Raw genomic sequence first — 242139 nt, forward strand, 5'->3', positions numbered from 1 at the left:
GAGTGACTTGTTTTTTAGTTCTGCATTTGTTGTCGTGACATTGCGGCTTGGGGGAAGTATCCAGGCAACAAGCCAGTCTTCATGATTAGCAGTATAATACCTCGCTAAACAACTATTTCGCACACACAGATCTAATGAGGCTGGTGCTAAGGAAAATGAGCATTAAAAAGTTAATTAGGATATGCTTTTTGAAAAGCATTATTCCTTATTGCTGCTGGTGTATCACCTGCAATGCCCAGCATGGTTCAGGGAAGGCTGTAGCCAGATATAGTTACAGAACATCTGCTGAAGAACAAAGTGTGAGTGTCCTCCACAGAACAGTCGCACCACGCTGAAGGGAGCTTTGATGCAATAGCAATAGCCCTGGCTATATCATCACATGCAGCGCATCTTGCATAAGAGTGTGGAGGTCAGTGCAGTCTATCACAGGAGCCCAGGGCAGCTCTGATCATCCACACTTCTCCAGGTCAAATAAATTTAGTTGTGGGTAGCCCTATTTTAACCCTTCCTCCGAAAGGCACGTGGAGCAGCACAGTTTGTCTCCCAGCGCACAGTTTTTGTGCTGGCACACCTCCAACCATGCCACCTACACCCACATGTGAGCCAGGAGGCACAAGTGTTCCCAGGCACTGCCTTGTTCAAAACATCAGCAGACCTTCCTCTTTGCTCACTTGTCATCTGGGAAGGAGACTCACAGCAATACACTGCAAAACCGCTGTTGTAATAGGCTTTGGTTGTGGTGGAGAATGTTTGGTCAGACATGGGCTGGGATAAGTGTGTCAAACTGGTTACTCACCAAGGCGATTTTTGCCCTAGTTTTTCAAAATCATTTTGTGTGTTTGTTTGACCATAAGTGTACAGTAACTATTGAATTTGAAAGGCTTGTTGGGCAAACAAGCCCTGATAGAGTCTGTACAGACTGCAAAAGGTGGATTAAATCAAGTCACCTTGCTTTTGAAAACCAATAAAGTTCCTATGTATTCTTCGCACTCCCCCAATTAATTTCACACTCATAAAGCAAAAGATTTAATTAGATGGTGCTTTTTGTTAGTTGATATTTACTGTATATGCAATGAAAAAATAATGAAAGTGGATGTATACTGAAAAGACCTTGCTCCAAGTATCTTGTTAGAAACAAAACAAAAGCAAAGCTACTAGGCTGAATTTATTACTGGTGTAGTTGTATTTAATTCCATGCAGTTATAACAACTCTGCACCTGAGCCATGGTGCCTCAAAGCTCTTAATACTTAAACTTTGCAGCAAAGGGACTGATTGGGATGCAAGTTTCAGAAGCTGTTTCTATGGTTTTGTGTGAACAAAGGCTTTTGGTATGGTTTTTGCTTCAGAATGTATTGCTTCAGAAAGGTTGTTAACACGCCTGCCCAGCTCTCTGCTTTCCCCCCAGGAGGTTCATCCAGCTTTGTGATCAGAGATGCTGGGTCTGGATAAAAGAGACCGTCTTGCAATAAACACTCTATGCAGGTTTCCTAATGAGGAGCATTGTTAGTTTTAGCTGGAGTGTTTTAAACCAGGGAGACTTTTCTCAGATCTTTAGCTATGAATGATAAGGAGGGTTAGAAACCCCAGTCGGATCTGAATTTTGTGACTCTCTACCAAATGGCTTCAAAATCCTCGTGTGAAGCTTGGAGACAGAGTGTGCTCAGGGCTGAGATGTGGTGTGTCTCGGCCCAGAAACCACAGCAGCTTTCACAGGGACCCTCGTGACATGGATGTGCTCGGGAGCCAGGCTGTGGGTCCTGGGGGACAGCAGGTTTGTTGTACTCACCTGCTTAAATTGGTCTTCTTACCTCCAGAGAAGTAACGTGCCTCCTTGCTTTCACAGTCAGCAAGCTGAAAAGTAAAGAAGTATTAGAAGCCATATCGGAAGGCGAGAGAGCCTCTACCACGATCAGAAACAAGGTTACCAGAAGGTGGTGTGAACCAGCAGACTGCAGCACCAGATTGGACTCAAGTCTTGGGTTCGTGGTAATATGATCAGACATAAAATGAAGTTTCATTTTTGCCTGTCACCCAGTGACCTTGAAGCATCTCAGCTGTAGGACCTGGAGGAATGACTCACCTAATCAGTACTTTGTCCTACAGTGATCTTCCCTGAACATCTGTGCACCTATACTCGTATCTGCCACAGCGTGGTAAAGAGCAGCAAACCCCTCTATCTCCTCTTCTTGTTCTTAAATCCAACTCCTACAGCCTTCCCAATACAGATGTCATACATGGAGTCTTTCTCCCTCTGCAGGAGTTTCTCTGAATTTATATACCCACCCCATTCTTCCATGAACAAATTCCTTCAAACTCACATGACCTGCCTGCTAAACCCAACATTTTCATAACTGGCAATGTTTTCTACATTCTAAGACTTATACATTGTACTTATATCCACTCTACCTCCCAGTTTCTAGGTTGCTGTCGATGCTCTAGAGGGTCCATACATGACAAACCAGTACCATAGATGGCACACTTGGCATGAAGGCAGCTCAAGCCACCTCTTCTTGTCTCCTTCCCCTCCACCCTGCACACATACTTGCACATCATCAGTTCTCAGGGTTCCTCAAGTCACTTTTAGACCCAAATTGTCTCATAGTTTTGATCTTCCACAATTCCCCCATATAGACACATTTCATATATTTGCTTTTATCCCCCTTTAATTTTACGATACAGTGCAATAAAACAAACAAAAGTGCAAAATCAACCTCCCTGTGCTAAATAACCTTTACGGTGGTATTTCTGCAAAGAAATGTAACCATAGTCAAGCCATCTGGTGTCATACCATGTATGGTGGACAGCTTATTTTTAGGCATTAGACCTGAGTGAGGCTTGGAGGTGGCTTCTGTTTGACTCTAAAGTGCTTGAGGAGCTCCTGCTCCTGATTTAGGCCACTGAGACTGGCGCCTTTCTCTGAAGTGGCAAAATTTGAAACCAGCACTCTCAGAAGCCTGGTTCAGAAGATCGTGCCCATCCTCGTCGTAGCTTGAAGCAGCCACAGTCATGTTCACAAGATGAGGAGGGTCAAGCTCATTTCTCCCATCCAAGTACCCTGAAGAGCAGACTGAGTACATTCTTCCTTGCACTCATTCACTCAGGCTCCAGTTGCATCAGTGACTGCTCAGGGAAAGATGAGGCTGCAGTATCCCTGGCCTCCTGTAGCCAGGAGACTCTCAAGGAGGTGGGAGTCATGGCTTTGAAGTCTATCAAACTAGGAGAAGCATTAAAACACTGCTTTCCTTTTTGGTTTTTTTTTTGGAGAGGGAAGTGCTCTAAATACTGTCCTAGTAGGAAAGATGCACTGCACTACATCTACCTTGCTGGTTCCTGTTTTTAACATGAAATTGTGATTCTTGCTCAGTGCTTTCCACAAGTAGGTACCTTCCTTGAGGAGGTGATGCAGGGTCTGAGGCTCAGGCAGGTGGAGGGTCCTCCTTGTCCTAAGTCAGGTACCCAAGCTGACTCAGGGATGAGTCTCTCAACAAAGCTTCACATTTCCCTCTTAGACACCTAACCCCCAGCCCATAGGTGACATCAGGAGCCTGCCTTTATCTTCTAGGTTTTGTTCTGGGGCCAGTGTATAAAACAAAACACCAAGCTATGATGTACCTTGCCTTAATCATGTTTACATATAGCTCTGAGCCTACAGACAGGGAGATGAGGTACATTAGCAGGGGTAGACAGTCAGACTGTTTTGCCTTCTCTTGAATAATTTGCGTTACTGAAATAATGGGATTTCTATCGCACGGCATTAACATCATACCTTTCTTAAGTCCTGAGAGGACATCTGAAGAAGTCATAGGGAAAGTGTTAATGGCACCACACTCTACAAAGAGAAATAAGAAGAAAGTTGTGTTCTGGAGAGGTAATGATCCAGCAGAGGCTGAAACATCCACTGTTATTTTCTGCTTCAAACTTCCTAGAAAGGTTGATTATAACCAGATGTTGAACACGATTGAAACATAAAACAAGAGGATTAGAGTCACGGAGCGGAATAAGGAAAGAAGAGCTTAAAGAATATTTAGATTAGTGAGATGTGTTCCAGCTTGCAGAACCAGACAAAATTCATCTGCAAGGGCTTAAGGACCCATCCAAATCCATTTCTGAGCTATTAGCAATTGCTTTTGAGTAGCTGGGGAATAAGAGAGGAATAACAGGGGAACACAGTGCCTGCCTTGCAGGGAAAGCCAAGGAATTTAAATCAATCTGCCTAACTTTAATTCTTGGAAAAATTGCTGTAACCAGTTATGAAACCTTCAATTTATAATCAGCCACAGGTTAGTCAGCTGATAAGAAACATACTGCAGGGATTTTTCAAGAGTAAACTGTGTCAATTAATTTCATTTTTTTCCTCTTTGGTCTAGTGGTTGAAGGAAAAACACTTAATTCTAGGAGAAGTTTGGACACCTTCCTACAGAACATGCTCAGGTGTGCCCCAGGGTAACATAGTCTAGACTTCACTGTGAGAACTGAGTCCAGCTGGAAGAGTAAAAGGTGGGCCAAAGAACTGCAAGACCCATGTGTGCTCAGCCCACGTCTGACCAGTGTGTGAAAGAATGGATGATGGGGAAGGGACAGCGCTTACAAGATGTCTGAATAAAGCCAAACTGTTAGAGCTTGCAAGACATTTGGAAGGGAGGCTCATAATTCAAAATGATCTTGATGACTAAGAAAAGTGCTCTGAAATCCTCAAGACAAAATTGAGCAAGAAGAAAGTACTGCAAGCAGAAAAGGGAAATCAATGCACAACTGCATAGACATCCACAAAGAAGGTTCCAGGGAAATCGTAGCAACAGAGTAGTTATGAAGAGATATTGTGCAGCTATTGAAAAAAAAAAAAAAAAAAAAAGAAATTAGTTTAAACTACCTATGAAAACACTTGAGCTGGAAATTAGAAGAATATCTGTATCAGAGGATGAAATTCTGAAACAGCTTTCTAATAGATGTGAAGAGATCAGGAAATCTTTACTGGGTTTAAGATGGAAATGAGCAATTTCTGGCAGAGACTTTTTAGAGGTGGTTGCAGGAGCACAGGCCAATGCTGGGTGACCCAGGAGCTTCCTTGCTAATGTCTTTCATTTGCTTCTCTGCAAGACATAGTGGGCTTACGCTGCTCTTGTAAAGCTTTGGCTGGAGCTGCTGTTTCCAGCCTTCGGAACACCACTTTGTGGAAGACAGAGGAGATAGATAGGAAAGACCCAGGACACAGCAACTCAAATGAGAAGAAGTTTGGAAAATACATGCGTTTGAGGAGATGCTTGGTTAATTTGCAATGGAAACAGCTCGGGAGCAGGCTGGGGAAATGGGATAGCAATCTTACAGCTGCACAGGATAGCCACAGAGCAGGCAGTAGTCAGCAGTTCTCCATATCCCCCACTGGACAACCTCATCTGGAGCAAACAAGATAGAAATCAGGAGAAGATTGTAGAATTCAGCTTTCAAAGTACAAGAATAGCTAAACATTCAGATGAGCTCCTTTGAGTGGAAGGTCCCACTGAGTGGGAGACTTCATGTGTGCATTAGCCACATGACTGTCAAGGGTGGCTGGGGTACCTCCTCTGGCAGGAGGGTCCTGCAGTACATAATCCACCCTGAAATCACGGACAGGTTCAATGGCCTTTGAGATCCCTTCAGCCTGATGCTTCTGCAAGTCAGTCTCATTAAAATCAGGGTGAAGTCGTGAGATATGTACCTGAAACCATGACTGTGCCGTAAGAGAGATCTCAGTGAACTTGGATTGAATCTTTCATCTTCTTCTAATCCCCACAGCTGCATTGGGTGGTATTTTCTCAAAATTTGCTCACACGTCAGAGGTGCACGAGCAGTAAATCCAATACACTCTCAGTCCTTGGTTGCAGTAACATGGTACTTCTTTCACGATCTTCTTTCAGACACAGTTTGAAGAATTATTGTATTAGAAATCATTTTCAGAGCCACGTCAACCTTAGTTCTGCCCAGTACCCCAGGGTGTCTTTTTAGTTTGCAGTCCTGAAACAAATTCTTCTGGAAGGGTAATAATTGGCACTGAAATAAGAGGGAAAAGGTGATGGGCGCAAGGAAGAGGGCACAGCAGGCATGACCGTGGTCAGAGCGCTCTGCCACTGCCCCCGATAAATTCCCACACAGGGGCTAAAGCTTGGGGGGAGGACAAGGTACCCAGGATTTAACAGTAAATGACTGTCAAGGGAAAACAATTGTTTTTCTGTTTGCAAGACTGAAACCACAGTGAGTGTTAACACTAGACTTCAGAGTTTTCTCTTCACTCTCCTAATAAATAATTTTCTTCAATTAGCCTGCCCTGTGAAATGGCTCTGACTTGTTGCATCCTTTGAATGGGCTGACGAATGTTCTCCCAGCTTAATGACTGCCCGTAACCTTGCTGCTCCCTCAACCCGTTGTTCATCACTGCCAGCTTTTCCCCCTCCAGGAGGTTGTTTATCTGACAATCAGGGGCACTGCTACTGGAGAATTTCTAAAAAGATTATTCTGCTAATTATTCAGAGGTCATTAATTGGAAGGTGAAGCAAGCCCCAGCTCTCTGCTTTGAGCTCCCCGATACTACAAGAATGTTCCTGTTACACAAAAAGCGTGGGTTTTTTTCTTCTGCAGCACTTAATCTCTTTGCAGCCTTTGAAGGAAGGTTTCGGCTCCAGCAGATGTGCTTTGTTTGTAAGAAATGGAAGTTTTCTCCCTTTTAGTCAAGGGTATGTTCAATAACCACAGCACGCTGAAGACAATTCTCCTGCCTTTTCCCATGACAGGCTGTGTCATGAGGGGAAAAAAGCAAAAGCAGCTGCCCAGCAGCTGCCCAGGTGATCCCAAATGGGCATCAGCAGCATCCACCGGCAAACACTACGACTACCCACTCAAATACAGGCAGGTTTTGCCTGCAAAACTTGGAATTTTCTTCTTCCCTAATTACCTCTGTAGTAACAGAGACAGATTAGAAGTCACCTGTTTGTCGGGTAGAGTGTTTTAAAAGGGAACATGGACTCTGAATGTGCCCCTCTGCTTGTGCTCTCACTCAGAGCTCACCACTTCATGGAAAATGGGGCAAACTCCCTGCAGTGCAGGGCTCTTCTGGAGCCGCTCTGCTTCCCTCACTGGTTTTGTTTTGCCCAGATGTACAGAGCTTCATTGCAAGCAGCTGCAAAAATATTGTTAAAGACTTGATGAGGAGTGGCTGAAACCAGGCCCCAAAGGAAGTTCACACTGATATGACAGAAGGTGAAACAGCCAGGTTTGCAGGTGATAACTTAGCTGCTTTGGGTAGTCAAATGTCATGTCAATGGCAGGGCACTTCAGAGGGACCTCACAGAGCTGGTGAATGGACAAGAAGGTGGCAGTTGAGCTTCAGTGGAGATAAAGGAGGTAATGCAGCTAGGGGAAAAATAACCTAAACCATGACAAGCACCTGAAATGATCTGTGGGATGGAGCATCTGAGCGAGGCAGGAGGAGAAACACAAAGGTTGGGACACTTCAGAGAAAAGGCGGCTACGGGAGGGTATGAGTGGAATTCAAAAAAACATGAAGGTGGAGGATAGGGTGAATGCAGAGCTGATATTCCCCAAATCCTGTAGCAGTAGGAGTCAAGGATCTCTAGATAACCAGCGGGAGACTGCATTAAAGCCAGTAAGGTTGTTCTCTGCACAGCAGGCTGTGAACTCTTGAGCTTGCTGCCATGGGAGCTGGCATAGGCAGACAGGACCAGCAGGGTCAAAAAGGGACCAGGTAAATCCAGGGACAGCAGGATACAGCTATTGAAATGGCAAAAAGAGAAGGTAACGTTAGGGATGTGCCACCTGCCACCCCTAATCCATCAGTTGAAGGCAGATGCTGGGAGAGCATAAAGGGACTGCAGAGGGCAGCTGCTTTTCCTGAATAACATCTAGTGCCACTGTGGTTTTGGGGTTGCTTTTAAATTACTAGAAGAGCGTGACCTTAGCCTCCCTCTGTCATGAACTCTGCAGTCAAGACTCCTGCAGTCGCAGTTGGGTCAGCACAACCTGCATGTCAGGGCTGAGCTCCACGAGTGGAAAATCGTGTCCTTCGTGACTGACCCTGCCAGGCAGGATGGAGGCAGGAGGCTTGTCCCCAGGAGCCTTTTGCTCAAGTGGTAGGACATTTCTTAGGGACTTCTGTTCTTATGATAAAACTCCCTCCTTCTAGGGAACTGTAAAATTTTTGGTCTCTAGGCACAGCAGCCTGGAGAAAGTCCAGCTGAGCAGCTGCCACAGTCTTAGGTGAGTGCCTCCTTCAGCACACACAGGTCTTCTGCTTATCATGATGGGCATCAACAAGTGGAGAGTCCTCAGGAAGAGATCTTCAGAGAGACAGGAAGATCCAGACATCTGGTCAGAGGGAGTAAAGTCTCCAAACAAGGGATTTAGCCCTGCAGTGCATTTGCTTAGTACAGCTATTGGCTAATTTTATCCTTGCTGAATTTACAAAGAAACTCAGAAGCTAAATCCCTTTGGTTAAAAAGCAATCCATCCTTTCCTCCTTATTTTGAAACATAAATGACTTCAAATATATATTGCTGGATAAACTCAAATACATAATGCTGACTAAAGGAAACCTATGTTTATTTAATAAGGGAAGAAGTAGTTGGCTACCAGAAATTAATTACGGAAGAGACAAGGACTCTTGGTAATAAATGCAAGACTGCAGCAGACACTGTGGGCTTCCTGATGCTCTGAGGTGTCTTACTAAGGAAATACCGGTTTAGACGTGCCAACAGGGGCTCCCTTGGAGTCTGGGGACTGTTCATCCCCAGACTGACTCTGGCAGCTCTGGTTGAAAGCACTGCCTAGAATTCAGTTTGCAGTGGGGTTATACTGAGAAAAGCTGCATGCCTAGCTTTACCTACTGGACAAGGCTCAGGTAAAAAACAGCAGGCTTTACTCCAGCAGAGGTTTCAGTTCAAGATTGAAAACACAGTTCCCACAAAAGACAATTTCAGAAAATTCATTTGGGAAGATCCCCAGCACCCATGCACATTTCTGAGCTTCCTTCAGCTGCAGGAGCCCAGGGGTAAGCCAGAGGTTGGTGCCCACGGAGGGCTGGGTCTCGCAGTGCACTGATGCTGCGTGGGCCCGTGGGGTGGCTGCTGCTGTAGAAGCATTGGACCTCTCACATTGACAGCGACAAAGACTCTGGAGTCAAGACCACGTGGCGGGGCTGTTAGAGAGGACTAGAAACCCCCAGGTTTTGTTAACTCCACTGCTCACAGAACAATTTGTTCACTCAAAATGTGCTGCAGGGAGCGAGTCCCTTCTGGAGAGGCACCAAGGAAGGTACATGACAGTTGTCCTTATCAGCACATCTCTTGCTGTCCGGTTTGAGCCTGACAAGACCCATTGCTCTTTAAATCACATTGTTTGTCACTAATTCCATTTCCAGCCCTGTAATTGCTAAATATCACTTCATGTACATATTTATTTGCTCCAGTTACTACCAGGCCAACAACCATTAGTTACCTAAATGTCATTTGCCCAGTCTCTGGACTGCAGCCTTGCAAATTCATCAACAATGTTTGCAATTAAAGAATGGAAGTTAAAAAATACTCAATCTCAATAATAGAAAGAAAAAAGGAAGCTTTTTATGACTCCCTGAGGGCTCGCAGTGTGCTCTGGCTTAGACAGCTGCAACTCCCTTGTTTGCTAATGGAAGGCAAGGGCCAGGATTGCAAACGTACTGTCTCTGACATGGGAGATGGGCTCCGCCGCGGGAGCAGGTGTTTTGTGGTGAAAGCCAGGCCTGCCAGAAGCCAAGCATTTGCAGAAGGGTACGGTCAACTACACTTTACATTTTCTAGATGCTTCAGCCAATGTTATTTTTTGTAACACTAAGAGAGGATTTGGAAAATAACTAGTTGTGTTTAAAAAAGGCCTGAAGAATATATCCAAAGTAAGATGACAAGAAGCAGCATGCCGAGGAGTAAAAGGTTTCTGTTTAATTTGTGTATCAGCTGTGTATTAACAATAGCCATGCAGAGCAACATGGCCGTAGATCCCCAAGCACACAGAAATCCGCTCTGCCCCTTATGTACCATGTAAGTGAGAGATGAGATTAAATCACGAGCACTAATTCACTCCCACAGCCCCAAGGACTGCTCTCCTCACCATCGAACGCTGCTGCTTTTTCAGTGCCTTCACTGCTGCCACTGACATTATTGATGTGTTTTGTAGGGCAGTGGGGAAGGTCGATCCCTTTGCACAGCAAAACCCCCTCACTCACTTGGAGGGCCTAGTTACAAAGGCATTATGGAGACTGGCTGCAGACAAATTCTTGGCACTGTGACTCACAGCCTGGAAAGAAAGATGCGATGGGGGAGCAGTTCTGGTTGGTCCCTCATACCACAGGCTGGAAGTTGGCCATGTCCCCCCAGATCATGGGAGGAGTGGGCTGGAGCTACTGGTGAGGTGCTGGGCACATGATGTCTTCACTAGAAAAAGCTGGAAGCTGCTTGAGGAACCCAAGAAAAGCACCAACTGGCCACCAGTGTCTCAGAGTTAATTTGGAAGAGCCTTTCCACCACCCCACAGGTGAGCCAGGCATGATCCCTGGGCACAAACTGGGACCTACAAGGGACTTTCTTCTTCCTGCTGTCTGGATGCTGACAGTCCCTGGAGAGCCACCAACCACCCTGATTTGGAGACTACTGTGGTCTTGTCTTGTGGCAGCCTCTGCCAACAGCTCCCTTTGCATTTTGTTTAGACACCTTTCCCCATACACAGGAGATGCCCCTCTGGACAGGAGGATGCTGAGACCCTGAGACTCCTAGGAGAGGATTTTGTACCAAGAGCTAAGAGTGATCTGCAACAGGGATTCCCACCCGTTGAGCAAATTGCACTGTGTCCTGGCCGATGGTACCCTAGGAGGCCCTGTCTGCTCACTGGGGAAACCCAGCGAGCTCACCGCATGCAGTGCTGTGCAAACGATACCACCGGTGCAGGCAGCAGCTCCAGCAGGGGTGGCCATCCCTGCCACTGGCACCCGATGCCAAGCAGAGATAAGAGAGAGACCAGCAGCCTTGGCACCACCTTTTTCCTCCCCACCCTTGAGAGAATCCAGCTGCGGGGAGACACATCTCCAGCTCTTCACTTCTTCAAAGCAGCCGCACTAACGTGAAGCAGCACTACCATGTCAGTAGAGCATCTTGTCACTTTCCCTCCAGCCAAACAGGATTTACACTTGCTCTGCCACATCTGCCTCCAAGCTCCCTGGGCCACTGCTCTGCTGGGGGGCACTTGGGCCCCTCAGCACCCTCCAGCCCTTGCAGATGGGCTCCCAAAGCACGTGTGCTTCAGTGCATCGCTTCAGGGTTCACTCTTGCCCAGAGCAGCTGATTAGCAACTCTGCAGCAGCAAAACTGCGCTGCCGCATAAGCCAGGTTTAGATGGTGATCCCTTTAAACAGGAATGATCTCTGTCAGAACAGCTCTCTTAAATCCTGAGATAGATGTTGCTACTTGCACTAAATTGTTTTTCTCTGTGTTAGCTATTTAATGGCATTAGCATAATATGCACTCCCATTTACAGGGGAAGTGTTTATCTATGTGGTTTCACCAAAAAGTGTGTTTGATTAATTAAAAAAGGAGGACGGATGGGATTGCTGTGAGGATTTGAATGTAAATGCACTAGCAGATGCTTCCTGATCCTCCCAGCAGAGTACATCACTTTTAATAAACTCAGAACAGATGGCTGACTGCGGTGTCAAAGATGATATGTATCAAAGTGCTCTGCACTCCCCTCCCAGCCAACTCTGTCCTCAAGCCTCAAAATCCAGCAGGGTGAATACTCACCTGCAGCCCTCCGGCAAAGCTCCCTCCACCTCAGGGGTGCTGTGCTTACTCATTGCAGCTGAGGAGCCCTCCCAGGGGTGTGCAGGGTTTCTGCTTCAAGAGTCCTGTGGAAATGTGATAGAGCCGCTTGCTGGAATGCAGAGCCTGTAGTTAGATTAATTAGGCTGCACAAGAAGCAGCAAGAGATGAAGTACAGCTAGTTAAAAGTTTAGGTGTTCCTCTTCTTTCTCCTCCATGGGAGCTGGGTCCTGCTGATTGCAAGCAGGAAAAGCCCCTCTTAGTTCAAAAAGGTGTTCGCTTGAGCCAAGCCTGCAGGACTGAAGTAACGTCTCCCTGAAACAACTGGTGTATCAAAATTGACACAAAAACTGTTTATGTGTTCACCTTATGTCCTGACCAAAAGACAGGATGAGGAATCCATTTAAAATAGGAAAATTATAGAAAATGAATAATCAATGCTTTCTTGGATTTTTCATTCCTAGGTCCCAGAGCCCTCTCCAAAGACAAGACATATCACTGGGATTTTGTCTAAGGAGTAAACTGAGGCACAGACCAGTTAAATGTGTCGCAGTGGTCATGTGGGAAGGAAATAGCAAAGCTGAGCATAGAAACCAGGTCCTCAAGCTTTTATCACAGGCCGAAATGCTTCCCCAATTTAAGCATGCCCATGACCCGACTCATTGCCAGCTTAGTTAGTGCAGGTTTGATCCAAACTATGCAACGAGGTGCCTGGCTCCTTCACACCTCTTTGCTGCCCGATGCTGCTGCCACCTAGTCTGGCCGCTGGCAGTAATTGTAGGAGCTGCTGACTGGCAGGTGAACAGCAGCAAAGTCTGTGTGACTACTGGAAAGGAAAAACGAGCTGTATGAGTCACTAGAAAATAGAAGGCAATTTTCTGACAGTGGGGAGATGAGTTAAGTAGGTCTTTCCCTGGACTATCCCTAGGAAGAGAGAATATTTGTCTTGAGGGACTGCGCAGCTCAGGTGTTGCTACCAGCTATTTCAAAGGTCATAGAGGGAATTAGGTTAACAGACTGACTTCTAGGTATCTTTACCATCTGCAGCTCAAGGAGTGTAACTAGAGGCAAATGCAGACCTAATTCCATAAAATGAGTTATGTCTCATGAACAGTGCTGGAGATGGGGAACGTCTAGGATCCAGTGAGCAAAATTTCCGGTGTGAAATCCTCATGAAGATAAGGGCTGGCACTAGGAAGCTGTGGCCTGCATTCATGGTAGGAAATCTGGCCTCGGTGTAGCCTAGCAGGAAGACACAAGGGGATGAAATACTAAACAAGAAACAAAGATCTGTGCTGAGATGGCTATTGAAACATCCCTTTTTAGCCAAAGCACAACAGAAAAGCATGTGGATATTCAGCAGAAGGGTTGGTAGACTGGCAGTGGAGTCCAGGGGAGACTCCTGGAGAGGGTGATAAATCTGGATCTCAAAAAATCCTGATCTGGGTCCCTGTTTACGCTGCGGACCTCCTAAAAAGGCTTGGATGAGCCATACCGGGTCTTTGCACCCATCCTTCTGTAGGTTGGAGAGGATACCTATAACAGGCAAGATTGTAAAGCCGACTATCCCAAGCTGCACATTAAAGCAGATGAAACTTGTATGGTGTTGGTGAGGATGGTGTGAGGACACAGTGTTCAGAGTAAGTTCAAGATGCAATTGAGAATTTCAGAATTAAAATCAAAGAACAGGGTCAGGGGTTTTAAAGAAAAGTGGATGGATAGTAGGGAGGAGGCAAATAAAATGTCAGGTAGGATATTCTGGAAAGGAGAAAAGAAAACATAGGTAATGGGCATTGCTGAAAGAAACAGGCAGGTTTGAATGGTCTTGCCCAGCACGTCAGCATGTGTGGATGACATGGTCCTTGGCCAGTATGAACCCTAGGTATCGCACAACCTCCCATAGCCCTGAGAATAACCATCAGCCAGTCTTCCTATTGCTGACTTCAATAGACAACTCCTATAAAACTCTGTGCCCTCTCATCTCTTGTTCAAAAGTAAAATATTATTGTATATTGGAGGTATGAAATTAAGATAACTGCAGTGTGATTGATACTGGGGGGCGGGAGTAAAAACACTTCATAAAACTTAGTCTCTGCCAGTAAAATGGAGGCTTTGCTGCTGGATGAATGCCTGTCTTAGGAAGTTCTTTATTTTGAGCATCCATTTATCACTGTAACAGGGACCATTGGCTGCAAGCATTCAGAGACTGCAAAATGAACTTTTCCATGAGTACATACTCATCATTCAACTCTAATGATCCAAAGAAAAGTTTCAAACTAATCCATACAAGAAAAATGGCAGTGTCATCCCAGGATGTTAAAAGGAATAGAAACACCGTGCAAGGTCACCCTGGTAATATGGAGGAGCCCTGTATTTTCTTGAAGTACCTAATATGTATCTAAGGGTTTTGAAGCAAAGCCCATTGCTCCTGCCAAAGCAAAGGGCCTGTTTCTGGGTCATTCCAAAGTCCATGTGAATCCTACTGAAATCAGGGGTGGATGTGAGGGTTATAGTCTAGCAAAAAAGGAGGTTAAATAGGACATCAAGCTTCTTGTTATTCAGCTGATGATCTTGTCAATACTAGTAATTATATTCCAAGGAAATTTCTGGTGGTAAGGGGATACTTCTAATATCGAAGATGAAAATGAAAAAATCAATATCCCTCAAAAATGGGGAAGCACCTTCTCTTGATGGGTGGAGCAAAGTGAGACACAGGGTGGGTGTCAGCTTCTGGGCTGGGTAAACAGAGCAGCTGGCATAGCTGAGCCAAGACTCCATCTCACTTCTACCGTTGCCTTGTTTTGTGGTGGTTTTATTTTACCCCTGAGGGTGTGACTTCTCTAATTACCTTTTTTTGTTACATGGAAGTGATACATAAAGATTTCCTCTTTTCATCTCTGGCTAAATAGAAGATAACAGCTTCATTAGACAATTAAGTCTTCTTCCAATCAAACAGCAATATGTTGTCCCTTGGGAGATTTCTTTAACCACAGAATAAAAGCAGCTGCTTGAATTGCACTGTGCTTGAGGGCCACTGTGAGGGCAACCAAGGCTGCCGCTTTTCTTGAGAGCATCTTTGGAGCAGAGCAGGAGGGAGTTCTGTGTTTGGTTTCCCTATTACAGTGTGGATGTCCAAAGGACCCCTCTGCTTACCTACCTCTTCCAATTAACAAAGCTGTTCTCAGAATACAAAAAATCCATTTCTTTGCTTAAGTCAAGGAGTAAACCTCAGAATGAGTTGAAGCACTCAGATGTAAAATTTTAAAATAAAATAAAACAAAATAAAATAAAATAAAATAGAACTGGTGTGCTTTTGATACCCAGGAGTCTGTGAGCAGAGGTGGGAAGGTCAGGACTGAACACCTGATTCCTCTTTGTGGCTATTGTACAGTGTGTACCTGTTGTTTATAAAGGGTTAACAAATCATCAGTAGATGCAATAAGCATGTTAAAAACATGAGTAGCCTGTGATCCAGATGGCTATAAACATACCATGGTGGTAGACATGGTCTTCAGCAGTTATAAATAGAGCTGATCAAAATATGGAAAAGTGTTTCTGCAAAATATTGCAATGAACCAAAGTTGTTTTCAGTTCAAAGGGTTTGAAATATGTGTTCTTATTTAGGGAAAAAAAAAAAATTTGTCAAAAAATCCCATTTCACTTCTGCTTTCATTTGTTAAAAATATAATCAAAATAGATATTGACAATTTGTATTGATCAAACCCCCTGTAAAATGGACTGCCAGTCAATGTTCAAGGAGGGAGCTGAGTTTCTCTCTGAGGCACTGATCCTGCAGAGAGTTTCTAGACAAATGATTTGGGGCTGCCTTATCATTGTTAGGCTTGCATCTCTTTCTCCATGTTTCATAAGAAATTCAAAGCAAGAGAGATCTGCATCTACATATATTGTTGTTCCCATTGGTCTGACTTCTAAAATATCAGTTTTAAGTCTGTAGCATCACCTGTTGGATATTTCCTAGCTTCAAAGCCAGAGAGGCATATGGTTTTTTCAAGCTGAATCTATTGAAATGAACAACGAGGACCATCCCCATGCCTGGTAGCAGAGGAAAGAGAAACTGACCAACATGTACATCAGCAGCGGTGTTAAGCCAAACTAAATCTCCGAAATCACGGAAGAGTTCCCAGACAGATGTGCTGATTTGTTATGGTTCCTTTCAAGGAGGAGGAGGTTCCTGTTAAGGTTTTGCAGGAGAACTTGAGCTGCAGCAGATGCCACTTGTGCATGGACCGGAGTGCAAGTGAGTAGTGGTATGTCTGCAACAGTGCTGGGACTGGGGAAGGACGCTCAGGTCCTTCACACAGGCTTCCTGCTTTCACAGTGGCAAGAGCTGGAGAAAGCTGTAGCTCTCATAAAAAGGTAGCTTAGGCTTATGTTATTGCAGCAGGACCCGTATCACACACAGAGTGGGAGGCAGGAAATATCCTTTCTCATGAAAACTCTGAGAGATTACACCCTTCCACACAAGGACAAAACTGGTGGCAGAAAGGTCCTACCTCAAAAGTAAAGTGAGACCTGGGAACAGCATGATCCTCCAGCTCCCAAGTGAACACAGTAGTGGCATTTGTCAGCAAGAACTCTTATTTGTTGACAACTGATACACACAATCCCTTGTGCAGATCCCACAGAGGCAGCTACGTGGAGACACGGCTCTCTGAAGCTCTGTTCCTCCAGAGGGTTTCTGCACAGGTGATCCTGAGCCCATGGACAACCTGGGAGTCACCCAGGCAAGCAACAAATGTCCTTCTCAGTGGCTGAGGAAGCAGTGGGGACCACCCCTCTAGCGGCACTTGCAACCAGCCTGAGGCAAAGGGCTTCTTTGACCAGAACTGTTTTACACACAGCAGTTCTGCAGGTCTTTGACTGACCTCTGCCATAGGTGAATCCTAGTCACATAGAAACCTGCTTCAAACCAGAAACAATTTAATTTCTTCATGAAATACCACTTTAGATGAGCTGTGTTGCTTAGCTGGCTGTTTTCCTTGTGTTACTGGACCTCTAAGACCACAGGCAACATCTGTATGATTTGGCACCAAGTAAAGCAAGTTGAAAAGGAGCAGGGGGGTCTTGAAAGCCAAGGAGCTCACACATCCTTGCAGAGAGGGCCAGAAGTACTTACCTCGAGAGGTCAGACCTTGCAGCAGCTGAGAAGAGAACCGATACATGGCTCTCCCTATCCTGGCACAAGGCAGAAGTTAAGGCTGCACTGAAGCTGTTAAGGACAGAGGTGATGCAAAGCTAGTATAGGCAACAGGAGCATCATTCCTGCACTTGGGTCACAACAAACCCATGCAATGATACAGGCTTGGGGAAGAGTGGCTGGAAAGCTGCCCAGCAGAGAAAGACCTGGGCATGTTGGTCGACAGCCAGCTGAATATGAGCCAGCAGTGTGCCCAGGTGGCCAAGAAGGCCAACAGCATCCTGGCCTGTATCAGAAATAGTGTGGCCAGCAGGAGCAGGGAGGTGATTGTCCCCCTGCACTCAGCACTGGTGAGGCCGCAGCTGGAGTCCTGTGTTCAGTTTTGGGCCCCTCACTGCAGGAAAGACACTGCGGTGCTGGAGCGTGTCCAGGGAAGGGCAACCAAGCTGGTGAGGGGCCTGGAGCACAAGTCTGATGAGGAGCGGCTGACTGAGCTGGGGCTGTTTTGTCTGGAGAAAAGGAGGCTGAGGGGAGACCTTATCGCTCTCTACAACTGCCTGAAAGGAGGTTGTAGTGAGGTGGGTGCTGGTCTCTTCTCCCAAGTAGCAAGTGATAGGATGAGAGGAAATGGCCTCAAGTTGTGGCAGGGGAGGTTTAGGTTGGATAATAAGAAAAATTTCTTTACTGAAAAGGTTTTCAAGCATTAGAACAGGCTGCCCAGGGAAGTGGTGGAGTCACCATCCCTGGAGGTATTTAAAAGACGTGTAGATGTGGCGCTTAGGGACATAGTTTAGTGGTGGACTTGGCAGTGTTAGGTTTATGGTTGGACTTGATGATCTTAAGGGTCTTTTCCAACCTAAATCATTCTATAATTCTATGATTCCTCATGCCTGACAATCCCTTTCAAAGCAGAAGTAGGTCTTCCACTTTGATCCACCTATGAAGTGTTGTTCTGGAGCTTTGGAAATGTTATAAATGATTCTGGCTTTCCAATATAAATAAGTGTGTTTCCAGTATCTATACCCACAAGGAGTTTTCTCCTGTACCACTCAAATTCAAACTCCCCTGAACATGACTGTATGAAGATCAAGTCCTGAAGCACCCTTCCCAAGAGCCTCCCAAAGGAAGAAGGGCCAGGCCATGCTCCCAAGACCCATAAGCAGGCTGTCTGGTGCTTGCATCCTTCCACAGTGGAGTACAGGAAACCTGGAGTAAGGATCTAACTAGATGTTTTGCAACCATTGCCAAGAGTTGGGTCAAGTAGTCTGCGCACAAATCAGGAATTATCAGGCTTCATAAACAGTGGCTGACATGGCCAGCACTTCCCCTCCAACCGACCCAGGAGAACTGACCTTCTCAGCTGCCATGAGATGCAGCTTCAGTAATTAGGAGCCTGTTTCTGCTCAGGATTTGTCTGGGCAATCAGGAGACTTTCTAGAGCATTTTGCTGTGAAATATCAGAGGTTTAGGTCTCTACAAAAATCTCCAACTGAGTGAAGCAAACCTGATCAGTCTCTGGTGGGTCTAAATTGGTATTCAGAGGGAATAAAGTGTCAAGTCTGCTGTTAGACATGCAGAATTCAAACTGATTTCCCATCTTTATTTTTGGTGATGAATAACATCGACTGATATGTCTTTTTTTTTTTTTTTTTTAAGACTTCTTCTGAACAGCAGTTATTCCTCCTTGTAGCTGATATCCTTACTATTACCTTTACTCCTTGCCTGAGTACATTTAAAGGATATCCTTGCCTCTGGGAAATGTGTCGCAAACTCAGGGAACGAAGCCATGACTAGGACTCAAACCAAAACTGACTGAAAAGGGTATTGACCTGGGTATGTTTGAGTTCAGGCTCCTAATGATCAATTTGTCTAGAAACGCAAGTAACAAATTAGCTCCTTACACTTCCAGTTTCTCACTATGTGAATCTATGTCAAGCAAAACAGCTGCAATGTTCCCCTCAGTCCAGAAAGTCACGTACTCACTGCAGCTTTAAATACAAAGTGAATGTAGTACCCATTTATCTTCTCTGCCCGGGGGAAACCCTTCCATTTCTGCTCCCCTGGGTTTACACATGACAGCAATTGCCTCTTACATAGCACGAAACGCATACAAGGATTTCACCATGGTTGTGGTTATCTAGCTGCCTCTATAAAACAAAAAGCTGTTGAGAGCCAGCAGACATTGTTTCAGTAAAAACCTAAAAAACAGAGAGACAAGCACAGTCAGGCTTTTCTTCCTTTTTTTTTTTTTAATCCCCAGCAAAGTAGAAAGCATGGTTTGTCCTGAAACATTTCCACAAGCAATGAGTAGCAGAAGCTGAGTCTGAACTCAGCTGTGAGTACAAACAGAGAGGAGATCTCTGCAAGGTCAGTGGTAGAAGCCCAAACCCTTTCCTCCACACAGAGCAAACTGGGGGGGGCAGAGAGCTTCCTTGGGATCCTAAAACTTTTCTTTGGGCTCATCCTGCAATGCAGAGGAACCTCTCTAGACCATTTTGTCTGCAGAGCATGTGGATGAGGTGGGGTCAGCAGAGGCTCTGCTGCATTTGAAGGTGCCTCATGCTGCTGTCCCCTGCTCTGCAGAAGGTAATTCCTGCTCCCCAAGGACAGGCACTGCAGCCCCTGCTCTCCTGGGAAGAAAAAACATTGGTCAGGAAAGAAACCTGAGCTCCTGCATGGTGAGGAAAAGCTCAGTAACAGTAATTTAAGATTCTCTGGCTGTTCCTCAAGCTGCTCTGTGCTGATGCTCTCAGGCAATTTAATACCTGAAAGGCTACTTCCTCCTATTCTCTGCTTAGTATAGAAGGAAAGGTTTGCTTTGCCTGTAAAGAGAACATTCATTAACCGGCATTAACGTGCAATTTGTTGTTCAAAAACTGCCTTATCAACAGAACATCTGAGGTAAGAGCCATCTGCACTGCAAAGGCTGCCTGCAGCTCTGCTCGGCCTGTGCAGAGAATAGCCTGACCCAAACCAGGATGAACGGATAGAGGGAAGGGACTAAGGTGCCAACTGAGACCAACAACGCCACAGTGGGAATCTTTTTCCTTGCCTCATCCAGGCTGAGTCAGATTGCCTAATACAGGCTGAGACCACTCTCTACTACTGACATACTGCTGGAGCATGTCTAAGACCTCCAGACATCCTCCCTATTCTCTCCATGATGTCTTTTATATGAGGGAATAAATAGCTCTTGGATACTGAGGCCTGAGACATCTGTGTATGGTTGTCCTGGTTTTGGCTGGGATAGAGTTAATTGTCTTCCTAGTAGCTGGTACAGTGTTATGTTTTGGATTTAGGATGAGAAGAATGTTGATAACACACTGATGTTTTCAGTTGTTGCTCAGTAGTGTTTATACTTAGTCAAGGCTTCTTCAGCTTCTGATGCCCAGCCAGCGAGAAGGCTGGAGGGGCACAAGAACTTGGGAGGGGACACAGCCAGGACAGCTGACCCAAAGTGGCCAAAGGGCTATTCCAAACCAATGGATGTCACAGCTAGTATATAAACTGGGGAGTGGGGGTGCGGGGGGATCACCGCTTGGGAACTAACTGGGTGTCGATCGGTGGGTGGTGAGCAATGGCATTGTGCATCACTTGCATATTCCAATCCTTTTATTATTACTATTTTCATTTTATTAGTGTTACTATTATCATTATTAGTTTCTTCTTTTCTGTTCTATTAAATTGTTCTTATCTCAACCCACAAGTTTTACTTTTTTTTTTTGACTCTGTCCCCATCCCACTTGGCGGGGGGGGCAGGGCAGAGCAATGAGTGAGCAGCTGTGTGGAGCTTAGTTGCTGGCTGGGGTTAAACCACAACAATGGTCATTGCTAAAATGAAAACCAGGTATTTCAGGTATCCCCAGAAAGTTTCTGGGACGCTAAATGAAGACTAAATAAGTCCTGGTGAGAGCAGGATACACCTGGATCTCTTTGCACTATGCTATAGGTAAGTAGGCTGTGGGACTCATGGGCCAGTAGCCAGGTTTAAAGGAGCCATGTGAGAACCAGAAGATTGGGATTGTTTCTCTTGGAAAGGAGATGAGTAAGGGAGAAATGTAAATATCCATGAAAACCTCACTGGACTAGGGAAGAGAGAAGAACTTTTGTTTTTTTCCCAGCTTTGAGCATCAGGATAAGAGGCAATTTAAAAACAACAGATGAAATATTTTTTTCACTGTTTAAGTGAGCTGTGGTACTTAATGCCATAAGAAGTCCTCAGGCTGAGAAGGCACCAAGTTTGAGGAGAGACTTTGTTCAGAGGGACAAGCAAACTAGCTACTTCTAATTAGCACTAACACATTGTGGAGCACTGTTAAACATCAGAGCTGATGCCCAGTTCTGAGGAGATTTGGAGGCTGGGATTCAGCCTGGCACAAGGGCAGGGAGAGGCCCTGTTCCCATGCCAGCCCCTGCCCCTGCCTCTTGGGGTGGACCCAGGGTTTCTGGCTGGACCCTGCCTCCCTGCTCCAACCCAGAATGGCAACTGCTGTGTCCTTATGCTCTGTATGTCTGGGTAAGTGGTTTGAGTGATATGTTATTGCCACTGTTTGGAGAAGAATATTCTTGGGGACAGCAATGCCCTGGAAGTCCTTAAGTTTGACTTTTGTGGCTGGCAATTTTGGGGACAGAAGGGTGTAGGGAGCAGATGCTCAGATCCTCACCCCTTCCCTCCATTCTTCTGCAACTGTGGCAGGAAAGCAGGCTGTGTTCAGTCGTCTTTTCATCTCTTCAAGTGCATTATTTCCAATATGAACCAAGGAGATCAAAGAAAGCATCTAGAATGGAAAGTGCTTATGTGTTTCACAATCCTAAACCCTGCCATTAGTAAAAATGTTCTTTTAATGTAATTATTTCTTAATTAGGGATTTTGTCATTTCATCTCCATGAACTGGGAAAGTTAGCACAAGTGCATCTAACTTAGATCTCAAAAAAGACCCTCACCCTGCTCACAGCATTTTATCAGTATACAAACTCTGGCCATATGGGCATCCCAGGAGACCCACGTACCCCTGTGCCTCACTTGGTGTTCACTGAGCAACTAGCTTGGAGTGGATGGACAGCTTGGGACACTTCAGAAATGAAGGAGCAGGTGTTTAAAGGCAGAAGATGAGGAAAAAGATTAATCTCTACAAAACATACCAGGCAGTCATTTAATGTACAGAATCTGGGATGATGCTGATGCTGACTGAGGGTCCATGTATTAGCTAAGAGCTGCTGGCAGTGTGGAGGTAGTCTGGTGAGCTTACGGACCCCCAGAAGACGAGCGCTGGTCCAAAGACCCGAGTGACTCTTGTCATTATTTTTTTTCTTAACTCTCATGAACCCTGTTAGTGCCTGCAGGGCAATAAACAGGACTATCTGTCTCTAACTTTGGACGTAAGTAACCAATATCAATTATGTTCTCATGAACTTGTTTTAGACCATTCTAGAACTTAGAAAATCGTTTTGTCTTACTAAATATGTACATTAGCATGACAAATACTTTGTTGTCACAAGTCAAATAAAACCATAGCCATGGGAATAATCAGTAATTTCCTGAGGAGGCTGTTTGAGATCACTCTGCCTGGGGAGAACCTCCACCTCTACATCTTTTCTTACTGATTTGGTGGGGCTCACAGGAATCAGCGAGGGTTTTCTGTAAGTGCTAGGTAAACCGAACAAGGCATTGGAGGGGTACAACATTTTCCATATTGGTGTTTGAATAACGTTTAGAAAAATTATATTGAGATCGAAGCTATTTGTAAGGGTGCCCAGATGGTATTCTGTGATCGCTACAGAGAAGGCTCTTCTCCCAACAGAGAACATACTCCATCTGCCCACTGAGAGCTGTGCATGCCAGGCAAGGATGAAGGTGGATAGGCAGAGCAGTAGCTACTGTCAGGATTGGGCACAATGTTGGGCGTGTAAGTAAACTTTTGAACAGGAAAATCAATTAATTTCAGGTTGGTGCAAGCACAGGCTAGACTAAGAAAATCAAAGCAAGTCAACACCATTTTGCCTCTGACCTGAAAAAGTAGAGAGAGGACTGCCTTTTAATAGTGTAGATGGATATTCAAAACAGCAATCTGAGCTTTGAAGCTCATTTCTTCTTACAGGGAGACAAGAAAGGCTTGTACGAAGGAACTGAGAGGCGAGTGTGATTGACTAATGTGGGAAAGAAGAAAAGGTGTGATGTGGGGGTTTTAATAGACTTTGCTACTAATTTTGCAGTGAGCTTACATTCAGGTTTTTCAGTCAAACTGTTATAAATTTATTTCATGTGCAAGAAGGTAATTGTTGCCTATTTTTAGCTTAGTGGTCTTTTTGGTTAGGGTGTGGGTAATAGCTGTGTCTTGGCTTCAAGCCTTTTTGATATCTTCATGAAAATTACACTTTTCCTATTTCTGTGCCTCAGTTCCCAGATCAGTAAAATCACAGCAGTCTGAAATGCAGTGTCAGTGTTTCCAAGAGCAGGAAGGGGTTGAATTCTTAACCCAGTTTCAGCCAAGAAATTAGAGAGCAAAGCTTTCAAAAGTAGCTTAGAGCCATACACCAGATTCTTTGGTTTTATTTCCTGAATTCTGAAATTTAAAAAAAAAATAAATAAATTACTCTTATGTGTTGATGGAGAAAAACACTTAAGCCAGATGATCTCTTGAGCAAATGACCTTATACATAGGAAGAAACTCATATAGCAATATGGCTTTCAGGCTGGCCCTCTTGTTCACTCAACTCAGAGCATGGGTAATGCAGCAGTGCTGGGTGTCTACTTACATACATCCAGACATTGACAACTTCTCAAATCACTTTTCAGGCTAGGAAGGCAAATATCCTTTTCCCATCACAATAACTTATCTCTTTGTCCATCTGCACATTATGTTAGTGACTGCAGGCAGGTAATGGTATATGGCTCTCCACATTCTCACCACATTTCATGCACTAGAAATTGGGCAGCTATAAGGAAAAATGGAATTGCTGTCTACAGACATAAATGGCTTTTTTATAAGACTGGAACTGGTCAGAAATGTCCATCTTCATCCTGTTGCCACCCACTAAAGATCTACTCCTGTTCTCCATATACTAAAACACAAACTACTTCAGAGATTCACAAAACTGCTCTTCCCTTGAAGTCTGCTTTTGGCATTGCCTTTCTTTGAGTGGCAGAATACCTGCCACTTTTTTATTTGATCACTTTTGCTTTTTGACATAAATCTTTCCCTAACATGCTTTACTTTGACAGTTCCTAATATAGCTGTGCCTAATGAGACAAATTTCAACAGCAGAAGTACTGATTGTTGGATTAACAGTTTCATATCCATTTTCCTGGAGCAAGAAATAGAAAAAAAATCATCATCCGCTACTACAGCAGGAGAATGCACGCCATACCTGAAAAACATTCAGTTTCTCCTTTGCAATGAACTTAATGGATGCAAGACCACAACTTGAGAAAGAGAGAAAAAAATATAGTCATGGACACTACACATCCTGTTATTTCTCAAAAAGAGGCCCCAGGGAAGAAAAGGGCTTCATGTAAGAAACTGGATTAGAAGTGAGATAATTTATTGCCCTAATAAGATCAACATTTATATGTAAGGATAAGTAAATATTGACTTGGTAAACATAGCCTGATAAGCAGATCAATCTGTTTATCTCTTAGGAATATATAGGAACTAACAAGCTTAATAATGTTCAGTATTTCAGACTCAGAGACTAAAATGCTCTGGTGTATCCTGAAGGAGTAAAAGGCCATTGTGTATGACCCCCTTCCCTCCTCCCCCAATAAATAATTCAACAACACATGCACACACACACACACAAAACCCCCAACCCAACAACTAAAAAGAAAAGCTATCTATTGTTCCTGGAGGATGCAGGTTCCCCATACAACAAGAACTGTCATGGGTGTTCATTTCATGATCTTATAAACATTTAACCATCAATCAATGTCATCCACAAAGCACTGTTCAGAGGATCAATTTATTTCCAGCTTCTCTCTGCTATTAAATAGAAAACAGACAAGGGGAGCTTTGATTTTGTATGAGTGGGATTTTACAATCCAAATGTGCCTTTTGAAGCATGCATTTAAATCAGATAGATATTGGAGGACATTTGGAAATACATTTAGGAGCACATTTCCATGTGCATATGGAAAGAGAAGGTGGAAACCTATAGTGCTGTCTGTACTCCCTAGTCTCATAGAAAAGTTCTCGTCATCTTAGAACATGTTCTCTCTAGCTCCTTGGGTGCAGACCTCCCCAGTGAGCAGAGTAAGGTAGGGTGGGAAAGAAGGACAGTGCATTTTTCTGAATATGATTTTCTAGTATAAGTCCCTGGCTTCTGTGACCTCTGAAATTGCTTGAGGGATCGTGCAGAATAGCAGAGGTGCTATTCCTAAAGAAGCGTTGTCCTAAAGAAGCATTGGAGAAGAGAATCCAGCTGGCTGACCTGACAGACACTCCATCCAAAGAACAGACAGCCGTTTTGTCAAGAGTGTGGAAATGCTTGTGACTAAGAGAATGGTACAATTTGTTACTTCCTCTCTCTCCCTTGTCAATGGACACTAGTGACCAAGTAATCTTGGTGACTTCAACTTTGGAGTGCTTAGCAGTGAGAGTGTAGGGTAATGTTACAGGTTGTTAGGCTTCACTGAACAAAGGATAGCAACCTATCAAAATTTGCTAGCAGGGTCACAATAGCTGAGCAACAGACCCGCCAGCCTTTGCTGTTTGCCCCAAATGATATCCTACTACTTAAAAATCTTTCATAAAATAGCTGGGACTTAGCATCTCCATTGGCAAACCCGTTTCATGGTGACCAGTTCCCTGGCTCTGGACCAGTCCTGCAGGCACTCCTATCCTCTGTGGAGGCGTTTAACAGGCATCTAAAAACTTCCAACATCTGTTCTAAACTTCTGCGCTAAACCGTGCTCAGTGGAAGACAAGGGCACCCCTAGAGGGCAGATCCATCTACAGGTGGACGTGCTGGCTGGGGCACCTGAGGTGACTCTCGCTGTTGACTGCTGGTACATACAGAGAGGGCACATACGCGGAGGCGCTCGTCGATTGCCAGTGTTGGGTGAGGCGCTGGAAAAGCGATGTCCTGGAAACGCATCTCACCGCCTTCCTGCACCTGCTGAGCGTGAGAAGATGGAGCAACTGGAGCCTGACACCTTGCTGCTGGAAACCTTTGCCCGGGCAGCGGGGGCGGAGGCGGGGGCGGGGGGGGGGATCCTGGCGTGTGGCCGCTCCTCCGGCACCCGGCGAGTGGGGGAGGCTGACGAGAAGGCTGTGTGCGAGGGGAGGGGGGAGAGAGGAGGAGGTGGCTTCCTCCTGACGCCATTTCCGAGGGGCCGAGATATATAAATGAGCCGGTTGCTGCAGTGCCCCGTCTGGGATCTTCAGCCAGGGCACTGGCGTAGACGCGCACGGTGCTGGTCTCCCCCCCGGCACCTCGCCCGGAGCCCCCACGCCAGGGACAGACTCACCCTCTGCCCCTTTCTCCCTCCCTCCACCCCGCCAGCACCATGAGCCGCCCGGCAGTGCTCGCCGTCCTGCTCCTGGCCGTGCCGGGTAAGTGGGGCCGGGCTGGGCGCCGTGTCCCCCCGGCTGCCGGGACCCTCAGCCCGGCGGACCGCGCCACCGCGCCCGGCTCCGCTCCCGCCGCGGCCCCTTCAGCACCGCGGACAGCGGCCGCCGCAAGGTCACTGGCGAGGGCCGCGCCGGGCCCTGCCTGCCCCGCGCCCCCGGGCCCCCGGGCACTGCCAGCCTGGGGACGGGACCTTCCCTTCCCTTCCCTTCCCTTCCCTTCCCTTCCCTTCCCTTCTCTTCCCTTCCCTTCCCTTCCCTTCCCTTCCCTTCCCTTCCCTTCCCTTCCCTTCCCTTCCCTTCCCTTCCCTTCCCTTCCCTTCCCTCTCCCGAGGGGGGGCACAATGCCCACATCCAGCTGCTGCACCGCCCAGGGACCACTTCTACCAGAGAGAGATGCCCCTCTTCTCCACTCCCATTTTTAGCAGGACAGGATTTCTCTGCTTGTCTCCTAGAGGAGGTGAATAACAAGCTCTCTTTTTTTTCCCCTCCCCTCACCTTACAGCCATCTCCCTTCCCGTGACAAACGACATGAATAAAGGTGACACTAAGGTAAGGATGGGCCTGTATTGGAAGGGGCAAGTGAAGATGAAGGATGTAATGTTTAACCTCCACACCTAGCTGTTTGGTTCTTGGCTGCTCCTGCTGAATTACCCTGTAGGAAGTGCCAGGGATTTGCATGAGATCCCTACAGCAGGATCCATCCCCACTCCCTTCCTACAAGGCTTTACTCTTTATGCATCCACTACTGGGCACCTGGGCAGGAGGGAAGTCCCTCAGGATGTACCAGAGGGAGCAAACAAGCTTGTCTGGACAATGGTGAGGCTGGGGATGGAGGTTGGGTATAACCCTCCCTAGTCCTCCTACTTTCACCTTTTCAAAGCTCCCAACAGGAGGTGACTCAGGGTAGAGTGGGGGGAGATGTGATTCAGGAACAGGCATTGCTGGAACTGTGTGTGTTTTGGGGGGTGTATACATCTGTGTTTGTATGTGTGTGGTGTGTTATTTAAACATGCATGTTCCTGAAAAATAGGCAACTGGCTACTCTCAGACTGCTAATCTGTCCCATCCTCAGCTACTGCTCAGCCTGTCTGGATGGCTACGAGCAGTGCGGGACTTGGCTGACCTCTCCAGCCTTATTCTGTGCATAGATCTGTGTCATACCTCTCTGACATTCATAGCTGCAATTTGCAAGTGTGTGCACTCCCAAAGAGCTTTTGGCACCTCAGTGCTTGGGTAGGTGTGTTTGCCTGTGTTGATTTGTGACAGAACCCCACCCTTCCTGATATTTATAACTCCTATAGTCTTTCAGGTGAGCAATCTCTGAGCTGCCCAGATTAAGACTTCTACAGAAATTAATGTCCAGAAAGGAAACTCCAGCCCTTTACCCTTTACATCTTGAACATCTTTCTTTGTTTCCTGAAATCTTCTAGCCACATAATGTTTTTTCCCCAGTCAGCAGTAGAGGAGGGCGCATTCACGTCAGTCTCAGCCACAGGCTCCATTGCACAGTGTCTCTGCTCATTACCTACATGGCAAGTGCCGTGAGAAACGCCTCCTCGTCTCCTGTCAGATGTGCCTGGGCCTGGAGAGCTGTTGCTTTGTTAAGACTTTTAGCCTGCTTAGCCCTTCCTGGGGCTGAGCCATGAGCTGTGAGCCGCTGGGAGCCTGCTTCAGGCCGTGTGCTGCTAACTGAGAAAGGGGACTCAGGGCAGGCACTTGCCCCTTCAACTGGCCATGCCAGAGTGGGGTGCTCATTGGGCATCTGGTGGGATGATCCATTAATTCCACAATTTTCCTTGTGTGATCTAGTCCCTGATATGTTCTATGTGTAAAACATTGCGCTTTGGTGGAAGTTGGTGCAACTCCATGGAGATGCCTCCACCAAGAAAGGTTTCTTTCCCAAGCCTGCCCTCTCCCTGGGTACTGACACAGGCTCTACCTGAGAGCAAGATCAGACCACACCTTTCTTTCGAATTCGCTGCAACTGAAAGGAGCCATTAGGGCTCTTCTGCCTTCACCATCCTCTGAGACACAGCATTTCAGTGAAGGAAGTCCTGGTCTCATTGGACAGATCAGGGCAGGGACATCATCACATGGGTACAGCAGTGAGCACTGCAGCCCTTCCTACACACCATGTTCTGTACCACCAGCATTTGTGGGTGACTCAGGGCTATGTAATGGGTACTCCGTACCTGCAGGCCTCTCCTGGGCAGCTCATCAGGCTTTCCTTACAGCAAGGGCTTTCCATGGGGAGCTGAACATGACCAAAGCATTTATAATATCTCTGGTGTTTGCCCACTCTTGTGCTCAAAGGACACTATTTCTCAACTAAAACCATACATTTCAGAAGGGCCTGAGCATAGCCAAGCTCAAACGTGGTGAAGTCTATCCTTGTAAAGACATGATCCTTTGGAGATTTCTGTGTAGGGACAGCATGAGCAGCTCTTAAGGATCTAGTGACATGTTCACAATTAGAGGCTAGCTATGGCAAAATTTCAGTCCGAGTTTCTGCACTGGATTAATTACATTCATTTGGAAAGAATCTCCTCCATTTCCTGATGCAGGCTGTTATTTCATGACCTTGTGAAACGTTACTCTGCAAGACTTGCTATTACAAAAAGTCAAGGAGACTGTTGTGGAATGACTGCACTCTTCATTTCATTATGTTACAAAGTTCCTCCATAGAGCTGGCCATATTTCTGTGGTGACTGATGTGTTTCTTTGTGTTCAGACAAAGACCTTAACTCAGCTTAGAAATCTTCAAAAAGTTTCTATAGAGTATCTCATTGGCCCAGATTCTTATTTCTCATGCTGAGAAAGTCGTTACTTCTGAAGCTTCTTCAAATACTGCTGCAATAAGTGGCTCCAGAGGTTGGGAAACACAGGAGGGAAGGATAAGAATCTGGGATGTGTTCTATTTAATGGTAGAGTGAAGTGACTGAAAGTCATCTAAAATCAATATTAATGGATTGCTTGTGGTATAGGAGAATGATACAAGGGAAATTTCCTCGCTTTCTTTTAATTTGATCTTTCCTGTAACTTCAAATACAGCAATCCCCTCAAAATGTGTAAGTAAGCGTTCAGCATTTTACGGCAGTGATCTGTAAAAGCAGAATTCTCTCCTTACACAGGGCAAAAATTTGCCCATTCCAGCTGGTCAATGAACATATCTGATTGCTTGAATGGGCAACATTGTAGATGACTGGGAGTTGCTGACTTGTGTTTAATTTCTACTGCAGCCACAGTGCCCTGCTCTCCTGAGAATGGCACCTTGTGAGGGAGGTCAGGGCTTTTAGGACTGCCAGCAGAAATCATCAGGAGAAAGAGGTTCAGTGTGTGAACTTTTTTGTCCTCAAGGCTTACTTGTATTCTTTTTTTTCAATTTAGCCTCTTTTTTTCCACAGGCACTTGTAAGCCCTGCATACTTTCTAGGCTGCTTTATAAATAATCATCCTTTTGAACTAAACAGCCTAATTCATGCACCACTAACCGGCACCAGACTGTAGTGAATGCTGTTTTCTCTCCTGTGTGACTGTTTGGGTCTACCATGACCACACAGCAGGGCTCCTGGTGGCCTGTCTCAGCGTGGCAAGGATGCCTTCACCCATGCCAGAGGTGCCACCTTGCCTTTGCGCCCGTGGCTTTCATTCTTCTATGACACATACAGCCCTGGGTGATCCCTGTGGGATCAGTGGTGCTGCTAAGAGCTAAGCCTGCAATCTCAGTACAGGGGACAAACTACATAAATAATGCTTCTCATTTTACACCAAAGAAAAGGGCTGCTGGAAAGGGCAGGCCCAGAGTTCATACTGTCTGGGAAGCTGCCTCAGGCAGTTGCAAATGCTTCCAAGGAATGTGTCAGAACTTCCTTGCTTTCAAATGACCTGCCTCCATGTACAGCGCTTCCAGTCTATAACAGATGGCTTGAACACTTAAGCACAAGGTCAAACACTTCTCCAGAGTGTCTTGGCCTTCTCTAGGGCTTGAGAGCAGTATTTGTCATCTGTGTTTGAAAGTACAATTTGCCTCACCTCGCCCTCCATGCCTGGCTGCAGCCTAACTGTTGCGGCCTTCTCAGGGCTCAAATAGCTTGCAAGATTTCAAGGTCACCTACTGAAGAGTTATGACCACTTGTTGCTTTCTACAGCCTTCCACTGAGCCCTTTTATGAGATACAGGTTGAGATGATTTTGAGCTTTCTATGTATATATCCAGATCCCCTTCAATCTCCTGACGTGCCCAGCCTCTGGGATGGGCTGGAGTCATGAGATCCTCAGCTGAAGTGTGTGTCATGTTGGAGAAGCTCTTTCCATTGCCATGTGTCATTTGCTCACTTCTCAGTTTCAGCAGGTACCTTCTGTTCCTGTGTTAGGTAAAACAGGAACTGAACATTCAGTTCTGGCTCGACCAGAAAAGCAAGAAGATCTGTGCCATCATCTGCTGCATTTTAGCCTTGGTAACAAATAGATTTAGGAGAAAAAGACAAAAAAGCAGTGTTTAATTTGTATTTTTGTCTCTTTCTAGGTGATGAAGTGCATTGTAGAGGTCATCTCTGACACTTTATCGAAGCCAAATCCCCTGCCGATCAGCGAGGAATGCCTAGAAACACTCAGAGGAGGTAGAGGCTCAGATTTAATGCTGGGTATCAGCAAGAGCAGATCTGGCAAGCAGGGGCTGCTGCTGCCCTGACACATACTCTAGCACCTGACAAGGGGTCCCTGACACACTCACCTTCCTCATGGTCACCCCACCGGGCTGCACGAGGCCCCAGAAGCAGGGACAGAGCTGCTGCTCAGCCCAGGCCATGCATCATGCTGGCACCGTGGCCAGGGGAGTGCTGGGTGACATGACGCTGCCTGGTTTTCATGGGACCTTCCTGTCATCTTAACCACACAGTTAAGACATGCCACAACAAATCAGGCCAAGGGAGAGAAAAGAGAAAACGAAGAGGGAGGTGGATTTGGAGTACTTTTTCACTTCCTGGGGGTGGGGGGGAGCTTGTCTTTGACCACCTTCTGTACCAAGTCTCCCCTATTGCAGATGAACGAATCATTTCTATCCTTCGCCACCAAAATTTATTGAAGGAACTTCAGGAAATTGCTGCTCAAGGTACAGTGTCACTATAGTTATTTGGAAGAGGGGTTTCATTTGTTGTAGCCCCTCACACAGTTTTGTTGTCTGGGTTTTTTTGTATTTTACATCAATTTGACATCATATAAATGTGCCCTGGGAAACACAGTTCCAGGACTTCCAGTAGATACTAGGTGAGTGAGGGCAGGAATTTTGCTATAATAATTCTGATATGCATCTGATGATTTAAATGACTGTCAACGTAGCTTGGTGGTGGTGCAGAGTGTAGGCATTTGGGGGCGGGAGAACCCTAAAAGGAAATGCTATAATTTAATTCAACAAATAACCACCAGCTCCCTCTTTGTGCAGCTGGAGTCTAGCAGTAAACCCAGGTGTGGCAGAAAGGAAGCCTGACTGAGCACTGAGTGGGACTTGCATCAAAAAGACCCCAGTGAAAATGTCCTTGAGCTAATGGGGATTTTCTGTTGGCTTTCTTAACTTCAGTGCAAGTTTCTCTGGTTTGGAGAGGTGCAGGCTGCTCACTGTGGGTCAATGTGGGAGCAGCAGCAGCACAGAGCTGTGCAAAGGGGTGTGCAAAGAGAAAAAGGTCTATTCTCAGGTGCCTAGGTCCCCAGGGCTGATGTGCAGGTCCCAGGCACAGGACTACTTCAAAGCCAGTGCAGGTCCCTCTGCCCAGGTGGTCTGGTTGAGGCTGCAACAGGGCTCTCCCCAGGCTGCAGGGAGAGAAGCTCCTGGCCTTCCCTCTTCCTTCTCCCTGGGGTAACCCAGATGGCAGCCCTCCCTCGCCAGGGCGTCCCTGTGCCCTGCTCCTGTGTGGCACAGCTGCCAGGGATGGCTGGAAGACAGTGCCACCAGACTGCTTCCAGAGCAGGGAAGCCACAGAGGCAACAGGGAGAAGGGAGAGGAAAAATTCAGGAAGTCAATATTGGGAGAGAGGCTCATGCAGCTCCCAAAGCCATAGTTTGGTCACTACCCATATGCCACTGGTGAAGGGGCCAGCGGGGCAGTGACCTCAGACAGGCTCCGTGGATGCTCTGGTGATCCAGAAGAAAGAAACCTGGGCCTCTTCAGTGCACTGGGATGATGCTGCCCAGGCACACCAGGGTTGTGAGGGGGAGTGCTCAGCTATCAGGCTGTGCCATACAGCATGGAGTCCACATGAAGGGACTTGTTTCACAGAACTGCATCTTGCTCCACTCTTTCCTTGGCTTGAGCCCATCACACCATTTTGTCCCGGGGCAACATGAACTCTAATCTACAGATCACAGTGACTGGGGGTGGGAGAGTCATGTAGGCCAAGGGAAAAGCGAAGATGTCTATCTTGGTCTCCTCTGTGCTGCTACAGCTGGTCCTGCTTAGGCTGGAGAGCTCACACCATCCAGCTCTGCCCAGTGTAGGGCTAGAGAGGACCGGGCTGGCAGTGTTGGCTCTTGCCTTTGCATTAAGTTATAGAAGCAGGGTGTGAGCTGGGTTAGACAGGGCTTGCTTGGCTTGCAGATCCCATTGGGATAGGGCTGCCTGGGGAGCACTGGTTGCCAGGACAGCTGCTCTCTGACCTCCAGCTCATTCTGCCTTCAGATACCTTTTCTGGGGTGTTGCTTTTGTCAAGCTGGCTCCATAATCCCAGAAGCTAAGGTGTGTGGCCTTGGAGCCCCAGACTCTCCCCAGAGCAGGAATGAATGCTGTTTCTTCCTCCCAGTGCCCTGGGGAGAGTGGCCCCCACAGCCAGGCTAGAGGGCAGAGGCTCTCAGTGCTCACCTCCACAGAGCTACGTGGGCAGCATCTGGCAGGAGGCGATTTTTATCCTTCAGTACTCCAATGCTTAAGTCTTTTGTTGGCCTCAGTGTGCTGCAGTTCAGCATCTCTTATTGCCTAGCTCACCATCAATATTAGTTTTCCTAGCAACCCTGCTTCTCTGTTTGTTTAGAGACCTTTTTCTTTCCTGCAGATGGTGATGTTTTTGATGGTGGCTTTGTTCCTGCACTTGATTCATCCTCCAGTCTCACTTCTTTTTGCAGCTCCCCTTTGGCAGATTGTAGAAAATATACATATAATTATAAAGGGCAGAGAACTATTATCCCACCTCTACTTTCTGAAACACAGGACAGGCTGTTGCCTTTCCCTACTTTTTGTTACTTGATGCAGGTGCCAATGAGCGAACTCAGCAGCAGAAGAAAAACAGTGGCTTTGAAGATGAACTTTCCGAAGTCCTTGAAAGTCAGAATGACAAGAACAAGCAGAGAGGTCAGTGTCAGCCTTCCCCCCCCAGGAAATCCAGGTCAGGCTGTAAACAAGGATGTTCTTTCTAACAACCTTGATACGTCCATCTGCTTCTCATTTAGGCATCTGCTTTGATGCTGCCGCTGACACACACAAGCAACCCAGTGTTTGCTTTGTTCTTTACCAGTTTAAACAACATGTAATTTCTGAGCTATAGTAACTGGTGATGGTCAAGTTGTTACCAAACTGATACTGATCTTTTCCACACTGCTGCCAACACTGTCACTCACTCTTCATGCTTCAAATGAGTCACAGCTAGGGAAATCCCATGCTGAAAGAATCAGTGACATAGGCAAGAGTGATTTGGGTCTGCTCCTGCTGCCCTTGTTTCCAGGCATCCAAGATAGTAGGTTATGGGTCTCTGAAGGGAAAATTGAACTTGGGATACACGTAGTACACACACTCACACAAAAGACCACATTCAGCTCGCATTTCCCCTTGTCGCTATATTTCCATGGCCTGGCTAGACAGGCAGTGTAGTGGAAAGGAGGGTTCAGCACCTTCCCTTTTCCACATCAGGAAGACACAATGCCAATGTGGGGTGATATGATTTCTTGTCCAGCCACAGCACCCCCCGCAGAGGGTCTCAAGCGGGATCTGGGGTGTGTGGCTGAGCCATGGTGGGACAGTGATACCACAATGTCAGCCCAAAGGTGCCCAAAGCGATGAGGAGCAATACCCCTGGGGGCTGCTGCTGCAGCCAGCACGGCCAAAAGCCAACGGAGAGGACGGGTGGCACTGGGTCTCCCTCCTGCCAGGGCAGACCTGAGCCTCGTGCTCCAGCAGTGTGGAGACTGCATGAGGATGAAGCGTAGCATGTTGGGCTGCCCAGGCCCGCAGGCAGCCCAGTGACACCAGTGCAGTGTGGTCACGAGCCCTGTGTGACTGGCTCTCTGCATGCCCTCACCTTAGCACTCTCCTCAGTCCTGCCTGGGGCTGCGCTTGCCTTTCCATACCCATCTGGCTTTTCCCACTGCTCTTTAGCCCCCCCACCTTTTCTTTTGCAAAGTGATTTCTATGGCTAAGTATGTTAAAAGAGGCCAGTCTCTGACATGAGCAAGAGCAAATACACAGCCCACATTAAGCTCCTGCTGAGTATCTGCTTTGCAGAAGCAGAGCTGGCCCTCGCTCCCTCTGGCTTGCCCGCAAACAGCGGTGGCTGCCTCTTCAGCCTGGTGGGAGAAACAAGGATGCAGTGTTAGCGCAGCACTTGGAGCAGGGAGAGCTGTACAAGTGCTGTATTACACTCCTAAAACATTTCATTTTACATGCGATCTGGTTTCATGGGGGCAAGTTTATTGCTGGCATCTCAAGAGGTGGTGATAAGGACCGTGCTGCAGCAAAGCACTTCGGCATATGTTTAATTTCAGCCTTGTGAGTCTCTCCAGGAGAGCAGGCACCACTGAGAGCATCGGCTTGCTTGAACGCAAGCATATGTTGAAGTGACTTGTGAAAGGTTCCATGGGCTGGTTAAGCAGATTGCTGAGCAGGGCTAAAGCTCCCTAAGAAATGCACGGGCTTCGCTGGTTGTGAAATGAGCTCTCAGGAGAGGTGTTGCTTCTTGCTCCTCCCTCTGCAGATGCAGCAGTGGAGCGCCCTGAAGAGGAGCAGCCCACAGGGTCCCTGGCTGAGCTGGCAGCACAGAAAACCCAGCAAAATGAAGATTCAAGAGAGGAAGGAAAAAACAGCCTGGAGGAGAGGGAGTCCAGGCCACGGGATGCTGACCCTGGCAAGAAGGAGGATCGAGAGGAAGCAGAGAGCAATGAGATTGGGGACATAGAGCATGCCCAGCGAGACGAAGCTTTGGACAACCGCATCAGCAAAGTCTTCAGCAAAGATGAGCAGCAGCAGCGAGGGGATGAAGAGGAGCAGCCCAGAGGCCCCAGGGACAGCCTGGAGCTCGAGGATGAGGGAGAGCAGCCGTCCAGGCAGGGCCAGGAGCAGAGCAAGCAGGTGGCAGGGGAGCGTGTGGAGCGGGAGGATGACGGAGGAGACGATGCTGCAGAGGAGGACCCTACCGAAGCAGAGAGGTCACTTGATCTGGCTGAGGAGGATGAGGAGGCCGAGGAGATGGAGGGAGACGGCAGTACGTATCTCAGACAACTGCACTGATACTTCCCCAGGGTGAGCTGAGAGCACTGAGACAGACGGATAAGAGGCTTTAAAGCCTAAAAGTTCAGGCAGGTGCTTACCGGGTTTACAGAAATACCCGCACAGACAGCCACCCAGACTGCCCCGCAAGCACCCAACCATGGGGGCCCACACACAGTGGGTAACAGGCCCGGCAGCTGCCTGCTGCTCAGTTTTCATAGCACCTGAGGACAACTAATTTCTTTTTCTTGAACTTCCTATGTGGTTTTTGACCGCTGCCTCCAAGCCCTGTTACTGACACAGTGATGTGAGAGTGGGTATTTCCAGAATCCTGGGAAAATGGGCCTAAGTCATGAAACCCACCTTGCATTGCCCCTGAAAGCTTGGTTCAAAGGTGGAGCGTAACTAGGTTAACACTTGTGCTCACTGTTGTGTTTAATGCTCTTTCAGATAATGACAATGCTCTGGGATTTGGCAAAGACGGGCGGAGCTCTGAGGAGGATGAGGAGGAAGAGCAGCCCCGGGCACTGAGAGGAGGAAGGCATCACCTGGAGGATGAGGGGATGCAGGAGGAGGAAGACACCTTCCAGCCCAGGGATGCCAAAAGCGAGGAGATGGAGGAGGAGTCCTCCAGAGAGTGGGAAGACTCCAAGAGGTGGAACAAAATGGATGAGCTGGCCAAGCAGCTGACATCAAAGAAGCGCATGGAGGAAAATGATAGTGGGGAAGACCCAGACAGGTCCATGAAAATGGCATTTAGGTCCCGCAAGTATGATTTCAGTAGTCCAGAGGAAGATGTGAGGAGGTCATGGAAGCATCACTCCAAGGAGGACAGCAGTGAAGGAGGCTTCCCGCTTGCTCCCATGCCTGAAGAAAAGAAGGATGAGGAAGGCAGTGCTAACAGGAGAACGGAGGTTGGTATACATAGGCTTAAGAATAAATCCCACCCTGTTATTACTTGGCAATCCAAACTATGCCTGGAGATGTGGATGGTACCTTGGCGTTACGCAGCCAGCATTAGTTCTCTGTGACGTTAAGGAGATGCTTGGTGACCTTTTAGTCATTCAGCCCTAGGATTATTGAGATTTGCACCTGGCTGTGCTTTTGGTTTTTATCCTTGTTTTAGTGACTAGTGCAAAAACATGCCCTGCCCCAGAGAGTCTTGAAAATGTGACAGGACTTTTGCACTGGCCTGTGCTGGACATGGCAACCAGAGCTGTATCTGGAGCCTGGGAGTGGGTCTTGTGTCCCAAAGCCCCTCCAAGTCAAAAGGAATGCTTTCCTTGGCTCAGGGAGAAGTCAGTATTGTCAGACCTCCTACAGAGGTAAACCAGAGGCACAGCCATGGTGAGATAGCTGGGTCATTGAAGTGGAAATGGTTGACAGCTATGGGAATACATCCAAGCCAGGCTTCCAAAGTCAGAGACATCCTTCCCTAGTACCTTGCATGATCATACAATCATAGAATCATTTGGGTTGGAAAAGACCTTCAAGATCATCAAGTCTAACCACCAACCATACCCACTAAACCATGTCCTGAAGTGCCCTGTCTACATGCTTTTTGAACACCTCCAGGGATAGTGACTCCACCACTTCCCTGGGCAGCCTGTTCCAATGTCTGACAACCCTTTCAGTAAAGAAATTTTTCCTAATATCCAACCTAAACCTCCCCTGCCACAACTTGAGGCCATTTCCTCATCCTATCACTAGTTACTTCATAGAAGAGACCAGCACTCACCTCGCTACAACCTCCTCTTGGGTAGTTGTAGAGAGTGATAAGGTCTCCCTTCAGCCTCCTTTTCTGCAGACTAAACAGCCCCAGCTCCCTCAGCTGCTCCTCATAAGACTTGTGCTCCAGGCCCCTCACCAGCTTGGTTGCCTTTCTCTGAACATGTTCCAGCACCGCAGTGTCTTTCCTGCAGTGAGGGGCCCAAAACTGAACACAGGACACCAGCTGCGGCCTCACCAGTGCCCAGTACAGGGGACGATCACCTCCCTGCTCCTGCTGGCCACACTATTTCTGATACAGGCCAGGATGCTGTTGGCCTTCTTGGCCACCTGGGCACACTGCTGGCTCACATTCAGCCGGCTGTCAACCAGCACCCCAGGTCTTTTTTCTGCTGGGCAGCTTTGTGTGTGGATGCTATGTGGCAGCTCAGCCCCTCCCTGGCAGCCAGGAGTCGTGGTTTCACCTTTGTGCTGAGGCCCAGCTGCAGACATGGATGTTTATTTGGGATAGTGCAGGGAGCTGGACAGTGGGGCTGGGCATGGGCTCTGCCAGTGTTTGCTCTGGGACAAGCCATGATCAGGTGCCTGGGAACAGACTGGGACAGCAGGTGAGTAAAGCCAGTTTGCTGCAGCTCTCTTGCCTCCAAAACAACCCTCGTGCCTTAGCTATGCACCAAAACATTGCCCAAAGGTTTCCTGTCAGCGTCCCCCACTGAGAGGGCATCCATCTCCAGTCGTGTTGGTTCAAAGCAAAGCCAAACATCTCCGCTCCAAGGAGGCATGCAGCAGGTGCCTGCCAAGGAGGTATGCACCTGCCCCATCCACCGCCTCACCTGCTTATGTCCCAGGTCTCTCCCCCAAGAAGGCTGCTCTGCACCCACCCCTGCCAGCAGCTCTGGGGTACACCTTGTCTGCAAAGTGGTCGGCTCAGCCTCCAAACACGGACTGGGAAGGAAGTTGTTGAGGCTGTAAAACTGCTATGTTTACAGTTGCAACAAGACTTTTGGGGTTTTTTTAAACTAGATCAGTGCCTCTGGGAGTCAGTGAGGAGCCGTCACACCAGGCACCCAGCAGTGAGGGAAAGAAAGGCACAGGCTCCAGCTCTGTCAGAGCAGCTGCCATCCTGCCCCCTCTCCTCACTTTCAGGCTGCGTGACTTGGCCAGTGCGGCACAGCCAGAGGCTGAGTGCTGTCCCCTGTGCTCACGGGGGCCAAGCCTACGGGGTCAGGCAGGAGCGAGCCAGGGCGCACGGGCACAGCACGAGGCAGTGGTTTGGGTCTGACCTCTCCTATCTTTGGATGCTGTGGAGGATCTCAGCACAGTGCTATTTTCTCACTTCTTGGGGGCTCCGGTTGCAGCCAAAGCTCTCCTCCAGCAAGGTGCACCTCAGCCGGCTGCTCCCTGACCCACTGCAAACAAAACATGCTGGAACAGCTGCTTGGGCTCAGTCTGGCTCCCCTGGCTGCTGGTGGGCACCCCGAGCTGCCAGCACACTGCTGTAGCTGGAGCCTTCCCAGAGGCTGAGCCAAGAGCCCTGCGGAGGGGCAGCATGAGTTTTTCCCTGTTCAGCAAAATAGCTCAGGGATGAGAAAAATGCCTTTTTTTTTACATACTTTCTTTTTTTCCCACTAACCACATACAGTGCACACCAGTGGCTCAGCATCTGCCCATGCTTGACAGCTGCTGCCGACAGTGGCAAGGCTTTGCTCTCTCCGCACAGGAGAGGGGCCATCACCTCAGCTCTGCCGACAGAAAAAGGCACTTTTAGCACAGTCCCAAGTTTGCTCCCTCAGAGTCTGCTGCTGCACTGGCGAGCGCGTGATCTGTGGTGAGCTGATGGCAGCCGTGAGGGACGGGCAGGGCTGGGGCTGAACAGCGAGACAGGGCCAGTTGCATATGACCAGAGTTCAGGCAAGGCCACGCAGTTACAAATTTGAGTACCTGTGCTAAATAAAATAGCTTCAGGTGACAGCATAGATATACAAGAGCCACTATAGAAAAGCGATGGGCAGTTTGAGCCTTTAAGTGACGGCTTCCTCAGTCACTATTTTCCCCAGCAGAAAAGCCTCTTCTGATACTGGAGGTACATGTGGACACCCAGCACAGCCTGGGGAGAGGGGACACTGCCGTCCCCTCCATGAACAGGGCGCATGCTGCACTTGCTGCAGATGGCAGGCACCTGTGCCTGTCCCGGTTTGACACCACTGCCTCAACGCAGGCGCCCAGTGCTGTTCAGCAGCTCCTGCCCCAGCCCCAGCTTGCCAGCCGCTATCTCTCTCCAGCCCCATGCTCTGGAGAGAAAGACCTGCTGGGGGCTGCCCTGCCGGGCAGCAGGGATAGTGGCTGCATGTCTTGTCCCCATCACCAGCTGCAGTGATTTAACATTAGGACAGGACTAATTAGTGTTGTGCACAGACATCTGTCCAGAGGGGCAAACGCAGGAGCGGGCTGAGGGGATGGGGCAAGAAACGGCTGTGCTCGTGCCACCACTGGCAGCTAGCCCCAGGCAAGGCTTTCCGTAGCTCTGGGGGGCGATGGCTGCCCGCCTGCAGCTGCTGACACATGCCCTGGGCTTTCGTTGCAGGACCAGGAGCTGGAGAGCCTGGCTGCCATCGAGGCGGAACTGGAGCGCGTCGCCCACAAGCTGCACGAGCTGAGGCGAGGCTGAGGGCCTGCGCAGGTGAAAGCCACGGCCGCCGCCCTCCTCTCCCCCCCGCCCCACGTTTTCATTTCCTGATTTAAAAGCAATTAAGCTGGAGCAGAAGCATCGTGCCTAGGAAACCCACCTTGCTAGCATCCAGGCCTGCCTGCCTCGCCATAGTGTTGTGCCCATCGCCGCTTCTTCACCTCACGCTCCCCTGTCCACACAGATGCCCACCCGCCCGGCTGGGTGCCTGTGGGTGCGAAGCGCAACCTACATGTGTATTTTCTGTCTGGGTGGGGGTTTTTTCCCTCTTTTTTTTAAAAGACAAGACAGCTTTCTAGAAAGTTCTCCTTCCACCGGTAGTTTCACTGGGTAAAAAACTGCAATAACTTGTTATCTTTTGATTAAAAGCTGAGAACTCTGACTGTAATATATTCTATATAAAAAATTTATCTAAGGAAAAATAAAACTGCAGTGGGTTGCTTCCTTTGTTTTGGTAGCTTCAGTCTTGGTTGTCAGCACGCTGCAGGGCTTGTTTGGTCCTGGCAGAGAGGAGGGGGAATGGAGGCCTCCCCTCACCACAGACACCTTGTGGTGGCATTTCCCTCCTCACCCAGGCTCCAGCGCTGCTGCCCGCCGAGGCCCAGCATCGAGGAGACCTCCCTGAGGCCCCAAGCGCCGCGGGGCTCTCTCCCTGCCCGCCTGGGGCCCGGCGGTGCCGTACAGCCCAGCCCCGATGCTGGGTGTCCTGCATGCTTCGGTGAGACGTGGGTCACATCCGTAGTTCATCGATGAACACAGGGTTGACCAGAGAGGAAACAGGTTAGAAGTTTAAACACTGGGGCAATACTTAACGAAGTCAAGCTTTTTGGACAACGCACAAGTGGGTTAAAAAAAAAAAAGTAACAAATAGGCTGGTCACGAGGAAAACTCCACTGGTCTGTGTTCCCCCAGAAGTGAAGGCTGGTCCTGAGGGGACGCCCCTCCTGCACGTTGGCTCACAGGAGCCGTGGTGGCCTGCTGGCACAGCACTAACGGGCAGAACCTTCCCCATCCTTTGGGCTTCAGGCCAATCTCCAGCTGGGGGACCAGGTGGTGTCCGGGCTCAGGAAGCTTGCCCCAAGTGTCTCTGAACACCGACCATAAGATTTTAGACTTTCTGTGTGTATCACCAGGAGAGGAAAAGAGCATCCCGCTGCCAGGGCTGTATCCCACCCCCCAGTGCGAAGCTCAGTTGTCTCCCATCACCTGCAGCCCACAGAACAGCCGAGATGCTCAGGGAATGGCTGTCAGGCTTTGAACTCAACATAGTCCTTTATTCTGCTAAAAAGATCAGTGCTGTTGGCCCGTAGAGTGAACCGCAGCGGAGGCGGGCGGGCGGGGTCCCCTCGGCACAGGAAGCCCTGAGTGTCCAGAGCCGTCCTCTGCCCACCAGGCGAGCTTCCCCAGGGAGGGCTGGAGGAGCTGCTGAGGGGGCAGTGCCCCTCGCCCCCAGCCCTGGGCGGCCACACAGCAGCAGGGGGAAGCAGCGAGGCTGAGGCACGGCCCGAAAGCTGCTCCGGCACAGGGCGCGAGCCGGGACAAGTCACAGGGTGAGAGCCTGGCTGGGGAAAGTGCACCGGAGTGAGGTGTGAGTCTCCCAACCCCACCCTGAGGGGGACGATCGCACGCTCATTGACCTCAGGGAAACGTGTGTTGGAACAGAAGTGAAACCAAAGCCGTTCCACAGAAACAGTACTAAAATGTCAGTTATCAGGGAGTTCATCCAGCTGTAAAAGTCACATTTTACATACTGATCTTAATTTCAATTTTAATTTGAATATTGTATTTAGTTTCTCCTTTTTTTTTTTTTTGGTGGCAGAGTCTCTGCCGGTAGCATTACCCATGCAACCCCTTGCAAACTCAGGTCTACGTGTCACAATAAATTCACAGAAACCCTCAGCCACCCACGCCCATCAAAACAAAAAAAAACCCCAAACCAAAAAAACAACCCCAAACCCAAGAAACCAAACAACCCACCATAGAAACGCAGCCACCTCCAAAGGAGTTAGACAAGTTTCTCCACAAAGGATGGTGGCAGCAGACAGAACTTTTCTATTGCTGTTGCAAAATCAACAAGAGGAAAAATAACATTACTTGATGAAGCTATTATAAATACTGTCTTAATTGAATATTCAAGTAATCACAAACATTTGGGACCCAAGGATTTGCTTCAAAGGGAAAGATGGAATTCAAGGCCTGAGCCCTGCATCTCGGAGGATGCCCCACCAGCTGGTAAATGCTGTCCCTCCGACTGGCTGTACCTCGCCTCTGCTCTACGGCATCTCTCAGCTCACAGCTGCAGGGCTTGGCCTTGGGGCTGACAGCAAGTGCTGATCCCCAGCCAGTGTTTACATGAGTGCCCTTGCTGAGAGTGCTTGTTGCTTAGCAAAATTTAATGCTGCTGGGTGAGATAGCTCTCCTTCCTGCACTAGCCAAAATAGTGGCCTGATTAAAAATCCTGCTAGGTTTTGAGAAATCAAGAATTCCCTATCCAAGATGATGAAGGAAGAATCAGCCCAGAAGCCTATGCTAGGAATAAATGTTTAAAGTACAGCAGTAGCCTAAATCCCAGTGATGTTTAGCCATGTTACATAGTAAGGTAAAAATAGCTGACTTCCCAGCAGTCTTAGAAGAGAAATCAAACCAAATCTTGCTGGTACAAGGAGGTCCAAAGTAACTGCTAACAACTGCACTGGGGAAGGATGTGAAAACCACATTCTCATGAAAAGGGGCTTCCCCCAATGAGCCGCTCACCTTGCTGCCCTATCTGCTCATAAAGAGAAAGCGAAGTAGAACTTGTTATAAGGCATTTATTTTTATTAGGTGTTGGAAAGGGACAATTCTGTCTTCAAAACAATTACAGAAAGAATGCCACAATACCTACTGCATATTGCTTTACTGCTGAAACCAAAACATTGTCCAAAATAGGTGCTTGGCAAATGAAAAGAAAATGAATATATTACCCTTGAAATCAATGCTGTTAAATGAAAGCACCATCTTCATTGTCAGATCTGATCAGTCATGCAATTGACGATGCCATATATCAAGTATTTTTGGTTTTTACAGTAAGCCATGGTCTTTTAAGGGTTTATGTAATTCTATATAAATTTAAGTACAAAATGGGAATTATGTTTCAGAAATAATAGTGAACCAGGCTGAAGCAAATCACAAGACACTTGTTAACACTGTACAGCTGAATTTGAACACAGATATCAATGAACTTGTAAAACCCAGCACACACATGAAATGGTCCCCCACATTCAGCCATGCTTAGGTAGGGAGCAATGCTGGAGAGTGAAGGAGAATATCCAACACTATTCACACCCAGAGGGACAGTTTTCTCAAAATCATTGGGATCCCAAGGAATTGTTGTTACTCCATTTTAAGAACAACTGCATTTTAGTATGTGATTCTCACAAGGGTATTCGCAAGCCTTATCAAATACTGAATCAGAAATAAATAATAAAAGATAAATCTAATACATCTTTTATTTTTAATAATTTTTTTTACAGCACTGACTTTACAAGAGGATAAACAACTCATTTTTAGGGGCTGAAACAAAGAAGTCACTATTTTATACTCAGCATATACTTAACCTTTTAATATCTTTATATATGTATATATGACTTTTCACACAAAAAATGTTAAAATAATTTATATCTAAAAAACTACTGTGTAAAGAACAAAGGAGGAAATAAAATGTGGGTTTCCTTAAAACTGATGGAAGAGGAAGACCTGATTTTCATGAACTCCATTCCCTGTTTCAGCCATTTCTGGAGTTTGAGAAGATTTCCAGGCCATCAACAAAAACTTCCCAACACATAGGGAGCCTTCTGCAAACTCATGGCATGGTGGGCAAAGGCACCTGCTAAGGAGCTCATGTGGCCCACAGGCATCTGCTAGCATCAGCCTCAGTGGATTCAGGGTAAGAAAGGTGGAGAGAAAGAAAACATCTCCCCAGATTGCTCTTAAAAATGCAGGAGTGAAATTCTGGACCACTGGTATCATGATGTCCACTGGCAAGGATTTTACTCCTAAGCCCTACCTCTCCTCGCCCTCCTTCTGCATCACAGATACAGGACATTTTCTTACAGTGGATTTTTTATTTCCACAGGAAAACTGCCCCAGCAGCAGGGGTGGACCAGACCCCAACACCCATCTGCATGCACACAGCAAGAACAATTCCCATTGCTTGCTACAGATGCGACCATGCTTGTGTTGCTGAGGAATCGCTCCAACATCTCCTTTCATACCTGGATCCTCTCAGACTTCAACCATCTTTAATTATTTTTGGGGCCATGTAACCATGACAGAACCCATGGAGGATCTAAACCCCATCCAGTCAAAAGCTCAAGTGTTGATGGCCTGGATCCACAGAGAGTGAACAGGGAAAGGAAAGGTAGTGAAGATGTGGAAAGTACTTTTCTGGAGGTTACATTCCTCTGAAATAGATATTAAAGCAATATTACAAATAAAATCAGCAATGTGATCTGCAACGGCGTGTCTGTTTATCTATGAAAGCAAGAGATTATATTAAAGGAAATATTTTAATCTACACAAAGCATTTTCACATACTCCTAATTACAAAACACACAGTTGCAACACCATAAAGTAATTGTATACTGAATACAGAAATCAATACATCTCTTACTGAAAAGGAGAGAGGAAAAGAAAATTAGCAGGGTAATGCAAGTGAACTCCTGCAAGTGTGCACATGGGGAGACTGCTACAAACTCAAAATAGACTCTATTCACTAAAAAAACCAAAATCCAAGATTTTCTGCACAGCTGTGGAAGGCAAGGCTGCAAGCTAGTGTGAAAAAGCCTGACTCGCTTGACACTGCTGCCACGCAAAGACTTTGGGAAAACAGTGTTAGTCTAAGAATTGATAAGCCTGGACTTTTTTTTATTGGATGGAAACAACAGAAGCATTTTTCCTTTGTTTCGCTCTTTTTTGCCAGCCAATTCAAACACCTCTGGCCCCATTTATTCTGTTGCCTTTGGACTGTATCCTGCCTGTTACATACCCACTACTCCACCTGGTTGTCCCCTGGCTGGATATGGCCCTCAGTTAATCTGGAGAACTTAAGGCTTTATCTTGAGCAATCCTCGTTACCTCGTGAAGCCTCAGGGTCGGGTTCTTAATTTGTACTCATCTATAACGAAAACATATTAAACTGGTAGTTTTCCATCTGAGCAACCTGCTGCAGACCTCCTCTGCACAAACATTCCCACATTGAGGATGGAGATCATTAAACAGCTTTATCATTCCAACAGTTGGAATAGTATTAATAAAAATAGTGCATCCTATCTACCGACCAGCCTGGTCAGTTGGCTCCTGCAGCACAAAGGTTGAATAGGCAGACATGTGGTTAACCAAAGGTAAAACAGCATCGGCCCAGTGGTAGTTCTGCGTTACACAAACCACAAGCGTCAGCATCAATGCTCCCAGTTAGGCTGCATTTCTGCAGTTGGTTTTCATGTAACGATGGGGATGTTCTGGTACAGTCATTACAAACCCAAGCATAACGTGGCAAAGTCAGCTAGTGGGGGAGGAGGATGGTGATGGCTTTACATCGTAGGCAGTAGTAATACCACCCAGGTTCTCTTCAACAGGGAAAAATCTTCACCTACTGACGCCAATTACATAATTACAGTGGAAACCAGAGTCCCATCTCCTCCATCACGCTGACACGAAACCTGGAGAAATTCCAGTAAGCTAATGGTGTTCTTGTGGAATTCTAACAGTGAAGCAGAACAGAAATAGATCCCTAAAAAGCTAACTGGTGACCACATAATTTTAATATAATTGCTCCCATCAACACAGCGATAATAGCTATGCCTCTGAAAACACAGCAGAACCTTTTCTAACCATAATAACAGAATTCAAACACACATTATGGAAAATCTCCCTCAGATTGTCTGCAACTTTAAGAGCAAGGGCATTGTGGTATGGTCCAATACTACTAGACTCCTCTACTTTTACCAAAAAAAGACAAGACTACAGAATATTAACTAACTTACTGTGAAGCTTATCTTAAATCAAAACTATCCTGAACTTATCAAACGAGGCAGCAATTCAGAAAAGCACTTTAGCACAGGCTTAATAACATACACATGCTCGAATGTTTTGCAATAATGTAATTGTATGTCTGGATACTTGGTAATTTACAGTTTTGGCTTTTAAAAGTTGGTCTCCCAATTTGCCCCTGTGATTTAGCAACATTCTAGTATAAGAGCCATAATAATAATTTCTGCAAGGAAATATAGTAGTACAGCAATTGCATGGTAATTTATGTGAAAACTCTATTGTAATGCCACATCACAACAGGTACCTACATATCTGCACCTGGTAAATTAAAGTGACACTGACACATTTGATAAATAAAAAATAAATTACAGACTATGGGAAAAATGTCACTGATCACACCAATGACCTAAACTTGTTTTCTAGTTACTGCCAAGGTCTGGAGTAATATTTAAATATAGTTTTTCTGCAAGCCTTCAGAGAATTACAAAATAAACTTCTAATAATCATTTGTAAACAAGTTTAAAATGCACAATATATTTCAGTAGTTTATTTTGGAGAAATAAAGCAGTGCAAAATAGGCCAACCAAAATTCAGAAGGCAGCCAGGAAAATAAAATTCTTATTTGATGTTCTAACTAGGAAACAGCATACAGACATTTCCATTGGATCCAACACTCAGATTCATGTAAACATACTTAGTTTGAAAGGTCTTGAGTTACTAACCCAGTTTTAACATCATTGCTTCTTACCCACCACCCAATAAAAAAAAAAAAACAAACCCAAAACCAAAAAAAACCCCAAGCCATTGTAATAAAGGGAGCAAAAGGCAAGTCTACAAACACTCCACCAGCTGGTTACAAGAAAGTACCATACAAAAATATGCACTGGCAAGTTCCTTCCTGAGGGTATCTTTTGTTACACATGTAACATAAAAACACTTTTTATTTTAAACAAACAAAAACAAACCTCAAACTGTAGATGCCACTTTTATTTTAGTCATGGCTTTACGAAAGGTTTGGTCTATCATTAATACTTTTATAAACCCTTACCTATGTACATCTGACTCACACCATGACCACCCGAGACGTGCGAGCTGCACACAATATGGGATCCAGCAGCCTCAAAGCATAGAAGGGTTGTGAAGCATGCCCCGCTCAGAACTGGCCTGCAATAGCCGAGGAAGCTGGCTGCGTTTATGTGCACCCTAGAATTTGACAGATACCACACTCGTAAGGTCCTTGCAGTCCCTACAGAAGTATCTTAAAACTAGTAACCCCTCTAGAGATGGAATAATCTTCTCTTCTTACATTATCCTCAAAAATCCAATCCTGGCTACAGGAAATTCCCAAGAATGGTATTTTGGGAACAACCCCAATCTCTCCTAAGTAAAAAACATTGTTTACACAAAAAATCTGCTACACAACACTCTTAAAAACTTCTTCCCCTCCAGGACTGGTACCATCAGGTAGGGTGGTGACATCTTTTATACAGTTTACTCCTCTCTCTATGGTCTACCTGGGCTTTAAGCTCTAGATCCTTTCCTTTTGAGTAGGTATTTAACACATGATACTAAATAAACTAGTATTAAATGCTGCAGTGATGGATGCTTTACAAATACCTGCTATAGAAAGACAGAAATTCCCATATCTGCAAGCTAGGAGCTTAACGAAGGAAATTTTCTTAACACCACCCCTCTTAAATGTATTTTAGGGCTTATATAGGGAAGGGAAGGCCACTCTGTCTACCAAAATAGTGTCTCTGTTCTCAGCACTGACAGACTTGGGTACTTCCAGTTTAGTGTTCAGAATTAGCAAAAGTTGCAGGAATTCTCAACAGCAAAAGATGCTGCCATGCTAGAAGATGCAATAGAGGGTGAATGCTGAAGGTTTACTGCGTATCTCAAGAGACACAATTTGGCTGTGCTACAGTTTACAGTTAGTATAAAGCACTATTGTAAATTACCACACAGCCTCACCTGGCAGCTTGCAACAAAATAATGTGGTCTCTAAGCTAGAGCTGTCATGTACTTCTACCTCATACAAAGGTACACAATTCTGCTTATATTTAATTTGCAAACGAAAAACAAAATGCACAGCAGCATGGATCTGTGGAAGGCAACAACTGTGTTACCCCTTAGGATCCGCAGATCAGGTGCACTACTCCAAGGAAAATGCACAGCTCTGATTGCCAGCCTTTTTGCAGAGCTGTCCCAGAGTCCTCACAAGTGCAATGGAGGAAGAATGAAATTCTCTGCTAAGAGATGAGCTGCTTCCATTAACTCTCCTAGGATTTCACCACCAGCAGATGATTGAAAGGATGATATTTAATCTACTACATCACTCAACCTAACTATTGGTACCCTGTCTGGATCAAACATGTTGCTGTTGCCGAGAGTGGTTAGAAGCTGTTTTTGCCTGAAGCAATGAGGCCTGGGGGAAGAACTGCAAAGCTGGAACTGGGGTGGTCACTTTGGTTCTGCACCCTGAACAACCAGTATGCTCTGTCCTACTCAAAGTGCCGCAGCTTCACAGCAAGCTACCTGTCAACATCTTGACTAGTCAATGTTTCAAGAGATTTGGTTTAGTGATACTGAAGTTGTCTTAGCTTTCTTTTGCAATGGCCTACTTGGAAAAAGGGAACAGGGAATATTTTAGGCAAAAATCTCTAGCACTGTTACATTCAGACACTGCATTTCAACATTATTATCTTCTTGATACCATGAGGTCCGATTTTAAAATGCTGGTCACCAGTGATTACAAAGAAAAATAGAAATAAAAGAGCAACCCTCCCACAATGAAAGGACTAGTGTTAAAACCCACGTGTGTGTAAACTCACTACAGATTTGCAACTGGAATCTGATGAAATGGGTCTGAATCACTTTCTCGCCCTCCCCCTTTCAGTCCATTTCATCAGCATATCAGGTTACATCAAATGGAAGGTTTTTTTATTTTGCTTTTTTGTGTTGTTTTTTTTTTTTTTTTCATTTTTCACAATTGTATTGTTACAGCCTGATCTGGTTCTGGGACCACAATTTGTATCCCTGTGGCTTTTTCTTAGTCCATGGCATTGGCAAGTTATTGAGAAGAAGCTTTTGTTGCCAATGTAGCAACACAGTGCTGCTGGAAGCTGGGGGACACTGCTGAGTTGCAGCCTAGTCTCTGATGTTGCAGTTTTACTGAGCTGTTGGTCTCACTTTCCACAATCCAGGAGGAGTCTTTTCCCATGACGCTGAGACACCCTGTGCTAGCGCAGCATATCCGCTCGTCCATGATCCCGCTGGTCTGCTCTGCCAGGAGCTTGCTGCGGTTTAGTTGGGTCACCTCAGGTGCCTGACCCTGCAGGACAGCAGCTATGTGGTTCAGGAGATCAGTGAAAAATTCAGAAACACCCTCGTAACCTGAAAAGAGGAAAAACAAAGGAGAGAACTAAGTCATTTTCATAAGTTCTTTGAAAGGCTTCTTCTACCAGTTTATTTCTTGGGCTGTCCTTGCACTTCCAGTGATAATAAAAAGGCTTCTTTTCCATGACATTATTCTGAGTGACTGCACAAACAGATTCACATAAAGAGGAACAGAGACCCTTGCTACAAAAATACTTTTGTTCAATGAGAAAAGCTGTCACCTTTCAGATTTTCTTTTTCCTCCCAAGTATATATGCATATACATAATTTTAGGTATATTCTATCATTTGTTGCCAAGTCCAGGTTTTTCTGTAAGTCACAAACTCTGCGGTATAATGTTGATCTTTTCCATGCTGTTTCCAGTTTTACTATCAGAAGTAGCTCTAATGCAGAGTTTCCTTGAGGCTCTGGACCCTCTCTAGTATTTGCCCAGCAATACCCTCAGTTAGGGAAACCTCAGAGGACAGTGGGGCTGGCTTTATACCCTGAAGAAAAGGCAGCTTCCCACTGTGTAAGAGTCAATGTGATGCTCATCTAATCTAACCTAACTTGGCACTTAAAACATGTTCCCTGCTATGAGCAATGTCTGAAAAAGCACTCGAGGGACAGTAAACATATATCAATGATAAAGTATTTGGTAGACACATCAATCTTTTATTTCAGTACTGAAACCAGCTTTCTGCATGTTCTGTTAAGCGATTCCAGACAATTTACAATGCAGAGTTTAACAAGTTTCCTGGTTAAAACAGTTGCTCAAATACCAGGAGACATGACATTTTTGGTGACACAAATGGTGCCAGTAGGCGTACAGAGCTTCTGGCTCTATTTTAAACACTCTGGTACAGGCACAGTTTTATCACTGAATTAATTTTAAAATTGAACCAGACATGCAACATATCAGTACAATGTCTTGAAATGGATCTTAACTGCTACTGCATTACCTAAAATTGTTATCAATTTGATTTAGTATTTAGAGGTGACATATGACACTCAGTGTATTTAATGGGATAGGCTGATTGTTTTAAAATGTCTGTGAAAGTATTCTGAAGGTGACCTGGTATTTATATAGGAGACTGAAGCAATAAATAACAGTTTAAAAGTCCCATGTGAATAGCACACATTCACACAGCAGCACATGAGCAGAACCCAGAGACCACAAAGTAAATGCACATTTTAAAACACTTTCAGTGATGTGATCACAGGGCAGAAGAGGCCCTCAGATCCATAAATAATTAAATTCTAATCTCCATTCTCCTGTAAGGACCAACTTTCTTAGGCAATAAAAGCCTAACTTCCTGAAAAACATAAGGTAAGAGCTGTCCTGGTTTCAGCTGGGATAGAGTTAATTGTCTTCCTAGTAGCTGGTATAGTGCTCTGTTTTGTGTTCAGTAGGAGAAGAATGTTGATAACACTGATGTTTTCAGTTGTTGCTAAGTAATGTTTAGTCTAAAGTCAAGGATTTTTCAGCTTCTCAAGCCCAGCCAGCAAAGCTGGAGGGGCACGAGAAGTTGGGAGGGGACACAGCCAGGACAGCTGACCCAAAGTGGCCAAGGGGGTATTCCATACCATGGGATGTCACATCTAGTATATAAACTGGGGGAAGTGGGGGGGGGATTGCTGCTTGGGGACTAACAGGGTGTCGGTTGACGGGTGATGAACAATTGCATTGTGCATGACTTGCATATTCCAATCCTTTTATTATTACTATTGTCATTTTATTAGTGTTACTATTATCATTATTAGTTTCTTTTTTTCTGTTCTATTAAATTGTTCTTATCTCAACCCATGAGTTTTACTCCCCCCCCCCCGACTCTGTCCCCCATCCCACTGCGGGGCGGGGGGGAGCGAGTGAGCGGCTGCATGATGCTTAGTTGCTGGCTGGGGTTAAACCACAATAGAGCATAATTTCACGTTAAGATAAATGTGGTGATTTTATGGTGTATTTATAACCCATATGTTAACCAATTAACTCTTATTTAGGCTGCTACATTGCTTTGGATTTTGTTGCACTTGGTCACAATTCTCCTAGGTACTTAACAGGACACACAAAACACCAGCAATGTGAGACAACAGCTCCCAGTTTTTCCTTTCTCAAAGGCCATTAAACAGATTCACCAAACAAATCGGCCATTTCAAAACATCAAGTTTTCCAGTGCCCCAACATGATAATCCATTGGTCGACAGGGGGCAACTAGGACCTTTACGGCCAGTCACGGGAGCCAGAACAAGATCTCCACCTCTTTGACAGAGGTGCTTGTTAGCTGTCTTGCTTATGTAAAAGCCCTGGGATTAGCCTTCAAATCCACTCAGAGTGCTTCAAACACACTGGGAATAAGCCATCTCCATAGTAACAGCTTTAATATTCACAGAGGAGATCCATAGTACCCTAGAGTGTTTCGTGTCTGCTCACTGAAAACAAACCAGCCTTGTTTGAGGGCACCTGGCAAACTCACAAAGAAGTTGCTTTAAATATTTAATGGGAATAAGATGGCCAGTTATTCAGTCCTGAAATCAGCAGATGTTATAGTGTAAGGAAGCTGTACGTATCCAGCAGGCTTTGACTGTGCAAGCCCTCTGCACACTGGATGGAAAGGCCCAAGTAATTCTGCCTTGTCACTCAGAAGAAACTTCACACACTTCTAAAAAAGAAATAAAAGGAATAGAGAAGAGAACCAGGGTCTCTCAACTCTGGTCCCCACAGGTAGCCTAGGGAAGGCTGCCAGCTCTGTGGATATTGCCTTGCTCTGTTCACTGGCTGCTGCTGCAGGCCTCTCAAAAAAGGCAATTGTGGGACATTATCATGCTGTGATGATATCAAAATCAAGAAGGGCAGAATAAATTACACCCTCAGAAACTACTGGCAGTGAATTTGGGGTTCCTGTCACACAAGGAATCAGTGGGAGGATATAAGTTTTACATGCCTCAAAGCACAAGTTGCATGAATCATGCTCCAGCAGGTACTATCCTAGCACTGCCCACTGAAACCATTTTGGAAATGCCTGTCTAGAAGAGGTCTGAATTTTGCTATATTGAAAACAGTCTCCAGAGTCCTCTGGCTGAGCAGGGATAGGAAGGGTGTCCACACAGCAAGGCATCTGAAAACAAGTACCTGCCTCCCTGAGCTTTGTGGAGTCAAAAAATGCCTACAAGCATTTTTAAGCTAGCATTAGAGATGCTACCCGCCTGATTTTTAGAAGACTCTCCCTGATCTGGCACACTCTTTGCTTTTCCACCTCTTTCCCTGGGCAGAAACGGACCTATGTCCTGCATTTGTGGCAGCATATTTACACATACAAAGTGCATGTTCAGATCTGATGCTTCCAGCTACCACATATATGCACACAGAACCAGCAGTTCACCTATACTGGTGACAGGCTGCAGAACAGGCGCACAAGCTGCTGCTCAGGCTGGGTGCACACAGCCAGGCTATGCTGAGCCTTTTCTCTCAATTACTTAATGTCAGACAAACATAAAAGCCACATGCTAGTGACTGTGCCTACCATTAAAGATCTCAGCTGGTAACCACTGCTAAATGTAGTCCTGGTGGCTTCCCACAGCACAGGAGACACAATAGGCCTTTCAGACATTTATCTTTAAAATCTTTTTAAAGAGTTGTTGGTGCTAATGGAGCAGATAACAGACAACATCCTCCTACAGGTACATCTGCTCTCAATTCTGACATTACACTAATTTCAAGATGACATGCATGGAGTGGCAGGTTCATATGAGCTTCACCCTCGTAAACAAAAAAGCACACAAGGAAGCCAAGCCTCTGGGCAGTTGGTCAGGCCTGGCCCTAGGCCGTAGGTTGAGCTCCATGAAAGTGGCTGTGAATGCTCCTTAAAGGGCACCTCTTCCCCTCCCTTCCCCAAAGCAGTGCTGCAGAGATAATGTAGCAGGTCCCTCAGGCGTCCAGCTTGGCTCCACTTTGGCTCTACTGTAACTCTTGCAGGATAGGATGACTTGAGGAAGAGGAGCCTCCTGGGACTGCACTGAGCCGGGAACAGTGAGATCCCACTGCTGATGCAGTCCATCAGTGACTTTTTCGAGCAGGGCTGAATTTGAACTTCTCATTAGCAAGGTACTGGCTCCATCAATGAAGCCAGCCCTTGAAGCTACTTGGCCTTTCATCATACTGGCCCTTGGAGGGAAATGCAGCTGCCTGAGCTGAACATGGTTTTGGGCAACAGAGTATTCTGTGTTGAAATGTAACTTTTCTTCTGTTGTATTTTACCCCATTGCTTCGTCTACGACCTCAGCAGCCCTTGAGAGCAGCTCATCTCTCTCAGTTCTGCTACCTTTTACAAATTTGAAGGTGGTTTTGTCTACCCCCAGCCTTCTCTCTTCTGTAAGTCTGGTCCCTGTTGCTATCCTCAAGACTTCTCCAACTGGTATTCAACCTATCCCATGGTGATAAAGCCAGTAGCCACCTTCACTACCCACATGTTTACCACCAAAAAAATCCTGTGTGAGACATGTGCATAAGAAACTTCCTGTGCCCTCAAGCCTCCTGCAAGGACTAAGCCACTCTATTAATTCAATGTCTCTTCAAAAACCAATTACTGTGCAACTGAAACACAGGACTTGGGCTGAATATCGAAAACTATTGCCTTAGGGTGGAAGTACAGCAGAGCACAAGGCTCAAGGCAGTTCTGGGAACTTCTGCCACAACAAGAAGACTTCTCTTTAAATAGTTAAGTTTGCCACTAGTTGTTCCCCAATCTGGACTTTTCAACATTTCAAGAAAAGGGGAACTTCAGTCTGCACAAAGTACCAAATCCAAAACAATACTTGAAAAAAACAAAAACCCCAAAATACCAAACCAAAATGCAGGAGGCAGGATTGCAAAAGAAAGTTTTGCATCACTGACTTCAAGACCCAGTGTCTGAAATATAATCTCATTCATAAAATGTATATGGTTCCATCTGACACCCAATTTAGGTTGTTTCACTGCTCTTGGCAGAAGACTGTTTTCATAGGTCTGCAGATTGCATCAACACCATATGGTAGAACCAAGCTCCAATGTGACCTGAGAATAGCAGGGCTGGAGTTTTAAAAGCCAGTCACTGTAGAGACAGACGGGCAAGGCACTCCAGGGCAGCAGTGGCACTGAGGACCTGAACTGAAAGATTATGAAGACTGGGGGCTCAGGGCAAGATCTCTAGATGTAAAGATATCGCAGCCATATTGAAAACTCAAAGTCTTCAATGACAGGTTAAACAAACTATGTAACAGCGTGTGTATGTCTCTGGAAACAAACATCACTATTCAGGTAGTAAGAGTTGATTCTCAAAGAGAAAAAGCCCATGCAAAACAGCATCAAATCAGATGATGTATTCTTTTCCTGTGTTAGGCTACTGAATTTAGCACAAATGACAGACCATTATTGCCTCCGCTTACTCCTTTTAACAATTCCAGTGGTCAAGGAGCTTGTTTAGTTGTTTCCAAGATATATGTTGCACTAAAAACAGTGGAGGACAAATTTACCTGTTTTCACATGCTCTATTCTATTGTTTTACTCCAGGATGCACTTATGAGAACCTGCAAGGATATTTAACTCTTTACAGAAACTTCTGTGCCCCTACAATTTTATCATCTTCAGATTCCTGGTGTTGTTGCTTTTGTGCACAAATGTCTGGGGAATCAATTTGCACAGGAAGAGATTTTCAAGGGAACAGTTTGCTGCTTCCACCCCCTCAACACTTTTAATGGCACAGAGTCTGGAAAAATAGAAAACTTAAAAGGCTCTCCTAAAATATAACTTATTATTATTATTTTCACCTTCAGAATGAAGGTCAGGCCTAGAAAGGCCAGGTCCCAGCACACCGTCCCACGCTTCATTTCCTGGGCATCCCTTTGCAGAGAAGGGCATGACAGCCATGTTACAGCTGGCCACTAAAATTTGACCATATCTCCTAAGAGCCAATATTTCAGTAGCACATTCCTTGTCTAGATTAGGGTTCTGCCCTTCCCAGATTGAACAGTGTCCAATCTCAGAACAATTTGGCTGCTGCTGTCCTGTCCCCGACCTGGGAAGCAATGATGTGAGACACCAGCAGTAGAACTTCACACTAAGCACGCACTGCACAGTTTCCACAAAGCATGAGTGGAAAGGCCTTTCTCACCTGGGAATGCATTTATATCAATGACCGCATGCTGCCCAGTCTGATTGTTAATGATGATATCAATTCCAAAGAGGGAAACTCCCAGAGCTTGTCGCAGAGCCTTAGAGATTTCCCGGATGACGTCGTCGTTTGGCCGCTCAAATACTCCTTCGATTTTATCCAGCTACAGTGGAAAAAGACACATTACTAAGGGACTCTGAAACAGTCTTTTTAGTGGAAAGATTGATTGATTTTTCAGAGGTTTCCAGGTGCATATCCACCAAATCTAATTGCAGAGAAACAGTGGCATGAAACAGAGAAAGACACCAAAGAGAAACTGCTTTCATAATTCAGAATCCTTCCTATATTGGAAGTTCACCTGCTCTAAAGCACCTAGTTCTTCCTCTTCATACTGGTGCAGCTCCTCAAGAGACAGAGCAGTGTAGGAATGAATGGAGAATCAGACTTAATAATTTAAGTACTAGATCTACACCTTAAAAAAACAAATACAGCTGCCACGTTTAACCCTGTGCTGCAAATATTCTGGATAACATTCTGTTTTTTCAATGTAGATTAAGGCCTATGCTAATGGGCTGATAAGACAGACTCCTGCTGTTAGTTTAATCTGAGCCATACAATACAACTCAGCTGATATCATCAGGGCAGACGCTAATTCAAAGGGGCTATCTTTTATGTGGGATTTCATGTATAAATTATTCTATGAACATTTATTACAATGAGCAACTCAGGTTACTTACGACTGGAAGATGTAATTTTCTTCACTTTTTAAACAACACGTTACAAAGCAGAAGTATGCTGTTATGCCTACAGAAGCGTGTACGGAATATGTATGTGTATGTGAGAGATGGCAGGTAAACCACAGAGGTATATACTCTAAGTTTCAAAGTAAATTTAGCCATAAAGGGATTTAGAAGTAGCACAATTACAGTTTTAATAGTTAGCATGCCTACCAGTGTTGCACACAACTTAAAATTTAATCATTGTCGACTATGAAACTACTCCCCAACAGAGCTTGTGAAACAGAAAAGAATCTGGAGACTCAGAGATTGAAAGGACCCAGTCCTGTAAAGTGACTTTCTCAGAAGTTGAGTGCCCAAGAACTTGTTAGGATTCATATGTGCAAAGCTTATTTAAAGGACTGGTAATGCAAGCATGAAACTGTGCAGTGTGCTGGCACTGCTGGACTTGGAAGACACCCAGAAATGGTCCCGTGGTCATAGCTCAGGCTTGCTCACAGCGCAGACAGCTACTGGCTCTCTGTGGCCCTACCCAACGCCATTTCTCTGCTTGAATTTTCACCATTTGTCTTTCCTCACAGAACTGAGTCCTAGAAAGATGATTTATGCTTATTAAGCTCTCTGGACAGGAAAAGGCCAGGTATTTGCATTCAGAATCTCCTTCTTCCCCCTTTGCCTAGATTAGCTCTGGGGAGTTTAGGCCTGGCAAGCAGCACAGCCCTGCTGCATCAGTGCTTCCTCACCAGAGCTCGGTAAGGAAAACCAGAGGGGGACACAGTCATGCTGGTTCCTTGTACCAAACAGACCTCAGCCTGCAACACAGAAGCAGACAACTCGTGAAGGAGAGTCACTAGCTGATGACACTTTGATAAGAAAGGACTAAACAGTTTTCCAGCCGCGCTAGAGGAAAAAAGACCGAGTGTACTTACTGCTGTTAAGACAGATGAGGATTCTGGTTTCGAAACATTGTGGCTGTTGAAAAATATTGATTCTCTGTCTGGAATTAAAAGCAGGTTGTAAATAACTTTGTAACAGATTTTAATTTCCAAAGGATTAGTGCGAGGAACAGCAGATGGCACTGCAGCCCCGGGAATGTAGCCTTGATCACGACCGGGCAGTCCCCGGCCACCCAGCCCACCCGCAGGGGAGCCGGGTCTGCGCAGGCAGGGACCCCACGGCCGGGTCACCCGCGGGTTTTGGACCTCGCACCACACAGGGATGGAACTGCACGGGGTGAACAGAAACTGGTTTCCTTTCCTTCACCAGAGCCAATTAACTAAGTTCAGTAAGGTAATGAAGTTAATTTCTACGAATTTGCTATACTCAAAGTGACGGTTCCAGTGGGAAGGGAGAAGCTGCATTCACTGCAGGCAGTCGATCGATAGCACCCAGGGTACACTGAGATCCCTGTGAACCTGGGCAGGGCACTGTCACCATGGAGGAAAGCAGTAAATTTCATGGTCAGGGCCTGACCTCCTTTTGGAGGCACCACAGGAATGCAGGAGACACCCTGAGGTGACAGAAGCCACTGAAGTACCACAGTGGAAACCACGGGGAGAACTGTACTGGCACCTCCCCTCCCGCTCTCTCTGTGCTGGAGGTTTTACTGGCAGGGAGAAATCCACCACAACTCTCCCCTTGGGACTCCCACCACAGCACAGTGATGGCATCACACAGACAATCCGCATGGGAACACCCAGACCGAAGTCTCAGCAGGCAGCTGGCACCAGCAACAGAGTATTTCTGCTGTGCTGGGCTCTCTAAGTGGACATTTAAGAGCAGGCACAGGGCCACATACAATAAAGTTGGGAGAGCTGTGAAGAGTAAACCCAAACCCACTCTGCAGTCTGACACCACCATACACTCTTCCTTCCTTTCCTCTCATTTAGAAAGGCCCTGCACTTTCAGACAGTCAGCTGCTAGATTGCCCCAGAGCCACCAGATCTGCTTAATCGTCAGATCTGCCTAGTCAGCTGCCGGTAGCATGGCCCCCTTAAATTCTCCTGATGAGGGTAAGAAAGCCAGACACTTAGCCTCATCTGCCCACGAAACTTATTTTTATGTGGGCTTTCAGACAACTTTCAAGTCTTACACTAACAGATGAGACATTAGCTAAGGCATTTTTAGAAAGATGCCTTAAAACGTTCCCTTCCAGCAGAAGTATAGACCAACTGTCCTAATGGTTTATATGAACACAGATTCTGGCCTACTTAATTTGATCAGGATCATAGAGCAGATCTAAATGTACATACAGGCATACATACCTACAGACAAGAACTTTTACCAGGATCCTACTATACATATACTAACAAAATACACATTTGTGTGCACAACGCAATGGTTAGCATACCCAGACATATTAAGATCAGCGGAAACTAAGAAAAGTGGCAAGAAACTGGTACTTTTTCATTCACCTCCTCTAGTTTGATACCTTCTCCCATCCCATCCCCACCGCCTGGATTGTTGCAGGCAGATCATGCTTCTATCCATGCCCTGCTAATTCCTTTTTGCTTCTGATGGATGACAGAATGCAGTTCTCTGGAAAGGAGCTTTTTTTCCATAAAGGAAATGTAAGTAACCTTTAATGAAAACTCTTCAAGTGCTACTTTCTAGTGACATATAGGAGGATCACTGCCGTCACTGACAAATCCATTCCTCCTTCCCCCCAACACAGCTGGTATCTACAAACCAAAGGACATTTCCCACCAAAGTTTACAACACTGGGCCTCACATGAACAGAGAGGTTCATTTAAGGGAGAGCACAAGAGATCTTTCATTTAAACACACATACATAACCGAGGTAAAAATAGGGAGAGGAAGTTCTGAAATGATGGAATCCAGGAAATTCTCTCCAAAGCACATTTATAAACAAACTCTGGAACAAATGACACATGAACTTGCTGTGAAATGAGAGAATTTCCCTCCTTTTCCCCCCTTCCACATGACATAAAACACTGTTTCTAACAGGTAAGACTCAGGTTACCATTGCATAAATATTTACTATACAAATGTCATTCCTATATATTCCAGAGCAGATGAGTTCTCTCCTTTCCTATTGAAATAATACAGAAGAGGAAACACAGTATGTAAGAAACAGCTGCCTTCACTTCAGCAGCCTTCTCAAAGATATTTTTCTTTTCAGCTGTTTGCTACCAAGGCTCCGAGAACTGACATTTCCTTTTAAATCGGCACAACGTACCTGAGATTCCTGCAGAGAAGTTCTTTAAAGATGGTCTTTTCACTACTGTATAGGATTCTCCGACCACGAAGACTTTATATAGCACGGCGTTGTGATTGATGAAGCTCTGAATGACACAAGGGGGGCGAACAGCTTTCAGGCCCTCCTGGTTGAAGATGATCGCCATCTGGAAACACGCACACACAGTTGTGCACGAGTCTTTCAATGATTTCATGCTTACCCATCACCTGACTAGCAGTGAGGGGGAACATCTACTGATGGATATATATTGACCACATGTGAATTCCTGCTCAGTAGCTAGTCCTATTTCATTACGTTTCATTTCACTGATGCAAAATTCTCCAAACACTACTGCCAGTGCAGCTTTCATTTTCAATCAACATTTTCTTCTCAGCTCTTTGCAATTTCATTTGCTGCTTTTAGTTGGGAAGCTACTGCAACTGCATGTACTACAAAAGGGTAGAACATTTGACCAACACAGGTGACAAAGTTTGTATTGAATACAAGCGTGTACCATGAGAACAACAGAAGGAATAGCTCTGTGTACTAACTATACGAGTTCTTCCCCACAGCTCTACTTCCCATGGTTTGGTTGAGTCCAGTCACAATGGACTAAGCACCAGGGTTTCACCCACATCATCAGAGACCTTTTTTCAGACTTTAGTAGTTCTTATTGCTAGCAAATGCCAGCATAATGATTTTCTTGGCTTGGTTTCACCCCATTACTCCAATTAGATAGCCCTCTTGAAGGGACTGGGACAAATATGCCAAGAAGAAAGGCATTTATAGGGCTTAGGTTTGATCTCCATCCTCAAAGCCCTGAAAAAGCTGTGCTCGTTATCTGAATACTGACCTCTCTTCATTACTCCAGTGATGCTAGGCCTTGTTATCCACAGTGGCAGTAGGGCATGTTAGCATTCAGGTGAATATGAGTAAGGACTGTTCAAGGCCAGAGAATCTGACATACATTTTATCTTCCTTTCCTGTGGGCAAAAATCCCTCCCACGGGTAGGGATGCATTGCTTAGAGCACCTTCCCCCTCTGAAGAACCTTGAAGGCAACAGCTAACCATAGCAACAGCCTGCTGCCTACCTCAGTCAGTGCAGGATGCACAACAGTTACCAGAAAAGTTCCTAAGCTCTGAAACACAAGTTTTTTCTTATGCCTGTTAATATTTTCTTACTGGCCTGCTTGGGCCCACTGTTTTACTCAGGATGCAAGACAGTTCAGAGAGGCTAAGAGAATTCCTCTGGGTCCCACAGTGACTCCACAGCTATATACAGAACAGAACTGGAGTTTCCTGCCTCAGCATGGTGCAGATGAGTTATACTGCTTGCTTGCTCTTTCCATATGCTTCCTGACAGTTTTCACACTTTCTGAGATTAGCCGTATCTTAGTGAAGTCAGGGTCACTGGAAGGATTTTATAAAGAAACTTTACCACTTTGTGCTCTTTCTCATGTATTATATGTGATCAGCTGCTCATCTGATGTACGCTGTACTTTCAGACTGAATTTTTGCTAACACCTTAGTTTGTTCCTGTAATAAAAATAGTAAATATAATAGGTTTTGTTGTTCAAAAACATAGCCATGGTAAATGATGTAGTGATGACATATTCATAGTTAAAATTCTGAGCACATTTTTGTCCTTATTCTTCCTTATCTGGTAGACCACATTAGATCACATAATTGTCTGCATGCATGCACAATGACTCAGTAGATTAACATTTTCTGAGTTCAAGTCAACGCATTCAATACCAACTTGCAGCTTATATTCTTACTCTGTTTCTATTATACCAGCTGCTATCTATCTGACAGCACAGAGTGGACTTGCGAGTCGTAACAACCTGTGCAAGAAACCTACTCTAACCAGCAGAATCATCTATCAAGATGATTCACAGCAACAACATCATACCTCATTTGTCTCTCACTGGTGGCGAAAAACACTGCTCTCTTCCTCCTCCTGCGTAGACTGCTGGCATTGTAGTATCTACATCATCATACTGGCAAGAACTGTGCCGTTTCTATAGTGTTCTCTTCAAATATTAGTTAATTAATCCCCACAAACAAACATAAGATAAGCAGGTACTTATCATCCGATTTAAGAAGTGTGGAAACCCAGAGAGTTTATCTTCTCAGCATAGAACTGATCTAGGCTACTGGAAACCACGTGAAACCTCTCTTCTGCAAAGCTTTGTGATGAGAGCCCCGTGGACTAGCACACAACCCATGTAACTCCCATGGTGTTGCATTATGCTGTTTCACTCAGATGTCTCATGGTTTTTAGCATGCATGAATACAGCTCCAAGAATTCACTTGCAGGGTGCACTTGCTCTTTGTCATCTAGCACAGACCTGCTGTGTCTGGCAGTAACATGGGAACAATACTTTATATCATAATTTCCAAATAGCATTCCTCATTATAAATGCAGAGCTCTTTTGAAGGCAAAACAAAACATTTGGCATGAAGAATTTTTACTGACAATGTCCTTAAGGAATTAAGTCTCAAAAATCACAGCAATTCTATGCCTTTTCATTCCTGTCTGCTCAACACTTAGAAAAAGTTATTCTGGGCACATTTCTTTAGGTTATGGGTCTCAGTGATGTCTCACTGCAGCTTTACCAAATGTCAGTTATGTTCTGACCTGCTGGCAGCTGGGAAGGACAACCTTCAGGTATTATCTCAGTTCAAGTCTAACAAACGGTCCTAGCAAAGTGAGCTTCAAGTGCTGAGCTGGCTGCTGCAACTTCTAGTGTAGAGGCCATGTAGAACTGTGGGACACCACAAGAAGACTAACAGCACCTTGGCTTGACTAGCTTGTGTTTTCACTGCAAAATGCAGTGTCTGCCAGCCTTGGTTGGCACCAAACCCAAACTCAAGCCTGCACCTTCACCTGTCCCTGTTAGCCAGTACTTGAACTTTCTGAATAGTCATCTTAGGAAGAAAAGCAGGCTTCTGGTCAGGCTGTGTTCTAGTTCCAGTGTCAGCTCTGCAGTGGCAATATCTCTACAGAAAATGGAGCGATTTAGCAAAAGCCAAAGGAGGAGTCATTAATAAAACAAGCAACAGTTTCTTGCTTCTAGACCTATGCTCCATCTTTTAAATGGACTGTACTGTAAGCAGAGTATTTATTCTATGCTTCCCTTGCCATTATTGACCACAAAATAGCAATTACAAGACAGTTTCTCTCTGATCATAAACACACTTTTGGATCACTCCTGAGAACTCGGCAATTCCAAAAGTGACTACTACTACTAACTATGTAAAGTACCACGCAAGACTTCAGGCTTTTTTCCAGAGGTCCTCCTAGGCTCTAGCCATAAGTTCCTGTGATAAAAGTGCAGTCTACAACTGTATTTTAGTCTAATTTTTGCTCAACAAATGGAATTCTGGCAGGAGGCTGAGGTATGTCTGCACTGTATGAAAGAAGAGCAAAGAAAGATTCACCAGGGAAACTAAGTCCAAGCCTGACTGGACAAGCACTGAAAGGTCAATGCATGTCAGGTTGCAGTTACAGAGGAACCCTTGACAAGAAAATCAGCAGTGAAGCTGCAGTCTTAAATTCATTAACAGTCCAGTCCCCAAGTGTTCTCAGAATGATAGCAAAAATTTATAGTGGCTGTTCTGGCAAACTAACAGGACTGTGTGTCGGCTTGTAAAATGATGCAGGCTAAGGCGTGCATGAAAAAATCTCACTGCATTTTTAAAAGGAAGTGCTGGTCACTCAAGGTTTCAGCCATAGTCATTCTGCTCGTCTAGATTTACGTTTTACTTCAGGGCCTTCAGCTTTCAGAGATGCTGCAGCAATGTACTGCATGTTTCAGGAGCAGCTGGGAAACCTGGACCGATGACCACATTGTTAACAGAGGAAGCCAGGCATGAGGAGAGCCAGCAGCGAGGGCTGGATTCTCAAAACTGAGCTGTGGTAAGCAGGAAGGCAGGAAGAACAAATGGAAAAGGATTAAAACAGGACTCAACTTGCCTAAATTTAGAGGAAGCTAGGCTCATAGGGAATGCACTCCTTCCAGGAATATACAATCAGCTTAACTGCAATTGCCTTACGGGAAGAAGGGAAGGCAGATAGTTCTACCAGTCCTGTTCCTACCCCAGCTCCAACCGTGTTATTACAACTGAACATGCCTGGAAACCGCCTCTATTTGCTATTCATTTCCCCTCAAGGAGAGGAACCAGCTGCTTCATCTGCAGCACAAAACCATTTCTCACCTGTACCACATACATGTTGGAAAAGAAACATGGTGGGGTGGAAACATCACTTAAGTGTGACCTCCCACCAAAGGAGAGGCTGAAGGAGATTCCTTGCAGGCAGAATTGACTGGAGACTACAAACTGCTAGAAGAAACTAGATGATAGGAGCTAGAAACTGCTAGAAAAACTTCCATGTCAAGAAGTTAAAGTCATATTTAACTTCATTTCAGATAAATCTGAAAAAATAATGGTGTAATTAAACATAAGGGAGATGCAGGGGAAGGGAAGTCATCTGGGCATAGTGCTCATTCTGGCTACTACAGGATTGGAAAGCACCAGCAAAACCACCATGGGGGGACTGGAAGCAGGGGGATAACACTGCAAAAGTTTAACTCACCTCATGAGAGTTGGTTCCATGGGCCACTCTGGTTTTACAAACTGGGTAAATAAAAAAGAAAAAACAATGCACCACTGAAACAGGACACACAAAACTCTTATAAATCCATTGCCGCCCGCATGTGCAAACCCTGGAGTTCACCAGATCAAGGCATTGACTGTACCAGATATCAGTGACAGTCTCTGCTTGAACAGTGTCCTCAATCACTGCAAAGCTTGGCTTGCTCCAAGCCCTACTCTCTCAACTCCTCCCTGCAACTAAGGTGCAAGCAGAAGTCATCATTACGACTGGACAGAGGTGCAATGTATCAGCTAAGAAGTTAGTACTAGTACTGGTATTGCCATCCTGCCTACTCAGAGGGCAATTTCACAAGTTTGTGATTTTGCCTGAGGCTGGAGCTTCTTCAAAGGTACCACAAAACACCACTGTCCTGAAAACAAGGGAACCGGGACACAGTGGAAACCAACTTCTTTTCCTACCTCCTTCCTGAATGGGCTGAACAGAACTAAGATACAGCATATTTTTCACAGGCAACCATAGAGGGGGACAAAAAAAGTAGAAAGAGCCCTGCAGTTCTTTCTCCTTCATATTCCTTATCTGCTCTGTATAGCCTGGTTCTCACCTCCATCCTAAAACTAGTAAGAGGAAAGAAACAACATGCTCCTGCTATATGATGACTAGAGCTGATATTATTTATGTGTTAAGCAGAGGAGATGAAAACTTGCAAGTAGTGAGGGGGTGGACAGGACAAGATTTCTTTGTGGTTGTTGGAAGAGTCAAATTGCCATGCAAAAGAACAGGGAGATATGAAGGGCAGATGATGTGCACTAGAGTCCAAAGTTGGTAACTTGAAATTTTGGAAAGTGGTACATGATGTCTTACAGACACATGCTCTGGAGAGCAGGAGCATTTTTAAGAAAGAAAAAAAAAGCAAAGGAGAGAGAGGAGGCAGAAAAAGCACTCCCACGGTACCACATTATATTAATTTTCAGTGTTATTTTTTTAATTTCATCATCATTTAGAGGGGTTGATTCAGGTCTTCTGAATATATGGCCTATGCTGCTGTCTACTGAGCACTAGCCAGCCTGTATTGAGAGGACAATGTGGGTGGGTGAGGAAGGGGGGTCAAAGCCATTCAGTGGGCTTTAAATTACTGCTTCACAATCTAGCTTCAGGATACCTGCCTCATACGGGAGAGCGATGGCAGGGAGGGAAAAACATGCTTTTTCTACACAACTTTACCTCTGAACCTTACAAATGAGGCAAGCACCATGCAAACAAACACCAACTAACTGATTCTGCTCACTTTATACTGCAAGGAATCAAATACAGGAACGAATTAAAGCACAAGCCCCACAATGAAATTTGCTACAAAGCACAAACAGTTCATAGCAGCTGTTTGAGGTTATGGGCCCTTGCAGCCTGCTATCTATGGTAAATCTTATACTCCTTCTTCTACCCTCTAAGATAGTATTTGTAGCCTGTACCAGGGAAAGGGAGGGGTGGGTAAAAAAAGGGGGCAGTCAGCAAGGCAGTGATTTTCTCAAGAAAAACAATGAACGCAGCTGGCAGGAGAAACTTCTTGCACAAGTTCAGGGCAAGAGGCTAACTTTGCTAGAAATATTAGCATTTCCCAGGAATGCATGTTTACTGTAGCGAGGTGTTTAAAGTAAGAAACCTCAATAAAAGGCAAAGTAAAAGCTGATAGGGAAGGGTTTCGTTCCACATTCCAAGTAGACTACTTCAGAGCATTTGTTTCAGGAAGGTTTTAACATCCCTGACACTTTGGCAATGAAACTTACACTCCCACAGTGTTGCCTACATATTGGGGGGTGCATGTGCAATATTCATAACCTACTAGAAGCACTAAGGAAAAGCCCATGTACATACTGAATGGGAATGCCAGTCCATTCTTCTCTATAAGCTGCAAGGTATCTTCTCCACAGGCACTTGTCAGCTCCATAAAGGGCGGGGAACAGATCCTCTCATCTGCAAGACAAAAAAAGAGACTCAAATGGAGATGAGGGGTTTAGCTTCTCAGCTGCATCATTACCAGCTCTCTCCATACTAACTGCTTCCTGATAGTCAGCTTTACTTTAACAGTTGATATTAAAGCACCGGAAAGATTATGAGCAAGGCCTGAATTTGGGTTTCTGGAAACATTTCAGAAGATGAAAGGCCCAATTTTCAGATATCTAAATGGAAATATAAATCCCATATTTTCACAGGCAGCAAAAATGATCACCTACTTAGGGATATGTAGCTGCACAAGGCTTAGCCAGTGAGGTGAAAAGCAATTGCGACCTTAGCTCTTAACATTATGCCTTCAAGCATCATTTTCTAAAGCATTTTACAAAAAACTGAACAGTTAGCAAGTATGGCCGGAGAAGGCAGTCTCACAAAGCCATCATTACTGTAGGGCCCCTCAGGTGGCAGGTTCCAGTGTGGATTTACTTCAGCCAGGGTACCAGCCATGTAACACATCACACTGTCTATTGTGACCTCTCTGCCATGAAAACAGTGCTCACTTGGTCTGGCAAAGCCAGTCAGAGCACTCCTGAGACACCTTGGCAAGACTGCTCAGTGGACTTTGGTGAAAGAGAAAAAACACGGGAACCAAGGTAAAATTTAACAGAGTAGGTCTGCTCCAGAGTGCTTGTGCTGACGTTGTGCTTGTTCACACCGGGTTGCGGGAAGGCTGGAGTCAAAACCGAGCCCTCTTAGTGACTCAGTGGGTTGAACTGCTCTAGGATTCACATTGTGTTCACTGTAGGAGAACTTTGATTCTCGTAGGAATACAGCAGGAAAGGGGGAAAGCACTGTAGGACTCGGAGTACTTGAGCATAAATCTCCACCGCTCAAGAAGGCTGGGTTGCAATTTCAAGTGCAAAGAGAACACTGGCTTCAGCCACGGCTCTGGGACAGGTCAGCAGGCCCAAACACTTTCAGACAAAAGCTGTGCGCACATTGAGAAAGTCAAGGCAAGAACATCACTCAGGTAAGAGCAACTATCCAACTTAACTCCTCAGTGAGCACAGCCTTAAAAGTACTGCCTCCATGGAGTTTTAGGTGTGGCCAGGTTAACTTTGGAGTCACAAATGAGTTATAACTCGAGTTAGCTGTGCAGTACTGAACTGCAATTCAGAACAGGTCTGCCTAAACTCAATTCTAAGAATTATTTCAAGAGAAACAGCATGACACCTTCCTCCAAGAAGCAACTGGAGACCACAAGTTGTGGGAGCAACTGTATCTGGCAAACTCAAGCCACAAGTTTCTATCAACCGGCAACTTGTCTTGAAAATAAGCAAAACGTGACTGTTATTACCATCCACATCTATCCCAGAGAGCACAGAGAATCCAAACAGGTGGAGGCTATGCTGCGCAGATGGGGCAGAAACTGAAAAGTACATGTAAACTAAAACCCTAGCAAAACTAACTATATACTACTATGAGAGTGCCATGCATCCTGAAACCACTTTATAAGCATTGTTTAGATTAATGCTTTTTACTTCATTATAAGTATATGTTTATGAATGTTCTCTCACACAGAAGAAAAAATTGAATTACTGAAAATAACAGACACACAAAACTCTATTTTGGTATATGTATCTCAATACATGCTTCAACGCTCCAAGAATATCTGAAAACTCTGGCCATTAGCAATACTGTTGCTACAAGAAGTTTTCTGTGAAAAGAAAAGACTATTTTCCTACATCCTAAAAGGAGCAGAAAGATTGATGCTTTGAGGTCAACCTCTACAAAGCTAAACAAAACATCCCAGACTTCAAAGCTTTCAGTTCACTGCTATGAAAACAGAAAGCAGCATCCAAAAGTGACAGGTACTGTAATATTTACAAGTCTTTGCCAGAGTGAAAAGTTCCTTAGTTGGATGAATTTAAGGAATCAGATTTGGTTTACAGATACTTGGGAACAACTTTGGCTTGGCAGCTCTCCCACCCATATGCTTAATGCTCACAAATAACTTTGTCTTCAGAGTGCAGATGCAGAGGGATGTATGGTTCCATCTCACTTCCCTCCATTTCTCTCCCATGCCAACAGAAATGGGACACAGGGAGGATTCAGCATTCCTGCCAATTACATGACACTTGCATGGGGAGATGAAGGAAGGGGCAAACAATAATTTCTTTGACTTTGTATTTAGGAAAGACCACCTGGATCAACAAAAAGTAGCAGAGAAGACTCTTAGCATCTCAAAGTACTCCTGCTGACTTTGCACGGCAGTGGCATTTTCTCCACGAAGAATGCAATTCTAGCCCATGGAAGCCCCTAAAACAGACCACTAATTCACAGCCTAACCTGAGGACAAACAAACCCTCACTCACCACAAGATTTCAGTATGGTCTACAGCTAGAAAGCTGCTGCTCTGAGTTTAATTGCACACACTGCGATTCTGAAGGTAGCTGTGGGTTTAAAAAAAAGTACTCCAGCTGCCAGCAATGATCCTCTCCTTCCCAGGGTGGCAAACACATGCTGAAGCTTTCTCTCATCACCAAGCTCCTGCTATCAGAGTGACGGCAGTCCTCTCTGCACTGAGGTCCAGGACAGACCTAATTCAATGATTGAGAGTCAATCTCAGTACTGTTTTACATCAGCATAGAACTACACCATACGATCTACAAAGTGCAGCAAACACCTAGCGGTACATTGAACCCTCTCCTCTCCTCCTGCTGAGGTAAGCTGCTTTAGCAGGTCTTACTGAGCTGTGGTCAGGCACCGGACCCTCGGCCACCATCACTGCTTCTTTGCAAACCAGTAGTGACCAATCACTGTGGGAAATCATTGCCGAAAAGGACAACAATAAATATACAAACAAATAAACATAACAGTCTAGAAGTGAGAACGGGTGACATGAGTCTGGCCCCACTGCTGACCCTTTGTATTGATACTACAGCCTAACCCTCCTGTCTAAAACCAAGCAATATTCTCATTTGCATCAGAGAGCTGTGGGTGAAGCACTTCTATAAAAGCAGTCTGAGAACTACTAAAGTATGAGGCCACAGCCATGGCGTGCCTCCTATGGAGCTGCATTAGCCATGCACCGCTAGCAGAAGTGATTCTGTATGTGTGTCAGGACATCAAGCTGATACAACCCAGAACCCATGCAAGAAGCCGATGCTGTTGCTCTTCTACCATCAGTATTCACTCTGAGTCGTGCGTTGGGGTACTGCTGACTGGAAGAGACTTCTTCTAAAACAGCAAGTTTGGAAAAGGCTCTGCCTCATCTTGCTACAAGTGCTCTTAGTTCCCAAGAGATTATTACAAATGCAATTTCTATGCTTTCCACTTTGGATCTGAAACTAAAACTCAGGCACTTCATCACTCCCTTTGGGGTACCTGCATTGAATCACATGATAAACAGATAACCATAATTATTAACTCTATCTTCATGCAGCCTTTACTGAACCAAAGATATCAGCAGGAAAAATCTCTCCATAAGTCAAAGGACTGCCGTGATATAAGAGGCTGTACATTTTTATAGGGCACACTTAGAAAAAGAAATACCACTCTCTAAGTGCCTAATAGTCTCTCAGAGACCTGCCTTTGAAATACAGCCAGGACTCCAGGTGGACCATGTCAGGTCCAGAACTGCCAGCTTAACAGCAATAAGGAAAGACTCTTCAGATCGGGAGAGGGTTCAGCTCTCACTTCAGACAAGTACCAAAAGTATCTGTAGCATTTTTGTTGTTAGAAACAACACATCATAATTAAATTTAAAAGTCGAAATGCTGTCACTGTGTTCCTCCCCCATCTTTGTCCTCATTTTTATTGTATGCCTTGGCACAAATTTTGTGGTGTCTGCTTTCTATATTTTCCTTAAATTATTCTCCCTTTTCTTCAGGATTATCTGATGTCATAGGGAGCTCCCTCTCTCCTCTTTTTTACTTTCTGCACTTTTTATCACCCCCATCCCCTTTTCTTCTCCTTGCCAGTCTTTTGGTTCAACTGTCATTTCTGTTCTTCCACTGCTACCTACAGTTTATCCCTCCATCACCTTTGACTGGAGATCACAGCTGGGATCACGTTCATTGCAAATGCAGGGGGAGCATTTGCAGTGGGACCTCTGAAGACATCAGGGAAGCTGCACTAACAGGTCACAGGGTGACAGGCAGTAATCACCTTCCTCCGCACAGCATTGGGGCAGTCAGCTCTGGTATGTCCATGTCCTGCTCTGGGGTGAGCTTTGTCACAGCATTACTCCATTCCCATGGAACAACAACATTCTTATGAAGGTAGAAAAAATGACTGATGAAGGCCAGTTTACAGGATGAGTAACACAGCTAACCAACAAGAGAGAGGTAAAAGAGTGCTCAAACCAGGGTGTTGGTGCCAAGGGAGGGATTATTCCGGATGAAGTTCAACAATAGTGACAGGACCAATGGGATGTGAAGATGGGGAAAATGCAGACTAAATACTGGCTGGGGGAAAAAAGTTTTCTGGTACAGAACTGGTGGAAATCTTTATGCTTGGGACTTGCTTCAGTAAGAGTTGTAGAGCAGTGCTCCTCTACCCAGGGCCTGTGCACCACTGGTGGCCTGCAGAGTGCCAGTTACAGGACACCCAAACCCCCGACAGGAAGAAGGCACAAGAAACTCAACACTGAACACGCACTCCCATTCAGCAGGCAGACAAAATAGATCGAGGAAAAATAAGACTAATACATAGCTGGTCCCAGTTGAAGCAAACCTTCCGTGATCGTAAATGCAAACCACTGTGACAGGGCTGTACAAGACAATCCCTGGATGGTTTTCAATGAAGGTAGATGGTCCTTGCACTATAAAAAGTTGAGAAGTACTGACACAAAGGACAGCTGTGGATCACTGTGGGGAAAAATTGAACTTAAGAACAGAAGAACCATAAAACACTTTGCTATTCAGGTTTCTTTGGTCCTTATGATTTTGGAGAGCTAAGACAAGAAATAACAAACTGCAGATCCAATGCTCTGCATTCATAGATCAACAAACTGCATTTCCTTGTCTTCAGAAAAGGAGTTTAAAAAGAGAGTTCATGGTTATCTGTGAGGATAGCTCAAAACCTGTGGCTTGAGCCAAAAATAAAAAGCTGCTTCTGAAAAGTGCTGGTCTCTGCTGTAAACACCCTTAAGATAAGGAGAAAAATATCCATGTCAAAATCAGGACTGGCTCAGGTCAGTCATCATCCAACACTCATGGAGCAAATGTTAAGCCTTAAGCTATCTGAAAGACTTACAGCAGACCATATCAAACTCTAAACTTCCTACTTTGTTGAGAAAAGCCACTCTCTAACAGAATAGTTGGCTCTGTGATTTGAAAATGCTTACATCTCTTTAAAAATAAATATATTTTCAGTAAACTGTGCTTCACTAACTTCCACCAGCTTGCATTGCTGCACTCTGCTCCTGGGGGGATAGAGAGGATGCAAAGCCAGGGCAACGTCTTTTTCTCCTAATACAATAAGCAGAGGAAATCTGAACTTCCAGCTCACCCCTGCCTCCTAAGTTCGTTTTCAACCAAAAAAAAATGACCAAGCACACAGAGAAGCTGGCAGGTTCTTTTTTTAGCATGCAGCTTAACCTGACCTTGAAGGTATCTTAATTTAAATCACTACATGACTAGAGTTTTTTGCCCTTCAGAATCTCTTTAATCACAGTAAACTTACCATAGCTTTGGACTGTCACTTCTGCTAAGGTCAAAAGTTGGTATGTCAAGGAGTCAGCCAAGCTAAGTCAACCTACAACTTCACAGCAGCCCAGCCTCTATAATCTGGAAGAACCCCTTCCTCACTTGTTCCTCTAGCAGATCTAGTAGATAGTATCTAGTAGATAATTTTTCAGTTGAAGCTTCATAAACCCCACAACTTTATTCATAAACCCCACAACTTTACAGAGTGTTCAGTCGTGTTTATTTTAGCACTTCTGAGCTGTATTAAAAATACTCTCAAGTTGTTTTGCCTTCCCCTCAGACATATGTGTGCATGAGGAATATTGGCAGAGCAGATTTTAGTTCAAACGTATGTCAATCTCTACTCATCACTGAAAAATCAACCCATATCTGAATACCCTTGTGTTTGCATCTTACTCAAGTCTGTGAGGGGAAAATTCCAGTTCTCATGATAAAGCAGCTGTATTTGGGGAACATTTGGCAGCATGTTCCAAAGACACAAGAGGGCAGAGCAGACTCAGCTTTGAGGGCACAATTTTAACCTTACCCTAGCTTGACATACAATGAATTGTGCACTGAATATCTATGTTAAATGGAACATCTGCAGGGCAGCAGCCTTAATTTCCAATAAAGTAGTGATTTTGAAGCATCTGGGCAGTGAGTGAGGAAATCTCACAACTGAATATAAATAAGAATCTATTCAAAAAATTCCTAATAACTTGCCATCTCCATGCAATTTAGGATTGCTAATTATGGTTTTTGAACATGATGAAATCAACTTAGGTTGAAGAGTAATGATAAAAGATAAAGAAGAAACAAAGGCAAAAGTCAAAGTAAAGCCAACCTGACGGGAGTTTTTTCTCCCAGCTGAACTCTTCTTCAGAGATATCCATTTCATAAAGCTATGGTCTGTACAGGATCCTCCCTTACCTTTTAGATCTAGACTTTCATCTTATGCCCAACTTCTGCAGTGAGCAGGATGCTCCTTTCTGATTCCCAAGAAAGGAATTCACCTCACCTCTTGGGTGCTCAGGCTGAAAGAGGCAGGTTTTGCAAACAAGCATTCAGCTTACTCATGGTGATGGAGCCTCATGGGTACCTGGCAGTAGAGGAATACAGCTACAGACATGCCTCCAGTTAAAACAGACCTGTGGTGAAACGCATTCATTGACACAACCTGATAAAGTGAGCTCATGGAAGTTAAAAGGTGAAAGATTATCTCATTCAGGAGACAGAGTAAAGGCTGGGAGATGTGTGTTCATCAACAAACAGCCTCATTTTTCAGTAGGTAGGAGCAGTTACCCACCACCTTACAAATGCAAAGGACAGGAAAGTGTGCAGTTGAATTTAAAAAAAACCCCAAGCACAACTCTTCCCCCGCCAATTATTAAAACACATGACTTCAGCAGTTTGAAAAATGCAGCATTTTGGCTATGTTTATACCCTTACTGTACACAAAAACTAAAGCCTATTTCCTGCAGTTCAACAGGATTACCCAAGAGACTGGTCTATCTACCAACTTCGATTCATCCTCCTCCACTGTCTTTCAGGTTTCCCAGTAGCATCACACGCAAAGGCTCTTAAGGAGGCACTCTGGCATGCCTGACCACAGAAAAAAGAGGCAAATGGACAAACTTTCCAGGAGAAGGAAATAAACCTTCGGGTGCTTCTTAGACTCTGTGTAAAGAAGAACGTTAGGCAAAACTCTCTGATAAGTAATGATGAAGGGTGGGGAAAACCTGCTAGAATGGTTTTTGTTGAAACAGTAACATTTATGTTCCTGAAACTGTACCAGAACTTGGGGAATCATTTTATAGGCTGGAGTGTTTCCAACATGACAGAAAGAAAGTAAGCAATTTTCCTCATCAAGGAAAAAAATGAAAGAGATTGTTTGGCAAGCTCAGAAAAGACTTTATCTGCATTTTTAACCCAATAATGTTCTACTCAGGACCCTGGCATTGAAAGTATTGATATCTCTGAAACCACAAAGGCATTTCCAGAAGAGAGACAATACAAAATCTGCTCTGTGTGTCTGCTCTATATTAAAATGCAAACATCAGGTTCAGCATGAATAACCAAATGCTGATTAAAGCCAACTCAACTGTCTCTAAACAGTAATTTGTTTCTGCTGTTTCCTATGCTTACCCATATATGTTGGATATAGGAATGATAGTCAGAATTGTCATTCTGAAGCAACATAAGTCTCTAATTTTAGTACTCTTACCAACATGGGCTATTCTAGTACACAGAATGATAAATGAGTCTCAGAACCAACAACCAGTTTCCAAATACGACTCCTTCCTCTGAAATACATCTAATGGTCCAAATGCAGCTTATTTCATGTTTCCTCTCTCAAATACCGAGCTAAGAAACTACTTAGACTAGTACAAAACAACTTCCAAACTAAATTCCCATCTGCAAACTACACACTTCCAGGACAGGAGCCAGTGGGATACTGGTTTGCATCTCCCTGGCCTGGATGGTGGGTGAAAGCAACAGCACTTCCCTGTATAAACACACACAGCTTGAATACGGCCAAGGAGCACCAGATTTGGTGCAATTATATTGTTATGCACTATGTGTTAGAGCTTGAAGGAAAGGTGTGAGCACCAGGGCCCTCATGTGCTTGAGCAGATAATGTAGCACCAAGGTTCCTCATAATCAACTGATGCATGTGAGACATTCACAGCAAAGCACCAGTTTGCTCCATGCACCGGGATGCCAATCATACCCAGGAATCCAAGGTGAGCCTTGAAGGCCCAATGCTGAACTCCTTACTGATTTTATATGCACGTAACTCTACTGACTTAAGTGAGTTACCTCCCCTCAGTTGAAGAATCAGTCTCTCTATGTCTTACACAGCATACATTGTCTAATAAAAAAGAAAAACACCAGTGAGTATATTTATAGCAGGGGGCATGATGACAGACATGACACAGGCAGCTTTTTCTTGTCCATGACAGAGTTCATTTGCAGACATTTGAGTACGCAGAAGAGTAGTCTACTGAAGCTCTTTATAGCTCTAATCTAAGAGGGTTGATGGCCCTTAACCAGATCAGTTTAATGAGCTTTCGGAAGCTAAATCCTGGGAGAGACTACACAAAACATGGCCTACGCTTTCAGTAAATACCACTTCCAATCTATACATGCTGGGTCCGAGGCAAAGCAGCAGCCCACAAGGAGAGCGAAATAGTGGCAAAACTCCCTCTGAGGTAGAGAGGCATTTCAGGGACATGCTGGAAGGGGCTCTGACAGTATCAGCCCATGCCCAGATAAAGCCTTCACAGTACAGCAAGACTCCTGCAGTAGCTGTGCCCCAGCTTGAGCCAGGGAGGAACAGGGCTTTAGGCTGCTGTTCAGACTGTGCCACCAATGACAGGGGAAATGTGAGTAACTACCTGCCTTTTATTACTTTACCAATCCACAGGTATGTGAACACAAAGTGAAGTGCAAGAGATTACAAGTAGATCTATAAAACAGAGAAAGATCGTGGGATAACACTGAATAAATAAACAGGAGAGGCATATCGCTGCCACTGCACTGCTGAGCAGGGCTGACAGCAAGCCTTGTGGCTGAGCATCTCTAGTCAGCTATGTTGTGGGTCCACCTCTGTGCTGTGAGGTCAAAAGGATTTTCCAGAGACTTGGTGACCATGCGTTTCATTATGTAAAGCAGCTTCCCAGGACACAATTATACAATAGCAATGCATTTCTTACTGCATCAGGGATGAAACATAAGAACATGGTATTCCAATAACAACAGTGGAACGAACTGTTTAGTCTGAAACAAATACATGTTTAAACAAGGACAGAGAAACCTAAGCAGAGACTTAAATAACTTAAATATGCAAATGATCATTGGTCCCAAGTTTGCATGTAACATGTGGGAAACAAGAAGGTAATGCCCTACTCTAATGCTGTCATTGCACAGGTTAGCAAACTTCTTTAACATACAGGGGACTTTTACCTTCTACACTGCTCATCGTTCAGAGCTCGCACTTTGTGGTGTGGAAGGAACAACACCAGATGAACAAGTTTTTTTATTAAGAAACATTTTGAATTTTCAGATGAAAAGCTTAAGGAAGACCTCTAGACAATCCTGAAACACTCAGGAAAAATGTAACTGTCAAACACTCGTTCTGGCTTTGAAGGATTCTGCTCTGCACTTCTTTGCGACAGCTTAACTGGAACACAGTGCACCAACCAAGGCTGTTCCCTACTACAGGGACTGGTGTGATTTGATGATTTTTCCGCAGTGGGGTTGATAGGGCCTACTCTGAAACCAATGAGAAGAAATAACTTCTGAGACAAACAAGCTGCGTGTATTTTTAACACCAGAAAGAAAAAAAGCAAAGACCCATCTACGTGGGAAGGCTTTGTTGGTGTATCTTTTTCTGTTATTTTAGTACAACTGCAGTAAAGGAATGCACACACACCACTTTGTTTACATTGGATTAGTTTCTTCCGTTAAAAAGTCTTCAGACAGCCCTGTACATTTTTTTTTCCTGAACAACACTCTGGGTAGATTTTGCAGGGAACAGCATTCCCACACTGCATCCCAGGAGATGAAAACACTGTGCAACACCTGTGAGAAGCTATTAGGAGGCAAGGAACAGCAGTCCTTACCTGCTACCCTGAAGCCGTGTTGTTTTAGGGAGCTGACACTACTTCTACACTGCTGACGTGCTGCAAGGAGGAAATTCTGCGCACCAGGATTCTGGCTGGCACCGTGATGAAAAGGCAGTGGCCACTGAATTGGAATGGGCGTATGTCCAAGCTTGCTTTTTCTGTGGATGTCATCTGCTAAGATGGCAACCCTCTTAGCAGCATCCAGAACAAAGTGGTTTCTACTTCTATCTTCTCTTGCACTGTGAGGCTGGGTCTTTGGCACCATCTTTGGTGCAATCGATGCTCGAGTCCCTGGTTTGATGCTGGGCATGTCAAGCAGCTACCAGCAGCCAAAAGCCTCTTATTCCTTGAAAACATCAATGCTTCAAAGCAGCAAGTCCAGCATCTGATCTCCTCCAATAACACTTGGGCAGGAGGGAGACAGCAGTAAAAAGGCACCAGTACGAAGGACAACTCCACCAGAGCAGAGTCCCTGACTGATGTGCCAGCACACATGGCAGCACCAGGAGCCAGGCGTCCCGTGACAGCAGCCTCCTGAGTGTGGCTGTAAGCTCCCAGAAGCCATGTGCCAATGGATAACCGTGACAGAAGGGGGAATTCATCTCACCTAACTCCAGCCAACTTGCCTATGCGAGCTGTCTGTGTAACAGCGTAGTCAGTGGAAAGAGGCACATTTGGATGGTGATTTACCTTATATATTCTATAGCTTAAGATTAACCACTTCCGGACATACCTAACTCCACCCACTGACTGCAGAGAAACGTAGGCTCCCAGTACTGAATACACATGCAACTTTTAGCTAGATAGTGTCAGATGCAATGAACTGCCCTTTGCTGCCAGACAGTTACCTTCACAAGAACTGTTGCTGCAAAGTAATCTTCCTGTTTTCCTGAAATGTGCATTCCCGTCTTGCAGGGAACAATGCTGACCTGTATAGTCTGAACACACAAAGAAATACATATAATTTCCTGGCTTCAGTTACTACACTGACTCCAAATACATAAACCTGCTACCACCTCCAGTCAAAGAAGCACGACAGCATGGGTGGAAAAGAGGTATACATGGAGAAGCTCCCTGAAGGAAAGCCCAGGACGGAAAGAGCTTGTGGCTGACTTCCTCAGTTTATATCTAGCAACACTGGCCAGGACAAATAGTCTTCTGAATCATATTCTCCACTTTGGCAACGATTAGCTCCCAAATAAACTTACTAGTATAATGTTATTTGTTTAAAAGGGAGTGCAAATATTACCCTGGTCCACCTGACTGTAGGTATGTCTCTGGTTTTGTCTTGGGCTCCTCAGCACAGACTTGCTGCTGCTTATTGAATCTTTGGCTTATAAAATCGTATTAGCTGTGGATTACACCTCCTGCTCTTGCCTAACTGATTGGTATGGACTCACGCAGTGAGGGCAATCTTTTCTCTGTGGATCTCTTTGTACTGCATTGGGCTGGAGGAGTTGTTCTGGCCTCTCCCAAGTAGTTCCCATCTGCTGACACAAGGAACAAAAGTATGGAGGTATACTTCTTTTCTTTTTTTCATTGGTTTATCCATTTAAGACTTGGTATAATGGCTGTCTCTGTGATGCCTAAAAACTGATTAGTCAGGATTTAAGGTGCATAAGAGGTGCTTTCCCTGAAAATTAAAACATTCTAAAAATTGCTATACTTCCTCCATACAATCACCATGTCTTTATTTATCTCTTCTTTATCCCCTCCCTTTTAGGAATGCAGCAAAACATTCACTGTCTAGGCCCCCTCATCCTGGGGGTCCTTTAGGTAAAGGACTGCCCCCGGGTCTTCTCACACATTGCTGGTTGCCCTTTTTGTCCACCCCAGAGTCCCACTACTCTTCTAACTGATGACTCAGCCCTGTCACCATCTCTGAGCTTCCCCTTCCCACCTACACTGCCATCTTGTCAAAAGCTTTCTCAAGGATAAACTCCTTCCATGACATTTCTAAAACCAGGTCCTTTCTCAAGCCCCCTTTGCCAAAACTCAAGCTTATACAATCACTTTTTTCCTTTCCCTGCGTGGCTGGATCCTTTTTACATCTCTCCTCGTTAATCCGTCTAACAAATTGAAAGTTGTAAATAAATGCCTTACATTTAATTGTCTTCTCAATTAAGTATATATGAAAAAGCCAAGTAATACCTCAAGAGGAAGAAGCCTCAAGTATCATGAAGGAATCGAAGAAAACTGAACTACAGCATAGCTGCAGACTGGATCATTAAGACAACAGGTGCTGAGTGGGTGCAGGGAGCTGCATAGAAAGCCCTTTGAACTCCTGGTCAACTGTCCACAATTCCCCAGACATACTGCACCTACGCCAAGAAATACAGAGAACGCAGACTCCTAGAAGGCCAGACTATATCATAACCTCCCCTTAGCTACTCGGCACAAAGCAGGCTGGGAGTCCTATGAGTTTGTAATGAAATAACAAAGGTTTCCCCTTTCACAACAGCCAGTGACAGGATGCATAACAGTAACTGAGAGATGGACCCTCTGGAAGATGCCTTGAGCTACACAGACACATCCATTTAGAAAACACCACCATTACTTTGCAGCTCAGAGCATCTGATCATTGAAGAGGAAAGTTTCCCTTCTGTTCAGTTTCAATTCCCAGTTTTCACCAGATTATTTCCCAAAGGAAAAGGAACATCCCATGTCTTCACTTTGAGAAGTAAATAGCTGCAAAGACTTAAGAATACTTCATTCGCACCTGCTGACTGTCTTCCAACCCACTTTTTGGTGGGTGAAAATGCTGCAAAGGTTGTGTTGAAATCCTATGCTCTACATATGATACGTCCCGCACAAAAGAATTTAGAAGTTACTAACAGGATAAGTAAAATCACAGACTAAACTCTATTCTTAATTATGTTGTAATCAAAGCACTAAAGACTACCCAGTCAGAAGAATGCTGGGTTCATACCATACCAGTTGTAGGATCTGAACTCTGCTGTGTAGGTGGATTACTAAGTTATGGAAAGAGCTAAATTCTTGGCTAATTTTCAAGGAGAGAAACATTGCTAAGCTCAACAAGCTAGACAGCTCTCAGCATGACCCATCATGGTTTGTATAAAACATCTTTGATTTAGTAGACATGCTATTTCCTTTTCGTCTGATCTATTTAATGACCTTTTTCCAGGCTTCAGGAATCTGGGTACTCATTTTCTTTTTGATAGGCTGAAAATGCTGTAACAAAGTCAGGGTGACAGAAGACATTCAGAGACATAGCATTTCCAAAATGAGGACCGTATCCGTAGGTCTGGGAAAGCTAAATACTTCAAGGGCACTTAGATTTCTGAGACATGTGGTCATGTCTTTCAGTCAAAACTTTACTAATCTACTTCCTAGCAGATGAAAAGAATTAGCTTTTATTTGCAACAATTAAAAAAAGCCCACAGAATAAATACTAAGATTAAACTTTTCAACTAGCTAAAGTGCAGATGAAAGAATGCTCATAGAAAATCCAGGCTTCTGTCACTGATGTACACTTCATTTATACGAACTTTTTCAAATACCCAGTTTCACATGCACCAAAGATTCTTCCAGCATCCCTGGTCTGTCCAATGGGGGTTTCATTTTACTGCCAGGGAAGCTGAAGCAGACCCTCAGTGAACTGACCAAAGCAATGATGGGTTTCAGCAGCAGGCTCCAGCTCAGGATGTACTGGCAATTCTCCTCTCATACAGCACTGCTCATTTGGAAATCTTTCCCTTTTTACAAAGGTAATGCTCATCACTACTCCATTTTACAGACAGTGAAAACAAGAGATAAAATCCTACAAGGACTTCCCAAGAGACAGCCTGTGGACAGGGGCGGAACACATCATCTTTTGTGCCTCACTCCACGTGAACCAAGAACTTACCAGTTCCTGGGTCTGTCCCAAGTCACTAGCTGCTCGCAATGCAACAGATGAATGATGTTTGTTGAGGCATTTAAATATGGAGAAAGGAAACAAATATTGAAGTAAAAAAGCACAGTGGAAAAGGTTATAAAACTATGACCAGCACATACAGTATGAGCACAGTATGAGTTTATTCCAAGAACGCAGAACACAATCTCAAATAATGTTAGGATTTGCAAAGATACATTACACAGACACGTAGCTCAAGCTTTACGTGAGATTTCCTCATGCGTCTGGAAGCTCAAATCCTTGTCCATTTGTTTGGTTTTAACTTTATATTCTTGTATTGCTGTGATTACTAGAGACTGCCTTTTTGGCCTTTGTACCCACGGATGATTTAATGTAATTGTAATTGTGCCACCAGCACTGCGTAGGTATCCAAACATGCTTAGTTCTGTAGAGCCTCTCAAACACAATGGTCTGCATGTCAGCACTCAAAGCACTTCAGAAACAAGCAGGACATGTGCTGTACAAACACATCGGTTTTCTAGGGTGGGAAAGCTGTTCTTCCTGACTTGAACTCATATTTGGAGAAGATGAGATTATACAAACACAGGACTTCTGAGACCATGGATTTGTCCTGACAAGAACATTTTAGCTTTCCATCCTCTTCCCTAAGGCCAGCACTGGCACCATTTGTTAGCAGAAACCTGAGAACCACGTGTTAAGCAGCAAAGCTGAGTACATACAGCTTTTATAGGCAATTTCTTCACGTCGCCACAGAAAAGAGCAACAGAAGACATTAGGCCACTGCAGACAGGGTGCTGTAAAATTCAGCCCTGTGCTAAAAAGCAGGAGTGATGTACCTTCTGTCTCATGGGGAACAGCCTTCAAAACCTGACCTCAACAGCTTCTGTCTGCGATACAACATGGAGGAGAACGCTACTGCTTCGCAATGCTGCTGAATTCAGATCAGAAAGACGGGGAAAGCACTTGGGAAGGAATGCTGTGTATGCCAAACAAGGATGTGCTAGCACCCTACCAGAACACCAACCCGGGCAGTACCAGCATTTATTTTGTTCCAGGAAGTCTAACTATTAGTCACATTTATGCACCAACTGCAGCAGCCAAATGCTGTCGTTCGACATACGAGACTCGTATAGGCAATTCTAGAAACTCATTCATCCCGTGCCAAAATACAATGCACTGCCAGCTAGAGGGGGGTTCTCACTCCAGGAGTAGGGGCGATATTTTATTTCAAAAAATGTACCAGGAGTCAGAGGCGACACAGGACCTGAAAACAGGCAGGAATGTACCATGGCTCAGTCTGACAATGCACTTGTCCTTGGGAAACCCTTAGTTTTAGGAGAACAAGAGGAGGAAATGCCCTGAGCACTCCTTGCGACGTCTCCACAGGAAGAGGAATTGATGGTACTGTTGAACTGAGAAAGGGGGTGGGGGGGGGGTGGGGGTGGAATCTCTGTTCAGAACTAAAGAATCACAGCAGGTGCCAGTATTTTCCAGTCTTCAGGCATGCAACATCAACATTTCAAGCTTCTCGTCAAGTGTTTAACAATAAGTCTCTTTAGGTTCCTTAGGAATTGTCTGCACAGCATATAGCAGAGTACAAAGGCAGGAAACCGTTGGGAGATTTGGTGCTTTACTAAAAGGGGAAGCAGAGAACATGCCAAGTTTCTTGTGAAAAGAAGATGATCGCACATTGGGTAATGCTGCAAAGGGTGGCTGCGACCCTGACGGTGGTTAGGCTATCACAGCTTTTGAAAGTGCCAGGGAGCCACAACCAAGACAACAGGGTACCAGCAACGAGCACATAGCAGTAAGCCTACCTTGCTCATGTAAAAACCTGTCACTACTGCTTTTGATTTCGAAGATCACTTTCATACCAATACACAGAGGAGGGAGGCATCCTGTGTGCTTTGTTCATCTGAGAGCAATAGTTCAGGCTTCCAAGTAGGAACAGGCAGTTGTGAACAGAGAGAAGACAAAAGTTTAACGGGACTCATACCCTGCTGCTCCTTCTAAATGAGAAACTGGGGATATGATCTTGGTTCAGAGCACTTAATACAGTCATTACTGGACTTCTGGAGCCACACCAACTAAATGCACCCTGTAGAACTAAACTCTTTTATTTTCTTCTGTTAGCCCTGTTTGGGGCACAAGGACAGAGACTTTACAGTACAGCAGACTCATGGAAGGTAAATATTAGCTCCAGGACTGACCGATGAGGAAACCACAAAACCAGAAAGGCCCCTTCCTTCCCAACAAGCCCTCATCGTTCACCTGCATTTTTCTGGTGTGAGGCTGGGGAAGAAGGCAAGCACCCACCCACAGTTCAGGAGAGGACAGGACACTTGTGATATTCACACTTAATTCAACCATAAGCTATCCATGACAGTACAGCAATTAGCATGTGGATCTGCCACTGGAGTAACCAGTAGGAAACCAATGCAACCACCTCACAGAGGAGCAGGGGGCTTGATCCTCCTGTAGTATCAGGACTGAATCCTACTGCAAAGGAAAGCAAAAGTAGGCTCCTTCCTAGATGGATGCAACCTCCTGGCCACAGAAAGTACACAAAGTGAGATCCTGAGAAGGATGGTACTGCCACGGCTTCTGCTGGTTAAAACAAAGATGACATGTCTAAGCCAGGGCACACAGATGGTATCTCAGCATCTTTTGAAACTAACTCTTCTACACTATGTGCTTTATTCAGTTGATATTCTTTGCCCATGAGGCTGAGCTAGATGCTTATTTGAATTTGTTTTTAAATCTGCAGGATGACCCCTGCTCTGTATACCATGAAACAGTAATTATATTCATTTTGGCAATGGTTATTGGTCTGTTATTGAAATGAATACTCTGTCCTCAATGCCCGTTTCTTAAGCCTGCCTGAGTAAGAGATATTCTATAAATATAGCCCTGTCAGCTAGCCAATACACTTATGTTATTTTTCCGTAATATTGGTGTACTTTTATAGCTCTTCCCCTATAAATACTTCTCAAGTCTATCTCAGACAAGAATAAATTCATTTTCTGTATGAAAAGCAAATAGTGGGATAGATGTTCATGTAGCACAGTCAAAAATGAAGCATTGCAAACACATCATTGCCAACTGGGCAGTTATCGTTTCTTCACTTGCAAGAGTTTGAGAGTTAGCTATGAATGAAGTTACAACCCTTTCCTCTCCCCTTTCTTTTTATCCTACTAGGCAGGAAATCCCAGAGAAGTCTCAGAGCCCATATTTAATAATGTATCTTTCTAAGAACCAACTTAAGATTTTTAAAGGATTTTCATTTGCATCCCATTTCAAAAGTGCTTATATTCTGCAGCATGAGGCTAGTCATTATATTCTGCCTAACATAAAGCTGCCAAAATCCAGGGTTAAACTGCATTCAGCCAAATTTCAGACTGCTTCTTCAGGAGAACACAGCCCAGGAGTGTTTCAAAAGCCACCCCTCAGCATAAGGTGGGGTCCTCACAGGCAGCATCCCACCTCAGCCAGCAGGTACAACCTGCAGGCACCAGCACCAACATCTTGAAAATAACTTCACATGCATTTCATTCCAAATACTCATCAGAGAGGACTAGAAAGATGTCAGCTGGCTTTTTATTTCAATACCCATCTGCCTACAGTATGACCAATAGGAGGAATGAGACGGGATGGGACTTAAACACACCATGTGAATGAGGTTATGGGTTTCTAGTTCTCCTTATGCCCTTAGGCTTATCCTACTTCACACAAGAAGAGCAGTCTCTCCAAGAAACCAAAAAGATTAATCTAAGTGGGACGAGGAAGGTGGTTTTGTCCCCCAGGATGAGACGTATCCTTTGCATTCCAGGTTTGCAGAGCCCTATGATGCTTTGAAAGGATAGAAACTCAAATGCATATTTGTAGTGATGGGATATGTGTTCACACACTCTCATGGAAAGTGTTCCTCAGTATTGACTTTATTTCTCTATAGTTTTTTTTCCCTTTAGATTTCCCACTTCCTTGTCTCCTTAGTCTTTGCTGGGGAAATCTTCAGCATCCCTTGCTCATTTGTTTTGCTTTTGGTTTTTTTTCCCAGCATCAGCACACTACCTGATCATAACAGGACAAATCAGGAGAGACAAAGGCTAGTGACAGATGTCTAGGGAAAAGTATAAAACCACAAAAACCTTACAAGGACGTCCATGTCATACCCCATTGCAGCAGCCATATAGGGACTTCTCCAGTAAAGGGTTTATCTGTTCTCAATAGGTTTTTTTCTGCCATCAATCTAATTGCTTTTTCAAACCCACACAAATTGGCATTCACAGCATCCTGCAGCACTGAGTTTCCTTGTTTAGCTAGGCGGTATAGGATAGTGAAAATGTTTGTGGCTTTTTTTTTGTTGGTTCTTTTTAAGCTTACCACCTACTACTTTTGTATTTACCAGAAGAAACAACACATTCCTGTTCCCATTCATCATCAGCATGCCGTTCCTGATTCACACATCCCTCCAGTGTGCTCCCCTCTCAGTTGCTTCAAGATGTTTTGCATTCTGCATTTCAGTTCGATCAAATCCTTTGCCAGTGAAGCTACTGTACTGGGGATTGAAAAGAAAGGATCTGGCCATTGTAGTGAAGCATTTCAGTAACACAGTACAAGTTTCTGTCACAAAATCTTTGATTTTGCCTGCAAAGACTTATGCCGAGTCTTCAGCAGAGACTCTTAACAGCACAGGCAACCAGATGATCCTGTATTTATTGCAAAAGACTTGGAGGGAAAAAAAGTATCACACTTCTTTGAGCTTGCTTTGGGACTTTGGTTGTGTTTCAATGTACCAGGTTATTATGTAGCCTGTGTAAGGCTAGAACAGCCACTTTCTGAAAGAAAATGAGATATTTGATTGGAAGAAACTGAGGAAATGCAAGAGAATACTATACTCGTAGATGCAGATCAGATCTTGAACACCATCTCCTACACAAAGTCCCTACATCTCATATTAAAGTGTACTAAACCAAGAAGCCCCGTTATTAAGAACTAGAAACTTCTCTAAAAAGATCATGAAATACTTAAAAGTTAGCTCTTTATTTAAATTTTCTTAATTCAGAAGGGAATGCATTTTAGCAAAGTTATAATGAAGATCAGAAGCTGCACTTCTGTGCAGTCACAGAGTATTAAACATACCACATTTCTTCTACGTGATTTAGAAAACTAATCAGGGGCCATCATCAAGGAGATTTTCTCCTATGTAATACCTATGCAGCTAACTCAGGTTGTAAATCCACCCACCCTTGTGTTCAGAAGGAGGAAGAAGATTCCTGCTCCAAAAAGCGCTGCAGGCCCAGCTCAGAATTTGGTAGTGCTGGTCAGACTCCGACTTTCATCCACAGTTGTGTTGATACAAGTTTTCAAAGACTAGTTTGCAGGCAGGCAGGGAACAATGCTCAAGTGTGATGCCTGCAGGGAATCAGTTTGCTTAACACCCTCCACTGCACAAATACACCCCATACATGTCCACGCCCCCAAAACCCCCACTTGCCTCATTTAAAATAAAAGCAGTCATACCATACATGTTCTGCTCATTAATTCCAATTAAGAACATAGGCAATAACATATAGCTGGAAATAAGCTTTAACTTTAGGTTAACTTTAAATCAAGAATCAGATTTTGCAGCTGGATTGTTTTGGGGTTTGTTTTTTTTTTTTATTTATTTACTTTGTAGCAGTATATGTGTCTGGTTTGGGGCTCAGCTTGAAGAGCTCAGAAAGATGCTCAGATGCTGGTTTTGAATCCTAGAGAAACTCCATACAACACTCACTCCCCCCTCTGAAAGGAGATGTGCTCAACTGATTACACAGGCATCTCTAGTCCACTGCAGTGTGAAAGGAACCAGATCTGTGTAACTCCCTTCCATAGCCCATCTTCTTCCTTTTACCTTGAAAAGGAGCTGTAAATTCAGACGGTGCTGTGATTCTGAGCTAACACATACCCAACAACAAGAGCTACCGGGAAAAAAGATGCAGCCTAGAAGAAAAGCATGTTTCTCCTGCATCATGCAATGCTCATGGCTAGATGCAACCATGACATATGAAATAATCTGCCCCTGCGACATGACACACAGCACGCTCTGCACAGCAAACACAGAAGACTAGTGCTGCTTTAGGCTTTGCCTGCTATATCCAAGCGTAGTATTTCAGGACATTGTAAGACTGAAAATCAAAGCAAACAGATGTCTTTGAATTCAGTAGTATCACTTGAATTAGTAATTACATCAGAAGTGTTGGTTCTCAGGAGAGTCATTTGCAGGATGACAATGACAATTTGGTCGATGGGCCTTCTCCCATTATGGAGAACCCTTCAGTAAGGGCACTGTCATTCTGTACCATAAAGGTCAGCACTAGCAAAAGACACTTCAGGAAACGTTGTGACAAATGGCAGAGCTGTTCCAATACTATCTTATCCAGCCATCAGCTAGAGATGTCTCAAATGGTGAATGCAATAGAAAAATAACAAAGAAATCCTATTTTAGGAACAGCAGTTCTCTGGTCAACTCAGTCTACCAACGTTTAGCTACAACTTTTCACAGACACATATATTAAGCTTAATTAAAAAACAAATACAGTCTGGTTTATTTGAACTACATCTGGTGACATATCACCAGCCCACGAACTTTTCCTCCCCTACATCAGACTCTGACTTCAGCATATGTAATACTTCATTTTGTGCAAACAAGTCTTCCTACAGGATAAGGATCATTACATTAAATTATCATTAATTTTAATTACCATGCTATCTCAACTCTGGATATGTTGCCCAGCCCTAAAGATATGTTTTGTTTCAGACTACAAAGCAATGTCTCTCTTCTGGACTGTTTTTAAAAGCCATGACGTTTATTTAACCCTAATGACAATCAGTATAAAGGAGAAAGCTAAATCACACCACTGAAATGGTAAACACCAAGTTCCCGGTGGTGTTAACCTTTCTCCGATCCCTTCTTCCAAGAGACTGCTCCTTGCAATCTGATCAAACTTGAAAGCCCACAAGCACTTTCAGAGATTAGCTGGTGAAGCAGAAAAGAGGAAAGTGAGTTAGGGTGGACAGTGAGCGTAAGAAAACGGTTTCATTGTGCACATTTCTTCATGCTTGATCCCCAGAGCTCTTTTTATTAAAGATGTTTTATATTGCTTGAATGACAATCTGTACTGAATTTCCATAACCCCTCTTCTGTAAACAGACAACCAAGCCCAGCACTGACACTGGCCTTCATTTAACACTAAGAAAGTAGAAGAAGATGGAGGAAGATGGGTAGCCAGGGGTCCCACCAGGTCTCTTGCACCCCTGAGGTCACATAAAACACTTGAGTTTTTTACTTGGCTTGAGACAAAGTGAATAGAGAAGGGCTCTGGAGACAAGAATGGGACACTACAATTTTGGAGATGTTGACAGATGAGGACAGGGGGAGGGGAAAAAAAAAAAAAAAAAAAATCACACTGCTTTAGGTTTTGGCTACCTTTGGGGACATTGGGATCTGAAGCCTAAGTAGTATCTCTTCTCATTCTTGCTTGCCAGAAGTATTCTGCAATGGTAAGACTAACATCACTGTCTGAATGACTAAAAATCAAAAGACTAGGCATTAGACCCTGTGCCTACTACAGCGCTATCAAGCAAGTACAGATCTACTGCTGGTATGGAAGGACACATGCATATTGCATAGTTAACTCAGATTATAGTCTTAAACCAGATGACCTGAACACAGAATCTGTGGCTAGGTTTGGAGGTACTTTAATTCAGGCATGGGTTAGATCTGGGAGCCTACTTTCACTCCAGCTACTTCGTAAACTTTCTGTTAAGATGCAAATTAAAACTAACCCTAAAATTTTATTAAACACTGTCAGTCCACTGGGGTTTGTGCTACAATCCTCCTGATCCTTCTGTAAACACATTTCCTCATTGACAAGAGTGACTGAAAAAGCTGAGCTGTATGGTGCCCTGGAACTGCACAGCCTTGGGCCACATCCCATGTAGACAGGTGACTGCAGCAATGGGCCACATTGGGATGGGGCACAAGGGATGTTTGGATGGAAGACCTCACGTGCGTTCAGCCATAGTGTATAGCATGGATGTTGCTCATGAGCCACTGTTCACAAGAGCCTAGAGAAGCAATCCTGCTGTCACCAGTATACCCGTCTTTATAGAGAGGGCTTTCATTCAGAGAACATAAACTGCACTTAACTTCTCCTTCCCCAGCTTGGTGGGAAAAGTGTGTATTGCCAGCAACTCATTGTGGAATGAGCTTGTAATTTTAAAGTGGCAAATCCTGAGCAGGTCAGAAATCCTCCCCAGTGGGGGCTCTGGCAAAACTAAGAGTTAATAAAATAGGAAGGGAGAAACATGCACACATTTCCAGACACTTAGAAGACAAACAGTGTCTGTCAAGCTCTGTGCCCAGATTTAGCATGTAGGTAAGGCATCTACATTCACACATTGGAACATTTTGTCTGTTTTTTTTTTCCTAAGAATAAGCACTCTCCAGTGGAATTCATGCTCTACTCTTGTACCTGTGTACAACCTAGAATTTTAGGTTCCTCAGGTTCTCTTACAAATAACCTTGTTCGATACTTGCATCTGTTAAACTAGAGCAGATGTTCTCTAATCATGTTTTTCTTCTCACGAGGGTGAGAAGAGAGCTGCAGTATGAGAAGAGCTGCTTGCAGCACTGGTTACACCTGGAACTGACGATAAAAAACCAAAACCTGCTTCATTTGTTCTTAGTATCCTCTTTTAGCATGTTATTTAATATGGACAGAGAAAACAGATGATTTTTGATTTTTATTTTTTTTTAAATCTTCTTCACTGTTTGTTCTCCTAAAAGACTAACTGCTACGGTCATGCCCTGACAGGAAAATTCTGATGTCTGAGTATCTGTTCTCTCACTACTTTGTAATAACTGGCATTAAGTTCTATCAAATAATTTGTTGAATAATTAGGTTTTAAATAGCATCACAAAAAAACCCCAACACCTGCTTAAATTTTAACTACTGACTTCTTTTGCAATATCCCTTTCAAAAACCAGTGCAAGGACTAGCAATTTATTCTCATGATTATTAATGCAACTCCATTACACAGCCTGAATTTCCTATTCCTCTGAACCTGTCTTCTCTCACTCGTGTTCCCTTGCCTCCTTTTTAAGGGAAATGGATGAGTATCCTCCTGGAAAGGATCCCTGCTCAATCTTACATTCATAGATCACGTAGAATCAGAATGAAAAAGGGAAGGCAGAGAAATGACAGAACAACAGCAAAAAGTCAGAAAACTGAATTTCTTCTGCAACATCATTCTAAATCAAAAGGCAGTGAACTCGCAGATCTGACCCACAAATGTTAGTTAGAATCAAATCAGCTGGATGAGAAGTGCTGGGGGCAAACCAGGATGCCCCGAGTAATTCCATTCATCTTCCATTTGCCTTCTGTAAAACAACAAACTACCCTTACTGCAGCTAGACCAGGGTTAACTCAAAGCAGAGCTACGCACAATTCTCACCTCACAGCACAGGAGTAAGATCTGGGACCCGCAGATAAAATGGCATACTTTTAAATTGAACACTGCAATCCTTCTGCTTCTTAAAATCAATACATGTTCCTTCTCACTCCAGTGCTCTACCATTATGACCCACAGGGGTCCCAAGAAGTGGGCAGGCTGGCCTTTCTGGGGACAGAAGGAGCTGGGCACCAAAAACCCCACCACCCTTCGTGGGAGACAGGTCTCACTCCTCCAGAGCTGTCTGAGCATTCCTGCCTTGCTGTTCTGTGCATTGTAGTTTTCTGCTCTAGAGGTTTATTTTAAGGTCTGAATTAGGTTCTATGGAGTTTGGCTGTTACTAATAGGTCTAACAAGCTGCAGTTTTGTTTCTTTGCAGAAAAAAAATTCACAGCAGTTCCCGGTACAATGATTTTACAATCTTATTTTTCAACTTGAAGAAGGGTGTGCAGGAATAAACTTAGAGACATGAAGGCAATCGATCGGGCTGAGGGACTGGGCACCAATGACATCCATCGCTTGAAGAACCTAAGGCAAAACTGGGACTCGTGCAGGTAGGGATTGCTCATTTCTGAGAATTAAGCCAAAACATTGGCTTCCTAATTAAATCAATCCTGAGATCCCGTAAGACCTTCTGGCATATGCTTGCTACTTATACTCTTTCAGAGCTCAGCTGTACCACTCACTCCCATCTCACTGACTTCACTTTGCTCAGTGCAAGCTTGGGCCTACACTAATCTTTGCGTCTGTGCTTTGCTATACTGATACCTGCAAGTTATATGTGATATCCTGGGAGTTATTGTTCATAACTGCCCACTGTCCAGACAACCTCCCCTCCGGCACCAATCTTTTTTTTTCTTCTCCCCCCCCACCAAAGCTTAAACGCACTGGGACTTTTCTGTGACCAGAATGTTTCATTCCAGAAAATGAACTGGGGGGGGTGGGGTTTGGCTTACTCAAGATAACTGGATTCAGGAGACTCACTACAGCACAGGTCTTGCCAGCCTGAAGAACTCTGCCCCACGTACCAACAGTTCATCTATGCTTTCTTCCCTCCCACTTATAAAATACACCTTTTCCCAATAACTACACAACAACCAGGACTTTCATACTACTCAGTATTTCAGTTTTAGTCTCACAACATTTCTACAACATGGCTGTGAAATCCAAACTGTGAAGGACTGAAGCATTCAACTCTATGCTTATGCTCATAGCACAATGATAGACTATTAAGATATTTAGCTTAAACCTTTTCAAGACATGCAGCTCGAAAGGTGCAGCACCAACCTTTCGCATTTCACAGCTGATTGAAGAATTAAGGAGGATTCTCCTTAGCCCTCTTCAGATTTGTCCAGATATTGGAGAAATTACAAACTAAGCCATGAAATGATTGAAATGATGCTATAAAAGCAGGATCTAAATAGGTCTAGGAACCCTCATTCTAATCTGTGTTTTTCTACTCAATTTTGGTTTGCTCTGAGCAAATCCCTTATGAACTGCATGATAAGACATTTCTATAATGATCAAGTGAACAAGTATTATTTATGGCAAGATTTATATAACTACCTACACGGGGGAGGCTCAGCACAGTGTATTTTTAGCATCAGATACTGCAGGCTTCAAAATAACGACAAAACCTGAATGTTTAAAGAAACCAGGTCATAGCTCAGAATTCAGCTTTCACTACATGCTGTTTCAAAGCATTTCCTCTGTATGCCATTACAATTAAAAGCTATGTGGACACCGTGGAAGCCTTACTATTGTCCCCTAGCATCGTAGGATCATTTGTATTACAGTGGCATTGGAAGGCAAATATTTTGAGCACTGTGCAAAACACATGATAAGAGGTAGTGTCTCCCTCGGAGAAGTTTCAAACCAAACAAATAGGACTAATGAAGGACAGAGGTATGAAATGAAGAAACAAGGGTGTGGAGAGATTAATACCCAGGCACCGTTGGAAAGGTTTGGAACAGGATCAAGCCTTTCAAGCCCTAACACAGTGGAGTTCTTCTACAGGTTTGTCTTTAACAACTTCAAATCTCTCTCCTTGCCTTCCTGGCTGACACAATACCCTTGCTCTAATTGAGATAATGATGGTGCAGTTCCTAGATTAATGCTATGTGCCCTACAGCCACTAAAATCATATATCAGCACCCTAGTCTTTATAAGTTGCAGCACATGATGTATACAGAGGGAAAAAAAATTACACGATCAGAGCACAAACCAGAAAATGTTTTGAAAAAATCAGTTATTTTTTTAAAGTCAAAAAAGGTAAGAGGAAGCCCACTTACATTTAGGTTTCAAATAAAACAAACTTCCCTATAAGCCTGAAAAAACATTCAGTGCATGTGGATCTACCTTTACAAAAGGAAAACCAAATTTTCCTATAAAGACTAACCAAGTATGGGAAGTTATTAAAAAAAAATTCTCTTGGACAAAATAATATGAAAAACAAAGACCGCATGAGAGTGCAGAAGGAAAATGGATCAAAACCAGCTGCATATGACGAGACACATTAAATTCAATATGAAATGCATTTGTTCTACTCTTCAGATCTAGGCAGGCTTTGACTTTCATTTCAACTAAATAAACACTAACGACCTGATGCAATTCACTGACTTATATAGTTAAAAATATACCTAAAATTCGGTATCTTTCTATTTAGGAGATATTTTGTTTAAGGATTCTTTCCTATTCCTAAAACAGAACGGGGGGAAAAAAGTGATTGTAGGATTAGATAGAGAACTATGACTGTGCTTTTTTTCCTAAAGATAAAATTCTTGTGGTAAATCAGAAGTGTAAATATGGAAGATAAGACAAGTACTGCCAGCTCCAGAGAAGTGTGTGCATGTCTAGAAGTGATTCTCACCCAGTAAACACCCATTATGCTTTGAATCCCAGCTCTGTCTCAATATGAGCTGGTTTTGTTTGTGCCAACATTCAGGCTCCAATAAAAGGTGAAACAGCCAATGTAGACAGAAATCTGTGTTGTTAAAAGAACATGGTACTTCTTTTTGTGGGTAAACCTGACTGTGAATCAATTTGGACTTAAAATTAGAAGGGATTCTGAACTGTTTAAGTAACCAGACTCTTGAGCCACCTGCCAGCTGGAAGACAGGGATGGGGAGCAGAATGAAGCCCCCATAATCCAAGGGGAAATGGTTAGTGACCTGCTACACCACTTAGACACACACAAGTCTATGGGGCTGGATGGGATCCAGCCAAGGGTACTGAGGCAGCTGGCCAAAGTGCTCACCAAGGCACTTTCCATCATTTACCAGCTAACTGGGGAGGTCCCAGTTGACTGGAGGTTAGCAAATGTGACGCCCATCTACAAGAAGGGCTGGAAGGAGGATCTGGGGAACTACAGGTCTGTCAGTCTGACCTCAGTGCCTGGGAAGGCTATGGAGCAGATCATCTTGAGTGCCATCACGTGGCACCTACAGGACAACCAGGTGATCAGGCCCAGTCTGCATGGGTTTATGAAAGGCAGGTCCTGCTTGACTAATCTGATCTCCTTCTATGACAAGGTGACCTGCTTAGTGGATGAGGCTGTGGATGTTGTCTGCCTGGACTTCAGTGAAGCCCTTGCCACCATTTTCCGCAGCATTCTCCTGGAGAAATTGGTTGCTTATGGCTTGGACAGGCGTACTCTGCTGGGTAAAACTCTGGCTGGATGGCTGGGCCCAAAGAGTGGTGGTGGAGTTAAATCCAGTTGGCAGACAGTCATGGGTGGTGTTCCCCAAGGCTCAGTGTTGGGGCCAGTTCTGTTTAATATCTTTATCAACGACCTGGACAAGGGGATCCAATGCACCCTCAGTAAGTTTGCAGAGGACACCAAGTCGGGTGGGAATCTTGATGTGCTTGAGGGTAGGAAGGCTCAACAGAGGAATCTGGACAGGCTGGATCAATGGGCTGAGGCCAATTGTATGAGGTTCAATAAGGCTTCAACAAGGCCAAGTGCCAGGTCCTGCACTTGGGTTACAACAACACCATGCAATGATACAGGCTTGGGGAAGGGTGGCTGGAAAGCTGCCCAGCAGAGAAAGACCTGGGCATGTTGGTCAACAGCCAGCTGAATATGAGCCAGCAGTGTGCCCAGGTGGCCAAGAAGGCCAATGGCATCCTGGCCTGTATCAGAAATAGTGTGGCCAGCAGGAGCAGGGAAGTGATCGTCCCCTGTACTGGGCACTGGTGAGGCCGCAGCTGGAGTCCTGTGTTCAGTTTTGGGCCCCTCACTACAGGAAAGACATGGAGGTGCTGGAGCGTGTCCAGAGAAGGGCAACCAAGTTGCTGAGGGGCCCGGAGCACAAGTCTTATGAGGAGCGGCTGACTGAGCTGGGGCTGTTTAGTCTGCAGAAAAGGAGGCTGAGGGGAGACCTTATCGCTCTCTACAACTGCCTGAAAGGAGGTTGAGAGGAAATGATGAACAGGATGAGAGGAAATGGCCTCAAGTTGCACAAGGGGAGGTTTAGGTTGGATATTAGGAAAAAGTTCTTCACCGAAAGGGTTGTCAAGCATTGGAACAGGCTGCTCAGGGAAGTGGCTGAGTCACCATCCCTGAAGGTATTTAAAAGACGTGTAGATGTGGTGCTTAGAGACACGGTTTAGTGGTGGACTTAGCAGTGTTAGGTTTATGGATGGACTTGATCTTAAGGGTCTTTTCCAACCTAAATTTTTCTAATAAGGTGAGGAGAAGCAGGAAAACTTGACTGCTCTTCCCACTGGATCACCCTGGGCTTCTGAAATGGGCTGGATGATAAAGTGCCTACAACAGGCGGGCCAGGACTCAATAAGCTTGGTTATGTTGTGTATGTTGATAAGCCGGGATACTGAACTAACACAGAAAGTCCAATTTCCTTCCAGGAAGAACAAAAAAAGGAGCGTTTGGTGTGCATAACCAGTCTGTCTGTCTTCCATGCTCTTTTTTGTGCTTTAGGGGAGCGAGGCAGCCTCACAGGTATATAGGTACCACTTGTTGAAGCTGTTTCAGCTACTCCCTATCTTTTCCCACAGCAATAGCTTAGGTGGCTGCTACTGCTGCATCTGGTGCATGAAGCCAGTCCCAGGCAGAAAAACATTCACAAACCAACCACGTAAAGTCCTCCACCCATACCTGCCTCCAGAGAGCCACATATGCCTGTGTGTTTGGTACAGGTACTGCTATTGTTTTAGCTACTTGGTTACATAAACGATTTTAAAAGCTTCTCTAACCACTTAAATGATGGTACTGGTTACACATCTTCAGCCTGTCTCACAAAGGATTTGTCCTAATTCACAACAGTATCTTTGAAAATAATCACTCTAAGGAGTAAGGGAAGAGGCAGAGTGTTGGATGATCTTGGCTCAAGGCAGGCATGCACTTGCAAAGAGCTGCATCCACAGAGCAATTCCTGCCAGAGGTGCAATTACCATCTGGAATGGTAACCCTGCCCCAACACCTGCACGGGTGTAGTTATACAGACTATAAAAGTGCTTCTTCTGGTACAGTTCATCCCTACTCCCACGCAGGAAGTTGTGTAAGAGCATCCACATTACAGCCATCATTCACTAGAAGGAATGAAAAGCAACACACCTTATGCAGACAAACCCTCAGACCCTCCTATATGGGACTCTCCTGCAACTCCAGCCCCCACCAGTGTGAACACAGTTCGTATTTTACTTCTGCATATAACTAGTTTACAGCTATAGTAAGTCCTTAATGTTATGGATAAGCTAAACTGCCTGCAACAGGGCTTACGCTTTCATCACAGTGTGAAACAAGCTTTATGCTTCACTGAAGAGCATCAAAGCTCCTTTACTCTCAACTCATATAGGTGTCCAGAAGAACAAGTTGCCTTTCTCCCAGGGACTCTTGAGAGCCAGCAAGCTATCGAGTAAGAGTGGGAGAGGAAGGGGAGGAAAAGGAGATATTTTCCTCTCTTTTCTTCTTCTCCAAATTCTGAAATCTCAAAAATGCTCTCTCCACCACCCATTTTAAGTTCATTATAAATGATCATTTCTTCAGTGAAAATAAAATGGGTGTTTTCTGATCTCTTCTAACATTATTTTCTTTCAAAATACCAAAACCCAAAAGCAATTACAATCAGCTCTAGTGTCTAGGACATTTACTTTCCCACAGCACAGGACCTTGAGAGGAAGCATCATGCTTACAGAATTGCCTGTATTTCATATACAGCTTATAAAATGGGAAGGCATACAAACATTGTGGGGCAGTGCTGGAAGACACAACACTCAGAATGACTACAAAACCTAGCAAATGTAGAGCTCGGCACTCCCCTAAGCACTTCTGCTATCTAGGTAAACACATTTCAAGATTTAGCAGTTTAACTAACTGGCAGCCTAACAACTGATTAGAAAACTCAGTGTCAAAATTCATGATAACTGCAATAAAATGTCAGTGTAGATTTCATTCCCAAAACTTACACCAGACTCCAGGTCGCAAAGACAGCAAAAATCAACCAAAACCAAACCCATTTGCAACCTGGCATACCTGCACAACAACCTAGAACAGATCCACGGAATGTCAAAGAATTTATGCTAGAATTCATTTCCCTGCAGCAAAAATACAAGGAAAGTGCATTTGAACTGGCTAGCTTTCTTGGTGGAAGCACCCCTCCTGAACTGCATCTGCCTTCCTGCCAAAACTAGCAGGTTTTTTTAAAATATTTTCCTAAACAGGAACTAAAAACCTGTCCCCAAGAGCAACAATAGCATCAACAAATTACACAGTACAAGAAATCAGTTGCTGTGATACACTTCTCTCCTTCTAGAAACCCAACACTAATTGCCCAATACTGAAGAAATGGCAGTTTATCTCCTAGCAAATGCTTGTGAGGATTCCCAAATCAGCAATTAGCATCTGTCCCATTGTGCTTCTCTGCCTAATATCTTACGCAAATTACACAATTTATAGCTTTAGATTTAATGTGCGGTTGCCTAACGCCGCAAGGCAAGAGGAGCCTGCTGATTCAGGAATGCATCGCTCAACTGCCTCACCCTTGTGAAGCAAGTGACAAACTCATTCCACAAATTTCTCCATGAGGGAAGAAATACTTGCTCCTGCTGTGCCATGTCCACATGAACAGGTGCAGCCAGACCACAACTCCTCTCTCTACATCCCAAAAAAAGCAGAATGAAGCCAGCTTCAGCCCAGAAGTCATATAGCTAAAGTAATGTGACTGTGTTCAGCTAAAACATGCTGCTTTTTGTAAGAGAGGACAGCCAAACATATCCAGGTCTAGCTGTACTGACCCACGGAGACTTTGCCCCAGTGGGAGCCCAAGACTACTCAGGCTGCTTAGCTCTTATGCCAGCACAGGTAAACATATATGCTACGGGTCTCCCTCTGTGCTGGCCCTGCACAGGACAGGTAGCTATTAACATTTCAGCATGACTTCCTTAAGCTCCCTGGCTCAAGCTGTCAGTAGCTGATGTTTTTTATTCTGAAGGACAATCAACATCAGAAAATACTGGTCTGGAAAGGTTACCAGGTTACCTACCGCAGTCCCATTGCATTCCAGCAAGATAAAATGCTCCTAACACCAACACTGGCAGATGTTTAACTATCTAACCTGTTCCTAAAACCTCCAGTACAAGAGGTTCATAACTACTCCATTAATTTGTCCCAGCACTACAGTAGCCTTGTGACCAAAAATCTTATCATACTTACCTTCCTCCCAGTGTTCAAACAGCTCACTCACAGGCTTCCCAAGTGCTGACTAACCCTCAAAAGGTTCCCCTGGTGAAGCAGGGAAGTTGGGCTGGCGTTTTAGAGATCAAGAGAGTAAGCAGGGCTGTCGTCAAGGCCCTGAATCTCAACAGCAGAGATAAAAAAAATGCCTGGTTCCTGGCCCTGATGCTCTATGCACTACATTTCTTCAGAAACATCAGGTAATACAAGTCAAACTAGCCTATTAGAGAAACGTAAGTATCCCTCCAAATTTGGCTGAAATGAAACTGCACTGGCATTACAGACCCTAAAGTCTCAGAGCCATATTAACCTATGCCTTGCCCACAATGCTGCATGTGGATTAGCTGTATTACATATGAACCAGGACCTGGCACAGGATGGGGCTCATAATCAGTGTCCCAACTACTTACCTCAGTGGGCCTCTTGTCAACACACCAGCAAGTAAGCTGGTATGATAGATTAAGCTCTGTTTTAAGTGAAGAAATTGCTTCAGTATAGTTGAACTTTCCCACATGACCAAGATCTTAATGGACCTTCAAACATTAATAAAATACAGATCAGAAAAGACAAAGCTCTTCCTGAATGTTAACATCTTGCATCACCTTCATAGTATGTTTAGTGTTTCTTGGTCAAAAGAGAGGCCTCATTCAGAATATTCATATACTCTTTGTCAGTAGATGCATGGTGGGTAGATGTCTGAAAGACTACCACTTTGGTCTCTGTAGGATAGATTTCACTGCTGGCTGCTCACTGGCACTCAGAGACAGAGGAAACACCCCCACAGTGTCCTCAAGCTGACTAAGAAGGACCTGGAATATTAACGCTCCACTCCTGTAGGAATCCCAATGCAGCGTCTAAAGTTAACATGCTCAGTAACAGCTGAATGCTCACTTCCCTCCTTGCCCAGCAGACACTAAAGAAGCTGGCAGCTGAGCTGCAGCAAGGGGGAAAAGCTGCAGCTATTCTGATCATGGAGCAAGCTTGTTAGGGTGGGTAGGAGGGTGAGACCTGTGAAACACTATCGGTTCAACCATTTTCATATTTACATGGGAGATAAATTTTGCAACTGGTCAGTCGTCCTCAGGATTTTGCCAGGCAGCAAGGGAGGAAATCAAACAAAAATTTGTAAAAGTTGAAAAGTCCCAGTGTGCTAAGTAATGCTCTGTCTCAGACAATGCACCAGCATGACCTGGAAGATGACTTCCTTGATCCTCTAGTAGAACAAAAGCTAACAGACAAACTTCAAGGGTGTTCAGTACCATTATGTCCTGCCATGTATTACAAGTGCCTGCCCTGCAGTGCCATGGTTCTGTCCCCTTGTGCACACCCCCTTGCCTTGCTCTGCAGGGTCTTGTATGGGCTTTAATACAGCAGAAGAGAAAGCTGTCAAAGAAAGAAAAAAACCAGTCATAATCACATCATCCAGCCATATTTCTGGAAGAATAACATCAGGCTTTATATGAAGTTCCCATTTAACATGCAGAGTCCTCATAATAATTAATATAAAATTCCAAGACTTTATTCACAAGACGGTAACAGTGCCAAAACATTACTACTCGTACCAGGTTTAAAAGTTATGTAGAACTAGAAAATGCTTTATATCATTACTGCAGTTTCAGCCATTCCTGCTTCCTGGGAGATGGGAAATGAACACAGAAATTATCAAACCAAATGAGACCACAGTTCAGCTGATACCATGTCATCTCCATTTCTGCTGCTTGACAGTGAATTTCAAATCAGAGGAAAGGGAATATATATTGTCCCCCAAAATATCCCAAGTTATGGAGTTCAGAGTTCATAAATGGAGTTTCTTTTTAACACCCACCAGTCAGTACCATATACCCCCAACCATGATGGTTTGTAAACCTTTTAAACCTAGCTGTGAATGTTTCCTACCCTTTTCAGTCCAGCTAAGATCTTAGTTGATGTTTTATAGCAACTGCACAGATCCTGAGTGGAACTGTACTCTGACATGGTTGGAAAGAGAAAAAGGGGAATGTTTCTCCATTTACTCATATTTTGTTTGCTTAGGTTTTGTTCCACCTCTGCTAGCCCCAAGTTGATCTCACTCACCCCTTGTGTGGCCACCTCTAGGCACTGACCATGCTCCTTTTCTCCAGGATTCCTTTCATTTCTAATGCATATTTTTAAATTCAGGAAAGCAGAACTGAAAACAGTCTTCAGGGGAAAGCAAGTGCTTTATTTCCATAATTGTATGCTCAGTATCTTCAATGCTATTTTTGGCCACCATAATCTTTTTGTTTGGTTCTGTTGGCATGTTCTCTTTTGACTACTGAGGCAGAGGGAGCAGAAGTTTCTGCAGAAAGAAGTTTCAGCAGAGCTACCCACTGTGACGCCAAGGTCCTTCCTGAGCAGTGAGTCAATGCAGAATTTAACAATGCATGAGCTGTCCATATTATTTCTTTATGGGCCCAAGAGACTGCAATAAACTGGATCTATCATCATGCTGACTCCTCACTGACTTTTGGTAGACCCATCTGATATTGCTGTCTCCCACTGCCTGGAAAAAAACTAAACAATTTGGACTTATCTGAAAAATTTGCCATCCTGTGTTCATCCACCCTTTCCAGAGTTATTAATAAAAGTCCTGGAACACCACTAGTATGGGATGCTTGACTTGCCACATTGAAAGCAGTTTATCTATCTCTGTGTCTTGGTCTCTGCCTCACACTTTCTGTTGCTTTGGTTTACTTGACATCTGCCCTCTGAGCAGCGATTTTTTATTTTTTTTAGAAGTTATTTCAATGTGCTGACTTGTGTTCAGTTATCCAATCTCTAGCTGACAGCTTCAAAGAACTCCAATAAGCCAGAAGGCCTGAAGGCAACCAGAGCAACATGGCTACACAGTGGCATTTGGGGGACACACAATTTCTACTAGTCAGACTATTTTAGCCCAATTTAATAAGCAGTGGTTCACTCTTGGTGTACAAAACTAAACAAGTTGCATATTTCCCTACAAATGCCACAAGTTCTGAAACATGCTCCACATATACCTTGCCCACCAAACAGGGTATGAAAGGATGCAACGTATACCTGTAACACTACCACTCTTTCTTCTCAGCATAGCATCCTTCCATTTTCATGGAGCAAAGCTGTGTCCTGCAGAATCAGTTTTGTTTGTTTTACACAAATGCAGTATAATGACCTGAACCATGATTACTAACACTCCAGAAGAGCTGACTGTCTCCATATAGACATACCAGCCCATGGATGCATTTGGATCTATTTCCACCCCATATACAGCGTTTACACATCAGAAAAACAAAAACCCAGCACTTTCCAATCTCTACTGTAAGAGAAGTACCCCAAACAGGAAGAAAAGCAAGATGTTAGTGGTGTAGTGTATCAAATGATGATGACAAATAAATGACCTTGTCCAGGAAGACTATCAAGCAACTAAACATAGAGGTTTGGTTCCACTCAGTCATAAACTATACAAGAAACTCAGATCATCTCAAGTCCTTCCCACCAACCTTTGCACTTGTAGCCTCTTCCACTCTGACTTCAGAAAGGCACTTGGAAAATTCATGAGAGCCAACTACTGACATCAAGGAACATAAAGTCACTCAAGCTTTCATGATTTCTTTGCTAATACACTCAGATGTTATAACAGTTGCACAAAGCCAGCAGATAAGCAGAAACAGAAGCCAACAGTGCTTTTAGATTGGGTGTTAGTGGCCCTGGTAAAGGAAAGCATCCTCTTCATGCATCTCTCGGGTACTGTTATCATCAGCTGACCCCATGCTACCCTGATAAAGCCTTAAGGTCCTGCTGGACTCTTCATGAGGAAAGATTAGAATCTAACCATGGGTCTCGCATGTTGGCTAGACCCTTGTCTAAGGACACGAGGGATGCTACTTTTCTTGTCCATGCTAGACTACTGTAACACATCTTAAAATAAACTGCTTCTTCAGCAGCAGCAGTGACATGAGCACATCACATCAGAACTGCAATAATGTTCTACTAGCTTAGTCCTGGTTTCCAATTCAGATGAAAGGTCCTATTTTTCAAGACTTATTTCTTGACCTCTGATCTTATGACAATGAGTAGAAACATCACAGAAAAAGCCACTTGCTGCAAAAAGTATTCCCAGCTAAGTTTTACATTGATATTGTGAGCAATTTATCTTTCATTGCCCCTTCCTTACTTTTTCTAGCACCCAGACAGTTGGGAAAAGTATATTCTCTTGTTGGATGCCAGCCAAGGAAATTTTTGCTCAAGAGGATCAGAATAACTTGAAACACAACCATGCTGGAATTTAAACCATCCAGTTTATTCAGTGAAGACTTCCTCCTGATGAGAAGAATCCCTGCTCCTCCTTTCCTAATTCTAGAGAGGCAGTAATCCTCAAGACTTAATCCGTGTTCTGTTCTTAAAACCCTAACTGGAGATGTCTTAGGAATCCCCCATGACAATGGAGTGCAGTCATGGCTTATATCTTTACCCCATAAAAGCAGATTTGGTCATTCTTCAGATCCACCCAAGCCCCAAACACAAGTTTCATAGAAGCTCTTGCTTAAATTACTATAAACTTCTCCATGTTTTCAGCTTTATCAAGTAAACAAATGCTTTGAAATGATGCATGTAGGTGTAAAACGAAAGTTACCAACTCTGGTATGCAATAAATCAATCAAAGGTCCAGCCTTGTTTCTTTTTAGATTCAGATAAGCAAAGGAGACTGAAAGTGGGATGCAGATTCCCCATATCTGGCCACAAAAGCACACAAGATTTAAAGATTAAACCTAAGTGCACCCAAAAGTAACACCTGAACTTTATATAGACAGCTTCTTTTGAAAGCTCAGTGACCATCAAGACTACTAGGATCAAAGATGAAGACTGTCTGTTGGTTCAAGGAATTCTGGCTGGCACACCAAGACAGAATGATAAAAGTATTTTCTATATTATTCTCTGGGCTTTGTGTCTATTGGACTCCAGAGTCAGCTTGAACAATACCAAGCTGATGTATCTTAGCAGGCCAGCAGACTGCCACTCCTGGCTGGGAACACAGGGACTGTGCCCATCATTTCCACAGGGATCCCCAGAAATCTGGTCCCTCCTACCTACGCTGGGACAGAGCTGACAGCTCAAAATAACGAAAACCTGGGAAGAGGGAGGAGAAGCAGAAAGGGAAAGGAGAGTCTGTTTGTATTTTCTGATTATGAAATGGCTAACTTTCAGCATTCTTACCTTAGAAAATCCTTTTGTAAACTACCTTAACAAGAGCAAGCAATGGTCCAAGAGAGGAGATTCCAGTTTCCCTTTGGGGCTTCCTGCTTTCTCTTCCTGCCACCTCTCTCAGAACAGGATTAGTCCTTTCGAAGCAGCTGTCTGCTCTAAATTTCAAAGCCAGGGCTTGTTTATCATAACATCAACATGTCCATGTCCCTTTGTCAACCCCCTCCTAGATGCATGAATGAGCTTTTATGAGAAAGATGTCAGGTGACACCTCCCTGGGTCAAAAGTCCCAGAGTCTTTCCAGTTTGACAGATCAGGGCTGAGACCTACCAAGTGCTGACAGCCGGGGTACAGAGAGCACTGCCACGTGCAACACTGCCTTGTGCTGATGCACTTTGGACAAAGTCCTTCCAGTCACAGAGAATATCAGTTCCATTCCAATTATTTCCCTCCACGCATGTACACTAGTTTTCAGACAGAAATTAAAATGCAGTGAGTGAACATGCACCACACTTGGAGCAAGGTAATGAGACATCTGTTTGCGTGCGTTCTTGGTGGAAAGAGAGCATACAATCAACAGGGGAGACTTTTGCATCCAAAAACAAGCACAGTTATTTGCAGTAGCTAACATCAGCCCTCTAACTTGGATGCTTTAACTGATACGTCCCTACATAAACAAGTATCATGTGCGTGATTTAGAACCTTTAAATTAAAACCAGATTTCATTTTAATAGGAGCTTCAAATACAGATAGAGGTGCCTGAAGTTGAAGAAGAATAGAATACTATTCTTCTCCCTCCCCTCTGACCAAAACCGCTATGAAAAGTATGCCACAGAGAGTAGAGGCCACAGTTTCAAAAGGTGAATGCCTAGAGCTATGTATATACAACTATTTTCAGGCACTTTTAACTGGGTGGCCTGATTTTGAGAAGTTCTGAGTATGCACCACTCCAACAACGTACGTGCTCCCTAACTTCCAAAAAAACAAAACCTCACTACCTACTTTGGCATTGAATTGTAAATACCCAGTTTTCTTCTCAACAACAGATGTACAATTTTTGTTAAAACAATACCTACACAGATTGCTTGGCATCAGAGACTCACTATATCAGAGTATGTGTATTCATATATGGAAAAGAGGTTACTGCCCAGAAACATATGACATCTAAAGGAAAGAGGCAGATGAGTGTCAAGAGAAGAAAGAGACACAGGGGTGACATGCTGTGCCCAATGTCACACAGCAAGTCAGAACCAGCACCAGGCAGAAAACCCTGAGCCCCAAATCAAGTGCCTTACCCATTACATCATGCTGAGCCTCTCTCCTAGTCACAAAAGATACATACAGCTGTTCAAGGAGTACTTCTAAAACAGATAATCTGATAAAAAGAAATCCAGGGAAAAGAGAAGGATGCCATGATCTGTTCTGTAATATCCCCCAAAATCAGAATGAAGAGCACACAGCAGCAACAGCATCTCATATAATAGTAAACAATCAAACATAAATAACTTTGATTACATGCTGGGATTAAAATATCACAGCTAAAGGTTTTTATACTGTTTAGAGTGTCCCGAGGGAATAGTTCCAGTACTTCAAAAAAGACTGTTAGGAGAGAGAGAGATTCAGGAGTTGCAGCTTGGCTCATACAGGAGTTCTCTCTTCTATGGGAACCCCTGAAGACTAGTTGCTGTAGAAATTTTAGATTTGGAGTTAAATTTAAGAAACTAAGAACAATACGATTTTAAAATCATGGAAAAAAAGCCACATGGAAGTGGTTAAAGAAATTAACTCCAGGGTCTGCAATATCTGAAGTTCAAGCACTATTGAGGAAACCTGTTAAGTTGCTGGAGACAGCAAAGGAAGACGAGTAGCTGATGGGAACACTAACTAGGTAGAAGACTGAGTGAGTAGCATGTTTATCTCAGTTTTGGTTTAATTCCTTCAGTTTAGATATTACTTGTAAGATAAATAAATAATTTTAAAAGCTTTTAATCTTAAAACTAGAAATGTAATGTAAAAAGGTTAGTTGGTGCCTAATCACAGTGATTATCCATTACCATCTTAAGCATAATTTAAAAAGTCAAGATCTTGAATTCGGAGTCTGTAGGATCACAGCTTTTCAACATGGCACCAGAGAATTTAGTTATTGTTCATGAGGTTAAGGCTTAAAAAAGGCTGACACAGCTCCAACCATACAATACCCTGCTAAAAATGAAATTTATGTTAAATAATGCTCCTAATTTTTCACCAAACATTACAGAAACTGATCTAGAGCACTTTTATATCAGAAGCAGTTCTTCACAGATAAGTAAACAAAGCAACACAGCTGCCGAGAAAACTCAACTGCTATCACAAAAAAAAACCAAAAAAACCCCAAAAAAACAAACCAAAACTATTTCAGTGATTTATTTCAAGATACACCTGCCAGCTACGTAGGACACAAGGTGGGAATGCAACCTTTAATCTTTTCAAATCTTTATAAAAAGACTCAGAAGTGAAGGTTTCAGAATTACTAGCCCTTTTAGAGCTTGCACTCAAAATAACAGAGAACAGGAAAAAGAAGAAGTCACAGCCCTGACCAGACTATTGCTTCCAAAAAAGAATCCATTAAAATCAATGCTAAAATATCTCTTAAAATTTTTTTTTTTCCCCCAGAAAACAGTCCCACTTGCTTCCAACGGAGGTAACACTACCTATACTGAAGAAAACAATCTCTGCAAGTCACCTCAGCAACTGCTAGCTGCATGCTTCAAGGTGAATCCTGGAGCAGGTTACCCAGAGAGGTCATGCAGTCTCCATCTGTGGAGATATACAAAACCCAACTGGACATGGACCTGGGGAACCTGCTCTAGATGATCCTGCTTTGAGCAGGGAGTTGGACTATATGATCTCAAGAGGTCTCTTCCAACCTCAATGAATCTGCAAATCTATGAACCTTGTGTTTCCACAAGGACTGAGTGGTTACAGCATCAGTCTAGGACATGGAAAGTCCAGGTTCAACCCTGTGCTTTCCCTCAGACTACACATATGACTCTTGCCCTAGTTACTAGTACTCCTCCACCTCAGTCCCTTTAGTGGCCACAGACTGGTAGCAGAGACAAGGAGTGTGCCACAAAGCATCTTTCCAATCCGTTCTCAGGAGGCTGGATCAAAGTACTCATCACTCAGACACGTGACTCAGAGCAAGCTACAGGACTTTCAGAAAGCCTAATGATGTCCAGATGCCCAGTTTTAGACACTTCAAATAGGGATTCCCTTTTTCAGGACGCATGGAGAATTCACTGTCAAAAGGACAGGCAAGGCATTAACTTGGATGTGTGAAAAATAATTACATTTAAAATCAAGCTGTTTGAAGAACATGAGGCCCTACTGCTGCAGAATGCAGTCACCTCAGCAACATCTGGCATTTTAAAAGGTGCAGGCAACACCCGAGGGAGGAGGATTCAGCACCGCACAAACTGGAGTCAGCAGAGCATGGATCATCCTCCCTTTAACCCAACTGCTGCAAATCTTCAGTTATGTAGTTCTGGTAAGGTCTAGAGGGTTGAAATTAAGTGTAAACTGAAGATCATAAATAAAGACTATACTTCGTTTATAGTTACTTTAAAACATAATTCAAAGAGAGGTAACAATCACCTGAATCCAAAACTAGTCTGTAAACAAACACTGAATTTTCTTTTGAAAGACTTTAAACAGCAGAAGATTTCTCCTTACACACATACTCAACCCTCCAGAGTTTATGGCATTCCCTTGGAAAAGATAATCCCTTGCACTGAACTTAGCCTATCACATCAATTTTGTATCCTGTGATAAACTGGGCTCTCTAGTTACAGCTAAAGACCAGGATATTATTTTCTTGGTAGTGACTTCCATTTTGAAATTCCAGGGGAGAAAAAAAAAAAAAAGAAAAAAAAAGATGTGGCTCCTAAGACCTCATGCCATTCACAGATGTATTACTTCTTGTTTGTGTTTTCTAAGTGCTCAAGGCCCTGGGGTGTGACATGACAGCTGCAAAGTAGAAAACAATTTAGCACATAAAAACAAGGAGGGGAAAAATACACATAACGCTGTCTAGAGAAGTGTAACTTTCTTCTCACTGCAGATCATTATGTGCAGGAATATAGAGGCTGATCTACTTGGGCCAGAACAAGAAGTTAGCCAATTACTCAGCTCTCCTGAGATCTCCCCCTGCTAAATACAAAGTTGGTTCAAGGTCTCTGTCACAGTATTTCTGATGATAAGACAGAAATAAGATGAGATGGGGTGGCAAAGGGGGACACACAGGGACAGGAGAACAGGTGAAGCTTTTCTTTACCTCATTCCTCAACTTTAATAACAGCTTCTCTTCAAAGTGTCAGTTTTAACTGAATACAAACATACTTTCTTCTTTTTCCTCCTTAAGCATTTATTCCTTTTTCTCATCAGTTTGACCAGAGGAGGCCAAAATACACGCAAGACAAACTACTTGCAAAAACTGGATGCTCTCCCAAACATATTGTTCTCATAGAGATAACAATAATAATACTGATGGCAATTTAAGAAAAAAACCAAAACTACTGAATCTCTCTGCTGCTAGAACAAAATCCCAACCACTACCTCAGAGCACAGGTTTCCCTCAGCACCTCTCCCACTCACAAACAGCAATAAACACCCCAAAACAAAATCCTTTTAAACTATTTGAGCATTTTCTCCTAAAGACATTGCAAAAGACAAGGGAGAATGCTGCAAATTATTAGTCTTATTTTTACATAAAGACACTGCCAATAGGGCTGGGCAGGTCAGATGCAAACAGTATGTCTATAAATCCACAACTATGAAAATACAAATTGATGAGCTGCTTATCTGCCCATCAAGATAGTGATAATGCAATCACAATGGTAATTGCAATAATGAACGTAGTTCAGCAACACAATTTCCTCCGAGTATAGTCATCTAACATATGAAACAGTTACTTCAAGAGCTACTCTAGATTTAAACTCAAAAGCTAATAAATGTTTCAAGAATATGACAGTAACAGAAGTAGAAAGGGAATAAAAGACTAATTTAACCCAACAGTTAACAATGGTTAAAACGATAAGATACCAGAATTATTCAGGTTGAAAAGGCATGACTTCTAAACATGGGAATATAACTCAAATGATGCCAATTAAAGGCAACAGCCTATGTCAGGTAACTAGCCAACACCAGAAGTGCATTTATGTTCCTCCTAGCAATTAACTTGTGCAACAGGCTTCCAGTGCTTCTCAAAGACCTCAGCTCTATTTACAATTTAATTTCTTTCAGTCCTTTCCAAAACTGATTTTTCTTCTTCCATAAATCTCCCCCAAATTCAGGCCTCAGGATTCTTATGACAAGCTGCTAAGTTTGTACAGTGATTTCAATTCACCAGCATGCACAAAAAGACAATATTTTCCAGAAGATTTCTGGGAGTGCTCACTGTAGTAAATATGCTCCCCATTAAATCCACATCGTATTTTTAACCAGATGCCGACCTCCTTTGTGTACATGGAAAAAGAAGAGCACGGGATTCCAGAGGGCAATCCTGTGACACAGGAATGCTTCAGTGTTTGCACTCCCATGGAGAGACAGAACGCAAAGGGCCCAAAACCACTACTTCGAACCTCACATCCAGCCTCTAGAAGCCAGCTGCTTCCTTCTCTAGTCACAATAAAAGCCTTCAGGGAGAGCAGGTATTGGCCTACCTTGCATGTATGCCTCTATTTGCCGAATTAGCTCATAAGACTTGGATCGGTCCAGAAGTGTACGAATAGCTGGAAGGGGGTCCAGGATAATGGTTTCTGGATGAGCATCAATATACTCCTGCAAAACAAACACATAGGAAAAAAAGAAAAAAAAAAGAAAAAAGGCATTAGATTGGCTGAAGAGTATGGAAAACTAATGAGAAGGGGAAGAGAATAGACAACGTTAAAAACCTCAATGTCCAGCTTCTCTTCAAGGGGAGGCAAATGCATAATGGCAATGCAGGAAGTCACCAGACAGTCTAGACACTGACATTTGGGAAAAAAAAACCAAACATGACAGCTAACTGGTTTAGGATGGCAAATTTCTTCTGTGGACTCACCATCAGCAGTAAAACCTGTGCTGCAACCACATCAACTCAGAAGGGAGCCACTGGCAAAATGCCACAGTAACAGCTGTCAGCAGGGCTGAGAAAAGCAATTAGGAGAAGAAAGATGACACACTGCTATCTTGGGGTCAGCCTTGCATTGAATCACTGCACATGAACATCACAACTGTCTGAACTAAGCTCAGAACTACATCTGGGTTCTTTAATGTTATTATTGCTGTCCTCTAGCTGGGCTGAAGACAGTATTAAGAGCTGGATGATAAGGGCTGGAATTTTTTTTGGCAGAGCTGAAGTGACTGCTGCTTCACTGTGTCTTCAGCGAGTTCTGAAAGCCCTATCTTGCTGCTTCTCTAAGTGCATACTCTCCTGACTACAGTAACAGAGCAAAGTTAATGCTCTCATGCATCTTCATCTTGGGAACTCAATTCTCCATTCCCTGAGGTCATCACTGCACTACTGCATCTTGGCCATGAACAGACTCAGCTGCCAGGTATTGCCCTCCCAAGCCCAACAAAACTTCCTTCTGTTTCTCAGAACAGAAGTGGTGTTCCTTTATCATTGCCCCAACCTGGCCCATAATCAGTGGGACAAACAAGCATCCATCTTACCCTATCCAAAATCAGACAAACATTTCCAAAGTTAGCATCTGCCTTTGTTTTACTCAAATTGCCAAAGCCACCTTTACATTTCCACTCATTTCTTTAAATCCATTCATGCAAATGCATGGTGAATGCTTCTACAAGTAATGGATTTCCATGAAGTCCTATTTCCCTTAAGTTGATTACTTTAGAGAACAAAACATACTCCAAAAGATATTTAGGAGCATGATGAGGTGGCCTCGGGAGATGCACTTTGCTAAATGAGCTGGAGAGAAAAGAATGGCATCATCTGTTTCCAGCAAGTGATTTTGCTCCAGATGCTGACTGGGGAAGCAGACTTCCTCCATTCAACTCCTCCTAGCACTGGCAAACTGTTGCTGTCTGCTGACTACATAGTCTGAGCTGATGGCTTGCTAAAAGGGGATTATTCTTCTGAGGCTAAGAGGATCCAACACTGGGGTTTAAAGAACCCCCTGCATCACCCACAGGACACAAGTAGCTTTCCTTCAGAGGGCATGAGGCACCCTTCAGGGGCAATAAGCATCTGACATTTAATAATCCCTGCAGAATATAAAGAGTGAATTCCCCAAAGATATGTTCAACCTTACTGCCACTTAGGAAAAATAAGGACAGAGTCTTTTGCACAGTCAGTCATCAAGACTGTCAGATCCAGCTGTTCTCTCACACTTGCAGTGTAGCCTAGATAAAAAGCCTCTTCAGCTCACTGGAGCAGAAGCTGGGTTCACTTCAAGTCATTAATACCCAGAACATACAGAGAACAGCTTTCATGAGCCTCCTGCCCCCAGTACTTCCAGAGTCTCAAGCAGAGCAGTCAGCTTTCAAATAAAAAAAATTTAAAAAATCTTTTCTCTAAGAGATAGAGTAACTTGTCACCTAATGTATTAAACACCCACATGTATCAATGCAGACGTACCCTTTCACGCAGCAGCTAAAAGACACCTTGTAGAGCTAGGATGATTGGGGCATTAGCTTAAACTTGCTGATCATGAAATTGTACTCTAGGATCTCAACATATCTAAAGCATAACAAGAAGCTCTTTTAGCCCCTCTATGCCTCAGCTTAAAAGATAGGGAGCTACCACAGCATGCATCTTCATGAGCACACCGAGAGGATGAGCACATTACAGACAGCCAATACCCTGGTGGGGCAGCGGGTGAGTACACTCGGTAACCAAACTGAACAAGACACAGCTCCAACACGTGACCTCAGCAGAGACGTGACAGTAAACATCCTGCGGTGTTTCTGATTCAAGAACTGGCTCTTCCTCTCACACTGTGGTGACCACCCCTCCACCTCAACCAGTCTCTGAATTCAAGCTCCCCATACTTCCACCCTGGCCTAGCCCCTACTCTTTATGTACTAATCCTTCCCCTCACACATACATTCATCCTGCCTGTGGCCTCCATCCCCTTCACTCCCCTCCAAGTGTGTTGCATTTGTTATTTTGGCTTATGTTACTCTAAGTATTTCCAGAGGGAGAATTGGTTTTTTATGCTTTCTGTAAGGAACTTCACAGTGCTTTATTTATAATTATAATGGATTAAAAGATCATCCAGGCAGTAAGTTTGACACAGCACAACGACATTTAACAAGAATGAAGGCATGATCCCAAGGTCATTCTACAGCAGGCAATGTGTCAACAGAAATGAGCATCTTAGCTAACTTTCCAGTGCCTTAAGGAGCCTCCAAAAAGCTCTGTAAGGCAAACATGAAATAACTGATGAAGATGCCGGAGGCCGGGACTATTTTCCAGAAGCCATTTAAAGTCTGGAGGACTTCAACTACTCATGTTGAGAACTGCACTCACTCACTCTCTCTCTCACACACACAAGCTTTTCTTATAAAACAAGGAGATTTCTCACCATCAAACTTATTTCAGGTACTATTCTCCAGCTCTTCTCCATTTACGGGCTTAGGTACTCAGACAGCCAAAAGGGCACAGGAATGGCAAAACTGAGAGACTATCAGCAGGGCAGTGAAGATCAGCATCATCTGAGTAAAGGAAAGGACTGGGACCTGAAGTGTCTCCTAGAGCTAACCTGGGGACAAGCTACAGATCTCTCATTTTAACTGAACCTGGAAACAGTCTCCCCTTTGATGCAAAGGAGTCTGTCAATGCAGAACAAAGTCAGTGTACTTGTATAGGGCATCTCTATTTGAACACAGGTAACAGTTAACTGCTGAAGCTTTTTAGGGGACAGAAGCATCGAAATGCACTTAAGTCCTTATAACTGTGCATCTCTTCTCATGGTATTGTGTGTTGCTTGGATTTCCATTGCAAAGCATTAACTATGCATTCAAAGACAGAATCATCAAGCTGCACCAGGATCCCCAAAGCAAATCATCCAGCCTCCCCTTGGGCACATACCCTACCAACACCTTGCCTGTCTCCCACCAGTATGTCACCAGCACATGCAAGAGAAAGAGTTCCAATACCTACGCACAGAAAACAACTTAAAATAAACAAATTTAAAAATCCAAACCTTAACACCAATTCCCCGCAACAGGAAATTACAATAAGAAAAATCAATTCTGTTAGCTTCACAGGAACAATTATGGCAGCCGATGTGAAACCTTTCATAGACTTTGATTCTTTACGAAGAACTGCTGCACACTCAGGCATCATGTTTTACTGAATATTTAACTGTGAAGATCACCTAACAGATTGAAAAACTCCTGATGTAGCCTAAGTAGCAGCACTCTTACCATGGCACAGAACGGCTCCACTACCAGAAATACAGATCTGGGTGAACATGAAGGTTTTGTGTCTAAGCATTTTGATAGCAGACGAGCTACTATAGATATGAACTTGAAAATGGAGCAGTTGCAGAAGGGAAACACTGAAGCCAAGAGATAGCTTTCAGTACAGCACAACCTCTCAACTTTGAATGTTCAAATCTCTGATCATTTCAACAAAACAACTCTGCACTCTCCTTTGGTGGATTTACCAAAGACTGGTATCCAACAGCAGACTCCAACAACCCAGGCAACAATCTAGAGGACATTTAGGCTTCCCAACAATATTTTGAAAGGGTTCAGTCCTTGGGCTGCAGTTCAGCTTGACCCAGACAACATCTACGTTTTCCTCTTTCTAATCTTTGTCATAATAAAAGCAAACAAGAAGAAACAAGGACTTTTAGCAGATCCTCCTTTGTTTGTATTCCAGGCTTGGCATTCAGTCGTGCTCTGTACACCAGCCCTGTTACTGGCAGAAGGCCAGCAATGAAACTTGAAATCAAAGAGAAAGCAAGTAGTTCATGTTCCCTATTAAATACCTCTGGATATAACCCAGAGATCTAAAAAACTCCCCCCAAAAACCAACCAACCAACCAAAAAAAAAAAACCAAAACCAACAAAACTTTTCTTGAGAAGCCTGTGCATAGATGAGCATAGAGTTGTTTGCCATTTTACCCAAAAAGGTAGCTAATGATTTTTATTTTTTATATTTTAACAGAAAGTTGATACCATATCTATTGCAAATATTAGGTCATTAGATGATAAAAGAGACTCACTGACTCATTTACTTGATTTTATTACTAAGTAATAAAACTTCTATAATCTTTTGTTTAATATTAAACAAAAGCTCCATATAAAAAAAAAAAAGTTAGCAAATGAAACAATACCAGTATTTGGGTTTGTGCTTTCCCACGTACAGAAACACGAAGTTGACCACTTATAAAAACAGACTGACATTTTCCATGGGAAAACAGATGTAAAGACAGACACAAGCTTGTCTAAAGAGTTTGCATCAGATTCAGACTTAAAAGTTCCTTTCTGTTGTCTTGGGCTGCAAAGGTCTCTTTTCACGGACACCTCCTTCCAAAAGGAAAGGTGTAGGCAAGTTGGATCTTGAACAAACACTCATCTCAGAATTGTTTGTCTCTAAATCTAAAAGAGATTCCTGCAGTGGTTGGGAGGGATGAGGCAGGCAGCAAGAGGAAATGGGGACAGATCTTCTCTGTTACATTTCTATTCACTGTACATCTCAAAGCAACGTTCCAAGTACTCAGCTTCCCTGTTTTGCCTTCAAAAGTCCACCACTGCTTCATCTTGCAAATGCCTACCCACAGAAAGTGATCCTACCAGTTAGCACTTGAATGACAAATTTTTAGTTAATTTTGCCTGCTTATGAGGCCCTTCTAAGACAGTTATTTTTCAAATGGGAAAAACCACAAGTATTGGCCTGTGAATCGAGGTACATAGACCATTTCAACTTGGTGTCTCACCCTATCTCCCCAATAAGAAAAAAATTACCAAGCTTTGATAGTTTCCTTGGATTTTTCACTTGCCTTTTCTCAGCAGAGCACATGAAAAGAAATTTGAAAGGTGTAACTATTTTCAGAGTACAAGGCTGAAACCCAGGGCTAGTATCTTAAAAAAAAAAAAAAGAAAAAAAAAGGCAGCATTAAAAATCCACTGGCATAATGTCCATGAGTACGTACTCAAATCACCTTCTTGCAGCTAAGACTTCTGAAGAAATCAATCAATGCAGCAAGAAAAAACACACTTCTCCCCTTCCAAGCAAGACTAATCCCCCAACTCCTTCCCTTCCAAAATATTGCCCTAATTTGCCTTCCTTCCAGTCCCAAACCCTTCTAAGGAAGCTTATGAATCAAGAATAGAGGAGCCCTTCCTGGACAACTTCAGAGACAGGCAACAGTTGGGGCGGGGGAGGAAACACTTTAAATTTTCATGAACCTGATAGCAGAAGCCTAGGCATAAAACCTGCTGCTTCTCTATCTTTTTAAGAAGGCTAATGCAAAGAGAACCTGTTCAGACAAAGCTCTGAAAGGCAAATTAATAACCCTATTGACTTTAAATCACTTGAGCCATCATTTTGAATGGAACAGATTAGTATGAAGCTGCAATGAATGAAGCTACTCAGGCCCTTTACAGCTATGACAGGCAGCTGCTCAGAGAGTATTTTGCTCTAATTAGAGCATAACAACGATTCCCCAATGTCTTACACAAGCCAAAACATACTCACTTTTCAAAGTCATAAACTTTGTCTAGAAGGCAGGAACCGGGGTAGTTTGGTTCTTTTTCTTACCAAGACAGGAACTGGAGCCCCAGCAAGTGAAAGGGACCCTTGGGGACTATGCCTCTTCCCACCTGACTTCTCTCCATGTTCCTCTAGTCAAGAAGGAACCACCAACGACTGTAACAATTTTTTACTAGGCAACAATAAACTATGTTCAATCAGTTCAGTCCAGTGTTACAGTGGGTAGGAAGAGACATTAATCATCATCTCTACAAAAAAATCATCATCCCCAAAATAAGGATCTAAGTGTCCTACGAAGCAAATTGAAAGATTTCTCTACTTTGCACTTCATGCACTACACTAGGTGCTGCAGGCAGCCTTCATTTCAGCTTTGGATGAGATCACTAGGCACTCATCACTGACCTTCAGTGTAGTGGAGAACAGTTTGCACCCACCAATACTCTCCTGAGAAACTACTGTCCAGACCACATCCAACTAGCATGAAGACCTCAGAAAGCTCAGCCCTAAAGGTCTTCTACAGCTAAAAAGCCCTCTGGCAAAAGGCAACTCCTCCTTGCCATTTTGATAGCCTCCTGTAACAATTATTTTTCACAAGGCAATTGAGAACAGTAATTAAACAGAAAGACCAAAAGGGCATGCCAAGAGGCTTCCTAGTCTATTAGCACTCTTCACCAGACCATGCAACAGTTCATCACAGACTCCAGAGGAGAGCAGGCACACAGACTCAAGTAAATGTGAAGCCAGTTTCCTTCTCAGCTCTTGCAGATGAGATGGTCAAGGCTTCTTTTTCTAGGGAATATACTTCATTTCTAATAGTTTTCAGTATCTTAAAAATAATACAGGACAGATGGAGACAGGCAGCAATTTCCTGCCAGCTTCTACCCTGTATACAAAATTAGATGAGAGTATACTCTTTAAACACACTCTGGCATGTAATTCAATGCTGATAGACCTCTCCTCTGCTCTGCTGGTTTCTGGGTACATGTTTTACTACAATGAAAGTTTCCTGCATGCCAGCGATGTGGCACAACTCAGTTGCATGTGCAGAATGAGAAGCCCAAGGCCTTGGTTTATTGGGGAGAGGATATCATTCAGAAGGTGCTCACAGGGCTCCCTGCCCTGTATCTCATTCACTAAAAAAAGATCCTCTCCCTGTTTGGAAGGCACCAGGAGATCTTTTTCCAATTAATAAGTTTTGAAGATACTGAAAGATTATAATTCCATACCCACAGTCAGAAGTATGTGTAGTCCTGTAACAGAAACCTACATTCTAGTTCCACAGCATGATTGTGGACAAGTCATTCACTGGGCTATGCTAAAGAACGCTCTATCTGTAAAGACAGATCATCAAGACATCAGTGTGACTATTGTAACATGGTCTGCAAATCAGATGTCATCATAGCTACTATAAATTCATACCAGAGCTCCAAACAGAAACAAACAAAACCTCAAGCCCTTGTGACAGCCATTATGGGTTGACCTAAAGGGCTTCTCATATTAATCTCAAAATTGAGTTAATACCATTTCCTTTAATTTACAGCTTGCAAAACAAAAACTTAGGTACACAAATGGGATGGTCTAGATCACATAATGAAACTGTGGAAAAGCATCTGTCTGAACCCACATTCCAGGATCCCCTTCTAATTCTTTCGGCATTACATTGCACTTCTTTGCAGGAAGATGGCATCCTCAGAAAGAACAGATATATTAGATAATACAGTGTTTACTGTACAACCAAGAACTAATGACACGGAGAGAAGAAAGAACATCGAGTTCTCCTCTAACATTCTTGGCTTTTTTGTTATTTTCATTTGCGGTTAAATTTAATATTCCTAAAAATGAAGGCCTTGAAGGCACCAGCCAGCTGGATGCAAGCATTTTGCAAGAAGAATTAAGCAAGTTTCTTAGCACAGTCCTGCAACAGCCTTTCTAGAGTATGCCTGGCTGAAGCTTGCCATTCTGAACGCAGCAATGCTATACTGGAACTAGGCAGAGCATTCAAAAAAGTCTAAAACCACCACCACCAGGGACGTGAAATGAAGATGAAAATGTAGGAGTCCTCAAAGCACGAGCAGAATTCACCACCATCCTCTGCAAAGATGACACTGGTATAAGACAACGCTCTGTATCCATAGGGTGCTTTTCACCCAATTTATTTCCTTCTTATACAGTTCACACTGAGTTGAATAAGTTCAATGGTATTTACCAAGCAAGTCAGGAGATAGGGAACTATTTCTTCTCCATCTAACTTGCTCAGAAACTTATCCTCGCCTCCATCTGTCTCTACTACTTGAACTCTGGAAAAATATATATGGAGCATGCATTACTGTAAAGAGAGGTTTTCTGTTGATACACTTGCTTACTGATTAACAGACCTACCGACAATTAAAGGGTGCTGAGTTACATGCAGCATATGCCCCATGTGTTTGAAAAATACCTTTGCTTTCTACAACACTTGACAAAAAATCCAAATTTCCAGTATTATCAAAATAAAAAAATGTTTAAACTTCCCATCAGCCTACTGCAAATTGGCTTCACAAAACCCACAGTATTATTTTTGCCTGAATACTGATATTTACAGGAAAATTATGAAGTCCATTATTAAGAAATAGAGACCAAGTTATGAAAGGGTGGTGGTAAGCTGAGGCACAAAAAGATGTACGTGTTCTACAGCAATAGCAGCAATGCTAACAGACAGAAGACTGAATTTCAACCCTATTATCTAATCTCTGGATTAGAGTTATTTCTATTTCACTCTACTGTAACCCAAACCTGTTCCAGCCCAACTTGTTTCCCCTTTTGTTCTCTGTTATTCTTAGAAGGCAGCAGACAGGTCTGCAAAAATATCTAATGTAACTGAATGATCTTGTGCTGTGCAGGTATTTAAATCAATTTATCGCTATGCAAATCCTACAGGAAGAACTTGACATGCTGTATCAAATACCTCTGTCAGTACTCTCCATGACTCCCTGGGATCAACGACTGTTCTCACCTATCCTCATTAGTTAGCATATCACAAGAAGCATATCCACAGTCCAAATCAATGACCCAACAGCTCAGCCATTACCGTACATGCTGTATGACATTAAGGCCACGCTGCCAACAAAAAACTCAGGCACAGGAGGCAGGGGAGGTGATGTTAACACAGATGGATTGGGCAGTATGGGAGAGAAGACCTGGGTCAGAAAACAGAGAGCAGTAAGATTTGTTTGCCCCAAATCTTAAGGGAAGGTTTCTTACTGGTTCCCTTCAGTGGCCACTAAAAAGAAAGCTCTGTGATTTCCAAGATTAACAAAGATAGCAAGAGCTATCAGCTGCAAGAGATAGCAGCACAGTCCTAAGAAACAACACAGCACAGGGATGCTATTACACAGCTTCCTTTGACAGTGGATCACCTTGAATATGGTGACATTCTTGATTTACTATTTCTAATGGGATGGAGAGGAGAGGCAAGGCTGAATTGTTGAACTTGCACACAAGGCTATACTCAGATAAAGTGGGATTTTTAGGGCAAAGTGAGTTTGGTTATTTAGCTTTTATTAAGGCTATGATTTAAAACTGTTTGCAACAAGTTGCTCCACAGTTTTAACACAGGGGGAGTTAACCAGCCTGTGAGACATGGGAATGTTTCAGTAAAGTCACTGTAGGACACTGACAATCACATTTTGGAAAACAGCAATTGCAGTGAAACCGGAGCATGTTGCACTGCCTCTAAACTTTCATCAGGAGCACAACCTGACAAGTCAGCCATACAGGAATGACAAGGAGACACATCCACTAATAGGTGGCACCTGCCAACAGGCATAGAACTGGAGGGGTCCCTGCACCACGTACCACGGTGCACAGGATTTGAATAAACTATTTCTCAGCTGCTCTGAGATGAGGCAGCTCAAGTGAGATTTGCCAGCGCTAGTGAAGTATTGTCCTAGTAAGAGTACCCCTGTACATCAGGGGTCTGCAGCCTTTTCTGATGTGTGTATGTCTAGAAACTTCCACCGGGAGCGCAGACTGCCATACAGAGGACATAAGCCTCCTGGGAGCATACCTGGTTTTGTCATTAGTTTGGCTGACGCCTTCACAACAGTCAACAGACTCCTTCCCACCTGCACAGCTCCCCCTGTATCTCAATCCCCTTATAGTTGAGGGCTCAAGAAGTTTGAGAACAAACAGCCATTGAAATTTACACTTAAGCCAAAGAGTCCTTCAGGTTCCACGCCAAATTCAGGCTTACAGCCTAACATGCTGCAGGAGAACACTCCTCTAACTGCAGTCAGCTCTTAAGGAGCGTGAAAACAGCCCTAAGCATGCAGCTTGGACTTACCCTGTAGGGTGAAAAAATAGCACCAGGTGAGAAACTGGTAGAACTGAAGTATTAGAGAAAGCATAAATAGCATTACCAAAAAGTCCAGGTGGTAGAATCAATGCCATTATGCAAGATTCAATAAGCCTGACAGAAATGTACAATTTCTTCAAATTTTGCAAAGCTTTTGCCTACAGTCTCCTGTTCCCACCCCTACCATCATGTACACTTTGAAAAAAATGTGGAAATTTGAGATCTCTGCAGTAGACAATACTATGCTGAAACTGAATTATATCTTAATTTCTGAAAAATATCCAAACTGTACTATATAATACACCTTCTTCCTGACAAAAAGCTTAGAAAATGGGAACAATATCCCCACATACAGTTCTTACTTTTATGCTGTATTAACTGTTATATGCAAACTAACTATATACCATTACTAAAAGTTTAAATCAGTAATTTCACTTCAGGTAGTCTGTGGTTAAAAAATATTGCTGTATTTGATATTATCATTTGAAAGAAAATAAATCTTGTAAGATCAGTGATACTTTTAACTCACATAGCTCTGTAGAATTTGAGAATTTTAGGAGAGACATTGGATGGAGGGAGTTGGATTTTTGGTTTGTAATTGCAGTTTTGATTGGGTTTTCTTTTTTTCATAAGGCGATGTTTCTGTTGTCGTTTTTAGGCCACTGCGTTTCTATTCAGGTGATATTATTATTTTCTAAGTGCTATCAAAAAAAGGTACAAAAAGCTAGACCCTCAACAAAAGAATAAATGGATATTTATCCATAATTATATATGGATCATATATCCATATATACTGCTGCTCTCTCACCACTTTCAGTATCTATCCCACAAACTCATTAGATAAAACCCATATTTTCAGAGATTTACTAATTTAAATAACTTTAAAAACAAAGTATCAATATTTAACCGGTACAAAAATAATGGATTAAGTTATTTAAATGGTAATAAAGTTACACAGAATAATGTCAAGTTATCATATTATAATTACTTTAAGGAGTCTATCAGGGTAAGGAATTTAGCTTTAGCAGGTCGTTTTACCTCTACAGCCTTCTCGCAGTGCAGCAGTGGTCAGACATGAGAACAGCCCACTAAGTCCTTCGCCAAAGCTAAGGCTCTAGCTGCAAAGTGCTCTACCCTGTTTCATACCAAACTTCACCTTGGTGGTTAAATGCAGCTTTAGGAAAATGCATCCTCCGTACCTACTACTGTTTTCTGCAGACCTCACTTCAGTACTTGAGAAAGTATGAGCTTGTGGCCTTAAGCTATTAAATACACTGAGTTGACAAGCTGGAGTTCTTATTAAAAATGTTACATATCCATTGAAGAGTTCTTGCTCAGGAATAAAAGAAAGGTGGTTTAGATATTAATTGTACTTACTGCTACACACCACCTGTTGTTCTACAACTGCTTACACAAGTTCCCTACCAGCACGCTCTCCAGGGGACAAGGGAGGTGCCGCAGTTATTACACAGAGCTGCTCTCTCTGTGCCTCAAAGCTTGGCCTTCAGGAATGCAGGCAACAACGTAAGAATTGGGACAGAGGAATCTCATGAGTCTTAATCAGCTGCAAGCAACTTAACACGTGCTCTTTTGCTTCTTTGGTCACCAGTTTTTCCCATCGATAAGATGGGTATATTGTGAAGGCAAACTAGTTAACATCTGAAACAGGGAAAGACTGCAAGCAGAAAGCCCCTGAAGTCCATCTCTCCATATGCTTTTCTTTGGACATTTACAAGTTTCCAGTGCTGTGGGAAGTGGATGCCTGCACTACGTAGTGATGAATAGTTATCTACTACTCGGAGAACTGGTGCCAGAGGGTCAGACCCACAAGTCAAACCTTTTCGTCTCCTGTGTGTGTTTTGAGTAATACACAGGTGGGAGGAGGCAGAAAAGCTTTGTAACTAGAGCAAAGAGAATATTGACTGCATTAAGTAAAATATTTTTTGCATTACTAGCTGTAGAACATCAAGCAGAACAAAGAGAACATCATTTCCCAAGAAAGCAAAGTTGTCAAGATTGCACAATTTGTCTGAGCCATTTTTCCACCTGACATAAGCATATTCCATAAAATTCTGAAAATATCTTTTTTAATTTTGCTTTTCTTTGAAAGAGAAGAATAGAATATACCTTTGATCAAAGATAGCCACCAGAAGCAACTCGTATTAAAATGACAGATGTGTTGATTTATCATTTTCATCAGCATTCAGACTACTGACAAGAATTCTTTGGGGAAACAGTTCTCTGTACCACTATGCCCTGTATATTTCTGACCTTCAATGTAAACTTGAGGAAGAAAAATTACTAGACCAGGATTCTCAGCACTAAAGGACAGAATTACTCACAGTAACCTTGATGTTACAGAAATTAGCATGCCAGGAACTGGGAAGACTAGACAGAACTGGGCCAAATTAATTTAGTGGCTTCTGTTGCAGAAAGATGCATGTAAAGGACTCTGCAAACACCTGTTCCTCGTTGTGAACAGCACTAATGCTCTTGGAATGACATCAGGACAACATTTGGTGGGAAACCAGTTCTTACTAACCTTACCAATACAACATAAAACCTACCCAATGGTGCAAGCCCATTTTAGACTAACACAACTATTTTTGCTGGGCTATCAGTAGCAGGGCAGCAGTGTGCCAGGGAGCTCTTTTCATCAAATCCTAACAACTTCACAGGAAACAGATTGAGTTTGCTGCACCAAGATCATCCTCTTGTTTGAAATGCAGAAGGACTGTGAAGGAACCACTTACCTGGAACCTGTGAACCAACTCCAGTGACTGGCTGTCATTCTGGTCTGCTTCAAGGATAACGTCTGTCAGTTTATGTATGATCACATCCAAAGGGCCCTGATCTTCAATGGGTTTGGTAAGGTCAAGCTGAAGAAACCAGAGAGAAACCTTTTATTAATATATGGAGGATCTGAGGTTCTTGTCCCTACCACCATCCAAGGTGCTGTTGCCCCACAGAAATAATTTACTTTACACACTGCCTGTATTTTGGTACATTGCCCAAATCCCTGAAAATTCACATTTCACTGAAAGTCAAAAAACTTTACTCAGACATTTATTTCTCAGCAATGTAGATCTAATTCCATGAAAAAGCAGTGAAGTCATTGGCAAGCACCTTTCATCCAAACACCTTCCTGTACGTCTCCACCCTCAGCTAACATTTCCCTCTTCAGCTCTCTTTCCTGGTACTTACACATACATGCGAAAGGAATGAGCCAACAAAGACTATCATCACTAATAAAAGGAATGCCTGCTGCACCCTTCACCCTTTGGAATTGCACAGAACAGCACTCAGGACAGTAACACAGGTAACAAAAGCAAGTGACTTAGGATCTTTGTAAATTCATCTGCTGCAGGGACAGCTATTTTAGCTGGTAAGGAGGTCCCAGAGCACTCCCACTAGTAGACTTCGGCAGTTAGCTAGATAGGGACAAAGATTTGGGGTGGGGTCTGCAGAAACTCTGCTCCAGACAGCATGGGAAGGCACAAAAGTGGTGGTGATGTGTCACAGGGCTTGGTCCCCAGTACCAAGGCAGGGTACAAGGAGCAGAGGAACCACCTGTACTGGAAAAGGATTGAGTTAGGGATCTCTTGAGGAAATCTTAATGCAAAGAAGGCTACAGGACCTGATGGGATGCATGCAAGAGTACTAAGAGAACTGGCCGGTGTCATTGTGAGGGTTTAGATTTATCAGGATGTAAATCAAAACTGTGGCGATTCCAACTAAATCAGGAAAGAAATTCCACCATGAGGACAGTCTGGTTGCACCACAGAGTCCCACAGAGGCTGCAGGATCTCCATCCTCCAAGGTTTGCAAGACCTGACTGGACAAAGCCCTAAGCAACTTGGCCTGAATTTAATGCTGAATCTGCTTTCAAGATGATGTATTATGGACCCCTAAGGTCCCTACCAAACTTAATGATCCCATGAAGCTACTTACCAGATTTCAACATTTGTACAGTGTGAGTACCAGAACTGGTTCATGTTCTAGGCAACACACTGAGCTGCCCACAGTACAAAAGCTGCCACTTTAACAAGCACTGCTCTTTAACCAATTGTGAGATCTACTGCATCAGTGATAACTTAACCTTGTAAACTTCAAACCGGGAACATCTTTGAAATGAAAGACAGATGTGTGCTTACTAAAGTTAGCATCTGATTTTACAGTTACATGCATGCTCCTTTCCATTGCTGCTATCCCTTTTATTCAGCTCTGGCAGAGAAGGGGGTGGGGGGCACAGGAGGGAAAGGAGGGCTGGGCAGAAAAGGCTGCTGATTTTCTGTTTCAACAGTAGCCTGGTCTTCACTGCCTCATTAGGTTGAGTTTTGTCCTAATAAAATTGCCCACCCTACAAAAATAGCCCTGCTTTGAATTAAGGAGTGCCTTAAGGAAGGTAACAATAAGACAGGATGGCTGGAGCTCAAGCACCAACAGAACTAAAACAGCAGAGATCTAGCAGCCTTATAATAATTTGCTAGTTGCTAGCTAATCTAAATGATCCATGCAGCCGAATTGCTTTTCTTTTGTAGGCACTCTTATTTGGGTCAGGCTTACTTGAGCAGAATAACTGAAATTACCTATGGCACAAAAGCAAACCTAAAGACACCAATTCTTCCCAACAGAGACCACCTTTACTTGCCCATTATTATATGCTCCTACTAAGAGTCACAGATGAAGGCTCTAGTACTACCTTTGAAGTAAGTATGTAGATTCTAACACAACTGGAAGACATATTGTGCATCTACCTTCTAGGAGACTAACAGAGTGGGCAGCAGACTCTCTACATTTGAAGATTACACAATGGTAAAGACAAACATGACAACTTGATGTGGATGCTCAGTGATCAGTAAGCTGTGGCTGGGTGAGGCAGTCCACAGAACGTCTGGCTGTCCTGGCACTTACATTTTTACCCCTATAAGTAATGCAGCATGAAGGCTAAGTGCAAGTGTCTGCAAAATTAAGGCAAAATGATGTGAACTGCAGCTTGGCTAAGGACACGCAAGGAGATAATCTACTTCTGCAACCAAGTTCCAGAAAAATCAGTTAATATCCTTAAAAGAAACCTCAGATGGCCACACTGCTTTTCCTGAGTTTTTTTCATCTGCCTATCACATCTGGAAGGAAACAGCAAAACAAAGGGTCCATTTAACTAGGTTAGAAAGTTCCCAGTTGCCAAGGTACAAAAATGCAAATTAATCCATTTTCAGGACTTCCAGTCTCAAAAAAAGTAGTGAGAGGCAAGTAAGTATTTGAGATTGGTTACCCCTCTACGTTCTTCCTGCACTTGCAGCTCAATCTGCACAGAAACATTCAGAAAACAAGAAAACAGTCCTCACTTTCAGCCTTGACCCAAGAATAGAAATAAGCCTTCAAGGCACATCCAGGCATTTTCAGCAGAGTGTTTTCCAGAAGCATAAGAGATCTGGGCAAGATAACTTCTTCACAACCATTGTGCCAGCTAAAAGTGACTGGCATATTTTGAGAATGAAACAAAATGCACCTACTTTGCACTTCGGAAAGTGTTAACAAGGGCCCCCTGTAACAGTGCTCTGCTTCCTCTTCACCAGGGAAGCGCTGCTAGAAATGACAGCATGCTAAGGCAGCTCCTCTGGTAGGAAGCTCAATGACCACTTCAATTGGTTTAACAAGGACAGCAGGTACATTTCAACCATACAAACCTTCAAAATTTGACCCAGTATTTTGTGGATTGGAGGATCAAACCATTTGCAAGAATAAGTTCTCTGTGTTCTGAGCCATGCTGCAGAAAGCAAATATTCCTGGGCTGTGCGGAATTTGGAAGAGATCCACCTTCCTTTTATATAGTAAGAAGAAAAAAAAAAAGTAAAAGTAGAAGAAAAAAGAAAAAAAAAAAGATTTGAGGCAGGGGAAAGAAGCCTTTTCAAGTAGAGTATCAGACCCCAAGCAGAAGTCAGTGAAAGTAGAGTGCAAAATTTCTGATGGTCCTCTGCTGAGACAAACACTGATTCATTGTCATCAGCTAGAATTTAAGCCCTCCTACTTCCCTTCTCTTTCAGCATCTCTCTCTCCAAATGATCTTTGCATTTGACATGATCACCCAAAGGTTTGTTTTTGCACAGAGCTAACACCATAGCAACAGAAGTAAGAGAAAAAAAATTATCAGACCCAGCTTGAAAAAAACAGAGAGATATGGCTATGATGCTTTTTATTCTGTGAAGTAGGCTATAGCCTACTCTGTTCGCCCTTTGTTATATTAAAAAAACCCAACCAACCAGGTATTGGTTTCATGGCACTGTCGCCACCAAAACCCAGCAAAACTGAGGTGAATGACATGGAAGACAGTGTCAAAGCTGTACACAGAAAATGCCAGATTCAAGGCATAGGCCTTTCCAGGTCTTCTTACAAATCCATATATGGAAGTAAAAAAAATGCTAGATAAATGCTCTTATCATAGCTGGCTGTGGCTAGTCTGCTCACCTTCTAACAGAAAGACTGGCTGGGATTTAAAAAAAAACACTTCAAGCTTAGAAACGTCATAGTCTGCCCCATAGCATCCACTAGAGAGCAAGTTACAGGCATACAGAGCTCCATCTCTGCCCTCCTCTCCCCTTTCCCTGTCCTCCAGAAACACACAGACAGTGCATTATCCAAATCATTACACAGGAAGGCAAAAAAAGTTTATTTCCATTAAGCACAATTTGTTTAAAGTTTTGGGGTTGTTTTTCTCCAGAACACTGGCAATCCATCTATATTGCAGGGACAGGGTGAGTGCCTGGCAGAGTGCCACGGCTCTCCATTTGTCCCAACTGCAATCCCACACGCATGCATTTCTGGAAGCTGTGTTTAAAAATAAAACTATGTCCAAGTGAAAAAAATCTGGATTCGTTCACTCAGAGGAAAAAAAAAACCAACACAAAAACAAACAACTGCAAATGTTGGATTTAGCAAAAAGAAATATCATTTATCTAAATGGTTAAAAATAGTTTTGTATTTTGTTTTATTCAGTGTTTCCAGTCCATGCTATCATCAATTGTGTTTCAGAATCTGGCTGAACTGGATTTGTGGTTTTTTTAAAAGCTCTTCTTCAGAAATAGTTTTTGGATTATCATTCACTTGAAATGAATTCTTAATACCAACCTGTTCTGTTTTCCAAACTGAAGGCAGATCTGTCCACTGCTATATCCCTGAGGAATTTACAACACATCTCTTCATTTCTATTTATCATCACTTTTCTTTTAAAATATTTTCATTTAAAAAAAAAATTAAAAAAGGGACTCAAATCTATTGTTTAAGCATTTGGCTCCCACTCTCCAATTGCCTAACAAACTCCACTCACCAGGATGCTGCACTAAGCTCTTGCTATGTTTCAGTTTATTTGATGCGCTGCTTAGAAGCAACAGGAGCGCATGTACCTCCACAGCAGCCTGTCTTGCTGCAGGAGGAAGAAGCTCATGAAACTTTCACCCAAAGGAGGTGAATGAAGATAAGAAGAAAATCATCAGAGATGACAGGTTTGTTCTGAGCCTTCTCACAAAGCAGATACCACCAAACCGTCAGATGTTATCTCAAGTGCTAGAAAGCTTAATAAAATGCCACAAAGGGAAAGAATGCAACCAATTTTCCAGTAGGGACCTGTCAATGCTCTGCTACACATTTCACAAATCATAGTCCAAAAGTCCCTTTGTGATAATTTAACCACTTTCCTCCCTGTGAACTAGACATCCAGCACCCACCTGACCTGATCTCTCTGTTCCCTGACTCCTGAGGCTGTATATGGAATTTTCTACCCAAATCTATTGCATCCTGTTATTCAGATACTCAGTTAAGGCTGCACTGAGCCCAAAACATGTGGGGTTTATTTCAGTTTCTTAAACTCCACTGCACATAGACCTTCAGGTTTTTAGTCATCATCTCTCTCTCCTGGGGCTATTTTCTACCCTGTATCTTCACCACATACATTTATATCAAAAGGCTTCTAAAGCAAAGCTTTTTAAATTCTAACCTTCTTCCCCCAACCCCAGTGTTTACCTTTGCTGTGCATCAATGCTGAGCCAGTCATAATGAAAAAAAGTCACGAGCTCTGGGTTGGAAAGCCAAGTCTTCAAGAAGCTGAAACCTGACAGCTGTTGTATCAGTGGATGCTGTTCTCTCCCCAAAAAGCTCAGAGATTAAAGCCCCTCAAAATATCTTAAGTGCTCCGGAGAGGTAAGGGAAGCAACAAAAATCAACATTGCCAAGTTCAATGTTTCACCTTGCTGTAAAAAGTAAACAAATATACACAGGATAGTCTAATTACAGGAGAGAAGGCGCTTGTATTTGAAAGGAAATGTGGAAATTTCCTGAAAGAAATCAGGAAAATGGTTGCACATGACCTACTTGTGGGGAGCAACAGCAACAGAACAGAATGGCGCAGAAGCCTGCCTGCTCTTTTGACAAACCAAGGTGAATCCACAGGACCAAACAAGACCAGCACATCCTGCTTTCCCAAATTAAATCCTGCAGGAGCAGTCCAGTCCTGTTCCTCTACCAGGACTACACTCCCACAAACCCTGCTGTCAGGTCTACACAAGCACAAAACTGAGACAAATGACTCCCTCCCAAAGCCGGTGGAAGGTGACAAAGTATATACAGGTATACATTTCCTCATGAGGAAAGACATTATGTCACCTGCTGCCTGGTATTTTTACTGATATACAGGCTCTCCAGAGCCCCTAAAATATTCACATAATCAAACGAAATAAACATTTACATATTTAAGAGAGTTCCTCCTCATGTCTCTGGCCAGGGAAGAAAGTGATCTGGGCTGTCATCAGGCACAGCTAGAGTAAGTATTCAGCACTCGCTGCTGCTGCTAACGGGGCCAAAGGATACTGAGAGAAAACATAAACCCCTCTAGGCGACAGAAACACCTGCTCTATCCCACTGCAAAGGGCAAACATGGACCCAACCATCAAAGGCTGTAAAGAAAGAGCAAGAAGTTCATGAAGAGGCCCTATTTTCTCTCTCCACGCCCCCCTCCCCCAGCGATCCTTCCCCAGTGCAGAATTAACTTGCATGTCCTGTTGCAGCAGCGATGGCAATCTGAGAAAGGAAATCCGCTGCGGTGAGGAGGCTCCCCCCCTCCTTGGCTCTCCTGCTCTCCCCTCACACTGGCAAGAGGAGAGGGCATCACAGCATCGGTAACAGCCATCACGTCAGAGGGGAACTCTTTCCCAAGCAGGAAGGAAATGTAGCTTGAGAATACCCTACCTTTTTGCTAGTCTTCTCAGAATTGAGGAAATTGAAGACTGACTAAAGAGCTTACCTTTCTACCACTGCTGGAGGCTAACTCTACGGGTTATCTTTTGCTGCTCTGCCCAGCTTAGTTTAAGAGAACCACCAAAGGAGAAGAAAAGCAAGTCCCACACCGGGACATGTTGTTCAGAATCTCAGGTGCCAACGACATCCGAAGCAGCAAGACATGCCTAAAGGTGAGGAGCAGCACAACATAAGCTAGGAAGTCCTGCTGGGTTCCTATTTTATCAGACACCAAAACTTTAACACCAGAGTAGAAGATTCTGGGTTTAACAGACGGTTTCTTTGCGTTTTCTTGCACTGGTGCCAGAGTGGATTACTTTGCATTCTGCTTGGCAAAGGTTGCCAGAAAGCGTGAGCACTTGCGCATTTTCAGGAGTCACATGCTGCCACTCCTCTGGAAGCTAGGTATGATCTCTGAAATGTCTGGCAAGTTCTCACTTCTGGCTGTGTTCTAGATAAAATGAAGTGAAAGGAATCTCATAGCTTTTTTTTTACACTACATGTACTAACATACACGGACACATTCAAAGCTTGTCCTGCAGTCACGCAATCCCCTAGGACCTCGGCGACCATCGCCTCCCCACAGCCTCCTCTGCACCCTCCCACAGAAGCAGAGAGCCAGCATTGCTGTCGCCTCTGCAGTAACAGTGACAGACAGTGAATCGTGACTCCTACTCAGTGTGCAGAATAACACTGGGATAAGTTACTGCATCTCAGTTACTCAAACCTCTCCCACTGCCCCTGGTACATAAACCTCCAACTGAGCATCACGCTACTGTAGGCACCAAGTTTTGCCCCTTCACTTCTTTAAAAGCAAAACAAGAAAACCCATCTTTGGGCTATGGCTAAAGCTTTTCACAGAAATTCTCTTCAGTAAATATTTTTTAACCCAAGACTAGAACTTCTACTATATAATTTTTGACTTGGAGCCCAATGCACAAAAAACATTTCTAGACATTAAACCGTAACTCAGCTTGCCTTATCTACTTATCTCCTGTACAATAATTTGGCAGTTGCAGAAAGTTCTTTACAGAACTTGGAAAAATGTGGGAACGGCTGTTTCTGAGCACGATATTAAACTGAGAGGTCATGTCCCATTCAGGCTGGACTGCAGTGAGCATGTTTTGGTAGACAAGTGGTTAAGCAGTTCAGTCTTGTTCAGGAATGGTCTGAAAGGCAATTGCTGATGTTCAGCACTGCAGGAGCAATAATCAATATTATTCAAATCCAAAAAAGCCTCTTGCCAAGGGTGTCTCCTGAGGTCACCAAGGCTCCTGGTGATTAGGAAGGGCAGAGAACAAATCCAGAAATTAGCAGAGGAGAAAAGTTGAAAAGAAAATGTGTGACGTGGGAGGATTAGTGCTCCAAAGAAGAAAAGCAAGTCATAGAAAAGCAAGAACCCAGGAGAATGAGCAGTCGGCATAACCTGCTGCTAAGACTGCCTTTTGCTTTACTTTCTGTAACCATCAAAAAGATAGTGTTCACATATACCAGATTAAAAGGCTACATAGGTAATCCCAGCAGTAGTAGGTTATAGGAAAACCACTAAGTGGTTCACAAAACTTCTTGCTCACTTCTTGAACTTAAAGCTTTGGAATTGGCCAATCAGATCCAGAAAGCCTAAAAAGACTTTACAAGGAAGATTTTCAATGTTTCTTTGAGCAAACTGGGTCAGCTCTAGCCCAGTTATTGAACTGACAGCTCAATCAATCCTGTAGGAGAGCAGACATTAGAGGAGTGGAATGGAGAAGCCATCCATGGAGAACACTCCAACTAACCCAGAATACAGAAATACTGCAGCACTACAGCCAGCACAGCCTGGGTAAGCAAAGGAAGGAGGGTGAGAGGGGTGCACTTCTCGGAAGCTTTCAGTGCTTAACTGTAACAGCATATAAACATTCAAAATATCAAGATCTGACAGTACTACACATACTTTTTTTTTCCTTGATAACTACCGAATACAGAGAAAGTTAAATGAAGGAAACATATTCTTCTGAAAGTTTCTCTTGGAGCCATGTAAACGTGTACTGCATAACCTCTCTCCTTTCGGCCATGGGATTAGATAAGTAGAAAAGCTGATATATAAGAAACATCCCCCAGAAAGCCTAGCTACCACCCTTTATCTTAAGGGATGAGGAAGCTCAGCTCTGGACTTGCACCACAGGGCTCAGCTTAAGGATAATTCTTCAGCAGCACTTGTCAAATGTCAAGAGCAGTCAGGTGCTCCTGTATGCGTGGCTGCACTTCCCAAGAGATTGTCAATGTCTCTGCTGTAATCGTCCCTTTAACAAAGCTTCCAGCTGGTGAGCAGAGAGGCACAGCCAGTCTGCCAGCACCCTCTTCACGTTTGTTACCTACTAGCCCCAGGAGAGCTGAATTTCTAAGGTGCATTGCGCTTTCTCAAGAGACTCTGGATGATGGGGAGTTGTAAGCAAATACAGGTAGCTCCCAAAGTACACTTAATCCAGTCTGCTCATCACTTTGCTTCATTTGCATGGTCTTTATTGTGTATTAGGAAGTTTAAATACATGTGGAGAGAGCAATAGCTGTCAGGGTAGAAAGTTTTTATGCTCTTTATTCACCCCCTGCCTAAACTAACTAGGAACCTTTCTGAAAAACAAAACAAAATTGAAGCATATTTCTCTTAACAAAAGATACTCCTTCATCTAAACATATTCTTACCCACCAACACTGGGCAGCTAGTAATGTTTGTGCGACTGTGAAGGATAGAGGAGGAGGAGGAGAGGGAGAAGTACACTGGAATACAACAGGGAAGAAACACAGAAGCTTTAGAAGGCTTAGTCAGTCTAAGGGGGAAATGAAAATGAGTAAGGCTGCTTTTTAACAAGGAAAAGGCCATGCTTAGGCTGATCTGTATCATACCCCTATGCTGCATGAGCAGAAATCAGAAGAGGCACCATGAAGAGATAGAAGAGATTGTGGCATTCCCTTCCATCCTGTTCCAGCAAGTATTATTTATGGGAGAATGAAGTTGCCTTTCAATTACAAAGAATTACTTCAGCTTGAAACCACTGCTCTCAGTGAGACAAAATGATGAAACTGTTCCTTCCAAGGACGAATCTAAAGGCATTTGAAATGGTCTGAAATGAACATGTCTGCAAAGATAAAACAGTTAGCCCATGATTTCTCAAACTGAGGAAGAAGGGCATGGGTGGAGATCACAACCATCATGGCCCACCCTCTCAGGTGCTGCACTGCTAGAAGGTATTGGAGAAGGGAGCAGAAAGTGAAGCCAGGAGAAGATGGCTGAGACACAGGCAAGGCTCTAACATGAGGAAGAGGAGTGCAGCACGTCTGACTTATTCCTTCAGCAAACACCCTGGCATAGAGAAGGTGAGCACAATAGTTAATGGCCAACAGTTTGTTTCTCAGCAACTGCAGGTATCTTTGCTTTTTACTTTCTACCATGTCTGACAAAGTCCTCCATGGCTCAACCATGCATCATATATCTTTTCCCACCCAGGTGAACTGTCTTCCAACACAGCACCTGCCTAACAGATACAAAGAACAACTGGCACGGGCAGAACATTTTAGGTAAAATACCCTTTAAATGACTGGTAAAAAGTCTTTCTTTTGCTGTGCTGAGGAGGTCTGACAATCCCACTGTATTATTTGGACATAGTCAGATATTAATGAGAATGAAAACAAGAGGAACTTTATCATTAGGGGAAATTAGCTGCTTAAACTCAGGAGAAAAAACACTATGACTGAGGTTATGGCCCAGCTATTCCAAAGCAGGAAAACTAACATAAAATTTAGTAATACAAAGAATAATACATCAAGCTGAGTTAGTTTAAATTACAGGATAAAATGATGTACAGCTCAAGCATTTTTTTTGCATGATCTCAGGATGACAAATTGATAAATTAAAGAAAGTAATTAGTAAAGACTGCTGAGCTGTGAAAAGCTCAAAGATTTGATCATAAAGGATGCTTGGCATTTCTTACAGGCATGCCAAAGAAATGTATTTCAGGAATACATAAAAAACAAGTAAAATTTGGATCTCTGTGCATCAAGTGGAAGTTTAATATTAAAGATAATATAGGAATGGCCCCAAACTTTACACAGGTATTTGGCCTCAGTTTCCAGCAAGAATAAAAATGCTGACCATGGGAGCAAGGCAAGTTGGTAAACAAAGATGGGTACATATATATCAACAGGTACAAGCAGTCAAAGCCAGAACTCATTGGAGTGAGATTCACTTCCATCTCATTTTAAGGAGTTGATAACTACACTGTAATTTCAGGCTTCTCCTTGCAGTCAGAGAGAAATGAATAAATACCTTGATGTTTTAAATTCAGGTAGCCTGCTTTACATTCATATACTAGGATATGAGGAATTGCACCTGAAATATGCCTGATCAGAGGGAGCCTTGTGGAGTGGCACAGATGTCAGATGACTCTGAAGAGTTTAATGTGCTAAGGTGAGGGGAAGATGCTTCTCTCCCATAATTGGATACTTAAAAAAAAACAAACAAAAAACCCCAATAAACAAACAAACCAGCCTCTAGAAAACAAAATCCAATTAACCAAAACATGGCATAGGAAATCACAGGATGGTGATACAAGGGTTCTGAGTATCTATATCCATTATGGAGTACTTCCCAAGGATCAAAAAAGCACAACTATATTAGGCAAAGAGTAGGAGGGGGAAAATGACAGCTACTGGCTGTTCACCTGACCTAGTAACTATGCGCATTTCAACACATTTTAAGATATTGAAAAATAATCAGATCTCCAGAGGTAAATAAAAAAAAAAAAGCAGTAAGACATGACATGAATCTACAAAAGATGGATCAAACCCATCTAACTGGCTGTATGATCACTGATGTGTGAGACAGAAAATGCAGCAAAGCTTTTTCTCAGACTTCAGTAAAGCACGCAGTCAGCTAAAGCAGAGAAATACAAGGGCCAGTAGAAGAACAGGAAGGTGAATGAAGAGCTAAATGAAGGAGAAGTTGGCAATGGCGTGCATGCTGAAAGCACCAGTGGCAAACCAGAGAGGGTCTGCTAGTGGCATTCCTCAGGCACTAGTCTTGCAACCATTTTATTTAATATCTTCCTTAGTGGTCTTAGCACAGTAAGCAGATTACTGATAGACCTTAATAATACACAGAATTGTAACTGACATCGCCACTCAAACAGAAGTATCATGCAGAAGGGAGAATCAGAAACAGGACAACATGACTAAATACAAAACTAAAGGCTACATGTAGCTGGACTCAAAATGCAAAAAAAAAAAAATAATCTGCCCTATGCTTAGAGAAGGATGCTAGTATGGGAGCTGAAGTACGACTGTGACAATGATAAACTCAGTTTCACCAGGATCAGGGTATTCTGGGTGAGGTTTGCTAGAGCCAAGGTAGTATAGAAGGCACTACTGAGACCTCCCCATGGAACAGCTGCACCCAGTTTAGGGCATCTGTATCTACAAATATAAACTCAAAATGAAAATAAATGCTTAAGAATTCAAGCAAACTTCATAAGTCAGGCTCAAGAGCCTATAAAATCCCTTCTACACTTACATCCCATGGTCATGGGTCCTTAAAAACTATGAATAGGAGCACTTGGACTAATGCAGATTCTTAAGAGTGTTAACCACTTTCTGGCAAGAAAAAGCTTACCATAATGATAGATACTGCTGCTGCACTTGAGTACTGCTTTACTTTATGCTATAAATGGGCATTCTGGGGCATGTAATATGAAGAGAAATCTGCTACCCAGGAACACGTATTGTCCAGAAGTTCCCTAAATATTCTTTTAGGAACAAAAGAACTAGGAGGTGCAACAATGGAGATCAAATAGAAAAATCTCTGGTTTCAAATTATTCAAACTCACATTTCACTTCCATCATAAACAGAGCATGAAGTGAGCAGCACACAGGCAAGATTAAAAAAAGACCATCAGAAACATCACTCAGGAAGAAGCAGGCAAAGAAGCACTTTGTCATCAAGCTGTAAATCAAGTCTGGCACACTCCCTAATTCTGGGCTCTCTCCTCAACCACCTTGACTGACAAGCCTTCCTCACCAGATGGAGAAGGAAGCTGTAGCTCCTTCCTTGGCAAGGCATGCAGGCCTTGATGGACTTCTGCAAGGATTCTGCAGATACCTTGTCCCAGTAAGATGGCTGTGCTGACTTAAAGGAGTATCAGCAACAGGAAATTAGGTTAGTACTTCATTTTAGTTGGTTAATAACAGCTTCAGGTGGTATCTCCCAAGCCTACTATCTGACTGTTGGGGCTTTAAAAATTACATTACCTGCCCCTCACTATTCATTTTCTTTTCTCTTTCACTGTTTGAAAGACTCAAACAGGAAAATTACTTCCTATTCAGGCAAGATGGTGAATGCAACAGTGATTAAATGAGCTAGAAAAAGAACAGCTAAAATTGTAGTTCTGATTCCTCACTCAACTCTGTTTACAGGAATCTCAAGCGTTCCTGTCACAGCAACAGGTAAAACATCCTCAGAAAATGGAGTCTATAAATTGCTGGTATGCCTTCCACAGACACCAAATCCCATCCGCAGTATTCATACTAATTTTAACAGGCAAAGATGGGAAGAGGAGAAAACAGTTAAAATAGAAGAACACAGCTAGAGTGTGAAAAGCCTGTCTGTGTAGCTTATAACCTCATGACAGAAAACCAGATAAACTCCGAGAAGGTCTCATGTGATAACCTAGTTTTCAAAGCATGTTTGCATGCACTCTCTCCCTGAGCTCTGATATCACGGCACTTGTCTTGACTGTCATTCAGCTGTCTGTCAAGACACCCTAACAAATTGCTGCCTCCCTCCACTGCTTCTCATCTATCAGCACAGATAGATTAATTTGCTCTCTCTTTCCTTCTCCACTGTTTTGCACAGGGGTAGCTCCAAACTCCTTCCCAATTTCTCCTTGGTATCTTTCTTTAATGCTTTCACCCAGGCAAAACTGTCAACTGACAGAGAGGGCTAAGCCCGGCTCCTGCCTCCCCCCAGATCCCTGCTCTACCAGACATCCCCAAGAAGCCTCTCTTTCGGCACTTCGCTCTTTCTCCCCTCAGTTCCGCTTTTCACTGTAATTGAACCTCAAGATCATAATCCTAGTTTCTGCTTTTCTACCTCTGGCTCTTACCTCAACCTCTGCTTTTGCTCCTGTCCCAGTTAGCCCTCCAAGCTTCCCCCCCTTCATCAGTCTCTGTGAACTCTATCATCATCGAGCTGCCAGGCCTGCTATTTAGAAGACGTCACCAGTTCTCTCAAGCTCTCCCTCTCTTGCAAGCCAGACCTTCCAGATTCCTTGTATCCCTCACCACATCACCCTCCTTTTGGATCAGAGGAAAGCCCTCCCCTGTTCGCCTTCAAAATTCTTGAGCTTATTCCCTCCTACCTCCCATCTACCCACAAAGCCAACTTCCACTGCCCACTTCAAAAATCCAACCAGTGCCTTTGCATTTTCTTCCATTCTGCTGCTTCCACTTCAGAGAATCTTGCCATAAATATTTACAAAGCTTTGTCACTGCTAGACTTCACATCCCTATTTCCCATTGCTGCTTTGCTGGAGGGACATAAAGTCACTTCTAAACCAGCCAACCCCCCCCAGATTCTCCTGCCTTTTCTCCAAAGAGCTACCTGACTCCATCTATCAGCTTGGCCACACACAGATACAAAGAAACAGGAGTATTGGTGTGACACTGCACCTAAATTAACATGGCTACACAGCTTCCAGATGGTCAGCGAGGACACAATAAACTAGTTACGGGCAGAATAACATTTACAGGGAGCAGCTGAGCAGAGAGGCATCTCAGCTGAAGTTGAAGCCTTGGCCAGTAAGAAAGTTGTTCATAAAAAAAGTATAACATACACAAACACATCATATGGGGTTTTTTTGGTGAGTTTTTTTTACATAAATATTCCTACCTCTCCAACAGCCTTTGTCAGAGAGGATATACAAACATGTTTTCTTCTTCTCCTTCCTTTCTGAATTACTTTACTGTCACTTAGAATATGGTGCAGAAGAAACCACTACATTGCCACTCTAAGCCACCTTCTGAAACTGAGAACTTATGTTGAGTTTCTGTGCATTTCCCCATAGTCAATTTTCACCACTGTAGTATTTAAATGCCTACATTTTGGGGAGGAAAGAGGGCTGGAAACCATTATAATGCAGTTAACTGACATCACTTCATAATTAGACGTCCTCTCTGACACTAACCCTTTGAGCTATGACATGAAAACTAACTCTTGCCCTTGCCTGTCCCACACTCAGGAGCCAAGCACCTCACTGTAAGCAGTCACCTCTGAGCTGTCTGAGCAGGAAACACTCAAACCACGTATCATTGCTGGCACACCTTTTACAGCCAGACGTTTTCACATACAATTGAAGAAAAAGGGCCTGTTTGACAACAAAACCCCTTCCACATGCTTCCTGACTGACTGTTTGGTCTTCACTGTTAAAACCTTTTGGGCACACACCTGAAACTTCCAGGACAAATCTCAATTTCCAAATGAAAAATTCTTTCCTTATTGCAAGCAAAAGATGCAAAGAAACTTCTTGTTTTAACTTATGGCAACAGCCACATAAGAATTGGCTTCATAAAACTTCACGGAAAACTTATTTAATGAGGATTTTAATGGACCATGCTGAAAAAAAGGAAAGAAGAATTTGCCCCCTTTGAATCCCCTGACTTACTGTACCTGCTCAATCCACTAGGGCAGAAAAGCTGACTTAAAAACCTCAGACAACTAGCAAAAAGAGTTCCTGCAGATGAAGTTTACCCTGCGCATTGCAGTAGTGTAAAAAAGCTAACTTCTTCACAGCAGGGGGTGGTAAGGCAATTTCCAAAGGCTGCTTCCTCTAAGATGTGTTGCAATGTGAGCAGAGCTGTGCTCGGCCAGGGACTCCCACCAGAAGGCAGTCAATCCAGAGCTGTCCAATTCCTGATTCTCACCTTACCAGAGAGATTAAAAAGAGCATTTCAAGTTTTCTGACCATGACTTCCCTCTCCACTGCTTTGCATCTCTCTGCAAGCCCCCTTTATTTCCCTCCATCCCACCTTGGCAGCTGAGGATTACTGCCGAACTGCCATCTCCCTCCTCTTCAGCCAGTTTGCGTGGCCATGACTCCCCACGGGCAGCCCGCAGGGCCATCCCTTGCTGCTATTTACAGACAGGAAAGACCGAGGTGTGTGACCCAGCTGGCCCCTATTAAAGATAATGTTATCACAGCTCCAATTGTTCCTGTCTACATCTGCTGGTGGGAGGAAATAATCAACTTGTCTGAGCTGGAACAGGGGATGTTGGAGAACTATGAATCAGAAAGCTGCTGGTGTCAGGAAACCTTGGCCATGTGTTGCATTAATAAAGGATTTTTTTTCCATAGCTGTGCTAATAAAGGGTAACTTACCATTATTTCTTCCTATTTGCATGGAAGCAAGAGGTAGGTTATGGGGGAGATGGTGTGGGGAAAGGCACAGACCTACATGCAAAACCAGAGGCAAACCCTCCCAGTGCCTTGTATGCAATGGCAGCCATATGCAGTGCCTAACACATACAAGACCTACACCACAGTGAAAATGTAACTGCTAGCAAACACGAAGCACTGCAGGATCTACATGCATGTCCTGAAGTGCTGAACTCTAAGCCAAGTCCTCAGAAAAACACACAGACTGAAAAACAGGGGAGGCGTCCTCCATACCCGCTTCCTACTGATGTACATCAGGACCTGCTGTAGGGCCAGTTTGGCCCTGTTTGTGGGTTCTGGGAGTGCCCTTTGGTGCCAACTTTCAACAATTTTTATTCCACACAGCAGCCTTTCAGAGGAAAAATACTAGCATTATAACTGGTCAAGTTGCAGTGTTTTAACTAAAACACAATAAACTATGCTCCAAGGCATCATACACACCTTGAGAAGGCTTGTTTTCTGTCCCATACTACCAGCGTTACCTTAATTAGTTTTAGCAAGCTGGCTTCCTTTAAGCTGCAGTGCCTGCTGTGCTCTCACATCTGGAAGTTCACCATCCACAAGGTCTTTTAAGCCCTTCCAAGTTATTTCCTCCACCATACGTTTTGATCATTAGCCCACTTTACTTGGTGTTTGAATACTGTCTCAGGCCATCAGAGAGGTGCTGCTCATGAAGCTACAGCATCTGCAAGCCTTACAAGAACAGAGGTGATACCCAGGCTCTTTTATTATGTCTCAACCCTTTGAGATTTTCAGGTCTCTGGACCATCAGGCAAACTTAAGGATCCTGTAGGTTGTTACAGTAGTGTGTTTAGCACTCCGCTTTTGCAACTAGCCAAAAGCAGAGTCTGTTACTAATTCCCAACTGCATGGCAATAGCACGAGCTAACTCACCCTCCTGTGGTTGACTGGAAGTGCAAAAACATCTCTCAACACTGGTTATTTACTAACTGTAATACCCAAGTGGTCTACTCAATATCCTGTTTCACTTACTGACAACTTTATTGTTTTCTCTGATGAGAAACAAGCCATGGCACCAGGCAACTCTGAAGTGCAGCTTGCCTGTATGGCACTGTGTTTTAGACTGGTGACAAAACCAGTGTTGGTAAGACACCCACGTTATAGTTATTGCTGAACAGTGCTTGCACAGTGCCTAGGCCTTCTCTGCCTCTGAGGCTGCCCCTGCAGCTGGTGGCTGTGGGTGGGCGAGAGGCTGGGAGGGGACTTGGCTGGGACAGCTGAGCCCACCCGAGCGAGTGACTGGCTGGCATCTTAGCTGCCGGCTGGGGCCAACCTAGCACAAGGGTCGGTCTGCAGAGTATCTTCCAAGTTTGAGCTCAAGCTGCTGCTAAACACAGATTTAATCACAGGGTTAAAATTAGAAGTGAAAAATATGTTTTAAAACATCTGGCTGGCATAGGCCAGGTATTTCTGTCATTCAGGTAAACGTTAAAGCTCTTTTTGAAAGTCCCCTTCCCATCTCTACATACCCAAAACCAGACATCCTTCTAAGATGGGAAGACACGGAGACAGAAGACTTGTAACTGCATTCAGCATATTTATGGCAATGTGACATTTTCACTTGTGCAATTTAAAAGAAGGAAAGTCATTTCACTATTGATGGATCTTGAGTTCTGACATTCCTTTTTTTTTTTCCCTATTCCATTTTTTTTCCTTCAGTTATTTCAGCTGTTCAAAGCTTTTCACATCCTTCAAGAAATATTTAAAATATGCTGACTGAGTATGCCCTTTTCAACACTGGCACAGAAACAATTTCCCTAATTTATGGCTAAGAATATGGCCAAGAGACATTCCCAATTTCTTAAGAAAATTAGTGAAATACCTGCTAATCACACCCTTAGCTAGGCCACATCATTATGGATGGCTATGACTAGTAAATGAGGCCTGGCTAAAGAGAAGATAGGAGCACACCTACCTTAAGTGAGCGCCACGTGTACAAACCCTTTGCCCATATGGTTTGTGTCACTACTCTGGTAGCACAGGTTCTTCAAGGAAGGGGGTTACACAAGCATGCGTGTGGGATAACCAACCTTCAGCAGCGAGGGGAACAGTCCTGTAAAGTCAGCTGCTATTCAGAGCAGTAACAGGGGGCCCACGACTGAAGCCTTGTTTGCATCGTCAAAGGAAGTGAGCGTGGCGGACATGGGTTAAGAGTGGACAGAAAAACCAGAGAAGTCATTTGATTTTGATGAGGGTGTGTTTGCTCTGAAACAAATATTGAAAGGCGAATATAAAAGTCTGGCTGAGCTGCTTATTCACATTCTCTTAAGTGAAATTCGAGTGCAACAATTTACTCAATCAGTAAAATTTCTCTTCTGAACCAGTTTAACTAAAGACAAAAATATAATCTCACAAATTTCCATGAAAGACTAGACATTCTCCTCAGTTATTATAAAATCTCAAACATAAAGGAAGGAAAAATAGCCCAAAGCAGCTTAGTCTCAGGTTACTGAAGAGCTCATCGGGCTGGGCTGCCTCTCTTTAGTTAAGTCCAGGTCTCTAAACAAAAATAATCAACAGGCCGGAGGGGGGAGATGGAGAGGAAAAGCTGAAAATAAACCAGTGTTATTCAAACACTGCTAGATCCTAAATAAAACACAACAATACTGACCAAGCGGAGACAGAGAAGACTTGGCATGGCTCCAGAACACAATAACCATTTGTCTTCTTTGCCAGAGGCAAGCAGCAGCTGGGGATACCACTTGGGGGGATAAAATAGCACCACACTACAGCTGGAGGATTACTCCCAGGAGCAGTGCAATACATAAGAATAAAAGATGACAAGTTAGATGAATGCCCTTTGAGAACCTTTTCAAAAAGGACTAAGTGTTCTTTAGGAGAAGCAGAAAAATTAAGGATGCAAAAACCTGCCAACATAGTTTTGCCAAATTCACTTGAGAGTGAAAATGAATCGACATCCAAAAGGCTTCATCTGAATCGGCCTGAAATCCTGTGAGGAAACCCTGGCGGGCAGATCCCAAAACAAGGGAGATGCCCAAATGGTATTTTGTGAAAACAGAGTATTTTCCTACGAGCGAATGGGAACCCTTTGAAACACTCCCCAGAGTCTGCAGGATGATTATTCATGCTGCAATGGGAACTTCTGAGTGGCAGAAAACATCTTGAGCATTTCATGACATAACAGGGGAAAGAAGCGGAAAGCCAGCAAGTGGCTGGTATTTATTTATTAATACCTGTTTTAAAATTAATGTTGTAATTCTACTTGTAAACCTGCTGCACAGCAAAGTCAACCTTGTGGGGAAAGGTGTAAGACTGGAATCAAAATATAAAATCCTTCACAATGCTATGTGCTCTGTAACGTAACAAACGTTGTTGCATTTCCTACTCCAGTTCCCTCCCCACATGGCTGCTTCAATAGGAACATACTAAGTGAAAGCAGAAGCGTGGGTGTCTCAGAAACATACCCTGGTGGCAATATAATCAAACATGCAAAAAAGGACCAGTCCAGCAATACAGGAAGCTTTTCTGCTTCAGGGTGTGGGAGCCAGACTGGGACAGTCTTCTCAAGTGCAAACAGGAGGGAAGGGAGAAAAAGGAGAACAAACTTCTTTTGTATGACATCAAGCTTTATGTAAAGTAAATTATAGCCCTTTCTAAAACACCATTAAGTCAATATGCTATATCCTTGCTAATGACATGGAATGGAAACAATCTCTTTTCTGCACCTTTCAAGGCTGCCAGGAAAAAGAGCACTAGAATGCTGGAAGGAACATGGTGACCAGCAACAAAAAACAGGCAAAAGGGCTCAATTTCCACCAAGAAAGCTAAACATAGTTAAGATATCCAAGGCAACATAAGGATTCAGGTTCCCAGTTTACAGCTAAATTTATTTAGGTACCTAAATTTCCTAGGCAGTTAGCTTTAAAATCTTAGGTTACAACCAAGCAAACAAGTTACCTAAGATAAAGTCTGTGGATTTACAGCTCATCAACAATGCTGAAGCCAGGTAGTTGTGGAACAACCCTACTTTCAGCCAAGGTGAACAGGTGGTATGGTAAAAAGAGTATCAGCATCTGAAAGGTGCTTTTCCCTAAAAGAGAGATTAAGATGAGCAGCATACAAAACAGCTTAACTAGGCCTGCTGGGACGAAAAGAAGGAAATGTTTGGACTGATCAGTAGAAAGACTTCCTGACAGACAAACCTGTTAGACCATGGAGCAATCTCCCACGGGAACTGGTGAAAGCCCAGTTGGTTGAAGCTTTTTGAAAAAATTTACACCAAACAATAGACAAAACATAGAAAAGACTCCGGCACTTCAGGGAAACAAAGCATAGGTATTTCCGCACCTACAGAGCCCCCCTCTCCAATTCAAACAGAAAAGCTTTACGCAGGTCGCTTTATAATGGAACCTTTCTTTGCCGCAGCAGCTTTGCTCCCAGCAAAGTAGGACACCAGCCACCACGTGGGGGAATCAGGCCTGTCCCTTTCCATAAGGCAGCACCAGTTCTGTGACCACAGGCTGCCTAGCTTCAATCTCTGGACTGCCTGCTGTCAGCTCTGGACCATGCCAGCCTGCAAGACGTGAAACTAAGACCAAGAAAAATTACCTCCTGCATTTGAAAATTGACTTAATCCACTCTGTAGACTGCAGACATTTGCCACATCCTTCACCAAGGCAGGCTTGCAGGGTTAGTGTTCTGGGATATTAATATATTGCTTGCTACAGACATGTGTCATTCAATCTTTAACTAGAGCTTTCCAAATAAATCTGCTCTGAGGTTTAACAAGCCCTTACACAGCTCAGCTCTGTAGCATTCACAATGCAGTAAACAGCAGTACATCCGAATACACTAATAACACAAGAAGACCTATCGTAGTTAAGAGTTCAGCCCATTAACTATTCTGTACCAATACAGGGCTGAGTAACCGCTGGTTTATTAGCTGTGACCTATAGCTATTTACAAAGAGACATAACAATGTAAGTGTATTTTGGTAAGTGCGATGTGCTGTAAGGTGCTCTGTGGTTCCAGGCATTTCCTTGTATCAGCTACCAACAATGAGGATTTTTAAAAGTCCAATTCATTTCATGAAAGGACAAAAGCCTCTGCCTTCACACAGAAACTTGAAGAAGTGACTGGTTTTAATATTTGGCAAGTTCATAGTCTCTACAGCATGTGCACTTTGACACCAAACAGGCTACCAGTGCAGTTAGGAAACGCCCTATGCAACGTAACTGATTTTATTTACTGTCTGATAAGAGCTTTCAGAGGCAGCCTTGGCTCAGCAGTAGCTAGGCAGCAAAGATTACAGAACACGTGCTTCCACAGCACATCCTGAGTCAGGTGTTTCAATACTGTGGGTATCTACATCTGATAAAGATGCTCTAAGAGATGAAGGTAGGTCATGAAAAGGATGCCCCATCATATTTATTACCATAATGAGTAACTGACAAGAAGACTTCAAGGCTCATCATCTTTTCTTACTGAAATCTGTCATCTTTCTTCCCCTTCCTCCCTTTGTGCACCCTACAACCCAGGATGACCCCAGAAAGTGCAAGCACTAGACAAATTCATCTCCAGACTGCACTGGCACTGAGTACCATGCTATGGGCAGTCTCACCTTTGGCTTTCCTGCTAACAGTGGCAATTTTAATTCTAAATATTTTATTGCCTGTGGACATAAGCAAAGAGGAAGAGTAGCTGAAACATGCCAAGTACCATTAAATTTATCCAGATAATATGCAGCAGGAATTGTTTCTATGATTAAAACCCACAAAACATATGTACACATGTAAGATACCTCAATCTTTTTTTGTCTTTAATGTAGCTGATCCTATAATATACAAGAAAATAGGAGAACAACATGATCCAGAAAATTCCAAAAAGTTACTTATGGTTATTTTGTATTCACCGTATTTACACTTGCCACAGTTAGTGGTGCAGCAAGAAAATAGGGCAGAACCAGCCCAGAGCAAAAATTAACCACTGCTTGTAGCACCTGCACCAGGGTGCAATGTGTGAGAAAACTCCCCAGGCAGCTACAATTGCAAGAGCACATTCTTAAAACATACTGATTTTGCATGAAATCTCACAGAGCTCGTGTTGCAAAACTAACAAAATTCAAGAAAGGAAAAGGAGAACGCAGCAGCTGGAACCATCAAGGCTGGTATAATGGAAAACCAGGTGCTCTCCTGCAGAAAGGGCAATCAGCACTGGTGGAGCTGACGCACTGCAATCTAGTTGTATTACCACCACAGCAGTGGGCTTTGTAAACAGCCACCTAAGTAATGAGTGGTGCCTGAATGAAGGGACAAGGAGAAAAGAAAAGTGGCTCCTCTCTCAGTTGCCTGGCACTTGGCAGGCCACGCTGCACAGAGCACTGATGGTACAGGCTGCGCTTGCAGAATGAAGGGGAGCAATTCTGCAACAAGGATTTTTAAGCCAAAAACCCCCCAGATGACCATTAGCACCACACATCATTGTAGCTTTCCTCCTCAGTAGATCAGTTTCCTCCCCTCCTCTTTTCATGGCTCCTTCTAGTCACCTCTTTGTCTCGTGGTCACTAACAGATCAGTGCCCACGATGCAGAAAATCTCTGTCTTTATCAAAGCAACTGTGCAACAAGTGGCGATATGGTGAATTAACTAGGGAAAACACAGTCTCATTGTGCAAAGGTGTGTGCCAAGCAATACAGGGTAAATATAAATTCAAACAATATAGTAATTCCATTGGGGAAAGCGTTTCACTACCTCTCAGAGGATCTTAAAACCTCTTCGATCAGTTAAAGGCTCCTAAATCCCTGATGAGGTTCAGACCAATACTGCTAATTGGCCAAATTAAGGCCCAGAAAAATTATCCAAAGTCTCCAATGTGGGAACGAAAACAGGTATTTTAACTGCTTGGAACACCCACCACAAACTGGCTTAAAACATGTGTGTGGCTAGGGTTTTGTTTTGCTTCCTTTAGCTGGCCATCTCCCCAGGGAACAATAAAATCCGCTGACGAGCCAACCAGCCTGACCCTTCCAGAAACCTTCTGCATTACCCCACCATGCAGAGGGACCAGCTTTTCCAGCCATTCATGTCCCCCATCAGTTTTTTCTTTCTGCTCCAGCAGGATGCAAGTCACTGAAAGGGGCACCTCCACTCCAAATCCTGTGCTTGCAGGCAAAGAAATTAAAGCTTATGAAAGGCAACTTGCCAAATGCTTGACCTAATGTCCTCCTGGTTAACTTGAACCAGGATTATGGTGATATGTTTGGGATCAATAGGCAAGAAGTGTAGAATAGGAAGTTACAGCATGTTTTGCTTTCTCCTCCCGGTAAAGCTTCCAAATTCTTACTCTTCATGAGACAAGTAGGAGCAGGAGACAGAAACACAGATGGAGCTTGTCAAGGAGAAAGAGAAAAAAAAAAAAAGGTTCACCCTGCAGCAGAGGCTAAGAATATATACAGGAGAATTCAGCTGTTTTCTTCTCTGCCAAAAATAAACGTCTCAAATAAGTGCTTCAAGTAACTTTTAAGTATTAAAAATAGTTTATGAAAAACTGGTGCCTTTCAAGCTGTCTCCTTCTAGGGAAGAGTTCCCAGCAAGCACGATGAGAAATAACTAAGATCTAACAGCAATTAATTTCCAGCCCATCCAATAAATTGCATTTTATCATTTTTATTTATATCTCAGCTTGACACAAGACAGCTAGACATAAGCTAACAACCTACTACACAAAAGGTGACAACAGGAGAGTAACAATTTATTGGACAACTTCTGGGCTCTTTGATCTTGTTGGATTTTACTTTAGGAATCAACAGCGAGGGTATTATTTTTACCAGGGAATATAATGTTTCTCCTCTTCATCCTGTGCCTGCAGAAGGCATGACCTTTGTTTTCTTGGTAATAAAATTTTTCTTTCCCAGTCTTTCTTTACATTAGACATACCAAGCTCATGACATTAGTCTGCTATTTTAGAATCAGAAAGTTGTCCACAGTTTTGGAGAAAATGGGTGGTATCCTCAAAAACATGTTCAGGACTGCTCTGTCTATAATACGTGGTATTTTAAAATGCAATGGGAGATGTGGCTGTGGCACAGTCACACACTTGTGTTAGCCTGAATCTTCCTAGGAAAATGAGCAAAGGAGGACAGAGTGGCATCAACTTTGGTTCAGATTAGCAACATAATTATGTATTTCATGCTCTTCAACAGATCGACCAGTCCACATAGAAAAGATGCCACTGCTGCTACCCATAATGGCTAATCCTGAAATCCCACTTTCCTGGCTCCACCGCAGGGGCACTCACACGGCTCCTGCCCAGAGCCGCCTCCTCTGACCGCAGGACATATCAGACTACAGAAAAGGGTTTTAACCTGCACGGATCTTGGCATTGTAAAGCTAGTCTTGTTTACACGACTGGCCCAGTCCCCTCTGGCACAACCAAACTAAGCAACAATCCACATCAGCCATGTATAAGTTAAAATGTTAAATTCAACTACGCAATGAGAACAGCCTTCAGATCCTTCCGATTAATTTTTTTATGCCCTGGTGTAGACTCACCAAACATCCTGCTGAAAACCTGCTTGCAGAGAGGTGTTGAGGCAAGAAAGCTCTCTATACTATTGGAAAGAGCAATCTGTCACCTCCCCAAACCACTTCAAAAAAGCATATTAAAAGTGTGGCAATAAGCTGCTGGTGTTTTGGTTTTTTCTTTATAGGGGCATAGGTTCTGCAAGTCACCACACTGCTTGGCTTCTGTATGTATGTCTACTAAATCTGACCAGTTCCTACAGAACCAAAGTCTCTCACTGAATACTAAAAGTATCTCATCTTGTAGGGAAAACCTTTTAGCAAAAAAAAAAAAAAAAAAAAAAAAAAAAAAAAAAACCAACCAAAAACAACAACAAAAAAAACCCCAAACAAACAAAAGTTTTCATCCTGAAATTTGTATTAGTTGCCTCCTTCCCCCCCCTCCATGTAACTAGCAAGCGTGTGGATTACATGAGTTCCTTTTGCATATGGTATCTCATTAACTGAAAAGGAAAAAGAGTGTAATCACTGAAACTAACAGAAATTTCTCATTCTTGAAGCTACTAGGAAATAAAAGCTTAAAAGCCTGTAATTTTAGCTTTCTTCTACTGCATTGCCATTACGTAGTAGATTCACAAATGTAATTTTTTTTAATAGAGCTATGAGAAACACAAATGCCAAAATCATGCTATTTTGTAAATTGTAACTACGATAATTTCATTGAGACTGTAATTCTGCTGATGACACAGACTGCTGCATGTGGGATTTTGTATATTTTGCTCTGAAGTCAGAGAAGTCCCCCAGAAGTGGCCAAAAAAATACTGCAATTTCTATAAATGTTCACAGAGGGAAGGACACCAATGGATTAGCTTCAGCACAGGGACCCGAGAGGCTCTGCCTTCTTGTGCCCCAAAACTATAAGTCATCCATGCACATTTACATCATTAAAGTAATAAAACAGGTCTAGAGCAACCCAAATACAAGCAGTGCAACAGTGAAGATGGTCAGAAAACGTGCCAGCATTCAGTAATGGAATTCATTCAGAAAAATTTCTCAGCTTAGATGGGATGGTGGGGGGTGGAAGGGGGTGGGGGAATGAATGGACAAAGACAGATGGAACAGGAGTCACACAGAAAAGTTTGTGCAGAGCAGGCTGCTGCATTCATATTTACAACCAGAGGAAACAGCTAGAGCGTTTGGCATTCTCCATGAACCCTAATAACAGCAGCTCAACACCTTTGAAACGCAGGTTCATTACTTTGCAACTTAACCTCAGATTTCAGATACAAGATGGACCAATATGGTCAACTGACTTGTCCTATGGCCCAAGGCACAGAACTTCCCCTCGCCATGACCCACATCATAACTGACAACCAGCCAAAATCCATATCTTTGTGAAAATAACAAAGACTTTATTTTAAACGGTTTCAACTAACTGTGAAGCTAATTTGATACCTAGGAGTATCTTTTAATAATTATTTACCCTTGACTAGAGCACCTCATTGCCATTGTAATACCTGCAAATTTCATGTTCCAACTACATTTTCTATGCCATAAAAAAAATAAAAAATCACCTTTCAAAATCTGGAGAAACACATGCAAATTTAGTGCTGGCAGCATTAGTTCTGCCACATATTTCTTTCAGAACATTACAACCAGTCTCAGGCTGTAATTCAGCATTCAGCAGGGGCCCAGTAGGTAGGACTCCACACTGAAGCTGGTTGTGGGACACTACTGCAAGTGTCCAGACATACTGGCTTCCACCTTTAGCTACCAGCTAGCACCATAGCTTACAACCCAGGACATGCTGCAGTAACACGTGAGGTGCAAAGCACTCTCCTGCCTGTCTCGGTGCAGGAAACAAGGAGTGACAAACACAGCAGCATAAGCTGGTACACAACTAGCAAGGAGCAGAAAGGAGCCAAGCAGTTTAGGGGGACTGTCCTAACAGTTTATCATGCTGCAGGAAGCTTCCCATCATCAGTGCTCTCTCTACATAAATAGTCATTCAAATGCTATACTCCCATGGATGAACAGATTTTGGGTAGGTCTGTCATCACAGGCGGCAGATCGTGCACGTCTCTGCCTATATCTTTGCACAGACAGAGCAGACGTAACCTGGCTTTGCCGGGGATGCCACCCGGCCTCACTGATGTGGCACGGGGCTCAGGAGGCTAGTAAGTCCCACAGAGAACCAAAGCCAGCCCTCTGCCGCACTAGCACAATTTTGCAACCTCAAAATGAAGAGCTGGCTTGCCTCCAGCCAACTTCAAGTACAAGCACAGGATAGGCCCCAAAGACACGTCCTTCAGCACAGCCTGTTCTGAACACCACAGCCCAGACATTTGTGAAGGGGAACAAAGAGGGACATGGAGCCAGTGCAAAGATTGGTTTGAAGTTTGAAATTTGTTCTTCAAGAGCTCTGTCCTTCAGGCTTAACCTGCTTATGCTAACTGCAGAAACATTCAGCTCAAAAGGAAGAGCTTAAACAAATGAGCCAGTAAAACTCCATAAAATAAGGGACACAATGCAAACCAATGACCAGCAAGTTGTTTGTATCCTTGACATAAATACAGGCTTTCAGCATGGAGATTAAGTGACTTGAACTTTTTGGTAGACATGCCATTGTTCCATTTTGAGCATCTTATTCCAAAACTACAACACATAGAAAAGCATCATCTAATGTTTTTAGTGTTAGCCTTAATAAAACACATACACAAATACCATTTTAATTGTCTTTAGTTTTAGAATTAGCTTGTATAGAGTTATTCTTCTACCCATTTATCTTGGTCAAATTTACAGCTTTTGAAATAGGTGAAATGACAAACACGAAGCAATAGATAGTAAAGCAGATCAGTGTCCACTGTTTTGCACAGAAATCAGCCAGGTGAGAAGTCTGCTATATAGTTCCCAAAACCAGACTGAAATGACAGGAAACACTGTATGTGCTTTTAAATGCAAACAAGTGCAATGAGGGGACTTAACTGAAAGCTCTAGCCACAACTAATGGCTTCTCATTCCCATCAAATGTAAATTCTTCAAATCGATGACTGCTGCATGCATCTGCAGAAAGGACAGCAGAACCTTAGATAATCTCTTTATGCCATGGACAGAACAAGACAACCGAGACAGGTTTGGTTTGACCTATCCCCTCAGGTTAAACAAACTGTGCAACAACCCTGCCCAAAGTAGACTACAAGTGTAAAGGCACAACCTTGCCCTACCTCCTTATAGCTGGTTCATCTTAGCTAAACCCATGACCTTGACAATACAGTGAAGTATGACTTTCAACATCTGTAGTGTTATGAACAAACTAAGCATGCAGCATGACAACCTTCAAGTCAGCGAATTATGCTACATGTAAAGATCTCAGCCCCTTAGTGTTAAAGTATATTATTGACACAGTTTCAGTTTTGCAAACTGAAAGATAATTCAGCACACTGGTTTTGCAAACAGAGATAATTCAGCTGCCTGTTCTCATGTTGAACTGTTCCAACTTACAGGCTTGTTGTATGGCAAGGTAAGTTAGCAACTGAGGAGAGACTTGAGGTCCTTCAGTAAGTCAGCCTCCCTGTTTTAGTAGAAAATATCACTGCTCATGCTCAGCACTGTATCTTCATATCTTCCTTACTATAAGAATGTATTTTACATGGGATATTTTCCAAGGAAAATAATAGTGTTCCCTGTTTTCTCCTCCTTGAAGACACCGGATTCTAAGGTTAGAGCACTAAGAATTTGAAGTGACTGCAGGAATACCAGCAGCAACAAACTGAATTCCACTGAAATACCACCTTTTCCATTAAAATGTAGACTCATACCCCAACTCTTTGAACACTCAGGTAACACTAGACTTAAATGCAAATATTGCAGTTTGGTTTCTTCTTGAAAAGCTCAGGAAATGGTAGAATTTCTTCATCCCACATCCCAGAATCAGAAAGAACAGTTAAAATAAAGCATTGCCTTTCAACACTCAACAACAACTTCGATACTCAACCTACCATGTACCCCTTGAATGAGTAAGATCTATAAACACAATGTCAGCTGTGTTCCTGTCAAGTTACTGTTACCTGCCAAACGCTGACGTGGGGCATTTCCCATGTATTTACTGTCCATACTTCAGACCCTGAGGACAATTTTTAAAAAAGAAAATGTTTTCTGATTGCATTCAGCTTTCACCTCCCGTCCAAACTAAGACATTTAAGTCAAGAAAGTTATTGGTATCAATACACAATAATAAATGGCCTGAAATATGCAGACATTCAGACTTGAACTTATAATCCCTATCTATCTCAAGAAAAACCCCAAACCCTGAACAAGATAAAAACCCCACCACTCAGGAAAAGACATGTTGATTATTAGAAACAGCAGAGTCTTACAGCTTTAGCACAGAGCTGTAAAGTTGGAACACCAGTCTAGATCCCAGACTCCTCCAGAGAACCTTTATTCCTTAGCTATTACTTGGTGAAGCACTAATTAAGAAGATTTAACAGATTAAAGTGTGAGTTGCTTTAATATCAAATAGTTGCTTCTATTTAAATACTCAGGAGATGCTCCATTAAAACAGCTGCAGACATCCCATGAACACCACAGAAGCAGAAAGTATTATTAGATTAGGATGACAAACACGTAAGTAAAGACTGAAAAGCAAAGAATTTTACTAACAGTGCCCCACAGAAACATGGAACTCTTCAGTGACCTGCTTTGTTTTGCTTTAAATTTCTATTTACTTGCTGTTTCTGGGTGTTTCCTCATTGTTTTATGGTTCATTGTACTAGCATGAGCATGTCATAGGCAACCTCACTGTGCCATAGGCTGTTGCTAAGTGATCCTCTGCAAACACACAAAGTTCTTGAGACAAAAATCATAAACAATGCTGACAGATTCCAAGTTGTAGCACATCAATCTTTAGAATATTTATAAGAAATTAAGATTCCCGATCATCAGCAACTATGCTTGGTAGTCCTATATAATGAAGTAAACTGTTAGCTCTTCTTTTAAACATTAACTTGATGGCATTACCGCACCAAAACTTGGCTACAAGACATATCTGGGCAATAACAGGCAACCTTCAAGACAGCATTTCCATGGACAGATCATTTTTCATGCATGATTATGCAGCATTTACATTGCAATTCCTTTCACAAAGCAAAAAGGACAGCATAGTATTACTTGCAAATCACTTATGCTGTAAGAACAGTTAAGCTGCACCCACTCTAGGAGAGCCTCAGACAATAGCTATAAAAAACTATCCTCAAAAACTGGGAATATTCAGCACTACAGAAAAGGCAAAAACACTGAGATTCATCGATTTGAAAAGGACACATCAAAAGAGTCACAGAGCTGAGAGCTATAAAAACACACAACAGAGCCCTTTCTGGCTGTTAAGAAAGCACAGGACAGCCCACAACAACCTCAGCTGATTCGGGACTACCACAACTCCTGGGACGTGACCATGGCTTAGCAGGTGCATGAGAACAGCTTTCAAGTCCCAGGTGGCCCAAGGGCAGTGGGCTGGCCACACCTGCCTTCTAGAAGCACCTCTGGTTTGAGCTCAGTCCCTCCAAACGGAGCATGGTGCTTCCAGCTGGTTCCCTGGGGCAACCTCTGGGTAAGGCACTCCCTCCTCTCCTCCATTGCTGTCTGGAGCGGTGCTCCTTGCACACCAGAGCGTACATTGGTTGGCAGAGCAGGGACTTGGTAACTAAAGCCAGGAGTGTAATGAAAGCAGACCTGCTGAAAACATCATTTACACCTTAGTAGTGTATGAGTCAGCACTTCGCCACTTAAGAAAAAAGGAACTCGACAATGCAGAGGTTGAAGAGACAGCTAGGAAAATGCATTTCCACTTGCTATCTAACTTTCCACAATGCAGACTAACCACCCACTGACCATCAGGGTGTGTTGCTATCCTCTTTTCCTTCCTTGCACTATATTGAAGTCAGACCTACTCTATACTAGTACAGAAGTAAATATAAGCCACTGACCTGCTGTACAAAGGGCTGAGTGTCCTAGATTAGTAAAAAGACATTACATCAACTGACCCTTCAAAGGCACTGCAAGGCCTGGACCATACGGGATAGACTGAACACACTGTGGCCTTAACAGCTACATACAAACCAGAGACCAGCCGTACCAGCTCAGGCACAGCACTATCACATCTGTGCAGCACACAGTGTTCGCAAAGCCAACGCGCCTGTTGTGCACATTCACTGCTACGGGCTCAGTCGAAAAGACCCAGATTTTAGGAAGCACAGAAAAAATTAGAGATGCATTGATCTAATCATACAAGCAGGTTGAAGAAGCTAAGAGCCAGCAGGCAGTAACATCTAAGACAAGCAATCACAGCATTTATCAAAAGAAAGCGGAGAACTTGAGCATTCAATACACCTGTTAGGCAAGAGGGACAGCTGGGGTGTAGTCTCCTCACCCAGCAGGAACGGAAAGCAGTGCGAGGACGATGCACTTACATTACTGGCAGGAAAAGGGTCCTCTGACCAATGCAGAGGTGCCACTGTTAGAAACCCACCAGCAACTCTAACCTGCCCTTTTTGGCTCAGAGGCAGAAAAACAATCCCGAGCAGGGATGGGTGGGAGGATCTGTCACCAGCAGGGAGCAAATGCTCTCTCTACCTCCTGTTTAGTCACTTAGGTCACAGATAACCAGCCATTAAGACCTTGAATGGTATGCAAGTCATCACAGCAGGCTCATGAACATGTAATCTGCTTTGACTCTGCTTCAAACTGCATTGTACTTGAAGTTAAAAAGTTCTGTTTCCCCCTTTACAGCTGCGGTTCTTTTTTCAGCCACTTAACGATGTTATCATGAAGGAAAGGGTATTACAAGATAAGCTTGTCTAGGTTACAGGAAAGAACATTTTCCAAGCTAACCTAAAGTACAAATGATCTCTCTGCAATTAACAAATTCCCTACAGACTGCAGTTAGCTCGTCCTCTAATCTTTGCCATCATTAAGTCACTGAACAATTTTAACACAATAACTATGCTGCTGAGGTTACAGGACGGTAGAGTTGTGCAATGAAGCTTCTTTGAAGCTTCTTGTACAAGAAAACAATTTCAGATGCACTTAGACCTTTGAGTAAAGGAAGCTCTTGGCTCCAATGAACAATTTCCTACAAAAACAAAGCTAAAAAGCTTTTCTTGGTTTGCAAAGTCAGCCAAAACTCCTCTGCAACAGTTGTTTCCCTTACATTTCAGTCTCTTACAGTATTAGCTCAGTCCCAATGGCATCTTTTCCATCCTGTCTTCAGATGATTCTGTCAAAACACTGTAAATACCTTGCCAAACTGCAAACAAGTTATCAGGAGGAATTTTATTTTTTTTTTAAAAAGGTCTTCACTAACTACTGAATACCCATCTTATAACAAACACTCAAATGAGAACACAATATACATATAAGTTAACGTGTATAGCAACTTTAAATTAGATTCAAACCCCCTTTTATTCAGGGAAGCATGCCAGTTGGGAAATTAAATGAGGCAACCATAATTTACTGAAGCAACCTCAGGTTGAAAAAATTATTAGTGAACTCGAGTAAGACACTGAAGTACCTTGGATCCTAAAATAACAGCCTAAGAATAGTATAAGGTAAGTCCACCGCTTAGCAATGACAGAAGCAGTCTATGGTTTGTATATAGGTATAGTTTCTGGTCTCCCGCTCATAAACTCTGTTGTGCCATTTTTCAAAGACAAGGGAGCACCACTCACAGTTTGATTTAGTTTTTTTATCATATCAGATATCTTTAATGACTGGTTAATTGACAGCATTGTCTTAGGATCCTACAGGTCAACAAGCAAACTACAGAGGAGAAGTTCTCTTGCCATGCTTTTATTCATCTATAATGTGAGCAACAATTAATTCTTTCAACTCCTTTACAAAAATAACCTTAACATAAGAGAACAATTAAAATAAAATGGTCTACAGTATCACCGTTTCAGTGATGAATCTATGCTGTATACCAAAGTCAGGCTTGGCTTTGCTTTGTTTTTAATGTGCAGTTGAGTCACAGAGAGCTCACCTGGATACAGAGCCTCCTAAGAACAAAACCACAGTGCTCTACAGATGGGTGAGCAGGAGGGGAAGCAGCAGAGCACAGGCTGTGACTACCATGAAAGAAACTGCCTCACACCACTGCACGGAAAAAGTTCGGCGGCTTTTGCGGTTCCTCTGGCTTTGGGATTTATCCAGATTCGTCACTATGTCAGTAGCAAGCCGTCTTTAAATATACTGACAGTATCATCCCCAGTTTAAATCTGAGCAACAGAGATATATTCACAGGAACCTGCCAGACAAGGCTTGTCTTCAGGCTGCCCCCTGGCCTGTGGGAAGAAAGTTAACTCCTGCCCGCAACCTTCTTACCTTTAAAAGAGCTTTCCAAAAGGAGGGACTCTATTTCCACCACGTGCTAAGGGACTGCTTAGGGCAGATCATATACCCATAGGTATCCAATGACTATTTCAATCCATTTTGTAACCATGGTTAGCCCACCCTTGCTCCTGGCATAGCCAGAGGAGAACCACACTAACCTCATCTAGGAAGTTGCAGCAGCAAGTCTCCTTTTTGACAAGTCATGTGAGGGAAGAGAGATGAAGAAAATAAAAAATTAAAATGAACATACCACTGATCTCAAATTTTCCATAAATGTCACCTTATGTTAAAGAAACATTTTGGATAACCCACTTCCACCTCACTTTGTAGAAACTATGCTTGTAATCATCTAAACTTCTCGTGGCCCTCTCCTTTCTTCCTCAGACTGAAATCCTACATTCAACAATTTCCACCCTAAGCTATTAATTGCACTGCTTTTGGTACCAGTGCAAAATGACCTTTAGCAGTACATATTCTCAAAAACTAGACAAAGACAGTGATTAAAAATAAACTATCAAAAAGTCAATGCGTGTTTTCCATTGATATGCTAGGTCAATGAGAGATATAGCAAAATAGCACCCAAAGGCACAGAAAACATCTACAGCATGTGCAGAAACCCTTTCTGTCCTACCTTTAGATATAGAGCAAAGAGGTCTACACTGTTGAAGAAAAAAAAAAAAGCAGATGTATTGCTTTCACCAGAAATGCAGAGTTAAAGTGAATAATAAATATTCCTTCTAGTAAAAGGCATCACTCTTAAAACAGTGTCCCTTCAAGGGAAAAAAAAAAAAAAGGGGGAAAGGGGGTGGGAAGAATTCAGCTGTTCTGATTAAGCTGAAGACACTCTGCTTTCTTCTGCTATAATTCCATGAAGGAAATCAGGTTCAGGAAAATGTTTCCAGGTTTTGTTGTGTTTGAATGTGCTCTGTTTTATATAGGGGCAGCTGAAGTACACGTGCTAAGAGTTTCTCCGACTTAAGGCTTAAGACCAAATAACTTAAGACACTTTAGGACCCAATGTCTTTAAGGACCACGTTTTATTGGAACCCCATTCAATCCTGTGACATGAATGCATTTATCTCCTTTAATTATGAAGTGCTAGAAAAGCAAACGAGTATGCAGTGATCTCCAGATAAAATTATCACAAGTCACAGTTCAGATCAAAGGAGTAACTAACTATTGCAGAAGCTGGAGAAAGGAACAGTCAACAACATATACTAAAAAGACTTCCCCCAACTCCACCGATCTTCTGCAGAGTCCTCTGGAGGTTCAGACTTACCAGCACCCTCACTGAGGAAGGCAGGCATACAAATAGTCTCCTTTACTGTTCTGATGATATTCTCTTTATAAAGCTTTGGTTCAAAGCAAACAATTCTGAGGTACGGTGGACACCAGAGTCATTGCTCCCAAAGGAGCATCGTTGTCCCTGTGGAACAAAACCCCAGGACTGAAGACATGGTTACAACTGCTGTCACAGGAATGAGCTTGCAGCTCTGCCTGAGCAGAGAATTGCATGATCTCACCCCCAAAACAGACAAAGGTTGAGGCATTCAGCTGGGAGAGGACACCTCAATACTAGGGTCGGAGGTACAATCGCCCTTGGCATGGTATCATATTAACTCTGCATCCTTCCTACCCCAAGAAAAAACTTCAGAGAAGGTTAAAAGAGCTACATGCATATTTGTACTTCAACACAGACTTTATAGTTTCAGCAAGCCACAAATGAGACAGGTAGGTTTTAAAATAAGGCTTTTCCCAAGTCACATGTCTCCAAACACACTCCATTTGCCCTGCTTTGATACTATATCACAACACCTGCATCCAGTGAGACAAATAATCCTATTGTTTAATGCAGCCCAAAATTAAAGCCTGGTCTTTGCTGGCCCATAAGCACCACTGCAATAATCATGATCAATAAAAGCAATGTCTAATTGTCATTTTGTGCAAAGACTGGGACTGTATGCTGCAAAATATTGCTAGCCAAAAGGAGGCAAATACAGTTTTGCTCCTCAGCATTTCTGTAAAGGTCTTATTTTTACCCATACTGTTTCTTGAGGAGGGATTTATGAGGCTTTGCAGGTCACAGAAGTATCTGGGAAGACTCTTATATGCTGATGACTGGAAGAATATTATACACAGCAATCTTCAGAAATTACCAGCCCCCATTAATAATCTCATTTTCCTTCACACACTCATCTTACTCTACATATCCTCAATTCTGATACCTCAAAGCAACTTAAATGGCATTCCACTACATGGAATATTACCTTCATTAGGAAACAGAGGCAGAATTTGTAAGGGAGTTGCCCAAAGCACCTACAGTAAGTGACGAAGCGAGGCAACTCCCCACTGCAATCTCAATCCCCTTACAGTCACCAATATCTTTGGCAGAGGTCCCACAGGGACTGGATTTCCACCCAGAACATCCCAACTCCCAGCTTTTAGCACTGTTAAGAATCACTGCCTCATTACTACATACCAAGGAGTCAGGAAAAGACAAAAGGGTTGGGTAGAGCTGGCTCCATGGGCAAAGGCAGTACAAGCTCAAACTGACAGCCATTCATTACACCTTAGTTACAGATTTCTAAATCTTAGCAATGTTTTCATTCATCCAGATGACTTCTGCAAGTGACTGCGGAGCCCACACCTCTCCTAGGCCACTGGGATTCAGAGTCAAAAGAAAGCAGTCAAACCAGTCAGTAAGAGACACTCTGAGCCACAAAAATTTCTTCATGGTTCTCTAATTCACTCGCCAAGAGTGAAAATAAATCAGATCTAAATGTATTTTGATTTGTTTGGCTTACTCTGTCTGATTTTTAAGAACAAGTGTTTATTTTTTTAACCTGCTTAATCCACATGGTGGAAATGTTCTGTAGTTTTCTCTTTCTTCCCTGCACCAATAGATGTGTGCTTATTCTTCTTCCCCACTGGACCAGAAAGGGTCATACTGTACCTAACTGACCAGTCTGCTGATGCAATATATAACAGCATGCCAAAAACATCTCTCCCTGCACTGGAACCTGTGCTGGGCAATTCTGCTTCTTAGGTACCAAGGTGGTCTCACACAGAGGCATCTCCCCTACTGAGAAGGACCAGAGAGAGGATTCTGCCTGGGATTTGGCTTCAAACCCAGAAACAGCAGGACTGTGGAAGAACGAGATTGTTGAACTTCTTTGGAAGACCCCACTTTGTTTGGTTAGCATACTCCGAGTAGCACTAATGCTAAGAAGTATCAGGATCTTTTCAAGATTTTAACCAGCAGCCCCTCACCTTCAAGCACATGCAAAGTACCTAACACAACCCAGACTGGGAAGGGCTGGAGGGCTTCTGTAGCATCATTTCCAAAAATGCACTGAAGGCAAAGCAGACTGCCATTCTCAGGAGAACATGGACTTTACTGAGGGGCTGGCATGCATGTAAAAATAAACTTTCTTCTCCCTGTACTAGAAAGCCAACTCTCCAACATCTCAACAACCCTGCTTGTTTTGGAAGCTTTCCAGTCACATCTTTCTGTACATGCTATTGGATATATATTTTATAAGTGGCTTTTCTCGAACACTGCTCCAAGCTTATTCCATTAATACTTCATGTGAAAATAAACCTCTCCGCATTTCAAGAAAACAACAGTTCCCTGGCAACAATTAGTGGAAACTGTTGTCATTCGTATTTTACTTTGGAGAACTAAAAAGGGGGGGAGCGGACCCTCAATTCTCCTTCACAAGCCTCACTAAAACACACGGTTCAAAGGACAGTTTTCTTCTCCAAAGTAGAAGATTTCAAATATCAATTCCCAGAGAGTTGGGGGAAAAAGGAAAAACAAAACAGCAGCCGAGACCATTGTAACTACCACAATCAGCTGTTCCACACTGGAAAACATGTTGTCCTCCATATCCCACTGCTATTAAAAAATGTGCAGCTTGAAATACAATGACTAATTCCACTTTTATAGCCAACTGACTAGAACATCTTTCTAAGATAAAAGAGAGCATTAGCGTTCATCTGAACCAAAAAATACCCACTGAAAATAGGAAATCTTCGCTATTTTAAAATTTAAAAATACAAGCGAGAGCTCTAGGAAAGCTTGGGTGTGGAAGTGCTTGAAACAGCTTTGAAGTCACAAGAAACGCAAAGGCTCCAAACTTTGTCACACAGAGACCGAACTGGCAATTTGTCAGAAGACAAAGGGCTGCAGCTAATTATTCTGGATTTGCATAGCTTGTGAAACAAAAATAAATGCATGTCCCCATCAGAGGCACTTGTGATGATTTCCACTTCACTGCACATGTTTTCAATCTTACATTCTTCAAACTAAGCCAAACAGATTTTTCCTGAAAAACAAGGTAGATGGAGATGTTCTCTCTCCCTCACCGGCGCAGAGAGTCATAAGAAACTGCATATTTTACTGGCTCAAGAACCACCAACAATTTTCAATTCTAAATTTGGCCCTATGCTAATTTGGGGGATGGAGGGTTGAAATTGAACAAACCAAAGTTTTTATTTAAAAAGATCAGAAACATCTTTACCTTTTAGAAACTACCTAAACCCCTTCTTTCCTATATTCCATTATAGAAAATAGATTTTTTTTTTTTAATAGTAAATGCCTCATCAGACCACCACCGCATAAGTTCAGAGGCAGCGTTTCCCTTGAAACAATGATGAAAGAATTTATTAGGAAATGCTTCAATTTAAGCATTTACTGGCAAGTCACCCCAATGCCAGTGTATGAGCTGCTTTGCCTCAGCTTTGCCAGCTGCTGCCTGCCCAGTAACTGCCTGCAGGCCATGGCAGATGGGCTTCAGTCATGTTTGTCACCTGTTCAGAGCATCTTCACTCCTCCTCTGGCTACCAGCTCAAGCCACTCCAGCTGAGCAGGCAGCTGCAAGGGGTGGCAAGAGCCGGCAAGAAAGGGGAGGTATGCAACTGCCACAGGAACCACAAAAGCATTACATTCAGAATACTTTAAATGCAGCCTTAAGATTAAATGCAGCTGAATTGGTGCTGTCATTCACTGAAAGAAAGCCAGCAACAGCAGGTCTGCTGACCACCTTCAATTGCTCTTCCCTTCCTTTTGGGCCCCGCACAGCAGTACAGGGAAGCCCCAAAGCTGAGCAGCATGTGGCCCCATGCCTCTTCTGAGACAGCGGCAGCTGGAACTCCTGTCCCGCAGGTTTGCCAGCACAGCTCCCAACAGACTGGGGCTGGTACAGCAACAGGTTCCCTAGAGGAGCTTGGGTACATCCTTCAGTCTTCCCTCCTGCAAAACTGGAACAAGAGCACTTCCTTACCTTACAGGGTAGAAACGAGTAAGCACCCTAATTCAAAAAGCAGCCTGATACTGGGGTGATGCCTACTTAAAAAAATTAAGCAAGTGACCTGCCACAAGGTAAGAGATATAGCACAGTATTCTGTTAAGAGCCCGTATTTAAAAGCCAGGACGACATTTGTTTTTTTCTTGTAATGTAACACTGGTTTGTAGCTGCCCCCCTAACTTGGATTTAAGCTGCAGAAAGCAAATCTAGATCCAAAACATTGCCAGATCTTAAAGATGCTGCTACTCCGAGTTCTGCCGCTGCCCACTGGTAAAACAGAAATGAGCTAACCCATTTATACTCCCGAATGTTTGGGTGCAGGCTCAGGCTCATGCTGTCTTTGGAAAGTTCATAATCTTTAAAGCTTTTTATTTAATTCATCTACTGTACTATCTTTTAGGCCAGATAGCTTGATGGATGTTACTCAGTTGTACTATATAATGTCACACATTTCAGCTCCTGTGCATTGAGTCCACAGTGAATTCTCATTATGTTAGAGTTTAATCAGTATTTCTAAAAAAAACCTATTACTTATCACCACACAAGTTGAGAGGTTCTTTGTTTGTTTTCAGTGTGATGCTTGAATAATGTCTTACTGCTGGATAAAGGAGCATGACTGCTTAGCATCCCACTGCCATTCCTATTCTTCCATTATTTCTCTTTGGAGGATGTGCATATTCCCCCACTTCATAAAAACAGAAAGCTGGAACCACTCTTTCTGCTGGAACTGAAAGTCTGAGACAAGACAAAACACAGAACTTGAACACAAGTCACAGAACATTAATTGCTGTCTGTAGTAGCAGCTCACTGATAATCTGTACGGTGCAATTAGCCTTAAGATAGCAAAATAAGAGGATTTCATTGGTGTAGGTAAAGAATAGAGGACCATCGTAATTTCCTTACTGCAGGAAGGAAACCGAAGTCGCACATGTGCTTATTTGAAGACTTCGAAGACTTCCCTTCAGTAGTAGGAAACTCTTTCCTGCTCCTGTGAAACATCTTTGGAAAATAATAATCTGACATCTGTTCACAGAAATCAGCCCGTATCAGTCCATTGTGCTTTGCTATCTGGAAGCCAGTAACTGTACCTTACCTTCCGACTTGCTACTTATTACTGGAAAGCACGTCTACATTCAGAAAAAAATTTGAATTTATGTAAAGAAGAAAACAGATAAACAGCCTCTGTATTTTTGTGTTTTGAGTTACTTGTCTATTGTCAGGTGTAAAAGCTAGTTTCTCTTGAACAGGATAGGTTCTTTAAAGGAAGAGAAGGGGAAACAAATCAAAGAAACGCTGCTGCTCAACATAGGAAAACAATATTCCCTCTGTCAAATAAACTTTGTCCAGCAGATTGACACCAAGACATCTTCCACCTAGAAGCAGGGCTAGTGGGACAGATCATGCGAGGTCATTCAAGCAAAGCTTTCTAGTAATACTGGATGGAGAAAGAGCTCATTTCTGATACATGCCCTACTGGCTACAAGTACATGCAACGGGATATATGAAGCAACACAGAAGTGATAGGCAAGGGGTGATCACACACAGCCATCCATCCTGCTCTAGCAGAGCAGCAGGCATCAGTGTTTCAGGTATGCCTTTGGGGCACAGATTCCCAGTATAGGTTAGTCTGACATCTCAACTATGCTGCGAAATATGAGACCATAAAGTAATTTTACACAAAATCCTGTCTAGTTCTGTCCAAATGTTTCCCGAAATGCTCTTCCAATAAAGAAATCCTTTCCAGGCATTTTGTGTCTATCTGATGACTAGCCATTAAGCTACACAAACAACCGAAGGCTAACAGGTAACCCATGGAAAGACAGCAACTTTAATCTACAAGGTAAAATGGAATTTGCCCTCTGTTCAGCTAATTGGTGTATTATTGAATTCATCTCATACAAGCACCTTGCTGCCTAAACGTGCAGTGCAGGCACAAGGCACATGTAACAAATGCAGACATTGGACTGTAATACACTGGGGTATTATTAAAATAATAGTATCCCCTAGACAGCGACACAAATATAGGCTAGCTTTCTCCCTCTGCTACTTGAAGCTGTGCTTCGCAAATGCTGGTTTGTATTTAACAATCCGGAGATGCTATTATCACAACTGATGAAAGAAGCTGCTCCTTAGCTCTGAGCAATAGGAGGTACAAGTATGGAAGATGATGCTGTAGTGGTGAACGGTTAAATGCTGCCAGTAAAGTATGTGCCCTTTTTCCTTGGAATACCCTGCAGCTCTCAGACAACCACACATACCTGAAAGACATATTCTCCAGTTTAACCAGCAATGAGAATTTTTAAAAGCCTTTTCTGATAGTGGATTCTTTAAAATAACATGGGCTGATTTTTCAATTTATTTTTTTTTAAGTGCTTTTCTCCTATTCCCTACTAGTGTTGAGAAGCACCTTTCACATAGACTTAAGAGCAGCCTCAACTATCAGTGACTAACACCCCATTTTCCTCCTCTCTCCTCTGTCCTCTCTATCGAAGCAGTTCCATCTCTGCTACTGAGATATGAGAATACAAGTGTGAGGAACACACTGACCACCTTAAACTGCAAAATGAGCACTAGGTAAGCATCAGCCAGACTGAAACCTATGACACACAGCTCTTCTAAGTACACGAAATAAGCCAGAAGGAAAAAGCATGCTCCCTCTTCAATCTTTTAGGGCTATAGTGCTCTATGTTACAGCTGTCATGTAACATAATTCCCTTCCCAAGTTGCCACCATCCTTTAAGTAACATCTTGTGTTAAATATGACCACTCAGACCTGGGAAAGAACAAATGTAGCCAACACCTGAGCTTATCTACAGATGGGCTACAACTCGAAGGCATTTCAGTATCATTTCTCTGCTCACTAGGTTACAAGAACATTCCTTGTGCCATAGCTTTTTTCAAAGGCCAGCTCCTGTTTCTGTTAAGCCTGACTGTCCACAAACACAATAAACACAGAGTAACATCGCCTAATCAACTATCAGACCTTATTAACAGACACCAGAAAAGCCTAACTGCATTCCCACTTTCACCAAACTGCATTCCCACTTTCACCAGGGCACCTGCTGAGTTAAGACTAGATGGGCTCAACACACGCTTCACAAAAGGGGGATCCTCTTTTTCTGAAAACAGTATCTGTAGCAGAGAATTGAACGAAAAAGAAAGAAAAATAATTAAGCCCAGGTCATGTTGACATCTAAATGACAGCATTTAAAATCCGTAAGCCTTCTTTATAAGAAAATAGAGGGCAAAAAAAATGAAATATAGTTTTTACTCACCTGTACTACTTCTACTCCTCTTTTCCTGGAAAAGAAAAGAAAAAAAAGGGGAATGGTTAATGTTGGAAACATGGGGAAAATGTAAAAACAAACACTAATGGAAAAGAATTGCTTCATACTAGAATACAAACAATAAAAATCTGCACTAATGAACCTGATTCCAATTCAGGAATGCACTTGTTCAATTCCATTCCCTGCCTAAGAAGCACTTCAGCAGCTTCTGAATCATGGCCTCAGAAGCAACCCAAGATGCGTACTAAGCAGCTGCACTGCTGGAACTGATACAGCTGCCAAGTGAGCAGAGGTAGGAAGTGGCTGATGTTAGGGAGGGAGCATCTCAATTTTAGTCAGTTCTACTTTGCTCTTCATTTCTCATCTGTCCTCAGAGTGTATGACTTGCACCACAGCACATTCCACATGCTTGATAGATTTCTGATTTTGATCCAAAGATACATGCATAAATGTATGGGAGAATGAACATAGCACCTTGCAGCCATTTATCCTCTTATTTACAGACTTGTTCTACCCCTGTCATCTTTGTACACAGAATGCTTTGCAGAGCTACACACACAGTGACTCGCATCAGTTGTTCTCTGCTTGAAACCCTTGCCAAGAAATTTTTAAGTTGTCCCATGGCTTGTCTCCATCACAAGCACAGGAATACCCAAGCTGGCTCCACAGACCAGCCCTGCAAACAGAACAGGGAAGGGGACAAAGGAAGGGTATAGGCACAGGTCAGGTCCAGAACAGAGGGACTGCCCTGCAGCTGGAGCGCCCTGCCAGATGTTTCATCATACTGCTGCAACTCCATCGCAGATACATCCCCATAGATCCACTGCTCAAGACAGATGATCCATTTTGGAAGCAGTGCCTCAAAACTACAATTATTTAAAACTCCAGCTGGTGATTGGTACTGCACTGTGCATGTCAGAGAGACCTAACTGTGCTGGCCTCAGCAGAGGCAATAACCCCTACGTCATGTAGCAGTGCCCAAAGAAAAGCTAATAAATTACACAAGCAGCCATACAAGCAAACACATACAGATTCAACCCCATAAAGCAAGTACACTCCATTGTCCCAGCCCAAGTAAGCATCAAGCTACAGGCTGGGATGGGACTCTGCATTCATCAGCCCCCAGTGCTGCAGTTTTCTTTGGGAAGAAAGGGACACACACCCAGGTATGTGAGCAGAGAAACAGACACGGCATACTGCAATACCCTGTTCTAGATGGTGGGCAGTCTGGATGTGGAGACACCAGAAAGTGCAATGCCCCATAGTTTAGACACATCCTTGGACTTCAGTTCAAAGACTTGTAGTCAGTCTGGCTCCTGCAGGAGCAGAGTTCAAATACTTGGTTTTTTTCAGAAAGGCACACGCCTCTGAACGCTGGTTTGGCCACACAGGGAATAGTTCTAGTAATCCTGAAACACCGAGGATAAGAGACTGGAGTGGCCTACTACTTATACTCCAAAATGTCAAGAACTGCAATTGGTAGAGCCAATTTAGGCAGATCTGTAGAGATGGTCATCTACTCTGCTGGTACGAGAACTGAGATTCAGGTACATGCAGCCAGACAATGCTCAGTCACTGCATTTGACAAGTTATCAAGCAAAACAAACCATTTCTGATCAAGTCTTGAGAGCAGAACTGAATCCCTGGCACAAAGCTCAGCTGTCCCTGCTCCATGCCACCCTCCCAATATATGCAGGCTATTTAAATATGTTAGAACCTTCTCCTCACTTTGAAGACATAGCGAATTTAAATTAAAAATCAAAAGCCTTAGCAAACACAAGACAGGAATCTCTCTTTCTCACTCCCACTAACCCCACATGCAAAAATCAAAGACCCTTTTTGGGAGAGGTCATGGAGCAGGACTGCCTAACTCTGCCCTCAATACTTTTCTATCTAAGAGCGTCTGTGGTGTTGTCCATAGTCACAACTGCTGCACGCTGCTGAATACACAATGGCTTCTCCAGTTTTCCGCCCGATACAGTAAGTCTTTCTTTTCGGAAGCCATTACAAAGATGCCCAAAGGGACAGGCGATCAGTCAGCATCTATGACACAAATTGCTCCCTTCCACTTTACCAGTGTGGAGTTTCTCTGGCCTAGAAGCAGCATGCACTGCACAGCCACAACAGAGAGCTTGTCGTTGCTCAGCAAGAAAATTTAAAAGAAAATGAAACCAAGCACCTCTTGCCGAGAATTTCAAAGCCCTCTTGCAGATCACAGTAGCTTGTAAATGGTGGGTAATTAATATACTGCCATTACAGTGTGGGAAGCATTGCTGCAGACCATCACCTGAGGCTGGCCAGATGTGTTCCAACGGTGTTTTGAAAACAAAATATGAATCTCCTAGAGAAAGGGTTAATAGCCAAATTGCTGAAACCATGATTTTCACACAGCTAAGCAAGATAAGTAAGAAATATTAGGTAGGGAATTTTTTTTGTAAATTAGGGCAGCAGCCTACTCAGAAGCATTCCAAGTATTGTAAGCTAAAATTAAAATAACCAAACCATCTATATTTTTGCTGTGTCTGCCCTGGAGTAAACAGAACAACTCAAAACTGCCATTGCAATACACGAGGCTTCAAACAGGACCACTCCAGAGCCCCTAGAAGAATAGAGGCTGATGGCAAAGGCTGCATTTCTTGCCATGCCTGCATACACGCTTAATAAGCTTTGTGCTACTTTGAAGAAGAAAAATATTTGCAAGCTGGTTGCCAAACCCACTTGAGAAAGAGTCAGTCCAAAGGTCTTCTATAATCCCCTCAAAATGGACTTTGCAAATTTACTGGGACTCATCGAAACCGATTGTACTGCCCAAGCAGAAGGAAAGAAGTCAGACCAGCACCCAAGCAGGGAGAGAAGGGGTGCCTGCTGTTGGATATGATATCACACACGCTTGAAAAGCTATGAGAAGGACGAAGCAATTAATTGCCAAGGTTAGCTTGTAGCGCTGGGTCTTCCCCTTTTTCAGAAGGGGGGATGGCCCCCTTTGGTTACCTGAAACATGAGAACTTTTCATACTTAAACCCAGGGGGACCAGAAACCATAGAAGCATGCATATTTTGAGGATTAGTTAATTTGGAAAAAATACTCTACCAAAATAGCTTTTTCCGAAAATAAGTTATTTTAAAAACAAAAAGTATCCAAACAACCAGGATGTCAAGCAATCACACACCTCAGTTCTGGCATTAGCTGATTCTCCACCTCGAAGATTTCCTATGTCAGTGACTTCAGACTTTTCAGCCAGGCAGGTCACAGCTGCAAGCTCAGGGCCCCAGGACATACCTTATGCAACCAAGCATGCAATACCATCTAACCACACTGCCTCATGTCATATGCAAAAGGGCTTAGGGACAGGCACGGAAAGAAAGCTGATCCTACACACAAGAAACTCTGGGACCCTCAAAAAATGACCAGAGGGAACGAAGCAGGCTGTGGGCCACAAGCAATTCCCCAACAAGGGACTGTCTGTGCAGGACTCTCAATGGAGACAAGACGGTTGCTGAATTAACTGCTCTGGGAGTCTGACAGAGCCATGGACCAGCCACCACTTCTTCCTGTGGTGCTTAAAAAGCTGCTAAGAAAAATACATCCTATAGCCTTGGTGTACGTTCTTTTAGGCTGTTTCTTTAGCAGAGGATAGGCTTTCCGTTAGCTATGCCGAGACATGCACCAGAGATGCACTTAACACACATGAGATACTACAACAAACTCCTCTCCCAGCGCAAGCCACAGATGCTTGCATGGGTACGGGAGTGCAGCTCAGATGCAAACAGCAAACTGCAAATTCTGCAGACAAGCGAGACAGTTAAGAAAAATTAAGTGAGGGATACAAAAACTTGTCCAGGCTAAGTACAATACTTCCAGAGGTACCAATGCCTATGTCAAAGGTGCTGTCTCCCAGGGGGGCTATTTCACTTGGAGTACTGACCACTACTTGTGTCCCTCATTGTATTCTCCATGACCCTTCTTTCTTCCCTTGTAGCTTGACACTGAGCCACAGCCTACCAGAGGAAGAGCTCCCATTCCCAGCTGGCCTGGCTGCCTTCCGATATTAGGAAGGTTATACAAAACCCACAGCAAGTCTCTTTTTCTGAGGGGAAAAGAAAGATCATTATTAGCTGTATTTCCCTTCTCCCTCCAAAGAGGCAACACGAACAGGTCAAAGAGAGACTGCATCTGCCCGCTTTCATTGAACAGATGTTTGAAAAATGGTCAGTTCTAACCTATCCCAGAGGTCACTATTTTTAAAATAAATTTCATTCCTACGATCATCAGCTCAGGAAAAAAAAAAAAGGAACTATTAGCAAATGTTAGAAAATGTCTGGGAGAAAAGGGGGAAAAGTATTTGAAGGTGATAAAACTAAACACCTAACTTCGAGCAAACCATCAATGTCTTCAACTGGCATAGTATGCCTACAGCAATGGAAACCTATTCAGGTGCAGTACAAATTACTGACTGGTGCTTCATGTGTTCCCTTCCTTCAGCACACAGCTCTGCTGAATCATGCACTGCAACGTTTAAAGGAAAAACAGAAACATTTAAGTAACTGCTGCATTAGCCTGCAATATCAAATAAAACCCAGAAGCTTGTTACGGCTTACTAGTTCTATACCTGAACCCCATGAACAACTCTACTGGATAATGCAAGCCTCCCCATATGCAATAATGACCAAAATAATTACCATGCAGGTTGGCTTCATGTTTAAGTTAGAATGACGTATGGATTCAGAGAAGAATTCAATATCAAGTGCATAAAAGCACACTAATTGGTGTTTTGGAATCAATGTTTTACTACAGCCTCAAACTATGTAGAATAGTTAGCTTTTGGGGTTGGGTGTTTGTTTGGGTTTTTTTAACATCCAAAGTAAACAGTTTGGACTAATTCCCCACAGCATCTAGGACCTGAACGTTATAGTGAGTCACAGTCAAAAGAGAAAATTACTGTCTAGTCATAGATCATAGCCATGGTTAAGTAACATATTTTTGCTGTCTGGTCTGAGTGACAGATTGAAAAATGCCAAACAGAACTTACAATTTCAAAAGTAAAAGGCAATCTTTGTATCTGTTTTAATAGCCTAAGAAGTTATTAGTGCATGCACTGAAGTTCACTTTCTCATAAGAGAATGTTTCACCTCTAAAACATCCCATGTAAAAAAGTGGCAAATATTAATAACAATGTATTGCTTTGATATAAAAAAAACAAGAGCATTTTCCCAGAAAAGCAATACAGTGGCATCAAAGGGAATCATATAAACATTAATGCATCAGAGCAAACACCTGCAGCCACCAAGACTTTCCACCACACTGAAATTATCAGACATGGATGAAGGCACCAGGCAAGCAATACCAAAGCAAAACGGCCTTGCAGACAACCCGTTTCTCCTCCTGGCAGAAAGGCAACCTCAGCTCATTTGCCTTAGTTTTTCCATTAGCAGAATACCCTGCATTTCTGTTGTTACATATTTGTGAGGATCCTTGCTTTTATTATTTTTCATCACTGATGGACTCCACCTTACTGTCTATCAGGGAAGCAAGCAAGTGGCAACCCCAACACGGGAGTGCTCGCTGTCCAGGGGCCCTGGCTTACACAGTGCACATGGAAGTTAACTGACAGCTTCTGAAACATGGCAAGACTCAACTGTAACGTGGGTATTTTTTGTGGTTTGTTTTTTTGCACACAGACCATCAAGCAGGCAATTAATCAGAGTTAATCTTACCAATTTATATCCAACTATTCTTACCTTTCAGCAAGCTTTTCCCCTCCAGTAATCAGTATTTTGGAAAGCTTTATGACTGAAATGGATCAAAAGTTGGCATTTGGGGGAGGGAGTGCTCAATTTTCTCAGTCTGTAAAGCACCATCGATCCAAAAGAGAAGTGAAATAAAGTGCACCTTTATAATCCGGTGGGAACAGATAATGTAGTATGGGGGAGAAAAGGTCTCACTTAAAACTCTTGAGTGCTCTTTAGATGGGCTGAAGAAAACCCAAGACTTTGGGCTGTTAGAGAGGACCTTTTAAGTAGAAAAAAAAAAAAAAATCAGAGAGGGTAGCCACATTTGTGCATTTCTTCCTTGTTTTTATAAACAGTGAATGGTCCGAGCAATAGGACCCCTGATACATCAGACACTACAACACTGTAAATGGTTTTCACACCACCACCCCATTCACACATGACATTTGGTAGAACCATCTGATCTTCTCCACATCTTCAAAGCATTGTATCATCCCATTTACAGCTATAAAAGTCCTTCTTAAGAGAGTGCTGTATCAGAACAAAGTGCCCTGAAAGGGACTAGAAAATGAGAGGATCTTCCTAGGGCAGCAGCAGCATCACTCCAGTATTCACCTGCAGCACCACAATGCTTCCACATGCCACAAATTCCCACCACAACACACACAAACATTCACCAGCATCTCACAGCAAAGATCCAGCCAGAAAGCCACTAACCCCTTATCCTGCAAGAGCAATGACAAAGTGGAGCATCCAACATCATGATTTCAGAGGTTTAAGTAGCAGGGAGGAAAAAGCCATGAAAGAAAGAAACCAGACACTGTAAGCAGTAACTAGAGAAATAAATCGCCTTTAGCCACTAAATATTAATACAAAGTTTCAGTAATGGTTTCATGAAATATTACAGGGCTACTAATTTCAGTATGAAAAAACAGATATTGCGGAAATAAAATCAGTATATCCCAAGTTATAAAAGCCATAAAGTCAGTAAATACAAACTCAGAAGGATCTGTTTTCTTTTTAAACTAGGCATTTGAGATGGATCAGTGCTGCTGAGCTCTGCCAGACTCTTTTCTTGGAACTAGTGACCCCAGGTTCTGGGAGCTCATACTCACTGCTTTCCCAGCAGGGACACAAAACCTTTAACCACAGTCTTTTGAGAGAAAAAAAAAAAAAGAAAAAAAAAAAAAAAAAAACCACCAAATCACCAGCTGAAGAGCCATCAGTGGGAAGAAGGAATGATTAACAGCCACACAGAAAAATTATTAAAGGCAACAAGTTATTCAACCTACCAGACATTCAGAGACATATTTAGTACCTGATGACAATTATAAGCAATTGGGCAGGGTTCAGCCTTCAGCCATAGGCTTACACCACCAGACATTATCAGATTCAGTTCCCAGCTATGGCAGGCAGCCACACCATGTGATCTCTTTATAACCTTATTAAAAACCATCTTCAAACCAAGCTGTTTTGGCACCGTATCTTCCATTACAAGACATTAATTTCCCAAAGGTCAGAGTCCTTCAAATTTGCAGGCTAAATTGTTCCAGCATCATACTTTGGCTTCAATAAACTGCTTGCTTCCTTAAGTGCTGCAAAGAACACGCATGTCCTTTCTGCTCCCAGCTTCCTTTGTCTCCCCATGACCCTGGTCACCCCAGTGTTAATATGACCCTCTGCATGAAGCAAACACATGACCCATCCCTTTCAAAAGTCCTTCTAAAGTCACGAGGCACTGGCGATGACTGAGAGAGACCTGAGAAGAGGCAGCATAATCACAAGGCAGAAGACAGTATCCCTTCTGGGGACAGATATGGTATTTATCTTTTACATATATACACATATTAAAACTCTTACTGCAGAAGCTATTAGAGGCTTCTAGAAACATATGAACATATTTACAATTTACAAACAAAATGAACAATAACCTCACACTAACAGGTTATAATCTGAAGGATGCTTAATATTGCATACTTGCTCTCCAGTGCCATGATACGTTCAATTAGCTGTCATGCTGAGGCAGAAGTTTTCTGCATGTGTTGATAAAACTTCTTGGTACTATAACCATAAAACAAAATATTTTATTCTCTGAAATCTACTTTCCTAAAATTTACATTTTATATTATTCTTAGCAACTCTCCTTCCATATTAATTTAAGCAAGCAGTTACAAATTATTAGTGTCTTATTCTGTTAAATCACAGAGTAAGTTGCTGGTCAGCAAATAAAATTCTAAAACCTTCCATTGCCAGTGGGGCCCCGAAATCAGGTGTGCAGATTTTCCTCAAGGGAATCTTCATGCAACTTGGGCAAGAAGAGCAATCCCCTATTTGCTAAGAGGTACCTTAGCGGTTTGGTATTTTGTTTACTTCTGACTTTCCAGATATTGCCAAATTGCAGGAAAAACTGTATCCCACTTCTTAACATCTATTACACTGAAGTAGGAAGGCAGATGTTAGTGTCTCCTCAACTCTTCCAGTACGAAATTGGAATGTAAGGCAAATAAAACCATACTGAAAGACCTGCCATGAAAAGCTACCTACACTGAAGCTGAAAGGACGACTCACGTTGACTCAATGCATGAAGATTTCATCCGTGTCATTTCTGGATAATGCTGCTAGAACTGCTCCAGCCTGAAAGCTAATGGGAAATGGATACTTCCACTTCTTCCCTGCACCAACACTGGATCCAATAAGCAGACAGTATTTTTCAGTTTTCCAGATGACATGAGTCATCACTTTTTTCATTTTGAAGAAGAGAACATCCTAAGTGCTCAAAAAGCACAATGTAACGGTAAACAACTCTGCAAAATGGCATTAAAAAGGGCTGCCAGAAAAATGCCATTTTAAGAAAGTTAACAACAAATTAGGATGGTCAGTCACAAATAGTCACATGAAAAAGAGCAGTAAATGTAAGGAAACACTCAACAATCCTGCTGGCAGTTAACTGGAAGTATTTACTGTCAGGAAATACCCTGAAGCTCCTGTGGCTACAGCTAATAGATTTCTTACACAGAAGCTCCTAAGAGGACTTAAAAGACAAGGGAACACTCGGCTACAGAAGTGCTGCAACCTGGAAGTGCAGGGCTGCAGGTTCAGTTCAGGCTTAAAGTTTCTCCCCTACGAAGCACCACCATCTTGGGAATTTCCTTGTCATGGCAGAGACAGCTGGCAGTACACAAATACTGCAATGACAGACTGATACAGCTTTATGTTTATAGTCTATGCCAGCTGCATTTTGATACCCCTCAGTAAGCTTTGTCCAGCAATATGCAGAATTCCTCCTACCTTTGCACAGGTCTTTCTAACTTTATGCACAGACAGTTCTCAAACCAAACTAGCTAACAGTATTAGTCAAATGCCTATTCTCTTAGGCTGAGATACCATCGCATCTGAAGTCAGTTGCAGTACCACTCCTCTGAACTCTACCCATAATTATGTTGGCCTCCGCATTGCTTCTGAGCAGTATCAACTCTTGAACAAAGAGGTTTACCAGTAAATTCTTGGACTGCATCAGACAAGATAATCAAGCTTCCTGTCTGTCTTTCAAAGACCACATCTTTTGCAACAGGAACCAAGAATTAACAAGTGCTGAAGCAATGCATGGAGAGTTGAATCAACGCACACATTTACACTTCTGCCTACCTACCTATAAATCTATCTAGGAACTGGAGCCTCAGCTAGCCTTAAACTCCTCAGCTCAGGTACTAAGAGTTATTTTATTGTGGCAGCACACAGCTTAGTGCATACTGCAGCTCACCTGAGGATGTAGCCAGCTTCTGGGTTTTGCAGCCAAACTTCATTATTTCACTCTTGAAATCCCCTGAACTTGTTTGTTTAAAACTATATCACTGGTATCTTCTTGTACTACAGTCAAAGCTAGATTGAACTGTAGACCCATTCCGACTGGGAAAGAAAAACAGGACAAGAAGGGCAGAGCACGGGTAAGAAGAGAATAGATCTTTTCGTTCCAGCATGGGCAAAGCTGTCAAGGTGAGTGGGGAAAAAAACTAGTCCACCCCACATCTGTACTGGAATGCCAACAAAATCAGGTTGGTCTTACAGATACCCATTTAGGAAGAGAGCAGCTCTCAGAAATAAAAGATTTAAGCCAGATGCAAGCAAGCCTTGGTTTATTCTGGGGCTTCCTTTAGGCTCCTGCCTCACTGTTCATTGTGACCCCCAACATAAAGTTCTTAGTGTTCAGTAAGTGTTTAGTTTTTAACTTAGGTACAGCAGGGCTAGTAAAACCTGCATACATATTTTATAGAAAGCTTTCTCTCAGAATTGTAACAACTACCAATGTCCCCTTATTAAAACAGCTACCTCCCATGTTTTGGTTAATCAAATATATTCAAGGTTTCTGGGGCTTTTATAAGGCAAGATGAGGTTTACATAGGGACAGTATACATTTTTTCCCTTCATTTGAACAATACAGAATCGTGACGTACATTAAGACACCCAGAAAGTTCTTTCACTAGTCATTTTAGACTTAAGCCCTATCAGATTTAAGCATCAAATGATTCTTCTCTATTATTGCAGATAAGCTGTCTGAATCACAAATATCGGTTTACCAGTATTAATGCAAATGGCATACTGTTATCAGCTACCAAGCAAGGTTAAAGAAACAATACAGGGATTTGAGCGGATAATATAAATCTAGCTATATTTTTATATATATATATGTATGTATCTCACTACCTCTATCTATCTAGAGAAAGGGATCTTCAGATTGAATACATTCATGTCATGCCCTATATATAAGCCCTCCCAATACCTCCCTGTTCTATCTGGACAGGGAGAATTCAGATTAGAGTAGTACATCATCTGGTAAACTAACCTACAATGTGCATAACCCTATTGACAACAATTGTCTTTTTTTGGAAGAGGAAAGCAAATGAACAGAAGAGAAAAGATGACAAAAGGTAAAATGGTTCGGTCTCTCAAGCTCACATAAGAATTTTGAGTGCCCAACCTATCTCAGCCTACAGTAAGCAGAATTTCTGAAAGTGCCTGGCAATTGCCCTCTAAGAATCTGACCCCTTCAGGACTTTTCCTAGTTTTAGGTGTCTACCATAGTCACTTCTAACAAACTTATTGGAGCTTGCACACAACTACTTGGCAAAAGCATACACAAAAAGGAACCGTATTCGAAACAATCATTTACCAGAACCATTATCTACAGTTTGTCTTAACTAGACTGTAATCTCTCTAAGAACTGTATTTGTAAAGCATCCCACACCACTGACCTGGAGAACTACCACAGCACTCTGGGGTTCTAGCAATGTAAGTAACTCTGATAGCAAATAATGATTCAAGAAAACAGTGTGTCTTTGAGTCTCTGGAAGGTTTGCAGTGAGCTTGTGGGTCTCCTACCAAGTTGATGTTCAGCATGTTGAGATCACTTGAGGCATTTGTTATAACAGCATAGACGCTCTGAAGAAGAAATTTTGTCATAATCTGTGAAATCCCAAGAATGAATTAAGAGTGTCCAAGGGTGGGTAGGGGCAGGGGGCAGAAATCTCCTTCCTACAAATGCCTTTCTACAAAAAGCATAGGTATGGCAAGCCAACCTAAAAAGCCCTCTGCCTACTAGATTCTCACACACCAATCAAAGCTCAGAATTCAGTTTCTTAAAATAAATAATAAAATTTAAAAAAAAATAATCAAACAAACCCCTTAAAGTAGACTTGTGCATAGGCTACAAGGTGCCACTTCCACACCCCTCCCTCTGCCCCCTCCCCATCACCTCTCTCTAGCATGCTACAGGTGCTCCATTTACTTTCGTAAATCTTATCTGCATTCCCACCTCTTACCCAAATAAAAGCGCTCTAGTGGCTTGCCTTGACATTCTGAGGAGCTTCAGCTGCTCTCATCTTCAACATAAGCACGCTGCACAAAGACCATCAGTCCAGTATGGCCAGTGAGAGGAGGCTCTGTTGGGCCCCAGGCTGGTGCTGCAGGTTCTGCAGGTCTCCTGCACACCACAAGGGAGAATGAAAGCACACCTCCACTCTGCTAAAACCAACAGATACAGAGAGAAGAGCATGTCTGCCAAGCCAGCCTTCATCTAGAAATGGCTTTTAGTCCACTAACCCTGAAACCAAATGCTGTACATCCACTGCAACTTTCCAAGACTTTGGCAAACAGCCTTGAATAAACCTTTTGGGAGTTTTTATAGAGGCCCAGACACCCACTGAGACATGCATGAAATGTGTAATACGCTTTTTTTTTTTTTTTTTACTTCTTGGATCTCTCAAGGAGACTGGGCATTTTTTTGGCAGAAATTAAAGACGTATTTAAGTTCAGCAACTTGCCATGCAAAAATGAGTTTATTCATCTCCAGCCAGGCTTCAAGAAAGATATATAGGTGTCTGGGGCTTTTTCCTTCATGCAAAACTTCATTATACAAACAAGAGAAAGTTAACACAAGAAAGTTAACATGTCTGCTCACTGAAGAAACCTGGTTGCAACTTTTTTTAATCCCTCCATAAGGGATGGCCCTAATGTTTTGGCACTGTACAAGTCAGACACCAAGTCTCCCTCAACTTTCATTACCTTTGAGAGCACTTGTATTTCTTGTCTCCTACATTCACCAAGTGACCACTGTTTGCATATGCAAAGAACAAATTTTCCTCTTAATTTATGGAACCAGAGTCAGTCCCAAATAAAAAGCTGGCTAAAAGCAGTTCTAGTATCATCTGAAACTGGGTTTTACCTTTATTTCACTATGCAGCTCCCCCTAATAAACACTGTATGAACCATGTCAACAGAAAACAGAAAAGCACCTGGAATCTAAAAAGTGCAATTCTGCACCCTTGTACCCTATGTGAGACAAAAAAGATGTTCACCAGAAAATATCTGGTTTACAGATATTGTACCAGTACAAATCAAAGAAACATGAACTGGATTGCTTTTCTCCATTTGTACAGATTCGGATGCCAATACCAATAATAGGAAATTCCTTCCCCTGCAACTGACTCTTATGCTTGAGTTTATATCAACATAGATCAAAGAAAAATTATTTTACTTTATTTGGAAGCCTCGTTAGAGAGGCTTGCAATAAAATGAAAGTTTGGCTTCCAACAAGGATGATCATACTATTGGAAAATATTCTATTTATTGACATGTGGCCAACTTCCCTGAGAAGCAACAGGACAGTGCTGCAGTGAATCATCTTGGTGATCTGCACAAACTACACATGATCCTGGAAATCAAATAAAACATCTGCAACATGCAATATTTGAGTATGGTCCTACTTACAAGAAAAAAAGATCTAAATGGAGAGACAGCAAATTAATAAATGTTTTTAATTATAAGCATAGAGAATAATATTAATAGCCGATGTGAACATTGAGGGGGGGGGGGGGGGGGAAGGGATGGGGCACAAAACAAAACAAAAATCCAACCACCACACACCCTAGGCAAAAACCTTACCAAAATGTTCGGATAAGAGAACAGAGTTTTCCATTGGTCTCATTGGATGGGGCTGCAGTTTGAGGAGTTGGAAATCCAATACATGGAACAAGCTACTGCTGCCAACCTTTTAATATCAAGGCAACATAGGTCATGAAGATTCACAGAAATACACCAAAAGCTTTGGGCAGGGATGAACAGAGGATTGTTATGCATAGGATCAGCCAAGGTCAGAAAGCACAAACTTGAAGATGGAGCAGAGGTTAGACAGTGAGACAAAAAGTCCCCATCACTCATGATAGTTTCTGCACCTGAAAAGGGCAAAACAGTATCTCTGAGAAATCTCTACGCTAGCTGTCCTCATGTCTAGACCACTTCAGAGAAGCACATCTATGTGTGTGTTACAAACTTACCTATTTTATCAGGCATTTTATCTGCTTTACATTACACTGAAGTCTGCTGCTAAAGAAAGATTAAAATTCTCCCTGTTTCTTCCAATCCATAGGCTTCTTGCTTTAAGCAGTATGTATAGGTCTGCAAGAACACCAATTTTCTTGTTCGCTTTAGTGGATTGTTCACAGTGCAGTAAGAGAAAAAAGACACCAAACTTTTATAAATCATAAAGCACAACTCCTGCCCGTTTTTTCATCCAAGGTGTTAGACAAAACACATATCCCTTCACAAGGTAAAGTGAATGACAAAGATAAAAGTTCATCGATGTTTGCTTACAAGAAATTTAGGGCATCCCATCTCTCTGAACCAAACTATTTTTTCTAATCAGCTTCAGCCCTTCTGCAGGCACCACTTTGCCCAAAAGGTCACCTTCAGAGCTCTGCCTTGGGCCAACACCCACAGCATGTGTCTTGCTGTCTCCCACACCCCTGACCTTCCATGGCACATCTTGCTAGTAATCTCTCTCACACAGACACAGTGGGGTACGCATACAGGGCACTCCAATTAATCCTGCCCTTGTGTATTTTTCATAACTTATCCTAGACAGCAGCTGTTACACCGATCCTTCCCATCAGTGACTGAGCACATGGGGTGTAAGACTACAACTTTCCCAAATTGGCCAGGGCACACAGGAGCTGATACACAACCCCCAAAATGCTACTACATTTTCTAACCAGACTGCATTGTAGCCCAGATTTGGATCTGCTGGGAGATCTGCTACACTGTGTAACTGGAAAAGCCCAACAGTTCCTTGGGTCGCCTCAGATTTTCTAGAAGCTGCCTCAACAACTTAAATCATACCATCATACTTGGAGCTGTTACTCATACTCTTGTTCTTCCTCTCAGAAAAAAAAGCTTAAGGCCAACAGTTCTTTTACATTTGTTTCCCTTTATGGACTTACCTAGACTGTCTAGTACCTGCCCCTCCCCATTACAACACTGGTGTGATCACAACACCCTGATGAGTTTGTAAGATAACCTAAATCCCTCTTAAAGGGAAAAATAAAAAGCTAAATTTCTATTCTAATCTACCAAATAACCATTGTTCTTATCATTGCTAAGAAGGCGGATATATAAACAGCTGATCTAGCTTTTGAGTAGGAGCTGGAAAGGCAGGCACAAAGGCACAGTAGCAGCTAGCTGTTTTCCTCTGGGTTATTTTTGTCTGGCTCCACCCTGAAACTCACTCTTCAATCCCAGTAATTGGCAGCAACTAATTAGAAGGAAAAATGCAAGCAGTTTATTAAAAGTTTGATTAAATGTTGATTACATGTTTGATTAAACATGACCACAGAACAAATTTCCCTTGGACAAGGGCGCTCATTTTCTCTTGCTCACTTCTTTTGTTTGTAGACATAACAGATAAGAACTGTGGAGATGATGCTATGCCACACACCGGGATTTCAAGCCTATAGGTGACTGCACAACACAAGGCAAGGAGAAGCTGATGATTCCTCTGCTGTTTCAGGTTGCTTCCCACATTGCCCATCATCAGACGCACACTGCTAACTCCCCATGTTCTCTCTTCAGGGCTTTCACGTTTGACTGAGGGGTGTCATACGCAGGATCAGCTCAAAGATACTGCCAGAATTACATCACAGGTTAATTGGAGATACAATCAGCATAAAAGAAAGGGACTTGTAGAAAGGTTACAACTTTTAAATTGCTGTAATTCTGAAATATGTACAAGGACTTGAAGAATCATTATACATGGGGGGAAAAAAACCGTGTTAAGTAACAGCTTGAAAAGATGTTGAAAATTCTCAATGTTTTAAACAGATTCTTGAACTACAGCTGCTAAGGAAAGTGATTTTTGTTCATCCCATATGCTGTCACTTAAAGTTATCAAGTAACAGTTAATGAAAATGACTGAACCACGTAATACTATTAGAATTTTACACACAAAGAAACATACACATTTACCTCTTAATCTCTTAGTAAATAAAAATACATTTGCTCCAAATATTTCCAGGAATTCTTGTTTGTGAAGGCAAAAGAAAATCCTTGACCAAGTGTCTGCTTTTACACCCCACTAGCACATTTATCTGCAACAGCATGATTTCTTACCCCAAGAACACTTTTTCCCAGGCAGCATGTTTTCACAGCTCTTTGCACATCAGATCCCTGCAGTCAGCCCTGTTTCATAAAGAAGGAGGCTGTTCCACACCCAGCTTTACGTAACCCCCTTGCACACAGTTGCTCAGCCTCCCTGACTTCACTCTCTTGCTCTGGGTGGGTATTATCTGCCTACTTAGACTTGCAGGGTTTCACGCTTGGTCAGCACACAGTCCAAGGTGCCACAGTAAGCTACAAAATACACAGGCATCACCTTAAGGGCAGAAGCTACTCCAATATAGCAAAAATGTTCCTCTTCAAGATCATCCCAGTCCTCCAGAACAATAAAGTTGTGATGGTTATAAAATGATAATCAAAACCTTGTGAAAGTTGCACTCTAAACTGTAGTTATCTTATTCGGACTACTCCCCTACATCTCAAGGAAACACTACATCACCCCTAATTATTTTCTCTAGTTAGTTTCCAGATAAAGGTAAAAAAAAATGCCAGGATAATAATTTTTTTTCAATACTAATTTGAACACCTGCATTTTTTTTCCTCCATCTGAATTCTAGCATCACCATCCACAACGTGTAAAAGAAGTCTTCCTCCAGCCTGCCCTGCATGTCTCTGTACCACCACCCCAAGGCAGACACCAGAGAAATGTCACCCCAATCCCACAGACAGCTCTCAGACCAGCAAGGCTGCAAACCACCTAGCACCCTCTGCAAGACACAGCTAACCAACAGCCCATCATTGTCAGTCTAACAGTATCAAGGCCAGCCTTGATTTTGCAGCAGAATCCTCTCTCAAGGCCTGGCTTCAGGAGAAGACCAGTTTCAGCATAAAGTACTAAAGTGCAAATTTTTTGAACCAACAAAAAGCACTGGCCTGCATATTGGTCAGACATAACACCTACAGTTCTGATTACCTATTTCAGATGGAGGTTACAACAGCAGCTATGTGCCCCAGGGCACTTTTAAACCATAAACACTGCTTGCAGAGCTACACGACAGTTTTATGTATGTCCATGTCTTACTTCAGGATATTCAGTCAGAAGTGATGCTGGAAAGATAACAGAACATTTCATTTTGATTTTATTCCACTGGTTTCACATTGTGGTGTTCTCCTAAGAAAAATTCTAGTAAGGTCATGCCTAGACTTTTTCAGCAAGACTTTCCCTGGAGAAGAATAACTTCTCTACTCACATTACTAGTTCAAAAAACAAACAAAAAAAAAAAGCCTACAGACAAACAATTAGGAAATGAAAGGAAAAAAAAAACCTAAAAACTGCATTTTTGGCCATTTAAGGCTATGAACTGAGAAACAATGAACAAGCCCTTATGTCAAAACAAAACAAAATCTTAATATTGTTCAAAGCAGGAAGATTTCTCTTTTTCAAGTATTTGTCTGCAAAATCTTTCACTGTAACTAAGGCCGTAACCCACAGTCTTCCATCCTACCTAACAATGAACTGCTTACAGATGCTTCTAAAGATAACCTGCATGCTAAACTTGCCATTAAACTCCTCCCTCTGCCCATACACAAGAGAGAACTACAGAGAGAACATAACATCAAAGATCAAATTTCTTTCCATTTCTTCCTCCAATTTTACCACTGCCTTGGTGCTAGGATTGCTGAAGATGCATTATCTAATGTCTCTACCTACGGCCATATAGTTCTTGTGCCATAATTTATTGGCACCAAGCCAAACATCACTGGTCTTGTACCTTTCTAGCAGTGTAACTACATGGCATGCTTATGCTGTCAAGTACCAAACACCTCCACTGATGATGAATGTGCTAGGAGAATATGGGTGACGGAAGCTGGGGATGAAGCTTGCCATTATAGACACTTCACACAGTACTACTGTTTCTTACCTCCTTTCTGGGTTTTGCAGAGGAGCTGCGTGAGCTCTTCTTTGTAAGGTGCTACCCCTTGAGATTTAAGGTGCAGGTCTGCTGTTGTATCAGACAGCTTCAAGATTAACACTGCAGGCTTCTGTCCTAGGTAAGATACCACTAAAACCAAACAGCTTTTACGCAAACCACTTTCACAAGGCAGAACTATGTGCTAAATCCTCTGGGTTTTTGTCATCTCTCATTGTAGGTCCTTATCTAAACAGCCAGTCAAGCAAAGGCATTACAGTGCCATGCTGCTTTACCCTGGGTACAGCAATCTTTCTCTGTTGTTGATTCTATGACACTAAAAGTAAAATTACTGTAAGTCATTTAGTACTTGTACAGAGAGATCAACTGGGCTTGTCTGGAAACGAGCCTTTCTTGGCAAACTACTCCTCCCACATCCACACATTGGGATCATATGAACAGTTGTATTCTATCCATCAGCTATTCACTTGCTATACACCTTTTACATAAACATGCAGCAAATGACAGTTACTTCCCAGTAATGAAGCCACAGAGAAGATTTCCAAAGCGTTCTTGAATAACTAGCTTAGCAGATTTTCCAAGATCTGACACCATGACATAACTGAAGCTACAGAGCACTACTCTGAAGTAGTCAAGCTGTTCCTCTGGAAGCTCTCCTTTATAGCAGAAGTTTGTATTTGTTCCATAAGCCCAGAAACAAAGATGTTTTCAAAGAGCTAAAGTTAGAACTCAATTTTTCACTGCAGAGGTTTCATATGAAACAGGTTTCAAAACTGCTAACACCTCTGAGAAGGACATACTTAGTCCCATCAATGCCTCAATCAGAACACGTCCCAGGGACAGGAGGCTAACGTTATAACATCTGCCTCCCACACTGGCCCTCAGTACTTCAGCTGATGCTCTTTACCCTCCCACCCACCTCACTGCTCTCTCACATAAATACTCCTTGGAGCAGTGAGGTTTCCACTGGCTACATCCCACAAGCTCAGGCTCAACAGTTATCCTGGTCACTTCTGCATCTCGTTCCAAAAGACCCATCTCTCCTACACTCCTTTTATATGGAAAGAACTTCTCTTCAGTCCTTCCCTGTTCATCTTGTAGTACCCGCTGCCTTCACTTGCTGTTATTAGAAACCTTGAACGTGACATCTGCTCATTCTGGGACCCAAAGACAGCAGGCTAAAGAGTCCTCAGCCTTCCCAGTCCTTGCTTGGGAGGGGGTACTGCAACCATCCCAACTACTCCCTCACGCCAGTGATACAAGACAGGGTGGCAGCTGTGGTCCTGCCCTTTCCATCTTCCACAGCAGGGTAGGATGGAAAAGAGGGAATAGGATGGGAGGAAAGAGAAAAGCACCTGCTAGGGACCATCATATTCTTTCATACCCAAGACAACCAATAGTGAGCTTTTGGACGCCAGTGATCATTTTGGACATTGTCTGCCATAAACTGGCAAATGTGTAGCAACAACAATCCCGAATTCCATAGCTTCTGTGCTTATGCTTAAGATGACAGTTGGATTAGCCATCCTAGGCTAGTACTATCACCAAGTACTCCATTCAGAATGGGAACTACTCCAACAGCCCTTTACCACTTACCACATACCTGTCTAATGGACAAAGCAGTCACAACTTTACTTAAAGCAATTTCTTCAGCACAAGTGGGACCATACAGAAATCCTTCCAAGGGATTTCCAAAGCCAAAAAGAAAAGACCACATTAAAGTCTCCTCCTCCTAAAAAAAAACCAAAAAAAACCAAAAAAACCCCACGAAGAAAGAACACCATCAGCAGAAAACCCACCACCACCAGAAAACCACACCTTAAAAAGGCAAGACAAGAGAGAGCAGAAAGGCAACCTCTAACAGGTCAAGAGCATGGGAAATCTAGGGGACACTGTCAGTCTGAGCATAAAGTAAGAACAGCCCTAATAAGGATATCCTGAAACCACATGCATTACATCAGGGAAAGAAGCCATTACTAGTCCACATGTAATCCAGAAAAATCATGGTAAAAAGAAAATAGTCTCTCTCACAGCAAGACAATTCAACATGAACTCCCTTGAGAAGGAGCAGAAACAGCACATGCATGACCCTTGCCTCAGATCAGGAAGGGTGCTTACACCAGCTCAGAGCATCATGCAACAGGCAGCCTGCTCTGATCACTACATCCATCTTCTTTCCTAGATGTGGCTCACAGCTGTCCATTTGAAAAGCAACCAGGAGAGAAGGTACAGGGCCTTATAGTCTAAAAAGCATTCATTCTGGTTGGGGCATTTTTTTCTCTCCTATGAGTGAGATCACTCCTTGAAATTTTCACGTACGCAAATTAACTGAACAGACTATGTTCTGCAGACATACTGTTTTCAGTCCTGTAGATGAGACAACCAATATAGCCCATCTTAAAATACTAAGCTTCATCTAAAGCAAATTAATAGACCTCCTTGTTTTCACTTGTTTAGATTATACTCCTCCACTTGCACTGCTAAGATGTGATCTGGCCAGTGGTTCACGCCTACATCCTCACCTGTAAAGGAAGACCAAAACACTGCCAGTGCTGCTTGCCAGTCACTTGAAAGAGGTAGTCTGCTATTTCTCAAGCATCATTTCAGAAGACGCATCAGATGATTCTATTTTTCAGAAAATAAATATGCAGTCTTAAAATCTCCTAGGAGATTCAGGGCCTCATTTAGAGGAGAAAAAATAGTTTCTTGGTACAATGGTGACAGCAGCTACCTTTAGAAAAAAGGCTGCAGAGCATACTCGATCTTTTAATTTTTAAATAATCATGAGAAAACCAAACTACTACCCACTTCTGATACAACCCTCAGCCAGCCAATCATTCGATTCTTTCTCACATTTATTGCAAGTAAAATTGTAGATAATAAACACAAAGGAGTAAAGAATTCTTGAAGAGCCAGTCCCAGTAAACAATCTGCAGATGTGAAAGAAAATGAGTCACCTCCGAGAAGCAATTTTTATTTTTATTTTTTTTTAGTTCACAGTTAGATGAGAAAGTTACATAGCATTTTCTTAGATAAGCTGCTGTAAGCAGAATAAAAGACTCCTACTTTTTGAAGTTTTTTCCCCCAAAGTTCCTATGTTAGGTAAATTGTTTTGTCACTAAAAAAAACCCTCCCATTAGCCTCAGCCAACCGGTTTAGGCTCAAGCTCAAATGTATTTGTAGCTTCCAGAGTTCTCATTTTCCTGTGTTTTATCAGATTTTGTGTGCACTTGGAAAATGGCAACTATTTGCTCCATCTACAGGGTTAAAAGGGCCTTCTTGGAACTCAGGCATCCACATAAGCAGCAGAGAAAAGCATAAGCAAGAAAACAACCCTTATCACTATCACTGTCTCTAGACTAGATTGTTCCACAGCCTCCTGGCTCCTTCCCTCCTCTTTGGTTTTCAAACTATACCTTGATTTTCACCACAAATTAAAATGACCAAGTTAGGAAAGACAATGCAAGAAGATGAAATCTTAGCTGGGCAAAAGCTGAGTAATTACTTAGTCTGTGTATGATAAATTGAAAACATTTACTAGTTAAATAGGTCTGAGAGAGAACAGCAGTTGAGAGCACTAAAAATGTTAAAACATGTTGGGGTCCTCAACAACTGGGTTCAATTATATTTCTTCTATAGAAATCACCAAAGAGGAGCAGACATATTTTAGCAACTTGAATTTTTAATTTTGAACCATGCTTTGGAATAGATAGATGTGAATTAAGAGCTGCTAACAAACAGCAAGATAAAGGAATAAACACTTTGTCTCTCCTTTGGGATCCAATGATCTACGAGCAACTTGCAGTCAGTTCAGCCACAACAGCATTCTAACAGGTTTGTATTATTTCTGCATTTGATAGGTAGAAAAAGTATTATATTGGGAAAATCACTGATTTGCTTAAGTTACAATGAAGCCTACTACAGAGCCAAAAGCCAACCCTATTTTGGCTGGCAGTCCTATGCCTGATTCAAGAGACTTTTCTCTATTCTCTCTCTTGGATCAGAGAGTATTCATTGATTTGGAAACTTTCTGTACAACCCCCACCCAGTGAATACATGGAAGACATCAAGATTTAAACACTTTTCAATTGTTTGCAGCTCATCTGTGTACACCTGAGATTTTACTCATATTTCAAAGCTGTCTGGGCAGTGGGCTTCAAAAACCCCTCACGGTCAAACTATACATTTACAGTACAGCAGGAAAGAGCCACCTCTCAGGTTTTTGGGGACTGGCATTGCAGGAACACCTCTGAGTTCCTGAGCTAGTGTAGGCATCCAACACTGACACCAGACATTGAATAAACAATTTTATTTCCTGAAGTGTTGGAGGGGAGGGAAAAAGCCAGGGAAAGAATTTTCACATTCAAAGACATGTAGAGAATGGGGGGAAAAAAAAATTAACCCTGTAATAGTTTTTATTTCATCAAAAGGAGACCAAGCTTTACTGAAAGAGAACCTTCACCCCTATTCTTATAGAAAGCTCCAACAATTATCTCCTTGAAGCTGAAAATACCCACACACAAACATGGCCATTTTTAAGACCAAAAAATATTTAACCAAAAACATTCTCCAGCAGAAGCCTTCCATTACTGTAATATTAGCAGCACTGCTAGGCTGCTCCATTCTGCCTGGATCAGCCCCAAACAACTGGTAATCTACTTCAATTTAATGGGAAAGGGAATAGAGAGATTTTACATGGACCACATGCATTTGCCAAAAACAAACACTTTGTCTTTCAAGTTTCACTACCAGCAGCAGCAAGTGTGCTAAAAATCTGTTCTTACAGGGAGCTTTCACACCCACGTCAGTCAACATAAAAAAAGGTGGCAGTAGCACTAACAAGTAACAGAAAACTCAAATACTATACTTAGTCCTACAAAAACATTTCAAATTACACTACCAGATACTTCCCTGGGCCAAGGCGGCATTCAGAGTACTTTCAATGGCATAGTGGTTGCACGTTTTAATTACTACCTACCATGCTTTTAATTCTTGGCCATCAACTGTTGTTACCAAGCCATTCCGTCTCTTAAGTACTTGTTCTCAGTAGCTACATTATGGTGCAACAAAGCAAGAACAAACCAGCAAAAGTTGTCCACATGTTGATCCCAGGTTTACCACTGAACTTGCACCACTGTGAACAAATTCTATTTCCATCCCTGTCTCTCAGGCTTTCCATTAAAAAAAAAAAAATCTGAACACCAGGTATACCCAGTTCCCAAGGAATCCAACTACAGGGATCTCCAACAGCTTCAGAGGGAGCTAGATTAGGCCAAGGTCTGCAAACATGCTCAGCTCTCACCAAAGTCAAGAAAACTCAGCACCACAAGAAGGAGTTTTTGAGAATCTCAGCCTAATTCATATGCATGGATTACTATTTTAGGAATAAACACTAGTACAAAGAACTTGACCCCCATGTAATTCGTCTACAGAACAGATTTAGAGATCTTGATCTTACACATCAGGAAACAGCTTTGCCCCAGAAGAAATCTGTGGTAAAGCTGCCTTAGAATAAATGACTTTGTTTCCAAATTCTTTGCCCAAGCTACGAACTAAGCATTTTAATTAAGGTCTCCTAATTGCAGTTAGTGTAACTTGGGGTAGGGGGCAGGGAGGACACATGGTTTTCCACAGTCCACTGGCACCAAAGCTGACAAAGAAACTAAAGCAACTTTAAAAATACGTTAGCTGTAGTAAATGCTCTGTGTTCTGTGGTTTCAGAAACACATTTTCCTGTTTGAAGAAAGCTCCCCTGTCTGGTTCTACAGATCTTTTTCACAATGGCAAACAGGAGAAACTAGGAACAAGGGAAAATTGGGGAAGTTATTTGTTAACATATGAGCAGCCACAGCACATCAGACTGAAGGTCCAACCTACTCTGCCTCTAATGTGTCTGTTCTCCCTGTTCTGTAGCCAAAGACACAAAAGAAACATCCCAAAATACTGTTTTTCTTCAGTGACCTCTTGCAATCAGAGCTACACTGTTTCATTACCATTGCAACAATACTAGCGGAAAACCTGCCAAAAAGGAATAGGATTAAGCATTACATTTAATAGATTATTCAAGACAAATGACAGATCAAATCACAGCACAAAAATATTGTGCCAACCCCCACCCAAACAATACCTATTGTGAGCCAAGACACAGCACTATGCTGATCAGGAAACTGCTTAGCACAGCACAAAAATGAGAAAAAGAGTTTTACTAGAAAAGCTGGTGGTCAGCACAGTACACATGGAAGTGATAGTCTGCTGCAACCGTAATTCTGTACTATGCACCTGAATTTATTTTACTTAGAGGGGTGAAAAAAAAAAAAAAAAAAAAAAAAAAAAAAGACAAAACTCCCCAACGACCTTATGCCTTCCTCATTCACTCACTTCTGGCTCCTTCCAGCATCATTTTGGGCTCCAAATGTCATATTCCCAGTAGACTCAAATGAGCGCCAGTCTCTTAGAAACACTCATAATTAAAACACAGCAGCTGACCAGCATCAATCAAGTAAAGTCTTCTCTGCTCTCCAGAGCCTTCTCAGGGAGACATAAGCTTATATGCTAAAGATCCATGTGGTTTGATTACACTACCCAGAACCAGCAATAACCTGTTACATATCTTAAGGAAAAGATAGCCAAGAGAGGCTTTAAATTACATTTAGACCAGACAATAGTAGGATCCACTGTTTTTACTGCGAAAAAGCAAGTTCTGTTCCACAAGAAAGCTCTATCTTATGGTGCAATGCTATTTGAAAAGAGGCAATCCATCACTACTAGTAAGCAACAAAAGTGATGAAGATCAATGCCCTATAGCATACATAGAAAGTAAAGCTACAATCACATCACACTAACAAAGGAATCAGAAGGAAAACTAGCTAGAGAGTTCTTGAAACAAAGTTAGCCCCAAACAAAAGCAATTTAAACTTGGGGATGTCTATGACCAAATATTTTTCACTCTACTGAATTGTGAATAAAACAAAATTCAGAGCACAAATTCTCCCAGATGCTGAGAACTGAGGGCCTAAAATAGCATCAGAAAGAGAAAGAAAAAGAAAATGGAGCTTCAACCCCCCCCATTTAGCAGCAAGCCTGTACTTTCTATTCCTCAAAGTGTGCTAAAATTTTGGTTTTATAAAGGCCAGGAGAAAGGTCAAAAAACTCTCTCTTCAAAATTCACTCCAGCCTGGATAGAGTCCCTGGACTTTGATCTATTCCTTGAGACAGAAGGGAAGGTTACACCAAAATGTCAAGCCCCAAAGTCAAAATACAACACCATCCAGTGCTTGTCCACCTGCAAATAGATCTCTGCCCCCTATAGCTGCAGCTCCCACTTGCAGTCCAGACAATCAAGAACAGCTGAAGTCGTAGCACAAACCATTTTCTCTCCATGGATTAAACCAGCTTTAAAAGGTGATAGTTCTGAAAAAGAAGATTTCTACTGAGTGACAAAGGGTGCTGCTCAATTTTATCATCACATACTCTTTGCATGGCACATGATGCTCCAACCCAATGTTCTGGAAACAATACTTCTCCCCTCTTACGCTTTCCCCTTTTCTGCCAAATACAGGGTGCAGGTCAGCAACTACAAGCACTTTTTTTCTTTTTTTTTTTTTCATCAGCCTTTCATCAAAATAGCAGACTAACTTAGTTTCTTTTTCCCTTTCCTCCCTCACATAACACTTACACACACTTGTACAGGAGTTTTCTTTCAGTGCTTGAAAACTACCAGATTGACAGCTCCAGTGAATTAAGCTCCCTCTTTGTCGGCCAAACAAGAGCAGCACCACAGGCAACCTCACAACAAGCTCCCTCTACCCTCCTCTTCCCACCCCTCCAACTAGCAAGCGTATCTGAATGCTGAGCTTCACACACAGCTCTATCATACCAGGGGGCCTTCTAGAGAGTCTCCGATAATGTGGTTTACCCAGACTATCTCGCAGGACACCAATGTTAAAGCCACACGTGATGGAAACATCATGAGTCGACACATTATCAGTACGCACCTGTGCCAGACAGCCCAGTAACTCTAAAACCATGAGGCTGGTCTGAGTGCATACAAGTCTGTGCTTAAACACTGACTGGCAAAGAAAATCTATTTTAGACAACAGTGTGAAAGAACGCCGAGTTAAAGCAACTCTTAAAGCCATACTTGAAACTACAGAAAGACAATATTAACTGAAAACCAACAGAAAGATCAGAAAAATTCAATGCTTTCAATACCAGACAAAAGACAGGTGCAGATTTTATTTGAAAATGAACTGTACGTTTGGTATGAATGCTACAGAAACACGGCTTCTGTTCCTATCACAGTACTAATACTGTACTTCACTTTTGGAGTGTGCTCCTCTGCTATATCACCACTTAACCTGGTCAGGCAGCAAACGTGGATCTGAGCACTCTCCTCTCTTCAATTACAAGCATTTTTTAGGTTCCACAAAACCCTCTGCTGTTGGTTTTAAGTCATTAGCATGCACTATAGATGAAGTTAGAAGATGGCTCCTAAGCTGTACATAGCTTTTAGTTCTTCCTCCTTCTTTTGCAAGCGTTTTTATTTTTAGCAGGAAAGTCTTTTCTCTTTGGGGAAGAACTTTTGACTTCTGAACTTTTTATGACATCTTGGCTGAAATTTTTTTTTTTTTTTTAAATTGGTCAAGAGCCAGGGTGTTTTAGTAAAACGAGGATGTATACATACACTTAAAAATAAGTAATGCCTATTCCTGTACAGGTTAAAGGAAAACCCAAACAAAAAAACCCACAACACAGCAGAAGCAACTTGATATTTGCTCACGTTTTACTCACAGCAAAACTAGAGAATCGCCAACATGCACTGACAGCCTCCTTACGCTCCTGTGATGTCAAGAATTAAAGTGAGTTCAAAAATGCATTAAAAGGTATATGTGGAGCAGATCCACCTGTGGCTATTAAACATGGTACCATGGGCATGACTACTGCCACCAGAGTCTGTAAACCAGTGACTGACAGAAGGCAAGAGGGTCTGCCAAGGGGAAGGTGAGCACATTTGCTCTGTGCCTCATACTTTCCCTAAGCATCTGCTACAACCATCATTTAGCTCCTGGCTGGCCAGGTTCAGGTCTATTTGGCTGGCCTTACACTCTTCAGCTGGCCTGTCAACCAAAACACCTCTGAGCTGTTAGGGCCTCTGCTATGAAACAAAACCTACTGATGAACTTGTGTGGGAGTAACCTCACCATTACCCCATGCTACCCTCTCACCCGTCAAATGGCAGCAAGGAGAGCCCATACTGGCTGCACCTGTACTAGGCTCCAGTGACAGCAGGCAGAACGGGCCGGATCCTCAGCCTGTAAAATCTCCTGAACTGAGACGAGTTTTTGTAATACAAAGGAACAGCATGCTCCTGAACAAAAAAAGCATCTACTTGCAGCTGTATGACATGCAGACAGAGCTAAAGAGCAGCAGTTACCAGTATTTACACTCATCTCTGAGGTTTGTATTTTTAACTACAAGGAAATAACCAAGATTCTCATTGAAACACACACGTTTAAGAAATAACATACCCGACTGGGTTTAAGTGGTCACTGCTGGACTCACTAAAACATAGCATATTGCTGAAACAGGCACTATTTCATAGTCCACCTATACAAATGATCCTTGTAGGGAAACGAGGCTGACAAGATGAGGAATAAGCCTAGTCATTACACCGATTCTTTTAACCACGAAAGTATTTTGGCGTGGCAGGGAGAAAGGACTGCAGCGCTGTGGCTGCTGATGGGGCAGGCGTGGCATGTCACAAGCAGACCTTTATGATATCATTTCCTTCCAGTGACATTAATCACCCCAGACATCACTTGTTCTATCAGCTATTAACCAGTTGCCCCCCAAAACGCAGATAACTTTATCAAGGCTAGGCAGTGAGTCATTACTAAGCACTATAACATGCAGTGCCAAAGGCCTTGTTTCCAAAGAATCCTCTGAAGTATTTCTTCCTGCTGTAAGAAAACACATTATACTACTACATGTACTTATCCATACCTAACATCGGCAGAAAAATTACAGAAAGTAGAAAAAGTCACCAGCACTTTAAAACACACGATTTCAGAAAAGGACAACTATGTTGCTTACAGCCAAAACATTCAAATCAAACCAGGTCTCTTAAAGCACCAATTTTTAGCCCCTTAGCAGTCTTCAAGGGGGAGACTCCCGCAACAAGCACACACATCTGTGGTGTGGTCTGACGGGGCAAACATGGGGCTTCAGAACAACAGCCAGGAGCATCCCAGCTTCACAGCTCAAGATTCAGTATTTTGTCTTTTGCTACAGACAGGTCTCATTCAAGTATTTTTCCTCCTTTGCCAGCAGCACCACAGAGAATTCAGTTTCACAAGGCAATGCCTCAGGACCCAGACCGAACATGAAGAACCAATGTGTTACAGAGGAATGGGACCAAAGGTGGATTGTTGATAAGGAGGAAGAAAAGCCTGTGAGGAGTGTGATGAAGAGCAAAAATAAGCCTGGGTTTTTTTGAGAAGGAAGGACCAACTGCGAATTCTTCCAAACAAGCAAGCATGACGTGGCAGTATGCGACAAGAGAAAACAAGACACGTTATAAATCTTCACTAAGTGCCATCCAAGGGGAGATGATTAAACAGCTCAACATGAACTGAACCTGCTTCCAAGTTCTGGGCCTGGCTCTGCCACTTATTTTCCTAAAAGTGCCATTAGATCTAGAAACATGACTGTCTCCACTCTACAGATCAGACCCCTGGGAGCCCTCAGAGCAACCTCAATTAGTGTACACCCTCCTGCCCGCACAAGTAGTAGCCTGGCTCTGGGAAAGAGCAGACTTCTGCTTTGGTTTCCAATTCACAGGAATTATTTGACAGCATTTGTACAAGCGGCAATCACATCCTGGTCAAATTAGCCCAAGCACTACAGTTGGGAGGAAAGAGAACTACAACTAAGGGCGTTTTACTTGGAACTAAAGGACATCTCCCCTCAATGAAACTCAAGTCATTTGGAAAGCCTTTCTTAAAGTACATGGTTGTCCTCCAAATAGGATTTCTCTCTGCAGACAGAGAGAATACTAACTAGTATTTGAGTAGTATTTGGACAGTATGGAAGTATCAGCATTTTCCTCCTTGATCCTATAAAGGGTATAACTCCTTCTGAGGAGTTAAATTCCATCAGCACAAAACAAACCATTGTTTCAAGGCCTGAACACTGAACTCAAAAATGAGAAAAAAAGATAACCAGACAGAAGAGGGTTTGTTCCACAGCACTGGCACAGATGTGCCCAGCACAGGTGCTTATTTTATCTATTATCACACTTACTGTAGTGTGTTTCATATGCTCTGCTTCCTTGTTTCCTTGGAATATGTTCAAGAATGTCACCTCACCAAAAGGTGTCAACTATTGAGATGAACAGCACATTATCTGACCAATGTCAGGACATACACTGTCAATCAGTGCTTCCTAGGTGCTGTACACTAAGGCAGAGCAAACACAGTCACCTCTGAGACCCCTCTCAGGTTGAGCCTATATATTCAAAAAAGCTGCACACATTTAGACTGTGTGCCTAGACTTCGCAAGTCATGACTCCTGAATTAGTAAAGAGACTTCAAACTACTTAACGTACACAAAGAACTGTTTCCCAGGCACCTTCTGCACTATTACAGATTGAACCAAACCAGGCACAGTGGTGACCTCAGGAGAGGTCAACATCTCTGCCTTGAAACAGGACCACAAGCCCATATCATTCCCAGCATGTTTGTCCAAGCTGGTCTTAGAAGTCTCAAGCAACGAATTCCTAGACAATCACAGTATCTTTTCCACTCACCTATCAACCCTCCTTCTTGGCGCAACTGAAACTCACTACTTTTTGTTCTACCTACAATGGAACTGAGGAATACATGGAGGCGGGGGGGTGTTTGTCAGGCTTTTTTTCCTACAACAGTTTTTTACAGTGTCCAAAGATCCATCTCCAGCCTCCTCTTCTTTATGTTGAATAACATAGTATAATACACCTTATTTTCAAGGCCTCCGATCCTTCTCACTGCTCTCTTTGGGCACTTTCCAGCTGATCTGCCTTTTCCTTGAAATGCCATGCCCCAGACCAAAGGCAATAGGTGAGGCTACTGCAGCAGCAGCCTTATCAGTGCTGTGCAGAATGGAGGCATTACTTCATGTGCCTTGCAGGCTCTGTTCCAACTTATGTACCCCAAGATGACATTTGCTTTTTTTTTTCTGTAACACTGTCAATTTGTATTCAGCCTGTGATCTGCAAAAGAATGCAGATCTTTCTCTGAAAAGCTGCCACCTGACCAAGCTTATTATTGTTCCTTGCTGCATATCAGTTCAAACAGGTTGTGGTAAAGGGATGTACCATAAGGAGGATGCAAACTTCCTGAACATGAGGTAAATGATTGCTAGATCACAAAACAGAGTCGCTATGAAAGGGTGATTGTTACAGTCACTTCTGTTGCCGAGTGGCTGCGCTCCATGTTCCAATGAAACGGTTCTGCAAGCATAATAACACAGTAAGCTTTTTGCAAGAAGGCTGCCTACCAGTAAGTGCTCTCAGAGATTACGAAAATGCACACATATCCATTTCTTCTGGGATGTAAAGTCTTCTTGACAGACTACTGGAAGAAGGCGCAGGAACCCAGAAACATGTAAAGTTTTCCTCCAAGAAATACATGGGGTTTTTTGCTACTACCTTCAACACTTTTTCATGGTTTAATATAATTTCTACCATTAGGCTAGTTGTAAGTCTTTGTTAGAACTGATGTCAAAGAAACCCACCCATCTGGCCCTGCATTACTTCTCATGATATAGTATTTCAGACTAACACAAGCAACAATGGGAGCTATTGATCAACACATGCACGTTTTATTTTTATGGCTTTTAAGGCTGTAAAAGCTAACTGGCACAATCCAGACATTTAACAAAAGTAATATTTAGGGGTTTTTTTTGTGGGGAATCGGGGTTAAAGAAAATCCCCTGAGTTCTTCCTGGAAAAAACATGCAATATACTTCATGGCCTGCTATATAAAGAAACAGATTAATTTAATACCCTCAAACCAGCATTATTCTTAAATCTATCTTAAAACTCACGTTTAGGTTCTTGTGCACAGGCCATGGCACACAAGAGACCACAAATAAAGTTTAGAACAGAAAGAGTGCCATACAGATCTACAGCACTGACCACAGAGTTTAACATTTTATGGTAGGTTTACTAAACAATAGTAGCTTCTCATATGCGCTAAAAGAAGATTTAACTATCTATCACAGAAATAAAATGGGCAGAAGTTGAAGAATCAATTTAGCTTAAAGAAAAAAAAAACAAACATGTTTGAGTCACACAAATTTAAATTAGGCATACTAATATTTTGGTAGGGAAAAAAAAAAAAAATCACTCGTTGCTGTGTTCAGCAGATCGATCTGGTATCAGCATCAGAACAGCTTCATCATACTCGATTAAAACAAACAAACATACAAAAAACCAACCCACCACACTGACCTGTCAGACCCAAATGGTCTTCAGCACAGGTAATGTATGCCCTAACAGGAGCTCCACACCCAAAGAAAAATGCATCCCCTTGCATAAAACCAAACCCTGCTGAACTGATGCAGGTAGCAATTCAAGAACATGGTCTCAAGTTTCAGAACAGTCTTCGGCAGTGGGAATCCAAAGCAGACCAAGAAGCCTTAGCTTCCTTTGCATCAAGGAATGCTATCAGTTTGTTATGGATGATCTCCCAAGAAGGGAAGACGACAATTCAGCTTGCTCACTAAAAATCAAGACAATTGGGCTTTACTAGAAGGTGTTCTCAATTACGTCACCTCCATTTTCTTTTGTGGGCAGAATTTGATTTTCTCAGAATTTCTATAATTTCCTGAGAACTTTTTCCTCCCAGATGCTCACCCTGCTTTTATGAAAATAACACAGCACAATAGAATCTGACCATATATAATCTGGATGTTAGGATGTACAAGCACAGTTCTTTTGTCTGTAGAATTGCAGGATTTATCATGACACAGATTACATCTTCAGGCAACTCTTCAACTCCTTTGCTATTCATTTTCTACATGCTATGAAGAGGAAATTCTGACTCATTATGTATATAGGTACACAGAAAAGCTACCACATTACCATGCGAACTTAGAAGTTGCACGTGTGAATGCTTCTGCCCAAAATAACCGAGAAGTAGCTTATCATTCAGAATGGGGTGACTTTAAATTATCTCCTCTTGGATGAAGCATATTTCACTTCACCTCATATCACTATAACTTATTTTCACATTGCCATAACCTTACTGCCTCACATCTCTGTGGCTCCCAAAAGAGACTATATTAACAGCAGAACAACTACCAAGAAAATGGAGGCTTTTATAGAGCAAACAGCCATTTATAAATGGCTGCACCTCACTAATCTGAACTGGTGCCAAACATACACAACTCATTTTCTGAGCAGATATATATATTTTTCTGTAGTACCACCACTCCTCATATGGCATGAACAGGAGTCTTTTTATTCACAATGTCCAGGGAGACCTGGCAGTACATCTAGGCATATTTTACAAAAGGATAATATAGGTATCCAAGAGTCTTCATTACCACCTGCGATTCACACCACAGCTCTGTCATCTCTAATGGAATGGGGCACCTCTATTTCCCTAACCTTGTATTAGTGCTCGTGCTCAGTGACAACCATTCCAAGGTCAATGTGATGAGCAGGCAACCAATTGGATTGAGAGTCTTTGCCAACTGCATAACCACTAAACCCAGCTTGAGACAGAGGACGAGACCGAGCAGGTAGAGGAAGGAGGAACTGTTCCTTTCAGCAGTGGCAGGGACACATGGCAATGTCAGAACTACAGGCTTACATCGCAGGCTCCTAAATTCTCAGTTAGGAGTCCCTAGAAACCTTGTCCTACTTTTTAGCAGGCTATGTTTTGCCAATAGCCAGCTACCTAAAGCTCTGAGACTGTGCCATCCCCTTGGTGGAGCTGAACATAAAGGCTCACAGGAAAGTCCACCCGAGATGCACAAACCAGACATTTGCACGCTGCAGTCCCCTAAGGGGCCCTACTCAGGGAACTGCAGCTGCAGCATATGTGCTAGCATGCAGATAATACAGGGTTCAACACAAAGCATGGCATCCTAGCAGCTTCACTCAACAGGCCAGGACAACTTGGCAGTAGTAGCTTCTTAAATTGCCTCGTGACTAAGAAATTCACTGAGGAGATAAGAAGCCTTTACTGAATGCCCTGTTCCACATAGAAGAGCTCAATCCCACATCACAACTCAAACAGGAATGCCTTCATACCAGCAAGGCTGAGACAAGAGACTCTCTTCTCCCCACTGAAACTGTAAGCAATGCACAGAAAGGAACATGAAAGTCTTACTCCACCAACAGCTTATGTAGAAAGGAGTTGCTGGGTGGAACCAAAAACCACTGTGGGAGGCAGAGACCCCAACTGAGGATGCACCTCATCCCAAAGGAATGCCCCTGCCACAGTACTACCAACAGAGCTTGGAGGATGGCTACCCTGGCACTGGGGAAGGAGCTCACATTCCTCTCTATACGCGGCAGCAGGCTCAGCCAGAGGATCGGAGTGAGCCTGGCCCATCTTCAGGTTCAGTGTCCCTTGGGAGACACCAGCAGCAGGCTTGAAGCCGGGCTTCCCACTTGCCAGGACAAGTGCTCTATCCTCCAGGTCAAAAGCTCTCAACATGCTATCCAGGGACCACCGATCCTCTGCAACAGGCCTATGAAACCACACTGCCTTTTTGCTCACCACACCACTCAGAAACCTGAAAGAGATGTAGAAGCATTAAGGGTTGCAGTGGGCTGTAACCCAAGAATTTTGGAACCGCTGGTCTGTGCTATAAATATAGAGATAGGTATCACCATAGGCACTGCTTTCATTTCCTTGGTTACACCTGGAAGGCACAGCCAAGACTGTTACGCTCTATGAAGAATACAGCTCAGACAGACGTACCACAGTGTATGGTGAGGACCAAAAATGCAGGTGAGCTCAAAAGGCCTTTAATACAAGGAAGATTACCTCATGGATATAAAGCTTAGGCAAAAGCCCCAAGACACTGTGTTCAGGCAGGACAGCTGCTGTGCCAGGCACAAATGTTACTAGAACTTCACATAAACAAGTGAAAATTTTTAAGAAGAGGGCAGGTGCCTATAAGTTCTCCAGTAACAAAACTGGAAGGATTCAGATGCCAAAATTTAACAGGGAAACCTATTGAAACCCAGCAACCTAAGTTGCAGTTTAAAGATGGATACAAACATGAAGAAAGTATTTAAGGTTCCTGTCCAGTCTGTGGAGCAGAAACCTGAAGGCAGGCCTGCCTGTGCCCCAAAGTAGCACCTGAACTGCTGGTCTGCTCACACTCCCTGGCACCTCATTTCAGCTAGGACAATGTAACATTTCAGCTTAAGAATGCTGCTGGAGACAAAACCTGGAACCACCCTTAAGAAAGCAGTTCAGCACTCAGACTCTCTCTCTGAGGATGGTTTGAACGGATTTTGAAATGTCTGTCCGTGATCCCTTTAGGACACCAGTGCTTCGCACTACAAGTGGCTGCACTGGCAGACTGCAAAGAAATGAAGATTTTTCTCATCCTAATAATACCCCCAATTTAAACCCAGTATGCTTCAGGAGTTCATTAGGAGGCTTCTCTTGCTTTCCTGGATTATATAACTGCTTCATTGCAAACCTGTACAAACAAAACTGAACTTTGTAGTCACCCAGAAAGTATATCCCTAGGCAATGGGCAAATAAATTCCAAGTACCAGTCACTATAAAACACATAAAGTAGACACACCGACACATAGTCTACTCTAATGCATGAATCACTGTACAGGAATGAGTGTGCTTGCCTTATTTCCTACCATACACAATATTTCTGTTAAGATGTATGTTGAGCTTGGCACCACTTTCTACAGCAACAAAAGCTTACAAACACACAAGTAAACAAGTAGATATTATGCACAAAATACTTGAAATCTTTGCCTAAATAAATGCAGCTTCCCTCTGGTGTCCATGGAAGTTACCAGGAAGGAAAACAGCGCATCCAAAACAGCAGCGCAACTTGCTCCAGTAACTGTACTGATCTTTAAACCAAACACTTAACTTTGCTTCTACAGAAACACTAACATGAAATGCTTTTAGAACTATCAAAGCATGACTGAACAGACATATCTATCCACTGTCTGTAAATGCTATTCAAAGTGAGCATAGCCTGTACAGAATGAGATAGCCAGCCAATTTTCATCAAGAAATTAGTAAAGTGTAGCAACAGACACACTTCAGAGTCAATTTTCACAGCACTGCAAGGACCTAAAACTATTAACAAATTTGTGCAGTACACAAAGAAATTGTAGATCCACGTTATGTAACACAAGTGTAAGGAATTTCTGCAGTAGAGAAAAATGAAGCAAAGAACCTAGTCAAAAAGAGAAACAAGGACAGTGGAGGGCAGAAAGTCAGTTTTGGAGATTCCTAAACATAAGAATGTACAGCACATAATACCAAGAATGGAAGACGAATTACTACAAAAAGCTTTTTATATCTTTTCTGAGATTCCCTTTAGTTTCTGGGCACGAAAACCAGCCTTATACCAAACCTCAAGACCCTAAAAATGACATTTTTCTTACGTTTATTAGAGGTTAAAGGGTATTTTTGAGTGTCACAAAAACTAACCGAAAACCTCTTGGGCAAGGTCAAAGCTTAGCATTATTCATCCAGAAGTATTTTGTTGGGAGAATCACGTGAAATTTAGAAAGACATTAAAGCAGAACCCATGGCCTTTTCGATACTTTAAAACACTCTGACAAGTTTTGCTGAAGTTCGACAGAGGATACAGAATGCCAAGAACACAAGCTGACATAAAAGCTTCTGTCGCTTTCTCGAAATAGTTTTGTTTCTTCTGCCTCCTTCATCTTTACAGAAAGGAACAAGCGCTGCCAACAGAAATTTCACAGGGATTGGTGTTTTTAGCATGACACGCTTTGATAAAGTGTATTTGAAGTCTCGTAAAATATATTCTGCAAAGTTTGAACAGACTTCACAAAAAACAGAACATGAGTTATTTAGAATATTTTCAATTATCAAAACTGATTTCATATACTTGTTACAAACTTACTGTTAGAATGAAATAAATCCGAAAAAGCTGTTATTCAATATCAGAAGCTGTAATGCACGTATCACAAGACCTTGGAACCGCATGGAGTTCACACTTCCAATTAATTAATAAAATTGTGTAATATACTGCATCTATTATCCTCCAAGCTATTTAGATAAAGTCTAATTACAGCTTATTGAACTAACCTTTACCTCTGGGACTGCAGAACATAGACGCAGTTATACCACCTTCAGACATCTCACTCGTAGCTCTGGTGAATACAAGCTCACCCAGGGGTTCGTGTACCCTCATTTCAAGGGTTTTCGCACGACACGAAGGAAGGTTATTCCCAGTCATTTGACGCTTCCTAATAATAGCTCGGTTTCAGCTCCAAATCTTAGCAAGGTCCGCAGAGATCCCAAATGAGACTATTTCAGCGGGAATGCTAGAGACCTCTCGGGAAGCGGCGGACAGAAATTTACCCAGGCGGTAAACCAGGGCTGTGCCGGGCCCTCACACACACGCACACACACACACACACACAGAGAGACGCTGCGCGCCGCCCCGGACCGAGTTTCCCCGGAACGCGCCGTAGCCGCCCAGGTGAGCGGGAGGCACGACACCGCAGCCGCGGCCGCAGAGCGGGGCGCCCGGAGGGCACCGGCCAGCCCTGCCTCCCCCCCGCTCCTGGCGGGCAGAACCGGCTGACGGGAATCACGCACCGATCGCAAAACGCCCGAGGGCCGGCGCAGGCCACGGCCGAGCCCGGAGCGGAGCGGCCCGGCCCCGGCCCCAGCCCCATCCCGGGGCCGCCGCCCGCCCCAACTGCCTCGGCGGCCGCCCCGGCGCTCCCCGCGGCGCGGCGAGGGCCGCCTCCTTACCGGCACAGCTCGGCGAAGGCCTGGAAATTCAGCTTCCTGATCTTCTTCTCGCTCAGCCAGTAGCCCACCCGCTTCCCCTTCAGGAAGGTCTGCATGGTGCCGGCCCGGAGAGGCGGCGGCCGCCCCGCGAGGAGGAGGATCAGCTCGGGGCGGCGGGGGCAGCCCGGCTACCGCTCGCACTCGGCGCCTACGAAGGAACGGCTTTAAGAAGAGAAGAGAAAGGAAAATCAGTCGGTTCCCCGCGGAGGACGCCGGCGCTGCCCCCCACCCGCCCGCCCGCCCGCTCTGCGCCGCTGAACCGAGCCAGGCGCAGCCTTCGCCGCCGGCGACGACCGGCGTGCAGCCCCCGGCAGGCCTTGCCCCGCACCGGCAGGCAGCTCACCGAGGCGGGCAGAGAAGGTGCCGCTGCCGGTGGCGAAGCCTTCACCCCCGCCACCCCGCCCGCCCGCCCGCTGCCAGCCCCGGAGCGGCCAGCCGAGCAGGCATGCCGCTGCTGCCCGCCGAGCAGCGCCCGCCGCAGCGCCCGGCCGCCCCTCGCCCGGCCGCCTCCGCCCGCACGGACCCCGCCGCCGAGCTCGCCTCCGTGCCCGCCCGCTGCCGCCGCCGCCGCCGCCGCCGCTGCTGCTGCTGCTGCTGCTGCGCGGCCGCGGTGCTGCTGCAGCCGCTCAGCTCCCCATTTGCCCGCTATTCGCCGCCGCCTCCGCTTCCTCCTCCTCCTCCGGCTCGTCCCCTCCTCTCCCCGCTCCCAGCCCACAGTACAGGGGCGGGCGAGTGGGTGGGCGAGCGGCCACAGGACACACCCGCCGCGCCGCCGCCCCGCTCGCACCGAGGGGCCTCGCCCGCGCCCGCCCCGCGCCGCGGGCACGGCGCCCGCCCGCCGCACCGCCGCCGGCAGGGGGCGGCGAGGGCTGCGCCGCCGCCTTAAAGAGACAGTGCCCCTTTTTCGGGCCGGGCCGGGCCGGCTCGGCTGGCGGAGGGCTGTGCCAGCGCGGCCGCTGCCCCGCCGCCCGGTCCCGCTGGGGGCACCGCGCCCGGGCCGGGCTCGGGCTGGTGTTTGCGCCGCCCTCGCCGCTCTCCCCGGCGGCTCAGCCCACCGCAGCCTGCTGCCGGCACGGCGCGGGGGGGGGGGAGGGGGGTAATCCTCCGGCCCCGCCCGGAGCCGCTAGCGGGCGGAGGGCCGAGGGGCTGCCCGCCGAGGGGAGCTGAGCCGTGCCCCCGTGCGGGAGGGCCCGCGCCGCCCCGCTGCCTGCAGAAGGGGAAACAAGCGGGCTGGGCTCTCTGCATTAAAATTCAGGGAAGCGCTGTGCCCGGGTTTCTATTTAAAGGGTTCCAGGCGGCGGCGGGTTGCAACTCCCGGGCTCCCCCCCTCGGCGTCGCGTGGGGAGCCCCAGGTGTCCGCGGGGGACGACACGGACACGGGTCGTGCCTCCCGTGGGCACACCCCTCCTGAAAGGGCTCCCTGCGCCACGCTCGGCCGCGGCCCGGGCTCGGGAGCCTGTGCCACCCGCCGGCCCGGGCGGCCGTGCTGCCGGGCCGGGCACCAGACGGATGCTCGCCGGGTCATGGGGGCCGGAGGCGTCCAGTGCGCTCCGGCAGTGAGGCCTGGCGATGAACCATGTAATTTCGGTTTCCGAAGGAAGAACAGTTGATACAGCTACTTACATTTCCTATTAGAGCTACTAAAACTGGTTACTCAGTATAAAGGTGTACATCCTTCACAGAAAAAAGGTTCCTGTAAATGAGTTTTCACTGCAAAACCACGCATCTTTCTTCTTCCAGCTATTTGGCAAGTATCCGTAAGGATTTAACAGAAGTATCAGTAACAGCTATTTCTTATTTAACTTTTTTTTTTTTTTTTTTTTTTTTTTCAGGAAGCAGAAGGCAGGCAATGCCAGCATAAGCTGGCATTCTGATTTTTGGGTTGTGCATTCCTAAATACCAAGGCAGCTGTTCTGCACTTCATTTCAAAGGAAGAACATTTCGGTCTGAATTACTGTGGTATCTCACAGCACAAGTATAATTTTCCCATCTTTGTTTCTCCCCTTCATCTGAAATGAGTATCATCCAGCCTGAACGTTTTCCTCTGTCTCTTCGGGAAGGGAAAGCATAGCTTTAATAATAATTATGTCTTTCACGGAGCTGTTGGCAGTACCTGCAATGCTGAACTGAGATGCAGATGATGCTCCTACGACAGTGCTTTCTGTGACCCAGGCTTGGAGCCCTGTACAGTTGAAACTGCTCAGTGAGTTCTGCTGACTCACAGTGCCACAACAAATGCGGTTTAGTAACTTCAGCAGAGTATCGGAAAAGGGGTAGAAGCATCCTTTCAAAGGAAAGAAGGGGGAAAGCCAGGAGAGCCTTAAGAAATACGAAAGGGGTCATTGACCTAGGGAGTAGGTAGAGACCATTTTACATTCCTGTCGTTATTTACATGAACGGTCAAGCCATCCTAAACAAAGAGTGTATTAAAAAGTAGGCGGGGAGTGGAATTGCCTGCAAACACCTCATACCAATGTTTTTTGAAAATGGGTAGAATAGTACTTTTTATCCATTTGTGGTAGCTTTGAGGAATAAATATATTTATTTTTCTCCTTCCTCTTAAATTATTTGCCACTGATACATTATAACCTTTATTTTTCAGACCACTTCTTATCTTAATCGTATTCACACATTTTTGCACAGTTCATTAATTAATGTAATTAGAATTAGTAAATGTATTTTGATAGCATGATTCCTGCTGCAGAATGTTTCAGTGATATTTAAACATTTCAGGGAAGCATGATAACTTCAGGAAAATTTGTATCTCAAAAAGGTCCAAATACAAGACTTTATCAAACATTATCAAAATTAAGTAAGAATCCTGAAACAAATTGATTTGGCTTTCCTGCTTTGACGTATTTCATTTTGCTAGTATTGGTGCTTTACTTTGGCTACCATTTCACTGGACTTACTTTAAACTTTATTAAAATTTGCATCAGAATATTAAGCTCAAAATTTATATTTGTATCAGAATGGAATATGAATGTATTGAACATCACTGAAGCCATTTTCCTAAATTATTTCTTTCTGAATGTTTTTTCTTTAAGAAATATCACAGTTTCAGACCAATCTAAAACACAGTCTGCAGAGAGAAAGAATTATGAACTTCTTTCCAGATATGGGAGAGCAGGTTTTCAGAGGTGTTAAGCATTCTTGGCTCCCGTGGAAATGAAGCACAGGAGCTACAAAGGAGCAATTTGCTTTGCTCCAGTATAGACAAACCTGAATGACATCCATCAGAGACCAGAGTCAATCTTAGAAAGGAGAAAGCTGGTAAATTCTTTCATTTTAAACTGCCTTTTTTTGAATCTTAACCCTTGAACAATTTCAGATGTGGGAAATATATTTCATCTGGTGCGCCACTGTACTGCATTTTACTGCACAATGTTGCTAAATAAATCACAATCCTCTGTTTACATTGCAGAGCCAGTTCAGGCAATGCCAAACCTGTGACCACATGAAGCCCCAGGGTAATGTTTACCCAATTCCTGATCAGGAGCAAGCTGACTATTCCTGTGACTTTCTGTGGCCCAATGCTGTAAGCTGCAACTCATGAGCTGCTTCATGCTAATTAAAGGGGTGAGGGTTGATTAAGATCTTGAGCCCTCCAGCAATCAGAACTATCTTCCTCTTCATCTTAGCTTCAGCTACAGGTCAAAGCAGGTTTCCCTGGTTTAGCCAGAACCTCTCACACCTTGTCTTCTAACCCTTTCAACGAATACAGTGGCTCCGGACAAGGTTGGACACTTGCAATGTGGCACAAGTTAGTGAAATTCCATGGGAATTCCTTTTGGAATAAGATGAGGCATCTCCATTCACTTCATTAGTTAACCAAGTGTATTTTCTCAATGAATGTTAAGAGCAATTTTCTCAGCACCTGGCAAGAGTCATGATAGGATCTTGTGCAATGAGTGGAAGGAAGGTGGTGAAGTGATTTTCACTGCCTGTAGTTTAAGCTTTTTACATTTTATTTTTAATTATTACAGGACAGATGTTACTCTGCTGCAGCTGGGCCCGAGGAAGGGATGAGCCTTCCATATCAGCACAGGTCTCCCCTTTCTCCAATTGGTCAAACCACCAAGTCAGATCACATACCAACACGGCACTGCTGCAATGAGGCTGTAGGCCGGAGGGAGCACACAAAAACGCTTCACATGCTGCACTGCAGCTTCTTCTTGGCTTTGAGAGACTCAAAGAAGAGACCTGGTGCTGCACAGCATCTGGGACCGGTCATCACCAGTGAGGCAGCTAGGAAGAAAAGTATGAGAAGCATGGTGGGCTACCATTTCCTCAGGTCTTTGCTATATCTACAAGTGATTAATTACTGCAAGATTCATAAAAAGACCAGATATGACTTCTTTTTACAGCAGTACACTAGAGGATGCATGTGGGTGAAGCCAAGCTTCTCCAGTTTATGGCTGGTTTTTGCCTAACTTCTGGCAAAACACATTATAATCTCAGCTATTTTCTGGAAACTTTTCCAAGTGTACTCTTGACCAGCAGCTTTTAAATGATAAACCAGTGAAAGTTAGTACTCGGGGATGAAAGCTCATTTCTGATTTTTGTGTTCAAAATCACAAAGGCTAACTCTAGTCAAGGGACAAACATCAGCCAGCTGCTGTAGGGCTCATGAGAGGGAGGCCCCTCTAGTGGCTGATTCAGCCCAACTTCATTTCTCTGAATGACCTGTTGCCCATAGAGACTGCACAGGAGGATTGGCCACATTAGCTGGAAATCAAACTGTCATTTTACAGTCAACTAAATCAGGCGTTCCTGTTTAGAGCAGCAGTCCCTCCAAAAACTGCCGCTTGTTCTCACCTTCTGCCATGCTCTCCTTCACAACAGCTGAAGTGCTCGTGTGGCTGCGTGAACAGGATCAGGGAGCTGGGAACTGAGCTGGACTAAAACAAACTCAGAAAGTTGTCAACAGTATTTTAGTCTTAATCCAAACCAATTCCCCCTTCTTCCTACCTGTTCATAGTGGCACAAGGCAGAAGGCAGTGAAGGGGCTGGAAGAAGGAGGCCAGGTAGAGAAAGCACCGAGCTGCCTCTTTTGGTGGCAATCCCATTTCACAGCAGCAGCAGAGGATGGTGAAAGCATGATGTTCACCCATGTGGCTACTCCCTTACCTAACAACCTATGCAGTTTATACTGCAGTATTTCGATTTTATAAAGAAAAGAAGGATTAGTGTGGAGTGGCTGAGACTCATCAGTATTTCTGAGATCATGTAGAGAGCAGAAGAAGGAATTCAGCCAGAAGGACTCAAAAACCTTCCAAAAGAGGGTAACGATGATGCCTGGCAGATGACCAGATCTGTGTGGGCCAATGCAGTGCTGTTCAGGGATTCCTGAGCTAACTCTCACAGCCCCAGGAGAGCATTGTTTAGATTGCTACCTGTTACACTGGTAGCACAGCAAGCTCTTATGTTCCAGTCATAAGAACAGGGTTACTATAGGGTTTTTTGAAACTGCAAGGAAACCACCATAATGAGAAGGTAAGTTTTTCTTTATGCACAGCTCAAAACTTTGGCTATCCTGAGCTCTGATGAATGTACATGCTGCAGGAAAGTAAGAAAGGGTCTGGCTGCCAAGTTTCCTCACTTGGCTTGTAGCACTTTGGGTGCAGACTCTGTATGAGCTCATAAGCCAAGGAAAGCATATCATCAGTGAACAACAAATTTAAAACCACAGAAAATATGTAGCCAAGATGCAAAAGATGGAGAAGTCCTGTGCCAGTATAACTATCTCAGCAAGAGTAGATTTTTTAAACTGAATTACGTTTGTTAGTCAAATCCCAAGTGTGAATACAGACTGTGCTGCTATGCATTGCTGTAGCTCTCTTGCCTTCTATTATGGGAATAAGCTACCCGGAAATAATGCTCATGCAAACTCTTTCATAACAGACACATGGAGAGATTTCCTTACCTGATTACTTCAGCATAGTTAAAATCATTCAAACTATGTGTGCAAGTAAGCCCTGAAAAGTCTGTTCTCTGAAGAGAACAGTGACCTGACAGTGCGTTAGGTTTGGATTGAGACTTGGATATGTATTAGGTTGGACTGAGGTTTGTTCTGTCTACAGATGCATGCTAACAGAGTTACTCAGGTTATACATTTGGGTTTTTTAATCAGGTAGTTTTAAGTACCTATGACAATTTTGGGAGCATGCTTGCAGCAAAATGAGCCACCCTTCCACAAAAAAATTCAATCATATATATTTTGTATTGCTAGAATTTATTCTTTTTTAAAACAGTATAACTAGTTGTAAAATTATGAATGTAAATAAGACTGACATGGACATATAACTCTTGCGTATCAAGTGACTTGGACATATACGAGTCCTACCACTATTATCCCATATTTTGCTGGCTTACGTCTGTCTGCCTCTTGTGTTAAGAACACATTGTTCCAGATGACATGAAGCACACATCCTCATTCCAGTGGTCCTCCACTTCTACAAGTTGTCTGTGGCTACAGTTGAGCCTTTTAAACTGCTAAAACTGAGAAAACAGGAAAGATAAAAGTCTGATGTGGCCCACAGTGCCACACCATCACTTGCACTTTCTTCTCATGCTTATGCCTTCAAAGATTGAGGACCCTTTTCCTGTTTTGTTTAAATGCTTCCTTAGAGTTCACTGGAAGTTCACAGGCCACAAGTCTCAGAAAACCATTGTGCTTTCTGATTCTGCTTGGTCACATCAGGAGACACTGGCTCTTTTGCTGTCTGGGAAGGGCAGAAATTTTCATCTTTTCAGGAGCTACTACAATGTGTAGACTTACAAATGCAAAAAGAATAGATGCAAAAAAGCATTTCCAAAGGCTCATGCCAGCACTATTCCAAAGCCAACTAACTGTAGCATATAAAAGAAGAAAAAAACCCAAACCAATGCAATAGTATCTCCAGCATATGAGCATGTTGTAGGACAGACCTCATTTTTGCCTGCAATGCACTCACAAAGTGAACTCATGCTTCATCAGCAAGGTTTAGAATTATTTTTTTTGAAACAAGCCCGATCTTAACCAAAAGGACCTTCCCCTGGACAGCCAAGAGTTCTTTAGAACATGCCACAGCTGTCCTGAAGTTAACTAAAGATGCTACCGGAAGATAATCAAGAGACACAGCTGGGAAAATCCCTGCTATGAGTTAGATGCTGTTCCTTTTGTACCTGTAAACCTTTCATACTTAGGAATCAGTGGTGCACTGATTTGACTCATACTACTGTACTGGAGGCAGGAATAGTACCTGTCTTGCTTCACCAGGCATCCCCATCCTTGGCTTTTTCCCACTCAGAGTGCATTTCAAAACATTATCCAATCTCAATACTCAATGACCAAAAGAGGCTTTTTTTTCTTCTTGCTAAAATACCAATCTCATATCCAAAGATTAAACTCTGCATGTTTATCTCCTCCACGTTGCCAACGTTCTCTGTCCTGTAACATCCCAATTCTACCTCCTGCTACATGCAGCCCTTCTGAAAGAAGAGGAAGGTCATGTAGAGAAGAATTGGAAATTCAGGAGACAAGCAAGTTACAGAAAATAGGAGATAATCAGCTGTAGTGTAAAAACGAATCAAAACAAAACAAGCTGGAATAATCAACTGAGCTCACAATTTGGTTATAGCTCTGAGCTTCTACTAAATGTTCAGGCTTGTTAAGTGAGATATATACTTCTTTTAAGATAACAAAATTTCAGACATTTTAAATTGCCTAGATCTTGTAAGACACTTGCAGTTGCATGGATGGTAAATTCCATTAATACTTGTTTGTGTACCACCATGCTATTAAACTTATTATCTCACATACTTGGTGCCTGTCAGTCTGTAAATAAAACCTAGGCAATGAGAACATCAGAATGTGGGACATGTTATAATGCCATAGTGTCATGGAGCTGGCTGGACAGATAGTAATTCCCAATCATTTTTCTGACAGCTCAAGGGATGCTTCCCTAGATGGGATCTGGAAATATTCCTAGTGGTTCTGTGTGTCTCTGAACAGGTGACTTCTATGCCTCATGTTAATATACCTCATATACAAGAGCAGCCTTTAGAGTTGAAGATACAATTCCTATGCTGCCCTTTGGGATTTTCCCTTCTCTTGGAGCTTTCCAGGGGAAAAAAAAAGGGGAGAAAAAGGACTGTTAGTGGCTGAACCGATGAAGCCTGCTTGCCTTGTGCCTCAGTTTTCTGGTGCGACCTCTGAAGAAAGCTTTTTGCATGGATGGAAAGTTTGTAATAACCCGTGCCTATGAAGATTCCCACTGTTTGATAAGGAGTGAACTCACGTTGCACCTTTTCCCTCCATCAGGACACAATTTCCATTACCTGACTGCCAACTGTCCCAACACATATAGGAGTTCAATGTCTTAAAGAGGTCTATCCTTCTATGTAATTTTTTTGAAATAGTGCAACAAATCCAGGTACATACCCACTCCCTCTTTTATTTGTGTACTGATTTGGGGAAACAATCTAAACAAATCAGATGGGGGGCAGGTTAGAAGAATGCCCTTCTTTAACCCTCACCACTTTGTGTAGTGGTTATTTCTGCACCATTTGCACCAAGCTTATAAAGTGGGACTCTTGTTCAACATGGAGGCCTGACAGGAGAAAACAGAGGGAGAGAAACACCCTAAAACAGAGGAAAGCACTCATGCCACCATTTAGACAGAGGAGGTCTCAGGACGTGCCAAGGAGCTGTCATAAAAGTGTTTCAACCACTAGGCAAAGAGGCCTTGTGGCAGAGGGTATCAGACATGGTGCCATGGCAGACAAGCTCTCCAAAGAATACAGCTGCTTTGTGTTCACATTCAATGTTCTACCTAAAGCCTGCCTTGTACTGTCTTTTGGTATTGTCAGATCAATAATGGGTTTGTATTGCTTGAAAGTTGCACTCCTGAAAAGAAATTCAGTTGGGCACAATTCTCCCTAATAGCATGGTAATTCTAATAATATAAATTCATAAATGCATATGCCTTTCATGTCAAGGGGCTTATTTAAATTATCGTTGTTCACTGGGTAACATAGCTTCCTGCACCACAATCCTGCCCTGCAAGCCTGGATCCCTGATGAACAGGAAATTTTAGTACAGGCAGGCATCTTGTCTGTCAAAAAAGTCAAAATAACTTGAAAGTCTTTCCTGGCTCTGTTCCCCAACCTTCACTAAAATGCTCTCCCTTATTTTCACACACAAAGTGCAAAGCACAGCAACATTTCTAACACACAGTAAATTTTCCTCAGAAACCTCCATCCTTGTTATCATACCTCCACCATTTCTTAAATCTCACAAACACATATGCTGGAGTCATTTTACAGCTACTTGGACTAAAGAGTTCTCTCTAGAAAGTGGTTTCATAAGCCAGAGAAGTAGAAGTTAGCCCACATATCTCGCGGGTAAAATTGGTAGTGGTTTCAGGTGAAATTTTGGCTACTCTGCAATAAAGCAAGAAGCTGCCAGAGGGATTGACCACAATTTATAGGACCTCTTCTGAAGATGATGAGGCCTGGATCACGGTGGGGGAGAATGAGATATAATAGGCATGTGGGTCTTGTTAAAGGATCTCACCTACTCAATTTTGAGAGAATTCAAAGCTGAATTCTTGTTTTGTTCTCCACTTGCTATCAATGACGATAGCCCCAAAGGACTGGTTTACCATCACCCCATTGTTCTCCACACAGCTGGGGAAATGAGAGCTTCCAGGTGTCAAGGACTTTTCTACAGTGACAAAATTTTCATGTTGCTGGCTAACATTGGTACTTTGGGGGTTACGTTTGTGCAGATTTCCAGAGAAGTGGCATCTACACCTTACATCTGCTGTTCTGCTGTCCTTTCTGATTCTCCCAGGTTAGCATGGCTGTTCTCACCCCCCAGGCCAGTGCTGGCTGACCATGTCTCTAAGCATTTTCACTGTGTGAAGCCACTTCAGAAAAATATCAGGCTTCCTGATTTTACTTTCATCTTCCACCTCTACAGTGGTTATCAAGCTAAAGATTTTCCACTGCTTGGGAGGCTGTTTTGCCAGAGCACTTATCAGTAGCACTCTGAAAATGTGCAACCTGAGAATTATACTGTCTGGCTAGTGAAAAAAAGGCAAGGGACAGAACAGATGAAAAAACTTGAAATTGTAACCTCTGCTTCAACACCCAAATTACAATACATTTTATAATTTGTATCACAAGCCATTGCAACAACGTCATTAATGCACTGAATTTGCTGATGAAACACTTCACCTAGTGACAGTTACCCAGATCACTATAAACATATTGCAAACAAGCTCTGCACAACGTAGAGGCATCATTTTGCAAGGGAGGTACTCTAAGTCCTATTACACAAAGCAGTGTAGAAACATATATTCAGTGACACATTAATTGAGGCTTGATACTTTTTCATGTGGAGAAGGTGTTGGTTTGGATGCACTTAAACTTGTTACAATCTCAAACCAGCATATTTCTTTACCTTGTAAGTACCTTCATACTGTCATGATTATGTTTACATTCTGTTGGTTAAAGGCAAACAGAGCATACGTTCATGTGGAAAAGCAGCCATACTGCCTCTTGAAGAATGCCAACAGATGTGGCAGTAAGTGTGCTAAGATGGAGACATTTAAATATTTTCCTGGAACTTTATGACAGAGCATGATGTAAGCATTACTGTCTGAAATTTAATTTCATATAGGTATGATAAGAGCACCAGCTCACAAACTCTCCACAGTAAGGAACAAACATGTAATACCTTTTGTTTTAAAGATTTGCAAATACTGCTTAATGTGCTTTTGCTAAATGAAATGCAAATACTTACTAATACATTAATGACATTCTCCCTTTGAGAGTAACCATCAACTGCTGTTAACATCTCTGTTCAAATGCCTCAGTCATTCTGGGTCTCTCTGCTGATTTCTGGTACAGGCCTCTAGCATGGGCTTCAGAAAAATTAAAATTCAGGTAAAGGGCTAGGTGAGTACTTAAAAGCTTCACAACTACAGTGAACTGGCTTTTATCTTCCATTAAAATCCGTAACAACAGGAGCTCTCCACACAGAAGAGGATGAAGATTTACTTCCAGTTGATAAAATTTATATGAAAGGCCCCCCCCCAGATGCTGGACTTTTGGTTGAGCTGACAGCTCTCAGCACGCACTTGAATGAGTAAGAGGTGCTCTCCAGGTCTGATGCTAGGATTAACCATCAGGTACATTTTTCATTCAGCCTGCCTCTGACAGTGACTTTTCCATTGCCTCAGACAAGTGTGTTATTCATCCAGGTTTAGATTTTCTTTCTGTAGCGGCTATGGAGGAATACTGAGAGACAAAAAAATGGGAGAATTGTAAGGGATACCTGCTGTATCAGGCAGGCAGCTCAACAGGCAACTGAAACATGGAGTTTATTACTAGAAGAACATAAGCTATCAATGTTGGCTAGACTAAATAAATACCGTCAATAAATGGTCTGTGTGACATTTTGAGGCACCAGTAGTCACTCACAAGTGCTCAACACAATCCTTTCCATAATTTACATGCAAAACCTAAATTGTGGGGTTCAAGAATAAGCAAAAAATATGTAGAACCGTTCTGAAAATAAAACTACAGGTTATGGTTGAGAAACAAACCAGTGTGCAAAATCTTCAAGTAATAAAATGTTATGAAGTGGCTAAATACTAGGTGATTGAAGTATTCTAGATAATGAGAAATAATAAAGCTTTTAAGAACACAATTAATTTAAGTGATAAAAAAAGGAAGATACTGATACTTCTGTAGGAAAGTGGGAGTTCTGGTTTTTTTATAAGGTATGCAAACATTTCTGTGACTAAGAACCTATCAACCCTCACATTATATGGATAGATGTCTTACACATATGCCTCTTGCAGTACATTTAGAAGTTGGTAACTATGTGCTAATTCCTAAGCTCTTATAGGACACAGGGAAGAGGTTCCTAAAAGAAGACATACACACACATACACAAATGCTTTTTTCTTTTTTTTTAATGAAAGCTTAGATTCAGCAAATCTCAAACAATATCCTCTCTACCACCTCCAAACTTCCATCTTGATCTATGTAAAAAAAATGGAATCTTTTGAATGTGGGAAAAGGCCTAATCTGAACTATGTTCTTTCAGTGTTTGTTTAGAAAAAGAAAGTTATGCTTCAGGAAAGTCTAAATATAGATACTCCCTGCTTCACACAGTTCACAGTCTAAGCAAGATAGGCACAGCCTGGGAACTAGGAATCCCAGAAGAGACAATAGCTAAATATCTTTAAAGTCATTCTATGGTATTACTGACTTGCTTCACAAAGGCACCACAGAAGGAAAGATAATTTGTGGAAATTTAAAAAAAAAAGCAAGAGTGTCATCACAACCACCTCTCATGATGACAGAGCTGTCATTCCCTCAGGTGGTCAGATGTTTCTCTTAGAATATGTATATGGAAGGAAGAAGGAGGGACAGGGTGTATCTCTAATGAGTGACCTTCAGAGAGGAATTTTTTTTTTTTTTTTTTTTTTTTTTTTGTTACTATTTTTTTTTTCTGTTGATGGTTGAAAAGTAACTCTTTTAGGCCAGCTGACTGAAGCCAGCATTTTCAGCCTGCAGACCCCTGGTTATGAATCTGTTTTTCTTTTTAACATGGGTGACTTTTCAGTTAACTTGTTTACATGAACAAACGTGTTGGCAGCAGCAAACTCAGCATGGAAATTCAATAACTGTTCCTTTCTGGCAGTATGAGCAGACTTTAGCTGAAAGCATGGAAAAGCAGATTTCTCAGAAGTTTAATGGCAGCTTTGGAAGTGATTTTTTGTTATGTATTATTTGTGGAGATTTAGTTAAAATCAATAAACTGTAATGAATAATGCTTTTGCTGAAATGCAGTTTGTAACTGAAAAATGCTTTGACCAATGCTCTGCAAGCTAGCTCTTTTCTTCTAGATCAGTGCAATGATGGATCACATTGCTGGAGCTGAGAGATCAATACCTGCATTGCTTCTGCATAAATTATATTTCTCCTCTGTTTAAATAAATGGCTCAAAGAGAAATATTCAGTCCCCAATCATCTTTGCTGGTATTCTTTTAGTATTTTTTGTCAGTTCTTGCTAAACTTCAAAACCACTTTGTAATTGGCTGAAAACAGAAGGTAAAACCAAAGATTTTATCTCTTTCCTGCCAGCATTATTTTGACTGCAGAAAATATAGACATGAAACTTATATTCAGCAGTAACTAATGAACAAGGAGCATCACTGTAATAAAGTCTAAAAGTTCAGTCTAAAATACCAAGGCTCTTCTTCATAAAAGACTCAGTTCTTTAGATGCACTCTGACAAAGGGTAATATTGTTTAATTCTACCTTTGGCAGATAGTTACTGTGGATGTTTGGAAGAATGAAATAGCTATTCCATTTGTAAATATCAAAAAGTTTGTTGGAAAGATGGTAAACATTTCTAGAACCAAGAACAAAGTATGGCTGCTATTCAGAGAACCTGGATAACATGATTGCCTGAAGCTTAACTCAGATGTGGCTGCTGCTGAGAAACAAAGGCTAGAGCAGAATTTCAGGAACAGAGAATTAAAGATCAAGGTAATTTAAGGTCCCAACATTTCAATGTATAAGAAGCAAGTCAAAGGAGGAAAAGATCACCATGGATTACACACAGCTCACTGAATACCTCTGCTTCATGTGGTCAATGTAGCCAAAACAAGTAAACATAATCTTTCAATTCAAATGAGAAAAAATAAAATATAAAAATGCCAATATATAGAAAAGCATTTTACATGCTCCCAAAATACTGAATGTGCTGCCCCCCATAAGAAAACAGATGTTTCCAACAGAGAAATTAAAAGAAAGACACCAGTAAAGGCGAAATAACCACCCAAGAAAAAAAGGGAATAGAAGACTGCAACCTTACTTTCATAAGAAACGAAAGTTATAAAATACAAAATAAGGATTCATAAAATACGAAATAAAGCACATGAAATTGAAGCGGAGGGAAACTAATGTTTCTGACTCAATAAATTATAAGAAACTGATCAAAACAAGTTATTACACCACAATAGGATACTATGAAATTTACTGCAACTATATGTAATAAACAAAACTGCTACAAGCTGCAAAAACACTGGGCATTCTTTCACTCACTGATAAAAATTCACATAAGCACTATAAACATTTCTCTAACTAAAAAAAAACTAAAGGCATTCTCTTTTCTCAGTATGCCTCCTCAGTTTTTCAGGTGTGCTACTTAAGATTCACTGAAAAACCTTTCCCTTCTGTATTTCTTTATAAACGCAGTACTAACTCCTCTTGTAACACATAGGAGAGTTTACCCATCTGGAGCTGAGAGCAGATCCCACATGAGGCTTGGATTTCCACATGTGTTTTCTTTCTCCAGTCAAAGCAGTCATTCTTCACTTTGCTCTTCTGTGCCCTACCTCTTGAGTACAAGAGACGGGAGCCTATCAGGGTCTGAAGAAAGTCTTCCTTTCTATCAGTTGTCCTCTTCAAGCCAGCAAGTGAGCATTTTCAAGGAGCTATGTGCTTCATCCCTCACTTCTCAGAAGCTTAGCCTTACCCTAAAACTAGTCTAGCCCTCTTGGCTTAATGTTAGGTATGATCTTCATAGGACCAGCACATGGGCTCATACCCTGTTCTCCTTTATGCCAGTTTTCTCCTTGGAATCTCAACACATACGGACTCTGTAGGGATCCCAGATCTCTAGCCAAGAGTTTGGGTTAGAGTTCAGGTTAAGAAGGAAAAAATCCAGGAACGTGGTGCTATTGATGAATCAAAAATCAGTGTCCTACAAACTGGAAGGCAGATGCCTTCTTGAGAGAAATGCTTCTGGAATTAGATTCTCGCTTCTTGGTTACTTGTCAATAATGAGAACCTACCTACAACTATGTTAAATCTTTATCCACCTGAAGAATACATGGTGCATTCTGTCCTCCAGATTCTGCCTTTCATTTGGAAGCCCAACTAATTTTGGTTTGGTAATTATCTCAGGTCTTCTGCCTTTGCTTTTTTATTTTGGCCAAAATCTAAGCCTAGTGAAGACCTTCATTTAATACTAAGTTGTGAAAACTTGTTTGATGCAAAGATTACAACTAATCCTTCTGTTTCCTGTTGTCAGCCCTCACTTGTCCTATGTACTTTGTCAGGACCCTGAGTGCACTAATAGGCCTTAGCAGACCCAACAAACCCCACCTATCCCCACCCATCAGCTCAGGAGCCCCATTTAAGCTGAGCCCTGGGCCTTCAGTCCATACCTGAGCTATGCTGTACGAGTCTATGTTTCCAGCTCAGTCATGACTGTATCCAGCTATGTTCATCTGGATCTGGACTTAAAGACTGACTTCCTAGCTTGACCTCAATCTTTTTTGTATCAGTATGGACCTGCCAGGCAATCACTAAGTTATGTTTGACCCCTGTTATCCTCACTGGACCTGACCCTAACCTGTGGGCTGCCTTCCCAGCTTGACCTTGGACCTGCCTCATTGCTTACCTGATGATCTGGACTCTTAGCTGAATCTGCTGTGCCCTGCTTGCTTTGCACAGGTACTGTGGGACTGGGTTCTAGTAGTGAGGCTCTGTCCTATCAGCTGTGTTACCATGCCTGGGCTCCTGCCCTTTATGGAGCAGCCAGCCCTCACGGCTCCTGATGGTTTTCCGTATTACCTTCAAAATAAACCCAGTATTTCTATACTTAGTTGCACAATCCCAACAATAACTCACATGTGGAAGCAAAGTGAAACACATGTTTTTTTAACACTACAAAATCCCGTGATTAATTCTCTAATTCTAGGCCTGAACATTAAACATTAATTCCTTTTGATTCAACAGGCCTCTATTTTTCTCCTCCTGTTTGCAACCTGAATATTACCCTTTTGAGTCTCACCACGTTTATGTCCCCATTTCAATATGGAGAGTGAGTTGTTCCCCCTAATTTTTACTAGCCCTGATGATTGGAATTTAGCTTGAAACCCCTCTAAAGCTGAGAACAGTCGCTTCTTGTTCCACTAATTTCGGTATTATCCCCCCCCCACCCCCCCCACCCCGCCAAAGGCTGCTGCTAAAAAAAACCCAAATAAACCCTCAGCTTAACTATTTGCTGTGGCCCTTTCTATACTATGCCAGAGGTTAAGCACAGCACTTAATTTGTGCAAATTGAGATCTAGCCCAAAGATACTACAAATCACTCCTGTGTTATGCCTTAGCTTTCAAAAGCAGCTTGTGTTTGCTACAACTCCACAAATTTTTTAGATCCTTCTCTTCATAACCATAATTTCAGGCCTATGGTTAACACAGAAGAAAAGACCCATAAACCAAGCGTGTTAAATCCTAAACCATCATCCCTTTCCAATTCCAACCCCTCCGAGGACAGACTTGTTAAGTAGGAATAAACTCCACATTTCAAACCTTTTTCTTCAGAATCTTAAGTGCAACTGTGGGCCTTACACTTGGCACATGTGTCCACTGCCAAGCCATATATTCACATATTAATTCTGACTGAAACCCTTCTCTTTGACATCTAGGTTGGTATTTTAAAGGAAGTAAGTTGTATGTGGTAGCAATTCTATTTCCCATCATTACCTCTAACCCCAACGTAAGAAAATGCAATAAAGCCCTACTTGAGTAGAAGGTTTGTCAGCTATACAGGAGCTATATTCACATCTAGATCAACTGGGACCTCACCACCTGTAAGCAGGGAAAGAATGGCATTTAGTCGAGAGCAGTGTCCCAGGGATAATTAGCTGTATGTAGTTATTCATACCTACATCTTTCACCAGAACTACAGTAACAGTTTATTTAAACTCTATGAAAAGTGATAAATACCTCATTCAACTGAAGTGCAAAACTTCTGAACTGGAAGTCGAGCTTTCACCTGGCCAGCGAAAGGTTGGCTTTGCCTGTGGTGTTGAGCACCATCTAGTGTCCTCACAGTGGCCAAGGAGATACATTTCTTTGAGCCTTTAGTTGAATGAGCATCAAAGGGAAAAAAAAAAAAAAAAAAAAAAGAAGGGAAAAAAAAAAGCAGCATGGCTTAAGGTGAAGTTGCTCTGTGGCAGGGAACTTTTGTGGACTCTCAACAGTGTTTTTTTTCTCCAATGGCACCTGTAGCACCGTGCATTTAGTTATCAGTTGTCCTGAATATAATCCAAAATCTAGTTTCTAACATTTTTCATTGAAACACCAAATGTAGCAGGATAAGCAATCATAAATTCAATTTTGCAGCAGCTTTTATATACTGCCTCACAAGCACCCACTACATCCCACAAGAAAAATGGCAGAAAATCCTACGTGTATGTATTTATTTACACCCAAACAAAAAAATGTCTTTCATTTCTTATTTGATATCTCTTTTAAAATTGTCTTTTGGCCTTTTTAACTGTGGCTAGATATGTGTGAATTGTGGCCACCACTGCTTCTCTGTAACTTCAGTCACAGAATTCAGTGCTGACTGCCAATGAGTCAGCGATTCCCAACACTAACGGAGAATAATAGTCAAGGTTTTGACAAATCAAATTGATTTGAAATGCATTTCACTCCTAGTTGACTCAATTTGTGAAGCAGTTAAGAAAGAAGTTAAAACAGCTCCCAGCAGCAGTATAAGAAAAATGGTAGTTTTCCCATTACTCTGGGATACAACAAATTAGTAGTAAGTTTTCATTTTACATATAATGCTATGCAGTTACTGATTTTAACTAGCTCAGGAAGTATGCGCTAAACAGTTACTGAATTCAGGCAAGTGTTGGAACACCTTCTGCACAAGCAAACTGCCCAAATGTCATTGTGGTGCACATCAGTTAACTCCACGTGACTAAATCAGATTTTTTTGGTCAATTTAGATGATCTTTCAGCGTCATTGAAGGCTTTTTCCCAGTACCATATTTCCTAATAATTTAATTGGATATTTGCTAGTAATACATATTTATGTATAAAAATATACTGGTTTTTTAAGTAGATATATGTCAGTTGTTGGAGACTGTTCCACAACCTAATAGTCTCCACTGGTATTTCTCTCAACACATCACACCTGGGTAACACAGCCAACTGTCAAAACACAACAATTTGAGTTTCTGCTCTCCTCCAGTGCCCCTGCAATTAAAACAAACACGCTCTAACGGGCAGTGCGGGAAAAGCTGAGTGCTGTGCCAGGCCACTGGGCACAGGCCTGTTCACCCCAGCATGCTTGAGGCCTGTGCTCTGTGCGCGCTGCTGCGGGGCTGCCCACACCTGGCCTCTCCTCCACCACCACATGAAGCAGCACTAGCGGTGAAAAGACGGCGGCTCGGGGCCGGCGGCCACAGCCACGCCGGCGGTAACCGAAGAGTGAATATGGGAGACAAGCAACCACACGGGGCTACCACCATGGGCGTCGCCCGCCATTTTGGGCGAGGCCAACCACACCACAGAGAGGCGCGGGCCCGAGCCAAGATGGCCGCCGGCCAACCCGCCCCGCCCCGCCCGGGAAGGCGCGGCCCGGCCCGGCCCCGCCCCGCCTCGGCTCGGATGCAGACGGGCGCGCACCGGAAGTGGTTCTCCCCATGCCGGAAGTGCTCCGGTTCCGGAGCGGTGGCCGGGCGGCGATGGCAGCGGGCCGGCAGCGGTGCGGCGGGTCGGTGGGCCCCTTCTTCTCCCGGCGCGGCGGCGCGGGCTGAGGGGAGCGGGCCGCCTGCCGTCGCCCTCCCGCTCCCTCCTTCTCCGTTGGAGGAAGGTAAGGGGCTGCCGGCGTCGGTGAAGGAGCCGTTGCGGCGGAGCGCTTCTCGCCCGGAGCGCGGGTCCAGCGCTCGCGGAGGGGCTGAGGGCTGCCGGCCTCCCTGGCGGCCGGTTTGCGCGGCCTGTTGTGGGAGGAGAGCCCCGGAGCGCCCGCGGCGTGGGGGCGAGCGACTCCGATATCCGTCGCGGGTGTCTTAGAAAGCGGCGAGTACCATTAGTGTCTCGAAACGGAAAATAAGAATGAGAAAACTCTTAAGCGTCATTTCTGCCTCTTTCGGTGTAGCCCAGAGCTAAGGCTTCTCTTCTGGCTACTGCTGCTTAGCAAGGGCAGGAGGAAAAAACAGTTAATGTTTACCTTCTTCGGTCTGCTGCGATTTTAATAGTGTTTGTGCTCTCAGGGTGTCCATTCCTTTTGAAGACTTATTTTCTCTGATGGCGACTACCTGTTAGTCATCTCTGAAATGTCTAACTACTGGAAAAAATGGACAGTGACTTAGCCATTGGGTAAAGATGGACTCTGGAATTTCAGTTTTTGCCCAGTGAATTAACAGCCTCTTACACAATTTTTTCAGTTATCCTACTAAAAGTATTAACTCGGTGCATTAAAGGGAAACCTGCTGTTAAGTTGTATAGAAGGATAAGGTAAACAACAAATAGCTGTCACAGACATAAGTAATGGCACTCTCAGGTATTTACTGTCACCATGTTTGACTCTTTTAGCTACCATAAATGCAGCAGTGTGAGAGCCAGAACAACTTCTCCAGGCTACCCTGGTCAAATTCTGTTAGGTCAGGATTGAGGATATCCTTCAGATATGGAAAATGAGGAAGTCTTTCAAGACTGATAACCAGGCAGATTAGTCTGGCCTCAAGAAGGGGGATTTAGAAAGGTGTAGTGATTTTTATTTTTTTTTATCAATTATTCTAAAGTCTCTCATACTTGCATTAATAATTATTGTTATGTATATGTAAATCTTAAATAAGCATTTCTGCCTAGTATTTTTAAAGCCTGATATATTTTCTTAAACCAGTACTGCATAAATTGATTTTACTCCTCTCTTTAAAAAGGTAGGAAAGGTAAAAACAGTCTGAAAAGGCGTATTTGTCAGTACTTTAACTAGCTGCAGTGAAGCGGTGGTTCTTCCTGCCCTGCCCAAGGGCTATTTTGAGGGAAGGTGGTGATGCCTTCTTGGTATGAGTGGCAGTACTTCACCTAGAGTGTTTGTGACTGGTTTGAAGAGTGTTTCAATTCACCTACTCCCAGCCAGCCAGCCAGAGATCTTAAAGCAGCTAAAATCAAGCCCAGCAGTGGCTGTGGTGCTTTTACTAATTTGTGCTTCTTATGAAAAGTGCCAGTCCAGTTGCGTCTGGTTTGTTCTGCACCGAGTCAGTTACTAGTACAGATGTTCAACTCCCTTACTCCAGAAGGCATATACAACTTCACATAGCCAGAGCAGAAATAAAGTTAGGTGCAAGTAACATGCTTATCGTATCTTCATGTGTGCAGATGGGTACAAATACATATGTTTAGTATATATCTTCTAATGTTCAAATTGAAAACATCCTTTTCTACGGTTCATAGATAGGCACTCAGCCAGAGCTTAGTAAAACTGGATGTTGTTACACTGCAAAGCAGTGATGCTCCTGTTACTGGCTGGCTAGCAGTGTGTTTGTTTTGCAGACATCAAAGAACTTTACAAACTTTCTGTATTTATAGAAAGTCTTGTATTATCCCCATCCTGTGGCTAGAGAATCTGAGGGCAGATGGGGTAAGTAACTTATCCAATTCATGACTTCTATTTTGTTCACTCAGCACTTGACTTTAGCCAGGTATAACTTGATAGCTAGCAGGCCCTAAACTAGCCAGACCCATCAATGGAGCATTGTATGTAATTACCATTAACCTGTTGCTAGCATAGTAGTATGATTTTCTCTGCTGTAGAGAGCACTCAGGTCTTCAGAAATGGATGTGTGTGCTGCTTTACTAATGTGTAATGAAAACTTATAAAAAAGTTAACTCATGAAAACTAAGCTTCATCTGTGTCCTCTCTTTGTCCAAGCTGTACTGAATATATATGTTGCCTTTTGTTCCAGGTGCAGAGCATGGAGAATGATGAACTTCCGCCAGAGGATGGGATGGATTGGTGTGGGGTTGTACTTGTTAGCAAGTGCTGCAGCTTTTTATTATGTCTTTGAAATCAATGAGACTTACAACAAACTAGCACTGGAGCACATTCAGCAACACCCCAAGGAACCACAGGAAGGAACCACATGGACGCACTCCTTAAAAGTACGACTGCTATCCTTGCCTTTTTGGCTGTGGACTATAATATTTTTAATACCATATTTACAGATGTTCTTGTTCCTCTATTCCTGTACAAGAGCTGACCCCAAAACTGTTGGGTATTGCATCATTCCTATCTGCTTGGCTGTTATTTGCAATCGTCATCAAACATTTGTGAAGGCCTCAAATCAGATCAGTAGATTACAACTGATTGACACTTAGCTCAATTTCTACTTTCTGTAGCTGTTTTGAAGCAATTGCATATGCCTGATCTAATCACAAGACTGAAGTTCTGAGTGAAGGCTGGAAAAGCCTTCTCTTTCAAACTGTTAAGCAATGAAAAGAGTGACTGTTTTCTATTTAAAAAAAAAAAAAAAAAGTAACTACAAAGGTTTTTAAATATGGGTCTATCAGAATGGCCAGAGTGGGAGAGCCCTACGTGACACTTGATGGAAGTATTCCTCATTTTGCCTTAATGATGCAAAATTGCAACACTCCATCTGAAACGTCCTGTGGGGAAATAAGTTTCTGGTCCATGACTTTACTCCTCTGTGCAAAAAAGTGATTTCCTATGTTTTCCCTTGGAGTAAAATCAATGAAAAGATACTTCTTCTGTGGTAAATGTAAAAGGAAAAAAAATTCAGAACATGATTATAAAAGTTGCACTTAACACAATTCTTTGCTTTTTTTTTTAAAGTAATTAGTATCTACATCACTGCTGGTTTTTAATGAATTTTTTAAAAATAAGTTTAGATACAAATACAGGAAGCAAAGAATAAAGTTTCTGCAAACCTTTAAAGGGAAAAAGGTACTTTTTTTTCCTGTGGTAGCATACTTTTTTTCAGTGACCACAACAGTACCATGTTGTAGTAGGTAGGCAGTGAGGAGTGGCATAGGCCTGGAGGTTGGTGCTTTAAATTATTTTCCTACAATGTCAAAAGCAACTTATGCTGGCATTGGCCCATACTCTGCACAAAACTTCATTTGTGTTTCCTTCTCGTATCTATAGAAATCTCCTTTGATAAAATTAAAAGTGACTGGAATTTACTACCATTCTAATTTCACCCTGGACATGATGCAAAACTGTGTTCTGGGAGCACTGATGCATTAAGGAAAACTTTGAATTTGGGAAAGTCAACTGGTATTAGGTTGGGGGGATGCTACAAACAGATTGTAAGACAAATAACCTTGTTTCTTCCAGAAATTTGAAGAAGTAGGATACCTTCTCATTCTTGCAATGAATACAAATATCTTCAGTCATACTGAAATTCCGCTGAGATTTCTTACCATAGTTTAAACCTCTATTTTTCAGTGCTATTTTGGCATAGCATTTAATTCTAACTACTGGATTGTGTATTTTGAATAATATCAAATCTTTTCTTTCTTCTTGTACTTCTTTGTTTCTTCTTAGAATAACTAAGTTTTTGAGCCAGCCATGATGGAAGAAGTAACCTTCCAAATGTGAAAACAGTGCAAAATACACTCTTCAAAGGCAGTAGGCCCAAAACAATTATGAACTAAACTCCTCGATTATAATTGCAATTGTATGTGATTGTCAGTACCTAATCATCACAAATGCAAATCCATTTCTGACTACTTTAAGGGAATCCTGGAGAATATCAGCTTTCTCTTACTTTGGAAAGAGAACACTATTTTCAGTGTTGCTATATTTAAGCATGGCAGTTAGAACACCTTAAACTTTGTTTGCATTTGGAGATATTTTGAAACACTGGTTTCAAGTGCCAGTATGGGTGGAAGGACCTGAAAACAATGTAGCCTTTACAAAAGGTTTTAAGTTCTAAGTGCAATATAAAAAGGAGGAAGCTGCCATCTTAATATGCTGGAGTAAGAATAAACTCTGACTTGTGGTGTCTTTGGGAGTCAGAGCTTTTAAGTTGTATTGTTTCCTAACTTTAAAAATCACCATCCTATTTATCTATAAAATAAAAACTTTTCAATGTTTATAAATAGAAGTCTGTTAATGCAGCTACATATCAGTGGCTTTTTGTGCGTGTGTGTGTGTGTGTTGCAAGATAGCAATGCTGGCAGTCAGCTGCTGTAGCTTACTCTCCTGTGCTTCTTCCCTCAGTGCATATGTTTGGCTGATCTTTTTTTCTTGTCCTTTTATGCTTTGTGCCCTAATTACTTGTCTGTAGCCTGAAGTTTTGGGGCTGGCTGGGTGAAACTGAATCCCTTTGTCATTTCTCTACCTTTGTGTAACAGGGGGATACCTCTGGCTGGACTATGTTTTTAATTTGATGCTCTAGTTTTTAAACTGAGCAGTTATGTTGTGTCTAGATTAAGTTATTTAAAGAACCACAACATAAGAGGAAGCATCAAAAATAGAAAATGATAGGGAGAACTGCCTAAGTTTCTGTTGTGCAAGCATGTGGCCTTTAGCAAATTCATCAGTGTGCCTGATGTGATGAGCCAAGCTGTCTGGATGTGGAGCACGTGCTGGGTGCAGCAGTGACTTACAGAACAGAGGTTTGTGTTTGTAGACTTTTCCATAGAAGCCTGGTTTTGGATTAAAGCTGTCGACAAGCACGAGCTTTACAACTACAGAAAGACACACAATCTAATTCAAGCAAATGCTGTGTCTGTAAGGATTTGAGCTTGAGGTGGAAAGAAGCAATGGAGACAATTAGTATGAACTATTAACAGTGCATAGGAATGCTAGACAATAGGAGTATGAGTAGAGGAAAGCTAGCTCCACTGGTGCTTCCTGCATTTTTGGCATCAACGGGTGAAGTCTCACCCACAGAGTAAGTAAAGGGAAGACTATAAAAATTAGTGATTAAATTGTTTTTTACTGTAGTCTTTTAAAAGTAGTGAAATAACTTTAAGCTTGATTATCCTGAAGATTTGTAGATAGTGTCAAGGCTAATTCTCAGTCACAGAAGATAACTGCCTGTAACACAAATTGATGTAAACTACAAGCTTTTGGGATAATCGCACTCAAAGAAGTTTTACAGCCTCTTTAAAGACTACAGTACTTGTCAATTAGTTCTTGATTGTAAATGACAGATAATAGTGCAAATCTGTTTCTACAGCAATGGCATTAATAAAAGATGCAAGACTAACTTATACTAGAACTTGTTCATACAAATCTATTTAGTTCTTTTCACTGAGTGGGCAGAAAGGATGAATTGCTACGACTTCCACTTAGGGGTGGGAGAGCTATTTTTTACTCTTTTAACTTAAAATGAGTTAGCTCAGAGCTGATCTGGGTGAGCTTCCTAAAGCAGAAGCTGTAATAATAGAGGCAGTAATGAAGTCCTTGGAAGATTGCTAACTTCTACCAGCTTAGCAATCATTTAGATCTTTAATTTTCTGCCAAGAAAGTAAGTAGCTGTAACACGGGGTTGATTAATATTCATCTCTGTGCCACCTCCCTTGGATTTCTTTTTATTGTGTTTGTGCCACAAGATAAAGCTTTGTTGGACTGCTTGAGGATCAGTCTTGGGCAGTTTCATTTAGCTGCTTGACCTTCACCTGACAATCCCTTCCGATCTTCGGAAAATGTGTTCTGCATTTTCTTAAGTGTTGCTGAGCCTGTTCTTCAGGGCCTCCCATGGTAGAGCAGGTCCAATGAAGAGCTTAACTTCAGGCTGCAGCCCTTCAAGCTTGGACAGAAGTATGTCGCAATAAAATCTGTTCCTTATGACATGTTTCTTCCAGCAGCGAAGTAGAACTGCAAGGTTGATTTCTTTTTTAATTAAAAACATGAGGATTGACTTATTCTTAAAACAAAACTTTACAGTTTGTGCAGGATACCTGTTAACTCCCCTTATTTTGTCTTGCTTGCTCCATTGTCTTCTTAAAAGGATGCCTTCTAGTTTGTTATTCTATTAGTTTCTAAAATATGCTGCTTTTCATGTGCCAGTGTTGGATAAGAACCCCCTTTTCTACATATGATCTAATGCACAAAAGCAGTTTAATAACTTCATCAGATAGTTAATTTGTAAGAACTGACTCAGCTCTCCTTAAAGCTAGCCCTATGGTACAGGTTTCTTCTGGAAAGAAAGACCATGCTACAGCCAGAAGAAGGTACTTCTGCTCAACTCTGTCCTCAAAGCTCATGACTAGCCCAATAAATTTTGGCTAGTGGCTGTGCCCAAAACCACGCTCCGTTGTTTACACTGCTGGGAGTTAACCTAGTTACCATATATTAAGCCCCGTGATACATTATTATGTCCTAACTGCCAGATGACTGTGTATTTTAGAATCTGGTATCTGCAGTAGCCTGTGTATAAATTAACTTTTAAGCTAGAACAAGTAGGAATTATGCAAGGGCTGCAATGGGTGAATCGCATTCAAACCCTTTGAATGAAGATGATGAGAGTGAATCTCCTATGAACTAGGAAAGGTCTTGCACTTTTAGACAATGCCCTGATTATTGGGCATAATGGAATTGCCCCCTTTCCCTCAGAACCATCTATCTGAGTGCCGAATAAATATCATGCTTGTGATTTTAAACTTTTTTTTTTAAAACATAGAACACTGCAACCTGTTAAATGCCCTTGTGAATTTAGCCTCAGAAGTTGTTCATACCAGCAAATTCAGTATTTCAAAGCAGTACAATAGAGTATGTCATATAATCCCAGTCTACGTGAAGGAGACTTGCTTTGACGTTTTTGCCGTTCTGTTCTGCAGCTAAAGTAGTTGGTTCTCATCTAAATACTACCAAGAATTTAATTTTAGTATTACTTCAGCTCTTAATTCAATAGAAACATAGCAGCATTCTCCCCTATTATCGGTAAGGAATCCATCTAGCCCCCTCTGGCTAGTAAAACTAAGTTCTATTAGTAAGACATACAGACTATACTAACAGCATAGATGTGGTGAACTACGCTTGTTCTGTGCCAGCCTGACGTTTGGTTAAGGTACAAAAGCACTAGCATATCTCCGAGATTAAGATTATGCCATCTTTCTTCCATCAAGGTTTATCCTACCTAAAATGCAGGGGCCACAGTTGACTTACAGCATGCATAAAGCTTCATCCTCTAGGACAGCTTTGTAAAAGTAATTGCAGACTTTTGCTATATTCTCCACACATATAAAGCTTAAGTTTTTCTGTCTTCAGAAAATTTTGGAGCCTCTCCCACAGCCATGGAAATACCTGTGTGCTTTGCTGACTTGGCTGCTTGGGAAAAGGGCACCACAACCAGTAAGCAACACCAGCTGGTTCTCTCTGTTGTCCCCTGTACCTTTTCCTAGTTGTTTGGCTAGAAGGACTGTACAGAAAGTGGGACACTGTAGTCCTTCTGGGGGAGAAAGAGGCTCCCCAAAAGGGGTTCAGAACACAGCTGTAGGGTAGGTCCTAAACCACATATGGAGCAGGGAAAGGGAAAAAACCAAACCCATCACACTAAAGCTTTCTCTGCCTAGTTACCTAGAGCAGCAACTCTCAGAAAAATGAAGTTCTCTGTTGAGTTAGGCCACTTCCATCACAAGCAAAAAACTTACAGTTCAGAATTACATAAGGCTCCATGAAGCTCCAGTACCCTTTTAATTGTTTAAAAGTTTTTGTGGCCATAATAAGGACTAGAAATGATTCTTTACAGGCAAAAACCTGAGGGGTGGTTGTTCTTGACCCAATGCTAATTGGTATCTTCTGGAGCTCAGGTGCAGCATGTTACTGTGTCCAGGCTGACAGAAAAAGGAAGTACCCCATTGCTGGAGTATTACCTGAATTTACTGTCACACTAGCAAGCTAGGGTTTGTTGATTTAGACCATAGGTTTTCAGCCTGTCATGTGCCAGTGTACTACTTACACAAAGTTTATATATAAAGGCCGCAAATTCATGCCTGATGTTAAATGTTGCTTTTCAGTCATCCCACAGTTCACACCATTGTTGGGAGTGTTAGGACTACAGTTGGGAGGGGAGAGAAAAAAAAAGGAAAACACTGTTCTCAGAGGTAGCTCTACAAGCTTCCAAAGCTGCACAACAGAGCTCACAAAAGGCATCATCACTTCAGCACAGGTCACATGAAGGAGGCCTTCTGATACACTTATCAGGCTAGGTTTTTTGTACTGCTGCATTTGCCATTTTGATAAGCCACTTCCTTCAATGCCACTTCCTTCAACAAATTATCATCTGCCCTAAAACACTTTAAGCATTTTATCACTTTGAGATATTGCAGCCTGACAAGAGATCAGAATTAATTTGTGTAGTTTTCTCTCACCCTAGGTCCTCAGCAACTAAAGCTCCCTAGTCTTCAGTTGGTCTTTTCTCCTCAGTTATTTCTCTGTCATATCTGCTAAGAGTAATGGGTTTGTGAATTTCTTAGAATAAGAGTACATCAAGATGTCCAAAATATGTTTACTGGACCTCTTTTCCAACTCCCCTGCCCCCCCATTTGAAATGAATGCCGACAATTTTGTGCTCATAAAAATTCATCATTTATTCCGATACTTTGTTCACACGTCTCAAGGTCTGCTCAGTTTCTGTAATACATAAGCAAACTGTGCCAGCAGAACACATCAAAATGAAAAAAAAAAAAAAAGCATTTTGCACTATTAAATCAGTCGGTTAATTTCTGCTAGAGAAGATTCTCAGGCTCCACAGTAAGCTCTATGGATTGGCTATCAAGAATGTTTTATCCCTGTTCACAGAAGTGTGCGCCAAACAAAAACTGGGAATTAAAGTAACATATGGGAAGCATTGACAACCTTGCAAGAAGCATGTTACCTTAATGACAATCCATATACTGCGTTATCATCAAAAGAAAGGGCAAGCTACCTTAGTGGAGGGATTGGGTGGGTTATGCCAATTTATACCCAAAGGTTTGTTTTTAGAAAGCATCCTGCATAGGCAGAATATTAAGCTGTGATGCTCACTTTATTTGACTTTGCTAACAAATGAGCCTAAAAATCTATCTGGATAAAACTCAGTGATGGAAGAAAGTATATAAAGACTGACTGCTGCATGGAAAAAAAAAAAAAAGGAGAAAAAACCCTCCAACTAAAAACCATTTGGGGAACACCAGGCTTAGGACAGACAGCAGTTTTTGAACTGTGGAATATTAATTATCAAAGTCACACTGACTTGTCACTTTCCGGGCTGTCACAAAACCAGGATTTTTTGAAACCAAGATTCCCAACTCTTTCAACCTACTTTGACCTTTTCCAGGAAAATACTTGATTGATAGGTGACCAAAATAAACCTTTTAGATGACAGGCAAAAATAACCTTCCATTGTAGGACCGTACAGGACTCTTGTTGGACTGTTCAGGAATGAACACGGTCCTAGAGGTGTTTTTTAAACTGGACTACTACGGTGGTCTTGAATCGCTTTCTCTCCATACAAATAAAAGTTGCCTTGTACCATTTTAAGATCATATCTGACAAAATAACTCTTTCCACATTTTATTACTTTACTTTAAAAGTTTAAAGTCACATGGATAAATACTATGACTTGGAAAAAGTCATTAAAAACGTGGCAGTCGGAAGACTTGTGAGAACAGCTTTACATTTGGCAACTAGTTTACTAAAAATTCTTCTCGGCGTCATGTCGGTACCCTGTAAGCAACACGCTGCTAACACCAAGGCGCGTCCTTTCGCTGAGGCTTCCACGTTCCAATGGCGTCGGGACCGACGCTCCACTTTCACAAGAGGAGCCCAAGAGCGGCGGGCCCCCGCCCGCCCGGGGCACGTACGGCCGCTGCAGCTGCCGGGCCCCTTTCTAGGCCCCAACGCAGTCCCCAGGGCCCTCAGCGGGGTTGCTCGACTTTCGTCCGCTTCGGAGGGGGGTCGTCGGCGATCGCTTTCGTGTCGACGTTGTTTTCGCCTTCATCCTCCTCCTCCTCGTCCTCGTCATCCTCCTCGTCCTCGACATCACCTGCCAGGGTTCAAGCGGGGCGCGGATGAGCGGCGCCCCGGGGGGGAGAGGAGGGGAGGGGACGGGGCCCCCCCCGCCGGCCGTCCCCCCGCTACTCACCGCGCGGCCCGCCGCCGCCCGCCGCCTCTCTCTCCTCCTGCACCAGCGGCGCCAGCAGCTCCGCCACCCGCTCCTGCAGCTCGGCCAGGCCCCGCCGCAGCCCGCGCAGCTGGCCGCCCTCGCCCTCCTCCACCGGGCACGGCACCCGCACCGACCGCGTCCGCCCGTCGCGGTCCCTCAGCTCTGCCACCAGCTCCATCGCGCCGCCGCCACCCGATCCCCCCTCCCCCCCCCGGAAGCGCGCGCAGCCCGCCGCGCCGCGCCCCGCCCCGCGGTCACGTGCCCTCCGCCCGCGCCCGCCGCTCCCCTCCGTGACGCGCGGCCCCGGTCACGTGGGGCGGGCGGTTCCGCTTCCGCTGTGGCGCCCCCTGGCGCCTCGGCCGCGTCTTTCCCGCCTCGGCTCGCCCTCGGCCTCGCGTCCCGGCGATGGAGGCGGCGGCGGCGGCGGGCGCCGAGCCGGGGAGCGGCTGCGGGGGCGGCGCGGAGGAGCCCGTGGTCTCCTTGGCGGAGGTGCTGGCGGAGAACGAGGAGCTCGAGAAGGAGGCGCGGGCCGTGCTGGGGGGCAGCGACCACGAGCGCTGCAGCTACTCCCAGGTGGGGGCGGGGCCCGGCGCCGCGGGGGGCGGGGCGGGGCCCGGCCGGGGGTGGGGCCGGGCACCCCGGGGGGGGGTGAGGGGGGCGGGGCCGGGGCCGCCACCGGGGCCGGGGCCGGGACCGGGACCGGGACCGGGACTGGGACCGGGACCCCCCCGGCGGCCCCTGTAGCCCGCGCCGGTGTCGCCCCGCAGGGCGCCGTGAAGAGGCAGGCGCTGTACGCCTGCAGCACCTGCACGCCGCCCGGCGGGGAGCCGGCGGGGATCTGCCTGGCCTGCAGCTACGAGTGCCACGGCACCCACCGCCTCTTCGAGCTCTACACCAAGAGGTACCGCCGCGCGCGGGGAGGGGAGGGGAGGGGAGGGGAGGGGGGCGGGACGGGGCGGGGGGCGGGCGCGTGCCCGTCCCGGCGGCGGGAAGCGCGCGGGCGCGCGTGCGGTCGGTGGGTGGGGGCGGCGGCTCATCGAGTCCCCTCAGCCTGCGGCGCGCTGGGCCCGGGGCGTCTCCCGGAGCTTCTCCCGGCTCCTCACAGCCGCCCCGGAGCTTCTCCCGGCTCCTCACAGCCGCCCCGGAGCGAAACGCGGGCCGGGCAAGCGAGGCGGGGCGTGTACGCTGGCCGTCGCCGCTTGCCTTCTCCTCCCGGACCCGACTGCTGGGACGCTCTTCGGGGGGCTGTGGTGTGAGGTGAGTTAGACAGGGGAATTTCCCCAGAGCCTCCTCCGCGTTTCGGTGAGGTGGGACAGCGTTCCAGCGTGTACCTCATACAAAATACACCATCTCTAGCAAAACTGCACAGGCAGCTGAGGTCGGGTCCCTGAGGTGCCCGTATTCCCCCGTTCTCTTGGCGTGCCAGCCCCATTTGAGCGAGAGCTTAGGTGTCTGAGGAGGAGGCAAGAGCTTAGTCAGCTGCGCGGATCTAGCCTTCGGAAACGAACCAATTCACGCTCCTCTTCTGCCAATGCGTGCTCGCGGTTTTGAGTGTGGTAGTTGCAGCACCGGCAGTTAGCTGTGCCCTTGCGGTCTCCCAGCCAAGCGCTGTTGCAAATGATGGCGTTAGCCGAGATCTGCCAAGAATGCTATGTGAGAGGGTAAGGCTGCAAGGCCCTTTGGCCAGTTCTGACTGATGCTATTGTTTAAATAGCTGCAAGAATATTTTTATGGCTCCTAATAAACTGCTGGGAATTGTTATGAACACAAAAGTAATGTGTTTTCGGTTAATAAAAAACCTGAAATCCTATGTTTTACTTTCCAGGAACTTCCGCTGTGACTGTGGAAATAGCAAGTTCAAAAATCTGCAGTGCAAGTTACTCCCAGTAAGTTCAGACATAGGTTTCATACATACAGAATCAAAATAACAGTCTTGGGAGGTCGGTGCCTTGCCTCAGCCAGTGCTGACTCATGCGATGCTTCTGCTTTTCCTAGCAAGTCAAACAAGGCAGGAGTATTACAGCAGGAGATAAAACTGTTGAGGGACCAAAGGGAAACGTTGACAGGAGAGAGAATGTTTGATCCTTGTCATCCATGAATGCAGCAGTTCTGCATCCATGGTCAGTGTAATGCCAGAAACATGTCGTGGTGCCTGCGCTAATTATCTCATTAGCTTTAAGCTGGTTTCACGAGAACCTTTTAGGGTGCAGTTTTGCAGTTACATTAAGAAAATTTGGGGTTGTGCTGCTGTCAAAGGGACAGTTTCCTCCCCTTCTTCGTGGTGGCATTAGTGCCCTGATCTTTTTTGATAGGTTGTCACCAGAGCCTACTGATGGGATAGTTTTTTACTGTATCAAGCCCCCTGTGCTTTCATAATGGGTGGGCATTTTGGGCTCGTTAAGTAATTGGTAATCTTCTGGGAAGCAGTGACAGGAAGCTGCTTGGCTTGCCTGCAGTGCTGCTCCCAGCGTAGTAATAATCCAAAAGTAGAAACAGCAAGTGGTTTTGTGTATGCCCATTTTGTCCTGGCAGGACTGGGATGGATCCAGAGCTAGTCAGCCTAGGGCTACAGTGGAGTGATACCCACAGAGACACCTGTGACAATTTTAAGATGTTAATGTTTCTCATCTGAGTCAATGAAATGGATCACGTGGTTGTTCCTCCTTCAGTTCAGTGCAAAATCAATTGTACAGATTAAGCGACCTTCAGCATCCGTCCATTAATCTGGCTGATTTAATGGATGCCAGTGCTTGCATTGTCCATTCTTCCTTTGTCAGAATAGTACTAGAAGGCGTTTTGTAGTAACATCATAAATGGTCACAGCTGTTTCTGCAGGGGCTGATGGTGGCCTTAGGCTGCAACTACATGCGGTTCTGAAGCCCTCTGGCTGCAGCTGTATTAGCTGGTTTTTTTAAATGGGATTACCTGTAATTGAATTTCATTCAGCATGTTTTGCAATTTAGATAATCCTTTCCTGTAGAGTGAGACTTATATGACATGAATTTAGTGGAAGCTCAGTGGTAAGATGAAACAAAGTTGGGTTTGGATCACAATCTGGATGTTTAAAAAAAAACACGGAAGGGAAGGTGCACAATAAATTGACAGATGTTGCTATAGTGGCAGCAGGTGGGTGTGGTTGGTGATCAAGACTCTTATATTGTTTTGGATTAGTGGTAGCTTAACAAACACCACAGTTGCTGTTTGTTATAAAGTTGGAAAGACTGTTTTTCCTCTTTTCTTTTGAACTTCAGTATTCCTTGAGTGCCTTTTCTGCTGCTAGCTGTATAGAATAGGCATCTGGATAATATCTTTCATTTTGGATTTTCATGCTGATGAGTATAGTGATTGCTTTTAGGAACTAAAGTGGAACAGGAATTGGGTTTCTCTAGATTATACGTATTTTCTGTCTTACGTTTTTCACTGCATTGTCTATTGAGACTTTGTTTTCCTTTTCTCCTAGGAGAAGGGCAAGGTGAATTCAGGAAATAAGTATAATGACAATTTCTATGGATTATACTGTACCTGTAAAAGACCTTATCCTGATCCTGAAGATGAGGTAAGAAATACAAAAAACCAGCGGTAATTATGTATAGATGGTATTTACGCAAAATTGTGCAAAGGGCGGTCACTGAACTGCTTTACAAGGAAGATCCCACCTTAAGAAATCATATGTTCCATATTGCTTTTGGTTGTCATGTGCTGTATAAAATAATTACTTTATCAGTTGTTTTTTTTTTAAATGGTAGAATATGTTTATGTCTTAAAGACAGATGAGGAGGACAAACCATCATTTGGACAAAATGCTGCTGCAGTTCTCTCTGCTTTCCTCTCTCTAAAGTTACAGAGTTCCCTTAGGGGGTGGGTTTCTCATCATCTTGAGGAATGTGGCAGGCGCAGAATAAACACATTGCACATGTTAGGAGAGACTAGAATCTGCTTCCTTGTGCCTGCAACAGTGCTCTGACAAGGCTTGTGGGATGGGAGAGTCTGTCCTGTAGCGCTGACTTTAGCTTTCCTTTACAGTAGTCAGAATGCTTTTTCTCTGTCTGAAGTATTAAAATATACCACTTGGTTTGCACACACACACACTTTTGTTTGCAGTCATGGAAGTTAGTTGTTTTTAAAGAATAAGGAAGGCACAAGTCTTTCAAATACAAAAAAGTATTTGATGAACTCAGCTCTCTGAAGTTCAGAGATAGCTAGACATTTCTAGAGAAATCATTAATAATTGTTTCATAGCAAAGCAGTTTGTACTGTACTGCATTGTGGACAGTTAAGTTAGGATTCTGGCATCCCTGTATAAACCTGATGACATCATGAATATCAATACCTTTCTTTTGCTAAGCTGCCTGTTCATGCATTTCTGTTCACAGGAGGAAAGATACTGATAGTGTATTAACTTGTATCAGCTCTTTTGTGTGAGAATGTCTTGTTCTACTGGGAAAACTAGTTTTGTAATAATAAGTGGGAATTTCCACAGTCTTGATAATACAACAAATTACATATGCTGTTGAACTTCAGGGAAGCAAACTGACTAATGAAGCAGTAACTACTTATTAATGACAGCTCCCTGTGTGTGGGTAAAGAGGGAAGTGCAATTCACTTCAGCAGACTTTGCATAATACTGCAGTTTGAGGCTTGTGAAAGATTCTGGCGGTTGCTATTAGTGCTAATAACATGACCGTTCATCTAGATTCCAGATGAGATGATCCAATGCATAGTTTGTGAAGACTGGTTCCATGGAAGGGTAAGGAATAAGTAGCAGAATTTCCATTTGCATAGAAATAAGTTACTGTCGGTCAAGTTTGTATGGTTGTTCTTACTTGGGAAGGTTTGCTGTAGTTCTCAAAAGATTGTTACATGAGTTCTAAGGTATTTCTTTTCATCCTATGCAAAGGAATATTGAAAGTTTAATCTTACACTGCTGTCTGCTCCAGTCCAAAAAACCTAGGAAAAGTTCTACCTTTTTGAAGGTTACCACTGCAGAAAAAAATAACAACTTTATAACTGTCTCTCTAATTGGAAAATTCTAATCGGTACAATCAGCAGAGAAAAAGATTCTTACTCAGTCACATCATATTCAACTACCTGCATAGTTCTTCATTCAAAAGAATGCTTTTTAAACTGTAATTCCTTTAAGTAGCAAGAAACAAACTGTGTTGTTGGTTCCTGACTACAGACTTTGGGAAAGTCTTTCAAAAGCAGCTCAGCACTTCAGTGAATGTCCTACTTAATGTGTAAAGCATTAAGGATTCAGCTTCTTGTGCCTTGAAGGGCATGAGTGAAATTCTGTGTTTGAAGTTGCAGGATCAAAGAATAAAAAAAAAAAAGATCATTGGCTTCAATTATGGGTTCTGTAGGTAAACTATAGGGTTCTTTTGTATATATGTATGTATGAAGAATGTTATGCTGCCTACTGTAAGCTTTGCAATAATGCTTTTCAAAAGAAAGCCGTTAAGTGCTTTTAATTGCCTAAATAGTTCTCACCAGCTTATGGAGAGCTTTGGGACCTAATTCTCATGTTCAGTATGTGATCAATACGAAGACTTACAATCTCTTACACATAGGGAAGCAACCATAAAAAGTTATTTAAGAGTTTAAATGTGCAGTGCGCAAGAGGTATCTTCACCTGTCCTGTGTTTAGGACAGTTTAGAGGAATATAATCTAGAAATGAGATAAAGATAGGACTGAGATTTCTGGGTATGTAAAAGGCATAAAAGGCTGTAGACAAAGAGAGAATTATTTCAGTTTTTCCCTGGAATTTTGGTCATCTCTTTCCAGTCTTTAAATTATGTTGATAATCACTGTAGAAAGTTAGCAGGAGTGTACGCTTGTGCTGAAAATGTGATGGCAGTTGATGTTTTACTTCCCCTAAACCTAGAGTTGAGTCTGTTAATTTGCAGCGAATGCTTCACTGCTGCGTGCTTGTTTCTTTTCATAGCATCTTGGTGCAGTTCCCCCTGAAAGTGGAGACTTCCATGAAATGGTGTGCCAAGCCTGCATGAATCACTGCCATTTCCTATGGGCTTATGCATCGCAATTAGCAGGTAAAGAAAATTAAGAGAGATCTGAGCCAATATTTTGTTAGCATGTATTTCTCATACGTGGTTGATTAATGACATAATACTGTTTTAAGTGGTTGGAGAAATGATACTCATTATATTGGACAGTCGCCTTCAGCAGTGGAACATGTGGGGCTGCAGTAAGTGTTGTTAAAAAAAAAAAATATGCAGTTCTCATTCCTAAATCTTAATTCTGTGGTGCTCACTGTTTTATTTATTTTATCAAAGATGTGCTAGCACATAGATGGATGAAGATTTAATACTTGTCTCAAGGAACTTAATTTCTAAACTGGATCAAAGAACTGAAGAGCCATCCTAAGGGAAGCAGTGAGGCAAACAGCTGAGTATAAGAGGCTCTGAGCAGCGAAGAGTGAGTGATAGAGTGACCTGAAATGAATGTGTAAAACCTTAATCTGAGTAGAACTGGGGCTGTGCTCAGGACATGTGTTCCCTGTGGTCATGCCAGGCCTCTGTCTGCTATGTGGTCTCTTTGGGATTGGAAGGGTAGATGACTTGATTTCTCTGGAAAGAGCTAGTTTCATGTACTCTCCTAAATGTTGCTTACACCAGCTGGTGATTGATTGCTTATGTGCCAGAAATCTCAATGGTAATTTTAAGGATTCCAAACTGGCCTACCTGGAGTTCTCTTCCTTCTAATGTAAATACAGTACATAATGGGTGTTTTTTGTTTGTTTTTGGTTTTCCTTCTTCTAACTAGCTATGTCACAGGGCCCACATTTGAATTGACATCAAAAGAAAAACTTGCTTTAAATAAGGAAGTGGTTAGCGTAGTTAATCTGACATGGAGTTTTTGGGGTGTGCACGTCTGGAGAAAGTGAAGGACTCTGACACCAAGTCAGCAAAAAAGTAGGCGACAGCTATTGAACCTGCGATAGCTATCAAGGGGTGTCAAGAAGGACAAGCATCTTAGTACAGAACTATTTCAAATTGTGATACCCTTTACCCTCTCCTAAGGCTTAGATTTTGGGAAGCAGAGTATTTTAGAATTAGGAGCATGGTAGGTGAAGAAGACTACGGTGAAGGAGGGAGCCGTTTCTCTGTATACCTAGGTCACTGTGTCTTTGGACAGCTGTAGAGTATATCCAGGACCCTGCATTGTATAAAGTGATCTAGATGCTCTTTGGGACTGCATTATAAAGCAGAGAGAATGTTTGTGGTAGCCTGCACGTTGTCTAGTACAGAATTTTCACTTACGAGGGTATGTATCTTCCAGTTCCTGCTTTGACCAAAGTGAACTCCCTTGAAGATGAAGGGATTGTCCTGAAGGTTGAGGAAAGTGAAGAGCAGAAAAAAGAAATAAAAAAAGAAAGTGAAGTGGAACACCAAGAAACGAAGGAGGAAAAGCAAGTGGAACAGTTTAATGAACCATCCACTAGCTCTGGGTCTGCCTGTCCGGAGGTAAAATGTACCTTCTTTTCTGTCCTGTACATCTTCATGCTGATGATAGGTGAAGTAAAGCCCACCTCTTTCTGTATAGGTTCAGTGAAGACGTAAATGCTTTCAGTCTGTTTTTGTGTTCAGTTGCTGACACTGCAAATGCGCGGTCTCTGTGGAGTACAGTGTAGGCTGTGGAACACGCTTGCAGAAGTGGGTGACAAGGATGTAACGTCTGTTTGTGGATAGGTTAGATCCATCCCTTCTTGTCAGCCACCTGGCCTTTACACTGTGGCAACTTCTGAGTTTTTTCTAATACAGGAGTATTATGCATTGTAGCTGCATTTGCATGATAGTCCAGCTCTGATGTCTTAAACATTTATGGCTATTGCAGTAAATTTCTACAGAAATTTCCAGTGGAAACTGCTAAAACCACGTCAGAATCAGGATGTGGATGTAATGGTAATATAGGTTGTTTATAAAAATAAATGTGTCTGAGACAAAAGAAAAATCTTGCATAAGGAAGATGACATGCTGGAAAGGACAGAGTGTATTTGATGTTATAGAGCACTGAACACTCTCATTTTAATTCAGGTGGTTACTAAGAGTGAGGAGCCAGTCTGCAAGCTGAAGGAACTCCAAAGCAAGGAATTTTTAAAAAAGGACACTGCCACTTTTTGGCCATCAAACTGGAGAAGCAAATTATGCACCTGTGAAGACTGTTTGGTATGTATTCTCTCTTCATCACCATCCTTGACGTGGGGGAGGCAGGGAGGAGCTCCCAGAGAATCTCTGAAGAGAAGCTTGTAGATAAAATCTATGTAAACATTCTTACTCTGCATATAAACACCTAAAAAACCCTTCCACCCCACATAAAGAAACACACTGAATCCTTTGGAATTAATACAGCACGAAGGAGCTTCTAAACATTTGTATTTTCTTTGCTGCTTAAATCCAGTATTGCTTTGGAAGTCGTTATGGGGAGATGCTTGAAATGCTGGATACAAAATGCACATTATTATTTTTATTGTTACTATTTGCGATACACAAAAAGGATTGGGGAAGAGCATCTCCACCTGAGAAGTTTTGTAACGTGACAGTAAATTTTACTTTATTCTCCAGAAAATGTATTCAGAGCTTGAAGTCCAGTTCCTGACAGATGAATGTGACACTGTCTTGGCTTACGAAAATAAAGGTACCAGTGACCAAGACACAGAGCGGAGAGATCCTTTAATGGACACCCTTAACAGCATGAACAGAGTCCAGCAAGTAGAACTCATCTGTGGTAAATACAACTTCATTTTTAGAATCTACCATAACACTTTAAGTGAACAGTTTCCAATAAGAGATTAGCATCAGGTCTTGCAGAGTGGTGTCAAACTATTTTTTAATAACATGTAGAAGAGTGTATGACAGATTGCACACCCACCTCAATCAGGATTACTCTAGAGAAGTTAGTCCTCTCCAGCCTGTTACAACTTTAACTTACATCGAGGAACTACGTGGTGTGGGAATATTTCCTCTATTTAACATCTTAGATATTGTATTGATGGTAATTTTTTGTAACGTGAATATTTAAATGTTAATTTATACTTCTGCTGTCTGGCTTATTTGTCTTACCCTGTTCCGTTGTTTTGGTAATCTCCTGTTGTCTGGGCGAGTGCCAGTCTGTGTGAAGCTGGGGTGCAGGGTGCCCCGTGGCAGCTTTGCCGCAGAGTATATTGACAAGGCAGTAGGGTATTTTGAGGTATTTTGTAACGGGAGCCATGTTTCCCTCTTCTGAGTGAGGGGTTTGTGCTCTGGTGAGGACACTTGCCCAATCTTGAGTTCCAGGCTAGGACTTCCCAGAATGACCCATGTGTGCTTTTGCAGTGGGAAGCTGGGAGCAGGGGAGCAATTCACTGACTGAACTTCTATACGTTTCTCTGAAGATTAACCTGAACGGATAATCAGACTGTGTAGGCGAGTCTGATAAATTACTAGGCTTCTCATGTTTACATGGACTTGCCTTTCTTTTTATTATTATTATTTCTAATACAGTTCAAACCTAGATTTGTCTCAAGTAAATCTAACAAATGACAAGAGGAAGTAGAACAAGTTGTCTTCTTGAGCCAGTGTTGTGTTAAACTAAAGCTGGGTACCTTCTTGTTTTTTTGTTTTCTTTCCCTTGCCTTTGCTTTTCCATCCAGAATACAATGATTTAAAGACAGAACTGACGGACTATCTCAGGAGATTTGCAGATGAGGGAACGGTAAGGCACAACTCACAGAATTTGTTTGCCAGAAAGTGTGTTTTAAAGTACTGTTTAGGGGTGGGTGTTGAATACTGTGATGCTATCGATGTTAAAATATTTTTTTCCTGTATCCTGGGGTTGTTGGCACTGCAGTAGAAATTAGAAATCCCTGATTTCACTGCAATTTTAAGTTTTATTTCCTTAATGACATTGCTGAGAGATAACAGGAACCTTACAGAAATCGGTCTATAAAGTACTGAGAGCAGTTCTGAAATTTAAATGAAACTTCTGTTGGTCTAGGAAAAGTATTCAGGAAAAAAGCTCTTAACCTTTGTTTTTTCTTAGATTGAATTTAAACCCTTAGAAGAATAAGGACTGACTAAATATTGGCAAACAGTCTTGTCAGTTGTTTTTCTGGAGGAATTTTCATGCTATTATTAATCCACACAAGCATTTTGTTGGCTTATTTGCTAAATTGCCATTCTTAGTTACATTGCAATGAGTGAAGTGAGCTAGTGAAAATCTTGCTTTGTGTTAATTTTTCTGATGATAAAAGCAAGTTGTCAAACCCATTAAAAATACCATCAGTAGTTTTGCTCCGTGTGCTTGTTCTACCTTTGGGGAGCTCATTTCTGTGTTTGTATTCTCATTATAAGAGAATTTGGGCATTAATCATCTCTTGGGTACAACAGGAAAACTGTTTTGCAAGCTGTGTCAGAGAGATTTCAGGATACTTGTTTTTATATGCCTTGTGTATTACATGTGGGATGCATGCAAGGAAAAAAAAAAGGATCGTTTAATCGAATTCTTGTACCACAACTTGGGTTTCATGTTGCTTCCCCTAGGTGGTTAAAAGAGAAGACATTCAGCACTTCTTTGAGGAATTTCAGTCACGGAAAAGACGACGGACTAACAGGATGCAGTACTACTGTAGTTAGACTGAGAGGGTCTGGGTCTGAAAGGAAAACTGGGAAAACAATACTCATTGGCAACCAGAAGAGGCATCTTCGGTATTTGGCTTCTCATCATAATCCAACCATCCCAAGACACATCTTCGTTTTGTCTCGTACTTCCTTTACTTTTAGCGACTAAAACATGTTCTTAACAGGTACATTGCATTTATAGGGATTTCAGTACTGATCGACTTTGCATTCCACTCCTGAAAGCTGGCCGTGTCTCCAGAGGGAGAATGGCTTGTTCCAAGAACAGTGTGCCACGTGTATTCCCTTTAGCCTTTCACCTGTTCTACTGTTAGTGCCTACAGCTGTACGCTGCACTGAAACCCGGGTGGGGTCTGCCTGCCTCCCCTCTGTGCAGTGCAGGCAACACACACTCAGGGCGCTTTGCAGGGCGGGAGTGCGTTGCTTTCCTGCTTTAAGTGGCTGTGTATCATCTCTTCAGGGTGCAGCGATTCTAGCGAAGGCTGCCTGCACAAAGTGAGTGTCTGTTTACGACAGGGAGGGAGGCAAAGCTCCTGAAAGGGTAAAGCAGGCAACGCCTTATGGTCATGGCTGTTGGGTGAAGTTGCATTCTGGCATTTGGGTCACATCAGCTGAAGTAAACAGCACTGCACTTCCGCATGCTCGCTCCCCACTGTGGAGGCGCTCCCTAGGCAGGTGAAAAATGAGAAACTGTAGGTTAGGCTTGATGCACCAGAACGTTCTGTTTTTATAAATTCAAAAACTTTGTTTCTAATATTGTATAGTGATGTTTTACACACAAAAAATTGTCAGTGAACTTTATCCACTCACTAGAATATAAACAATATCCAGGAGGAGGTACTAAATTACAAATTAAGCATCAGGGGCGGGTTTGTTATAGGACTTCTAATGCGCTTTGATTTTTAAAAACTAGCCTACTGCAAATTATTCTAGTTCCTAAATGTTCCTGAAAACACTGCAGCATCCTGGCATTTTGCTGCAGTATAAAACGTGATCTTTTTATAACCACTGTGATAATCATGGAACAGGAGATGTTCTGCTGACTTTTAAGTATCTACACTTAGCTACAATTAAATACTGACTTTTCATAAGTTTGGAGCCTAATGTAGTTTTTAGTTCTCTTTACCCACAAACCCTAACCCTGCTTTAAGAAGGTTCTAATTTTAACTCCTGCTTTATGTAGTTGGAAAATTTCTTTACCAGGGGGTACTATTCTGCTTCCATGATGACTTTTGAGAAGAAAATCAGCCCTTTATCTATCATTCTCCCTATTGTTTCTGACCACGTTATTTACAAAAGCTAGTTCTAGCATAGAGGCTCAGTTCATCAGTTTGTTTCATGCGAAATGACTAGTTGCTTTTAAATTTAACTCTGGGTATTGTATGTGCTTTTTTTTGTAGCAACTGTTATGGGAGTTGTAACTGCATATCTAACTACACTATCTATCTAAAAATTAAATAACTGTTCAATCAGTACTCTCTTGGTTTTTTTAAGTGCTGCTGCAGTGTTTTGTTTCCATCCATGCTCCAGAAAAACACAGGGCAGCACAGCTATGGCCTGTTGGCTGGGGGGCCAAGGTACATCTCAGGGGCCAAGTCAAGCCTGGTATTCCTGGACCTTTGCCTCTGCCCTGACCCACACTGTTGCAGGCAGGTGTGGAACAAGGGCTGGCATCCTACTTGCAAGTACAGTTTTGAGCAGGATAAAAAAAGAATGGGATGATGTTTCATCTGTATTGCAGTACTTGGCATGTAATTCACTAAAGGGGAGAGGGTGCCCAGAGGCAAGCACTGTCCTGGGTTCCAGCTCTGAGCTCCAATCACCAGAACCCCAGGTTTTCCAAGTTGTGGTGTCCTCCCCCAGCGTATGAAAAAGTAAAAAAGCAGAAACAGGTACCAGGGTGCAAGTCAGTACTACAGCAAGGCCCAGTCCCACCACTCACTGTGCTCAGGAAATGACAGCAATGCTGTCTAGAGACTGGAGATCAGTTGCAGGAAGTTTTTTGAACCAGGTACATGATTTCCACAGAAAGGAGTTACTACAGCTACACTGGCACGCTGCAGGGTCAGCATTGATGATGTGCATGGTCCCATTGTCCATTCTTGGCATCAGCCTGTACTACAGTCACAGAGCAGGGTTTAATTTACCTGAAGTGGGCCCAGCCCCTAACTATCACCTCCTCCACCTTCTTTAACACAGTTTTGCTTTCTTCCCGAAGGCTCCCCCGAGGGACGAGGCAGAGTTAGCAGGCTTAGAAGAACGCTGTTGCAAAACGCACAGAAAGCCTGTAACAATACATGTTAAATTTGACTAGTTTAAGAAGTTGCTCCTAGAACTCAACTTCCTGGATGTGGGAATGAAGGTGTCAATAATTAAGACCACGAAGTACTCTCTCTGCCCACCCCCACTTTATGTCAGGACATAACCCACAGTTATGTTGCTGTTGTACATCAAAGTGAGACTAGTCAAGGTTTTCTGCTGCTGGAAGACACACTTCTAGACTTGAGTCATCTCTCTGAAGTAGTGAAGCAGTTGTTTCTGTGAAAGAGATGTCATGAATATTCAGCTGATGCAGGATAACTGCAACTCCAGAAGAGAATGGTGGGTACTTAACGAGCAGCTCTGAGAAAATACACACTTCCTAGAGCAAGGGC

At 43.3% G+C, this 242139-nt stretch overlaps 5 protein-coding genes across 7 annotated transcripts; 3 read left to right on the plus strand and 2 right to left on the minus strand.

Moving 5' to 3' along the window:
* Window positions 1–26300: 26300 nt before the first annotated feature.
* On the plus strand, window positions 26301–40867 carry CHGA (chromogranin A). Of its 2 annotated transcripts, XM_049828621.1 has the most exons (8): window positions 26301–26538; window positions 27059–27105; window positions 31080–31173; window positions 31596–31664; window positions 33792–33890; window positions 35506–36012; window positions 36468–36931; window positions 40330–40866. In XM_049828621.1, exons 1-8 carry the CDS (start codon window positions 26493–26495, stop codon window positions 40411–40413), a joined length of 1410 nt encoding a protein of 469 aa, XP_049684578.1. In that variant the 5' UTR covers window positions 26301–26492; the 3' UTR covers window positions 40414–40866. The 2 variants fall into 2 exon arrangements, with proteins under 2 accessions (XP_049684578.1, XP_049684579.1); XM_049828622.1 differs by lacking the exon at window positions 33792–33890 and having other exon boundaries at window positions 40330–40867.
* Window positions 40868–43238: 2371 nt separating this feature from the next.
* Window positions 43239–200074, minus strand: ITPK1 (inositol-tetrakisphosphate 1-kinase). Of its 2 annotated transcripts, XM_049828740.1 has the most exons (10): window positions 199878–200074; window positions 163329–163353; window positions 121863–121988; window positions 108769–108886; window positions 66413–66511; window positions 64523–64563; window positions 59922–60087; window positions 57652–57719; window positions 55986–56148; window positions 43239–49857 (listed from the first exon to the last, which is right to left on the minus strand). In XM_049828740.1, the coding sequence occupies exons 1-10, from the start codon at window positions 199970–199972 to the stop codon at window positions 49535–49537; spliced, it is 1224 nt and encodes a 407-aa protein (XP_049684697.1). In that variant the 5' UTR covers window positions 199973–200074; the 3' UTR covers window positions 43239–49534. The 2 variants fall into 2 exon arrangements, with proteins under 2 accessions (XP_049684697.1, XP_049684698.1); XM_049828741.1 differs by lacking the exons at window positions 55986–56148; window positions 57652–57719.
* An 18371-nt stretch (window positions 200075–218445) lies between these two features.
* On the plus strand, window positions 218446–227399 carry LYSET (lysosomal enzyme trafficking factor). Its single transcript, XM_049828742.1, has 2 exons — window positions 218446–218604; window positions 220700–227399. The coding sequence occupies exon 2, from the start codon at window positions 220716–220718 to the stop codon at window positions 221109–221111; it is 396 nt and encodes a 131-aa protein (XP_049684699.1). The 5' UTR covers window positions 218446–218604; window positions 220700–220715; the 3' UTR covers window positions 221112–227399.
* Window positions 227400–228245: 846 nt separating this feature from the next.
* GON7 (GON7 subunit of KEOPS complex) lies at window positions 228246–229068 on the minus strand. The gene is made up of 2 exons (XM_049828744.1): window positions 228833–229068; window positions 228246–228733 (listed from the first exon to the last, which is right to left on the minus strand). Exons 1-2 carry the CDS (start codon window positions 229029–229031, stop codon window positions 228606–228608), a joined length of 327 nt encoding a protein of 108 aa, XP_049684701.1. The 5' UTR covers window positions 229032–229068; the 3' UTR covers window positions 228246–228605.
* A 62-nt stretch (window positions 229069–229130) lies between these two features.
* Window positions 229131–240960, plus strand: UBR7 (ubiquitin protein ligase E3 component n-recognin 7). Its single transcript, XM_049828739.1, has 11 exons — window positions 229131–229426; window positions 229621–229754; window positions 230679–230739; window positions 232314–232409; window positions 233547–233600; window positions 234796–234901; window positions 236151–236335; window positions 236906–237037; window positions 237434–237596; window positions 238501–238562; window positions 239390–240960. The coding sequence occupies exons 1-11, from the start codon at window positions 229259–229261 to the stop codon at window positions 239480–239482; spliced, it is 1254 nt and encodes a 417-aa protein (XP_049684696.1). The 5' UTR covers window positions 229131–229258; the 3' UTR covers window positions 239483–240960.
* Window positions 240961–242139: the final 1179 nt, after the last annotated feature.

Source organism: Accipiter gentilis, chromosome 25, assembly GCF_929443795.1.
Source record: "Accipiter gentilis chromosome 25, bAccGen1.1, whole genome shotgun sequence".
NCBI lineage: Eukaryota > Metazoa > Chordata > Aves > Accipitriformes > Accipitridae > Astur > Astur gentilis.

What these genes read in the sequence shown, in the direction of transcription:
- CHGA (XM_049828621.1), top strand. Translation starts at nt 26,493, where the DNA reads ATGAGCCGCCCGGCAGTGCTCGCCGTCCTGCTCCTGGCCGTGCCGG. An exon ending in CCTGCTCCTGGCCGTGCCGG is followed by an intron (nt 26,539 to 27,058) that starts GTAAGTGGGGCC and finishes CTCACCTTACAG; the next exon opens with CCATCTCCCTTCCCGTGACA. An exon ending in TGACAAGAACAAGCAGAGAG is followed by an intron (nt 33,891 to 35,505) that starts GTCAGTGTCAGC and finishes CTCCCTCTGCAG; the next exon opens with ATGCAGCAGTGGAGCGCCCT.
- UBR7 (XM_049828739.1), top strand. Translation starts at nt 229,259, where the DNA reads ATGGAGGCGGCGGCGGCGGCGGGCGCCGAGCCGGGGAGCGGCTGCGGG. An exon ending in AAGACTGGTTCCATGGAAGG is followed by an intron (nt 233,601 to 234,795) that starts GTAAGGAATAAG and finishes TTCTTTTCATAG; the next exon opens with CATCTTGGTGCAGTTCCCCC. An exon ending in GATTTGCAGATGAGGGAACG is followed by an intron (nt 238,563 to 239,389) that starts GTAAGGCACAAC and finishes TGCTTCCCCTAG; the next exon opens with GTGGTTAAAAGAGAAGACAT.
- GON7 (XM_049828744.1), bottom strand. Translation starts at nt 229,031, where the DNA reads ATGGAGCTGGTGGCAGAGCTGAGGGACCGCGACGGGCGGACGCGGTCG. An exon ending in GGGCGGCGGCGGGCCGCGCG is followed by an intron (nt 228,734 to 228,832) that starts GTGAGTAGCGGG and finishes GAACCCTGGCAG; the next exon opens with GTGATGTCGAGGACGAGGAG.
- ITPK1 (XM_049828740.1), bottom strand. Translation starts at nt 199,972, where the DNA reads ATGCAGACCTTCCTGAAGGGGAAGCGGGTGGGCTACTGGCTGAGCGAG. An exon ending in AATAGAGGCATACATGCAAG is followed by an intron (nt 66,512 to 108,768) that starts GTAGGCCAATAC and finishes TTTGTCTTGCAG; the next exon opens with ATGAGAGGATCTGTTCCCCG. An exon ending in TGATATAAATGCATTCCCAG is followed by an intron (nt 49,858 to 55,985) that starts GTGAGAAAGGCC and finishes TCCTCTTTTCAG; the next exon opens with GTTACGAGGGTGTTTCTGAA.
- LYSET (XM_049828742.1), top strand. Translation starts at nt 220,716, where the DNA reads ATGATGAACTTCCGCCAGAGGATGGGATGGATTGGTGTGGGGTTGTAC.